At 37.3% G+C, this 276,578-nt stretch overlaps 1 long non-coding RNA gene and 1 pseudogene across 1 annotated transcript; both read right to left on the bottom strand.

Moving 5' to 3' along the window:
* Positions 1-155,131: 155,131 nt before the first annotated feature.
* Positions 155,132-276,257, bottom strand: LOC119148809. The gene is made up of 4 exons (XR_005104491.1): positions 276,200-276,257; positions 205,200-205,339; positions 158,499-158,639; positions 155,132-157,311 (listed from the first exon to the last, which is right to left on the bottom strand). It is a non-coding gene; the product is annotated as an uncharacterized LOC119148809 (long non-coding RNA).
* On the bottom strand, positions 269,399-269,573 carry LOC119149497 (annotated as a pseudogene).
* Positions 276,258-276,578: the final 321 nt, after the last annotated feature.

Below are 276,578 nucleotides of genomic sequence, written 5' to 3'. Positions count from 1 at the left end.
AAGGGACAGATCTGCTCTTGTGGGGAATTCACAGCTCCGTTCACAGACAAGGCACAGCACAGAGTTGGAGGAAAGAGGCAGCTTTAGACAAACTGAGAGCAGGTACCAAGCGAGAAGAATGTGTAGGTTTCTGAAAGTGCTGATGCCAAAGCTGAGATTCGTAGTAGTCACGGCCGTGTTTGTTCTTTCATTCCCATATGTTACTGCAGGCATCAGTGAAGTCAGAACAGTGTTACAGAAGTAAATCCAGAGAATACTGCTTTCATCAAGGCTTTTTGCACCTCTTAGACAGGAGCAATTCCAGTGACCGATCTTACCTGCCAGAACCAAGTCCTGAGATTAGCTTTGCTCAACGGTTTTGAAACTGTGGTTCCCCAAAGTGCTAGTAAATCATCCATATGTGGTCTCTGGTCTATTAAACAGCATGAGCTCATCAGCCCTAAATAGCTGAGCTAAACTCTGTGAGAAACTTTGAGAGCTGACAACAGACTTAGTACCAAACTGTGGGCGTCACTGTCCTCCACAATACTGTCATTAAAGCAGGCTGTGGGTGGAAGCTTGGAATCACCACTGCTGCAGAGAGAAAAGGCACACTATGGCAATATCTACATTAAAAGCTTGCCCTAGACCAGAGCTCTGGGCTCTGGCGTGTTGAGCCCACCAGTTTGGATGTGCCACAGAGACAGGCAGATGTCACCCCAGCGGGCTGCGGGAGTTGATGTTCCCAGCTGCTGACACTTTTGCTTGTCTCTGAAAATGCTCCTGCTCCACTCCAGAGAGATGTCTGGTTTCAGACAGATCTTAGGATGTGGCAGGTTTGACTTTAAGCACTAATGGGCATCGGCTTGCCTCTGAGAGGAGGAGGCACTCAGCAGTGCTGCCCATAGCTGAAGGCGTGAGGTGGGTCGGGGTGGTCTCACCTGAGTGGGTCTTGCGCTGCTGCTGCTTCCCGAAAGCTTTGCCTGACCCTCAGAACCCTGGAAGATGTGAGCTATGGGGCTCCAGCTTCTGCTTCATCGTTCATCAAGGAAGTGAGATAGGACAGAATAATATGCTGTAGTCAAGACTGAAGATAAAGATATGAAAGAATGCATTGAATGCAGGATGAATGTAAATATTTTTTAATAGAAAATTCATTTTTTTATTTGCTGCTAGAGTTTCAGACATAGCAATTATTGAAGTTTAACTTTACCCCCTGCCAATACAGTCCTTGGTTTAATGTAAGACATTTCCTCTTTTTCCTTTTTTTTTTTAATGTAACATTTTCATGGCCACACTTACTAAAAGAAATCAGATGTCTGAGAAAAACAAACAAACCAAAACAAATACTTCAAACTGTGCAAAGACAGGGAAAAAAAAACCAACAAAAAACCACAAGAGACTGAAAAATGATCATTTTAATGCTTTCAGTTGAAACACAATTTTGGAAAAAGGTTGCCTTTACAGGTAGTTGGAACACTTTCATTCAAAGACAATTTGGTCAATATATGCTAGCCTACTTAAAGTGATCCACAGAAGCATCTTAACATTGGTGATATTTTTTAAATGATAAGGTTGCTGTGGTCACTTTCTGATGAGAGAAGAAAAATAAAAAAAGAACTAAAAAAAACCCCTGAAAAGCAGACCCTTATGACAGGGAAACATGTTTTACAACTTTCCCAGCTCTGGGGGGATGGGGGATACTTCTGAAAGGTTTTTGCTTTTATGCTTATTTTTCCTTTTTCTGATGCACACCAAAACCAGTCTCAAGCTGTTTTCAGCAATTGGAGTTGTCCATTACATCTCTCTGATCATCTCCAGCTCATTATGATGTGACCTGTGGGCCTGTGTGGTGCTGTGCCCTGGAGTCCTACTGCTCCGAACATCCTAACTAGGGACTTGTTGGGACATGCAGGCTGGATGGGACCTGCAGCAATTTTCTTTTGTGGGAAACTCAGGGCACAGACAGTGGGACCGGAGGCGCCTGCTGTACCACACTGTCTCTCTCGCCAGGGAGTTGGGCTGCTCCCAAGTCTCTCTGTCTGAAATGTAAGCTCCATTTGCCATTTCCCCCCCAGCTTTATTTTAATTTGCATACACCTATGCTTGAAGAATAGATGTACTGTGCATAAATGTCCTAACTGGCATACAAACAAGGATGTTTATACATAAGCAAATTCATCCTTTGTTGGCTATTAGAGTCATTAGTCTCTTTCAAACACTTGAGTCATTCCATTCATGGAGCAGAAAGAGTACCACTGACCTCAGCGACCCGTCACAGACAAACCAGTGAACAGCCAGTGATGGATACAGAAAACAAATTCTCACTTAAAAACCAAAAATAACATAATTAAAAAAAAAATCCATGAGCTTAGATTTGTTTGCGTAAACTCTTCAAAGAATACTAACTCACAGCTTAGTGAAGTTCTTTTTAAAATAAATAAATACATGAATGAGTAGTAAAGATCGAGGCCTTAGTCTGAAGCTTACTGCAATCAAGGAAGTCACAGGAAGGAATCACTGTTTAGTGGGTTTGGGGAATGCTTCCTACTTTCAAGTGTGTTTGATAAAACCGTAATTTCCAGCCCTTCCAACTATACAAGGAGATGGACCATCTTTCAAAACACTTAGAGATACACAACCTCCAAAGGCAAGGCAAGTCAGTTTGAAGAGATACGTCAGCGCATGAAGGGAAAGGGGTTATGTGGGGAAATGAGGGAAAAATAAGACATTATTTTCTCTGTGTCCCTGCAGAGTGGGATGCAGGACAGAGAACATAAATTTAGGCCTGTGCTGCTGGGAACAGGAGAGGTGTCAGAAATCACACATTTTGCAGTGTGTTCCTCTACAAGAAAGTCCTTTGAGAGAAAAGCCTCTAACTGTGTGAGCAGAACCCATAAAATTTTACACCCACCCCCCCAAAAAAGGAAGAATCGAGAGTCCAAACCTGCCACAGAAACCTTGACCCTTCATTTAAATTTGTCTGCAATGCTTTTACAAGACATAACTTGAAAAAGGCTGCATGCTTGCAGTAAAAAAGTTACATCTATAACTTTTTCATTGTAGCAAGCTGTTTTTGCCAGTGCCAAGGTATTATTTTCTACACTCAAAATGGCATGTATGTATGGTTTTAAAATTCTGTACAGTAGTTTCATACCAAACTGTTCATTATTTATATAATTTTTCATGTCAGAATGCATTCTGCACGCCAGAAAAAATTGGTTATATCATATTTTAATAATTTTGCATAAATTGTGTTTACTGCAGGTTTTAAAAAAGCCTTTCCCTTAAAACTACCAATCTGATTGAAAACAATTATGTGTCTGGCACAAGACACTGAACAATATTCAGCACAAATTACATTTCATTCTATTATTAATAGATGTGATATGTGAGAAATGAAGATGTATGGCTACTTGTTTCTGCTTATAATTACGGCAACGCCATTCCTCCTTTCCTTTTTTTTATATATGCTTTTTATAATCTTTGGGTTGGATATCTATGTGTTTGTGATCTCTTATCCAAAGGGCAAAATGACAATGAAAATAAGAGCAGCTATCCTGTTACAAGATTAATTTGGGAATGATAAATGAGTGTTTTTAGAATGAATTGCATAGGTTACCACTTAAACAGGTCTTGGCAGCAAACCAGCCCTTTTCTTCAGCAGAAAGGGGTAAAAAAAATGTAGAGAATGTATAAATGAGTTGATTGCCCCAGGATGTCTCTCTCAAGAAGGATTAGAGAAACCTACTGGGGCATTTTCTATCCCCACAAAAGCACTATTTGTGCTACAAAAGTTCACCCCGATAATCATGTTACTACAGAGAAAAGGGGGGGGGGGGGGGGAAAAAAAAGAGATTTTCTGCTCCTGTACAGCCTCTTGTAAGACATTTGAAGTCATAGGTGCCACTGCGTCAGCTGTAAAAGCAGGCTCAGCCTATCCAAAGAGTGGGAGTGAGAACAAGCTCTCTCAAATACTCTTCAGCACAGGCAGGGAAAAGCAAACCATATATTTTCCTGCTAACGTTGAGAAAGTGCTGATAAATCAAAATCCACAGTCCAGGCACAACTTCATCAGGGCTGTGCAGGTTTTAACTGTACTCTACCGTTAGGTGCAGACTATGGTTGGCCCAGCCTGTACACTTTGCAAGAGGAAAAAAAAGTAGTATTTGAAGGGCAGCTCCCGGTCACGCACATTCCTGTTCTGAAAGCCGCTTCTTCCAATGGAGAGACAGGGATTTCTGAAATGCCCAATCGGTTATAAGTAAGACTCCAGCATGGCTTAAGGCCAGTCATGATGTACATTTGATGAGATGGGACATCTGTGTTTTGGTTTGGTCTCTTTACAATAAATTTATTGGCAGGAATAAGTCTAAAGCCTTGTCTGGGTATTATTCCTTCTATGTGACAAGACAACTGGAATAGTTCTGGTTGAGCCTTGTAATTTTTCTTCCTTTTGTTTTTATTTCCTTGTAAGATTTTCTTTCTATTCTTAACACCAGTATTTGATGAAGATGGAATGTCTTCCTCACCTTGATAATTTCAGTTTTACTCTAACCTTTCTGCACTTAAAACTTTAAAAACTGCCATAGCTCTTCAGATCGAGAGCCCAGTTCCTATCTGTGGAAGACATCAGTAGACATTTATGGAAATAATATAAGAAAAATGGAAAGAATGAAGGGAGCCATCCTCCCAGCATTGTGTAATCAGATCTTCTGAGTGTGCAGCTGGTGGGGCTCTCCTCCATATTTGCTTCTTGTTGTTTTTTTTAAACCCATTTTGACTTCCCTTATATGAATTTCTCAAAATCCAGTAGCAATGGGCTTCAGATTATACTTTTTTTGCAGTGCAGAAAGATATTTTGTTAAGAAAAAAAGAAAAAAAAAAGGCAGGCCATATTACCTGGTAATTTTGTTGTTCTCTCAAATCCAAGGTTATGGGAAACGGTGAATAGCCTTTCACTTTTCCTATACTCTTTTGTTTTTAAAGAGGTGCACTGGGCATAGCAAGAAAAGGCCAAACAGCAGAAAAAGGCAGAACAAAACAAGGGAAAGGACAACTGCCAAAAGCACTATAAGAAAAAGCAAAGATGAGTGAAAGACTGATGATGGGCATATGCTTAGAACCAAATGAAGAGATTTTCCAAAGGTAAGAGAACATGAAATGGGATCTAAATAACCTGAACATCAACACTGTCTTTACCAATAGTCTGTGTTCTGACTGGGTATTTTATTCATACTAGAGAGCTCTGTTCATGAAAATTCATACATCTACAAACAAGGAAAACAAAAAGCTCAAACCAACTAACCAAACCAATCAGATGTTGATGCATAACAGGGGAGGAAAAAAAAGAAAGAAAAAAAAAGGAAAGATTCCCCCCTGGTCCCAGCTGTTCATATTTATATTCACTTGGCAAACACTTGAAAGAGTTTCTATCTGATCCATTCATGAATGTCTGGGGGGGAAAAATGGATCCCGGATAGATTCATACTGAGACACTGTTATAATTCGTGGCAGTCACAACCATCTTGACGACATATTATGTTTCTGTTGTTCTGTATTTGAGCTGCACTATGAGTTTATGGGATGGAAAGGACAAGGATGTGACTTTCAAAAACTTTCTTTCAGGATGACCTGTGTGAAGGGTGGCCAATCAGTCCATGGTGCATACCAGAAGGCAGCAAGGACAGATACAGACGTTTTCTGAGTGGAAAAGTGGCATGCTCATGGCCAAGCCAGCTACTACAGGAATACTTTTTTAAAATATGAATGGAAACATGGCCTGTCTGCGGAGCACCATGACCACCCTTCATGGACCAGTCTTTGGGTAGCAAAGTATGAGGCCAGCTATGCCGCTCCACTTGCCCCTGGCACAATATTTACAAAAGAATCAGCTGGCTTGAATTTAAATATGAATCATCCAGAAGAGCTGGTGCTCAGAGCTCAGTCAAAATGTAAGAAATAACTACCCTAAGATCTGAAGAAAAAGTAAATTTGTCAAATTACAACTGTGAACTGTGATTCTGCCACTTATGTTTGAGTGTTGAAGACAGAAGTCAAACTTTTCGTTGTGTCACAAACCGTCATTGACAAGAGAGAAACCTGGTGATGTGCAAAGCCCCCTGGCCCATATGCTATCACACGATTTATAGCCTGACTTTAAGACAAAGAGTATTTGGATTATAGGCACTTCTTGGGGATGGTGGGAGAAAAAAAATAATCATGAATTCTAATTGCATTTTGCATTTCAGAGAGTAAGACAACCTCATCCAAAGCCCAGTTAAGCAAAATATTATATTCTACTTGTTTTCACTGAACACTGAGACCCAGGGTCTTCAGAGACTTGAATGTTACACACATCAGGCAAGATACAATGCCTGCCCCAAGCAGTTTGCAATATAAAGCTCTGAAGCATTAGTGCCTACTCACACTTTTTTAGGCCTACAGATATCAATGCAAATAGTTATTTATGCCTGAAAGCTGAAGATATTACCAGCATTTGGAAGCAGAAAAGACAAACAAAAGAATAACAACCATTCAGAGATTTTAAGTATTTAAACAGAATGATCATTAAATTTGGTCACGCAAAATCCTTTTTCATATATGTTTCACTTCAGATGCAGGTGCTGATACTGTCACACTAAAAATATACATTCTGCTTTGAATACTCAGAGTTCTCTGATTTTGTTTTCATAGAATCATAGAATTATTTGGATTGGAAGGAACCTTCAAAGATAATTTAGTCCAACCTCCGAAAGAGGGAATTTTAAAGAGCATATAAACCCATGGATACACAGGACATACAGGGACATGAACAGTACGCCACATTGCTTAATGCATTATAGCTCCAATATCCATACAGTTTTGGGTAGATAGATAGAAAGACAGACCAGGCATCAAAGGGCATGCACATATGGAGACACTACATATTTCCAGTGCCAATATTTGATACAGTTGGGTTGGTCTGCACTGTTAGTTACAAGTTACTCTGTTCAAAAGATCAAAAACTATGAAATCAAAAAATACTCAAGAAGCCCTGTTAAAAACATTGCAAATGTTTTCCTGATTTTGTGTTTGGTTTTTATACTTCATGCTGCAGAAAGAAGCATGCGTTGCTGCCCATTCGAAGCAATTTCCTTTTCTTTGTTTGTTTGTTTTTTCTTTTTTAATAACTTTTCTTCCTGTTATAATGCTACTTCTGACAGCTGATACCAAGGCACCTCAGTCACCAGAAAACAAGTGGTTCTGATTTTTCTTCATTGTTAGCTAGATCTTTGTGGTTTTCCTGCCCTGGTTGTTAAAGTTGGTTCAAAAGCAGCCCAAGTTAAAAATTCAAAGGCTCCTTTTACATTCCTCCACTTTTTTCTCTTGTCTCAGTAAAAAGTTTTAGTCCAGGTCTGTAGGGACAGAAAACACATCGTGGTCATCTCTGAGCACTTCAAGAGACACAAGAGACATATGTGAACTATCAGTCAAGGAGAAGGAAGGAATCCTCAGCTCTTCTGAAGACTATGAACTTGCCCACTGATCACAGCGAAGTACACTGCTGTATTTAAGAAGCAATGGTTGCAAAGGGCACATGCATCCTATTGCACAGGCACGGGCTATGACACTTGCTTTTGGACTCCAACCACTCAGCGGTTATTCTTGCCTTCGTCACCTTGGAGCTGAATTATTGCTCAGCCCTCCGTCTCTGACTGTGCCTATAAAGCACTCTGAAACTGCTGCTAATGCAGCGTTACAAGAAATATTTAATGTAGAAACAGCTTTGTCTTTGATATTCACTAAGTACAAACTGTTGCATTCCAGGCTAAACTTTTATATGACATTTTTGACCTTAGGTAATGCAGATTGTTGGAGAAGCCCAGCCATTTCTGCAGTGCTCTCTGGTGAGAAACAGAAGGAGGTATTCAGCTTTAAAATAAATAAACATACTGTCATAGGTAATGTGTGTCAATGGCTCTGTTATTGAAGCTCAAAAAGCCATAATTCACAAGTACTGTCATTAACAGGTTTCACTGATTAAACAAGAACTCTGAAAATCAGGATGTTATATAAACAGAGTGGCCGCTGTACAGTGCAAACATTTGAAAACAGAGATATTGTCCATTGAACTTTGGAAGAATATGACTTTGAAGTTATCACGTGAAAAAAGCACTTCTATTTTTACTTGGACCATCACTGGACTTGGGCAGCAAGAGCCTAATCTGGTGTCTATCCAGCGTTTCCTCTCAGCACAGCATTTTGGCTGAGTCTTGTTTTTACAACCCCTTTCACTAACCTTGCTCAAGGTACTTGGAGATCCCTGTGAAGTTAGACAGTGGGGAGTCCAAAAACCTCCCTTCCAGCTGCATCACGTGTAAGACCTCTACCCCATGCCAGAGCTGAATACGCAAACTCCAAATTTGTGAAAAAATTTGTGCCACCAGCTCAGTGATGCTAACAATGACAGGGCAACCATTTTACTCAGCTTGTTGCAATTACCTGGAAGTAAACAAATTTGCTGACACTGTTTTTGGCTTAGATGACTAGATTAGACAGAAAAGCATGGGTGTTTCTAACAGGGTTTGGGTGGATCAGGCAGCCATTCAAAACTAGGGACTGGAATTCTCCACAGGAAAAAAAAGAAAACCCAAACCCCAGAGTATTTAATTAGCACGAAACACATACTTTTTTTACTCAATAAAGAGATCCAGATTTGCAGACTTAAGTGGCTTGATTTTCTTTAATTTGCGTTTATTAGACACTGATGGAAATCCATTGCTTGGTGAGGTGACTTGGGCTTTTTAAGGTATGCTGGGAATACCACCACTGTAATTGCTGCTATGGGTTTATATAGCCTGCTCTAATGCCTATTACACTTACGAATTTGCTTCCCAGCCTGCAGAACACACACATGTTTAGTGTCAGTATATTGAGAAAACATGTAGATACAGAGGGAGAAAAGCTATCAAAAAGGCCGTTAAGAGTGAATGAAAATTACCAGCAAGATCTTAGCAGAAGCAAATCTACTTTGGACAAGACCTCATAGAGTGAGAGTACCAAGAAACTTATATTATTGGACCAACAGTTTGGGTTTTTTTTCCAGCATCTGGTTGTCACTTGAACTACAATGCAGCTCCAATTATATTTTATAGGGAGCAATTTCATTTTTATAGTTTAAGAATCCTTTGGAATTGGTCTGTGAAAGGAAATAAAAAAAAAAAAAAAAAGAAGAAAAAGAAAAGGATCGGCTGGCTTCAGAGCATCTGAACAGAGAGTGAGATCAGAAGGCGTAACCCAGACTGGCTGTTTATAGTGCCTGCTACCGAAACTGTTAATTCAAAGCAGTTCCCTGAAAATATCTATCAGTCTTATCCTCCCTGCCCATGTAAGGGGAAAGAATGAAATCCCAACGAATTATTGGGGAGCAGTCCAAAAGTCTCATCTCTCCTGTCTGCACAAGCTAGCATGTCAGGAATAAATACCTCAAATGACAAAATGACTCTTTCTTCTTTTTCCTTGCTAAATAAGTCCTCCCTCCTGGTGCTAGAATCAAGGACAAAAATACGGTCCCTTATCCTGAGTGCAGCATCCCACTCCGATCTCATGTTTACAGGAGATTGATGTCCAGCTCATACAAAGCACGAAAATTAGTGACACTCAGTCTCACTGTTCACTGAGAGTAACCTGGTTTATCAGCATCAGACACCTAACAGACAGCGAAAGACTGGAACATTTCTTCTTTTTGAGACCTGAGTACAAAACCCATGTGCTCTTCTCAGAGATACTCCTTGCCTCAAGAAATGAGTCCTGCTGGTAACCTTACCCTGTGCAACAGCATTTCCTAGGGAGTCCTGTTCCGAACTAAGTTGATTTTGTACAGTATAGCAATTCACAGTGGCCTTTTACCTGGACAAGGCAGCTGCTGGAAGATGGGTTGAGCAGGAGGAGGTGCATCAGTGGAAGGAAACTTGCAGGGTGGTTCAGCAGCTCTTTTCTCTGCTGCCAGCAGTGGGATGGTGACAGTAAGTTACAGTCTGAAGATCACTAAACACCACTGACCCCGGCCAGGCTAAATTACCTTCCAGGCTAGCTTTCAGTCACATTCAAGCTACTATAATTTATATTTTAGGCATGCACAAGGAAAAAAGACTGATCGAAATGTGATATAAAGGTATTGTACCAGGTGTGATTAAACAAGCTGCTGAATCTGAGCTTGTGCAGGTTTTCTGGCACAGGTGTAGCTTCACACATGCTTTGGATATCCTGCTTTTAGAGACCAAAGGAATAAAAGCCTCCTATGTGTTACACTGATATTACACGAGAACAAGGAACTTGCTATGGTGATCATTATGTGATGGAAGTATTACCTGTTTCTGTTCTTGTATCTAGTTGTCTGCTCACTGATAAAATAGTTTCTGTACTGTCACATTTATGTCCTTCTTGTGTCTAAGGAGCCAGTATTAGAGGATACATAAATCACATCATGGTCCAGTAGTCCATTCATTTGGGAGAAGGAAAGGAAATTTATTTAATTAAGCAAGTGGCACACTACGCTGCTGTTACATGGTCGGCTGGCATTTTGATATTAACTATTCAGATTCATATGCTCCTGAATTGTAACAAACCCCACATTTCCACTAAGCCTTCATGCTATCTTTTCTCTGACAAGTCAGAAAAAATTAGACTCTTTTAACATATAAGCCATGACAGGTGCCTGTCTTGCCCTCTACCCATTCAGAATCTCAGTCAAACCAGTGCCCTTTTACATGGCTTTACCTGTATTTTCATCTATAGCTTCAGGATTCTCAAAGCAGCTGCTCGCAAATGATAAGCTGTGTTCTAATAGCACACTGCAACTTCGGAGTGCTAAATGAAGAAAAGCCCCATTGCATCTGACATATTTCCATTGCTTTAAATCTGGAGCAAGACAAACCAAAATATGTTCCTTCATGCACTGGCTGTGGTTAATTATCAAAGATGCACTGATATTTGTGTAAGAATATTATTTAGTCGTTACCATTTACAGTAATGTTTTGAGAAGTAAGAGCCTGATTCATCCCTGTGCAACCCCACTTCCATTACTGGGAATCTATTAAATCTTTTTTTGTGTTTGAACATTTTGGCTCTGTTGACAAGCTGTTGTCATTGCTTTCTCTGCATAAAAAAAGTTTTGGGTTTTTGGTTGTGGTTTTTGGTTTGTTTTTTATGTGTTTTGTTTTTTTTGTTCCCCACCCCCCCACCCTCCAACAGAAGATATGCCACATAATTGCAAGCTCTTTTACAAATTGTAAACGCAGTGTTCTCCTCCTATCCTATTCCCTGCTGGTTTTGTCCTTAAGCCTCACAACAAGCTCGAACAAGATAAACACTTCACAGGAATACAGAGGCCTCTTTGAAAGAGTCACCCTGCATTTGGAGGTGTGACCCAGGATCACAGAAATACTTCACCATTAACTTTGCAAAGATTCACATTTATACAGGAGCTATTTCAGTAACACTCCTTGAGGGTACAGAACCATTTTGCAAGCATCTTACATAATGATAAAATTAGGCATGCAATCTTTCATTTGGATTACCTATAGAAGCACTTGTGGCCTTTCAGACAGACAAGTTTCAATAAACCCTGTGTCAATGCTTGCTTATAGAATTTGAACTTTTTTCCCTGTTCTTCCTTTAAAGACACCACCTTTCTAGGACCCTTTGATGTTTTTTGGGGATTTTTTTGCTTAACAACAATGAACTTACAGGGAATTCCATAAAGACCCCGTTTACACCCATAACAGAGCAGTGCTCACACCGTAAGCGAAAGCTGTTTATGCTGCTTCCTTCCATTTTCGAGGAACAGAAAACACAAAACTAGTGAAGTGCAGATCTCACCCCATCACATGATGTAGGTCACTGGAAGGCCAAGTTTGACAATTCAGCTGCAATACAACCTTGAATGGAGTAGGAGTCAATTCCCCATCTTGCAACTGAAACCTTGGAATGGGCCAGATCTGCATTCCCCATTGGACCGCTTTTCCACACAGCCTTGCCTTTTCCTGCCAAGTCACTAAGCAGAAAGAACTAAGGCACAACTTTTACAGTCACATCTCCAGCACAGCGTAAGCCCTGTCTTGCAAAACAGCTTGCAAAGTGATGACAACGCCGCAAAGATCAGACACTGAATGGGGGCTGTGTCGAGAACTGGGAAGAAACTGATAGCGTTTAAAGCAGTGACACTCCCTGAAAGATTTAGGTGAAGAAGTTTGGCATGGATTTAAACAGACAGATGTATTTTGTAAAGAGTCAGGGAACCTTTTTCCTACAGTACCTTTTTTGTCAGTGAGGGTTAAAGCAAACAGTCCTCCAGCATCCCACTGTGTAATTGCTTCCATTTTGTTTAGGCAGTTTAACCTCACTTTAACCCCTCTGACTACTGTTCAAGACAAAACAAAATGACTTTGATGATCTTCGACCAGCAATAATAATAAACTCTTCTGGTGTTGTAAACTTCTTTGTGCGAAGGACAGAGAGAGCGATTACTCCTCCAAACTGTTTGCGCTGTGTGATTGATAATGACCCGCTGCAATTCCCCTGGCTTTTCCCTGTGTACCGCGGTCCAGGGGGTTGGATCCGCTGGCACTTGGGAGGAGCACGCCTCAAGGCACGGGCAGGGTTCAAAGGCACAGTGAAGAATGACTTTCCACAGACAAGTTCTGGGGGCAGAGCCTTCTGAAACCTGCAGTCTCCTCGCTCGTGTAACAAGGTGGAAGTTAGAGCCTCAGCTTGCATAAATAACTTCAGTGAAGACATATTAGTTTTATTGCCAAGGTATATCAGTTTTATTAAAGCTTGATCTGGAGTACTGTTAGCTGTTCAAAGGTAAAGTCGTCCACTTCAAATTATCTCATCACTTTTGTCTGCTGACAGATCCAAGGCATCTCCAGACCACTCAAACTCTATCACCACTCAAAGCATCCATACCTGCAATTCCAGCATAACAGCATGCTCTGCAATTACCACAAAGTGCAGGAGTCTAGAGAAAGACGTGCTGTGGCAAGAGGAGTCTTTTAAAAACATGCAGAGTAGACACAATGTGGAGTTAAATTGACCTGATTTGCATTCATAAATGAGGTAGGGTGAATGCAATTATGTTGTGGCCATGGACTAAGGGTCAAATGTCATGATTTTTAATTATAAACACACTACCTGCCAAACAGCAATGATGTACAGATCTGGAAGGCCATCCATTTAGTAAAATTTTAAAATCCTTAAACTGCCCACAGACGTATGTGCACAGTAGTGGGGAGAGAACAGGAGTGAGAGAGTCCCCTCTACTTACAGTCCGTGTTTCGTCAAGTTTGCTGTGTTTGGAAACATACTATTAGCTCTATTGTATGATGAAAATGAAGTTTCCAAAGTAAATTCCCATTAAGTTAATGTTAGTGCTACAGATGACCCAAATTCTTCTTTCAATCATATTTCAAAACCAGAAGCAAGCAGGTTTATTTTCAAGGCTTCTGCGTTTCTGAGTCCTTGGCTGCTGCTGCAGCCACTGCTTTCAGATATGAGTGGTCGTAAGTTATGAGATGAAAGAAGCATGCAAGAATTTTTCATAGGCTATAGTATTAATCATAAAAGAAAAAAAAAAAAGCTACACATCTATCTAACCTGGCCCCTTATTTAGTTATTAGGGGTATCCAGTAGGCAGGCATACCAACAAATAAGCCATTCAAAGTAATATGGAAAACTGCTCCTACCCCCACTGCTGATGGATCCACTTTGCCCCTACCATACCGCCGAGTGGCTGGTTCTGGGATCAGTCTACACTGGGCTAAATTATGTTAGTTTGTGGGGCTTTAACTCTGCACAGCTGCTTCAGCTGAATCCTAGGTGGACTGAAGTTAACTCCTAAAAACATTATCAGAGACAGAAGACTCATTAAACAAAGCAGAGTTTGGTTTTGGTAGGTTTTTGTTGGTTTTTTGGTGTTTTTTTTTCATTCAAGGAAACTCTAGAAATGTCCATGCCTGGTTTCAGGCTTATATTTTCTTACTTATTTTGGGGTTACAGGACTTTAAAAAGATGAAGAGTCTGAAATTTATACAGTGGATGTTCCTCAGCAACTAGGACTTCACCAGCTCATATAAAAAACTAGAGAAAAAAAATTAAACTGCCAACGTATACAGCAAAATCATGACCATACCTGAAGTATGTAATCCCAGCACAAGAGGAATCCTAGACCAATCTTTTGAGTGCATCTATGTACTCTGTTTATTGGGACAGGCTATTCCCTAAACTTTTGCCTTCTGTGTGTATCCAGCAAGTTATGCATTTTAAAATCAGGCTTATGCCTGGGGACAGCCCTGCCATCTTTTGAGGACAGAGTAAGGTCTAATAAGTATTTCACTGAAAAGTGAGATCAACAAATTATTTGAATTAGTGCTCCCACAGCTGTAACATTCTTTATCTGCAGCTCAGACAGGTACATAATTCTTCCCTGTCTTTGAAAACCATCAAAGGTTTTCACTTTTAGCATTTGCCTTAAAACTGTAGTCCTCATTGATCACTACAAACAAAGGTAAAAGCAACAGCATGCTAAAGAGTGAAAGATATGCTGACTGTGATATTAATTCACAGCAGCAAAGGTCACCAGTACCCTGGAAATCCACCTCAGGAGGAAGACTCCTCAGCAGACTTGGTTTCAGTGTTCTTTTTGCAATATCAGATATATTAAACATAGTACTTCTACGATCCAGATCTGGCACTATACTGAAGTGACTTCAGAGAGGTCATATTTCAGGTGTGGAGGAGACTTCTGTAATTTGGCCATCTTTGTGATGATTTCTCACACTGCCTCACACATGTGTCATAAGACTCTCTGATAAAGTTTTCATACAGGTGGAAAAGATGTTTTCAAGCAAATTCCTTTCACAATCTGAACATCTATTTAAATGCAAGCAGATTTTTTTTCCTCCCAAAAAACACCTAACAAATTAAAACATCTGCTTCAAGGGAATCACAAGTTTATTGCTGTCATAACAAGCTGACATTTGACATGCTGTACTTTGCTGAATTAAAGCCACAGTACACTGTACTCCAGAGAAGCAATGATGGGTTATAGTTTGCTGTAACATCTGCAGAGTACAAAACACATGTTTGCTCTCAAGTTCAAAGAGCTCTTGGAACTATATTCCCTGAAAACTCAAACTGGAAGATGGCATATGGTTAGCTCCTCTCTTTGTTTTATTTATAAAGTTGTTTGTGAGATATAAATACACTTAATTCTGAAACCTAGAAATCTGCCTCTGAACAGAAACACCAGCAAGCCAGGCCAAGCAAAAGATCCTTCCTACAATATGCTCAGCATAAAAAAAACCCACAAGTGTGTTGGGGAAAAGAGGAGAGCGAGCATTAGATAAGCACTTCCTGAAGTGCTCTCCCAAGTAGGACTCTACTGATGGACCAAGGAAGAATTGAAGGTTTGCTCTGTCAGTGGCTTAAGTGGATGACCTGCTTTGCAGCTTAGTTCCTCAGTGCTTCAGTTTCCTGTTTGCAAAACGGAGACCATAGCAACTGTCTGCCACAAATTGTGCTCTGGATTTGTTATGGAAGTTGTCAGATCCTGTAGTACCTCACGAATGGAGGCCATGTAAACATGGAGACAGAGGGATGGAGCTAAAAACATAAAGAGGGCAACCTACATTTTTTTCTTTCTTTGCATGTAATATTTCTCAGAGCACTGGTATCCCAGATGTAAACAGCAGGATAGAAGAATAGAAAGATTTAACTAGATACTTCTCACTCTGGTACCTCCATACTCTTTCATGAACCAAGGAGTAATGAGGGAATATCACTTGCCAGCCACATCTGCTGTTAACCCCCAGAAGCTAGTAGTCAAGTTGTCCTAAATCGCCTAAGTATTTCTAACAGAAAAACCTCAAGGAAGTAATAAATGTCAAGTATACATCAAAAATGGGCAAAGTTTTGCTTTGTTTGGTTTTGGTGCTTTTTTTGTTTGGGTGTTTTGTTGGTTTTTTTTTGTTTGGTTGGTTGGTTTTGGGTTTTTTTGTCATAAGGCTGTGCTAGAATTCTTTGAAATTTTTACTTTTCAGTGAACTTCCTTTACAGAACTTGCTTTTACAGAAAGTTTGCTTCTCAGTCCCTATGCAGTTCAACACTATTATATATTGCTGTAATGCACTATCTGGTTAAAGGCTTACATATTTGACCCAGAGATTACTTAAGCAGGGTCTCCATAATGGGAGAAGAGAACTTCATCAAGGATTTCTGGAAATATTACATTCTAAATTCCTGTAATTTTCTTTTGGTCAATATTATGAATTTACACAACAACTTTATGAAGGGACTGGTATAACCTTGTGACATTTATGTTCTTGGCAAAGTACATGCACAGTCAATTACACCGTGCTCTATGGTCACACATTTTTGCAAAAGTATGTGGCACCTGAATGAGAAGAGCAATCCCTTCAAGGGATGATTGGAGGCCTTCTGCTGTGATTTAAAACACTTAAGTGTTTTGGTTTGCACTAATCAGTTACATCAGTTGTGTATGCATTGACTCATTTTAAACAAAACAGAAAAGCAGGAGGGAACAACTAAATTTAAAAAAATAAAGGAAAAAAAAATAGTGCTAAAAAGGCATTAATTCAGCAGTCTGATGCTGAATCAGAACTCACAGTAGCTCTGTCTCCTCTAACCAGCCCTGGAAATACTTGAAGGACTGGCAAACCCGAAAAGAATAATATGGTAGTGACAGCATGTTACATGGAAAACAGAGCATAGACAAAAGCAAACAGGTTGACAAAGCACAAGGAAGATTTATGTTCGCATTGTGGATACAACATTTTGACGGTACCCGTTGCGCCTTTTCTTTGCAACAACTGCAGGCAGCATTGCATGCTGTGTTGTGACTTGGCTGACATGGCAGGAACAGCAACTACTTTAACACTGATGCAAGATAAGGGGAGCAGCTGCTCCCATCTAGACCCAAAGATACATTCCTTTCTCCCTTCCTTTCAAAAGTCACTCTCTACCCCTGTTCTGTCAACACTCCCCTACTAAGGGTCAGGGAAGAATTTATTCCACCTCTTTTATCACATACATTCATATGTAGCACTTCATTTACTGAGGTATTTTTTGGGGGAGATGATAACTCTTAACTCCTAAAGGTTTGGAAAACTGGGTCTTCTGATCATAAGCTCTGGCTCCTAAAGGTCAGATGCTGCTTGCTTAGTTATGTCAATTTTATTACAGTCACCTCACTTTCCATGTACAATGGGCATTTGATGATTGATGTTTCATAATGGGACATTCCTACTGAACTCTTTAAGAAATTCTTTCCCTCCATTCAAGAGTTCAAAGGGAAGAGAAAAATTGAAACAGCAATTGCATGAGATTTATGTACTGTACACTGAGAAGCCAAATGCTCTCCTGTTGAACAGTTATCTAACAGCAATTGGGAACAGCACATGGAAGCCGACTTCAGGTATTCTTGACTTGAAATCACAGTCCATTTTTACAAAACATTGGAAGATAAGGGGAATCCAAAAACCAGAACATAGAATCTTCTGGTTAGAAACATCAACAAATTATGCTATTTAAAGCAATACCAAAGCAAAATATATTTATGTCTACAAAGGAGTTCATTTTTTTAGTGCCTTAAATATGCAGTTCATGAGAAATTATTTCCATTTTCTACCCATTGGATTTTAGGTTAAAGTTGTAATTTCTTTCCATCTGGGCATGGCTGCTAAGAACTGCATTCACAAAGCCAGCTTTTCTACACCATTTCTGAAAATGGTAAAAATTAGTATAATTAAATTATATATTCAGTAGAACAGACATCATTATAATCTCATCTGACTGACTATTTTCTGCTATAAAAGCAAATTTATGAAAAGAACGGAACTAGTTGACAGTTTTGCCAAAGTAAGAACAGAAAAAAAGTCATCCCACTGAGTCATTCTCTGTGGAAATTTAGTTATTTTTATTACTGTTAATATGGTTTTGTATTTTCCCTTCTCTTTAAAGAAGAGCTAGATGTGAGAGTGTGATTTTCAGACCACCAATGCTTCAATGCTATTATAAGTCATATCTTTGAAGATTTTAGAGGAGCCTCACAAGTGAAGTATGATCCAGTGTATTCTTTATTTAGGTGCATGTAAATCTAGAGGGTTTTTGCTACACATGGTAAAAGTTTTGTCAGTGCCATCCCACCCACCCTCATGAAATGGTCCATTATTTTTCAACACAACTTATTGTAATGTCTGCAATACTTGAAATTACTAGTTTTGAACCATACATAGAGGGACCATGCTTTATATGGTCTCATTCCATGTATTCCATAAACACTTTAGCAATGTGAATTTCATTTCCAGGACAAGTGCTGCCACTTAGTTGCAAGCAAGCTACTTAATTCCCAAACATTTCAGAACACCTAGGAAAAAGTTGAATGAGAAACTGCTTAAAAATACTTCTTTAAAGAGGAAAAAAGTATCTGTGCATTTTGATCATTTAAGAATACACAAAGTTTAGATGTTTATAACTTTTAAAAACTTAGTCATGTGCCTCCAAAATTAATCTCCATGAAAAGCAGGAAGGTGAGAAGGAGTTTTAGGGTACGGTTGCAGTGAAAAATAAAACAGAAAAAAACCATATTTTAAAGATACGATAAAAGTTATATATCTGTTAAAGCAAGTTACAAAGGCCTAGAAACCCTGTTATAGTCTGCCTAGGCTCTTGACACCATTATCATCACAGTAACATAGTCTCTTTCAAAAGAGCATCAGGAATATGAGTGACACCTGTCATGGGTGACTTCTCTCTCACCTTCTCAGAACTATCTGTGCTGTGTTGTGTTTTCCTTTGGTAGAGATTTCAATGCCCACACTGTTCAAAACCTGTGGAAGGAGGCAGGTAGAAGTAGCACTGCTAGAAGGAATAGAGAGCAGTGAGATTTGTCATGGTTAGGGGTGTGGGGAGAGAATTTTACACCCTGAGATTAATCTAGAAGAGCTCAGCTTCCTGACTCCAGAAAAGATGGTATCTGACAGCAATAGGCAAAAAGCAAGATTACCTATCCCTCCTGCAAAAGAAAAATATTCTCAGTTCAAGCTATGTCCCTAATATAAGAGGATGAACCTGTGCAATCCTCTCTTTAAGAGTTGGCTGATCTAAAAACACCCCATGACTTCAAGTTACTCCATCTTCTTAAGAACTCCCATCCCTCAAAACCCTTTCCTGTGTATATCCAACTATGACACTACCAATCTGAAAACATTTACTAAATAATACCAAGTAAATATCCAACAATTTTATACACTACTTTGTTAAGACTGGAAGCCCTTATTTCCTTCGGGGTCTAGTGATTTAAAGGGCAGATTTCAAGAAACTCCACTCATAAAATTATGTTCCAGTTTTAGCTCCTTCTCTTTAGCAATTTGTTCTTGGTAGTGTCCACTTGTTGATGGAATAACAGAAAAAAACCCCACCATTTAATGGAACTGTTCATTGTCTTAAGAGAATATGTAAAATACGAAGTCAAGGTGAGTACTTTATTCTCTGTCCCTTAAAAACTTGTTTTGAGTAAGAAGCATCATGTTCTCAACCACTGAACATGCACATTTTCAAGACTAACAAGAACTTCAGACATGTCTTTCATGTAACCTTTATTATTTAAAAAAGCAAAAAGCAAGATTTAGAAAAAGGAAAGAAAAAGATACAAACCAGAACTGACAGTGCCCTTTCCTACCACAGAATGATTTCTGCCATGTTATGCTGACCTTGGTCACAGCAAAAAATGTCTCAGAAACACAAGAGCTATTAGCAAAGAAAACTTGTCTTTGACTGAATCAATGAACCCCCCAAGACTGTCTCTCCTTTATTTGAGTATGTGTCGTTGTTTGAGTTTCTAAAGCTTGTTCATCCTATAAGGACTGAATTCTTCTGTAAGGATTGATGCTGTATACCAGATTTCCTCTACTCATCATGAAAACACTGACATACTATTGTCACAAACATAAAAAGAACCTACTCAATCCAACCAGCATTGAATTCCCCACCAATTAATTTTGGGTGGGTCTCGTGGTTAGAACAAAAAAATCAAGAGTCAAGCAGATGCTGAGGCTGAGTTTGAATTGAGGCATTGAGTCACTGGGTGACCTCTCGGACAGTCTCTTGACCTCCGCGTGCCTCAGCAACCCGTCAGCGTCACTGGGGAAAGGCAAGACCTTGCTGAAAGCCAGATGCTGTGCCCAAGCCTTTCAGGCTAAGCTACAAAACAGCAAACTAAGCATGCTAACACAGAAACATTTCATAAATTATTCACCTGTCCCCTTTGACTTCTTCCTCAAAGGCTGGGAATGACCAGGAAGTCAGTGAGGACCAAGAGTGATTTCATTTCTTCTTGCTGAGTGGACTCCACTCACCCTGTATCTGAACATCAGAACAGGATTGCCAAAAATCCTAACTGCCTTAAAAAAAAAACAAACAAACACCAACACCACCAGTGTTGGCAAGACAGAAAGTACAGGCAGAAACACCGGTGTGCCCGCTCAGCACAACTGTACCCAGGCTGCTGCAGAAGTTTCCATGGTGTACATGCCAGACTGCTGCCAAGCTGGGCATGCCTAGCTGGAAAGGAAGGGAAAGGCAGCAAGATGCAGCAGTGGAAGACAAACAGGGCTTGCTGCTGTTTTCTAAGACACTGTTCTGCACAGGCAGTCATCTCCTCTCTGAAAACACCAGGTATCTCTTGCTCTATGTCAGTATTATTGGCTCCACACACCTTCATTGACAGCTGTGCGTGCAACCCAGTCAGACTACCCCCAAGGAAACAGCTATCCCACTGTAAAGTATTTCTGTCTGCCTGCCCCCCGGTTCGTAGCTGTCACCCTACTACGAGCCACTGCCACTAGAACAGGGTGAACAAGCACTTTACATCCACTTTAGAGCAAAATCACTCAGGTCAGTTTAAGCAGCACTGCCTTATCAAGCAAAAGCTACCTATTGGATTAAACTAGATTAGTCAGTTTAGATAAGTTATTTTCACATTTTACACCATTATGTTAATGAAAAGAATAATGTAAGCAATAAGGCTTAAAAGGCTTTCCCACAGAAACAGAACTCCCCAACTGAGTGTTCTGATTTCTAGGTATGGACACCTACAGATCATATCCCTCTGTTTCTGCATTGTTGGTCATAAATCGTCTCAGATTTAACAGGATAGATGAAAAATTCCTTCACCCAGAACATCTCACAAAAACTAGTGACTGAAGACACTGTACTGTGGTGTGAAGAGAAGGAGTCCTGTCTTTCCTGAAGCAATACTGTAACCATTAGGTAATTATATCAAAAGGTATGCCAATACTGCCCTAAATTAATTTAGTGCAACTTAAGTTACATGTGCTTGATCTAAGGGTGTCTAACAAGTCAAGTCCGTGGGGATACTTCATTTAGGGCATGCACTTTCTGAACCCCCAGTAGTCATAGTTCAGATGAGCAAAGGCAAGAAAGTTAATGAAAATGCTCAATAGCACAACTAATCTCCTTCTTAAACTTTTTCTAAAACTTCTAAGTGCTTAGAAGTTTTACTGTACAGCCACTTCTCTTTTAACATAACACATTCTTCCCAAGCAAGTTTTGTGTGTTTAGAAAACACTGGGGAAGAACACAGTGGCAGAAAACAAAACTGAAAACACATTCATCATGTGGAAATCTCTCCATAACAGCGAGACTCGCATTTTATTTGCTAGGCACCTAACAGTGCACAATAAAATTGAAACCAAGTCTGATGCTTCTCTCAATAGCAGGGAAATGTCCCTATGGTTTCACTCAGATCAGAATTAAATACGAGTTTTAACTGAATACATTTTTCCTTCTGTCTTTAACTTCTTCACCACCCTGTATCACAAATAGCAACAACTGAAAAAGATTCCTTCAAGTATTTATAAATATCAAAAATGTGCTAGGCCATTCTACCTAAGTGCAGCTTACACTCAATGCAATGCATTTAGCAATGTCCTTGAGTTACCTGCATTTTGGATGTAACCTAAAACCACAGCTCTTGGCCACTTTTATAGCTGTGAATGGTCCCCTGGCTCCTTTCACTTGAGCAGGGGTGTTAACCCCGGTGTCCTGGCTTACTTCCAGTTCACGTAATTATATTATGCTTGCTTAAATTCTCCAAGAGGTCCCAACTGGAGAAGCTATTCTTCACTTTCTCTTCCAAGACATTCTTGACAAACACTGCTAGCAGAAAATATCTACCATTCTTTGTCTGAGAAGTGACTGAATTCTGTAATGGAGGAAGTGGTCCCTATTTAGAGGTATATAAACTTGCACAGACATATATACATATGTGCCTGTGTTTTTTTACTAATTGCTTGGATATTTGGGTAAATGCACAAGCAGGTACTTAAAGTTGTCCTGGGATAGTCTTTTTAGCAGAAGGAAATATTTTTCAGCTTGGACTAGTTACAGCATTTTCTAAAGAATTATATAACATGCAAAGCAGAAAAGAACAAAACCTGAGAGGGTTTAATTAAGTGACATAAGATGCCTATGGCAGAAGTGGGAACTTAACCCAGGTCTCAAGATTTCAACTTTCAGCATGACATCATTTCTTTCCCTGAAGAAACTTCATGTAATATAATGCAGAATATATAGAAAAAGATATGTGTAATACAATGAAGAATACGTAGTATAACAAAGAAACACAATGACTTAATCTAAACTAATATCTGAAAAGAAATTTATTTTCTGGGGAAGCGAAAGAATTAAATCTACTATGGGGTAGGTATCAACAGAATTTTGTGTTTGTCATCTGATGGGCAGGTAGTGGTGACGACCACTCCAACAGGGATAAACCAGGTGCCCCAACCCTTACCCTCTTTCTGTCCACTTCCACTTTATTCTACTCAGCTGAGTCTAAGATTAAGCTTGCCATAGTTTAGTAAGGGACCCTTTACTACATTAAAGGCACCTCCCTCCCTCCCTCTCTCTGTATCTAAACTGCTATGAAGTGTGTGCTCGGCTTCTACTGTTGAAACTGATTTCCATATATTTCATCACTCATTATTCGCATGTTGGTGTTGTAACAATTTAGCAATATATGCCTGTGGTTTTCATTAGAGAGGGAGCATCACTTAAGTTTTGACATGCCTCTACTCTCTCCCCATAAAACTACTTTGCAAATGTTTTGGCAGAGAACAAGTGAGAAGGCACGATCTATTTGTTAAGACAGAGAACAGGCACTTTGAAAAATCCGTGGCCTGATGATTTTTCTGTCACAGACTTTCTATATGCCCCTGTTTTTTCCATCTACAAAACTCCAAGAATTTTTAATGAACTCATAAGAGTATGGAGAGACTGAACATAGCACCGTGCATTGTTTGTAAACTACTTTGAGATTTTGGGCTAAAAGTTACTGTAAAAGTGCAAAGGAGTTAATTGAAACTACAGGAGTCAGTTCCTAATGTGCATCTCTGTTTATGAGCAGATTTTTCACCTCACTCTCATGGAATTTGAAGATGTAAAAAACACTCTCAGCCCCAAAGAATGTACAAACCCAACAGAAAGTACAGATGAAAGGGCAGAAGTAGTTAAACATCATCATCCCCATTTTACAGAGGGAGAAGTGAAACAACAACTTAATATATTTGTTTCAGGATTCACAGAAAAAGAGCAGCAGATTCAGGGATGTGAAGGCAGATCTCCTGAAGCCCATCCCAAGTACTTCATACAGAGGATATTCTGATTAGCACAGTCCCTCTACAGTCTCCTCACTGCCCTGCCGTTAAGTCTAATTACTGATTTTACTGGTGGTAGAAAGGTAAGAAACAGTCCTTTGAAAAATCTACATCTAGTTTGGGAATCAAATACAGCAGCATTCTTTATGTTTTATCACCTTCTTGTTTAGTTTTGTTTTTTTTTTTTCCTCCTTCTTCCCCTTCCCTCCCCCCCCCCCCCGGAGCTCATGAAACTCTTTGGATTTGATAATGTTTTTTATTAGGAGGGTTTCTTAAGGTAGCTGAAGTGGCTGAAAGCAGGGCTTGCTGAGGAAGTGCTCAGCCATGGCCCACTGGTTGATGTCAAAGGCCAGCATCTGGTACCATTCTCCTGGTACTCAATTGCTTCTTTCTTTCAGCTCTTTTCAGACCAAGGTACAACTTGAGAAGTGTACTTTGTGTTATAAAAGCCCTAATAGAATGGCAGCTTTATGTGCATAAATCTGTTCTCGCTGCCAACACCACAACTTAGCCAAATAGCAACTGCAGCCACAATACCAGGAGGCCAAAGTTTTCTAAGACTAAATCTGTCACCTCGTCTCATGCAACTAGCTGCCTACAGCCCTGAGTGTGACCTTAAATTTGATTTGCCCGTTGTACACAAGCTACAAAGAAAATTACAAAGTGTTGATTTATCGCACCACAGATTTCCTCCATTTTTCATTTGTGTGTTCTTAAAAAAGTTACGTATATGGCTCTAACTATTAAGGAAAAAAAACCAACAAAACCAGTGATAGAACCATAGTTATCTGTCAGCAAATTTATGTAAAACTCAACTGTCACAATTTACTAATATGAACAAAGGGAATTTCATTTTGATTTTATTGAAATATAAAATTTCCTCAAATTAAAACCAAATGAATACATCTTTATAGTCAAACTGAGACTCTACCAAGGCAGACAGCATCAAGTGCTAGTTCACACAGTGGGGTCAAAGCTCTTTCTTCACTGCATTTGCCAATGTTTATGTTTTTTTTATAATCAGGAGAAAATCAAAGCCATGTGGACACCTACAGGGAAAACAGCAGGTCTCAAAATGTTGTTGGCAGGGCAAAATTTGTGATTCTCCCATGGCACTTCATTTTTTGTCAACTTGCTTCGGTTACATTTTCATGTTAATTTCTTTTATTTTGTAAAGTAGTTGGGGCTGGAAACAAATTTTATCATTGTTTTTATAGATTTTTAAAGCAGTCATTCCCAGGTGGAACTCCTATAAAGGAAAGTTTTATTTTAAACCACAAGCCTAAATTTAATATATAACCTCTCCATTTTTCTAAGGCATAGGTTAACACAGCAGGTGTTTCAAGTTCCTGGGAGATGCATTAAATAGACAAATTTAAACCATTCATGATTATATTTTTTAAAAAATTTATTTGGAAGGGGAAGAGAATAAGAAATTGCAATCACCATACTATAACATACCTTTAAAATATAAATAACTCTCATAACACCTGTGTGTGGGGAAACAAAGTAATATTCTAGAGTGTGTTTAATAGAACAAGGCAAAACCCCCTCCATTATTAAATGAAATATTGAAATGCAAGTGCATAGCAGTCATAATTTTTAAAACAGGGACCCAAAATAATGAACAAACAGCCAATAACTAGAAAATCACCTGAAGGATTGAATTCAAAGTGCTTATTAAAAATATCGAATTTGCCTTTTAAAAGACCTGTGCAATTACACGCATCATGATATAGCATGCAGGGCACACAAGGCAAGCATGTGCTGTAAAGGCCTGAACAGCCTACGGCTGTAGGTGTGCAAACCCCAGCAGGTTCCTAAGCACTTGGATGCATAAATGTCCAGGAGAGGGAGCCTGAAGGCAGTTTGCAATGCACCATTATGAACCTGGCGGTTGGAAAGAGACTCTGTTCTAGATTCCTGGAAGTCCCTTATAAATCCAGTGGGTGGTTATTTAACATCTTGCTTTCCTTATCCCACTTAGTCTCTACATTCCACTATCTGCCAGGCAGAGAATTAATCATCATGAGTCACTGTTTACAAAGAAGAGAGCGTGGTTATCCAAGGAGACTTTAATGACTACAAGCCAAATCCTCAAGCAAACTTTGTGATGTTACAAGAGCAAAACTAATCAAGAGTAAAAACAGTATCTGTGGATTCCCTAGGTGTAAAGGAAGCTACAAGGAGTATATGAACCGCCCAAACAACTTTGGCTTTCCTTCATGTTATGGAAATATCCAGCAGGATGATAAAAGAAAGTTTAGGGCAATTGGTGTGAGTGAGATGTCTCTGGTGTTTGCACCCTGAAACCTAATGGACTCTTCTACTACTGAGACAGGGGAGACCTGTAACTGCTTAGAAGATGTCTACTAACCAATATGCATTTCTCTTTAACGTATAAGATCTGAGATCCAATAGGATCTAAAACTCTGACTCAATATAAGGTAATTTTCGACTGGCTTTCAATGTTAGGGACATTATTTTCTCCACTGGTATTTTTTGACATAAGACATGCTTTTCTTCATCCACATTGTCTTAAATAGCTGAGAAGTTGGTTGTGTATATTGGATTAGGTATGGGGAAGAAAATTATGGTTCATCATTTCATATGCATTGTGGATTTCAAATTGTCTCTAAAGCAGCTCAGAGGAAAACTGATTTTTCATACAAACATACAAATTCTTAGATACTGGTTTACTTTATACTCATGTTCATACACAGAAACCAAGAAGAATATATAATAAAGATGTTTCTCCAGCTATCTAAAACAGTATTTCATTTTAAATACTTCCATGTGTTTATGAAGCTGAAATCTTTTTATGCAAACAGTCACAATATATTCCCTCTTTGAAGTGACTAGGCACAATGAATAAAAACCACACCCAAAAGATCAGAACCATAACATTGAAACTTCGACTATAGAATATTTTAGGAAACAGACTTATAGCTTCAGGGTGGTTAGCTAGTGGGTAGGTATGAAAGAGCAGGCACAGAAATGACATGTGATATGTTCTCATTCCTCCCACAACATATAGGTCAGCAGAAGCTTAATTCAATGACCGGTCCTCATGAAACAAGGTGATGCTTATTTACAGTTAAAATGACAAAAGTGTCAAACTGATTTACAGAGTGACTTGAACACATTCTTTGAGAACCTGTGAGGAAATAGACACTCAGACTAGCTTGAACTCCTTCATTCCTTTTGAAACTTCATCATATACTGCATCTAGAACAGGATGTAGAGTAGGCCAGATCCTAGACTAATTCTTATTTTTTACTAGCTCTGGTAAGTCCACAAGACCAGGAGTGCAATGGAAAAATCACAGGGGATGTTCTGGTGCTATAGATCAGCATACCTGTATATACCTCAATGGAGCTATGTCAGCTTACACAAACTGGGCACTTTCATTCCTGCTCTGCAAAATGGCTCATGGAGCACATGTATTTAATTTTGCGTCCTGGCTTGTGGATCTGTCCCCAGTGCATCTGACAGCACTCTTGATAAGTTAAAGGTTTTATGAGTCACAGTTAGCTATAGATCAAGTATCCCAAAACCTCCCTGCCTAGAATGAGAAATAAGAAAGGCCATGGGCACAATGCCCAATTGTAGAGAGCGATAAAGCCTCAGCTGGTTACATGGGAGATAGATGTTCCCACTCAAACACTACTGATGGCTCCATTTTGCAAGATGTCAGCAAAGTACTTGAGCACTTTTAACTTCAGGAAGGAAGGACAAGAGGATTTCTCAGCTGCTAATATGCTTTGCCTTTTTAACAAAAAGTCTTTTGCTCTGTATATAGAGGAGTTAGGCACATTGAAAAGTTGAACTTCAGTTAGGATTTTTGAAGGAAATAGTTAATAAATAAAAGGGATTTTTGTTTTCAGGGTTAGAAAAATTTTGTCTTTGGTGTTATTCCCATATGAACAGTGGGGCTATAGTAGGGGTGAACTTTACCTTGTGTGTTTAGCCAACACCTCATCTAAAACCAATTTTCCCACATCCAATCCCCTGACCAGCCTCTTTCACCTTGCAGGGTCAGAAAATGGGAGTCAGTGTCACTGATACCACAAATTTTCTTTCAAGGAAAAGGCAGGAAATTTCACCTCACTTCTAATTTGCTATGCAATAATCACAAAATGTCGCTTTGCTTATTAACCAGATGTTGACGTATGGTTGCAGCATAAAAATGACCCCACAGTCCAATCATAGCAATCACTAGCAGGTTCGACTTTGTTTAAATAATTCTCCTTCCTGCATTGGAAACAGGTGAAGTACCATCCAATTCTCAAACTCTGCAACCTGCTGCCAAAGGCAAGCAGAAAGTTGTACCAGTGTGACAGCAGGTAAGTGAGAGACTTTCCACATGATATTATTAATAATTAAGAGAAAGACATCTTAACAAGGGCTACAGTTCTTGGTGGTTTCCTAGGAGCCTTTGTGAAACCAGTTCTGGAGACAGTAAGTAATATTTACTTCAGAAATCAAAACAGGGATTTGGTTTCCAAGTCGTACAGTTCTTCATAAATTTTTGATGTATGACAATTGGAAATTGTGACATTGGAAAAAAAAGCATATTTGCTGCTGCGAAAATGCAGAAAGGCACAGCTAGGTACAAAGTCCCAGAGGATATCCTGGGTTTCACCTTCTACCTCATTGCTGTTGCAGTCATCAATTTCATATAATTCTCTTAGAAACTAGTCAAACTTCACCTTAACATTAGATTGGGGTTTTGTGTCCATGCACCCATGTCCTGTCCTGTCCCATCCCATCCCCAAGCTCTTTTTTTTTTTTTATTTCCATATTTCCTTCATCATTCTGTTTGGTATTTTGTTCCTGGTGTTTTAATGGCAAATTCCAAACAAAGCAAAATCAAGATAATTCTACTGTTTTTTTCTGTTTTCAGTCTCATAAAACAAAAAATAAAATTTGTGAAAACCAATATTAATAAGTAAAAATACATTCTAAAAGTAGAACAACATCTTTTCAGTTAGCTGAAACATTTACTCTTGAAATTCCATGCAAATACTGCATTTGATGCAAGTTAGTACTGCCATAGGGAGCTAGAACTTAGGATAGCACAACAGACAATTTTGAAGTGTATATCTAGACTACACCAAATATATGGTGCATTGGCAATGTAATTTCTCAGCTGGCTAAAATTAAAAAAAAAAACCAACAACAAGCCATAACAGAGCACACTGACTCCTCACTGTTCCAGGCAGATGTGCTTCCTTTCCAAGGAAAGCACAGAACAGAAGTGCACGAGTATCACCTTTATATGGCTCTGATGGTTTAGAAAGACCATATTAACTATGTTTTTCCAGTTTTGTTGTTTTTTTCTTAATACCCAGTAAAATTCTAACAGCCATCTAAGTCAGTTTTCGGATTAAATTTCACTTTTAAAAATGGCTTGGGCATGTGGGACCAGACTCTAGCCATATTATATAGTTGTCTGATTACCCTTAAAAAAAGACTGTAATCAGATAGCTTCCTAAGAGTTTAATGTCTAACAATAGAAATGTTTCATGCTCCTAAGGACTCTGAGGAGGTCTTCAGAGTCCATCCTAAGGTTTCTATTGCAACTTTCTGAACAATGCTTTGGAAGAAAAAACCCCCCACAACCCAACATGGTAGTCACTGCATCTAAGGGTCTGAAGTTTGACTGTGATTCATCACTGTATGTAAGGTTGTATCATTCATACAACCACAAATATCTGGGTAAACAGGTGTTGTTTTACAAGTCTCAATACTTTGTATTGGCATTGTGTCTGACCATTCCACTGTGAAGTGTAACCATAAATTGCACATCCCCTGGGCGTAGGGTGGGATGTCTAATCTTCTATCTGCTTCAATTATTCATGCATTTTTTGCTTTCAAATTTAAATTGACATTACAACTCAGTGACTAGATGATGGTCATGATTTATCTTTACAGTTTTAAAATATCAGCTTGTTAAAAGGTTTTGTCAAAAAGTGATTTTTATAAACTTTAATTTTAACTTTTGGAATTGCTGATATTTTCACATTTTAAAATGAAAGATGCCCTCTTTTTTCTCAAGATCAATTTCCATTTCAAAATTTAGATTTCTAACAGCTAGACCCCCATCCCCTCAAAATTTTAGGAAGTCAAAATTTATTTTAAGGAAACACTATGGAAGTATCACAACAAGGGCGTTTAATTTATCCAACTGGACTTCTAGTATGAAATTCTAAATATATTAGCCCATAGCTTTCGGCCAAGCGTAGAATAGAACTTGCAAAAACTCCCACTGCAAGAGAACCATATTTGTCTATGCTTATTAATTCAGTCTGATCTTGGACTGCAGAATTCTCACCACTAATAACATACAAACTTCTGAGGTGTTTCACCCCATCAGGACCTTAACTCTGCCTTTCAATCTTGTCCCAACAAAGCCTACTTGAACTATGCACCTGAGTCCCTCCAGACCATCACTGGTGACTATAACTGGATTGGTGGCAATTAACATATTCAGTCCCTCACTTGAGTCTGCTGCACAAATATCTCTACATTCGTTAGAGGTAATTGGTAGTAAGTGCCTAAGCAACTTCATTCAGGTGACTGCCACCCATTAGCTGCTTGGCTGGCTGCTTGACAGTGCAGGCTCCTATCTGACCTGCTCAAATCGCTGCACCACCTGGTTTCCTGAGGAACTCAGAATTGTTTAGGTTGGCAAAGACCTTTAAGATCATGAAGTCCAACTGTTAACCCAGGACTGCCAACTCATCTGCACCTTATCCTGTATGGGCTGGGAAAGAAAATGGCGACCCAAGAAGAATAGATGGGGTAATACGTCTGTAGTCCTAATTTTCAAGAGGCAAAGCAGTTCAGATAAGATAATGCAATGGTGTTGGGGTCTTCTTGGGAAAAGCCGGGACAGGACAGGAGAAAGGGTCTTTCACCTCCTGTGTGCACATCTGACCACAATCAGACCCTTCTGCCACTGGGAACTCTGGGAGCACCTGTATAAGCCTCTAGTGTGCTGTTGTAGACCTCTGCACTCACAGAGCAGATTCGGTCCTTTTCCTGTGATGAGGGCGTGCTAACTAATCCTTCTCACTTGCTGCCACTGATCTCAGACCTGAAAAGCTCATTCTCAAGAGGAAGGGAAACAGTTCCACCCGTTCTAATTCTCCTAAACTGTTTATTCCCTTAGGCAAAATAATCAGCTAACACACCTGTGGAAAGTAAGTATGGAGCAGAGGAAACTCAGCAGGGAAACTCTCCGAAGCTGCAGCTGTGCATGCTGTCACAGGAGTATGCCCAGTGTGTAATGGCACATTAGGTAGGCATTGATCTCAGCTGGTTTATGAGGTCTGTTACAGAACTGAATCACTTGCTGCTGAAACCCATGGAGCAGAAATTGCTACTTCCTAAGCTAATCTATTTTCAAATTAGCTTCCAATTATGACTGATGACCTCACTGCAAATCAGTGTACCTAATTGCTAACACTCACAAAGGGAAAAGAAATCAATCCTTGTATCAATTTCTTTGCCCTGTTTATCTTTAAACTCTGCACAGCTTCCTTTCACACTGCTCCAACAGGGAAGATAGCCCTTATGAAGAAGCTAAGGTTGCTTAATTGTTCACTCTGATGCAGAAGCCAAGAAGGGTAAAGGGAAATCAATGCCTGCCAGTGTTTCACTGACAGGGGAGTTGAGAATGTGTTTTCATTTGTCTGTGCAGCTTTCCTAAATTGTTACTTAGCATCTATATTACAACAAGATACAGAGATTTCTGCAGAAATAGGCTCCATTTCTACATCACTGCACACAATTAGAGACTGTTCGTAATTGCAAAGACAAGTCTTAACAAGAGAATGGGTACAAGAGCTGATGGAAAGGGTATACTGGATGCCCATGTAACTTTTAAAAGTGGAGGGCAGAAGCAATCACAGTTTGCCTCAGAAGTATGTTCTAGATTACTTTCATTATGAGATGGATGGGATTTTTTTATAATTTCCAAGGAAGGCTATACGTAGAGATAAGAGTGCATAAAGAATACCTTATACAAGTATACTTCAAACCAAAGAACAGAAAAGAGAATCAAAACAACAAATACAGATACAATCCATTTAAAAAAAAAAAAAAAAGAAGCTCAGATCTACACAAAATTACAGAGAACTTTTCCAGGACAAACAAGTATCTCTGAATCCTCCCTAAATTTGATGACATTGAATTCCAAGTGGACACCTCTTCAGAGCTAAGTGACACATTTATATGTAACATACATTCTACATGGTAGGATAACGTGTATAGCAATGTACAATATAAATAAGCTCTGAGTACCATGGAAACTTATCTCTACTTTTTATTGTATTATTAATCACGTAAAACTAAGAAAATATACTAAGAGGAGAAAAGTAGGCACTTAACACTAATTCAGTGAAAGTAGTCATATAGACTTTATCCAAGCTGCTCCTCAACAGTTACTTAATTTGTGCTGACTGCTTTAAGTTCATCCTACACTGACTCAGAATAGAAGGCAGTCAGTAAAGGATTTCTGTGCAGCTGAGTAAAGGACAGTCCAGATTTCCATTTTGCTGTGTCAGCTGGCTCAGAAGCAAATCTGCATTTCCTCCTGCAGAGATACAGATGTACTTTTTAATAAAAAAATAGCCAATATGTCTCTAAATATGATTATCATAACCACATATAACTTGCTGTACAACTATGCTCAGCTTCATAGGTAGGGCAGAAAGCCAGAAAATGTGGTGAACATATCCTCCTCCTCAACCCCTTGACCTACTAGTGTGATGTTTATCTTCATGCTGACATTCCTAAAAATCTATATTTCCCCCTTGAATCAAGCTACCATGTATCAAGAACAGAATAGCAGCTAATGTTCTTCTGGCGTTTTAGAAACATTTTTTCTTTGCATAAATTGCCTTGCGTTCCTTTTGTACACTTCTTAGTTTATTCCACCTTTTGTTTCTGTGTGACTTTTTGCAGCCACTCCTGATTACATGTTAAAAAAATCCCAAGGAAACATTGTGGCTTGTGGTTTCAAATGTCAGTTTTACTATGTCCCTGAAATTTAGGCATGAATGACATGCTGACCTTTGAAGTAGCATTGTCCTGGGACAAAGCTGAGATTTTCTATTAGAGTGAGGTTTGCCTCTAACAGAAGAGGAATGTTCAGATAGACTGATTGGTACTTGGCCCCTGGCTAGGCTAAAAGTATAGCTTTCCCTCTCAGGCCTAATTCCTAGCATAGGAATGCAGAGACAAAAACAATAGGGAGATAAATCTAGCAGAAGCTCTTCTGAGCAACTTTATAGAAGTTTAAGCTATAAATTGGAACACATACTTCTTCCTTTGGTCATTACATCCATCCATTTTTGACTGTGCCTAATATATCATTAAAATATGCAATGCTATTCTGAAATTCAGGTGGATTGATGAGTTTTTCTAGGGGGAAATATTTTGTGAGAGTTCTAAAGTAACAAGATAAGGTATAGCTTGTTTCCTTTAGAGTTGCCTAATCAGCATTAGTATGCAACTCAGATTCCAAAATATTTGGACCCCCACTGAAACAAATAGAAGTGTTGGAGGAACAGAAATGCACTAGTGCCCTCAAAGCAATTTTTAGTATTCTTAAGTGTTGCTTCCAAGTACTAAAGTATTTTGAATTGGTATCTAACTATTTTTCTATGATATCTGGGGATAAAATCTGTTCTTTACTTATCTAAGCTGGGGTTCTCCTTCAGTGAATCTCATGATATTAAATAAGTTAATTGAATTAAGTAATTATAAAAAGGTACTAGAGACAAAACCCATGAAACCAAACTCATCTTCTGTTAAGAATGCTCAATATCATTGTAATTCTCCCATCCCATTTCAAAGGCACTTCAGAAATGAGATTTAGTCAACATTCCTGTAAATTTAGCTTTCAGATAGGACCTCCAAAGGAGCCAAATGTGGTAGATGAACTCCTATCAGAAAGTAGATGGATACCATCAGAATACACTTAGTACTTATAATTGCTTTCCAACAAGCACACATGCCTATGATGGTACACAAGATAATAGTCCTGAACATTAAGGTCATCTCCTAAGAACTCTCCTTTCCTTTCTCAAGTCCTGGCAAAAACTCCCACCATAACTAAGCCCAAATTTGCAGCCCAGAAACATGACCTAAACAGAAGAGCAGAAAACAGTGAAGCTCAGCTGGAAGAAGAAAAACAACAATGTAAGGAAGGGCAGCAGAAACAAAGGACCCCTAAACTACTTCCCTCAGGATCACACTAGTTTAGTAACTCACATCGCACATTCATATTCTTGATAAAAAAAAAAAAAAAGATTATACAGCAAGAATGTGGTTGGTTTTGCAAATGCCCATTGGAAAACCATTAAAGTGATAAAAAGAAAAGATATAGAAGGGGAGAGGGAAATCAGCAACTTCATTTTCCATCTACATATAATCATACCCTTTAACTTTGTCTGAATGTGGGCAGTTGAGCCTTAGTCTGCTAAATCTAGGAAATGATTTCTCAAGAGTTTGCTTTCACTAACCAGACTAAATCATCCTCTGCATTACACAAATATGGTTTTGTTTCAGGTTGGTTTTGGGTGGTGGTGTGGTGGTCATTCCCACCCCCACCCCCCGTTTTTCATTTAAGACCCATCTATGTTGGCTTATCAAAGCCTCTGCATGGAAAAGAAAATACTTTAGATGCATACTGTGTGAGGACTGGCAGATACTTGATAGTACTTTGGAACTAGAATGTAAAGCACCAAGATTTGCAACAGAAATAGAAGAAATCTCAGAAACAGAAGTCATTGATTCTTCAGTGCAAGAAAACCATTCGGTTGCCAGCATTTTCAATAAACTCAAGTCTGGGCAACTGAGACTCTGGCTTTGGTGTATGAATACTTCCCTTCTAAAGACAAAAAAAATACAAACTTGCTTATAATTCTAAACTTCATTAAAAGATAATGGCTTGTCACTGAGTGCAGCATTCCTGCTCATCAAGGCATGGTTGTATGCAGGACAGCAATTTTCTGACCTTTTCTTCTCACAACCTCAGTGCCCTCTGTTTTTTCCCTGCCTCACTTTGTACTAGGAAAGATAATGAGGAAACCAAACACTGAAAAGGAGAACTGAAAATGCTGCTTTCTCTGATGAATGTAAAGGGACCTGTATTAGAGGACTCAGTTTTAATCATCTGGAAATTTTAAAATAAAAAGACCCCAACCAACAAATACCTTTATACTCTTCAATCACTGTAAATGATACAAAAGTAGACATCATTTATGCTAACTTTGAAACTCTTTTACTCTCCCATACTGATGTGAACTAAGACTGTAAGTCAGACCTGTTGACATTTGTGCATAAACTGTCCATTAGAACAAAAGGTATTTTTGCTATGACTTCAAAACTAGACTAATATCTGGAGCAGTCTACAGAATGGGTGTCGAGATTTTTCCCATTAGACATTATCTGACTATTGATGGATTTAATAATCACATCCTGATTCTGACTCCATCTTTCTGGAGTACAACCCTGCCAAGAAAAAAAAAAAGATGTATCTGCATAAGACATACATTATGTTTTCTAACATTTGTAAGATGGCAAGTTACCTATTGCAGCTTTATAGGACAATACTAGTATGTAAGACCATAAAAAGTGCAACTACTGCTTAGAACAGTTTGAAAGAAATTAGAATTACTGGAGTTCAATGGATATCTCTTAAAGTTTTTGGGATTAGAGTGGAGTATTGTACTAGGCGCAGCAGAAAGCATATGATGGTGAAATATATTATCTTTATTTTCATAAACCATCATGAACAGACCAAAAAGATATGCATACAAGAGAACAGAAGGACAAACACAGTATCTACTATGCTGCTGTCATGACTGACATTTTAATTGGCTCACAAGTGTACGGGGACTGCAGTATGTTTAGACTTAATTTCCACATGTACAGTACAGCCATTACAACTAGTCTCCTCTACATCTGGGAATTAGTTTATAGCATTGCAACTGTTGCTCATCTGGTCTTCTGCTGTTTTTGCTGTGAACATGAGTCTTGACAGAGAAACTGTGGCTGGATAAAATATCTAGCAGATATTAGTGTAGTCCCCTTAGGTATACTAGTTGAGAACATACCTCTGTAAGCAGAGAGAAGCACAAACCACAGCTTTTAGAACTGGGGCTAAATAAAATAGAAATTTCAGACTGAGTGCGGCTTCTTGTGTTGGAATAGGAAAGGCAGGATGGGTAAAAGGTACGGTAGGTACAGCAGCACATGCAAACAACAAACAGTGCTAGAATCCATCTCATGTGGACTGCTGTGGCTCAACTGCAGCTTTAAGGGCACTATATGTGAGCAAAGGCCATCTGCATTACAGCTGGTTGAGACTTCTCCAGCAGAGTCCCTTTTCTATCCAAAAAAAATTGATTTGTCAGGAAAAAAATTCCCAATAAAAGCTAATAATTTTAAATTTTTTTTTTAAAACAAAACTTTTTTTCAGAAAGACCCCTCACAGAATATCCCAAAGGAGTAAATTTGCCTTGACTGTATTTTTGCTTAGACAAAACATGAGGACAGAATTAGTGCGTGTGTCACGGTCCAGTGAAGACCATTTATTTAAATGTGGAACAGCAATCAGAAGGACTGTATCTCTCCAAGGACATAGAGCACACAGAGAAACATCCTTGGAGACACTTCACAGAGAGTGCTTTGCCTCATCCCCCTCTTGAAGGATCACCATGAACAACAACAAAAAAAAGGATAAGAAATGAACTGCAGTCTCCCACATCCCCCTGAGATATAGAACAAGCCTCCAATGAAATCTCAGTCTTTTATCCCCATCAAGCCAGCCAGACTCCAGCCCAGTACTTGTACAAACCTAAACAGTTGCAATAAAAAGAGACTGATTTTATCCTAGATTTTACTGGAGACATGAGAGAAAGTTTTATTTTGTTTTTTTAATAATTGGTGTTCTTCATAACTATGAGCTGTTTTAGAGCATTCATATATTAATATTATTAACAAAATAAGGATGTAGGTGTTTGGTTATCGTTTTCCTTCCCCCCGCCCCCCCACCTTCTACCATGTTTTTCCTTTACACAATTGGATTTAGCATGATGAAGAAAATAAAACAAACTTCCAAACCCTGAAATCTTTCAGAAACCAGAGTTCTAGTTTTCTAGCCAGCCCTTATGCACATGGAGGCCAAATGCTTTTGTCATATTATTGGTTCAGTCTACACAAGAGGTTGTGGTTCTATTGCTAGAAGAACTCTGCTATGAAATCTGGTGCCAGGAAATTTGACAAGTGCCCTCCCTCCCAGTACAATATTTTGGAGAGAGGAAGCACAGAGCAGAAGGCAGACTCTGTGGGTTGTTGGGGGATGGTTTGCATAGCGCTGACACTTCTCTGTGGTGTGGTTTGGAGGGGAAGAAAGCTGGAGCATTTCAACAGCCCTCCTCTCTCCATCTCCTGCAGTTTATACAGGACAAAGAGAAACCAAGAAAAAAGAAGAAACCAATGTCATTGCTTTCCTGCCTTTTCTACCATCTTAGACCAAGGTCTACCAACAAATTCTGGTAGATCATGTGCAATAGCCAGTGTCTGGGAACACATATAAGAGAGTTCAGCAGTATAATAAAACTAAATATTTAATGAGAATGAGTGCTCAGATTCAGATGTTGTTTTAAAGCACATTTAACTATGTGTAGTTTTCTGTTTTTGTTATTTCTATCCCCCCTCCCCTCTTTAAAATACCTGAAAAATATTTTTAATACTTCTTTCACCTTTCAGGTAAATATATTAACAGTTGTATTGACTACTGTGAACACAAGCATTAGATCTTGGGAAGATGATTGAAACCCTAATAAATTTGAAACCGTTTTCAATTAGTACACAGGAAATTTACTTTGTGAGCCATGACTTGTTTTATTAGTGCCCTGGAGGGCAATTTAGATTGGAAAAATCAGGACATCATTGTTTGCCAAAAAAAGAAAACAGATACTTAGCTTTCATCTGTAGTCTGGGATACAGCCATGAAAATGGGACTAAAATATTATTGAGAATCAAAAAATATTTATACATTGGGGTCAATCATAGTTCCAGAGTGTTAGAAAACGACATTCATCCCATCCTAAACTGTGTAGTTAACTTGGAAGTTTGCCACTTGCTAATATACTAGTTTTAAATGAACCCAAAGTAAAATCTTTATATTAAAATTTTAATAGCTACAATTAAGATATTTAAGATCAGAAAAGCAGAAACCTTCTTAAAATTTATCATACCTCTCAAACTTCAGTCACCTGTGTTTTCTGTTGGGTTACATCATACACCATATTTTCTAATATTCCTCAGGTTCTCAGCTAGCCAGGAATAAAAAAAAAATGACAACAAAAGCATAGGATAGGGAGAAGTAGGTACAGAGCAGGTTCCTGCCAATGCATAATCTCTTCTAAAAATATGAATAGCAAGTTCAACTTTTATGACTACAAAATTTGTTCTGCCAATTGTAGTCTGGCCAGTAAGGTGAAGGAGAAAATATACCCCATGAAACAACTCTTAATAGGTCTTTGCCTGACGAATATACACAAGGAGCACTTTTGTGGTTGATGTTTGTGTGTTAGCCTGCCTTGACCTCATCCACCTGAATAAGGGCCTCTTGCAGTGTGGTCTATAATTTTTCAATACTTTTTAATCATAGCCACGTCAGTGTCTTTCACACTTCAACAAGCTCCTTCAAATGGTGCCAAGCTCAGTTAGATTCAGCAGCACTGGACCATGGCTTAAACACTCAGGGCTAAATTATCATAACTCTTTCTTGGTCATGTAAGGGAGGGAGAAGTCTCCCCTCCTTTACCCCCCTCCCCCCACTATGAACGTAATGCCAGGGGGAAAGGACAGGAATAGGAGAAAACCCTGGTGCACCTTGTTCCGTATGCAGCAACTGATACAACAGAGTGAGAAACAAAATTCTCCAAGAACAGAGGTGAAGTGCTTTAGCTTTTTCACCAAAGCATGTATTGGGATGCAACTCCAAGCAAGCATTCCTGTCATTTAGCATCAGGTTTGATCTCAACAATGAGCACACTACTGTAATTTAGTGAAAAAGGCTGCTCAAGAAAATAGTTCAGAATAGCTAAGTAAGACTCTTATTCAAAGCCTACCTCTGCGAGAAGAGCCTATATGAATACTGTTCATAATTACTCCAGGGTTCACACAGGTGAAATTACCCCATAATCAGTCACAATTTCTATAAAAAAAATTTTAAAAAAATACATTCACTAACAAACCTCCAGACACATACAGGTTTTGTGAGGGTATTTAAATACCTTATGGCTTTCTTTTCCTATCTGAAGTTCTCACCTTCAAAATCCATGATTCTCAAACTAATCATAGATGCAGTACCTGAGCTTTTACACCTTAAACTATTTCAGGCACACAAATATCCAGCCAAGAGCTTAACTTGCAAGAGTGAGCTCTTGTAAGTGTTCCAAGTGTGTGAAAGCAGCGTTTACATTTGAGAGCTGTAGTCTTACCTACAGTCCTATCACACATTCACACTGGACACATCTAACCCTGAGTCAGAAGTACCTTAGTCCCAATTCCCAGCTCCCCAGGAGGGAGGAGCCCTGGTCTGCCCATCCACCAAAATTTCCCAAAGGGCAGCATAACACACCAAAGGTGTCCTTCTGAGTCAGGTCCCACCTCAGTAAGCAAGCATAACATTGTCAGGACAGATACCAAGGACCAGAACTTTAGGGCACACCATGGACTGTACCTACACCTTATTATAAGCATGGCATCTGTCTCCAAGTCAGCTGTGTCTATGTGACCTTCTAGCTGAGGTTTTAACAGAAAATTAATCAACTAGCATTCTAATCCTTTACGCAAGTTTCAGAGTGCTAGTCAGGCTCTTCAAGAAACAGTACTTTTGCACAGAATTCTTCATTACTGGGGAACAAACAGGAACAAAGTTAGCTTTAACATGCATTTAAATAAGTTAAAAAAAAAAGGAAAAAAACTTACCTCACACAGCCAGAAGTGTTTAAAAGTCAAAGCAAAATTATCCAGTTTGATTGATGTCTCTCGATACTCCTAGAAGAAAATGGTTTTATATTTGAAAAATAACTAATTTACAGAGAGAACCACAAAAATTTACCTACATGTTTTGAAAAGTAAATAAGAACATAATCAATTACCACAGCACTGCTTTAAAGCATCCAAAGCCTTGACTATATAACAGGGAACATTCTAAATTCAATACGATTTGGAAAAGTGTATGGCAGGGGGCTTGTGATGAAACACAGTCGTATTACTCTTGTATAAAATATCAGCCTTTTTGCTGTAATGAAGTGAAGTCATCTTGGTTTGCAACTGCAGTTTGTTAGGATTGTCTCATTAATGGGGGGGGGCACACACCAAAACTTCACATACCACCATCACCCACCCTCTAAATGCATCCATTTTTATTGGAATGAAATTACATCTCCTTATAAAGGAAAGCCTAGGCATAAGACATTGAACTAAGTTTCACTTTTTTAAACATTATAGCATGATTTTACTTTGGCCCACTCAGTTAATCTCACTTAGGAAAAGGGGAGAAGTGTAATGCTTATTTGGGGAGGGGGCATGCAGTTTTGCAGTGCTGTGTGAAGAGCACACAGCACAGGTGTTGAGTATTGCATAAATGACCCTATGGCAAAAAAGCAGCAAGCAAGAGCAGACATCAGGGAACCTGATCCCCTATTCACCAGAATGCTGTAACACAGATGTCATGTTGCCAGTGCTGAGGAGGAGCCAGGCAGAGCTACGGTGCACTTCTTGGACTTGCAGGTCTGCTCATATGTGTAGGCATACATACATGTCCACAGGACACATACGTGGGCATCCACAAAGGCTAGCTCCAGCCAGCAAATGTTAATCAGGAAACCAAGCTTGTACTGGAGTAGCTTATGGGACCTAACTTCAACTGTAAAAGAGCCTCACTGTCTTCACTGGAAAAACTCTAATAATTCACCTTCCTATACTAACCTAGACTATATGAAACCCCTTTTCTCCATCCAGTCTGTTCCTTCCTTTTACCTGAAAAGGTGCAAGAAAACAAGCCAAATGAAAAATATTTAAGACCTTCTACAACTCATTAACAAGAAATTTGCTCATATAAATGGACTTTCCAGCACTGGCACATAGCTTCTTTTGGAAATATGACAAACTTCCCCCTGCTTGATGCCTGCCATGTGAACATGAACACCCTGGGCTGCAATTTCCTACTCTAGGACTTAATGTACACTCTGGATCAAGAGATGCTAAATAGTGACTGGGCTATGGATAAACAGAGCAAAATACTTTCCAATACTCTTTGTGGAATTTATTCATGAAAGATAAAGTCCAAATGGAACCAAACCCAATTTGGTCATTTCACTGAGCAATTCACATTAAACATTTCTGTTTGGAACACATGGACTGTGTTGGTTGATTCTGTTTATTTACAATGGCAGATGCTATGGGACCCTACAGATTTGCAGGACACATCTTGCGTTTTAATATGTGCTTATACAATGCCTAACATTCCCTGGCAATTAAGGAGTAACATTCTCACGTAAAATTATGCAATATCTTGCTTGCTACATGTGAGTATAGTTTAAAAAAAGTTTCTATATTTAGATCATAATTTACAGTTTTACTGAAGTGTTCTAACTTTCTAAATATGATTGACACAGGAAGAACTAAGCCAAAATCTTTTTGAAGGAAGAAGCGAATGAGATGACAGGATACATTTGTACAAGAACAGTATTACAAGGAATTTGCTGAAAAGCAGTTTAGCCTCCAATTTTAAAGAGCTGGCAGGAAAAAACCCTCATCCAGTGGAAGTAGGCAGTGTTATGAACTTGTCTACATCAGCTGTCAAACAGAAGCCAACATACACAATTAAATTAACAATTAAATAAAGAAAAAAGTTTTAATATCTCAAAAGTGCAAGAGCTGGTCTTCTGTAATCTCTGCTGTCAGTGATTTAAAGTGAGAAAAAAACATTATCTGCTAAAGGGAAGAAAGTTCGCAAGTTGTTTTAAAAAACAAACAAACAACACAAAAACCAACCATACAGTAGCTGCTGATTTGTTCTCCAGGGGTACTCTTCAGTTTTTTTTCCCCTAGCAGTGGTGTTCTTTTCAGGCTAAAGACAAAGTTCAGACCTTACTCTGCCTTGTGTTATAACCTGAACAAAGCCCAGGGAAGGAAGCAGAAGACATTTCAAGGAGCGATAAAAGTAAGGCCCAAACTTGGTGCAAACCCATCCAATCTAACAGACCGAGAGGTCTGTCTGTAAAGGTTAACATAGACCATTTAAAATGTAAACTGAGACAGAAATCAGAAGAGGTACCTCTACGGATTCTTGCATTTTCTTTTTTTTATCTGATCCTAATCAATTATTTGGGAAGGCAACTGAGAGTGTCCTAGGAGTATTAAACAGGTTTAGCATTTATGTTCTCCCAGAGCTGTATTAATCACTACACTAGCTTTATGAACATCCTGCTAATCCAGTCCTCTCTGGACAATGTTGTGGTTTTTTCCCTCCTAAAACCAGCAAGAACTGGTTTTAAATCCAAAGTTTCTCTACTTCCTGTGATATGTATGCACATAACTAAACTATTAACTTTAACATGCAACAGCTGAAGAAAGAATATTCTAAAATGTAGTAGAATTAGAGCAATATTAAAATATTGTTATTGTGATGCTTCTGTTAAAGTTCTATCAACACTTTCCAGAGATATGACAACAGCTGTTTTTTTAGTTTTATCATCTGGACAGAAAACCCTTCTCCACAGTAAAGTTTCCAATTAAGATTGCATGTTAAAGAGACTATGCTTCTTAACTTCAGACGTGGAAAAGAGCCAGAATTTCTCTCTAAGCCACAAAAACATAAAATAAAGTTATTTAGTATCAAGATTTTTTTTCCTGCTTTTTAAGCTGGCTTTCTAGCATCACAGAAAATACACTTAAAAAAAAGAAAGAAAATGTCAGGCTTTAAGATTCTCAAGAGCAGCAACAAAAGTTTAATCACCCAATATTATTAATCCCTTCTGAAACTCCACTTACAGGTGCATGTATTTCTTTCTTATGCATATGAAGCTCAATCCAAACTTTCCCAGTCATAACCAGAATCAGTACTACCAATTATAAACATCTTTACTAGTCCACCACTCCAGGCAAGGGAGAATTGACAACATTCTTGTACCTCTTTCAGATGTTTTTCTCAAACAAATATTTCATGGCTCAGATAGTAATGTGAAGAGCAACGCACCCACGTGTACATCTACACATGCATACAGGAAGGAAAAACTAACCTCTACTAAACAGTCTGTAGATTCCACATTGCTTTTTCTTGTATGTCCCCACTACTCCAGGGCCAATCACAGGAGCTGAGCTACCTCCTGGTGGTTTTTACAGCTGGGGTTTCTCAGTCCTTTATAGGTACCATTTGACCCCTTTCCAGCTGGCTGTGATAATCAAATACGGGCAGCTGAGTCCAGCCCTACCTCCCTGCTCCCCAAGCAACTCCTCTAGGACTGAAAGGAGTAGACCACCCTGTCAAATGTCCTACGATTAAAGCAGCAAAAAATTTAATAGGAAAATCTGCTCATTTTATTATTTCTTACAAGTCAAAAGGAAGAGAGAGAACAGAGAGGGACCTTTTGTGGATATGAGTAACTTGAAAGTCCAATTTGAAAATAAAATGTTGAACTATGAACCTTTGCAGACATACAGCAATTTTAAGTTAAGCAGATATTTCACATACACTTTCCTATGTTAGCTTTTTCTGTGGAATACACATATGAAGTGTTAGTTTGGGTAGCTATTGTGATTAATGAGCTTGCACAGGCTTGAACTAAATTCAGATTAATCAATTCTTTATGCTTCCATGTTTAAACTTCACACACACACAAACACACCCCAATTATATAACTATATGTTACCTACAATATATGATAGCAAGGTCTTAGCGATTGGTAAAATGTAATTCCATGAGCTGACGTTGTCTGAACTACTGAGCTTGAGATGAGACAAGCCCTCCTGGAAGGAGGGATTGTATTTCTTTGGGAGCAAATAAGAATGTTCATATCCATGCCACCTGCTGGGAGAAGCTCCCTGGGTCAATGCAAGAAGTGTGAGAAGGAAGTCTGATTTTGTAGCATGGACAGACACTCCTCAGAAAAGGAGAGAGGAAGCACAGAGAAGCAATGGAAAAGAAGGTTTTTCCAGGTAACAGGAATCCCAGTGTTGACTGGGAGCAAGATCCTGATCTGAAAGCTACAGTGGGAAAGGGGCAGATTTCAAATACTCATGTTTTTATTTCCTTCACCTAAGGTCTCTGAGCTTTCTCTGAGTCACTGTTGCATTTTTGGGGGGAGTTGTTTGTTTGTTTATTTAATCAAACATAATTTTGAAGATCTGTCTTTTGTCTCACTCTAAGAAAACTTTTGGACAGGCTCATCCCAAAATTATGCCCAGCTTCAGAGAGGACTCTGCACATGAGATCACAACATATTATCAAGTACACAAAGCTAGATATGTGAGTGAATACATTTTCATAAAGATATTCCTCATTGACATTAAACATCAACTTTTGCATAAGAAAGTAGTCCTAAGAGGTGTTGTTTGGCTTTGACTCAACGCTAGGACTGTTTGTCACAAAGCTTTGAGATAAGCTGCAAGCAGATTGAAGTTATGTAAAATATATTTTTGTGTTCTGCACAGATAAACTTTATGCCAGGCGTAATAATTATATGATGAGTGCTAGCATTTGAAAGAAGCATTCTTTTAATGTAGAAGTGGCATATTATTGTAAATGTAATTTTTACTCCCCAAGTCATCTCCAAAGTTGCATTTCTGACTTTTCAAAATTAGATTCATAAATAGGCAGAGTCTCCACTTGTGTTTCAATTCTTGTTAGTTGGGTTTCATGGTCTCCAGTTGTCATAAACATTTCAGAAGCTATATTATGCTTAGTATTGTGTGTATGCGTAAAATTTTGGAATCCCACCATCAGGGAAAGAGATGTAGAAATATTTCCCTGTCTTTGAAATTGTTGGTGAAAATGAACACAGGCATTTACAGAACTAGCCTTATTAATGAAAGCCTTTCCTGGCTAATACATATAAGGGCAAACACATTATTGCCAATGAAAAACAGCTTTGGAAAAGTAAAGGAGAAAACCTCATGGGTGGTCTTCTAAGAAAATAGAAGCAGAGTTTTATGCTTTAGCTGCATTGAAGAAAAAAAAAAAAAAAAAAAGGTAGCTGATGGCTACCTATGGGGCCCAGAGGCACAGGAGCAAGATGCCATGTTTGAGTGCAAGAGGATCTATATACTGTCCCCCTCAGACTGATGTGAGGAAATGCTGTGTGTTTCCCAAATCTGATTCAAAGTAAATAAAATGAGAGTTTCACTCCCTGAATTGTCTGAAGCAAGATTGCCATGGAGGTGAGGAACAACTGAAATTTTCTTGTATCAACAGAGTGTCTAAATTGACTGTAATAGGCTTTGGAATAGGCGTTTACCCTTGAGCAGAGGTGTCCAAGATATTTGATATTCTGACATTAAAAAGAGCCCAGCCTTGCACTTGAACAATTTAGTACTTTATGGAACCTCACATTCTGTGTCTGATTCATATTTTTAAACTTTTTGCTTCTGCTTGCTGTCAGCCATGCATTACTGTCTTTGCATCTTTACTATGCAGATGTATACCCATTTCTGCCCTTTTTAAGATGGGGTGACTAAACTTTCTGTCATCCTGGAGAGAAATAGAGTCGTGAACAATAGACTTGTCTTGTCATTCCCGTATAAATTTCATTCTATTTCAGTGCACTGGCAAATACTAGAATTTGGAGGGAGAATACAAAGTAGAAAACTTCTATTAGTGCATATTACAGATTTCAGCAGTAGTTTCTAAACTATTCTCTTTGATTGGCTTTGCTCAGGTCTGTTAAAGCTTAGTTTCTGTTGTCATATGAACAAATACTTTACTGTGATAAATATTCTAGTTTGATCTCTTCTGGTTTATGCCTTCCAAATAAAATTCCATTAAGCAGAGCAACTACATTCCTTCCATATACAAAATGACTTATGACATTTGTGATTGTTCTGTGATAAAGGTTCCAGGATGAATGAAAGAGGTGCAGAAGTAGATATAGTTGTAGATTAACATAACGTAATGCCATGAGGTATTTGACTTCTAACAGAGGCAGTGAATGGACCCATCTCCCATGCCTCCTACTCCAGTTAAGCTTCCCCTAGGCCCAGCTAAACATGCTATTGCGAAAACGCCATCACATAACTTTGTCAGGACTGTAGAATCATTAATTGGCTACTCTGTACTTACTGATGCAAGACCTTCCCTTTCATTATTAAGTCAGCTTTCCTGCCGATAGATGTCACAGGACATGCGATTTCCTCCTGAAAAGGTCATTAAATGTGACAAATACATAAGCACAATTTGCTTCCTTCCTGAGGCAGGAATCCAGAAATTTTGCATGGGAGTCTCTTGCTTAATACTCCCTGCCAGCTAGTTTGGCAGGTCCAGTCAGCACTAGTAGCATAAACTGACTTGGTGAGATACACCTTTGAAAGTGATTCATTACAACTGTAAACAAAGAACAGCAGTGGAGAAAAGATCACCTGTTTTAAGTTCTGCACTAAACTTGTTGTTTGGTGTTTTGGTTTTGTTTTTGTCTTTTTGTTTTTTTTATTATTATTTGGTGAAGTATTCTGCTACCTTGCTGTTATTCCCTGCACTGCAATGCTAACTGGTGATCGATAAAAGATGTTTCAACTCACATTCATAACCTTCATCTCAAATTCAGTCAATAATAAGACTCCAGGTGACTCGAAAACATTTTGTTTTAAATGACTTAGTATTATACACTTGAACATAACAGAAATCTTGTCACTGAGTTCAGTGTGAATGTTTCAAGCCCTTCTGTTAACTCAAGTGATACTGTATTTATAACCATTGACAAAAAAAACCAAACCAAAACAAAAAAACCCAAACCAGCAGAGTCTTACCTAAATACTCACCACTTTGAACAAAGTCTATATTTATATTAAAGAAAATTAATCTGCTGGGATAATTCAGCAGCTTACATTATCTTAATGAAATGGTCTCCATCAAATTCCAGTACTGATACTGTCCATGTTGTCTTTATGATGGCTGGTAACTTTATTGGCAATTTTATCAAATAGCTGTGAAGCTGCAACTCTCTTTAGCTCTCAGAAATATGTTCAAGACTAAGAAGCATTACAAATATCAATAAAAATAATTAATCACTCTATTTACATACATTAATCTTTTGAATAGAAATAAAAAATATTTAATCTCCTTGACATGTAATTCAGAATTATAATTATTTTGTTTTAGGAAGAAGCCTATTCCTTCTTCACAAATAAACCAGATTAAACTGTTTCTCTGCATCAAGAACAACTCTGAGCCTCTAAACAGAAGAGACCGATAAGGTTTTCTACAATGACTGCTAAGAAACCAGGTCTTGTAGACATATAATAACTCTTAGAAACCTTAGTGGAAAAGAAAATATGAAAACAAAAAAAACCATGCTTCATTGTAGAGCAAAATATCCTCTTACGGGGAGGATATTTTTCTTTTAAAAAGAGCAGTTTATTCTCTGATTGTGTTCTGTCATAAATCATACAGACAGATGTGTGCCTTAGTCACGCATCAAGGTTGATTACCATTTCTTTAGGTTTATACAACACAGGCTAAGGATTGGACTTTTTTATTTTAACTTTTTTATTTTTTTCATTTTAGAGTAGAGAAAATCTGATTTTGCATGCATTTTCCTTTGTTACAGCACATCTGTACAATAAAAACAATATTTACATCACACAATTTTCTGCTATTTGAAGAAAAATCTAGTCATATCTGTGTTTGCTTGTTCTCTTTCTAAGAACACATTTTAGGGGAAGTCCTCATGCAGGTTAAGATAATGACAAAAATTTTTCCTTGCATATTCTGCTACCCACGTGCCTCCCTACTTTTTAGTATTTTAAAAATTATTTGATCAGGAAAATCTTAGAATATATGTATAGATGAAAGTATCTGGAGAATAAATGTTTACCAGGTTAATAATTAAGCCCTGTTGAATTGCTGCAGCTATGAGTCAAGGGCTTCTAAATGTCAGGGTGCATATAATGTTTTTTAACTTCATTGTATCAGGCCAGCCTGAACTAGAAGTAGGATTCTTCCTCAGTATAGTTCCTTACAGAAGAAAGCTCTGTGGGTGGAGAATATATACATCAGGGATAGTGATCTGACCTCAGCTATTATAGCTAGTCATAGCTGGCATCAAGAAGAGATTAACATGAGGTTACTCAATATTTCTATTAGATAGAGTTCAGATTTGACATTAGTCATGGGTATAAAGTAAATTTTGACTCTGCTTTGGAATTCAAGCTCTCTTAGTTATCTGCCAGCTCCAATGAAGTTACAAAAACAAGATTGCCATATCACACAAAGGAACTAACACATGGCTGAAACAAAGAAAATCTAAGATTTGGCTGAGGTACTCATAGTGAAATGATCAGTGTTTGAAACTTACCAAATTACATTTATTTCTTTAAAAATAAAAAGCAAAGTGAATATCTAATTCATCTTTGAAATAGCAGTCACTTCATATAATTTCTGGAGGTGAAATGTTTGACAAATGGCTCTCTTAAATATTCTCGTTACAGATGTTGTGTATGACTACCACCATCACAAAGGTATCTTCTCTTTTTGGCTTCTTTTTCCACAGGAAAGACCAAAAAGACAAGAGATACGAATTTGCCTGTGAAAATAGTAGACTGCTTCAAGTTTGGTAAAGAAAAGCATTTCCTATATCATTCCAAGAATGTTAAGAAGTTAATAAAATGTGAGTCAACGAGTGCTTTTGTCCTATGATAATATAGTTCATAACTGTGGATCCTGGCTTATTGATATCTTAATAGGAACAATAACCCTATTATCTTAGTATCTTTTAATTTAGAAATGTATTGGTGTGTCACACACTGTGCTTAGTGCTCATTCATTTCTTCTAGCCTGAACAGAAATGGGGCAGCTTTTTCAACTGTTTTTTTTCCCTTTTTGCTTAGTAAACATCAAAACAATAAAAAAACCCTTGCAAAAATAATTCAGGGGGGTTTAATTTTTTTTTTTTTTCCCACAAGGGTACATTTTTCCACATAGCTGTGATGTTTATGTTCACTCTGACTCACACGGGAAGGAAAGGAGGTGCTAATATCCATGATCAAATCAGTTCATAAATTTACTTCATTGCCTAGTCACACCGTCAACACTTGTTTTTCCACTGAATTTGTTTCTCATTATTTCCTCTCTTCCACCTCACTCATGAGTGGTTTTAAACCAACACCAACAGAAAAACGTTTGCAAAAACATCCCCATGCAAAAAGCATTGTAGAAGTAAGATGACTTACCTTTTGACAATTCTCCTTCAAAACAGAAAAGTTTTGTGCTTTTTTTGAGCAAGAAACTCTCCTCTGAGGCTCTTCTCTTCCCTTGCCTGTCTTACACTGTGGCTTTAACCTCTGCCATCATTATAATTTCCTTAACCAAGGACTATGATGTCACAACATTTTCATGTTATGATGGACCTCTTTGGGTTCTGGATATAATTACTGCCTTTCTGGGTGTAGCTATGCAGTTGTCAAAGAAAAAGAGATAATATAAAAATACAGAAACAAACTACAACGTCTGGTTCTTGGCCTATTTGTTCTTTATGTTCATATTGTTTGAATACCAAAGTCTCTGGCTCCTTAACCACTAACACACGGAAGCATTTTACTATCTTCTGAAGGAATCAGAAAGTAAACAGCCGATTGACTTATTTCACCTTTCCCTATTGAAACCTGTTATTGGTTGAAACACAAGAAGAACTGGTATTTCTACTGCATTTCATTCTACTGCCTAATCAACTTTTCTCCATTCAGCAGAAACTGAATATTAAAATCACTATAATGTAGGTCTATGTGATGATACAGAGTAGATAATGTCTATTTTCTTGCTGCTTTTGTACCAATGAATACACTTTCCTGGATAAATTACTTTTGTGGCTGCAAAGTCACTGAAAATTGTCTGGCAATAGGAGCTCTGCAGCAAAAAACTCTTTCATTGCGAGCTTTGCCATTGCAAGTAAGTTGGGCAACCTCTGCTACCCTGGATTTTTAGAAGTAAATTTCAAATGTTAACTTCAGCTTCACTGGGGATGAGGTCTCCCAAAAGATTTCATAAAGAAATCAGCTTATCAGTCTGCTAAGCAAAGTATCAGAGCCAACTGATCAAGGCTGCAGTCAAAGCTCAGCTCAGGTTAGGAGAGTTTAACCGAGAGGCACACTTCCTCACTGAGTGCCGCAGATGTTTATTTTCCCTGCTGGAGTTCTCCACATCTCCCCAAAAGCCATAGATGGGATGACAGTTTGTCCAAGCAGCTGTGCAAACTGCTGTGCTAAGGGTGCATAATCCTTACTGACATGCTCTGGCAACGAACACGTATCTGATGGCAGCCCTGTTTTAGATAATCCTCTGCTCTGTCCTTCCCTCTCTGCCCCCACTGAGAGCTACACAGCTAAACATAGGGTACTCTATCTCTCTCAAAAAAAAGAAAAGCATCTCTGCGCTCCTTACCCTGCAGTGTACAGAGCTCAGCCTTGACAGTCACCTGTGGGTTGGATGTAAGTGTAGACAAAGAGTGGATGTGCCTTGTGTGGCACAGAGGTGCTGAAATCCTCATCAGCAACCTGGAAATGAAGGTCAGACATTCAGTCTTCAAGGAGTCCCATGAAGTGATCTCAGTTTACTTGAGGTGCTTTGAGTCATGGGGCTTCAGAATGAGAACACCAAACCCTGCAGCAAGTGGTGAGGTCAAGAGCAGTACAGAAGCTGTATGGGTGCCACAGCTACCTTTATAGTATTGAGACTGGACTATCGTTACTAAACCTGGTCAACTGCAATACAGGGAACTTGTTTGTGCCTGGAACAATTGCATTTTAAATATAATGGAAGAAGTAAGCATCACTACCAAATATCTGCTTGTTGCGTGAGTGGTGCATAATATTGCTTTACCTCAAAAGCCAGTAGGAATGTGTTGGTCTGTCAGCTTGAAATAAAACTCAGGGAATCTGAGTCTTTACAGAACTATTTAAACATTATGGCCTGTTCTTTGGTTTTATTGTTTGTTTTCAGTCTGATGTCTTAAAATACAGAGGGTGGGTGTGGTTAAACACCCCAGTCCCACTCAGTCATTCCTAATATATGTTCATGTTCAGTTTCTCCAAGATCCCTCTAGATTTGTTTCACTGCAACAACGCTATGCCAGCTCCGCAAGCTGAGAACAGGCATCCTGCAGTCAGTTGCCCATCCTCTAAGATGTGTAGTAACCACTTGGTGGAGAGGAACACACTTTGACTAATGCAGAAGTTCCTTCAAAAATTATTACAGAGCTTTTCTTCAAGCCTTTGAGGCTTTGGACTTTCTTACATACTAAACCAAATCCTTTGTCAGACTCTGCCCTACCAGTTCTAAGCGAGAAAGCTGCAAGATACATCACATCATACAAAATTGCTTTCTCTGTAAAAATTCCTGCAATAAAATAATGGACATCAGATGTCTATTTCTTGCTAATGTGCTGACACTGCATAAAATGAACACTTCAACTCTCAGCCCAGAACACAATTTTCTACTCTTCATGCCATGGACCCATAAGACATTGTAATCCAGACTCGCATCACAAAGCATTCAGCCTTCAACCTAGCCTGAGATAGATGTCCATGTCTTCTGATGAAATTTCTGTGAGCAATGAACATAGGCACTCAGTTCACGTCAGTCCCCTCCTAGAAGTAACTGTCTGTTATTATTAGCACAAATCTGCAGTCACTGCTCTTCTGTCTTCACCATCTTCATGAAATGCCTGAAGTGGGGGTGATGATTTCACCTCTCACTTTTCTAACTTGTTCTTTCCCACATTCCTCTTCACCTTGATATTATTTCTGGTGGGAATTCAATCAGGTAATGATCATAGGATCCTTTAGGTTGGAAAAAGGTTCTTCAGATTATCAAGTCCAACCATTAACCTAACAGTGCCAAGCCCACCACTAAACCATGTCCCTGAGCACCACATCTACATGTTATTTAAACACCCCCAGGGTTGGTGACGCCACCCCCTCCCCGGGCAGCCTGTGCCAGGGCTCAGCCACCCTTTCCATGAAGGAATTTCCCCTCACACCCACCTAAACCTCCCCCGGCACAAGGTGAGGCCGGTTCCCGTGTCCTGGCGCTTGTTCCCTGGGAGCAGAGACCGACCCCCCCTGCCTACAGCCCCTGCCAGGCAGCTGTAGGGAGCCACCAGGTGCCCCTGAGCCCCCCCTCTGCAGGCTGACCCCCCCAGCTCCCCCCGCCGCCCCCCCCCAGCCCCTGCCCCAGCCCCTGCCCCAGCCCCTGCCCGGCTCTGGACACGCTCCAGCCCCTCTGCGTCCCCCCTGCCCTGAGGGGCCCGACCCTGAGCCCAGGCCCCGAGGGGCGGCCGCACCGGTGCCCAGCACAGGGGGACGGGCACTGCCCCGGCCCTGCCGGCCACAGCGCTTCTGACAGCGGCCAGGGCGCTGCTGGCCCCCTTGGCCACCTGGGCACGCTGGGGGCTCCTGCCCAGCGGCTGTGCCCAGCCCCCCCGGCCCTTTCCCCCGGGCAGTTCCCAGCCCCCTGCCCCCAGCCCGCAGCTGCCGGGGGCTGCTGTGCCCCACGGGCAGGGCCCGGCACTGAGCCCCGCTGCCCCTCACACCACTGGCCTCGGCCCCTCGGCCCGCCTGCCCAGAGCCCCCGCAGAGCCCCCTGCCCCCTGGTATGGCAGTGCTCCCCCCAAATGATGCAAGGCCCTTTCTGCATATGCTGATCTTTCATGATTTTAACCCACCAGGTATCATTTGTAATGGGAAAAGAAAGTGTTTAACCATGAATTTTGTCTGCAGTTTCCCCCTGTATTCTTCATAACCGTATTTCCTAGCTGTGGTTGTTCACCGCATAGAAGCTTGCTGGAGTAAATGCCATGCAAACTTACACAATCTCATTGCTCTGCTATAAAACTAACACAGAAAGACAAACCTATTGAACTGAATTGCTTCTAAGTTACGTGAGAGGAAATTAATCTACTATGCACCAGTCCATTTAGGCATGAGACAAATTGAAATTGGTATCGGATGAGGTGACAGAAAACCAGCATCAAGCAGGGGGTTCGATGTATGGCAAGTGAAGTAAGGTAAGAACTTATAGAAGTTAGATAACGCAGTTAATTGTTTCCTTCATTAAGTCAGTCATTCGTGTGATAGGTACTCAAAGACTTACTGATCTTCACAAAACAAGACTATTCTCCAAAAGTCAAGTTGTTGAAATTATCCCTGACCAGACCTTATAATAATATATTCATGCCTGTAGTTTTATCAATAAATAAATCAATATGATGTTGCCTTTGATTTATTTTCGGTTTATGAATTACTTTTACGGACACCTAAAAGAAATATCAGGTTACTATTTACAGCTACTTCCTCTGTCTAGGTCAAGGTTTCTAAACTTAATCGGTTCCTCTTAAAAAATATCTAGGCCAATATTGAGGTTTTATCAAATCTCAAATTTGATATAATTTGAGGGCAAAACCAGTGCAGAAAAGAAGTGAGTTTTCTTCTTATAGGTTATCTAAAGTCAATAAATTAGTTTCTTGCTTTGTGCTGAGATATATACTGATTACATATTATATCTCTATATATTTATCTCAATATAATATCACAGATAAAGTAAAATATGGCAATTAAAAGGCATGGATTCTGATAATAAATTTTATTTGCTGGTTGGGGTTTTTTTTGCCCCTTCATAACCAAGAACTGTTACAGAATTGCTGTTCTTTATACGAGCAACCTTTTCTGAAATTGTAGATTGATATCTCTGGTCATGGTGCTAATTAGTATTTCTTCATTGTGTCCTTGGACCTTCCCTTCTGTGTGTTATTTCTTCTATTAAGATTGCAGGATCTTTGGAAAAGGAACCATCATTTTGCTCTGAGTTCAACCAGTACCTGCCATGTTATGCTCATATTTTATGAAAGTTCCTACTGAAAGTGTAATCTTTGGTCCTTTTAAATAGTTGTGTGTTCCCACAACAACCTCTGTAGGAGATTTCCAGTTTCAGTGCTGATGATATGAAAACTTGCACAATCCCATTATTATACTCAAAATTTTATGCTGTAAATCTAATGTAACAACTATGAGTAGGGATAATCATCTACGTAGGGGATATTTTTAATCTCAGAAAGAATCCAAAGATCAATGTACAGCTCACACGACATGCCAAAATGCGTTACTCTTGACATGAGGGAAATCCACTGGACTGAAGTAGGACAGGATGTGCGGAGTGGGTATACACAGATGTTTTGCACTGAAAAAACACTTCTGTGGTGTTAAACTACAAGCTTGGCCTGTGTTTTCAATAAGATCTCATGAGTCACACCAAGCTGCTTTGCAAGACATAAACCTGCTACTGCAAACCACAAGTTGGCCTTTTGTCTCAGAGCAGCTACATAATTACTGGGTACTGCCATGTTATATCACGTGGTTATCATCTTCTTGAAGCCACTCCTTGAAAATCCTGAGCTATTTTTAATTTATGGTTCACTGGATTTACAATATTATTCTTTAATATGTTACGTTTTTCCAGGAATTAACTACTACCTTTTATTGTAGTAGTAAATTATATAGTAAATGTGGCTTTTACTGTCTCTTTACTGACAGTGTCTAAGAATAAGCAAGGTTTAAGAACAATACTAAAAGTATCATCACATGGCATATACGATTTGGTTATATCTAAGGTCAGGGTTAGAGACAATTTTTGTAATGTAATTAGGAGTATTTCTTGGCATTAGATACTCCCTCTGTAAAAATGGGGATAAAAATATTAATCTTTAGAATGATGAAGGTAAGTAAGCTGTGCTGTTGAAAAGCTAGGTATTATCATCCTCCTCCTCTCTAGTGAAATAAGTCTTTTTAAATGTCAAAATTATTGTCCCTACATATTTTTCCTTGCTTCAGCATTTAATAAAATAGCCCCTGGACTCCAGGCAAAAAAGTTTTTTGTAACACACAATGATGTCTGTTTTTTGTGCAGAACAAGAAAAAAAGATCATTTCTGTCCTCATGAGTAACAAAAAAGTTAGATTGATTATGTTTTGCATTCATCCACAGAAAAACTTGGAGGAAAGGTTTAGTCTTGTTTCTGGAAAACAAATACATGTTTTATTATCCAAAGATTTCAAAACTCTTTCACCATACCTAGAAAATATGTACTGCATCATATTTTATATATGCCTTTTTTTTCTGAGTATGTTTTTCTGATTTTCATAAAACTTTTATCTGTAATGCCATGAACAATTTTAATAATTTCATAATTTTGCTGCAGTCTGCCCTTTTACACTATTCTGGTGGAATGATTTCTCCATCCCAATGGTATTTAGCTGAGTGTTTTAAAGAGTTTCTTGAATTCAAATATGAAATGTAAATGAGACCCTTAACTAAATCACAGATGCAAATAACATCCAGATGGATCAGTACATGTATTTCATAAACAGTCCCTATCTTTGTAATGGGTTAAATTAAAATCCTGGATCCAACATGCAGTAAGTGGAAGTTTCAATCTTTTCAAATCCTTGTTTGGAACTGATCTGCATGGCTGATGTCCATCTCTAGTCAAAAATCTGTTTGCCCACAGGAAAATGATTCCCACTGTAGTCACAAATAGTTACACATGTCTCTATGGGTGCCTGTGAAGCCGAAAGTTTGCACAGACCGGGGAAGCAACCTTGTCAGAGGAAAAAAATATACAGATCCCATGCTGCAACTGTTTCCTGAATAAAATATTTCAAGCCCTGGCGTGTCTGGACTGCATATGGAATGAGCATATGTATGTTTATATGCACGTGTTTATGTTTGTATCTAGTTACCAATTCTAATATATTATAAAAAAAGAAAAAAAAAAGAATGAAAGCTTATGCTTTTGACATCACCTTAAGCAAGAATAAATGACCAATTCAGGCTAAAATTGCAATTACTTTCAATATTGTAAAAAGACATTTTATACAAATCTACACAAATTTTATGTATGTATGTACATACATGTGTGTTCATACAGAATTATAGTAAAGCATATTTATAACTGTATGATGTGATAGAACAGGGCTTTTTTATTTAAATGTACTGTGATAGTACCAAACTCAGTAATGGAAAGACTCAGCAGTGTTACAGCCAAAGTGCTAGACTCAACAACGGAAATGATGGGACATGAATGGGAGTTATGACAGCAAAGCCAAACACTTCTTGATAGCAGCAGACAGCAAAGCAAGGGGCAAGCAACAGGAATTGCAGCTTGGGAGGCTCAGCTTAAAATTTAAGGGGAAAAAAATAATAATAAAAAGTTAACCAGAAGGTTAGTGTTGGCAGTAGTCCCACTTTGAGCAGGAAGCTGGAGTAGACGGATCCTGAATTTCCTTCAAATCAGCATTTCTATGATTCCATGAAAGGTATGAAAAAGTGTGAGCCAGGTATCACATCTTGAAAAAACCCAGCACATGCATATGATAACCCAGGTGGATTAGCAAAGCTTAGCTATGGATATTATTTACTAGAACAAGAGGTAACTGTTCCAGGCCACCAACATATGCCCATTTCTGAAAATATTAATGGGATTTCTCCAATAAAAATTTTACAGAATTGACCTATAGCAATTTGCACTACAAGAGTCCCCCCGGAATCTCCAAAATTTACCTTTTCTTTGATAAGTATTGCAAGGTAAACAAGTATTAGGCAGCTGCTAAGAATTATTATCTGTATCAGTACCTTGAATTCCATTGTCTGGTTCCAGTAGCCAGCTCTCCAATTCCATTGTGCAATACATTATTAGTTTCTTTGATCAGGAAAGATCTTCCATTATAAATGTGCCAAAAATATACCTGTATGTAATAAAGTTCATTTGACCCAGGAAGTTACTGTAGAAATATAATTGCAAAAAGTATTAATAAATATATTTTATTTTAGTATTCAAATGTAATGTCAAAATTTTTTTCATTCACTGTGTTCTCTAACAAGAGAGTATGAAATATGTACTTGATCTTAATTTATTCATTTGAAAATGCTTGCAAACATTCCTAATGCTCCATTCATTGTCTTGTATAATTCTACACTGTTGTACTCTTTATTTCAAAAGAGAGAATGAGCTTGTACTTGCTGGTTGCAGGCTCAGACACTTTAAGACACTCCCAAAAGTTTCTTTTTTTACTTGAGCTTCTGTTGGAAGATTTCTAAATGTAAATGTAGGTACTTTAAAGTTCGCCCTGATTGCTTAATGATGAGCAACCACAGATGACTTGACTTCTGCTTACTTAGGTACTAATTATAGATGTCTAGCTGAAATACACCCAACATTTTGAGTTAGCGTGGGAGGAGCTTGCATACTATTCTGACAGGTGCTAGAGTAAACCTTTAAGACTGACAAACAGGAACCATTTAGGGAACTAATGGCTGAAAAGAGTGACCACAACTAGTCTTTGCTTTGTTTTTTTGGCTGTAAAATATAGAAAACAATAGCTCATAGGAAAGAAATAACTCTTTGAAGTGTTATGAAGATATCCTGGTTTTGCAGACCACTGAGTTTCTTGTCTGGAAGGTGTTATAGACAGTGAGAAGAACTTACTTCTTGCTGTCTCCTGTAGAAGACAGATGCATAGTCAATCATGAATGCCATGCTTTCATCTTGCAACCCAGATGCAGAAAATACATTTTTTACTTGCCTTCAGCTTAACAAGCAGAATTACTGGTTTCTTAATGAAGTATATGAGCCTGTTCCTAAATCAATCACTCACTACCACACTGAAACACTGGTTCACTGTACCCTGATAGATGTATCTGGTTCTTTCATATTCAGTGTGCATGAGTATTTTTAAAAAGTCAGTGCACATTTAAAAAACGTCACTGTACATTTACACATCAATGAACCTTACAGGTTTTTGTTCCTGCCGTACTGATGCTGAAGAAAGTCTGTTTGCCTAAACTTACTTTTGTAATATTTTTGGTTTTGTGATGAGGAGAAATTGCGGGTCTGTTTTAATTTACTGCACTGTTTGGTAACTATTAACACCCGGTACAGATGAAAAGTTAATAGCCTAGTGGAGACAAAGCAAAGAAAAAGTACTCTCCCTAGTTAACTAAAATTAAAATTTCTTAATCTTTCAACTGCAAACTCTCAATTTCCCCAAAATTACCAAGAAATATCTCAGTATATACTAATGTCTTAAATGTGGCCTCCTTCAATTTCTCTTACACAAACTTAAAACAATTAAAAAAAAATTATCTATTGTCTTCTTATTTGCTAGGATGCCAATTTCATGGAAAGATATACTGTGGAAGTATCTACACTCCCAAGAAATAACACTAGGTTTTTTTTCTTTTTTCTTTTTCTTTTTTTCACCACCAAATTTTCATTGGGAGGCAGTGGGCCCATTCCCACCTGAACATGCTAGAGAATAACTTGAAAGGTTTTTTTAGGACTAAGCATTTCAGCAACTGAAGAGCAAATTAACCTATATAGTGTGATATCTTCTACTACATGATTTTCAAGAGAAAAGTGGAACTACACAAGAATCACATGCTTTTGCCAGAAACAAAGGAAATAGACTGTAGAAAATACATTTGTGCCTGTTTCGTAGAAATAGGAAAGCAATACAAACCAGAATTGCTTAAGCCCTTGCTTAACTTCTGAAATCAAGATACCATTAACATGTTAATAAAGGAGCTGCCTGCTCTCTTAAAGCCAAGCATTTTTCTGAACTGGAACTGCAGTTCTCAGTACCAGCAGCATCATGTCTTTCTGAAACAGTCTCATGACCCCAGCCTATGCAGAAATTCCTAAGAAACACTTGATCAGATAAGAAGAATGTTTTCAAGCAATAATCATGCAAAGGTTTCCCAGATGGATGATTTTGTGCCATGAATAGAACACTGTGGGGCACTGTTTTTTGCATATAACTTTTATTCTTTTTTTATTTTTTTATTTTTATTTCCACACAGTTGTCTTTTATTTCCTTGCAATGTTGGTGGTAGGAATTGCTGTAGACCTCACAGGAAGCAACCAGCCAACCTGGAGTTTCATCAAACACAGAGTACAGGCTTAAGCCTGCCCAGATACACTGTTAAGCACAGAGCTGAGTGCAGGACAGCTATGTTACCTACATTTAAGAGCTCTTTTACCAGTAAATCAAATCATAACATAATCTGATTTAGGTTATACCAACACTGCAACACAATGTCCTCTTTGAGCTACCTAACGTGGTGGAAAGAATACAAACGATGCTCATAAAATAGTCCTCTTGACTAATATAACAAGCTTCTCAGCTGCCTACCGATTAGTCTAGACAGAAAACAATGTTAGTGAGCCTCTTCTGTTGTCTGTATCAGAACTTCTTCAATATTATGAAATGGCAAGGAACTGCTATAACCAAGACCACAAACTGATCTCTTGGATTCAGTCTGAGTCCCCTTGTAGGCAGTAAAAGTTTAGTAATAATATCAATGAAGAATTTAATCAAGAAGGAAGAGAAAGGAGCATTATAATCTTGTTTGGTCTTTGCTTTCTCCTTACTCAGAAATAACTCAAATGAAAACAGTGAAAAAAGAATCAGACTGTGTTTTGCGCATGACTTCCAGCAGCCTCAGCAATACGAATTGGAAGCCACCCATCTAGCTGATGCACGAAGACCACTAACCATACACTCAATAACATGTTTCCATTTTTTTGCTGTCTTTTTGGATTATTTCAATGGCACAGCTCAAGGCAGCTGTGTTTAGTGCCTAAGGAGTTGCAGCTGTTCATCATGGATATGTCAGGAAGGAGAGGGTTTGGAGCTTGTTTCCAGGGTTCCTACTGTGTAGAAGGCTGGCAAGGACTGTGGAAAAGGGAGGGTATTGAAAAGAATTTCTCTAAAGCTGTTTCTTATAGTTGTGGTTTTGGTCACATGTGGTGAATAGCTGAGGTGTTTTTTGGTTGGACAGCCTGGGCACTTTCACAGCAACTATCAGGCAGTCAGCATTTCAGAGCTGGTGACTAAATTGTTGAGGGCTTTGGTTTTCAGCCATTTTCCTTGATACATCTTATAAGGCCAGTCATGTACGGATCACAGATTCACAGAATGGTCAGGGTTGGAAGAGACCTCTGGAGATCATCTAGTCCAACCCTGGCTAAAGCAAGTTCACATACAGCAGGTTACACAGAGTCATGTCCAGAGGGGTTCTGAATATCTCCAAAGAAGGAGACTCCACAGTCTGTCTGGGAAGCCTGTTCCAGTGCTCTGACACCCTCCAAGTAAAAATGTTCTTCCTCATATTCAGATGGACCTTCCTGTGTTGCAGTTTGTGCCCGTTGCCCCTTGTCCTGTCATTGGGCACCACTGACAAGAGCCTGGCCCCGTCTTCTTGGCACTTGGCCTTAAGATATTTGTATGGATTGACAAGATCCCCTCCCATCCTTCTCTTCCCCAGGCTGAACAGCCCCAGCTCTCTCAGCCTGTCCTCACCAGGGAGATGCTCCAGCCCCATAATGATCTTTGTAGCTTCCACTGTTCCCTCTCCAGTAGCTCCCTGTCTCTCTTACATTGGGGAACCCAGAATGTTTGTAGTGAAATAGTTGATTCTTTACATTTACTCTTTCAGATTGCCAGCCTGTGAAGCCAGGTCAGGCTTTTAGTTAAACTGTTTTTTTGGGAAGCCCTATTCAAAGACACATAGGGATAAGTATAATAACCTGTCTAAAGACTTCCCAGTTTTCTGTTAGGGAGAAAAAGAAGGTTCTTTTCTGATCTCAGATAAGCAGATGGCTCTGCTTTAATTATATCACCATGAAGAAGGCCTTGTGTTTTTGCTGCTGGCCATTTAAGATCTCAAAAGCAACACTAGGCAGTTACCATGGTGCAGTGGGCTTATTTTTAGCCGATAGCTGGAGAATTTAGCTAGCCAGAGAGTATAGACACATCATGACAGAACACTTGCAACATGGGATTCGTACAGAGGTTCACTGGACACTTGTTTGGGTAAATAAAAATTACTTTTATTTGATTAAAATTTCATTCTGGTCTTCTGTGGTTGCCTGAAGCATGAGTGACAAACTTAGAAACAAATAAATTTAAAAACAGTGCCACATTACAAGGAATTTTCATCTCTGGTGGTAAATGTAGAAGATACATATTGACAATTTCAATATGGATTAAATGCTTCACAGATTATGGAATCTTTTTTTCCATATGGCACCCACACAGTAGTTTTATGGGTCTAGTTCTCCAGCTGCATCAGTTTATAGGAGGTGTATATGCCTACAATGCCTGTCTCTTGGTGCTGAACATATTTTACATCTCACCTCCCACCACTGTGGCAAAGGTAAACAAAGCAGGATTTAGAAGATAGAAGAAGATGAATGAATCCAGCAGCCTTTGTGTCAACTCAATCAGAGGATCGAAAGGAAGTGATATGTTGCAACAGGAACCTCATGGAAATTCCTGAAACTTTTGCCATTCTCCCACAGATTTTACAAACATTTTGGATGATCCTTTGTGCCATAGTGACATGAGCTGTACAAATGAATGCAGATGATGTCTAACAAATGTCTTTTCTCTCTCTTCCCCTGTGTGTTTATTTATACACACTTACATATAAAATTACAATAATCTTTTAAATAGAACTTTTATTACAGGCCATATCCTCTGGAGCTTCATGATCCATAAAATGTGACAGCAAAGAAAACAGGTACCATGTGTTCAACACAATCATGGAAGAGACATTTACAGGCACTCAGAGATAACAGTGATACACCTGCATGGATTCAGGTTATACCACGCATGAAGAAACTTTAGTTTCATTGGCATAGTATAAGCACAGTCAATGTTTATGTCATGTATAAGTTCCACATATGCCACGTCCCTGATGAGATTTAGGTACAGTTTTGTCCAATGCCTACCTGACTGTGAGCTTAAAACCTGGTAGTTTCTAGGTGACTGTCTGTGGAAGTTGTTAATGAAGAAGATTCATGAAGAAAAGCCCCATGTTAGAAAGTCAATTCTTGAGGCTGGCCCCCAGCTAACAAATCTGGCCAGCACCATGCTGGTCTCCATCACTACCGGTTCAAGGATATCTGTAATAAGCTCATTGAACTACCTGGGTATGTCCTCCAAGACTATGACCATGAGAATTACTGTAGGTGCCAAACATTCATGTAAGCATCCTAAAATCAGATTAATAAATAAATAAAGGTGAAAGTGGTCTAAAATATGTTTTCTCCCCTGAAGTAAAAACTGATTGCAGAAGGGAAAGCAAAGCACAGTGAAATCATAGGTTATCTTAAAAAATATCTTATCCTAACAGATCCCTGTGACCATCAGTTTATATTTAGTAAAAGTAAATGTTGTAACCAAATTTATCATGTGGAATATTAAAGAAGATGTAACTCCTGTAATGGTGCTTTATTAATATACAGTAAATGCTGGTCTTGGTAAACTCTTTCTGAAATGAACAGAATGCTTCTGACTGCTTCTGAATGAAAGCAAACAAGTAATTCAGAATTGACACCTAACCTGTCTGAACTTAAAGAAGATCAAGATTTTTCTTTCTTTAGGCCTAATTAATAAAACTTAATGAACTACAGAGACTAAATAGTTTCCTGCAAATTCTCTAATTTTATCCCTTTTGTCACCGATTCTCTGCATTTAAGCTTATGACTGTGAGCCTTCTAACCTAGAATTACATTTTTGTCTCTGAGTGAATTTTTCACATAATCATTTCCCATCAACCTTTGAAACATGATATTGCCAAAAGTCTGATTTATTTGGTAAAAAAAAAAATAAAATAAAATAAACCATGGAACTCAAGACACCTGTGACTGCCATGAAGAAAATTCATTTTGCCTTAAGATTCCCAGTGCCTGACTTCTGGTAGCCTGATGATGGTTTAGTTTCTATCCATAACTTTCATAAATTTATGTTTTTAATTCCATGCCTGATACAGAATTTTGTTTGATACATAAAGTGGTACCTTTTAGTGATAAGCTTTGCTTTATTTTGAAAGTGGGGGGTTTTTTTCCCTTTTTAAAATTTGAAATCTTCCCTTTTAAATAAGCTATGTTTACAGGATACAAATAATTATGTATCATAGTTACAGTGATATTATGAACTTTCACTGGTTCTGACATAATTGGATACCATGTTGGCTGGTGATCCACAATCTACCCTATCAAGAATGTTGCACACCTTTTTATATGTTGTGATGTGAAATAAACAAAACTACTATAATTTCCTAGTTGTCTGGAAATTAGTCTTTATGAACATACCAACAAAGAGCTAAATAGGGGGAAAAAATCCCCACAAACCAAACCCCCAAACAAACAAACAGAAAACCAACAAACTCGACCTAAAAGATGTTAATCTCTGTCAGTTGGGGTCCATGTCATGTTTTCAGGTCTCAACTCTTACAAATTGCAAGCTATTACTAATCATTAGTGCTAAGCCAGTCAGGTAATTCCTGCAGAATTTTCCCAAATTACTCTGTGTGCATAACTTGTTTTTATCAAAGTTGTACGATCTGAAAGAAAGATAGCAAGAGGATAATAGAAGTGAATCTGAAGTTAAATCATGTATTGGCATCTATGAAACCAAATGATGTTGTTTATGCTTTATAGCTGGGAAGTGGCAGCTAAAAGACATAAGTTTAAAAGAATTCAGAACCAGATAACTAGCAGTATGAAACCCAGACTTTAAGCATCCAATTTATGCTGTCTGTGCAAGGTCCCGCATCAATGCAAGGTTGCATTTTAACATTAAAACCGAGGCTAAGCACAAAACACAGGCTGCATATCTCCTGTTTTGAGCTGGTGTGCTGTTCAGACATCCATTCCCATTACCCATGAAGGTATCTAAATAATGTTTTTGTCATAGTCATGTAACGTTGCCATAAAAAATACTGTAACCTTTCTTCAATGAATTTTAGTCCTTTGTTATACTGACTACATGTAAGAGGTTACAAAATATTTTAAGTCATTAAATTAATCTGCTGGGAATTAATTTTTTTTCTAAATATTTTAATTCAAAACCAAGGAAAAAAGTGAAATTCTTTTGGCTTTAGGCCTACTTAATAAACTAGTAGAACTCTTGCACTGTACACATTACAAAGCTAGTAATTTTTTCTATTTATTATTTCATAGAAAATATCTATTTTCATTAAAATGACAATTTCTTTCCAAAATGTTTATTCTGAAAGAAATATTGGAGATTTCACTTAAAAAAAAATATAATTTAGTTTTTTTTAGAAAAGAGGATGGAGAATTTCAGATTTTCATCATACTTTTTCAGTAAAATCAGTAATTTTGCTAAATCAGATGCAATTTTACATGTATTAAAACTGAAATTACTTTGGGAAAGTACTAATTCTTAGTTTGAAAAAGCAATTCGGAATTTATTTTTGTTTTATTTCTGCTTCTGGATCTCAACATTACATTTTGCAATAGACTTTGCAATTTGTATACCAACATGGAAATTAGAACATATTCTTCTTGGATATTATTTGGCCAAAACTGGTGACAGAATTTCTGGACAGTGTAATGGAAATGCAGAGTTGAAAAAGAAGAAGATAATGAAAATCAATGAAAAAAAAATGACAGAAGTTATTAAAAAAGCAGAAAATTACATTTTTAATTTCCTGAGGGAAATGCAGAATGATTGTAATGCATTGTTGATTTGGGTTATGATTTCTTTATACAAGTGCAATCAAAATGGATGAAGTATAAAATCTGCACAAGATTTTTGGAAGAAGTTTACAAAATCATGAACCATGCATAGCAACAGTAAATGAGCCCAACACCATAAATACAATTTTTGTGTTGAATTATTTGACTAGTTAGATTCAATAAGTCTTTAAATCTGACCTTCCTTCTGAGGTATCTTTTATTGTGTGCTCTCACGTTCATGTAGCTTTATTGATTGTATCTTCTTCACTGCCATATGTTAAATTGCAAGCAATAAAATTGAAACATTAAATCACATTCCTTTCCTTTCATGTGTCACTTACCTATTGGGAACATATGTTACACTGGCATAATAAAACTTGCCCTGAAGGCCTAGCCTGTGTACACAATGCTGTGAAAATGCAGGCATATAAAAATGTCCCTGTGTCCTAACAAAAGATTAAGCTTCAATAAAATAATATTATAAATATTTCAAACATAAAATATGACTTGTAGTGATGTAATAACAAATTCTCTAGGGTCTGTGGCTGTAAAAGGAGAACCGAAGGATATCTGCAGCCTGTGTCTTCCAGCAGTTTACCACTTCACCTGTGACGGAGGCCACAATATTTTGCTGAAAAGGTTTAACTCAGACACTTTCTCTATGCTGTCAACTATTGTTCCATATTAACCTAGCACACATTTATTCTTTATATAATGGATTTTTATAATGCATTTTTTTGCTATTCATACGAGACAACTGAGAACTATATGAAGAAAATAAATATTGATTTCATCATGTTGAAAAATAATTTTAACATGAAGCAAAATTAAGTATTCTGTACAGTAATGAATGAAACACCCTAGGTTTAGTTTGATTTATGCCTCTCTGTACTTTCAATTAGGCAAGAAACTGGTTTCAGCTAGGTTTTCTCTTTTGGAAAGGAATCTCCTTTTATGACGGCCATTTTTATTTTTTCAAGGACCCATTGCTGCTGCAGAACCCAAAGCCTGGAGTATGTCTTTCAGAACAATGACTCATATCTGATACCTAACTAACTGAGATTAGGATATGAAATATTCACTTATGCCTTTGTTAGAACCAGACTGATTGGTTCTCTCTGAGTGACAGGCTGATGAGCTACATAACAGTTCTGACCCAGTCATTCCTTAAAACTCTCACCTTTATAAAGAGCTAGTGTAAATAATGAGATGCTAGGTTTTAGTCAAAATTTTGTTTGCAACTCATAAGCAACAGATGATCCTCATACTAAAGTTCCTATACTTTGTTTATAAACTTGTGTTATACAATGTGCAAATTTACTGAAAGGAAATGAAAAATTCTGAATTTTGTTTTTTAGCAGCACACAAAGTTCAGAACATTTTGCTCATCTTATTCCTTTCCTCTTGGTTTGACATTGGCAGAGATTATTCAGTAGCAAGCCAAAGCATGGCACAGCAGTTTGAAGAAAGTGAAGTATTTTGTATAACTGAATGTTAAGTTAGTTCAAACAAGAGGCTATATAATTGTCAAAACCACACTGGAACTAACTCACCTATTCTTCCTAAAAGTGCCACGGGGTCTTCATTTCACAACTGGTCCGTGGGACACTGGAGTTTATTGTTTGTCTCATTGCAAAAGACTGAGAAATATTGAGATTGAAAATAACTTTAGTTTCATTTCCAAAAGAAAGAACAAAGTTTAACTGATACTTGCTAGAGCATGAATCCAACAAAACAGCTGGAGTTTAAATGAAAAGGACTTCTATTTCCATTATAAAAATGAATTTTCTGTGTTGTCTGGGAGAGATGCTAGGTTTCTTCATTTGGTCCAGGATAATAGCTCTACAGTCTGACTATACTTATCTATCTCATCCAATTCTTTTTCTTCTGACTATAGTCCTTGAAAATTAGTTTTTCAGTAAAAAACCAAAACAATGTCTAACTTAATGAGCATTGTAGAACATTGAGAAAAGCTGTCAGTTCATCCAGCCCTTATTATTTCATCATGAAAAGTCTGATCCTGAGACATTATCCATTGCTTTTTATTCTCAAGCCCAGGAGGGAGCAAATCAATTGCAAATGCAAAATTTGTCAAAGGCTTTGGGCCCAACCCTTGAAAAAGAAGTACAGCCCATGCTAAATGGCTGTGCTCCATAAAAACTACAGTGGGGGTAGTGGGAAGGAGTCTTCAATCCTGGCCAGAAAAACTGCTTATGCAGCTGGGTCACAGATGCTTATTCAGAAAAAGGGGCACAGAAGTGATTGCAGGCATATTCATTCAAAAGATTTGAACCAATATATTTGTACAGCATTTCAATATGTTACATACATTTATGGACTAAAAATATTAGTACCAAACAAGGAAAATGTAACAATCTTCTCTAAGAAAGCCTCTCACAGCTGTTGTTGCCCTCTTCGTGTCATGACCTTACAGCTCTTCAATGAATGCATCAGTCCCATGGATATATATCTTAGGGTAGGATATACCTCTTCAAATTTTATCCATCTGAGGTTTGATATTAAAATCTGAGCTAGTTATCCTTCGTTTACAACAAAACAAGCTCCTTCAGAGGCATAGATGCTTACTTGAGAAAAAGCCAAATCAATGTTTGGATGTGCCAACTTCTTTTTGTGGGTATAGAGGGAATTCAGGTGATTTGATCAGAAATTAACTTCTTTTTGACTCTTAAAATCCTATTCATAACTCCCATGTATTATTCTCATAGACCTGAATTCTATAGACCTCAATCACTCTTAAGGCAGTCCCATTGTTTGCAAGGGGTTAACCAGGCTGTCAGGTACTACTCAGAGAATAAGCATGGTGGAATCTGGCTTTCTGCCCAAGCACATTGAATGAAGTTGGCTAAGAATGCTTGATTTACTGTGAACAAATAGTTAAAGCAAAATTCAAACCAGATAAATAGATCATTCATGTAGTAGTCACCCACTACTACCACCCCCTACTACTATGACATTACGAATACAGAATATCATTATAGAACTACAATTGTAAAGCTTAACTGTATTGCAAATTCTGTGCATGGCTACACAGGGTTATCTCAGTCTGTGAGTATAGTTCCCCAGAGCTCTTGTAGAACCACCAAAAAGAAAAAAAAAATATAAAATTATGTATGCAAAACTGTCTTTGTATTGCTTAGGGTGAAAACATAGCACGGTGAAAGACACCATTTCTAATACAAGTATAGTGTCTTCTCATCTGTGGCTTTGTGTATAGAAAAAAAGATATGTATGGTTGCATATAAATCATAGCTAGGTAGACAAGCCTGGTCTACCATCGAAAAAAGAAGAGTAAACTGTTGTCATTGAGATATCTGCTGTTACAGCTAAGCTATCTTTAATCAAGGGAGTTCACCTAAGTTAGGCTGGATGTCTTTATAACTGCACACACACATACATCCGTAAATAAACACATACATACAAGCCTGTGCAGCCTATAGTTATTCTTGCACAAAAACTGTGTCAGAGCTGTGACACTAAGAACCTCTGACATTTTGAAAGTACCCGGAGTTGGTTAATGCTTTGAGGTAGATCTGCATAGACAGTTCTTTTGCAGTGAACTCACCAAAAGAGTCTGAAAGACTTTTAACCTGAAGAAAGCCAGATTTAATTAGAATGCACATTAGGACAACTCCATAAATACAGCTCGTCATAACTCAGTCAAACACAATAGAAAAGAAAAGGTTTTATATACAACTCTCCACAGTGTCTCTGCAGGGATGCTCTCAAGCTTCCAGCCAGCTCAGTAGCTTTCAGTTGCAGCAAAATTGGCACAGTTCTTTGTGGCCCTGGGGAAGTTTCTTTCCTCATTTCTGATGCCTGCTTGTCTCTGTTTGCTGGTCCTCTCAGCAAGCTCTCCCACTCAGTTGTGTGGGACTTTTCTGATTTCCTACTATTTGCTGACCAGCTTTCAGCCTGTGAAAGCTTGTCTCCTCTGAATGAACTAAATAATTTCCAAGGAAGGAACAATTTTTCTACCCAGGGAGCTTCATCTGACCCAGTCATTTTTCTTAAGGGAATGTAACACATGAACAGAAACAAAAAGTGCTATTAGTATATACATAAAATAGAAATATTCGTTCATTAGCAGTGATATCATTTACTGATTCTGAGCATGGACAGAATACAAAGAAGGTTTGCAGGACTCCATGCAAGACCGAAAGTGCTCAAAGACTGACCAAATCAAATCTATGTCAAAGACTGGTTCACCTCTGCAGGATATTTTGATGCAAAGTTTGGGTAAATGGCCTAAGTAGGAAATGGTGCCTTCTTTGCAATTATTCAACTCACAAAGTGCATCAAAGTCCTCAAAGAAGCCCAACAGAAGAAACCTAATAACCAAGCGAGAAATCACTTCCAATGAGACAACAAGAAACACCAGATCCAAAATAGCTCTGAATTATTTATATTCTTTAGGGAGCTGGCACCAATCCAAGAGGAGCTTTAGTCCACCCAGGTTTGACAGTCTTGAAAAAACAAACTGTAGGTCTCAACCTCTCTTCCTTACAAGAAGATATTCTGGGTTTTTGTTGTTTTGCTTAGTTTTGTTTTGTTTTACACTGGAGGAATAGTAGTGGTGATACATACTGTATTGCTTCCAGGGGATATACTATCTTTTTTTACTGAAGGTAAGATACATCGATACTGCTGAAAGTAGGCTGCACAACAAAATTGCATCCTAAGCCACTGGCTGCTTGAGCTGGGCAGCCTGGGACAGAGCAGTGTGCATGTAGGGAAGTTTTCTGTTCAAAAAAGGAAAGTTGCAGTAAGTATTAACTAGAGAATTAACAGCAAAGCCCAGACCTTTCTATCCTACTTGAATTCATACTTGATGAAAGAGTTTCGAAAATGCGTTTTCTAATTACTCCTAGCAAGTCACTGAAAACCAGTTAGGTGAATGCAAATTAGATTCATTGAAATAAAGCCAAATCATGGCATAAGAAAGATCTATGAAACATGCATTTTAATCAGAGAAAAGCACAATACCTAAGATAAATATCTTTTTCATCTTTTTTTCCTAACCCTTGCAACCAATCAACTCTTGAACAGAGTAAATTTCTGGAAAATCTCTGTCCCCTAGTAATGCTTATTGCTATTGAGTTTAGCACTCCTGTTGCAGATTGAGCTCCTCCTTTGTTAGTTTAGTAAAGATACAGAAAAGCTTGACAAAAGTCATATTGTCAAGAAAAAAACTTCTTTCAATACAAAGCTATAAGGAATTTTTAGACAATATTTCATGATGGACATCATATGAATAAACATTTTTAGCTTGATTAAAGTAAAAAAATTTCTGAACTTAAAGTAATTGCTGTTTATATTGTTTCTTGACTAAAAAATTTACTATGTGAACATTTTTTGACAACTCAACTTCTCTTGAAAGCAGCAAACCATTCTATTTCAGGTATGGCATTTATGAGAACAATAATTTTTTTGTTCCACAGTTTGCAGTTCAAAAAATATTTGTTCGCATGTTCCATTTGCCTACTCAGTTCACTGCCACAGGTAACAAAGGGAACCAATACTTGAGACAGTTACAGTGTTAAAAGTAGAGAGGGTGATAAACCGTATTTTAAATATCTATAAGTCTACACCCAGGATGGCATCATGAAAGTGGGTTGAAACATGCTAAGATGAAAACCATACCTTTTGTCTGGAGTTTTGTTTTCCCCAAACCCTCCAGCTTTTCATGTAAAACTACTGTTTAACTCTCTTAAGTGTGCTTAGAATCTTTTAAGAGGACAAAAAACCACAAACCAAACCCTAAAGGAAATCAGCCAACTTCCTTCATATCTTTTGTTCACACTTACCATGTATGTAGCTCAGGTTTTATTGTAGTAGGGCCAAGGTATGAAATTTGCCTTTTGTCCTGTTTCACTCAGTCAGCAAAGCAATCCATCCTAGGGAATGCTCCAGGAGCCTAAACCTGCACTTCTCAAAAAGTAAATCTGTTTAATATTCATAGCATGCAATTGCCAGCACCCACCCTCAAAGGAAGGTGATGGAACCATTTTTCCTATCTAACATTCCAGCATGCCATGTCAGAAATGTAATACCTAAACCCCATTTAGAGAGATACTTCCAAGTACCCCCCATTCACAGTGTTTTCCTGGGAGCTGTATTTATCTTTAAGATCTCTGCATATTTGCTTGTCCAAGAAAAGGACACAAAATGCCATGCCTATCAATTACTAAATGCATATGGATGATCCATTTGGAAAATATTGCAAAAATTTGAAACTGCAAATATCTTTGCAAGCTGCAGAAAAATCAGATCGATATGCTTAAAGATGCTATGAATACATGAGTGCCAGATGCACTGGGCTATAGGAAGCACCACTCCTTTTTGTTATTTAATGCTTAGAGTCCACATGGCAGGCCAGTGGTAAAAACAAATCTGTTCACTAAGGCCATTCACAAGCTGATGAGCAGTGTAGCCTTTTACTGAGAGAAAAGTAAAGGAACAAGGACATGTGAGTGTTGAATATGGCCAGCCCAACAGCAGCACAACTTTAAATTTGTAAAAGCTCTTAACCACCTGGTTTTCACAACATAGAGCTCAGGGTGGAATTATGGTTCTGATTCTTCTGTAACACTGCCATGATAGCGGGTCTGTTTTCCAAAATAAATACAATCAGAATGATCCTAGGCAGTTGTGTATACCCAAACCACTGTGCTGGACGAGGCACAGATGTGAACAAATGGCTCAGATGTACAGTTTATAAACCTTCAGGTCATTTCCTGCTGAATTTAAGGGGGAAAAGTAAGAAACAATATTTCTTTACATAGTTCAGAAAATATTCAATACCAACCATCATTATCTCAAGGGAGTAGACCTGCTCTTGTATTTCAAATCAGATGGATGTTATCTATTCTGGTATGATTGCTGTATTTTACATGATTCTATGTGGTCTGGGTTTTGATTATGGCTTGTGGGCATTCCTGCAATACGAATTGATTGTATAGGTCCTTAGTAATAATAATAATGCATGTGTAAAGCAAACTAAAATCAAGAGGATAAGTGCAACAATTAGCATAATAGTTCCATGAAAAGTATAATTACAATATTGAGAAGTAAAGAATACTTGGAGGAGTAAGACTATCAATTGCAATAATTTTCTTCTTCACAGGTAAATTTGAAGGCTTATTTGTCCATGACTTTGTGATCATCATCTGGGATCACTGGGGAGAATATTCTTTTGCTCTAAACCTTGGATTCATCTCAGCAAAATGTAGCTGTCTACAAACCAGGTACCAAGGTTTAGCTAGGCATCTACAGTCTCACTGTGCCTAATGCAAAAATGTGTAGTCATTTCCCCCTCTCTTTTAGGACTCAATGAACTATACCCATGGAAGAGTTAGTAGGAAAAAAATAATTTCCTTCAACATGAATTACCAAGATGAGTTTATTTATAGCAATCATCAGTTTAGTGCTTCAGTATTGCTAATTTATGTGTCTGATGCACTTTTTCATGTTTTAGCTACTCAAGCTCTTTATGATATCAAAGAAAACTTAGGGATGCAAAGGATACAGGTTTGAGATATACTGGCACAATGTTCTGAAGGTTTTCATTTAAGTTACTTTTATTAGACTTCTATTAGAAATCAGTAAATTTACAGAATACTGTTCTGGAGTTTACGACTGTATTTCCATTATTAATGATGAGTTACATTTTCTTCTGGCTTAAATTGGCACACATCCTTTGAAATCAATGAGCCTGTGCCATTTTATTATAACTGGGAATTGAACCCATTGCACCAGCCTCTGCTCGTTAATGTTCTGTGAAATAAAAGGGTTTTGGTTTTGAGTTGAGCCCTCAGGATTGCACCAAATAGTCTGGCAATTTTATGTGCCAAAACTGTGGGCTGTTGGTGTGTAGAACAAATGGGCAGATGATACACAAGAGGACCTGGAAACAAAAGAATCACTGCCTGAGCTATTTCACCCTCCATATGTGGTGCACCTTTATTCAACAAAACCCGTTTGTTTCATTATGGGTTTTTTTCCCTCTTTTGTTCCAACTATCTAGAGATTTTATGGGTTTTTTTGGGATATAGCAATTTGTAAAATGTTGTTTTAGTTAATTTTTTTATAAAGTGCCCAGAAGCTTTCGCTCTGAAGGAAGAAAGCTTTGTAGTGTAAAAAATTCAGCATTTAAATTTAAGTTTCAGTCTTACAAACATTTACAAACATGCTCAATTCAGAAGTAGTCAACCTAAAGCTTCTGAACTATGAATGTTTTGCAAGCATATGGTATGAACAGATGATACAGAACAGGATAATAGGAGTTTGTAGGAGCAGGCCAGCATTATCATAGCTGAGTTCTAAAGTTATCCAGCTTCTGAATCCAAGAAACTGCTGTAACTCTCTTTGTCACGTAGAGTTACTCTAAACAACTACTACAGATGGCTTTAATAATTTGTATTTCAAATACCATGGCTATATATTTACAGTTAGTGATGTTTCTTAACATGTGTTGAGGTAATAAAGACTAAGAAAAAATATTTGTATGAAATTGTTTACTAGTAATTTTAATGGAATAAACAATACTTTTATGTTACTCAGACCTTCGGAAACGAAACATTTTTGTTCAAGGAATTCACTCTGCAAATTAGGTACATTGTATAAATGTTATGGAGATTCCCCTAACTGGTCATATGAAAACTGACTCCCAAAGAATAAGGGAATAATTTTAACCATTTTTTCTTTTTCAGTAATTTTTGTGCTAAATGTTATTCAGAACTTTTTACATTGAAATACATGGCACAGGAATGACTATCAAAATGGCAGAAAATGTGGCATGAAGAAGATGGGAGAAAACTTAAAGGTATTTTGGAAATGACAAAAAAAATTTAGAAAAGAAAGGTGGAATAGAGCAGAGTGAAGTAAATCCTATGTTCAAGTATAGTTTGAGCGCTGGAACTAGGAAAACTAAGAAATTAATGTGATACCACAGGTATGAAAGAATCAAAAAATGAGGCACTAAATCGGATACTACTGTACTATGTAAAAGAAAGTGATCTTTATGTTTCAGATAGGAAAAAGACTCTAGGAAGAAGCAAGCCAAAGGTGATCAAACATGATCCAGTTTTTCAGAGGGATTGTTGGAGAAATTATTTTTTATTAGATTTCAAGACCAGAAGAGACCACTATCGTTATCCATTTTAAACTCTCACATGATAAACCGAAGAATTTAACCAATGATTTTGCAGTGTGCACATAAATTTTGATTGAACCAGTCCATATCTTTCAGCAACGTATCCTAAAAGACTCAGCATACTGAAGATCTATTCCTAGGTTATTCAAGTCACTAATAAACCACCCTATTAAGCTATTATACTGTTTTTCTTACAATTTCATCTGTTGGATCTTGTTACATTTCCCACTGGATCAAAGACTCTCCTGCAATTTTAGCAGTGTCATGGACCAGTAAGATTTGATGAGACTTGAGTATAAGAGAAAACACACCAGGATGCTAAAAAAAGGACAGTGTGGAATAGCAGATCTAGCAAAATAGGAGGACCAGTAAAGAACTGAGAGGAAATATGTGATGTCAGTTTTGTGAAATAAATTCTCATCACAGGAGAAACATGGCAAAAGAAATCACATTTTTGCCAGATGCATGAAAAGCAAAACATATGGCTTGTTTGTCTCACATTTTTTGCATATTTCTTCTGTGTTGACAGACAGGTTTTGGAAGATGGAAAGTGCCTTTTGTTTCAGTGAAATGTCCATATACTTTTTATCATTCTTACTATTATTTTGCCAGTTTGAAAAGGACTGTTTAAAAAGGTTAAAAATTATTCCAAAGAAAATTAAAGCCAGAAATACATTGAAAAAATTCAGAACAAGCCAGAAATTTTAATGAAGTCCTACAATTTTAGGAAATCCATCATTTTGGAGGAGCTGCATTTTTTCCATATTGCTGGGGAGGGGATTTTAGCAATGGAAGAAAGCAATACTTATATATACCTTTATCTGTCAAGGTATGACAAAATCTGTATAGACTTTGCTTTTATTTCCCAATTTTTTTGCTACTTTATACCTGTCACTGAAAAACAAATGCTTTTTGAAGACAGTGAACAAAACAGATTCAAGGAGGTAGCTGCTTCTTTTTTAGAATATTTTTCATTTCAAAACAGAAAAGGAAAAAAAAACCCACCAAACCCAAATTGTAACCCTAACATCTCACAATATATCCAGAAATTAACAAAACTAATGCTGGTTAAAAAGGTAAAGTCCTTACCCCCCTGACCCACAGCAAAAACAATATTCTATTTTTTCTGTACCCGTGAGTGTGACAGTACCTAAATGTAGATGCCTGGTCCTGGGAATAGACTTCACAGATGGGCTCCTAGGTTTGTCTCAGTCAGAGGAGACAGTCTGGCAGCTGAGAGAGGGCTTTGCAATACAGAGTGTGTTGGCCAACAGGACTGTGAGACACAGTGAAGAAATCTGCCCCCTTCAAGGCCTGGAGTATGTCCGTCCCTTGAGCAGAAGCATTTGCTCTTCATAGATGCTAACCCTGCACCTGGATGTCCTGGGAACATGGCATCAGGACATCTAAAGTGTCTTTTGAGCTTAAAGCACCTTCATTTGGACATAAAGCATAGATATGTGAGCCCATACCAAGCTTTTTCCAAGATCTTTCATCTCCAGGAAATCTTTTAGTAGCACAGAGCACTTGGCTTATCTCTTTGTTTTATCAGGGTCTGGGTACTGGGAGCAAGGAATGTAGATGCAATGCTTTTCACACAGAAACAGTTCAAGGAAATTTTTTCATGTATAAATGTTAATTTCATTGCCCATTATTTCTTTTTTTTTTTTCTGGTTTGTTTCTCCTTTTTGACATTTCTGAAACCTAGGTTTGTTTTTTTTAGTTGTGTGATACTGCAACTCTCAAAACTATGACAACACTTACTGTGCTAATAGTTAAGCATCCAAGTTTAGTGCAACATGTCTTTGAAAATGATCCCAATGTGATGATGCTAATGATTTTGATTATGAAGTGGAGAATAGAAATGATAATTAGTAATTAATTTCCAACATATATGTTGTCATTCAAAGTAAAAGAATTATTATGCATTAAAAATCAGATCAACTACCCAATTCATGTAACAAGGACAGAATTAAGTTATACAACAGGAAGGTATTTAAAAAGGCATCTGACTTGAGTAAGGAGATGCCTACTGAAATGCATTGCTTAAAAACAGGAGTAAATTGGAGTCAGTGACATAAAATAGCAACCACCAGGGCTATTCATGTTGGGGTAACTAAGGATATGTTTTGCATAGAGGAGTAACATAAAATTCAGCTCATGGATATGCTTTCAGCCAAATATTTTAGTGGTATGCAAAAACTATAATAAGAACCTGTCTGACAAGATGTTGTGTAAAAATTGAATAAGGGTCCTAAGATATGTGCCTTTGTATGATACCTTTATAAATCACTCCTGCAGAACCAAGAAGTCAGCATCCTGCTATGCACAGCTGCTTGTCCAGAGAACTTCAAATAAAAAAAAAAAAATAGAAAGAAAACTAATGTGGAAAAACACTACACAGCTGAAAACTTAGGCAAGCACAGTTTGCACTGGATCATTAGTCATGTATTGGCCAGTCCTGATTATCAAGGGTGTCACCGGCTCATAAGCCATTTGGCATTCTGATTTAGACTGTAAATATCTACTCACATGCTAAATAAAACAGTCTTTTTTGCCCATGTTATTTTAGAATAAGATTCTTCAGCTATTTAGAATCTCCCATGAAGATATTTTGGAATTTCAGTGCACAGAACAACTGGAAAATCAAGCCCTTAACTAAGCCATTTATAAACTACTCTGTTCTTACAAAATGGATTATCAATGTGCAATAGTCTGTCCTGTGACAGTTGATTGCACTTTTTTGAGGTGAGCCAAGAAATGTTCAGGTAAGATCCAAAAAGCTAATGGCAACTAAACCATAGTTCATTGGATTGCAATAAAAAATTAACATTGATAAAAGAAATCTTCCACAAATAGAAGTGAGTCATGGAGCTTTGGCTTGAAACAAGGTCTATCTCAGAGAATTCCCAAGAGGAACCCTGCCCCATGGAAGTGGACAGAACCAGCACTTTTGGAGTGAGCAAAAGAGCTTTACAAATGGGACAGATAATAGTACTATCCAAACAGTTTAATACATACTGGAACTTAAACATTTCCAGAATGTTGAATTGAAATGAATAAACTTTACTCTGATGCACATACACAAAAGATGAGCAAGGAATGTTTTATCCATTCACAAAGCAAATGAATGAAGTTTTTACCAATTCTCCAGATGCATTAGATTAAAAGGAGATCAAGATGAGTCGACAGTTTCAGGCTGCTAAAAGCAAATATTCCATTAAAAGCAGATTAACAATGAATGCACAATTGTTCTATACATTTTTCTTAAAGATTTTAATGTCACCTACTAGGGTGCAAAACACAGATGATAACTGGAAATGTTAGGTCAGAGACTAAAGGTGAATTCAAGGTGAGAAGTATCTTAAGAAAGAAAAATAAGAAAGAGAAGGAGAAAGAAAGAGAGAAAGAAAGAAGGAAAGACTGAGTATACTTAGCTAGGAAATCTATATAATGTATTGGTATAGGATATATATATACAATAAGATGGCATAGTTTATGCTTTTCCTTTAGGGATAGTGTACCTATCAATAACTAGAAGATATCAGTGCAAGATGTGCAACGAGAAGAGTGTTTTTTTGGTTTGGTTTTTTTTGTTTGTTTTTGTTTTGTTTTGTTTTGTTTTTGTGAGCAGAATTCAGCAATACCTACAGGGAAATACAAGGGTTTAACATATATTTACTATAAGACAGGCAGGGAATTGCATTCAAAGTTGAAAATGATGAGAACATATCAGCATAGGGTCGTGACAGTTGGATAGCCAGAGAGAGAGGATAGGTTTTCTAGCACTTGCATTCTTTAAAAACTGTTCTAGATTAATAGTTTCTATTGCCAAAGGTTTGACATTTCTAGATATTTATTAGTTTTCCCTCAGATATTTAGAGGATAGTTAAGAATTATTGAGATTTCATTTTATTGGCAATCCAAGACTTATTTCTAAAATATTGGAATGTACTCCATGTTTCAGTGAGAAACCACAAAGGCAGGAAATCTCACCGGCAAAACCTTTTTATGACAGTAACTGAAACAAACTTTTAGACTGAGTGGGATTTGTAAAGCCTCTTACCTTCCTCTAGATAAAAGACACACTACATCTTTACAGGAAGGACAAAAATGAATAATAATATTAAGAAACAAAAGCAGTGGACAAATACATACTTGCATAATCTGTGAATGATCTTTTGAGTGAGAGGTCGGAGTTTTGTTCTTTACGCACTAATACAATACAGTAATACAGCAGTAAAAAGAAAGCGTGCTGGCACCTGACAATAGTTTGGAATAGTAAAGTGGTACAGTGATATGGCAAGCGAGATCAATGTCTAGTTAGGAGCTGTAATTGTGTATGAGCCCATCTGGAAAAGCTGGTTTTTATGTTTATACTCAAGGTTTTCGGTGAGAAGATTTGGCCAGACTGATGGAAAAAGTAATGCTCTTTTAAGAAAGTTCAGCTCTTAGAACGGTTTCCAAGCCCTTATATTTTTGGTCACTGAGGATGAACAGCCACTAGGACTGCAGAGCAGTCCTTGGGGCTTATGGTTTACACATTACTAAGACAATTAGTGAAGTAGCTGCAGATCCAGTGCTAGTGATTTTAGACTGTGGGCTTTTTATTGTGAAAGGTCCTCAAATACGTTTTTTTCTGGTCAGCCATTTAGACAGGTTCATCAGAAGCACATACCTATTTCTCCCCTTTGTCCACTGGCTTACAGTATTATTTGCTTTAAAGAGTCCAAAACCGGCTTTAACAATAATGCTGATTATTTCTGTTCACCTGTGGCTCAGTAGATGGGCTTAAGCAGTACATGAATGTATATTTGGAGCCCAGACAAAACCTCAGTGGAACCAAAACTAGACTTTCAAAAGCCCACACCATGTTTATGTAATATTTTCTAATATTTCACATGCAATTACATTTAGTGTCTGGCTGCCCTCGAACTCACCTGCCTCTGCTTTGTGGCTTCCCTAGTCAATAATTTAAACATAAAAAAGGAGGAATCTTTTTATCTCTATTTTATGGATTTTAGGTCAAATGATGGATGAGTCAAAGTGAATTTACCAATGGGCCAGACAGGGATATACAAAGATGAAAATAGATTTCAGACGTGTTATTTAATTCAGGAAGCATCTGTGGGTGGTGAAAATTAAACAGTGTCATCCATCCTGAGTTTTACTGGACTTGAGATTCCTTTCCCTCTTCTGTGGGGAAAATAAATCTTCAGCAATCATGGCTAGTCTAAACTGAGGCCTTGTTTTTAGAAAGAGATGACCCTAAAAATCGAAATTAATTATCAGATCTATATTTTCACTGAAGCTGAGGTTTTTTAGATATGTAATTATATTGTCCGTAACAGAGATTTGAGTTTGTCATAAAGTTCTTGCATGGATCCAGATCATCATTTTGCTGAAGTAGGAGGCTGTCCAAGTCCATCTCTCATTTTGATAAATGGGAAATAATGACATTGTCTTGTTTCCCCTCAACTCCATCTAATTTTGCTGAAGTTTCCTTTGCAAGAACAAATTGTTTAAACCAAATTATGGTATGTATACCAACAGCAATGGTAAAGCTACTTCAAAGTGTGTGCAGAAAAATATCTGGCGGGGTGCCTTTTCCCCAGAGAAGATGGGGAACAGCTGTTTGGCCAGTGAAATCTGTCTGCTCAGCTAAGTGAAACATGCACAGCCTGCTGCAGAGGTGGCAGATGCTGGTGCTCTTCCTGCCAACTGGTGCAACACAGCTCTGACTCTGTGATGGCATTTGCATGCAGCAAGTGCAGATATATGGAATTACACCTTTTTTGGTTATCTTTTTACATCAAGATAAGCTGCAAGTTTTCAATGATCTGTAGTTTAGGTACAAATATTTCTGCAGTCAACATGGTCCTGCAGGAGCCTCACCTAGACTATAGACATGGTTGGTTAAGATTCCTCTTATAATTTATTTTTGAAAGAGTCATCTTTAGACTTCTGTTAAGTTCAAAAGGGAGAAGTAGAAACTTGTAAGGTGTGACTCATCTTTTGCTAACTAAATTATTTAAAACATGTCAGACAAATCACTCTCGAGAAGTGTTTAGGTTTTATGTCAGTCTGCAAAAGGAGTCTTGGCACTAGTTAATGTGTGTCCACATTGCAAACATTTTAGATTAGTCAGATGAATTCCAAGATTTGTACAGAAAATGCTCACAGTGGCTTAGAATAATTTGATGAGACTGGATTAAAGATGATTAGAACTATTCTTTTGAAAGGTCACACAAAGTAATCATAGAAAACATAAGTCTGAAAGTTTAGAGAACACAACTATGTATGTATGAGAGAGTGTGTACATTCAAATGCACATTTTCCTTTTTATGGTCCTATGTTCTTTACATGGGGCAAATATCAGTATGCTGCTTTGAATCAACAACTGGTATGTGATGTTGGTCAGGGGCAGATATTTAGAAACAAGTGTGTGAAGTTTTCTCGTAACCATGCAAGAAATTTTCAATGGTAAATTCATCCTTACCCTCCACCAAATAGTGGTGGGCTGATGAGGGATCAGAAAAAAAAGGACTAAGTGGATTAGAATCTCACTTAACTGAGGAGATTCACAGTAATTTCTAGTGGAGTTCTTATCTACTCAATGCTCAGAAAAGAATAAAGCCTAAAAAATAAACTGCTGTGTTACTTGCCCATGTTTTTTTCTTGCTGTTCTTTTGTTAATTCTTTCATGCAAATACACATACCAATACCGAACCTTTGTATTGCCATGCTGGTATACTATAATTACTGCAGGACATATTTAAACAAATAAAATATTTGGTTGAAAAAGTGATTGGATATTGGAAGCAGTGACATTATCAATTAACATTTGCTTTCTTTGGTTGGAAGAAATGCAGAGTTCATAGTCTTTACCTTGGGTGAGGTGTCGGTGTTACAAACAAGTCGGGGAGAAAGGCTTAACTGTACTCTAGATCGAGAATAAAGTTGGTAAACAAATCCCACTTGGATAACGAGCAAACTACAGAGATTTGGCAACCTTGCTTTTGTATTATTTTTGCCTTCTGTTGTTTTTTTTAATTAAATGAAGCAAGGCAGAACATTCAGAGAATGACTCAAGCTATGGCTAAAAGTACTAAATTAGAGTTTGGCATTTATGTCCCGGCAATTTTGACTCAAATACTTGGACTGTAAAGAAGGGAAACCTTGAGGAATGAGGCTGAGGTCATAACTTCTGAAAAGTCAAGTTCACATACTAAGCACCAACACAGAAGGTTCTTCTTAATGCTGTTTCTGTGCCATCCATATGTCCTGGTTACACAGTATGTCTTATCAAGAGAGTTTATTAGATGTTTCTCACATAATTTGGGAGGGAGCATTAAACCTGAAGGAAATTATAGGACATTATACATGTAGGGTGTGTAGGGCAAAGGTACTGTCAATGTCTAAATCCTTTGCTTCTTTTCATGGTACCAAGTGTCATTTTCCAGAATATTTCAACCCACTGTGCCTGTGCTAAAATTATGTTTTAAGAGCTTGTGTTGCATCTGCTCCCATTCTACACACCAGAGAGCGCACCAACAGAAGGCTTCTCAAAAAGGGGAAGCTGTCTTTATCATAGGGCCCTAGATGGTACCTAGTGGTACCTAGATTAATAACTTCATAATTTAAATTTCTTTGCATTCCATGTTACCAGAACTACAATGAACCACAATTCATAAACTGCAAAGATCCTCTTTTGCCTGTGAAGGTGGTTTTTTTTCTTCTTTATTTATTTATTTGTTTTTCTTTCTGATGAATGGTAGCTAGACAACTGCAGTCTGAATATAAGGTGAAGAGGCAGAAACATTTAGGAAAAAAGAGGATGACATAAGGCTTAAAGGTTAAGTAGGTTCTTGCTTACTTCAGCCCCCCTGATTAAAAAAAAAAAAAAAAGTTATCCACTTTATACAGGAATGTAATGACCTTTCGTTTATTTACCACTGTCTGACAGCAAGCCCTCTCTGCCTTCAGATGTTTGCAGAACACCCAGCTCAGTCTGACCTCACTTCTTACTGCGACTTTCCTGTTACTCTAATGCCAATATTTACCAGCCATGATTAATAAAGCTTGTAAGGCCATATGCTTTTTCTGTAAGGAAGTCTGTTTAACTTGGGATAAAAATCACATTTTATCTAATAATTTTCACTTACCTGAATAAATCTAAGGATAGATATCAAACATGTTTATCAGAAAGGAAAGTGCTTTATGTTTGTGATTTATTTTTGAAAGTATAGCCTATCATATGCCATGTAACCCTTTATTTAAATTACATTCAATGGGGAACGTAATTTTACATCCTAGGTTTGTGACAATGTGATTTTCATTTATTACACGCCAGTTAAAAAGTATAGGTCACTATCAGACAGTAAGTAACTGACTTTAATTTGTCTACTGATAGGATTTTGCTATGGTGGATAAATTTTAAATGCAGCCCTTTAAAAACCAAAGCATTATGCTTAGTCCCATCAAGAAAGATTTCTGCCTTCATGCACACAGGGGAAGGGGGCGGGGGGGGGGGGGGGGGGACGGGTGTAAAATAAATGACCTATTACCTTCTTTCTTCTTTAAAAGTTCATAGACCAAAGTATTATAGAGTTTCCTTAATGCTTCCTCCATAACAGAGCTCAGTGTTGAGTTTTAAGCCACGGATCTGACAGGGAGGATGTGATCTACATGCAAAGGGTATTACATTTCCACATGACAGGTTCTAAACTTCCTGGCTGTAAAATGCAAAACCATAACTGCATAAGCACTGATTACTGCACCTCTGGAGCAGATGTTTATTCTTCTAACCATTTCTTCCTCTTTACAGCCTTCCAGTCATGCAAATAAAGCAGTAATGAAAACCCAGTTTGTGGAGTTCACCATTGTAGCAGAAAAGAGAAAAAGTTGTTGTTGTTGTTGTTGTTTTCCTTTAATGAAGGAATTTTTAGAACAACAAAGGTTTCTAAAACCCAGGGGGAAAAAAAAGATGAAACCCTCAAACCAAACAGACTCATCCTCAAGATACATAAATACATGAAGCATTTTCAGTGTCAGTGACCATGAGGAGAAACACTGGTGGTTTTAGCCACTGATTCTTCAGCCCTATTGGAAAATTAGATGTTGTTTATGCCTAATATACTATTGTACCTCTTTTCACCTTCCCAAATTATGCAGAAGTTAATCTATTCCAAACAACACTAGTAAAAAGATAATATGGAAGACAGGATCACACTATAAATATTTATTGGGCCAGGCTAAAAGTAATAAAATAACATGCACCTAGAAAAACTAAATTCATGATAAAAGTAATTTTAAATGAGTCCCTGCAGAGCTATTCCAAGAGTCTTTTTTGGCATGTGTAGGGAGCAAGTGCTCTGTTAAAGGAACAGAAAGCAATTCTAAAGACTGCAGCTAGTCAACGAATGCTTCCATAAAAAAAATTACAACCATAAAACAAACCTAAAAAAACAAACAAAAGAAACCCGCAAAACCAATAACATCTAAAAGTGAATATAATTGTACATCCTTGATATATTATTTTTCCTTTATGATTGGACTCTTAAAATAAATAAACACATACAATTGTACAGCAGCAGGACAGTGCTACTTATATGAGTAACATCTACTCCAAAGCATATGCGTTGACTCTTCATGTTATAATAATCCTGGACTAATAAGCGATATATTCCTTACTCAAACATAAAATTGTGTGCAAAGTTCTGTTGTCTCTTAAAAAACACAATTGGTTTTATTCACAGAAGTGTGCATCTTTTTTTCCATGAAAAAATAATGGAGAGAAAATACTAATGTTTCTTGCCTTGTTACAAATGCATGGCAATATAAATTATTTCTTAATGGTTTCATTAGACATGTCTATTTCCTTCTCGTAATCTTGCCTACCGCTGGAGAGGGGGAGCCGGGGGGGGAAGGAAAAGAAGAAAAGAAGTGACAAGTACCTGTTAAAATTTGCAATCCATTTTTTATACCCAGAACTTTTCTAAAAAGTTTTAAAAAATTGCACAAATATGACAAATAATAACATATACAATAAAAATTAAGACTTCAATGGATACTGCTCTGAATATAACTTTGACTTCTTTTTACTGGCTTTGCCAGAAAAAAAAAAATGCTTTAAAATCTTATTATCATACAAATTACCAAAAACATCATCACAAATCCAATCTAAACCTATAACTAGACAACTATCTGCCTTCTATTCGAGGCTGGCTGGGAGTCAGAGGTTACATATGGCTACCTACCCTATGGAAGCATCCACAGGAGCGTGGGTGCCATGAATATACTACAAGCAACATGGAGCTGAGCATGAGAATGTAGAGGCTGTCTTTTGCCATAACAGCCTCATGGCTGCAACACTCATTTTCAGTGGGGAGATGTGGATGCAATCCTTCCTTATCCAAAAGCCTGAAATGTTTGTTCAGGGTAGAAGTTGCTAAGCTGTGATCTGTTCTGGGGAAGAGATGGGGACCCTGTGCCCCTTCTGGTGCTGTTAACTGCTGTGCTGTGAATCACACACGGTACGAAGGACTAACAGAAGTCTAACATCAATGACTTATAACTAGAGCATCAGCAGAAAAGAAACCAGTTTCCCAGCTGAAGCAGCAGCCCTACCTCAGTAGCCTAGCAGGTAGACCACTCAGGTGGATAGTAGATGCATCAAATATTTTTTTCCTGGTCCTGGAACGTACTACAGGGATAGTGACTATGCTAACACTCCAGCCTGAAGCTCCCTCCAGGATGCAGAGGTCCACTATGCAGCAGGCACAGTGGTGACAAGACACCACGCTTTGCAGTAGGTCAGTGCTGCTGAAGGATGTGGCACGCATGGCTCAAACAAGAGATCCTGAATGCAACCTGCCTGATCACCCAGCTGCTGCCAAAAGCCTTCCTATGCAGGTAAGATGTTGGTACTGTTGCTTAGAAAACAGTCGTTATGAAATTAGCCAGCAACTAAGTAAAAAATACTGAGTCAATGAAAGAGGCATTGCTAAATTAAACGTGTGTAGAGCAGGTAGTCTGAGTACCTCTAATGAGGCTGTTCTCTGTCTGACATGTACTATTTAAAAAGTTGCATTGCACTGTGCACAAAGTGAAAATAAGGTTCAATAGCTTGAGAGAAAGTTAATATGCAGAAAATTACTTTTAAATGGCTTAGCAGTATGAAAGGTAAGGCTTCAAATATTTAAATCAAAGATTACTTCTCATTAAAAAAAAAAAAAAAAAAAAGAACAGTTAAAAGCCCAGCTAAGATTAATACAAAATCACCGACTTTACCTCCATTATGAGAAATCCTCAGCTTGCTCTTGGAGAGATCTAATGTATCTGAATGATCCAGAGTAGAAACTACCTCCACCTCCTTGAGAAACTATGTAATGTGGCTTGCGTGCAGGGCCCTGCTGGGTGCTGACCCATGTGCAGGTTTATTCCCTGCACCATCAGTCTGGAAGGCTATTTGAACACCAAGGTGTACAGAGAGACTTATGAACTCTCTCAGCCAGAACAATTTACTAAATATAGAATTGTACCACTACCATCACCGCCCCCCTTCCCCAGTTTTGGTTGTAAACAGAGAAACACAAAAGCCACAAGTAACTGTAAATGTTTTCATTCTAAATTTGTGCATGGCTATTTTTAACTCAAGACTTGTTTTTTGAAAGTGAGGAAGAGGGAATCGCTATAAAAAGTGACTTTCTCGTTCAGATCAGCTTATGTACAAAATAACTGCATTGACATTATTCTGCATCTATGCTGTTGGTGTACTGAAATAAGGGATCAGCTTCAGGAACTGAAGTTCTCACCGAGCTAAGAAAACTTTCCTTGTGTAACCTTCAGTGCTTCATCTGGTTGAGAGAACATGGGGGGTGCCCTCATTAGCAATACTGTGCTGATACTGGTTGCTTGTGTATCAAGTCTCAAGCCCAAATACAGTAATCTAATAACACCACAGGCAAGCTATATTCAGGCAGTTCAACAATACAGAAAGAAGTCGGGAAGTCCAAGACTTTGAGGTGCTATTAGGTAAAGAGCTTTGTCTGTTTTAAAAAGAAAGGGACCTTGTATGTCTCTTACTGTTTCTAAGGATGCATTGTGCTGTATGGAACGGATTTTGCTGTCTTATACATCAGTATTACACCTACGTAATTCCAAAGCTGTGCTGGACTTCCATGGATGCTGATGACAAGAGATTCAGGCCCCAAATCTGGAATCCAGTACATTCCCAACACAGAAGTGCTTAACTTCCAAGACATATGACCATAGCTGTCTGCAAACCAGCTGTCTTTGCTGATGTATTGGCACAACACCATCATTGCCTGTAGAGCTACAGACACTTACATAAAGTGAAGTTCTGAATTTCTTTTGCACTTGAGCAAAGATGAAAACAGTTAGCCAATGTACAAGAGGTAGGCAGGGCTATAGCCATGTTTCTTGGATAATTGGAGTGAGCTAAATTAATTTTGAAATTACAAAGTCTAAATATTAGGATTTAGTACAAGTGATGCCACAAACATTTAAGGATTCTGAGCATTATTCTGAATAAACAGAAGCGTAAATCCTGGATGGCAAAACTGATCCTCTCTCATACAGGGCGTTGCCTGAAAAAAATACTAAGAAAGAATCCCTCCTCTGGGACATATAACTACTGCACAGGCATTTTCCCAAGGGGAGGGTACAGACAGATGGCTGTAAATCCTCTGGCTTCTTTCCCCACAAGTCTTACTTCAGACTCCAGAGGACTCTTTGCTTGAAGGCATATTGAGCAACCACAGAGCTACACTTTTCTCTACAAGTAGCCATGGAGCAGAGCTCCTGCTCCAAGCAGAAGGGAAGCACATGGTTCTGCTGTATTCCCAGCTGTCCATCAACTTTTGTTTTAGGCTGGACAATTTGGCTCTGAGGACATTTGTTTAAATTCATCCTATCCTCTGGTGGATAACAACAGCCATGCCTGTGTTACCTTGTATTGCAGAGTAAATAATCACTGGAAGACTGGCAATTATAGTTAAATGGAGGGCAAAGTTTTTAGAGAGAAGAAAAAGCTGATGGCTTCCTGGCTCTGAGTTTTGTATATTTCTCTACATTTACTGCTCTATTGAAATGTTTCCTCAAACCAGAATGATGCAACACATTATCTCATGTTCAGCTGAAACTGTAGATGGCAGAGAATACAGAGAATACAGCTCTAATCAAAGAAAATAAGAGTAGACTTTGGATCTGATCAGGCAGTCTGGTTATTTTATAGCTATCCTGGCCCTTAAGGAAACAGATCTTTTTCCAAACAGAACCTGTTAGAATGCAGTTGGTTTTTGACATGCTGAAAGTCTGCATTTGTTTGATCTTGACCAACAATCTGAATGTATATCAACAGAAGGAAAGCACACATCTGCCACAACAGGCATGTTTACAATCATTTTAATGACACCATTAGATTCTGTTTGCCAGTGTTCACTTATTTCAGGCTTTTATATAAAAAGCATGTGAGATAAGTTTACCACCTGTGCACAATGGAAACAACCCACTTAAATGAATAGTTTTAATGGCAATCTATAGCTCAATAGTTTTCCTCTGTTCACCAACATAATTGTGGGAGCACAATTATGTTTACCCAGAATACACAGACTTTTTGTGTTCCTGCAGAAGGTTTCTTTTCGATTGAGCCTAGGCTAAGACTTACTCCAAACAGAACTTTGTGAGCTTGCAAAATATACAAACACGCTTTAAAGACGGGTCAGTTTAGAGTCTTTCAGGTGTCAGGTTGGATTAGTTTTAAATGAGAAATCCAGTCTTAAAAGACATCTGAAAACATTTACCCACTATGTTAAGCTCCTCTGGATTTAAATCTTTTAAGACAGTTGAAGAGCTTGTCTGTGAGGGCTTGATGCTCCCACTGATGTCACTGGGAAAATTCATGAGAGTTTCTAGAAAGCGCAATTTAAATTAAGATGGAATATAGGTGGTGTCACTCAAAAAAAGTCAGAGAGACTGAAGATACGGTAACAGCCATGCATGGCAGATGTAATAAAATGCCTGACATCAGGTTAGTTAAGATGAACACACATGTACCTTCCTCACTGAGATCCTCATTGTACTGCTAGTAAACCTCCTAGAACATCATGCACTGACTGTGCCTTGTTGTGCAAGATAACCAAAGAACAGCAACAGAAAGACTGTCTCAGACACAAAGAGCTTGGCGTCAAACCCATGGGGGTGTTTAAATCTCATCGACTGGATGGATATTTATAGTCTAATTATCTAACATGTAATTAGCACTCCTTCTGGAGAGAGAACAGAACAGGGGATTACACGTGATGTTGCTGAGATGTTACAAGAGGTGGTGCGATACACAATCCAGCTTTTTGTGACAAGGAAAATAGTGATACTAACACACATCCCAGGTCTGCCCTATTGCTTTGCTCAAGGGCACTGAAGAGAACCATTGCTGGACAAACAGCAGCGGTGAAGGTGTGACGTACACACAGGTCACCTGCCCAAATCAATGTGCGTCTAGGTAAAAAAAAAATTCAGCTGAATTCAGAAGGGTACTGATACCTGGTCTCTGTTAAACTACACGTGGTTTAGCACCATTTTCAAAAACTTCATTATCTAGAAAGATGGCATTCAAAATGGATGTCAAATACTGGTACTGATACTGGTACAATACTGGTACTTCCACAGAAAAACCGTGGGGCTTAACACCACAACAGATCAGAACAAACGAAAAATAAGCCAAACCTCAGCTTTTTGTATTTATCAGTTGTACTCAATGAAGTTCCAGTGATCAGTTCTGAGTTTCGGGTTTGCTTTTTGGGTTTTGTTTTTTGGTTTTAGATTAATTATTTTTTTTAATTGCTGGGAAAATGTTATTAGTTTTGGGTTTCCATTGAAACATTCAGAAGGAATAACCCCTCCTTTTCCTTACATACACACACTTTATTACAGCTAGGCTAACCCCCCAAATTATAGAGCTTTCTTCACATGATTCTTTCAGTGTTGTTTTCTTACTGCCTCATGTTATCTTACATTCCTAGAAGGTAACAATGCTACTACATCCCAGAAAATGAGACATACTAGCATCTTAATTTTTTCTTTGAAATAATGCTCATGCAGAATGCAAAAAGAGATTTTACAGTTTTGTAGAGTCTTAAATAAAACTGACTATTAATCTTTAAGTAGCAAAAATAAATTCTAAAAAATACTCTAATAAAACATAAACCTTTCTTACAATCAGCATTTTAAATTACTGGCCTTAGGCACAGCAGAGAGCTGCTGGCAGTTACATGTGCTAACAGATTTGCAAATCACGGTACTATTCAGCATCTTGGACTATATGGTGTCTCAGATATGTCAGGTGCACCTTTTCAGTAAAGCATTTAATTGTACAGTTACACATGTATCTAAGTACCACTGAGTTATGTGAAAATGAATTAAAACGTGGTCTGAACATGCGCTTTACATTTAAGCACAGTGTTAAGTACAATAGTCAGCTTGGCTCTATAGCCTTTCTATTTTTCAAACAATTAGTAAGCCACTCCAGAGTATTTAAGGATGTTCTTTCATATTTCACAGGTGGGTAATTGAATAAAATGGATATTTTTTTTTTCTTCAGGCGGTTTTAAGTTGTTTTTATAAGGAGAATTTTATATGCATTTCACTGTGCAAGTTCAGCAAGCTCAGCTCTGACACATGCAGTGTGTAAACCAGGTGCTTTTATTTGCCTGCTTACCATGAATGCATGATTCATTAGAAGCTGGTTTGTCTATCCAGCAAATGTTACAATGCAAGTAAATTGAAGTTTTGCAGTTAGTCTCTCAATAAACCCTTTTAACTGGAAGGTTCTCAGTTATTACAGAGCCATCAAGTTGGGAAGGCACCTCTGATGATCATCTAGTTCAATCCCCTGCTCAATCATGGCCAATGAAAGCAGGTTGTCCAGGACCATGTCCAGTTGGGGTTTGAATATCTTCAAGCTTGGAGGATTTACAGCCTCACTGGAGCAACCTGCTCCAGAGTTCATCTAACCTCACAGTAAAACAGTGTTTTCTTATGTTCAGATGGAATTTCCTGTGTTTCAGTTAATGCCCATGCCCTCTTGTCCTGTCACCAGGCACCACTGAGAACTTGGCTCTGTCTTCTTCACTTCCCCCATGAGGTATTCAGACACACTGCTAAGATCCACCTGAGCCTTCTCTTCTCCAGGCTGAGAAACCCCAGCTCTCTCAGTATTATTGAATGACAGATATCCCAGTCCCTTAATCATCTTTGTAGCCCTTCACTGGATTTACTCCAGTAAATGAGTGTCTTTCTTGTACTGGAAAGGCCATCACCAGACCCAGCACTCCAGAAGGGTCTCAACAGTGTCCAGTAGAGGGGAAGAATCACCTCCCTAGTCCTGTTGGCAATACTAAGTACAACCCAGGTGGCTTTTGGTCTTTTCTGCCATAAGGGCTTATTGCTGGCTCACGATCAGTTTACTGTCTACCAGAACCACCAGGTCCCTGTCTGCAAAGCTGGTTTCCACACAGCTGGTACTGGTACATGGGGTTACTCTCCCTTATGGGCAGGACCTGGTATTTTACTTTATTGAATTTCATGAGATTTCTGGTGGTCCATTTTTCCAGCCCGTTGAGGTCTCCCTGAATGGCAGCACAGACCTGCAACTCCTCCAAGCTTTGTATCATCTGCAAACTTGCTAAGGGTACACTTGGTCTCATCACCCAGCTCCTCAAGGAACAGTTAACAGTTTAACAGTATTTGCCCTAGTATCAAGGCTTGGGTACGCCATTTGTGCCTGACCTCTGGCTGGAGTTCATGCTGCTGATGGCAACCCTTTGAGCCTGGCAACTCAACCAGTTTTCACTCCACCTCACTGTCATACTTTAGCAGCCTGTCTATAAAGATGTTACGGGAGATAACATCAAAAGTCTTACCAAAAATCAAGACAAACTACTTTCACTGCTCTTCCCTTACCTATCAAGTCAGTCACCTCATTACAGAAGGTTGGTTAGGCATGACTTTCCCTTTGTAAATTCTTGCTAACTACTCTTGATCAACTTCAAAAATAATGTTTTCCAGCATTAGCTGCCCCATCACACTTGTGTATGTCCAGCTTCATTAAGTGCTTCCCTAACCTGAGTCTTCCTTGGCTCCAGATTTTCCATGTGGTCTCAGGGCCCTTGACTGCTGAAAGTCAGTCTTAGCAAAGACTGAGGTGATGAATCCTTCAGTCTTTTCTTTGTCCTTTGTCACCAGGCATTCAGAAGCAGGCCTGTGTTTTCCCTGCTCTTTCTTTTGTTCCTGATATACCTGTAGAAGGTCATATTTTTGTCCTTCATGTCCCTTGTCAGATTTGCCTCCAGGTTGTCTTTGGTTTTCCCAACTCCATCCTTCAGCACTTGGACAGTGTATTCATATTCCACTCCAGGGCTTTATCTCATGATATTCTTCCAGGCAGACCCCTCAAGAGGCTAAAGTCTGCCCTTCTAAGGTCCAGAATTGTGATCCTGCTTGTATTCCTGCTCCCTCCTCGCAGGATCCTGGACTGCACCACCTCCTCATGGCAGATTATACTAGTGACAATTTATTTATGGCTGATCATCTTCACCCATGCTAAGCAGAACTGATAACTAATAAAAATCCTCTTATTTCCCAGTAGTATCCTGCAGCTTTCCACTGCTGTGTAACCCCTCAAACGAATGTGTGCAGCCAGTATAAGGAACTATTGTTGCATATTTTGTTAGTCAATATTCTGAATTAGGGAGTGTAATTCCACTTTTGGAAGACGTGCTTTACAACTGTTTGATGAAGTAGGCATTTTCTTCCTCATGTCTCTTCCTTTCCAAAACATAAAAACATTTTGGTTGTGGAGATATGAGTCTAGTCTCTATTTTAACCTCTCACTTAACTAGTTTTATCATCTGCTATACAAAATCACTTAATTATTTTAGAAGCAAACATTTCTAAGAAGTTTTGATTTAATACATTGAGATTCTCAATGAGAAAGATCATAATATTATAACAGAAATGCCTACCTTACTGACTAAATGAATAATGAAAGAGAATGATAGAGTCATTAGATCATGGAATCATGCAACCATAGAATCACAGAACAGCCCAGGTTGGAAGTGACATCAAAAGGTTATCTGGTCCAGCCTTTCACTGGAAAGGGAGCTTAGATGAGATCATCCAGCAACCTGTCGAGTCACATCTTGGAATCCTTCAGTGATGGGAGGTCTATCGCATACCTCAGAGGTTGTTCCAGCGATTGATTGTTCTCACTGAAAAAAATGTCTCTCTTATATTGAGGTGAAACTTCTCTCAGTGCAACTTGTACCCATTGTCCATTGTCTTCTTCATGTGGCTCCTTGTGGAAAGACAGCTGTCCTCTGTCCTCTTTGTAGCCACTCTTTATGCACTGGGATACTGTGTTCAGGTCTCCCCTGAGCCCTCTTCTGCAAACAGGAAAGACTGAACTCCTCCAGTTTTTCCTCATAGGGCAAGTTCTTCAGCTCTATATATCTTCAGGATCATCATTGTGTCCCTCTTTTGGACCCTCTCCAGTCTTTCTACATCTTTTATGAATTGTGGGGATCGGAACTGAACACAGTACTCCAAGTGTGGCCTGACAAGAGCTGAGTAGAGTAGGGTGATCATGTCTCTGTCCACTAGTAATGTCCCTGTAGATGCAGCCCAGGATCTGATTTGCATTTGTTGCTGCAGCAGTGCACTGCTGACTGGTGTTCAGCTTGTTGTTGACCAGGACATCCAGGTCCCATCCAGCAAGGCTGCTCCCCAGCCACGCAGATCCCAGCCTGTACTGTGCTCTTTGGTTATGTCATCCCAGGTGCAGGACGTTGCACTTGTCTTTGTTAAACCTCATAGCGTTCTTGCTAGCCCACTCTCCCAGCCTGTCCAGGTGTCTCTGTAAGATGGCTGTCTCTTCTGATGCATCCACCTCACCACCCAGTCTAGTGTCATCAGCAAATTTGGCGAGGGTGCCTTCAGTCCCATCATCCAGATCATTTATAAAGATGTTGAACAGCATGTGACCCAGTTTGACCCCTAGGGGACTCCGCTTTTGATGGGCTGCCAGCCTGAGTAAAGAAAACATTATCCCCACTCTCTGAGTGTGGCCTCTTAGCCAATTTCCTAGCTGTCTTGCAGACCACCTATCCAATCTGTATCTTGCCAGTTTGCCTAGAAGGCTGTGGATGACAGTGTCAAACATTTTGCCAAAGTCAAAGTCAAGATAAATGGAAAGTGAAATGAAATGCCTAAGTTTGGTACAATGATCCAGGAAATCCATGTGGCTAGTATTACTCACTGGATGACTTGCCCCAAGGTTCACTTTGTGCCCATGTTTAAATAGTTTTGAAAATTAGAATGTAAAAGATGTAGAAATGGAAGTCAATGCTTGAAAAGCAAAGTACAAAAATATTTCTACTGTCCTCTGCAGATCCATGATTTTTGGTGACCTGCTCCCTTTCCCTTTCCCTTTCCCCTCTTTCCCTTTCTCTGTCCCCTCTTTTTATTTATTTTTGCCATAACACATTAAAACATTTTTCTTCGGAAGAAATAAGGGGTTTTTTGCTTTGTGTATTGCACCATGCAGCTATCAGCCAAACCTCACTGACCCTTGTATGCTCTGTACTTTACAGAACTATGGTAGGAAACAAAAATTATCTCTAAGATTTAACAAGTTCAAAGTGCACAAAGGTCTGTCATGCTGATAGCTGTGAATATACCTTGTAAAAATATAGGCTGCAATCATCTACTTCATCTTTTGGAGCAGAAACTGAATCTCCCCAATCAGAAGATACATCTTATGAAAAATATGCAATACTTTTGAATAAGGACTAGATGCGAATAAGGACTAGATGCAAATAAGAAATAGGACTATTTTAAGGAATAAATTTAATCCCACAGGTATTTTTATAGTAGATTGGCAGTTTAGTTTATACAGGTAATATTGTCTGCATTACAATATAAATCATGTTGAACCTGTTGATTCAAGATAGAGGGGTGGTTTGGACAGTCCATGAAAATGTATTCCCAGGTACCTGATGGTAAAGGTGTGGGCTGGACCACAGGTTTGACACACACTGACTGATGTGAGTCACATCAACGTAATGCTGAGTTTACCATTATGGTATGGTCAAAGGCACATTCCTGAAAGATCTTTTTCCTGGCTAAGAGGAGGTGAAACTTATCATCCCAGTCAGCGGGAATCTTTTTCCCTTTGTGGATTTATCCTGCATAGAGGACAATCTGGACATGATCAGGGATCAGGAGTCCCAAGCCCAAGGTGTTATTTTTAAAGTGTGTTTAACTCCAAGGAATTGATGCAGGTAGATCAAATATATTACAGAGCATAAGGAGAGTAACATTTCAAGGAGGTGACTATTCAAAACAGGCAAAAGACAGTAAGAGCAAAATGTTTGAGTTCTTTTTCTCCCACCACCTTTCCCCCAGTAAATATGCATGACTAAAAAAGAAAATTAAAAAATCACAGGGGAAGTAAAGCCAGAAAAATGAAATCAAAGGATTGTATACACTACAACTATTCCACAAATGAACCTGTTCAAGGCTTTGCTCATGTGTCTCACAGAATTCACTATTTATATTTCTTTCAGTTAAAACAGCTACTTACTTTCTTACAGGATTTTTATTGTTTATTGATCTAAGAGAAAAGCATCTGCACCATGATGGGCCCTGACTCCTCCACATTTCCCAGCTGTTTACTACAAAATGAGTAAAAGAGCTCGGTGTCCTCCGCACTCTGATTCAGTGTGCCCCAGAGATCTGCCACCAGTATATATATTTTCCTCTCTGTTGTAAAATTAATTTGATTTCTACCACTCCTGACTACAAGCAGGGTCTAAAACATTAAAATCTGCTTTGCTTTTTGGTGAAATCTGTAAACCTTGGCATTCAGCATACTCCTGCCAGAGTTCTGACACAGCCCGTTCACAACGTGCTAGCTTCAAGGTCCTAACAAAAAATGTGTAGTACAATAAAAACCCTTTTCCATAGTCAACGTGAATCATTGCTGTGGCTTAACCCCAGTCGGCAACTCAGCCACATGCAGCCGCTCACTCACTCCCCACCAGTGGGATATGGGAGAGAACTGGAAGAGTGAAAGTGAGAAAACTCACAGGCTGAGATAAAGACAGAGATAAAGACTTCCCATGGGCAGGCAGGTGTTCAGCTGTCTCCAGGAAAGCAGGGCTCCATCACATGTACCAGTTACTCCGGAAGACATCACTCCAAATGTCCCCCCCTTCCCTCTTCTTCCCCCAGCTTTATGTACTGAGCATGATGCCATGTGGTCTGGGATATCCCTTGGGTCAGAGTCCCCTTCCGAGCTCCTTGTACCCCTCCAGCCTGCTCACTGGTGGGGTGGGGTGAGGAGCAGAAAAGCCCTTGGTTCTGTGTAAGCACTGCTTGGCAATAGCTAAACCACCCCTGTGTTATCAACACTTTTCAGCACAAATCCAAAACACAGCCCCATGCCAGCTACTATGAAGAAAATTAACTCTACCCCAGCCAAAACAAGCACAATCATAAAGGTTCTATGTCTGATCTAAATTTAGACTCAGAGATCCAGCTTCAGGTAAAGTCTTGGCATGTCTCTCCATATACTGAGGAAATCTGGGATATGGGAGTCTGAATCTGTTCCACATAGCACTATCCAAATGCCACATAAAACTTTCACTGGAAAAATCGTAAACCAAATTTTTCCTAAATAAATTGAGATATACATTCTTTCCAGTCATATGTTTTCTCCTATGACAGCAGATAACAGCCAAACTATACCAGACCACCCTTTGGTAATGTATTCTGATTTTTATTACAGAAAAGTATATCACAAGGAAGTTAGTGGGAATCAAAGTGGCATCACCTGACCTACCACAGAAGATGAAAGCTAATCCATAGGGGGAAAGAATCCTATTAAAACTCTAGTCTGTCCAGGTTGCCTCCTCTCTGTGTAATGCAACCATGTTTTCTTGTGTCTCTTTATGTTAACTTCTTTCAAACTTTCCATATTCTACAAAATGTCTGCGCCATTTCACCCTGAGGTTTTTTCCCTCCCTTCTTTAAAGAACCGTAATGGTCTTTTTCTTTTGTAACTGTGCCTGGCATATGTTGAAAGGTATCTTCTAAGATTTCATTTATGATAGCTCAAAAATGTATGTCTTGCTAAGACTACAAAGCAAGCTAATGGTTTTAAAAGCACAGCGATGAAAAGCCTGGCAGGGGAGTCCGTACTAACTACATACATGGATCACGGAAGAGGGTACAAGAGGTCATTTTTTTCCCTCCTTCGTTTCCCCCCCCCCCCCCCCCCTTTTTTTTTTCTTTTTTCCCCCCCAGATAAAGGATCAGTTCAGGTCACATTGGTTACAGCCAATTGCACAGTGGCATTCTTTGCCATTCATCCTTGTCCAAATCCTTAATTACGGTCTACACAATCAGAGCCAAAGCGAGGAGTTACAGCCCTGTATTGTTCCACGGTGAGCGCTTAGCAAAAATGCAAGAATCTGATACTTGGTCACAGTTTGCAAACATTGTGGCTGAACCACCTGAGAGGGTCACATTTTTACATTCGGAGACAATTTATTTGTAATGGTGCTTGTCACTTGTAAGACCCCTCAAGCTCCTTCCTCTGTGTAGGTTATCTAAAGGCAGCTTGCCTTCAGCAGTGGTTTAAATGAGAGGCAAATAAAACAGGCGATCCACCCACTTGAAGTAATTTACAAGAGAGCAGAGATTTCTCATCCTTCCCTTAGAACTAGTTGTCTGTTAAGAGCTTCAAAACATAGTGGCAGACCCCTTGAACTGAAAAAAATTCTGTCTGGGAGACTTTTTAACGTCTAGAGCCAGATGAGCCTGATGTAAATGACTGATATTTATATATATCTTTAAAAAAAACCCATTATACTTCAAGGGACAAAAGAGAAGTCATATATATTTTCTTATATCACCTATGTGCTAAACACTACCTACCTGCAACATGCTGTTAACAGCCACAGGGAAATGTAGAACTGCCAGTCCTGTGTCAGAGACCTACCTCAACTTTTATTTTCATTTCATTTTAAAAAGGCAAAAAAAATGAGCCAAACAAGGACACTTTGTTAAAATGCCGTTTGCTTCTTGACACAAACCCTCCAAAAATGTCAAGGAAATTTGAACTTGTTGATGCTTCATGAACTTCTAGACAATACACCAAAGCAAGCTCAGAGGGAAAGCACTCTGAAATCAATATAAATGCTCCTGGGGTTTTAAAGGAGTTTAAGATCTAGAGATGTATGTAAGCTGTAATTCTGCATGTGCTAAGATGTTCCCTCTGATCTGCAAAATTTATTCGGCAAAAGCAGCCTTATTAAGGTGAAAAGGTATGCTGAAAATAATATTCTGTAACTGCAATGCCTCAAGTGCTAGAGCCCTCTGAAATCAAGGAAGTAGTTGTCCAGCTAAAGGTTACTTTTTTCATGCAATTTATTTTCCAGAAGAGCCTTCCAGACCTACAAAGGTGTCAACATATGCTGTGCCCAACTTATTTTTTTTAAATTGTTACAAAGAATTTAAGGCCATAAAATTCACCCCTCTTTAAAGAGCACAACAAAAATAAGACAAAGACGTTTGTCTCATATAATTTTGGCCAAATTCTTTCTTAGAAATATTATCTCTATAGTAATTTACCTGCTTTTTAAATCAGGCTTTTTTTCTTTCTTCTTTTTTTTCTTTTCATGTTCTTCTGGCTACCATTCAGGAATTTATCATATTACAACTTCTGTTTTTATGACAAGACATAGTGTATCACCCTATAGGCAACGTAACATTGGCCTTGCTTGTAACCAGGCTGTTTGACAGAGCTTTTTAAGCTCTTTGCATTCACTGAAGACTGTGTGGGCAATTTGAAAGCTATGAATAAGAGAACTTCTGGTAAAGACAGGAACACACAAACTCCACAGAACACAAACACAACTTCTAAGAGATGATAGAACCTCAAAGCACATTTGAAAAGAAATTTTTTTCAACAATTTTGGTTCTGTGTTAAATTTCACAGGAGAGCAAAAAATCAACCTTTGAATGAAAAGAGAAAAGTTGGAGAGAAGGGCAAAAAAAAGATAAGATATTTATTTTCTCCAAACTCTTTTTCTCTTTCAAAATTGTAAACACCCATTTGTATTTAAACAGAATTTACCAACTTTGTTAATGTATCTTTTATGAAACATAAAATACAAGCATCTTAAAAGAAATCAGGTCTTTATCTACTACAGTTTACTATTAGAGCCAATTGGGTGGGCAATTAAACCAGCCAAGTTTCTTGTTTTGAAGGGATACAAAAAATAAACAAACAAACAAACAAATAAATAAATGAAAACATACCTGAGATACACAGAAGAGAAGAAATACTAGAATTTGCAGGTCTGGGGAGAGGCAGATTTGACTTTTCTTTTGTATTCTCCAGACACAGTTGATTTTTGCATGTTCATCTCATACTAGCAATGAATTAGCAATGAAAGTAAACTATGGTATCTCCCATTACCCTGGCCTACATCACTCCTATGAACGAGAATGACCCCAATACTGGTAGGATAATGGTGTTTGCACACCCTGGAATTTGACAATTATTTTGACCCTGGAATTTTCAGTGAAATTGCTTTGATAGGTAAAGCCATAACTGCTGTCTTAAGCCTACTTTTTGTTTCTTCCGTGTATGGGTGTATTTACGGTTATTTAGTTGGGATCAGCATTCTAGAGTTCCTACGCACCTCATGGCTTGACAATACAAAAATAGTAAGAAAACAAAGTCATGCATACTGGCATTCTGAAAACATTTCTCATTATCTTGGCAATCTAATGAAAGTTCAATACTGGGGTTAAATCACTGATTCAAACTTTTTCTTAGCATTATGCTTCCCATGTGGTCAGAAAAACAGTGAATAATTGAGCAGTGGAGAGAAAGGCAGATGTTTATATGTGCTATTGAGCTTCCCCTTTGCTCATAAGCAGGAAGGTTAACCCCCCTCACATGTAACAATTAATTTCATACCGCATTGATTTAATGACAGGCATATCTCCAACTGATGAAAAGATTTTGCAGCATCTTTTATAAAATATATTTTTCTTTTCTCTCACGGTTGATAGGGGTGGGTTTTTAGTATGATGTATTCCTGAGCCCACCCTGCAGTTCTGAGCTGACTACCAGAACGAGGTATTTAATACATATTATAGACTTAACCCTTTTCTGTGAAAGTCAATGGGAGTTTTGCCACTGACTTGAACTGGAATTCAGATTGCCTCATAAAGGGAGAGCACTTGAAATAAGTAATATGTATTTGAGTTGGACTATGACCAGTTATACAATCCAGAGTTCTTCCTGACATATCCAGCTGGGAATGTACTACTTCACAAGGAAATCTGCTTGATTCTGGTGGCCAGTCAGACAAGGTGCAGGAAATGTAGAGGTTCCCAGTATCTGGACCATTACGTGTGGAACACATTGTAATAGTGATCAGAAAACAAACTTCGAGCCCATGTGGGTAAAAATACAAGAATATATCTATTGTGATGAAGAAGGTAAAATATTTTTGATTGATTGAAAAAGGTAATTTATTTTTTTTAAAAAAGAAAACGTCATTTTTATAGATAACACCACAAAGACTCCATTTCTGCAACTCAAATATAAACAATATTCAGTGCCTCTGGTGTTATATAATAAAACATGTAAATATTTGAAAGTATTTAGTTATAAAGAGATTTTAAAGTAAACACTCCAGTCCCCAGGCTGTATTCAGACACCAGAAAGAATACTTTCTGTGCGTAGAGCAATTAGACATTCATAATTACAAAAAGATTTTGAAAACAACAATTTTTCTCCTATTTATTCTCTCTCAGTTACTTCCAGATCCAGTTAGACCAGTTTATAAAGACAAATGTGTATTTTTTTCATGAACAGAGCCTTCACCTGGAACTTGAATATCAAACTTTTCAAAGTTCATGTTATGGTTGCTAAGAAGGCAGCATATTTTTCAGTAAGGTAGCAAAAGTACTGGAATACAAGGTATGAATGTATCCTGTTTATATGGTACTAAAATTTTCGCTGTCTACATAAAAAGCAGACAACAAAACCCAGGTTGAATCCCACTGTATAGGCTTCTTTCTTGTTCATAGCCATACTTTGAACCAATGCTGACATGCTCATAATTGAAACAACAGGGTCTTGGTAAGATATTGTCTTATTTCCTGGTCTCAGTCATATCCAACAGTCATCATTTCAAATTCATTTATCAGTCTGTACTTTTCAGTGTTTGAGAGGTTCTGTGCTTGGTATGGTAATGTGCTTTTCCATAGAAAAAAAAAAAAAAAAAAGGATCTTATGTAAATAAAACATACTCAAACATTAATATTTAAACATGGAGTCAATTCAGGAAACACACAATTAATAACATTCAATGTGGAGTGTCACTTAAGCCTGAATTGGTTTTATTAAGGGAAGCAAAATTCTGTGATAGCAACATAGGAAATGATTAGTCTGAAATATATAATTTCTCTATTTATTCACATCTGACTTAAAAACATTCTCTTGCACTACATCGCCACGAGTGCTTTAGATGGTAAATGTATTATTAGACATTTTTTTTCTAGTTTGTTTTATTTTTATGACATCAATTAGGACATCTCACATACTGTAAATACATTTCCCATATACTCTTGAATACGCCAGACATAAACCTATTTGGAGACTATTTATTAATCTAAGTACATATGGGACTTCCATTTCCACTACTTCATACTAATGTAGTTTCTAGCCTTAAGCAGACATGGCTCTAGCTTCTCCAAGTGGGTTCAACCACAAGCAAGCAGACTCATTTCTATGTCATAGCATGTGTTTTCGATTACACCGTGAATTAATCCAACTTATTTTAAAATATGTTTATTACTCCTTTTTCTAGAAAACAAAGTCTTCAGAAAGTGTTGTAATATATTAAGACTTTGGCCTTGATAATTAATTACACTTTTTTTTTTTCAGAAGAGCAATTAGAGTAAATTCAGTAATAGATCTAATAGTTATTTATAAGCAAATCTGCTGTACTGCAGAACAGTAAGTGAAAAGCATTTATGCTGAACTGTGAATGTCTCTACCAATTTCTGGCAACTGGTTTTTTTTATAAAATAAAATAAGCATTATGCTTATGTTTGCTTTAAGTGATTTTCTTTTTTTCATGCTGGTCTAAGTTTTTGCTAAGAGCCCATCTACAATAACTCTTCCAGCATCAAAGGAGTTATTCAAGATTCTCAACACTACAGTTTGAGCAGGATCAGCCTCTGAGTCCTTCACTAAAGGGCATATTCAGAGTGACTGAGTGAGTGGCTACGTGCATGGCTCATGTGCAGACACACCAGTGTTTTATACATCACCAAAGAAGTTCCTAATCATTAATGATTTATCTCACTGTCAAATTGCAAAACAACATTCTCCTCACCTACCAAAAAAATGTTTTCTTTGGTACTGTTTGATAAGCAGCTTTAGTCTCTTACCACCATATCTCCTTCCTCTCCTTTATCCCTCCATTTTTCATCATTTTCTCCTTTCAGGAAGGCAAGAATCATGTACATGGGATGGATTATCATGAAGAAAGAGCACTTTGCAATAAGTAAGCTAGTTTCAACAGCTTTCAATTATACAAAAAGAGATGCCATAGAGTATTCTGATACTATGTTTGTCTACAATAAAGAGAAATGTTAAACTTTTTTCTCATCTTACACATAAACCTTTCTGCTGCTAGTGAAAAAGAACTGAAAGACAGAGGAGCTTCAAGACCAAAAGTCACCACTGAAGAAGAAACTAAGCTGACTTTCTCTTTAATTGAAGCCACATTCAGATTAGATGTTTTAGAGACTATTTCCTCTACTGGCAAATATTTCTAATGATCTTAAAGAAAAGAAGTCCTGGAAGTGTCCCTTATGCTGAGAGATAAAGTTATTAATATGGAGCTCGATGCTTTCCATGAAACTTTGGTTATTTGCTGTTTCAAAGTTATCAAAGTGGAGAGGAAGAAAGAAAACTTGCTGGGGAGAATGTAGATTAGAATTTTGAACTGGGGTCACACTGGGCAAGACAGATATTGGCACAATTTTACTCGAATCAACACAGATACTTTGAGTTGAATTCACAGCAGTTTGCATAAAAACATATACTTTTTATAAAGGAACTGTCTCAGAAGAACACAAACAAGATCAAAGTCCATCTTACATCTCAGCAAGCAAATATTCATTTAGATTTGTAAGGTTTTGCATCAGTAGAGACAACAACTCACATAGCTGGCCTCGGAAATCTCGGGTTTCCAATTTCTACAGAGGTACCCAATATTCAGAAGAAAAACTTGTATTTTGTCAAGTGTCACCTCAAAAACACAGAAAGCCAGAATAAGGCTGTATTTTCTATTTGCAGTGGCAGATATAAGTGTGCTTAGGAAGATTTTTTTATTTTTTTTTTTTAATTGGGAAGAAATAGCCCCTGTCTTCAGTGAAGCCACAAGTGTTGTGTTTTGATCAATTTTAAAAAACTTTTAATGCAAGACTGCATGTAACTTTACTCACCTCATTAGGTCCCCTGTATTGAGAATGAATGTGTTTCAGTTTTTGCCTGCCTATTTGCTCTCCCTTCCTTAACCAGTTTCATCCCATATTTCTTGTCCTCTTTGTCTTACTTTGCCCTCCGAACTGCACCACTTCATTTAATTTCCTTCTATTTTCCTGTCTACCTAAATATATGAACAAAAATCATATGGATGCGCAGTATCAACTGCTATGATGTCCTTCCTGCTTATGTGGTGACCACTCTGATTATGTCTAGCCTGGCTTGTCAGCTGTCTGGGGCACAGTAATAGATCTACCCTATATTTAAACAATGTCACAATGGAGATACTTTTGGTTTGGTCAACTGGCAGCACTGTGATTCTGGAAAGAAAAAGAAAAACCCATCTTACTTAGAAAAACACTTGCGTATTCACAGAAGCACCTGCTTAACTTCAACTGAAATAAAAAAATAAACAGGTATGTCTAAACTGTGTGCTCAAGTCCCTTCTAGACTAGAATAAGTGAATTTCTGTGACATTAAGATGTCTATTAGAATTTTGTTTTCTTTATTTGTCATTAGGTTTGAAACAACTAGCGTGTTAGCCATAAGACAGATCTTTCATTAATCAGAAGACAGAGGAACACTTGAAAGGTAATTAGGCAAGCTGTTTATAAGAACCAGGTCTAGGGAAGAGCTTAGACTCGTAAACTATTTATACTAAAATGTCACTGAATTCTCAGATTGCAATGATTAACATAGCTATTTGTAAACAGGATGGATGATCAAACCCTTATGAAAATAGAGTGAAACAAGCATATTTTTTTTATTTATGCACAACATTTTTTTAATGCTGTTTACACAGAGAATGTAACAAGTATTTATAAATTTGAGAACTTTAAGCATACCAAAATTTGCAAAAGCTGTCTTCGCTAGTATCTTTCCCCTTCTGTCTATTCACAAAGAGAACATGAAATGTTCATGTCTTCCTTAATTAAAAAATGTTCACAATTCCCTCCCCCCCCAGGAAATAAGCCATGATCTGCAGTTCATTTATGAACAGTTCATTTTAAAGATCTTCAGTTCACCACGTGGTATTGTTTCTGTTCCAGGTGATTTATGGTATGGCATGTACCTAACAAATGCAGTGTGAAATATGAACACTATGAATCTTATATATGGCTGGAAGCAAGCTCTCAGTAAAGAGTAGAAGTCTCAAACTTAAGGCAAGATTGCAACTGGCTGTTTTGGACTGCCAAAATCCAAACAACAAGAGAGGGAATCATCCTCCTTAAAGCACTCAACACAGTGTTATTTCTGCCTGCATGAGAACACACAGTGCTTACTCTGCACGGTTTTTGGTACAATGTTTTCAGGAAGGAAGCGCTGCTCTACCTTCCTGTGTGTGATTAGGACCAGCGGGCTGCCAATGTCATCTCAAAGACATCCAAAGCTCTGCTTGCTCCTCTTGTAGTGACCTATCTGGAGAAGGCACAGTACTAATCAGCCTCAGCCAGTATTGTGTCAGCAGAGAGAAAAAACAAAAAATGGATGCATGGAAGAGAGAAGAAAAAAAAAAAAAAAAAAAAAAAAAGAAAAAGAAAAAAGAAAGAAATGTGGTTTTAATAAGGAATAATACAGCACAAATACTGAAAACCAAATTTATTCACTTTGGAACTGACCTACAGCCCACAGATGCCAGTGGGATTCTTTATTTTAACTTCAATAATTTTTAGTTGAGATCCTTGGAGGAAAGCTAGAAACAGCTGGATCTATGGAAGAGAGAAAGAATGACCCACTAACCAGAGCACAAGGCTGTGAGTCAGGACATCTAGCTGAGCCACCTGCTTTGCCCCAGACTTTGTTAGGTCCTGAGGCTACATCTATATGTAAACAGCATATCAGAATGTGGATATGAATGACCTACTTGAGCGTGTGGCAGCTCTGAAACATGGCAACAACATCAGGCTGACACTTGACCCAGCATGACATGGGGCTGATGCAAATCAGAACTGAGATTTTTTCTGCACATAAACACTGTGATGCTTAACAGGGACATATCACTTTGGTGATCTCAGATACACCCAGACCAGTGATTCAATGTGAGTACGGCCACAGCACCACCCCAGAAAACACCACAGAGGGCTGTAGTCTGGTAAATCAGTTACGGAAGAGTTCAGGGGTATGTTCATGAAGGCCAGCTGAAAAGATATATCATGAAAAGCAGAAACATAGCATTCAGTCATAGACAAAGGACAAAAAGACTCCTAGTATTATGGGAAGGGCAAGGTTATGGTTTGTTTGGTGACATTACAGCCAGATTAAAATCAGATATTATTACGTGCAAATCCAACTGGGTTCAAAGAAAGATTAAGTTTCCTTCTTATCAGACTTCACTTTCAGACTCAGAAGGGGGAGGATCCTACAGAAAACTTCAAAAAGGTAAAAAATTTAGCACACTGTTCAAAATTATGTAATGTATTTTAAATTATTCTTTCTTTTTTTTTTTTTTTTTGCTTTTAAATACAAATACTTTCTTTCCTATATTGTCTCTTAGCTTTCCTGCAGCTTCCTTTCTACTTGTATGTGTGTAGCATCAGCAAAGCAACAATATTGTCAGTTTTACATCTTTGAACTGAATGTACAGAGCTTGAAAGTTAATTTCTGGGGTGTTTCATATACAAAAATAGAGACATAGATCAGGGTGTATTTAAAGGGATGGACAGATCTGATATGAAGCTCTAAACAGAGGCCAAAAAGGTTATCAGAGGTTAACCACAAAGATGATTTACGTTAAGGCTATCAAATGAAGATGTGTCGCGGCTGGGCTGACCTCAGAGTAGGATGAAAAGAATTAAATGCATTTAAAAAAGAGATGTCTTTAACAGAATCTGACCATATTTACATTGCTTTGAATTTTACCATGTGTATAAAAATGACTGTTTTGTAGACAGTCTGTTATGCTTTTCCTTTGCCATTTAAAAATAATTAAAAATCAAACTTATGTCAAAATGGCACAAATAAGAAAATAAAAAGGAATCTACTTACTGATAAGATGATGGACTATATATGCTTATTGAATAAAGAATTCATAGGTTTGCAAATTACAGGAGTAAAAAAATAAAAGTAAAATTGCACATGACCACTAATATTTTATTAACATTAATATTAAAAATACTAAGGATAAATATATTTGAAGTTTATACAAAGATATCTGTTTGGGGGCAGAGCAGAGGTGTAGAGTAATATACGTAATTGTTATGTGATAAAACCGTTAAATATTTTACCTTCTTGTGTTCTGTTTTTTCCAATTGTTTTCTGTGGTAAATACATGACATATTTTACTGGGTCACCAGTTCTTGCTTTGTAACTGTGAGGCTTGCCGTGAGTCAAGGAGCAGCCACAACCCAGTGCTGCCTGACAGTCTTGCTCCCCTACACGCTGCATCAAGTGACAAGGGCATGACCCATATTGTGGGACTATCAAAGATGAGATAAGCACATACACTTTGGCATTGCCTAGCACCACAGCTTCTCTTCACATTTCCATATGCAGTGCACAAGGTCAGGGAGCTACAGGGACCTGAAACACTCAGAAATCGCAAGTCCTCAGTACTGCAGTGGAGGAAGAGGAGCGAGGGGTTAGAGAGAGCCAAAATGCAGATTTGAGTTGGATAGTCACCTCCTCTCCCTCTGTATTAGCGCTACAACTTCTGCATGAAGCTTTGTTTTCTTCAGTACTGCTCAGTATTTTATTTTAGACTCCTGGGGCACTGGTCACATTGATAAGAAAGAGGCAATGTCTTGTCTCCCACCACCCACTGGAGCAGCAGATTGAGGACCAGAAAAGACAAACTTGTCCACCTTTATGGCAACATGAGGGCTAGTGAGTCCTGCTCTACTAGTCAGACATAAAGCTTTCCTAACTTAACATTGCATCCTAATGTATTCTTCTATCTTCTCTTAAAATGTGGCATTAGAATAACAAATTAATGTGTTCAGATCACAGTATCCCAGCTCAGGTCTTCTCTAGACTCTACATTGATACTCAGATATGGTGACTTTAGGATCTTAGTGAACTTCAGTGGTTTATCCTGTCAGTTGTACATCTAGGGCCTGCACTGAAGGAAACTGAAATGCCCTACCTTTTCTGTGCATGGTAAGTCTCCTACTTTTTTTGCTCTGCTGCTGATTCCTTGGATCCTCACTTTCAGCATTGAGCTCTGCCACCCCACAGCGCATGGTAGAGGCCTGGGAATTAACCTGTGATGGGGGGGTGGGCGGGGCAGGAATTATTCTCTCCACAGTCCTTAATTTCCTATAGCATAACATCCACCATGGATGCAGTTCAAATTATTACAACTATTTCTTTCCTCCCAGCCTGATCCTATGATGTTTCTGAAAAACCACAATACTCAGACACCCCCCCCCCCCCCTAAAATTCTTAGGAGTGGCAAGTGTTAAGTTAAAAGACTGCAGGGTGAAACCAGTCTAAGATCAAAGACTCTTTGCAAAATAAGAAGATTATCCATCTAGGTTGTATCTTTGTTTTAGCAGCCCACACTAATCTTGTTTGCTTAACTCCCATGACAATTTAAAGCCTTTATACATCCTTCTTCCCGCCACTTGGTGTGGGGGCTCCTAAAGCTTTTGCAAAGCATGGAAAGTAAAGGTGCTTGTAAAACACACAGCACGGGAGCAGTACAGTGCAAACACTGCCACAAGTGTGTCACCCTAAGTGATGGATTATACATCTATCCAGTGGAAGAGAGATTGAAAGCAGCAATGCTGCCAGAGTTCCAGTTACGGACACACCATTTTTTTATGACCTCAGGAATAAGACTCCTTTTGTTAGACAATGGCAGGCAACAGAATATATCAGTGCACTACATGAGGAAAATAAATGGTTAAATGTCAGGTAAACAGGTGGAATAGAAGCTCGTAAGCTGGGAAGAAGTGGGGCTTCCCAACTCCTCAGCAGCCTAGGAACCAAGAACGTCTGAGCAGCTTCACACGCTGCTCAAGGGGTAGAGCACAGGCAGATAGGTGTCAGGCAGAGGTGGACTGAGCATGCCTCATGTAATGGTCCTGATCTGGAATGCAGCCACATGTCCCCTGGGAAGTGGAAAGAGACTAGAATTGCTTCCACAGAAGCAAAGATCATGCTAATGGGACGGATCTGTTGCCATTCTAGACTGGAACTGATATCTGACAAACCAGCCTACAACATTGACCCTCAGTCCTTCTGTGTCTGCCTCTCCTTGCCATGACGTACACCACTGCAGCTGAAAGAACTGCAGGCTGATGTCATGAGCGGTGACGTGGCAAAGGACGTTTGAGGGTTTCAGAATACTTTGAAAACTTCACCAGCAAAGGGTGGACAACTGGCTGGGCCAGGTGACATTAATGGATTATAAACAGGCTTTGAGGTAACTGCTGTTGCCTCAGTTCCACCCTTGAGGTATGTCCTCACATCTTTTCTAGTTTCATACTGGGTAGGACTGATAAATGTGGAAAGGACTGAGGAGGTATGGACTGAACTCATCAAGAATAGATGAAAGAACTAGTAGGGAAAGGAAAGTGTTGGGAACCAATGGTGGGAGCAAACCGATTCTTTCCTCCCACCTTCCTGTGTTGTAACAATCAGAGATGCAAGTGGCTTTGTCAACCAGCTGAGTGCAATTCAGAATATACTAATTTGTAATAACTTTTCTGATTAATCTGACAATCTGAATTTTAGGTTAGAGTAGAAATGGGACCTAAAAAAAACCCTAGTGTTGAATCTGCCATATTTTTAAGCCTTAGTTTGCCTTTTCTGAGTTTCAGAGGGATTTGATACTTTGAGGCATAACAATTCTGTGGTTTTCATGTAGTTTATTTTCATGTGATTCTATGATTCAGATACAAGGTATTAGCCCTCACTGTACACCTTTGTTATTGCTCTTTCACTATTTCATCCTTCTCTGTCAATACTGTATGCTACAATTCAGCAGTAGTTTTATGATAATCCATTAGCAATGAAATTACTTCTTGAGAATGTGCAAAGCCTGTATTATTACTAATTTCTGCAGTAGTTATAAACAAAGCATAGGTGCTGGGGGCCAAAGCTTACGTAGAAGTTTCTCAGAGATGTTAGCAAGGCTATTACCTGCTTTTTCAATGAAGCTGTATTGACAAACGGGGAGTTCATCTGTCAGTGATCAGTGGTACCATTTTTCTTTGTCTTTCATAACTTGCTTGAACTCAGAGCAAGAGGTCACTCATCACTCCCTTTGAGTATTTATGCAAGCAAATGAGAAGCGTGATTTCAGAAGTAAATCTTTAGCAACTGTCACATATTTCCTTTCTCCTGTTGGTGTTACTAGAGGAACATGTATAGACGCTTGTTAAGCTAACACGTCCACGAAGCTGGAACTATGTGATGGGTTATAGAGCTAGAGGACATTCAGACAATGCAGTTAGGGGGTTTGGTGGCTTTTTTGTGTTTGTTTGTTTCTTTTGTCTTAAATAGCATGTAGGAGGGAATTGGACATTGACAGGTGACTACTTTGAACATAAGAATGAAATAGTTTGTCCACACACAATTTTCAACTACTGTTATGTTTAACTCAGCTTTGTGGGATTGCTGGGAGCTGGAAGTGCTGGACCTGGCAGTGCTGGTGGGCAGCAAGTTGCCCATGGGCCAGCAGTGTGTCGTTATGGCCAAGGGGCCAAAGGGACCCTGGGGTGCTTTAGGAGGACTGTGGCCAGCAGGTTGAGGGAGGTGATCCTCCCCCTCTGCTCTGCCCTGGTGAGGCCCCATCTGGAGTGCTGGGCCCAGTGCTGGGCTCCCCGGTTCAGGAGAGACAAGGAACTGCTGGAGAGGGGCCAGTGGAGGGCTGCAAAGATGATGAGGGGGCTGGAGCATCTCCCTGGTGGGGAAAGGCTGAGAGAGCTGGGGCTGTTCAGCCTGGGGAAGAGAAGGATGTGAGGGGATCTTGTCAATGCATGCAAATATCTTAAGGGTGAGCACCAAGAGGATGGGGCCGGGCTCTTTTCAGGTGCCCAGTGACAGGACAAGGGGCGACGGCCACAAACTGCAACACAGGAAGGTCCATCTGAATATGAGGAAGAACTTTACTTGGAAGGTGTCAGAGCACTGGGACAGGCTGCCCAGAGAGACTGTGGAGTCTCCTTCTCTGGAGACATTCAAAACTTGCCTGGACATGACTCTGTGCGGCCTGCTTCAGGAGACCCTGCTGTAGCCAGGGATCTCCAGAGGTCCTTTCCAACCCTGGCCATTCTGTGATTCTGCGATCCTGTGAAATGTAATAGCTTTGTGGGGGGAGAGGAGGAAGTACTCCGGCCTTTGGTTTTACTGTGATTTCATACTTGTCACAATAAAGTTCATTTCTAACTGTGGATGAAACTCACTGAGACAAATCCTTCTTGCTCTATTCTATGAATGTCACGTATTTGTGTTTCAATAACCCCTAGAATGAATCCCTAACCAACAGAGACCTGATCATAGCGTGTCTACACGCATTTGGAAAATTATGGTCCCTGCTTAGAGTTTAATGGTAAAATTAAGTGCTGGAAATGATTGCCACTTAATTGACTTCCATGTAGAGTTCCTCGTACAAGATTTCTCTTGATATATATACTAGAGGGGAATTTGTCCCAGTGGATGTGTACAGCAATATAACTTCTTGGATGCTTAAATATGTGCTGTGGGATGATGTAATCTGAGATACACAATAAATTAAATAAATTATGCTCAAAATATATTATACTTTATTGAAGAGATGCAATTATTTGAAAATAGATACCAATGGATTTATTAGGAAAACAGATATGTGGCAGTGACGAAAACCTCAGGCATTAACAAAAGCAATCCTCTGTTACTGCAGAGGCTAGTATATCTATAAGCCCTATATCTTATTCAAAATTTTATGAAGCACCACCTTTAAATAAAGAGGTTGTTGCTTTTCCTGTCATTACTGTTCCTGAATAAAAACTTACCTCTTAGGGATTAGAAAACATTATTTTCTGGGCTGGTTCTAGATTGGTCTTATATCAAAGTTTTGAGAATAATCAGTTTTCTCACTTACAAAGCATGCCATGAAAAGGTTCTGTTTTGTATATACCATAGGTAACAACAAGAAATCACAATGCTAGAATTCATTTAATGTTTTGATGAGCTTTGTTAAAAATCCCCAAACCTACAGCCTCACACTTGAGAATTAGTTTTAAACACAGACTCCTAAAGATATGCAGACTACACGTACTTTTCAGAGCCACCTTATATCGTCTGTAATTTAAGATGTCTTGTTCTGATTTAAGAAAAATGAAGTTTGAAGACCTTTTCTCCATGAAAATCATATTTCCCATGGAGTGAAATGTACCGTATTAAATCAATCTACACATCCAGCCTCTTGAATCCAATTAAAATGTTCAAGAATTCTTGGTTGTTTTTTTTTTTAAGGCAGAATAATAGAAACTTAAAAACAAATTAAAGACAAATATGTTCCTAGAAAAAGATAAATGTTTTCTGACTAATACTTGGAAAGATGATCACACATGAGAAGAGACTGCTTGCAGGACAAAGGCAGAAATAGATTTATGAATGTGAAAGGATGCAGTATATTGTTTTATGGTGTCCAGTTGTGTGTCTTCTCAAATGACTTCTTAATTGATAAAGGGGCTGCAGTTTTTAGAACTACAAAAGACTTTCAGTTGTGTGCCCAACCGTTTTACTCTGTCTTTGTATTATTCTAAGCATCTTGAAAATTTGACTGGAAATTAGTATAAAATTCAGAAACTCTTTCTTTGGTTTTGGTTTATCTTTTTTTCTACATAAATCTCTCTGAATTACAAGATGTTCCACACAAAAAAATCTTTTAAAATCTTGTTTGTCTGAGTAAGTATTTGTTGAACAAAAATCCTGGTTTTAATTTATATTTCATTTCCATAAATATTGTTTCATGACTAGTCATGCATTTTTGGAAGCAGTCTAGGTGCTGATTTTTATAAACAGTCCTGATTCCTCCAAGTGTCCAAAGCTAGACTGTTGGCTGCCATTGAAAAATCAATCCATCAGTGGGATTTAATAGCCTAAATATTTTTGAAGAAGTATGCTTTTGTCCTTGCATATTGTTACAGCCCCTGTTTTCATATATGTGTAGTTCTCACTGATGTAAGAGTATCTGCATGCTGAAAATGGCACTTTCTACTTATGTGAACACCAGTTACAGCATCTTTTTACCTTCTAAGGATTTATGACATCTACTTTCAGAATCTTAATTTTTTCAAACTGGAGGCATATTTTGAGCCTTTCCTGAAACAAAGTGTATCAAAATTCATTCAATAAGATATCAGGCAAGACATCAGTAAAATTTCCGTAAAGTACTGCAGAGGAGCAAAGCAGAAATTGACAGTAATGGAACAACTTTATACATCTGATTTACTACTGAAGAAAGGATGAAATTATTATCAAAAGAGATTCTTTGTTGATTTTTTTATGATAGCTAAAAAATATTATTCTTCTTTAAAGCAGAACATGTGAAAGACCCATTGGCACCAAACAGGACAGAGAGAATCAGTGTTTTCAGAACTGAACAGACAAATCATTAATTTTCAGTAGGAAATTAGTCTTAAACTCTTACCATGTCAGTGGGAATATTTTTGTGATAAAAAAGGAGTGACTCATGGAAATTTTTGTTTACTTGCTTAATTTGTCCATTTTTATCAACACTAGTGCTGCTTCATCTTATTTTTTGTACTAAAACCTTTGCATCTCCCTGACTGTCACTGGCAAATGTTTTGCTGATTAAAATGAAAAATAAACTTCAAAATCAAAATTCAGCAAGGAAAAAACCTCAGATTCCTAAGGAATCTGAAGAAGTATTCTATCAATCAACATTTTTTCAAATAGAAAAAAAAAAAAAAAGTCACTCTCCAATCAGCATAGTGCTATATCAACAGTCCTTTTAAAGATCCATTAGTGTTTCATCACTAAAGGCTGACTTGTTGCTGTGTTCGAGTTGCTTGAATGTCAATGGTGAGATGAAATGTATATATCAAGAGCTGAATGATTCTTTTATACTTATCCAGAGAGTAGAACCAATGAGTTTTAAATCCAGGAAGAATCCAGATCTACTTTACAAAACCCTGTTTAGCAGAATTTTTGTTCTTTTAATTAACTTCAGCCCCCCCCCCCCCCCCAGTTTGAATAAGATAAATGTGCAAGAAGAAATGATGCTTATGCCAGCTGTCTGTAAACTTCATTTCTTTAAGTTTCTAGGGCTGATTCTGACCCCAGTCAAATTGTGTTTACACCAGAAATAGTGTCTAACAGAAGCACTCCCACCTTACTTGTGTCAAAACCCCCATAACTTCTAAAAACCTGGATGATTCCCCAATCTGTGATTTCCAGATGAATTAAAAAATATAAGCCAGCTGATATGCCACACCAGCACGGGAATAGGAAGCATTCAGAGCTGTATTTGTCCCATTAAATTTCAGGGAAAAGATTTCCTTACATGGAAGAAAGCAAACTCTTCATCCTTCCTGCATCAGATACATAGTATATCTGCCCTTTAATAGCTGAAGCTAGGGCAGAAGAGTAATTACAACCTCTCATGGCTTGTCACGGTTAAAGTAATGATCATCATTTCTTAGGAGGCAACAATTTGCAGGAAGGCCTTCAAAGAATTTGAAGCTCCTTTTGGATGCCCCAATGGGGCTGGAGGAAAGGAGTAAAAGGTGGGAAAGTTATGGGTTACATTCAGCCTCCATTACCCACTACATCCTTTTGATGTGGTGCAGGGGAGAACAGCAACACTCTCCAAAGCCTTGGCAGGTATTAGCCTGCTTGTTTGAGGCTCTTGGAAACATTTTTTTCAAGATCTACAGCTATAGATGACTTGAAGTGTATATCGGATATAACTCTTTATAACTCTTCTGCAGTGTGTGGCACAGACAAAACATGCTTTGCAGATTCTGAAGAAGTATAGACTCCTGCCTACAGACTGGAATATCTTCCCCGGCATGGAAATCTTACTTCTTTTTTTTTTGTTGGTAACAGGATTTTTGACTTACAAGGATCATCTGACTCAACTGAACAATGTCATTTTTTCTTGCATTAAATGAAAAGTCATCACAAAATTATAAAAATGTAACACATGATTTGCCCTAAATTGCCTAAAAAGACACACTGTGTAACCTATTTGTTATACTTCGTGAGACTCTTCTACTAAAATATGGTCACTGCAGGCAGAATTTTTTCCATACTGAAGTTAATTAGAAATAATGTTTTAAAATGGGTTTCTAGGTAGCTATAACAAGAAAACCTTTCTAGCAGAGCAGCTAGACACCCTTGCTAGCAGATATGAACATAAAAGCTGCTTGACACGCTTCATGTGCAACAACAGTATTCGTTATAATCAACAACCAGCAAATTAGACAAATTAAAACTTAACTGTTTGCCCATCTAACAATTCTCAACCCTTTGGATTCTCCAGTAGTTGTAAATACTTCAAAGAAAGGTGGACTTTACAACATACCATGAAAGTCATCAAATGTAATTTATATGGAATTCAAATTATACATGCTATGTAATGTGCCTGACAGCCTGAGAAAAAGAATGAAAATGGAAAAAAAATCCTTACTGCATCTACAGATGCTGAATCCCACTCCCTGACACAATCTAGTGGGACAGTCTGAAAATACCATTTTAGTAGATTTTGTTATTAGTTTTCTCCCTTCCAACCCCCACATTTAAATATCTCATTACATTGGGACCAAAAGCTGGTAAATGCACGTTGCCTCCAGTGAGAGAAGATACTCTTGTGTTAGAATTGCTTCCTCAGTTCTTAAAAATTGAACTGGGAAGAGTTTTTAGTAAGATGTGCTTTCCTCACTTGTAAATTTACTTTTTAAATTTTACAAATATATGAAACATTTACAGTAAATATGCAGATTGGTATTTGCATAAGCAGATTAGTTTAATACAGTTAAATATTGCCACCATTTTTCAACATAAACATGCATTTTGAAGTATAAAAGCACACAAATTCCCAATTTCATTTTTATCTCACTTCATTCTTATTGCATTAAAACAGCTGTTGGAACAGATGCATAGATCAACCATTTATGCATGAAGAAATATGATTTTGTATTTTGTGAACAAGCATAGTCTAAAACAATAGGGAAAACCACATTAGCTATGTAAATAATGTAAATGCCTTATGGGAAAACGAAACAAAAAAATCATTTGAAGAAGTTGGGTTATGATCTACTTCAAAATGACCAACTTATTTAAGTCTTGCCAATTCAAATATTGCACACCATACACAATTCAGTTGGGAAAGATCAATTAATTTCCTAATGTTTATGCTTCATAACAGTTGCAGAATTTCCGCAATGATTCTGTACTTCTAATCTCTCCATCAGTTTAAACTCTCCATCAGTTTAAACTCCACTCCAGTGAACTTTTAACTGCAAAGACAGAAGTTGAATCACCGGGGATTTTTGAAGAATTCTCCTACCTCAGCATAATTGTTATTCAGAGTAATCAAGGCTGTCCTCTCTGCAAGACATTTCGTTGACAGCAGTGACTAGGCCAAACTTTCTCAGAATCCTTTGTGTCTGTATATTTAAGCTTCTGATATGCTTTTGTTTGGAAACATCTTTGTGACAATGAGTAAAAATGTTCTTTTTCTCATTCATTCATGAACAGGAAAAGATATCTGGTTTAAGACTTGTTATTTAGATGCATAACTAGAGAACTGTTACATTCAAGTTTATTGTAGACTATGTATGAGCGTAGTGACTGCTGACTGGATAACTATTTGCTAAGAAACCTCTGAAAATGGAGTTACTTCTTAAATCTCTAATTAAACTCTCTAATTAAACTCTCTATTTAAACTATCTGAGAAAACATATTGGTTAGATTCATCTGAGATTATTCATTAAGCGAATTAGTAGCTTCAAGGTACATGGGAACCTTATGAACGTTAAAAGAATAAGTTTAATGAGATTTTCTTTGTTGTTTTGGGGCAATTTGAAAGAATCTGAAAGGAACTGGTATCCAAAGATTTAATAATAACTTTCAGGTGACTGAATTTAGAGAAAAATCAAATAGTTTTGTTTGCTTTGTGAACTAAGCGTATTATTTATATTTTTCTATGTTATTTGTATTTTATATAAATAATATAGGTTTTATATTTACCTTTTCTTTAACATAAAATATTCGAAAAGTGATATTGGTATACTGAAACACTTAGATTTTTATAAATATATATACAAGGATAGATGTATGTGCATGTATATGTATGTATATTTTGTTCTGATCGTGGTTGGGTGCAACTATGATGATTTGCTGACAAGCTCTGAGTCACGCATCTTCATTTTTCTAAGAAATAAGGACACTGACTATTATATTCCAAACAGTTTTGGCAAACGCCCCACATAAACAGAATACACTTGTCAGAGAATCATCTCATTATTAAGGGAACTCTTCAGACCAGTAGCGTTACTGGACCTAGTATACTAGTGAAGATGCAGGTACACAAATTTGTCTATTTAGTAGCCTCCCTTCTTTTCTTTTTTTTCTTTTTTTTTTCTATAATTATTATTTTTTTCTTTTTCCTAAAGGAACTGCATACCTAGTTTGCATCTACATTTCTATCCCTTTGGGGTTAGTTCTTGAATTAATCAGGACTTGCTTCCTTGGCTTGAAAGGAAGACTAATTTAATTTTACATTTTAATCTTTTCTGATCTTAATAGCTGATTAGGCAGCATTCAGCATTTCTCACAACAAGTTCAGCAGAGCACCAAGTGAAGGTATCTGGCAGCAGGTTTGAACAAAAGAGTGCAGCAATTATTTTTTTTTTTTCATATAATGAAAATTTAAATTGTGATGCTCACTGTCACAGTGCGTCATGAAAATGAAAAATCTAAATGAGTTAAAGGAAGCAATAGGCACAATTTCATGGAAGCAAAGTTTCTTGAGGGCTGCCAGCCAGAAGGATGAGAGGCACTTGTGGTCCAGGAGCCAGGGGAGGTGCCAAAGGACAGAGGTATTTTCTGTTCACAACTCTGGGTGTCCTCTGCTGACTGCAGTCATGGGTTGGACACCAGCACAGGCTCAGCTCTGCTCCAACTTAAATGCCTGCTCTCGTGTTTTTATCATATCCGTTGAAGTTAAAGGCTAAAGTACAACGGTTCTGCTCAGCCCCCACGTAGGATGAATGTGTTAACATCTAACATGAGAGAAATCAAAAATGCTTCACTCAAATCATGGAAATTGTTAATTAAACCAGTGCAACAACTATAACTTGAAGTGAACATGGCGTGAGGTAATTCCTCCTGCAAGCACCACTGTACACTGATCTGGACAAATGACACCCCATTTTTAAATACCCATGTATTTAACTATGGTATCTAATGGTTTTGTACAGCACTTGAATTGACATTTAACTGAATCTAGTAACAAGACTGTGTTTTCTTACAGGTACCGCTAAACGATGTAATATTACTTCCTGTAGCTATGGAGACCTTTGCTCTCGTTAGTGCTGCTATTCCATTTGACTGTAACCCTGAATAATCTTTAAAGAATGTTTTTAGTCATGGGCCCTTCACCTTCTGGTGATTTCATCCAGATACAATTTCCACAGGCTTTACTGGGTTAGACAGAATAAAAGAAGGGACCATCTGAATAAAATAAAATGTCACCATTAAATTGGCTTTTGTAGCTTAAGGTATAATGTAATGATATTTTCCCAACAGCTGCTTTCAGTTGAATTTGAAGTTTTGAAAACCCTTTGCATCTGATTCAAGTAATAAAATGCAGGTTGTGTTACTTCCTCCTTCTGTGTCGTATACAATAAGCAAAGCGTTGATACTTTACATGCAACTGGTGGTCATTAGGAATTTTTAATATATGTTAACATTATTTGCTGACCTCAGCATTTGATGAATGAGTCACCCAATGAAAAGTTTGTTTCAAAATCAAGGGGTGGATGGATATGATGTTGCAATTGAAAAAAATCAGTATTTTTTTCTAATTTCTGTTGCTCATAGAGTTTTATTAACTGTAACTTATTGTTTGCATTTTCATTTCTTTCAGCTTTTACAAGTAGACTGGATTTAAATGAGTGCAATTCTACATATCTTCATGTGTTGCCTTTTATTCCAAGAGATTTTAAGTAGAATCTAGACAAAGGCATCACTCCATCAAGCACTGATGTACAGCCATCCCTAAGGTGAAATGTAGCAACTGCTTGTCACTGTATACAACCAATATGTAAGAATTTAAGACAAGGAAGGAAGAGTAAGCACATTCTCAGGAATTTAGTGAGCAAAATCAACACCTGAGGCTGAAGTAATATGCCACAGTTCTGTAGTGATAATCTTTTGTGAAGCTCACTTGATATATCTAAAAGAAGGCACTACATCTTTCATCATATATTCCTTCCTGCTATTATGGTAAATATTGTAAAAACACTGAGTATTTTCTAAGCAAACAACAAAGACAAAGATTTTAAAGGAGAAATTAGACCAGAGACATGAATGACAGGCTCAGGAAGGAACCCGGTTCTTCCACCTGCCTCTTCTGCACTTTCCACCCCCTCCAGTAATACTGTCTTTCAGTATGACCAATGTCTTTGATTCTTATATTCTTCACCCATCTATCGTATTCAGCATCTGCTGTGAAAATTTCATCACAAGGCATTTTATGGTATAAAAGAATAAAAAATATGCCAACATGAAGACTTTAAGTAGCAAAGGTTGGAAAAGCAGATGTTTTCTGAGGCATCTGAGAAGCAACGGAAGAACCAATGAATGATGTAAGAAAGCAAGAACCATGTTAGCAAGATCTCACACAAACTGTGGGGCACAACAGGAAAACAGGAAAGTATTGTCCAGTAAAGTCAAAGTATTGTCCACTAAGTCAAAGAGAAACAGGAGACTAACAAGTTGCATGAGGCAGAACACAAGAGGGTGGGAACAGATGCAAAATATGAGTCAGAATGGCAGTAGAATAGGAACATAGAGTCCAGAAAAGTGGGAGAGATTAAGAAGCCACACGAGACAGAGAGCCGAAAGACCATGGAGTGTGTGAAATGCAACAAGAAAAAACAAACAAACAAACAAAAAATCCCAGCTGTGTTTTTCTAGGTCACTTTTGACCCAAACTGTCAAAATGACAAGCATAAAGCAGCTCTGTTTTCATGGAGAACAACTTGTCTGTTGAGGTGACTTTTCTCTTTCTTTTTCTGTTACCTGTTTTTCCTGGAGGATGTGACAGGTTAATACTAGTTCAGGTCCTTCTAAATGAGCTGATGCATTTGCAACACTGTCAGTTGTTCTTCACTCCAGAGGGAATGTCACTGCATGAGTCAATCTCATTGCAGAAATTAGCATTTTGCTGTGACTCAGCTATCATCTTAGGAAAAACAGAGACACAAGCCTTGAAAAGATTACGCTGGCATACCTGAAGGAGTGCTTTAGAGAACTTCTTCATGACTGTGATTTATATTAGGCATCAATAATGCTGAATGATTGCTTATGCTACAAAAAAGCAAGAAACTTTCAGTGAGAGACTGCAAGATCAAGGAAATTAAGAATTATGAAAAGCCAAACACATAACAATGCTTTTCAGAAATTTCAGGCTTAGATTTCAAAATCTTTCTATAAAACACGCCCCTGCACCATGCCTCACCCTAGCTTTGGTTTATATGTGCTCATAATCTTCAGTCTCATTTGAAGTTTTAGGTTATTTTGTATCCACTCACAGAAAGTGAAATACAGCCAAATCATGTCTGGTTTTCATTGGAATCATTACAAAGAAATAGTTTTTGTCTCAGTGACAATGAAAACTATAAATCCCTCAGAATCCTGGGAGTTTTACCAGACTTTCACAAAAAAGCTAAGTCCCATATTGTTCCAAACTAGGTATGTTAACAGATATATGAATGTAGTCTAATATTCATTCAGTTTTTATGAAATATGACTTGGAAAAAGATTATTTTTGACTTTGCCATTAAAGTTCTGGAATTAAAGCATTTCATCTTACCAAACTATCCTTGTATAGTTAAAAGTATTTGAAGTGAAGTGAAAGAATTAGCATACAAATCGGTTACAACCATTTTCACTGAATTTTCAGGGTCACAAGAAGTCACGCACATACCTGCCGAAAGACAAACTTCTTAAACACTTCCCTGTGAAAAAGACCCAACTCTCTAATAGCAGCTGTTAAGTGATTGTATGGGTTTCAGCTGAACAGAGTTAATTTTCTTCATAGTAGCTCCTGTGGGACTATGTTTTGGATTTGTTACCAAAATGATATTGATAGCACAATGATGTTTCAGCTGTCACTGAATAGAACCCACAGAACATCAAGGCCACCTCTGTTTCTGACCCTGCACTGCCAATGTGTAGGCTGAGGGTGTATGAGAAGCTGGCAGAGAACACAGCTGGGACAGCTGACCCCACTGCCCAAAGGGATGGTCCCTGCCATATGATAGCATGTTTAGTAATAAAAGCTTCCAGGTGACTGGCTGGACATCAGTCAATTCATAGGGAGTGTTTGCATCACTTGTTATTCTTTAGGTTTCTTTTTTTCCCAATTTTCCCCCATTTTTCCGCCTTTTTTTCTTTTTTGTCTTTTACTTATTAAACTGTCTTTACCTCAGCCAGTGAGGTTTGTACTTTTGCCCTTCTGCCCGCTGCAGGGAGTGAGTGAGGGGCTGCATGGGGCTTAGCAGTCACTGGGGCTAACCCACAACAGGGATATAAATATTTCCACTGATCAATGAGAGTATCCTGGTAATTGAGAATTACTGATGTTGATTATGCTTGTCATGCACAGAAAAAAAAATAATAAAATCACCTTCCTTCTAATGATTGGAGTTTTTCATAATCTTCATATTAGTACAAGTATTCATCATTATACATTATAATTGCCAAATAGACCTTATCCTACATTTAGCTGATTGTTTCCTGTAAAACATTTGCAATACTTTCAGGTCCTGCTGTGATGTTCCAGTGTCACAAAAGAGGGTAAATCACATCATATTTATTTATCTTTATATAGGTTTTGTACTTTTTTACCATAAGGTACTCAGCCTAAACAAAAGGACTCTTTTTTCTTTAATAGGTAAAGATGGAAGCTTTGAAAATTAACACTTCTGCTTGTGAGGTGGGTACTGTATTTCGCAAGGATCACTACAGAAATAGTATTTGTTGAAAGAAAACCTTAAGGGACAGAGATAAAGAGCAGGAGAATCCAAAATCTAGCTTGAACACCTGGAAAAAAGTATCTCGGATAAGAATGCTCAGAAGAAAGTCACAGAGTTCTCAGGCTCTTTTCTCAGTGATTTCATTTCACTATGTTCCAAGACAAAGGCTTAAATTCCCCCAGAAAACCATCCAGAACCAAATCCAGAACAAATCAGCCCACATGTACAACCATCCTCTTTTGTTTTGGTTGAAGTTTGCTTTACCTATGTCATGACCCTTTTTTCCCCTCTTAATTTTTTTGAAAATTATTTATTTGTAACCCTTTTTCACAGCAAGATGTTCAAAAAACAAAACAAAAAAAATTAACACAAAAATAATAAAAATCAAGATAGGTAAAAGGTGCACCTATGCTATCAGATAGTGCTGCTTCTGGTTCAGTGAGGGTCCATGGTACAGGTAGATCAGGGTATGAGCTGCTTTCTCCCCAACCAGCCTGAGCTGGGGGATGTCACTATGGACACCTTCACCCAAAGCAGGCTTCAGAAACCTTCAGCTGGTGGGAAGAAAATTATCTCCAATCCTCTTGCCTGAAAAGCCAAGACTTCAGCAGGCAAAACAACAGCGTAAGCAGATGGTAGGAGTGCCCAAATGACTTGGGTGGGTTTCTCTGTCTCTACACTTGTGCCCCACAAAATCATCCGTCCTTATCCTTTACTTGGGCTCTGGTTGGACTGTCATCAGTCCCTCTCAAAAGTACCTGTGAGAAGCTGGCATTTTCCTCACTAAAAACAAAACAAAAAAACCCCAACAAACTGTCAAAAAGTTCCTGCCAACCTTTGGGCAAAATCATCTTAAAAATATTGGGGAAAGCCACTGCTAACCAACGAATGTTGATTAAACAGGGAAGTGGTTATTAACGTTATTATTATAGCTGCTGGTATTATGGAAGGATTATGCTAGTGATTTTTCAGGAAAATAGCAGCTGCAGAAAATGCCTTCTTTGTGATCAACTAGGAAAAATTCACAACAGGTGTTAAAAATGGCATACTACCATTTGTGGCACCTAACCACATCTCTTTAAAGCCAATAAAATGTAATTGCCCCTTTGCAAAGAGATGTAATGAATCAGAAATTAAACAGTTCAAGGAATGGGAAAGGATTGACAGTGGATGCTCTAAATTTTTGTCTCTGTATATATCACTTTTCAATGTATACTTGTTGAAGGCTTTTTTCTTCATGCCTTTCTACTCTTATAAATGAGCACCTGAAGCTTAGAATATCCTTCCTCACCTAGGAACACATCCTGCAAGAAGGTGTCTGATGTCAGTCTACCTGATCCAGAGCTTATGTTCGAACATTCTGATCCAAAAGCCAATGAAGCCCATAGGAAAAAAAACAAACTAGTTCTATTGAATTTAGGAAGGTTTTGACCAAGTCTATCAAAAAAAAACCCCAACACCTGAGAGGTTTGTTTCCCACAGGAAAAAACACAAGAAAGTTCCCTGTGAACTTCCTACTTTTCCTTCTGCACTTCTGCATGAAGGCATCTGACCAAGTAAATGCAGTGTGGCTTATTCCTTTCTATTAACACAGATTTGTATTTATCTTAATGAATCAGATCTTTTAATTCTTATCCTCGTATCTCTCCAGTTTATTCCTTTGCCCTCAGATATTCTTTCAACAACCACAGTTAACTCAGTGACTATGAGTCAGTGGAAAATATTACACTGTATCTGATTTAAAATCTCTCTAATGTGTCATTGCTTCTCAGCCGGTCTCTTAACATGACTGACCACTATACCTTTTACCAAAGACATGGATTTGGGAATGGAGTACTGTTACCTTACCCTTACTTGACACACTGACCTCCGTTTAACAATTCATCATTAATAATTGCTCTCCACATTTGGTACTTCTTCATGATTATGCATTCAGATTACTCTAGATACCCTCTGAAATTACAATTTGTAAATTTAGTAAACGTCTCATTAAAGTTATACACTATTTGATGATGCAACAAATCTGTTAGAATTGCCTTTTGAAAAAATCGTGTAGATACATGATATTTTGTACATTTTGTAGACATTTTGTACCACGTAAATTAATCGGAAGAGCATGCTGCTGATAAAGGATCCCTCCAAAAGGAGATTAATAGCACACTTCTATTTCAAAAGTAAAGTTGTACTTACAAATTCATATTTCTGAAGAACTGACATAATAGAGAAGCAAGACCCAAAGGGATGTTAATAATTCTGTTTGATTATTGTATTTACAACATGATCTGCAGCCACTCTTAAAAAGATAAGGAAAAATCAAACCACTGGAAAATGGCTCACAAAGTTGGCACTACACATGCTCTGCAAGCCAGGAGGGGGATGTGAGCAAGTGACACTGATTCCAGCATATTGCAACAGCAAAGTGATTAACGCCACCATAATAATAATGTTCTTTTAATGCATCTTTCAGGGGTGTAATTATAACTAGTATTACTAAAGTGCCAGCTGAGACCTATTATTCCTTGTACCATGTGCTATGCTACAGACACAATAAAAGAGAGCTACTTCATACTATTACAAGATCTGGATGCACACCATCCCCTGCATGTCCGTGTTTCTGTTTGTATGGGAAAGGCACATGCTAAATGAAGGGCTGCGGTGAACTTTAACTAGTTCCAGGATCTGGAAACTGGGAGATCAAGACTGCACTATGGAGCACATTTGCACTGCTACAGAATTTAAAAAAAAAAAAAAATAAAATTCCCACTCCGTTTTTCTATGTTTTACAGAGACCGAGAAAGTTGTTAGTTTTCCTTTTTACATAATGGCAAATGTATGGTAATGTTCACTTTTCTAAAGCTTGCAGAGAAATGCTGTGAGATTAAACCATAAATGCTTTCATATGTTAAAAAAAAAAAAAAAAAAAAAGAAGAAGAAGAAAAAAAACCAAACCCCAAAAAACTATACAAGGATCTGGCTAGTCAGCCAACAAATCCAGCTGGGGTGCCTGATCCTCCACTGTGTAAATGCTCCCAGTCCTACTGAAGGTAATAGCAACTCTTATTTGTGCCAGCTGGGGATCTAGCCGATGAGGCCATAAAGCAAAGAGGGTAAAAAAATCCCATCAAACTAAACACAATACATATAATTTAGGCTACCTCCAAGGGCTCCTAAACTAATAAAACCTGAATTAAGAGCAAGGACATAATTAACTCTATTTGTGTCATATTTAATTTTACCTATGATATGACTAATTGGCCCCGTTTCTATCTGTTTTCATTGTTTTCAGGCCTGACTCACTTTTTGCTTGTACATTTGCCAGGGGGTTGATGGCATTGCTCTTCTCTGGGGTTAACCTCTGCAGGAAAGAAACGTCTTTGGATTTACACCAGGGCAGCTGAGAGCAGAATGGTAGGTTCATCGTTTCTAACTGACCTGCTCCTACATTCACCATAGCCATTGGAAAATGAAATATTAGACTGCCACACTACTTAAATTTTTACTTATTTTTTAGTATTCTGAAATAACCTTTACTTTTTTTTCTTGCCTGTATTTTTTCATTTTTAATGCATGACCACAGTGAAATAGTAATAACTGTTAAATGTACCTGTCTGAAAAGCAGGAAATTTCTTTTCTATGTTAAGATCGTATTGCTCCCTTGAATTCACCATGCTCTTCCCCCCTCCTCTACATTATAGTGTGTATAAAATCCACGCTGTATTTGAAAATTTGCCCCACTGCTGGTTTGCATTCCATCATTCTGACAATCATGAAGAAATTATTTAAAAATTTATGCAGCATCCTTGTTACAAGATAAACTGTTAAATTTTTGGTAGACATTCAGTTTCAATGTGAGCTAAATAGGTTCTTACTATATTTGATCTCACCTAATATATATCTCATGCAAAAGAAACATAATATCTACTCATGAAACTAGTTTGAAGATTGATTGAAATACTATGTTGCATTATGTAGTATGGGCAAAATACAGTTAATTAAAAGAAAAGGTTGAGACCAAATGAAATATGAACTCATTGGGACCTAAAATTTTACATATACAGGGCCTGATTCTAATTTACATGAGCTGATTTAAAATGTGAGTCACACAAAAAACAATCCAGCCACACCTCCAAAATGAGTATAACTGATAGGATTACTGCTTTCATTGTCTTGAAATGAAAAGAAAGGCTGCAATCAAAACCAAGCAAAGAAATATGGGTTACTGAAATTAAATTAGTCTGTATTATATTACTGGGGTGTTTTTTTTCTTAGTATAGCTACCATTGGATGTTGTTTTCCATTCTGGTGCCCATACTTTCACAGGATTTGAGAAAGTGAGCAAAGAGAAGGACAAAATTATTTATAATATAGGATTTTGAAATTTACCTCCAGGTTTATCACATGTATCGTTAAGCATCTAATACAGACATCTCAAGACTGGATATGAATACTACAGACTCCTGCCATACTTACTACTGGCCTTTCAGTGGAGAGTAAGAGTTATGTCCAGAAGGCATAAAAATGAATCATCCAGTGGAGGTCCTTACCTCACCCTAGTGAGTATATAGAGGACTCCGTATACCCAGAAATTAATCTGAGACCAGTATCTGTAAAAAAAGCTACATTTTTTGGGGTGGGGTGGAAGCGAGAGAGAAGGACTATAAAATATGATGACAGTAACACTACAAAAATGAATGGTTGGAACTGCTGGTAGAAAAAATAAAATCAGCAATTCAGAAATGGTAATTAACTACTGTAGCAACCTGGATTTTTTTTTTTTTTATCAAGTGTTCTAATTCTACTGTGACTAATGGACTTGAAATAGGAATGAACTCAGAGCGAATGAAATCTTATATCCCATAAGTTTGGTTAAACAGCTTTATAATTGACTGTCACCAAGTTCTTCCTCTTCCCTCCAAGTAATTAAAAATCTACCTGTTCTGCACTTCTTTCCAGCCATAAAACCATACTGGAACCAGATAGGACCTCAACGTGCATATTGCTTGAAGCCAGTGACAAATTCTGTTCTTAACGTTTTTGTTTTCTGTGTTATCTGAATGCTGAATCCCATATATATGTTATAGATGGTAAAACAGTGCAGAATTTCAAACACAGACAGCAGATACATAAACATAGCAATAATTCCAATGTTTTTATGGCTGAAGCAGATTTCTTGCTTCTGCTCAGTCTCTTAGTGCTGTGCTGGACACTGCACTTAGAGTCTGGGGAGTCAGCAGCTGTCTCCAGGTGGATATTCCTGGCGCACGGCACAGACCCGGCCTGGTAAGTCCAAACCACCCGCCTTGTGGCATTTGTCTTGAGAGCATGTCCTGGGAGCAGGGCCCGGTCCACCGCTGTTCTCTGCCTGCTCTGAGCTGGTAGCACCTCACAGAACAAACCATGCCAAGGGTAATGTAGACCTGGCTCAAGAAATGGGGAACCACAAGAACCTTCATTCAGCCATAGGCATTCCACTCTCACCTGCTGGGAAAGTGCATGAAAACCCTAGACTTTCCAAAAGGAGGCATTATTATGAAGTTGTAACATCTCTTTAGGAAGAAAAAAAATTAAAAAAAGAAAAAATGAAGAAAAAAAAAGAAGAAAAAAAAAGAAAAAAGCACTCCCTTCTCTAAAACAAATCATGCACAAGAGCACTAAAACTAGAGTATAGAAACATAATTCAAAGATATCCATTCTTTTTCATAATGTTCCTGGTTTCACTAACAAAGCCAGTCTGGAGGTTGGTCTTTCACACAACTGAGTCAAAACCCACTCTGAAATTGTCTGCTTTTAAACTAGGAATATATTTTAGCAATGCTTTCCACTTTTCTTTGCATAGACTTGCAGCTTTACGTAAAAAAGATTGAAATTAAAAAAATATTTTCTGAAATGTCTCAATACTGATTTCCCAGTTTCTTCTACAATTCTAGTTAATTGAAGGTAAATTAAATCCAACTATGTCACCCAATTACATCCACATTGCCCGTTTTATTACATGTGTCTAAGTTGACAGCATAAAGAATTGCCTTCAATAGAAGAAAAGCAAATTATTCTCTATTTAAACTGCTGGGACGGCATTTTAATTCTTTAACACTTGATAAGCACTTAGCAGAAGAGGACAAAATTACCTTAAAGAATCAAACCTTCTGTTTTTCAATTGACTTCAGTAACTTGAAGCTTTTTAATTAAGTATACCAGAGCAGTTTATTGCTTTAGCTGGTTCCCTGTACCTTTGAGTCTTCTAAAGTATAAACCCTTTTATGTGGTAATAACATTCCATATAGGTTTTCAAACAGCATAAAGGTATTGGTTTAGCCTATTTATGCTTAGCTCTCTACATCTGCTAAGTAATTGCTTTTTTCTTAAATGAAATATTAGAACACTAGAGCATGTACTTTGTGTGTATAGACACTGTGGATAGTGTATAATAAAATCATTCATGCCGCAATAATTAAAGCTGTGTCAGCATTTTCATTACAAACTCCATTTTCCAAGTGTTTATAATTCAGCCGTAAAAAATTATCTTGGACTCTTTCCACCCTATTTGAAGGCCAAAAAAATATATCCATAAAGAAGTTTACAAGTTTCAAACACTTGTTTTGCAGGTGTAGAACCAAAAACCAATTTTGATTTACAATTGAAGTTTGACAAGTAGCCACTGGCATTTTTAAACCCAAACAAATTCAGAACACTGGAGATTATCAGGTTCATAAAATTGTGATTTCTGTGAGATTGTATTAATTGCTGCGAATGTGTGTTGTCATCCCTCATCAAATTTGTGATTGGTCATGAAAATACTGGTAAATGCTAACAATAGGTAAATTTGTAGCCTACAATATCTTAAACCTAATAATGTGAAGTGTGATTGACATATTCTTTTATGAATGCAAGTGTATATATACATTTAACTCTTTGTAAAGGTGCTAAATCAAAACCCTATGCTATATCCAAGCTCTGTGAAAGTCAGCATGAGTTTTGGCAGAATTTCCTCACTGGAGACAGCAGTTATCTGTTGTTTCAGAGAGGTGGTACAGCATGGGCATCATCTGTGTCTGCTTTCCCACAACACCCCGCCGTGTGCCCTACACTGGTGTGAAGGCAGCCGTTACAGCGGTAACAGGGCAGCTCACTAGGGGTGGCACTTAATCTTTTCTGTCTGCTAAAATGGTGGCCAAGTCAGGTCACTCGGATGGAGTTGCTTGTAACAGGACAAATGGGTGGACTGCGGAACCACAACTAATTCCTTGAAATAACAAACAGGGCCTTGCTTGGTATATCCCTGCCACCTCACAGGTAGATTTGTCAGCTTGTTGAATTTTGGCCTGTGAAGCCATGGAAGCACTGATTCATGGACCATCAGGCTTTGCTGACATACTGTGTCCTTGCGGATGCATGAGGAGCCCTGACAGAGCTGTTCTCTGCGGCACTGGCCATCTGCACAGCCTTCTCAAATCTCTGCTTCATCAAAGGGAAATGAACACCATCTCTGTTAAACTAAGGGTGTTTTTTTTCCCCACTAATAAGCTTGCAAGTGTGATTATCTTTCAAGCAGAATAACCCCTGTAACTCCTGTCCTGTCCTATCCTATCCTTGTTATAAATCAACACTGCGGCACTGTATCACTTTTCAGCTGTGCATTAACCAATGAACAATCTGTCGGGGATGAGTCTTTCTGTTTTGCTGTTTGCGGCAGGTGGAAATGGGCTTTGCCCTACAGAGCAAAACTCTGCAAACCACTGCCCTCAGCCTCTATTCACACCCATTCTGCGTATTATTTCGCTTGCAGAGTCATAAGCCCTCATGTGGCATCTCTATGGCCCTAAAACATGACTATTATTTTGTTCAGGTTTCATCTTGATGCACGTGAAGGATGCACTTAAGCAGTGTTCCAGCTGCTTAAGTGGTGTTTTTCAAGCACGATGCCTGGGATCATGAGATGGATGTCCCATTTTGTGATAGGGCAGGTTGGACTAGGATAATTGTTTGGGATGTTGTTGGAAGACTCTGCGTGGGATAGAGGTGGCAGCTGGTGTCATGTTTGTCTGTAACTTTTGTGTCCTTATCAAGATCCTTTTGTACTCTGCAAAGACTTGACTGGGACAGTAGATATGCCAGGTACCATCCTCATAGAGTAAACTACAAGACTTACATTGGAACAGGAATATATTTGGGCTTACTAATAAACTGGTTCTTTAGGAATTTTATAGAACATGATTTAGAAAAACAGGTTTGTTTTTTGTTTGGGTTTTTTGTTTGTTTGTTTGGGTGTTTTGTTTTTTTTTATTTTAATTTTTTTATTATTTTTTGATCACTTTGCCACAGCACTGAAAATAAAATCTGTGTTTGTGTGGATGCATAATGCCTATGATTTAAAAAACACCATTACTGAATCTGTAGCACATACCAGTTCTCCAGATGGAAGGGTCTATTTTCACTGTGAGAAAACCTACTGAGGTAAAAAAAAAACTTCCAGTAGAAATTACATTACTTTGTACCATGCATGTTTCTTTCATTTTCTCCAATGTAAATTTTGAGGGTAACACTAATGTTATTATACAGGTATGACACACATCTGTGATATGCACCATGTGAATTTTCTATGCTGATATTTTAAAGACTGGTTTACATTCATGGAGCTTTTAAAGTCCAGCACAACCTTCTGGAAATTTAACAAACACATTTTTGACCTCAAACCTTCCTGTGTGCAGTATTGTTGGCCAATTTGTCCCAATTTTACAGGTTTTTAATTTCAAAGTTGTCAGAGTAACAAAACTTGTAGCTGGTGTTACTTTAAAACCATTCAAAATAAAAAGTGAGCCCTGCTGTTAATTCCAAGGAGGCAAACGAAATAACACCTGAGTTTAATTTAATATAGTAAATCCAAAATAAGATTTGGGGGCAAAAACCCACAAACAATCCTATTGTTGTCTAGTTTAATCTTTTTCTTACTCTTAAATTTAAAAGAAAAAAAATAATGAAAAATAAGTTATTCTGATTCATGATTTCCTTACCACTGTTTTCTGAGGTTTTACACCAGAGTATAAGCTACTGAATCAAACTCGCAGTCATTTGTGCATGGGATTTGTGCATATCATGGGGTTCATATATCTTTATCACCCTTTAAAGAACAGCAGTAAAAAAAAAAAAAAAAAACCAACAAAAAACCAGAAAGCCTTTCCCATTAATCATTTCAAGTGAACTCACATTTTTAGAACAAGGACAGAGGCACGTTGCTCTTAAAATGCACTCCCTTGCTCTTTGTTTTAATAACATTTGCACTCCAATGCCTGATAGGAAGAAGAGAGTAATACACAGCTTGGCCCTAGAAAAGCATTATTTTCTGCAGCTTTACTTCCATTATTCCTCAATATTTGTACCTACTGCCATCAACATCTAGGCTGCTCACCCCCTTTAAAAACCAGCCTACTAGTAACTGTGAGGAAGCCCACTTGACAAACTGGTACTGGAGTATCAGAATGATGAATCAGAATGACAGCGTTATTTCATACAAGCATTTTGTGTGAACATCTGCAAGTCCATATATTAAGAACAAAATTATCGACAATCAACAAATCAACACCTCTTTACTGTGATACCACAGAATTAAATAACCAGAAAAAACAGCTTTATGGTATTTTGAGACTTTCATTTTGATACAGAGCAGCAAGACACAAAATGTATCATTGACTGAACATGCCAGAAATGTTGGAAAACTTTTTTTTTTCAATTGAGATGATTTAATCTTATTATTGACACCAGCAAGAAACCTTTTATTGTAACCAGATTTATCTTTAAATCAGACTTACATGGTATTAAACATTATTTCAAAAGTATGTGTCATTCATTCACTACCAAATCCTAATTATCACTGGACATAAGATTTCTAGATCAAAAGCTTAGCTTCCATGGCAGTACCTAAAATGCCCTGCATCAAAGCAGCACTGATACTTAACGTAAGAAGAATGAAAACCAAATCATGTTCACTTCTACCTAAACTCACAAGACTTCAGAAAGTACAATTTACAAATCTGAAGTGTATTGGTGTAAATAAATGGTGCAAGTTCAATGTAAATAGCACTAGCAATGCTTGCTAACTAGACTTGCAGTATGTGGCCTTAGTAGAAAAAAGATCTAAACTAGCTTAGAATTGATGCTATATACGAAGAATAATAATACGGATGAAGAGAAATTTTCTTCAGTGATTGCTTATGGAAAATATTTTGGATTGGTGGAACATACATGATTAGAGGTTTTCCTGTAACCCTAGCTAATGTCCTGGTAATCTTTTGATGCTCATCAGTAACATATTGTTATGCCTATAAGCACTTTTTCTGCATCTTTTTCAGTTTAAGACTCATTAAATCTTTAGCAGCCATGAGTAATAGTATCAAAGAAGATAATACAGGATTCATTGTGTCATACAATACCTATAGCTTCCACTGCACTAGCAAATGGGAGTAAAATTAAAGCCTTCTGTAGAAATGTTAGCTATGGAAAGAAAAAAGACTTGCTCAATATTTGTGTCTTCAGTGAAGTTTTGTTAGTAAACAATATGGTCTAATTAGGTCTATTAACAAAATAATTTCAAAATGACTACTGATTAATTAACAATTTTTTTATTACTATAGATTACTGAAGTGTTAGACACTATGCTTCCATTATAAATCTTAAGTGTAACCAACAATTTGCCATTGGGCTTTTGGTTGAACATGGAACTAATATAGCCACAAATCTCAAATGTCTGTGCTTAAACTAAGTCTCCTAGGGCTGTACTCATGCATTTGAACAAAAGGCCTAATGAAGACAAACCTAAATCTGTACATTTAGGTGAATAACTTGTGCTTTCAGATTTGGATATTTTTTCAGATCCTGATCTTTTTTTTTTTCTTTCTTTCTTTTTTTTTTTTTCCCTCACACAACCCAAATTAATTGTAAAAGTGACTGGTATAATAATTCCAGCAACTGACACATTGCTGTAAAGTACACTGTCAGCACTAACTAATATCAGAAATAAATGCTGTTGCTCAACATATTGCTACTTTCTTTTGTTTGGGTAAGGGCAATGATAATCAGGTTTATGCGTAAACCCAGAACTGTGTTACACTCATGAGTTGTAGCTGAGGTCAGGAATAGGCTCTAAAATATGGCAATGCCATATTTTTCATGTTCAAATTATTTTAGGCACTGAAGCCAAGAGAAGAGGTCTTGAAGATCCAGAGCTCCATTTCCAAGTGGGGGGAAAGCATAGGACATGACATTTCTTGTGAGTGCATGTGTGTACACGTGCATGTTTATCAGAAAGATGAGAAAGAGAGAAAAGAAGTAGATATAGTGGTTACACTGCTCACGCTCAAAACTCACAGTCATAATAAACACATGGGGTGAAAAGGTACCACACGATGGATGCTTATTCAAAATACTTAGAAGTTGCTCTATTGCAAAAATGCAATGCAGAAGAGCAGATGATATTGTAACTTACATGCAGATGCAGAATGTCTGAATTTAAATAAATATATCAAACCCCAATAGTTGCATAGTATGTATGATCAAAACACATGGCACTTTTTTTAGTTTTCTTGGATTAAATTGACAAGCAGACTGGGACACCTTTTGTCAGGTGTGTTTACGTAAACAGAAACTTATGACTTTGTAGCATCCTGTCTTTAAATGCCTTAAAGAGCAATGAGTTGCATTGAAAGTGCTACTCAAGTTTGTTAGACTGGGAAAAGCAGAGTAATTTGTTTCGATCTAGATGTTGGCAGAGTAGCTGATGTGAGTACGATAGGGAGAATGTACCCCATACCCCTACCACCTCTTTGGTTGTACCTTAACCTCACAGCTGTACTGCAATATCTAGGACCATCTTTTACATAGTATTATCATGTATGAATTGTTGCAAAGTTGTGTTCAAGAGACACAAATTATGTGCCTGACACAAAGTAAGACAGAATTTCTTGTGAATTCACATTTGCACTTTGCAACTGTGAAAGAAAGGCGCTGCTGATTATGGCGTTTAAACTCTAAAAGCCATTTTCCACTGGGTTAAATTTAAGAGAGAAAATGCCTATTGCTATTTATTAGTTCTGTTATTTATTAGTTCTTTCAAAACGACTTTCTGTTAATCACAGTCCGACCTTGCTATTATGGGGCAGTTGTTGGAGCCTGAGAATAGCTGCACTACTCGAGCGTACGACCTGAACTACTACAGTGTTCTTGCAGTAGGGGAAGCATAATGAAATTAGATTCTCTCCCTGTAGGGGGTAGACGTTGACCGCTGTCTGATGCCAGCAACTACGGGTCTAAATATTCCTGAGATGGTTGTTTTCCCTTCCTAAACCAACTTCATCCCTTTTAAATTGCCATAATTAGAAGCTTACTCTGTTAACAGACTGGATGTTTTTCAGCAGCAGAATTAAGCTAATGGCTATCACACACAAAGGATAAATGTAGCAGCCTAAAGCCGTGGCTAATTAAAAGGACCATATATACTTGTCTGTCCAAGAGAGAAGAAGATAACTCTTCTGCAGAAAGGAAAACTACTGAAAGCATTTTAAAGGCGTAACTGCAGAGACTCATTTGTTCCACTTCCAGTGTTGACAACAGCCACCAACCTGGGTAATAGCTCAGGATAAATTAAATCTAAAGTGAGAAGTGTCATCTCATTGGATCCTCCAGAAAATAAATTCAGACATATTTCTGGTACACATTCTTACACTGTGTCATCATCTACTTGAGATGCCGGCAGGTCCTTTTTATACTGCATGTGTTTATTTCTCAGACGGAACATTTTGTATATGCAACAGACACATTGTTTTACACTGGCTGACATTCCACCTGAAAGTCCATCACAGCAAGCTTGTTAATGTGCTTCAGGATATACGGTACAGTAGTAAACAGACTCCCAATAGCAAAGTAAATCGCTGATAGGAGGCTCGAAGAATATGCATGTGCTAAGATCAAATCTTGACTTCAAGTTCAAGCACAGTTTAACAGCAAATCTGAAGTTGTAAACGCAAAGTAAAGGCAATTTTAAGGCTGCTTTAAAAAAGCATGAAAGGCTGAGGATTCGAAGTTGAGATTCTGTACATCTGGTTCTAATATGCCTCTTGCATTTTAGACAAGTGACCTTTTTTTGTTTCAGGGTTTACTATCACTGTAACTGGTACAGTTAGCTAATAGTTTGGCAACATTCTCAGTATGTTTGAATCAATGGTTTAGTAAACAAAATAATGCACCATCCTTTTTTAGGTCAAATGACTTATACCTTTTAATGCCTAACATTTTTAATTATTGCTTCCTCCTTTCCCTCCTCTATCTCCCTGCACTGGTCCACCTCCCGCAACCCTCTCCCCCGCCCCCCCCCCAAAAAAAGAAAAAAAAAAAAAAAAAAGGTTTGGAGTATTTTACTTTCTTCATTTAAAAACTTTCATTTATTCATTTTTAAATAAAGATTATTAAACCCTTCTTCTTCTTAATAATCAGATATTGTACAGACACATAGCTTAATAAAGAAATGGACTTATGTGTTACTGACATCATTATGTAGCTCAGTTTTAGATAAGAAAGCTGTTTCAGACCAGCTGTATGGTCTGAGCAACGAGGCTGAAGTGGCAGGACAAGGGCACGGTGTAAAATGAAACATGAAGAAATACACAGGGGATCTGCATGCAAACATTATTCTGCTTCATTTCTGCACCAGCCTTTAGAGGATTCCCTCAAAAGTAAACACAGTTAATTAATTCCCAAGTAAAATAAGTAAACACAAATTTTCCACTTACTGTGTGCTGTGCTTTGTCCGTGCACTGAAGAGAAGAGACAGTTCTGCAGCGCTCACCTAGATCCAGGTTGCTTTCTAAATTAGTCATACATGTAAGCTGGAGGAAGCTCATTGACTTTTTAACTGTGCAAAGAGCAACCCATCTCACGGCTGCTAGACAGCCCTTCAGGACACTGCGCTGAACTTCAGCACAAGAGCACGGCATCTATTACGCTTGAGGCTCTACCATTTCACCTCCACCTGGGTGGATCTATCAAGCTTCATCTCTATTAGTGCGGTTTGACTATGAGGTTTGAAGAAAAAAAAATAAAAAGGGAGAGGGGGAGAGGGAAAGAGAGAGGGAGAGCAAGAGAAAAAAGGGCTTGCCGTTGTCACACTTGTTTCCTATTAAAGAGCCTTACGGTGGTTTGAGTAATTGTGTACGAAGGTAGTCTGGCTGGCAGATGTGTGCAGCCCCAGTGGAGCACTAGATTCAAGGCAGATGGGTTGTACCAGGGCGCAAACAACACTGGAAAAAGAGAGGCGTGATTAAAACAGCAGGCCGCCGTTTTACAGTGCTCAAAGTGGGGATAGCCTGAAAGCTCCCAGGAACTAAAGCTCCCTAATATGGGAACGGTACAGACACAAGCAAACCGCGATGAAACAAACCTGATAAAGCAGAGCGGATGATCAAATGGACCAAGTTATGCAATGCTGAAACCATCGTGATTATTAATGAGCCTCTCTCCCCTCCTCCTCCTCACAGGCACTTACATTAGAAATACTCAGTTGCAAAGAGCATGAGCACGGGTTTATTCAAAACAGAATCCCGGGCTACTGTACGGTCTGAGGTATCTTTTGGAAATGGATTAGTTACTTTGGGGGTTTTTACATTGTCTGTTAGGTCTGGTTCAGTTTAAAAGAAAAAGAGAAGCTGAGCGGTGGGAGAGAATCTGCCGTTAGCAGTTATTTCTGAGAAAGGTTGAAGCAGATTGTCAGAGAAGTGAACAAGGAATCCTTATTACAAACTTCTGTCTGACATGCAGAGGGCCAAAATCAGCCCCAGTATAACCACACCAGTATATGTCGGGGGTGATTTTGTCGTGCTGCCACTCCTGGGTTATTGAAACTTGGCTACAGCAGATGAAAAATCCCTGTTATCACAACAATGGTTAGTAATATCACATGTTAGACTCCTATACAGACAGGAGAGGAGGGCTACTTGTATAGTACTGAAATGATCTCAAGTGCAGAGTTCCCACGTGTGAGCTCATGTCTGCACCAGCTGTCTACTTTGAGGTTTAAGTAGAACTTAAACGGTGCTTTCCCACCTTTTGCTGGACTTCTTGGAAATGATGGCTCTGATTCAATTGCCTCAGTGAATCCCTACTGCCGTTTCTTCCACTAACAGCGAAAGGCAACACAGCACAGATGCCTGCATCTGAGCTGGTCACCCTGGGGTGCCTTGGTGGTCAATGGTGAGAAGCAGGCACTGCTAGCAGGCAGCTGGCCTGAGCCTGGGTAGGTATCTAAAATAGGTGGAGCAAGTCACATCCTGTTCCTATCAATTATCACTGCATTTCAGATTGGAGATAACTAAGGCAAATCCCCCGCTCTGCATGCCTGAACCTCAACCGGTTTAAATCAGCATTGATCAGTACGTCTTATAAGAACTGAGATTATGGTCATGCAGCCCAAAACAATGCTACTACAGTATTCTAGGATACCATGGTAGGATACCATAGTACTTATTTATTATGTACAGGGAATGCTGGTCCTTAATATCTACCAGCTGTTTTATCAGGCCCTTTAGACAAGAATGGTTTATATACAAAATCCTATGGATATTTCCCATGTAAGCTCTTGTTATTAATTTTTCAATAAGGCCCATTCATATCCAGGTAACTGAAATAGCAAAGGAAACATAAAAAATGGGCAAATATTTTTCTTTTCATAGCAAAGTTCCCTTTTTTCCATGTCCTAGAATTCTTTCAGCACAATGGGAGTTTCACAAGTACGCATTTTTCATTGCTCCCCCAATTTAAGAAGCTACATTGTTGGCTTTCTCTTCTCTTCTCTTCTCTCTTAATGAAGTTTCTTAGCCACACAAAAGAAATGAAGCAAGAGTTAAGGATTAATGAGGCTTATAATTTCTATACAGGAGTTGCCTGCACCTAAAGTCAGAAGACATTTAAAGTTAATCAAAAGTCTTAAATTCTGACTCTGGCAGTAGCAGAATGTCTCAGGCCTCACAACACTGAGCAGGTTGTGCTCCTTTTCACACCTAAATTTTTAGGTTCCTCAGAAAGTGATGGGTTCTCATTCAATCTAGAAGGTTTTTTCAGACTGCTGATGGAGTCACCTCATACGAAATGGACTTCCAGTTTTCAAAGACAACAGAATGGATTCTAATGCACAACCCTACTGTCCATCTAACAGCAACAGGCTTGCTGGAATTAGATGCTCTCAATGCCTGCACTTCTCATGAGGTAGGAAAGCGTACCCTGGCTCAGCTTTGGCATGGGAGAGCCCCACTGTTTAGCCTGGTAGCTGAGATGTTCACCTGAGGCAACAGAGATGGAAAATGGCTTTTTAACTATTTACCAAATAGTTTGTTTAATCAAAGACAATTTAAGGAAAAATACACAGACCGTCTTTGACAGGAAGCAGAGCTGGATCTCATGCCTTCAGGAAGAGAAAGGACCGGACCAAGGATCAGGATATTTATATTCCAGAAGAGGATTTCAACAAATAATTCAGAGCAAAAGGCAGCTCTGTTACAGGCATCATTTCTGCCCTCCCCCTGCATTCTCTGACCTTCTGAACTGAAATCAGTAGACATACACTTTCAGGAAATGAGTCTAAATGAAAGAAGATACATAATCTGACATATAAACGAGGCACCTCACATATACAGAAGGAGGTGTTCAGCAATGACCTCCTCTTCCATTTCCTGCAGCATCCCACCCAGCGCACTGGGTGCTGGGAACTGTGTCCTTGGTTCCTTGGGTGCTGTGGAAAGGGGCAGGGTGTGTGCACAAAAGACCAAAGATTTAGTTGCCCAGGCGTCCCTCAACAGTCAGAGAAGTTAACAAGTCTATAAGTGCCACCTGTGAGCAACAGGCTGGGGAGAATAATACTGCTTAGCTCTAATAATGTCCAATGCTCTCAGTTAGCTCCACATCCAAAACTATACAGTTTTCATTTTCTGTCTTATTTCTTTATCAAGGTGACTTCCCCGTGTAAAATACAGGTAAAAACCAGCAGGGTCTGTGCCTTCTCTGTGCTCCTCATCCAACTGTTGTGAGTCAGTGGGAGACAGTGCTCTGCTACCTTGAGAAGTAGTTGGCATATCTTGAGCCTTTCTCAACTATGTATGCAGAAACTGCTGCAGTTATTCTTGAGGAACTGCCACAGGGTTTTGGCTTGGCTTTTGTATTTTAAATAAGAATTTTCCTGGGAGATCTGTCTTTTGCCATGTAGTTCCTGGCATGTAGTTTTATTTGGCTTCTGAGAAGAGAACCTTCCAGAATGGTGGGGCTGATTCTCCTCTTATTTACATCTCTACAACTCACTGACAGCAGGATAAGTCCCTTCCTGACATCTCCAAGAGTGTTAGGATGGCTCTGTTGTCTATGAAACTGTTACATGACCACCCACTACTAAACAGATGTTCCCTGGCTCAAAATATAAATAAAGTCTGGAGCGTGAAGCTGGCTGTGATTTATTTAGGTAACTGTGACCTTGTATGGAAATATTCTCACTTTTTTCCTTTTGGCAAAAAACCCTTTGATTTTCCTTTTTTTAAATTTTCTCCTGGGCCAGAAAAGGGCTTTTCCTTCACATACTATTATATTGAGATTTACCTGAGTTACAGGATGTAGAAAATGCCTTCTTCAGGAAAATATAGGCAGAATTTTAAAAAAACAACAACACCACAAAACAAAACAAAAAATACCAAACAGAAAAAACCCCAGAATATCTTTAGAAACTGGGTCCGTACCCTCCCTTTAATGAAATAATTCAGTTTGTAGCCTACATCTCAGCAAACTAAATGCTTCAAGTTTCTTGTTCAAAAAACCCCCTAATATTCAGTCAATATTTCACATAGGATGTCTCTGATAAGAAATTGTAAGAACTGCCCCATGAGACTACTGATATTGCAGGGGAACTGACACTTTGGCAACAGACTGGTGGCAGAACTGTGTCTGTAATGGGGAGGCAAGAGGAGATGAGATGGCCGCTGGAAGAGGTTCGGTGAGCTGGCTGTGGAGTGATGGAGCCCACCTGGAGCAGCTGTCAACCTAGGGATTTCATTGACACCTCCTCTCTGCTACAAGAAGCCTGGTCTTCTTATTGAGGATGGTTAGAAAAGCCAACATAAAACACACAACCCTTAAGAGGGCGATGCCAACCTTCTAGGCTTGGTGGTCACTTCCTGAAAACAGTGGTGGAGATGCCTACATGACATCTCTCTGCTACCTCTGTGGAAGTTATTCTGTGTGTGCATTAGATCAAGCTCCATCTTGCAGGTTACATGCTTAATGAGCACATTTGTGTCCAGCAAATCTGCGTGGGTTTTTGGAAGCAATAAATTTGTGGGGAGAAGCATGTAGGACGTTGTAAGGGAGTAAAAATGGGATTTTGGGGAGCAGACTGCTACACTGCCAGAACGTCTCGTCCCTGCTCCCAGGCTGCCTATGTTGCAATAACCTGTCTTGGATGATCCCGTATATCCCACACACTGCTACACAGTGCCTCTGACTAGGGCCAGGCGATTTAGAATGCCCTCAAATTGGGTTTTGAGCCTGGATAATGAGTTGTGTGTGTTGGATGTAACTGGAGTGGGGAGGAGAGTGTCCATAACCTTGGCTGTCCCTTGCTGCCTGCCATAGGAAGAGTTCAGGGCCAGGGCTGGGCCCTGGGGACAGCAGTCTCTCCTTCTATTAATTACTTAAGTTTCCCCAGATAATGTTTTAGAGGGTCTCCCCCCAGGTAGGACTCTGTTCATCTAACTCCCTTTACGCAAACTTATGTTTTTTAAATGAGGAAGTGCTTCTTATTCTGAACACCCAGACAGGGCAATTTATTTTCCCGGGTTTCTGGGTGAAGGCCTGAGATGGTGTCACATAAGAATTTTAGCAAGAATCCCTAGAAACCAAACCCAGGCACTCTCTATTGCTAGGCTGTTCCTGGAAAAAAGATCACAATTTTGTAGTTAGATTAATGGTGTAGGAGAAATAAATTGCACTGGATCTTAAGATTCTTTTTGAGGTTACACAATGTGAATATTCACTAGCCCTGCACTATGTATAGCAGGGATCATACAGCTCTGACTGAAATGTGGCAGGAGGTGGTGGAGGGGAGAAGATGCACAGGCATTGTGTCACCACACTGCATGATCTGGGACCGTGCCCGCAGCAGCCAACGATAATTGGGATTGTCACCTCTGAAAGGAGTTACTTCAGACATGGACGAACTTCAAATGTAGAGATCACTAGGGTCAGGGGTCTAGGACATGCTAGAGGAAAACCAGATGGTCTAAATAGTCTGCAAGATAATAGAAGAAAACTAACTGGTTGGTGTAAATACAGGTTTGAAACTAGCCAGATGAGCTGGGAATTGCTAAGTGTGCTGTGGGGGAAGAGGAGAAGGGAGGAGGGATGGTAATTAAAGCCTTCTTGCCCTGTTAGGACAATAGTTTGCCTATGAAAGTTAACAGGCCAGGTACTGCAGCTGCAATTTTGCCCAAATCTTGGCCAATCTGATAGTTTGGCAGTGCTGAAACCGAGGAGGTGCCATTGCTCCCCCTCCCCGCCGTGGGGTGGGCAATAGAAAGTGGCTGTGTTTGATTTCTGGGTGTTCTGGTCAAAATTCTTATGTGACTCCAGCTGTGGGCTGGAGGTGGTGAGGCTTCCCTCTTGGCAGCGGTGAGCTGCAACGTTGGCTCACAGCACCTCACAAAACCTCAGCCTAATTTTTTGTCATTTCTTTCTGCTGCAAAAGATGTATTAAGTTATTCAGATCTTTCCCAAATATTGGGTGAATATTACCTGAAACAGGGGCTTAGCATTATTCCACCAGAAGCTTTTTTTATCAGCTTGACAATGACAGCAGTTGCAGAAATGGGTCCGTTCCTGTATTAAAGCCTTTGAACACTAAACCAATCAAGCATTTGTGAATTAAACTCCTTGAAAATAGAACGTGAAATAATTGCATCATGCTCACAGATTATAGGACTTTCTAAAATGTCCTTCTGCATTGCTGTGCCCACATGAAACAACCGATTTTGTTTTGTAGAGAATTTACGAGTGCACGCTGCTATTTTTTTCAGCTATATTAAGGAGAGAAGGAAAGAATGTTAACAGGGAGAACATGTTCATAACTTTTTACTACTGTCTCCTAGTGGAGGTGCTTAGGGAATTACATCATGGTGAGCAGTTCCAGCAAGAGCATAGACATGTCTTTTGGGTTGTTTTTTCAGCAATTACCAGTGGTTACCGGTAGGTAATAAATATTTCTGTAGTGACTTATTACTGTGCTTCTTAGCAGTGCTGATAAACTCGGGTTGTTGCGCTCTTGCCACAAGTCAGTTGCATCAAAACCCCCAAAGCTCAGGTTTAAGAGTGAAAAAATATACAAAGTAGGTTAGTATGTTTTAGGATGCATGTATCTAATCCTCCCCCTCTTCCTCCTTCAGCAGCCCCCTTTAAACATATTTCTTTTCCATGAAAGTGGCTGAAATCCAGAATAACAGGATGGGTCTAGTCTGTATAGAGGAGAAGAGCATTTTCTCTCAGTCCAAATGTAGACATACCACCCTCTACCTCCACCACAAAGTTGCAGAAATCCTCGAAATAATTCTGCAGACAGCAAGGCTTCAGAGTACCCCTGCAGCCTTGCCCCTCTATTTTTTCTGATATAGTTTCCAAACAGGAGAAGCTGGTGTTTTTTTGAAGGTGATCAGGTGATCTTGGGTAACTTGCTTTATTTTATTACTCCATAGTCTCACCATCTGTCAAAAGGCAATGATACTGCCCTCCAGAAAGGTGGTTTGAGATTTATGGATGGCAAAGGCAGAACAAGCAGTAGTTTTTATTATATTACAAGGTGGGACTTCCACAAGCTTAGTTAAATGTCATGAAATACATATTTCAGTAGGGGTTTATGTATTTTTCAACAGTAATGTACTTTTCTGTAATTCTTACAGGACCAAGAGCTGCAAAGGGAGAGTGATATTAATGGCCAGTTTCTCACTATTTTGCATTAGCATAGCTCTGCTGAACTGTACCAGGCTCTGAGAGCTAATAATTGGGATTCCCTCAGTTTTACTACATATAGGAATTCTCTTTCTCTTTGAAGATCCACTTCTTTGATGTCATCAGGGGAAAATTCTTTTGGTCCTTTAAATAATGATATTGGTATTTCTGTAAATAAAAATCTTAATGCATAATTCTTTCTTCACTCTACTTAATAAATTTTGCATATGTGAAGCTGCTGGAGTTTACAAAACAAGGAACTTAGATTATGACTGTTTGGCCTATTTATATGTAACTGTTAAAGAAGACAAAACTAAAACAAATCTTGAAGCCTTTTTACACAGGAAGTTTCAAGTGGATGTCAAAGCTGTTTCTCATTGTTCAAATTCTCATTCTACAATAATTTCACATTTCAGAGTGGCATGTTACATGTGTCATTTTATTTATGTCATGGAACCCTACAAGGCAAATGCAACCTATTTAGTAAGTCCAGATTTTGCTATGACCACAACTTAAAAGCACAGGAAGTTCAGTTTTTTTAACATAACATTTGCCTCTCTCTCTCCATTCATAATTTAGTGGCCTGTTACTGCCTGGGTTCCCATAGAGGTTTCTTGTTTTGACCTTTTCTACTTGCAGTTTCTACCAAATAATTCTCTTTTTCCTACCTACCAATTGTCCTTCAAGATCCCCCCCACACTGTGGCATCCACATTTTGACTTTTCCCTGGTAGAAGTAGTGAAGAAAATAAATCCTTTCCTGTTTAGAATTGCCAAATCTTATTTTGGAACCAAAATGGAAAACTTGAGGGTTGGAGCTTATTCCAAATTCAACTCAGTCTCCAAGAGGTATTGGTGGTTTGACTGAAGGGGCTCAGATTGATCACACCTCTGCTCAGAACCCAGCACAGTGTTCTGACCTGGATCCCTCCATCGGCCTTTTGCTGACTTGTCTTACTGTGTAGTCTCTGCGCTATGCTCATTTTTAAGGCATTTTACCTTGTTATCACTATATGGCATCATTCAGGCTTTTTATGCAAGTTCCATTTCCTGGTAATTTCCCAGGCATAATTTTGTTTGTTTTACAGTCCCATTTTTCCTCATTCTTACTAATTTTTAAGTCTTATACTTAAAAAAAAAAAATATCTTACTCACTGGTACCTTGGCTGTCTTTTCCTCAGGCTTCTGAATTATTTTCCCCCATACCATTTTCTCTTGTCTATGTGATAAGACCTAAAGCACAAACCCCTGCCTTTGCAGTTAGAAGAACTCCTGTTGATTGTAAGCAGTTAGCTGGTTTGTACAGAGTGGACTAACCATGGTGTCCTCTCACACAGAGATGGAATATACGGGGTGAGAAGCAACATCGTTGGCCGCATGGGCCAGGAGCAGGAATAAATAAGATTGTTCTGCAACATGGTGCAGACATGGCACTTGTTAGCCCTTCTGCTTCACGTCTGGCCCTGGCTATAATGGCATTCACATAACTTCGTCCTTCAATCTACGTCTTTCAGAGTATCTCAATTACACCACAAGGTTTTGTGTGGCTTGGAGTGCGTGACACTTTTTCTGCTAAGGCAGAGTGAGCATCCTGAAGGGCGCTTTTAATCTATTGGTAGATATACTTCTAGATGCACAACATTTACAGAGACAGGGTATAGAGACACACGGGACAGAACCAGGGCTTCATTTTACCAGACACCAGAAACAGGCCTTTTCTGAAGACTTCCTCATCAATAGTTGTCAAAACTGTTGACAGGTTGTTTTGAAGACTGGGTAAGAGTCATGCAAAAATAGTGTTTCCAGGAGATTACCTAGTGTTATAAAATCTCAAGTGATGCCCTATAACATTTTACTTCTCGGCAGTTATATTTTTCCATATGTAGATTCATATAAACTGGATTAAAGTCTTTAAAATGAACACACAGTACACAGATTATCTCCAATATATCACTTGCACTGAGAAAAATCACTGACGAATGTTGCCAAAGCTCATGAAATTCTTCAAGCTCTGTTCCTAACTCTCATGAAAATGACAATTTGTTGCAAGCTATGTGTACCCTATCTGGACTTCATAAAATCTTGTATTTCTTCAGGCTCTGTTCCTTTTAGTGCAAGATTCATTGCAGCTAGATAAATGAAACACTAAAATCACATAAAGAGGTCAAAGCTGAACTCAAGTTAGGTGTCCATTTGAAGAAAAACTTACACACAGACAGGGCAAGAGCTGAAATGTCTAATAAGAATTACTTTCAATAAACACATAAGGAGTCAGACACAAGTTACCAGAAATGGGGAGGAAAAAAACAATAACAAAAAAAGAATTTCTGGTATCCTGTGACTAATTATTGGTATGTGCAATGCTGAATATTTCAGCATGGCCTGTGGAAGAATTAAAACAATGAGGGTAACTTTGAAAATCAGTGTTAAGAAGATTACAGGGGGGTTTTTTTAAGTATTTTTTATTTTATTTAGTTTCTTTTTACAGCTTTCCCTGTCCATGCTTTTTTCCCCCAGTACTGCACAAAATCTGTTCCTCATAGCCAGTACGCTCCACAGTGTGCCCTGCCTAAGGAATGAGGGGGTCTCCAGGGCTCAGCACAGCTATTCACTGTTGTGTGAGTGTTGCACAATTTATTCTTGATTCAGGTTTTGAGGATTAGAAGTTTGAAGGGGTAGGCAATGTGTAAGAAGGCATTTGTCAGATTTTTCTGAGGCCACTAACTTAACTGAACGAGGCAAGCTATTGTAAAAAAGCATCGTTATTTCTGGTGCACTGAAAACTTTTGCTATGTTCATTCATTTTTCTGAGGCTAATGAATTGGTACAGCTAATTTAGCACAATTATTTTTTTGTGAGAAATTTAGGGACAGGAGTTTTTTCTGAAAAAAGTCTGAAACTTTGTTCTTTCTTTTTTTTTCTTCTCTCCCCCCTCCTTCTTTCTTTTTCTTTTTTCTTTTCCTTGTTCCTTTATTTCTTTGTTTTCATTTATTTTTGTTTATTTTTATTTTATCATTTGGGGGGGGGCTCTTTCTTTTTTTTTTCTTTTTTTTTCTTTCTTCTTTATTTTTCATGAAAAATTAAAGCTAAATATAAACTTGATAAAAAATCAGTTGCCAACATTCAGAACATTTATAGGGGAAATAAGGTTAGTTCATACAAAATCAAAATCACTGTATCTTCCTGCAGATTTTTATTTTCCTCACTACAACTTTTTCACACACATTCCACCTTAAGCCATTACACTGAGTGGTAATTCATGCCAGTATTAGTCTCACTAAATTCAAGTTTAACATTTCAGAATAATGTACATCTTTCCCACACAAATAGAGATGTCATTGCTGTCTTGATTTACTTAAATTTGCCTTTAATAGCTTTGCTTATACTTGCTGGTTTTTTTCCTGTACTTTGCTTCATTTAATCAACACCTTCTTTGCAGTGGAGAATGTGATACTCCAAGCTCAAGAACGTCAGAGACTTAACAACCCCCCCAGACCCCTCTCAGTTCTTTCCTGAAAGTTTGTTATATTTTATCTGCTTTCTCAATTGCTTCTAAGCAAAATTCAAACATCTTCACACTTTTTTTTTTTTTCCTGAGTGATATAGCAGCTAATTCAGACCCCCTTGTGGCAATACATGTATAGTCAAGAGGGCTATATCCTCTATTTCATTACTTCACATTTCTAAACACTGAATTTGATCTCACGGAGTTTAGATTAGTGTTCACTTATACAGTTGATTACATCCTTTTGCAGATCTGACATGGTCAACTCACCCTCCTCATTCCTTTGTCTTCTACTACTCCACCAAAGCAGTACATCCATGGCAAACAGCACTCACCAGACACATGCGGCCGTACTTCTTTCTTTGAAAGCTCTTCACAGCAGGAGCTTAGTTTTCAGAGGATCCAGAACAAATAAAATGCAACTTTCTGGGGGCTGTATTATCTTTTATAGAAATACTTCTAATACCTATCTGCATTAGACCACAAAGGATAATTCCAGGGAACTGTGAAAATACGAGGCAGAAAACAGTGAGCTAATTACACCTTGTTACATTCTAACAGAGCCTGTCTCGAAGGCTAGCTTTGACTCTTAAACTCATCTGATAAATCTGAGCAAGATGTCAACATTTCCTCTACAGGGAGAAGGAAAGTGATGGACTATAAAGTGATGCTCCTCAGACATCCAGAACATTTATTTTAAGAGGGATTAATAACCCTCTGAGATGTTTAGTGCTTTTTTTTTTTTTTTTTTTTTTTGACTATAGAAGAGCCTAGAAGAAAAGTCTTTCTAGGCTGGCCAGCCTCAGAAGTCAACGTATCCCTCCTTCATTGCTCCCTCCTTACCCACCCAGAGCACTGCATCCATGTTACTTCCATGGTCTCTAAACCTGCTTTAAGCAAAACTGACCCTGAAAATTAAGCTGTAATTACCCATCTCTTAACTATCCTGACATAGCTACGTAGCTCATTCAGCTCCATGTTGGTTGTTTTCCTGTTTGGGGATACAAATGCATCTGCCTTCTCTTCTTGCCAACAGGTTGTGAAGATACCCAAAACCTGACACCGCCCCTATGGCTGCATGGTAATCACCAGTCAGAACTTTGTTTAAAAGGATCTGTTTCATAGTTTAGTAAAACCAAAATGTTCAAACAGATAAGAGCAAACGTTACATTCACTCATCCTAGAGGATCTTGCACTTTTTTCCCTTTTTCCTGCTCCCTCAGAAGCTCTCATGCACATATTACATAGTGTCCAAACAAATTGGAACCTCCTGCTTCAGCTAGAGTCTTGGCAAATTTCTCTCTTCCTGGAGCTCATTCAGGATTTTCCTGGCTTTGTCTGTAACAGAATGGCATCCAGACAAACCTCCACCTCCTAAGCCAGCCTTCTGACATATTTTCAAAAGGCAGCAGTTAGGAAACTATGACTAGGCATAAATGTGTAAACCAAAGGCATGCACCTTTCTCCAGTGGAATTGATTTAAAGCTTAATGTACTCAGTGGAAAGATCCTCACAGATATCAGGGGCTTTACATTAGACCTATTATTGGCATCCCTTTCAGAATGCAGATTCAGGAACGTGGAGGTAATTCTAAAATAATGCTTTGATTCTTACTGTAAATTCACACAGTTTGTATTATTTTAACATTAAACAAAAAAACAAAAAAAAAGAAAGAAGAAGATAGAAAAAAAAAAAAGAAAAAGAAATTGTTTCAGGATGGTTTGCTTTTAAGCTGGATGAGGGCCAAGAACTACAAAATGGAAGGCAGAGAAATGTGTTATGCTGAGCAGTGGAGTAGCTCTGATCAGTAATCCAGATATCTCCCCTGATTGCTTAAGATCAAATCCTGATAAAAACAAGGTTGCTTCTGCTCGGCTCTGATGTGGTTTCCAATGGAAGTTAAAGAACTCAGCACATTTTTTTTTAAGGGAAAAAAGAAAGAAAACCCAGGACAACTGATCTTCCCCAGGATAATCCAGGATAAAATTATTCTTTCCAGAAAAATAGGATTTAGTTTCCAAAGTTGTGGTTTAATCTATTTCTCTTTTTCACCGTGGCTGATTCATGTTCACCCACCAAGATGTAACATTACTGGCACTAAACAGTGTTCTTTATAAAGCCCGTGAGACATGCTAGGTATAAATGTCAGTCAGTCATATAAAAACTTCTTTCACAGCCTTACTCAACTTAACCAGACTTCTCAGAGTGGCATAATAGTTAAGTGAGGTGCAAATGTGTGTATGGAGCTTAGCCTTACAGATTAAATTGTTGATGGACACTGATGAAAGACAAGCATGATCAAATGAGGCTCTGTCCCAGTGATTTAACTCTTTTAATTCTTGCCTCTAAGCTACAGTGATCTTGCACATTCGCCTCTATATTTATGTGGTTCTGGTGGATAATGCTTCAATTTATTAGTATGGCTATTGCTATCCCTATTGTTATTGCTGTTGCTATTGCTATTATTCTTATTACTGTTACTGCACTTGCTGACACCTTTTTTGTAGGCAATACACTTACAAATGTTTCTAACACTTTGCATGCAAATGAGACCAAATTCTAAATCCTTAAGGATGTTTTGAAATCAAAAGCAGACTCAGTCTACCAAATTGTGGCTTCAGCTTATGTTTAGGTTTACCTTGCAATCAGAAAAGACATAGCTTTAATGTAGATGTCTCCTATACTGATAGTATTAGAAAGCACTGAGTAGATGTCAGTGCTGTTGGGACTGAAATGGGCGCTATCCTGGTGACAATAGTTTGGGAAAGTCCTCCCTAGTACTCCAGGCTTCCTGACCACGGAAGCAGATTCAACTCATGTGGTATGGTCATAATAACATATTTGGTTTATTTTACTGATTAGGTTGCAGCAATCAAGTGCAGGACTATTCCCCAAACACTGGATTAGTAGCTACTAATCCAGACATAATTCAACTATCTCTGAAGTTTGGTTGTTCCTCATACAATGCCCCTTTAACTACCTATTAAATCCAACCATTCCTCACAGCACTGTCTGTTACTTTTATGAACTTTTTACATTGTTGTCTGGTGTATCCAGCAATTTTTCATGTCAGGCCTGGCAGTTTTCCATGCCCCGTTCAGTTAGCATCACCTCGGGCCAGGTCCAGCCCCACAGCCCAGCCATTTGCCTGTAGCTTTAACAATAACAGCTATTGTTATAACAATTGTAATAAAACAATTGTTTATTAATTGATAAAAATTGTAATAAAACAGCTATTGTAATAACAATAACAAGCAGCAGTGTGGATTTCTGCACCAGCACAACAGGTCCATCAGGTTCACACGGCAACCCAGTCACTCCCATTACCTGATAAAATGGGTATACATTAAAAAAAAACATAATAATTAATAGATCTCCTGTTTTCACACTAACAGTTAATTCAATGTCACACAAGGCTATATAAACTAGGGTGGGAGAATTCCAGCTCATAGAAAAGCCATTCCAAGTTGGCTTCAGAACAACACCAAGTTCCCTAAGCAATGCCTATGAGCAATAATGCCACTCTTACCTTGAGTAGAATTGTGGTCCAAAATTCCCAGACTCTCACCTCCACAAAACCATGGGGCTGTAAGACTACTTCTCTCTATGCAATCACGTCCTAAATACCCCAGGTGGAAAAGCTCCTTTCATCTCACACAGGAGATCATTTTACTGTGAGAGGTATTCCCCGCTGTTCATTTTATTTTTAACTCCCTTCTAATGCACTTTTAACCATACTTCCCTGTATTGTAGCAAACAATAATTCTTTGCCCCTTGTACTTACGTATTTATGCTGTATGGGTATGGATTTAATTTTTAAAGTGAGCCAACATAAGCACAACCCTCCTCAATCAACATCTGGCCCCATGTATTTTCTTCCACATCTGTGAAGTCCTTTCCAATTTGTCTACATCCTTTTGAATAGTCCCTATGCTGTAGCGTAATGACTTATATTACAAGCACTATCATCTCCCTGTGACATGACGAGACGTTCCTAAGCAGGCAGACCTGTATCACTTTTACCTAAGCCATCATGCCATGCTACGAATTCCTAGCTGATTTAAACATCTTTGGAATATACTATTTATTTGTTCTTTCTTTTCAGGTGTTTGGGGCATCTTCTCTTTTGCTGCATGTGCATATTTCCGATTATTTTTCCCTTTGTGTGTTAGAATCCATGCCTCACTGAAGCCTATTTTATCATTTCTTGACTGATATTTCTAGATTCTTAAAATACCTTGATTCTAATTTTTCTCTTTTTTTCACTGATACTTTCTGCTAAATTTCCCATTTTAGCATACAGTAAAAGGTTTAATATTGGCTACCCATTTTTTTCAGAGAATTAATGAAGATCTTGAGGAAAAAAAAAAACCCCAGGAATTATCAACCCAGCAGAATATGCAAAACAATTTTAGTGACTTGTACTCCGTAAAACTGGACACCATTTTATGGCTTAACAAGTTCTCCGTTCTTATACAGAAGCAAGTACTTAGAGCTGTCCTCTGCATCATTCATTATTTTATTTTCTCCTGCTTTAGCTGTTGGTAATCATCCATTTCTTTATGTAAGATTTTTTCAGCAGCAGATTCAGGCAGTGGTATACAGGTTCTTCAATGACCAGTATTCTAGGGGTTAAATTATAGGCTCCAACTAACAGCAGCACCTAAGAACAAAAAGCAGTAGTCCAGATGCTATATCTGACATCTCAGAAGAAGAAGAGAAAAAACCTTACAGAAGGAAAAAAAGCTGTAAAGTCATTAGAAGGGCCCAGCTGATGTTGGATATTTTTCCTGTAGAAAGAGCACTACACCATAAAGAGCTGTATGACTAATACATGGAACTGTGAAGCTGGTCATATCCCCAGCACACTGTGTGGTTTTTCCTTACTTTTTGAAACCATATACTTATTGTATTTTCCCAAATAAAAGATATTTGTAGCTCATATTCTCTGAACTCCTGCGTGCTCACAAGGGGAGAAGGAACACCTGTAAAAGGTTAGATTATTAAATTCCTAAATGTTGGTGGTTTAGGTTGGGGACCAAACCACCATTCATATTTATTTTAGAAGGAGTCCCCTAGACATGTTATTGAACCCAGTCCTGGTTACTACCACTGACACCTGGCAGGAGGGCTACACAAGCAACAAAAGTAAATTACAAAATTCCAGCACTTTTATTTCTTCATTCTCCTTAAGCGTATAGACGGACACTTCAGACTCCTGCTGAAATTAGTAGGAGTTGTGCCTATAACCTGTAACAGAGTGAGCAAGCGGCTGCACGGTGCTTAGCTGCCAGCTGGGGTTAAACCACTCAGTCTTCTAACTAGAAACCTTCTGAACACGTTTTTGTAGAAAATGCCAACTTGCTAGCACAGAAGAGTTTGGCAGGAATGCTCCAATGTCAAATCCTCTTCCACCAGGGCTCAGGTAGCTTTTCTGCTTGACAGCAATGAAACTGCTATGTAAAAGGTGCTGAAGAAGTCCTTTCTCCAGGGCTTTTGAGTGCCACTACCATGTAAAAGTAAGCTATAGGGTTGCAAATTCCAATATGTTTCATTTTCCTGTTTGGAGAGTGTAAGGATTTATATATGTGTGCCTATATCTGCATTTGCATATATAGATACACACACACACATAGCCTAGGGGGTTGTGTTTTATGGGTTTTGGGTGGGGTTTTTTTTGTTTGTTTTTGGCATTTTTTCACTTCTTTTTCAAGTATTACTGTGATAAAATACTCGGTATCTTAAATGTTATGCAGCCTATAACTCATGGCATTTCCAGAAATATTTGGAGTCTAGGACCCCGCCTTGGTAGCCAGAATCTGGAAAACCTCATAGTCATATCTGAACACAATGCTCCTGTCTCATTAAGTTGAAGGTGGTTGCTTGATGCATTTTCTTTTGTAAAATAAAATCTGAATATTTACAAACTTCCTAAGTGAGATATTTTGGAACACTTTGTGGAAATAAAAAGAAAGAGAAAAAGAGAAGATGATTTAATTCCAAACTTAAGAATTAATCAAGTTTACCTGTAATATTAATATAAATCTAGAGCAGCATAAGATTATTTGACCATAGGAAAAAAACCAACCCACCACAAATGACAATTTGCAAGAAAACCGATGATGAACCCCTAATTGAATCAACACATATGGAAAACTAATATAAAAGCTACTCATTGTTCCAAAATATACTGGTTTCATTAGTGGTTTACCTCATCCGCTTTTTACTTATTGCTAAAGGTCACAATTAGAAACATATTTGCTCATTTTGCTACTGCTCATATCCCTGTTTGTATTCTGAAAATGAGACAAGAGTGCTTTATTTTTTTAAGGAACTTTCTCTCAGTCCACATGGTGTGAATTATTAACAAGCTTAAATTATTTTTACTATAGACTCATAACTGTAGAAAGTTGGGTCCAATCTACCACAAAGGTCATTAAAAGAGTCATATATGGACCTTGTATAGACCTGCTGTATATGTGGATTTTCAGAGTAAATCCTGATGTTTTACAGGTTGACTTATCTGAAGGACAGTAAAAGATGGATCTAAGGGGACAAAGATTGAAAACTGGAGGCTAAGAGTGTGTGCAAGAGTTTATTTTACAGCAAAAGAGTGGATAGCATCTGGATTCAGATTTTCATGGCTGTTTTGATTCCAGTTATTGATTGAAGCTCCTTTCTGTTCCATATTCATGTAAGTTACAGTGCAATGGGTCAACATAACAAGACACACTTTGGAGTTGTGCTAATACATCTGAAAATCTAAACAGAAACAGATGGCAAATGGAAGATAATTCTGAAGCTCACCAAACATTCAGATAGAAGATATCCAACCAACATCAGTCTTTGTAGTGTAACGTCCAGGTAAATAGTACTTCTATGCCCTTTGTACACTCACAAGTTATAGGAGCTGTGTCCATTTCTCCCCACGTGTCATGCTGGAAATCCCTTTTATGCCATGTAATTGGAAATAATGAGGCTAAATTAGATACAGTGGCCTTAAGAGTGAAGAGAGCTAGTAACTCCTGGGGCTTGTAAGTTTTTTCAATGTAGAGCAAATGCCTGAAATAGTGTTTCAGAAATTAGAATATTTCAAACATTTTTTTAAATTAAACCATATATGTGTACTGCAAGTAAAGTTCATTTTTCAATTGTTCAGGTACTGATCTGTGTTTCTCTGGAAGTTTCATAAATATTCAGTTCTAGAAACTATCAATGCAATTCATCAAAACATCTTTCAGCCAGTGTGCAGTATACTATAAGGCAACAAGGTCATGTGCAGCTTAATTAATTTCTGAATTTATTTTTGTATATAGTTTGAATAATAAAAAAATTAGTTTCATCAGGTAAATGCCTCAAACAAAATTAAAATATCATTATTAGTAGTATTATTAACTTTCCCAAATTGTTTACTATCATTGCTTCCTGGAATGTAGAATTTCAAACATCTTTGCAGTGGAAATGTCAAATAGATGTCAGCGAACATGTAGAGATAGAAAAATGGTTCTTGTAAGAAAAAAGTGCACTAATACTGGCAGAATAAGCACTTAAGAAGTAATATTTCTGTTAATCCTTGAGGGCTGTGTTTTAGAAATTCTTGGGGAAAAGGAAAAATAGCGGCAACAAGTTTTTTTTCTCACTAAACCTAGAATGTATTTAGTTATTTAATAATAAAAAGTACCAAAAATAGGAAACCTTTTAAAAACAAAACCAATACTATTGACCTATAAAAAAAAAAGAAAGATCTTTACCAACAATATGTCACTCATGGAAAATCAGACAGCATTCCATTGACTAGAATATATTTGTACCATGTAGTCGTGTGCCATGTAAGCTTGTTGTGCAGATTTTACAGCCAACAGAGAGAAACAGAGCCTTTAAGGTCCTGAACCATTTCACTACAGAAAAAATATGTAATGTAAGTAACACAAGTTTCCCCCTCAAAGTGCCTATTTCTGTCCATTGACTAAGGAGTCACCGAGACTTAATAAATCATAATTAATAATTGCAGTTACTAATCTGACTGTAAATGTCTTCAGTGTAGACATTAAAAGGTAAATTAAATGAATGCAAAGCCTAATATTAAAAGACACATAAGAAAGCACTCAGGTTTCTAGATTTAAAAAAAAAGAAAATAAACTCAAAATATTCATTTGCATTTATTAGAATTCCCTTAGTTTAATATGATAATAAACACAAAATAAAATTGTAGTGAATATTCACGTGCTATATTAATTATCACATTTTTAGTGATGGATTATCCTTACCTCAAGAATTTCATAATTGCAGATAAACCGATAGTGTGTGTTACTAGAGGAAAAGTTTTAAAATATATAATTTCATCTACTGTATTACTTGTAAAAATACTTTGAAATACTAAGAACTTTATTTTTTTTTTAGTTTTTATTAAAAAAAACCTTTCAATAAGATTTTTTCTGAACCTCCACTAAAGTTAATCATTTTTTTTTTAGCTGGTGAGAAGTAACATATCTTAGTGTTCATTTGGTCATGGTTAAAATTGCACCTTTAAAAGAACTGAAGTGATATGACTATGATAGCACAGATCAGCCTAGAACATTTTGCTTTAAAGTTTGTATTAAGTCTATAAATTTTCTGTTTTTGTAAATTCTTTAACTCCAGAAATAGTACACCAGCAAAAAAAAAAAAATAAATTTCTGGCTTTTGTGTTAAGGGTTGTAATGTCACAACTTTACTATAAATGATAATATGACAACTGACTTAAAAATGTCATAACTTTGTATTTGTGGCCTATAAAGCAATGCATCAAAAGAGCAGAATTACCAGAGAAATTATCAGACATTAACATTTCATTTTCAGAAATTCTGTTTGGTTTTGATTTTTGGTTGTTGGGTTATTTTTTGTTGTTGTTTTTGGGGAGTTTTGTTTGTTTGTTTGTAACTATAAATACAGAGAACAGAGAAGTTAGGCAAACCCTGCTTTTTATTCCTCAATAAAAAGAATGCGAAGTGGCATCTGTATATCACTTGTAATACCATCAAATACTGTGTTACATCAGGGAAATAGGTGAACATAAGAAGCAACATGTCTATTCAACTTTCCACATCACTGACTGCCAATTTTGCTGTTGAGCATTTGGTCAAGGTTTCTCTAGAAAGATACAGACATGAGCGGTGTATAAAACAAAATCCTCTGATGATATTGTAGCTGTCATAGGAAGATAATCATGGCTTACAGAAAGGGTTTTCATGGGTGGTACAGAAGTTATTGAATATTTCACACAAACGTTGCACCCCAAAGTCTGAACTGGGGGAGAAGTTTGTATTCAAGGCGATCTGCATGCCAGTCATCCCAGGCTGCTGTAGCCATCCCTGCAACCAGGTGTCCTTACTGCCCCACATCACTAAGATCATCCATCAGCCACTACTTACACCCAAACTACTTGAACAATTAACCTCAGATGTAATTATTTTAAACTGGTGAGAATCATTCAATCTCTCCCTACCTCAAAAAAATTAATATATAATTATTCCTTGAGCATCTAATCATCTTGTATACATCCCTCTCCTGAGTTTCAAAAGTACCCAAGATATGGCTTGCCAATTGTGTTAGATCATGACAAGTAAAAGATATTCCAAAAATCACATATGAATATAAATGGTATCAGAGTGTGATTTAGAAGTGATACTTGAAACCTTTCCAAGTGCTGCAGTTACTGCCGGTACATTTATGCAACACCGTAACAGAGTTTCAATCTCAGCCATGCATGCTTTATATTCTTTTCAAATACGGCTTGCTACCAAAACCTAGTAAAGTCAAATAAATATAAGACAAAAAAGAAAAAAAAAAGATAAAAATAGGAATAGGGCCAAATAAATACCTCTGTAACAGGATAAATTAAAAGCAGAATGAACATGTGATGAAAAACATGACTGCAAAATGTTTTGACCATTTATTTGGTTGCAACCCTTGTCATTTTATTCAAAGAAATTATTACATTGTACCAGTCAGAATAAAGTCTATTTACTTGAATTAACGCTATATGAATTACATGCTCAATGTCCGAGTGAGTGCAGATTTCTGTATTCTGTAGAGTCTGGGGAAAAGACTGCATGAATGGAATTCTTAGGTCAAATCACTCTTTTGTAACAGCAAAATGTGAGCTTCAAATAAATACTTTTTACTTAGCTAGACAATGGACTTCCTGGCAAGATGATGAAATGAAATGAGAAATCCTGGACAGAAAATGTGCAAAATATTTTGAAACGATTTAAGAATACACGTTTGCCAGTCAATCAGGAACATAGTTTTGCCATTGAAGTCTATTAATTTCTAGCTTTCATAGAGCTGCTAGTGAGAACTGACTTTGATTAACACTTTAAACAACAGCTAAATGACCTGACTGTCACAGTCTAACTCTTGTTTTCAACAGGGATTTAAGCTTTTAGATGTCTGTGCCTCATTGACATAGAAATTGATTTTAGGAATTTGACACTGGAATTGCATTGATGAAGTAACGCATGGTCAGGAGAAGGTGAAGAAAACTTCTTTTGCTTCTGCATGACCAGAAGCCGACATCTAAAGTACTAATTGTGTCCTCTTCGTGAAACAAACTGAGCAGCTCATTAAGGCAAAACTTCCCGAGTTACACTCCCTCTGTTTCCTGCTATGTTAGCGGTGTTCCTGTGGCACTGAACTCTAGAAAATATAAGTCCAATAAATGATAATGCTATGAAGAAAACTCTACGCTGGAAAGATAACACTCTTTTTCAAAGGATTATACAGTTGTAGCTAACTTCCAAGTTTCCCTCTCAAGACAGAGATTTTCCCAGGCATAGAGATGGATTTTCTATATTCATAGCAGAGGAACACGACTGCAGCACCGTCTGGATTTCTCATTTCTTTCAATCTAGAAAACGGTCATTCAGTAATGGTCCCTAAGGATAGCACTTAGCTCTGTGACTCCACACAGTCGATGTCTGGCATGCTCTTACAGCTACTGTCAGTGAGGAGAAACAAGGCAAGGGTCATCTAGCTCCACGTAAATACCTGCATCTTAGCTGGTTGCTTCAGGCTCTCTTCACAGTCAGTGAGGAGAAACAGGCATTTTGAGGCAATGGTTCATCTCACCCCAAAGAAGATATCCAACAATAAGCTACATGATATGCTCTTTAGGCAAGTCATGTGGGCATCAAAGGTTTAATGAGACAATATCACAGCCAGTGGCCAATGTAAGGGTGATACAAATACTTCTAGGATTTGGTCACGAATTTTCTAATACAAAATACTCTGGTGTCAGCAGGAAACAGTGTATATCAAGTAACTCAGTTCAGTGACCCATTAGCTGACTTGTTGGCTGGCTAAACTTTTGGGCCCTATTCTAAGCAATCAATCATATATATGATTGGACCAACACGCAAACAAGCCTAGAGAAATCATTCTTCAGTCAGTGCAATTTTATCACATTGGAAGGAAGGAGTATTTTTTTTTCTATTTAGTGGAGTTTAATTTTCATTACTTCTCAGTTTAATTTCTATCATTTTCTATCTAGGGAACAAAGCATCTTTAATTTTCCAACTTGTGTCATTATGGATAAAACAGCAACTTTAAAAACACAGGAACATTTGATTCAAAGCTCAGTAATGAGAGAAGACAACTTTCTGTAGAACTAAACAGACCTCTGATCAGGTTGATATCATTCTTGCAGAAATGAGTGGAACACATTTCATGAAGAACAAGAGAAGCTAGATGGGAACATCACTGTCATCCTCTACCAGCCCTCAGTCTTCCAGAAAAGGAAGATTTTGATGATAGAACAGGTCTTGATTTTCAGCTTGACACAGGAGATAGCTTGTATTCACAAGTTTGAATTGGGCGTATCACTTTTTGTCTCTCTAAGCATTTTAGAAATCTAGCAAATTTATTGCATACCCTTCCCTAAATCCAGCTCAGGACTATGCAATAAATGTCATTATTAGGTAAAAAATTCTCTTAATTATTTCTGGCACACACCCAAAACCAAAGAAAAAATATATCTCCTGGCATTTTTAATAATTTCAATTTGAAAATAACACTGAAAAGCAGATGTAATATAATCCAGAGCTTTGAGTAATCCCAAAATAAGTATACTTCAACTTTCAGTAGTTATTGCAACATGTGAAATATTCCATCTTTTCTCAGAGTCTTCTTGAAACCGGTTTTGTCCTTGAGGTGTCAGATTAACACTCCACTCAGAAGACAAATTGTTCATGGGCATGCTGGACATATGAGAGCCATTAGACAGTGTTATCTACATTCTTGAAAAATGAAAAATTCTAGGCAACATTACATTTTATAAATGCAAGATGTTTATTATTACTGCACTAGCAATAAATGTTTAGAAACTGGAGAGGGTTCACAATGATTCTGACTAGGAACATATGAGGATGGAGCCATTGAATTCTGGCATGAAATAAAAGGTCTGGAAGCTATTACGCATTTAGCCCTCTATGAGTATTTAATTATATCAATAGGAGAACACAATTTCTGTTGCGTGCTTTATGATGAATGTCTTCATTTATTCATGTTACAATGAATGATAGATGAGTTCAAGCCAGATGTGGGAACTCATTTGCAATTTGCTTAATTATTTTAGTGAAATTTCTTTTAAAGTTCACAGGACACCTCACTGAATTTCATGGGAATTAATGAGAAATGTAAAATCTGATTTCTGCTTCAGGAGTGAATTTGCTTTTGCTAGGCAGTATACACGTAAGTAGTAATAAACATAAAATGTATGCTTAACTGCTTTTAGACAATAATATAGCCTTCAATGATAAAAATGGATTTCAGTTTCAGAGTCTCTCATCCAACCTCTCATAGGAAAGAAAGTGGTTGTCAGACAGCTCAGTAGTACTCAGCTTAGCTTAATAGATGATCCTGCCAAAAGAACTTATTCCAGGTAGGGAAACACATTCCTTGACTACGAATGAAGTATCTTCAAGGGTCTTATCTTTTACAGGTTTTTGAAAAACATTATGACACAGAAATTACCAGTCTGTTTCCTGACACTAAGTTTCTTAATAGCTTGTATTTCCACTGATAAAATGAAAACATACTTCACATTGTTGGTGTGAAGGTATGTCTACTACACTAGGAAGCTAAGAAGGTGACCAAGGAATGTACTGTTAAGAAACTATGAAACATAAAGGATTAATTGAGGCGTTCAGACCTGCTGATATTTTGGTTTTGGTTGTGGTTTTTTTTTTTTTTTCCAAAGAATTGATAAAATCATTTAAGTTCAACTTAGGTTTGTATTTTGTTTGCTCTTACACAGCAGGTATGCCCATCCTTTCATTTTGATTGTCTCAGCCTGTTCATGCATCCTTTCACTTCATCCACCTATTCCACGTTTTGTAAAAACAGACACAAGATAGAAGTTAACTTATTAACACAACTTTCTTACCTGGTAGCAAGTTTTCCATTGCAGATTCATTCTACTTCTCTCAGCAGACAAAGAGATAAACAGATACTATTGCACTGGAGACACAGGAAGAATTTTTTGTGATGTACTGTTATCAGACCTATGCTATACAAATGCATCCAGCTAAAGGAAAGGAAAAGAAGCACAAAAATGAATATTTTAATCTTTTTAATTTTTATTAAGGGTATTTTTGTATCTTAAATGTTTACTATATTATATCCTGCAATCTATCCTAACATGACAAGCAGACAATTTAAAGACTTGTTCATAAAGCTGTGGTTTGAATAGAGAACACACATTTACTATCTACTAAATTAAGGTCTATGTTCTCAAATGACAGCTACACTTGGTACTTTCTAACTTCAGGGCCCCGGTTTAGTGAACAGAGTCCGGTTTTAATACCCAGGCTCCATCAGTGTTTCAACAACTAATTGTAAGTACCTAAGTTAGGAACATACATCTCTCCGTTTGTTACATACGCAGGTCACATACTCAGCTACTGAAATATTGTTCCAAAAATCTGATGATGAAAACATGCAATATGCTTCTTATTGTCACTGCTGTATTGCAAATTTTCTCCTGATCTCTCTCTTACTTCTATGCAATTACTCATGTAATTCTGCTTTATCCAGAAATCATGGTGCCTTTAAACAACATGGAGATCTGACAGAATCAACATATGACAAAATGTGTTGCCTTGCCCTCTTTCCTCAAAGGCAACATCAGTGAAAAATATGAGCGGTCTGGCTCCAGGAGAATCTTTCAACAATGTACACCAAAATATGTTGTCTTTTTAATAACTTATTACTGGTTATCATCTGAAGTTATGGGTGGGGGTTGTTGGTTTGTGTCTCTGTGTGTGAGTTCCTTATGATGGTGATTCTTTAACCCAAGCAGAGGTGTATCATGATCTATCTTATTTCTTTACATTGCTGTTGCCAGATTTTCATTTGGGAGACATTTTCTGCTGCATAAGGTGTGTGTCTTGCATTTAATTCCTAGTTATGAACTGTAAGGTAGCATTTAAAATATCATTATAATTCACTTGTGGTGAAGGGACCTCATTGACATTCCTTCAGCTACCATGAAACAGAGTATAGGGCATACCAGCACAGCACAGGCCCACTACAGTCCCTAGAAATGCAAGACAGTATTATTTACCTTGCAATATAATAAAAATGAGTCTTGTTGCTGGAAATAATGCAGGCCACATTTAATTTTCATAATAAAATCACAGCTCAGCTAGACAGAATTTGACCCTGCTGCCACTCTCTGCCTCTCTGGTGAGGTCAGCAACACGGCGGCAGAGGTGTAGGGACAGCATAGAGCTACTGTCTGTGGCATTCCCAGCTAGGCACAGCCTGCTACACTCTCACCTCCACAATCTGTACGGCTTTCATGTGTCTTGTTACAACACAAACAAGTGAGGGTATTAGATAACCATCTCAAAATTCAGTTAAACGATAGCTGGACTGCGGATGACACTTTGCTCATGGGTGGGAACCAAGAGATGTAAGCCTCGAAACAGCCATAAGGCAACAACAGCTGGAAATGTATCTGTTAAAATCAGCTGGCATGAAAATTCTCTGTGCTTCTAAAATACATGTTTACAGCTGCAGGTATTTCTAATTTGAATGACATGGTTAAATGGGAAAAATATATATTGCCAATTACCTGTCTTTCGAGCAGTTTCCTACCGAGTAATTTGACTTTTGTTCCTATATCCACAGCTCTAAAGTTATTTTTGTAATACCACTATTATTCATGACCTCAGATTTTTTCATTTCCTTCCATTTTTCTTCTCTCTCTTCTTCCACTATCCCTATCTTCATCCTAGCTAAGGTTCCTATATGCATTTATTCTGAAAATACCTCCACGACACTGTGATTTCTTAAACAAGAAATCCTTCTAGTGAGATTTATATTCATTGCTTGATTTTGGGAAACGTTTTATTATGCAGTTTAATTTCTCCAGGGTCCACTAATTAACTGAATCACAGTACAAATGGGCAATATTTCCTGGGATAAGCAAGTATCATAACCTTGCATCTTACCAATGATGTCTGTGTTACTTGCTGATGGATTACACCCCTCCAGTTTAGCGTCACCCATCCATTTTCAGCTACCAATAGCTATCACAGTGTGTAGTCTAGTGGGTTGTAGGTGACAATAAAAAATTTTCCTTATTTAATGGAAGAGGAAAACAGAAATGTGAGAATAGAGGGAAGGTTAAAAAAAAAAAAAAAAAAAAAGGGTTTAAACTATATACTTAATTAGCTATTTATACTCTGAAAGCATCCATGCTTCCATGGCACTCAAGTGCCTTGTTTCTGTTGTGACACAGTCAATATGAAGCATGGTTGTTACTGTTTCCCTTCCTGTACTACAGCTATTTGTCCAAGAGATGGAAAGTTACTTTGCTATGAATTTGTTAGCAGATACTGTAACTGAAGAAGTCTACAACATAATTGACACCATTTTGTACTGGCCTAGGTCTGAATACCAATGAAATATGAAGAATTCCTTTTGTTTTAATTTCTAGTGTGCTGGGAAGACATGATGTATTGCATAACTTCATTGGACCTGATCTCAGAACAAATGAACAAGCAAATCTCTTAGCAGAATCATCTTTCAACACTAAGATTTATTTTTTTTTTTAATGGTATCAGCTGCTATTTCTTTCTAACACAATTAATTTCTGGTTTTCTCTTCATTGTTAAGACAGAAAGAGATATTAAACCTTCTTTTTTGTATATTTCTTTTAGTAGAGTTAAAGAATTAAACAATAAAGAGCTGCTTTTTTTTTTTTTTTTTTTTTCATTCTGGCAAAAGAATTGAGGTACTATCGTTGCAAATCCACATCTAATGTATCTTTTTCAGTTCATCTTAACATCACACCCCGCCCCCCCCTTTTGTTTAAGTATCTTGTATTTCAGACATGAAGGAACTACTGCTAAATAAGGGATGAAGTTTATTAAAGCATTGTTCCTGTTTCTCTTGGACTGAATTTGCAGTTTTAAATACATGATTCCCTGCCATAATTCTTTATCTGGACTTTTCTTGAACAGTGCTACATGGCAAGTGACAATCCATCATTCAAGTCTGAAATGACTTGGCAAAAAAAACATTTTACCCATAAAGGCAATCTTTCCAGACAGCATTGTCTTAACTAGAAAACTTTAATATTCTAACCACTTTAATTGTAAAGCCACGCTGCTGGAAGCAGGCTTGGTTTATAGAAATGAAACCGCAAGTTTCACACTCTTTTGTTTAAGTGGTTCTTCATTACATCAGTTTTAAGACATTTTAGATCCATTGGTTTATGAAGGTAAAGAGAATTTTAAAGGGATACATTACAGGGAGTGACATCAGCTGCAATGGACTTCATTCAAAATGATGTAAAGAATAGGTCTGTCACAAACATATTTGTAAAGAAACCCATCTTGGCTTATAAAACAAAATAAAAAACCCTGGTACTTTCATTTGGCTTATGACAAAGGTATTGGTAGAGCATATGTGATAGAGAAGAGACAACTGAACAAATATGTACTGCTTTAGACTATCTCCTTATATTTTCTGTTACAGTGCCTTCTCTGCTGCCATCTACTAATGACTGAATGATGGTGAAGATTCATATTCAGGCAGACTGGGTGTTTTTTCCAGTTAGATGCTTCTGAAGGAATTGAATTATGTAACAGTAAGCATTTGGTAACAGAAGTTATGTGGAACAATGTTAAAACAAAGAACAGGAGAAGTCTGGATGTTACTTTGGTCTGTTATACTCCTTTTCTGTAACACCGATACAATGACATTCATTAAGCAGAACATGGTAGGCTGAATTTTAATTCAACAGAACTCCAAAGCCTACAGAGATCACAGCTGGAACTTATTCTTAATTACACTTATCCAAAAGAAGACTCCAGTTTCTTCATATCAATAATTTTCAACCTTCTCCAGTTTATAGTGCCATTTTCTATTTCCAGTTTGCACTGCAAATATATGCTTATTTTTCTTTCATGAATCCCTGAGGTTCTCATTCTCCAAAAGCCCAATAATAAAAGGCTGAAATCAACTGTACTATACTATAGTTAGTGTAGGAAAAAGCTTTCCTAGTGGAAGAAGTTTTGTAGGATATGAAGAAAACTTGCACATCAATAAAAATGTACATATTTCTACATTTTTGCCTGTTTAGAAGGAAAAGCACAAGAGTTTGTGTGTATGATTTATTGAGAAACAATTGAAATGAGGACAGAATATGATCTCATTCAGTATCAAGAATCTGGCCACAGACTTTGGCTCATGGTATTTTATTCTTCTATCTGTGCGTTACATTTTCAGACAAGCACTTTCTTACTTCCTGCCATGCTGCTTCTTATGTTACTTATAAAGTTGGGCAAGGCTATGTAATTTTTCCCTTTTCAAATTCTCTCTTAAAACTCTGACTCCCATGCTTATTAAAACATGTCATTCTTAACTTTTTCCTTCTGTCTTTTGGGGTTTTTTTTGGTTTAGCCTATGAGTTCTTTAGGCCAGGCACCATCTTTTTGTATGGCTGCCTTCGCATCTGTGTGCTTTTAAAACATCTAGGACACTGATATCTCCTCTGTGTTACATTTGGTGTGATAACACTGTAAAGGTGAAATGGAAAAGCATAAACAAAATTGATAAAAGCATGTACAATAATCTGTAGAGTTTGAGAAGACAGAAAAGCGCTGTTTGACAATAATTGTTTCTGTTACACACTGCTTTCCTATTCTGTGATACTGTGCTGCGGTCTGGGCAAACACACGCATGCATTATTTGATCAGCAAAACAGGAGTAAAATTTTCATTACAATTGTAAAAATTAGATTGCTGAAAATAAAGGACTTTAATTTCCAGCGGAAGCAGATGACAAAACATCAAAGTACGGAGATTTGGGGTTAAGGGCTCCAAGCTTCAACATTAACATACAATTAGCTATGAATGTTCAGATGGGCTCTTTTTCCCACCTCACCCCAACATTATTTACTGAAGGAACAATGTCATTTTTTCACAGTGTTAAAAGTGTGTGTGTAAACAAGTACACAACAAGCCCTAAACTACAGCACACTAGTATCAAAATTTTGCATTTCCACTAATGTTGACTCGAAGTTTGTACCCAGCCCTTTGCAGAATCAGCTCCATCTTTTCACCAGCAACGCTGTTTCTCCCCCAGAAATACTACAGGTAATGTATATAACTGAACCAAGAACGATAAACATCGATGCTATCCTAATAAATACTGTATTACTTTCTTAAGGTTGACTGATAGTGTGTTATTAACAGCTTTATTACCAGGGCAAAGTTCCATGAGTAACAGCAGTGAACTGTCAAAGATACTCATAAAGAAATAACAATAAGCTTACATTTATAAAGTGCTTTTCATCCCAAAGGAGGCGAGAGTACTTTCCAAAGTTGATATGAAAGAAACATAGCAACATCTGTTACTGAATAGAACTGACTCTGAGAGGAAGACAAAAACATTGTAAGGATGTGAAATGTGCTCCAGAATCTTTATTGCTGCAAATTAATTGCAAATTTTATTTATTTTTTATTTTATTTTATTTTTAATAAAGAAAACTTTAAAAACTTCAGCAGCGAACCAGACTGTAACAATCTTGGTTGGGTATTAGTCCAAAGGAGTGTCATCTCCTAACCACATCATGTGCCTAAACTCTGAAGGTTTTTTTAAAATCAGAATTCTCAGGAAACGACCAGGTCAAGCTATTACAAAGACCCTGCAAATAAGACTGGATGTGATCACAGGTACTGAAATGTAGGAAACACTCAGTGAAACTCCAAACCACTTGAGTTCTACTAGAAAAAAAGGAAAAGAAAAAAAGAAGGGGAGAGTGGCTGACTGTATGTTCAGAAAGCCATGGGCACACAGCTGCACTAATACTACATGAATACATTAATACATATCTACTATGCAGATACTTAATCGGTTCATCACTGAGCAGCTGAGAGGTATAGCATGACAGCAAGGAAAACAATTAAGAAGAATGTTTTCTGCTGGAGCATTCTAGGCTAAAATGCCCAATTGTAAGGATGTGACTATATCTTTCTTCAGTGAATATTTCAATTTATTATAAAAGCTTATTTTTTTCAGTTTTCACAGCTGATGTGATGAAGACCACTCTCTTCCCTGTTAAAGCCCTGGATTGCCTTTCTTGGGGAAAATGCAGAGCTCATTTCTGAGTAGTGAAAAAAGGAGTCACATATATAGTTCTGGAGAGGTGTTGAGAAGTCCCCTGGCTGGGGCTGATACGTAGAGGCTACGGATTCCTAAATACAGTGTTTCTAAATGTATATGGAAATGTATATGTATATATGCTTAAACATACACACAGATGTACACCCACCCACCTATGCACACACACGCCCATGTATATTTAAAATTCTAGATATACTTTTAGTATCATTTTTCACATTCATGCTGCTCTGCATCCCAGTATTTTGAAGCACTTTGCAGGTATTATCTGATAATCTCACAACATGGGGTAGTTAAGGGGTATTTCTGAGCTGGAATGTTTGTCTGCTGACCTAGTGAGAATTATTCTGGTGTTTCTGACAAAATTCTGTCAACCTCTAGCAGGCAGGTGACAGCATAGAAAGAAAGACATGGAAACAAAAACACCCCTGCTTCATACCTTCTCGTTGAAGTAGGATCACACCAGCTGAGGCCACAAGTGGAAAAGGCATTTGAATGCCAAGCACGTAGAAGTCCCAGAAAGGCAAACATCGTAATTAGCAATGGATGGGAAACCAGCATGAGGCAAAGTGGCCAGTTTGATCTTCAGAGCTATCATTCAAGACTGTGACACTGAGATTATACAATGTCATGCAGGTAATGCAAATGTTAAACAAAACACATCTTGAAATTTGTTAAACTCCTACTTTGCAGCTTTAAGATCAGACGTGGTTTTGATATTTGTAATGTTTTTCTTTGTTAGATTCCCTAATGAATATAACAGTCTTTACCTTAACAGGAAATCTGGAGTGACCATTTGAGGCCTGTTTTCTTTATATCTCGTGGCTCACAGGTTTGCTTTTGGACACCTAATAAATCATTCACTAACATCTAAGAATTTGACAATTCCTCCTTCTTATAAACACACTGATAAATCAAGGGCCACAAAATAGGTAAGAAACTTGCACTGTTTCTATTTTTCTGATCTAAAATGCCTGCCTGGTGGATTTCGGGCTCTTTTTTATCAGATGTTCTTCAATCTGGGGTGCAAATTTTACCTTTATTCGTACTGCAGATAGCATTGCAATTAGTAATTCCAAACCTTTCTTCTGATGTGCCATGGGCTGTCATGGATTTCACCCTATGCCCCTCTACATGTCAGATAGCTGCAGGCAGCTTTTTGGACTGGGAGGAAACTCCTAATTATTGTCAAACCTTGCTATACCTAATTGGTAAAAGTACACCTTGCTTTCATTTGGTTGGAAGCCAAGACAGAGATAGTTGCAGATCATGGCCAAACACAAGCTCTGTGAGGCCTTCATTCCCCGATGGATTACATGGGGGAACATTTAGACCCCATGCATTAAATTTCCTTAAGACATCTAATGCTTGAAGTGACGATGTCCTTTCTGTTTGTGTAAGTAATCAAAGTGAAGGAATCTAGACCCAAACATTTTAACAATAATATTTATTTCATTCATAGCCATGTAACTATGTCATGATCTCAGTGAAGCCAATGCAGTTATCCCGTGTAATGGTGTAATAAAAGCAGACTGTGACCCAAAAAGCCTACATGTGTCTTAAAAAGCTTTGGAAATTTAACTCATAAATAAATTACAGCAAATCAAACTGGCATTCCCTTCCTCAGTAAAATATTCATGTTTGACTTTCATGGAATTCCTCCCAGACTAGGGTAATAGAGGCTGTTCAGCTGATTTCCCCTCTCAATAATACATTCTGAGGGCTGTACACTACCAGTCCTCAAGGGAAAGGAGTTGCTTACAAGGTATATTTGCTGGAATCAGGATTGCCTTCCAAAGGACTGATGAATATAAAAAGCAGACTAAATTTCCTTTTCAGTTCCATGGTTTTACCAGATCACATTGAAGACAATCCTGGTGATTTTGCAAAATTTTCCTTTAAAACTATTATTAAACTGAAAAAATGTGTATGTATATTTTTATGAAGATGTAAATAGTACATTAAAAAGAAACAGAGGAAGCAGAATTTTGTTAAAAGGAAAATGTGTGTGTGCATAAAAAGTTCATGCCTTTCTTGGAATACTAAAGGATAAAACCTTTTTACTATTCTTAACTGTTGTGTTAAATGTTGTGCTAAGAATTCCTTTTCATTTTATATTAGATGACATTTCTTTTTTTATGAAATAATCAGTCCCAAAAAATTGTTTCACACTTGTTAGCCAACAGAATTACAGGGGAAGCTCTATGGCCTACTGAGATGTTCCTGTCTGGCTGGACTCCGAAGGTGAATGGTCACTGAGGGACTGTGCAGACCCAAGCTGTTGAAATAGGGAATTTACTGACCTTTTAATTGACGAAATCATCACTAAAGAGTGCGTGGTGATTTGTTATTACCAGTTGATTACACAAAACCCCACATCCCAAGGAACAGACATCCTTTCTGCGATCAAAGGACACAAAGATTTAGAAATAAATGGGAGGGGAACAACACAACAAAGGTAGTCCATTGCCACCATTAATGGCATGAAGACCACTTAGCCGTAATTGCTTTAAGTAAATGCAGTTTTAATAGATTCCAGAGGAGTGGGAGAGGATTTAGCACATAGGATTATGCAAAATCAGAGAGTCTGAATATTAAAAAGAGCTACAAGGCAGCAACTCTCAGCTACTACATATTATCTGGGGACTAGACGAGGTGATCGGCCTGGTTTTGTTTCTATGTCTGAGACGTACAACAATCTCTGGAAATTAATTTCTTGAGGGATGTGAAAGTGGACTTAGGAAAACTTACATGTAGATTAAAACTCATCTTCAGAGAACATTGCTGAGCTCGTGTCATTTGTTTCCCCTTTTTGAATCTTTGCCTTCAAAGCAGATGGTTTTATCCTTTTATTCGGAGCGGTTACAACAAGCTGCAGAGATGTTGCACCTGTCGGACAAGTGCATCGTGATGTGCTTCGTTCCTCCCACGAGATGGAGCAGCGGAGCTTAATCTCTTGACACTGTGTACCTCTACCCAAAGAAAATCAAGTTTCGTGCAGGTGTGGTGGTTGCCAGTCACCTTGCATAGGTAGTCCACTGCGACATGTGTCTTACACCTAATCAACCAAAGTAAAATTACACAATCTGAATGTCTCCAAACTGAGGAATCTTTTATATGGTTTAATAAATTTGGACAGGTGCTAAGAATGATATAATCTACCAGAAGACTAGTTCTCATAAGCAGAAAAAAACCCCATGACTCTGGACATATGAAATGATTACAAAGTGCTGTGATGAAATTTGAAGTGGTGAAGTCAGCAAGGTCAGTGCCAAAGGAAGGAAGGGGAATAAGACAGACGCAGGCTTATTCCTCCTCTGCCTCACAGCTTCCAGGTCAGTGTTTAGATAAACACTGGTCAAGCTCCAGTTCAGGCCTGATAAAACATCTCTGAAGTCAACAAAAATCAGACCTTAGACCAGCTATTGAGAAGCAAAGGAATGCTAGACATAAATGTAACACAAAACCAAGGCCATCAAAGCATCTGAAACGAAAAAAAATTCTGGTGGACAGGAGCTCTCTGGTGTTCTTGGTACACCATGTCACACACAAAACACATACACTGTTGTAACAGTAGTTGTGTCCTAATAGCATGAAGAGTCCTGTCAAAGCATCTGAACAAATTTAGTTCTTCCCGAGTTAATGAAAAGCCAGGAGAGTTCATCCTAAACCTGTTTTCCCCATAGTCCATTGCAAATTCCACATATTTGTCTGTCGGATGTTTGAGCATGTTGTACCAACATTCATTTTTAGCCTCCACACTGACGTTATTTGCAGAAGTGAATCTCAATCAATCTACAGTCTCAGTCAGGAAAACAGAGGCAAAAAAGAACAAATGGGGAGAGAAGGCTTCCAGAAAAGAGGAACATGTAAGTTAAAACAACTAGCTCTTTTAATTAAGGGTTGGAGAAAAAAGAAGGAAGGAAGATCTATATTTTGGGGTGACATTTCAATATTTCATTATGCCTCCTTGTTAAAGTTTGATTTCTTTTCATACATCAAAGTAAATAAACAGGTACATATTTCTCACATCTTTAGATTTTTGCTTGGTTCGACAGTTTTTGTAAAAGAAACATAATATAATAAAAACACCTAAACCAACTGATACTTGTATAACTGATAGTATGATAGAACAGGGAGTGAATTTCCACCATGTCTCACCTCTGTCAAGAACCGGGTAATAAACTACCATGTATGTAATCTGTGCAGGGTTTTATATTGACTGTGTTTCTTAAGGTACACCAAGGTACAGACACAGAGTCCATCACAAAGCACATTCCAAGTGAAAATATGACAACAAATCCCCAAAGAAGGAAGAAGGAAAGAAAAAAAGAGTTTTATCCCTTGTTAAATCACAAAACTATTGATAAAGCAGCCAAGTAAACAATGGACTATCTCACAAAATAAGACCTTGAACTTTAAGAAAGCAAAACAAAAGTTTTGACTTTTTTTTTTTTTTTTTTCTTTTTTTTTTTAAGTAAGAAACATGGGAAGCCTCTCTCATGGTTAATGAGGAAATGGAGAGCTTTTATAGAAGAAAGGATAAATCCTTCTGGGCCTCCTAGAAGACTTCAGAGGAGACAATCTGTGAGAGCTGATGTTCTGCAAGAAGAGGTGCACTCTGATGATGGCTCTCCAGTGAAGAAATTATCTCCAAAAGTTTTAGAGTGAGGCATATGGTATGTATAAGGAATGAAACATTGGCAACCGCCTAGTCATGAAAAAGGAGCAAATCAGCTTGATAAGGTAAAGAGAAAGACAGAAAAACATTATTTGAGCTGAGTGTAAGATTAAAGTAATTGGAGCATATTTTTTCTTGCAGTCCTTCTCATCTATCGTTTCTACATTTGTCTTTTTGTAACAGTATTATCTATTTTGGCTCTTATGAGAAAATTATTCTAGTCACACTTCCTTTAATCTGGGTGAATTAAGTGGCCAGATAACAATAAAGAGTTCATTCCTCATGCAAAAAAAAAATCTATGAACTGGGGCACTGAGGCACCAGTGAGTACACCATCTTCCAGCACATCTTTCAGATTATCTAAAGAGTGATGGATTGCATTCCCTTTTCACCCTCCATTTCACCTGCCTGGGGCAGATAGGGAGCTATCCCTACAAGACTCAAGGCAAAAATCTCTTCCAGTAACTGACAGCAGTTAGGAAAATTGTCTGACATGAAATGAGACATTAGCCTATGTACTTAAGCCACAGCAATCTGCAGATGGTTTGTTTCTTCAGTAAATAGGTAATTGTTTCTTCCTCCCTCTGTTTTTGGGGAGATGTTTTTGTTTGTTTTTTTTATTTAAAACTGATCACTACCACGATAGCCAAGGGAGACCTGGGTCTGCATTGTGACTGAGCAAAGAAACTACGCTGTGTTTGCATAACCCCTAAGCTAAAAAGTTGTCTTTATTTCAGGTTTGTCCTGATTTGGTCTGCTTTCACCTTTTTCATTAGGTATCATTTTGACAAAGCACTGTAGCAACTGAGCAGTTCTTTTGCCTAACAGAAATTAAAGTCATGGTGCAGGAGCGTAACTTTAATGTATGCCCTGGGAGTGAAGTCCACCAAGAAAGCTACAGTTAATTTAACAGAGCTCATAATATACACTCATTTCTTAGCCATAGGGACTTGACTTTAAACTGTCTGAAGGTCAAGCATGCAGCAACTGCTTCAGAATCCTTCAAGAACGTGAGCCACATCTGCCACTCCTCACTTAGAACAATTCAGCACAGTCAGGAGCCTCCCTTTAAAAAGAAGCTGAAGATAAAGTAAACATGGCAAATGAATTACCCTTCTCCCTCTGGAGAGGTCATGTTCGAGGTTCACTGCTGATGCAAGATGGTGAAGCTTGCACCAGTGCCCACCTGCTAGGGATTAAACAGAGCGCTACAGTCTCCAGTGCAATCAATGCCTAGTCTTTAATGGGCTCTAAATTCATCACCGGAAGCTCTGACAAGCCCATAATCCATTCATTAATGTGTGTTAATATGTGCCCTGTGGAGCTGTCCTAACTTACAAACAAAAGGCAAGGCGTTCACATGTGTTATTTGGAGCAGGATGGAACAGGGAACCCTTAGCGCCATGGAGAGAGAAACGATTGCAAAAAGGGTTTTATTGCATGTCTCCCAGCAGGATGTTTAGAAAATAAAGATCCAACACATGCTGCAGCAATAAAGCAATTGCTTCTTGGCCAGATCCAGACAATGTTATGTAATTGTTCCCTTAACTTATTTCAAATGTATAAACACTTTTTCTTGTGTGCATCAAGCAGGTGTGCACAGGTTCAAAGAGGTTACAAAAACCAGACTCTGATCCTCTGTACTTCTGGTTTGGGGAGACCCAAGACATGAGGAAGGTAAACTGACAGATAGTGAAATGCTAAGGCTCTATCTACCCCTATCTCCTTTCATCCTTACGAGTCAAGAAAATTGACCCACCTCTATACAGTGGTCACAAATGTCATCCCACAAAAATGTCAATGGAAACACCTAAAAAAACTGCACCACTTTGTGTGGGTCTCACACTTTGCTGGCAGCTTAGATCATGGATTAGAGACAAGACGAATGCTAATTAAAGTGTCTGAAAGCATGAGGGCCCTGAAAGAAGCCTGTATAGGTGTAGACATACAGGCAAAAATTGACTAAAACGACAGAAGGACCCCAGGAACCAGCTCAAATCCAACTGTGGGTTTTCTCTAGGTTTGGGAAATTTAGAAATTTGTTATTATTCTTTAATATTGTTATGGTTTGATGATAGTTCAATTAAATTCAGTATTTCCCTGCATCAACAAGTAGAACAATTACTTATAGGTAATTAGCTTTAATTAAATTATAAAGAGTTTTCATAAACGTCAAGACTCTTGCTGTTTGTCCATAAAAAGGTGGCAGCTTTCCTGACATTATTTAAAGGAAACTTGCAGAACTGGTTAAAATCAGTTTCACTATGGTTTATAAAAGATGAGGTTTAATAGGGACTTCTATGAGCAATAATGAATCTTACAGTATTTGGATAATTTACATCATCTTTTGCCAGTTTTGAATATCATCTTTCGAAATAAAACATCACTTGTCATGACATTTTCCTTACTCTTTAATAAAATTAACCAGTGAACAATATCAAGAGAAACAGATGAAGAGGTCCTTGGAAGCATTATGAAAGTATTTTTTTGGAAAATAAAGTGAAAGGACTGGTGCTGCCTAGAAATGTTGTTATTCTTTTAGTTTCTTACCTTATGAACAAACTTTAATTTATGCCAAGCTTTAGCCTTCTGCTTTGTAGGAATAAAATTTAGCTGCTGTCTACAAAATTTCATGAAAAAACACTTTTGAAAAGCTGAAAAATCATGTTGATGTTTATCCATCATGTTTAGCTTTTAAAAGTCAGGGTCCTCTCAGAGTCTACAGTTGTTTTATATCTATTTTCTTTACAGCCGGGCTGGTTGAAAAAATTGCTCCAGACCAAAAATATCATCAAAGTGAAAGAAAAAGTTGACTGTGATTCTGGAAATTTGAACTTGGAATTACTGAATAAGACACTTCCAGGAGGTGATTCAGGATATAAATTAATGGAATCATGTTCTGCCTCTCTGTCAACTGACGATAGAGGGAACCTAGAACAGTTAGTAAGCTAAGCTAGATTTTCATACATATATATGTGCCTGACTGCATGCAGAAAGACTTTGGGAGGAAATACCCTGCAGGTCAGGCAACGGTAGAGAAGAACCTCCTTTACTTTCATTGTGTTCACCTAGGCATTTGAATGCTTGGTAAAAATGAGCAATACATTACTTGCTTTTCCCCACCTAAAGCAAAAAGTTCCCATGCTGTTAGGTAAATCATCATTGGACTAGACAGTAGAGTCTTGAAAACAGCGTCCCGTGACAGTGACTAGCAGGACTGGTGTGGAGCATGGTCGATTACTACAGCACTGCATTTTGTTCTGCAGCCCCTAACCGAACCTTAACCAGTTAAATTCTTGCTTTGCTTCCCCTCTTTTTTATACCTCTGTATCAATGCAACTGTAAAGAGTAGCTGTGATGTAGACATCTCCCCAGCACCCCCTGTGGTGAAGACAGATGCAGAGAGACCATTTATCTTCCTTGTATTCCTCTGCTTTTTGACTGGCTTCTCTGTACTCTGGAGGACCAGCAGACCCACTGGCTCACTCTGCAATACTTCTGATCTGTCAGAAAAATTTCAAAGAGGATTTCTTTTTCTTTATGTCTTCAGGGTTTGGGTTTTTTCTTAATCTTTTATATTTTACCTTTCAAACCTTAAATTCTTTTATGTTAGCAGCAATTGTCTTGCCTTTCTAGTATTTAAACTGGGCTATGTAACCTCTCATTCCTGCCCATATAAAAATTAGCCTTTATCCCTTTGTGCTTCCTTTCAATGCACTCATATATTTTTTATTTTTTTTTGAGATATGTAAGGATCCTATATGTTCTCTGAGCAACTTCAGTGACAATTCATTGGATTTTTATTTCCTGAGTTTTTCTTTTAATTACTGTTTAAAAATATCCTCTTTTTTGAATTTTGGTATTATAAACCTGATTCTTTATTTCAAGCCACCAGAGCACAAATCAGATTTGATTAGTTATGGTCACCATTTCTAACAAACCAAACCAGCTTATAGTATATTGAAGAAAACTGTATCTTGTGCAAGTGTAAGACCAGGCTGGTTTTCTCCTTACACTCAGAGTACACTGTCCAGTTGAAACCATAGCCTCATCCTAGCCATGTTCTGTTCTTATTTTGCAAATAACTAAAACATGTCTCATGCTCATGAGTGACAAACTTGGAATATAAAGAGGACTCAACTTTGGACAAATCATGAGTGTAAGAATCTAAGCCTTATCTCCCCTGTTACCAAAAAGCACAGCAAGTGTGGTAATGCTAGGGCAGGTGTGGCCCAAATTACTTAAGCCTTTGATGACCAAAGGCAATACCCAAAAAGAAATCCTTGTAGGAGCACTCAGGTGGCATATTACAGTTGGATACTGTTAGTGATTGTTTCTGCAGTCTTGACTCACTATTGCAGTACAAATGATTGAAACTAAAAACAACATGTCATTAAAAAAAAAAAAGAAAACACACCAAAAAAACCTTCAAACAAACAAAATATAAAACCAACCAAAAAACAGCTTACAAGACTATTTTAAAGATAAGGTGAAAACTTCAATAATAAACCACGTTAACATATTTGAAGAATCCAAATAGTGGTCTAAAATGCTTCTCTTCCTTTCTTAAAAGTAACAGATACACCTGAGCCCCCTTGTGTAGCTGTATCCTCTGTATCACCACTGCTGGAGGATGCTGGAGGGTGTCTTCACCCAGAGCACAAGTGGATGCACAGTGACAGGAACAAGTACATTCAAAACACTGACGTTCACACTATTTAATCTCATTGTTCTCAGGTTCACAAATAGGCTTGCTGAGTTTTACATCTTTCAGAAAACAATCAGTGAACAGAGATCTTAAATTATTTGTCCAAAGATACAGTCAGTGTGCATAGTCGAAATGGAACATAGGTGATTGCTCCAACCACGTTAGTTTTTTTAAAATAATATTTTATATTTTATTTTATTTAAAATCATACAACTTCGAACATAATAAGTAATGATATTCAATTACTCTACAGTCTGTATTTACACTAGTATGTATAAAAACCTACTGACCTAAATCAGTAACTACTTTGTTCTGTCTTTGCAGTGCATAGAAATGTGAAGTGTCTAAAGACAGGTCCACAATTATTAATACTTACTGGAAAAGTTTTTGTTTTAATTTACATGGTATGGTGTTAGTTAAAATTAATCTATTTAATCTTGCCCAAATATTTCTCAGCAAAATTGCTGTCTAATGCCAATAATTCTCAGCATAAACAGTCTTGATAATAAGGCTGTCCTTCAGTGTTCTGGGAGGATACATTTGTTGCTATAAAAATTTATATATTGACATGAATTATTTCCTTGGCATTCTTTGAAGTTTCTTGCCATCTCTGGGTATCAATGCATCAAGGGAAGGAAGTGGCTGAATGTCATTTTTCAAAGCAAACTGTAAATGGATGACCTTTATTAATACTAACTGTAGAACTATTTTCATCTCCTCCAAGTATCGTAACATAAAAAGTCAATCAAGTAAAAAGACTAAGCCAGCTCTTATACATGAATAACATTGTATTTTCTTTTGAGGCAGTGTCCAGAAAGTTTAAATTTAGAATGGAAGATGTCACAATAATAGAAAGAATTCTAAAAAAGTAAATAAATAATAAGTAAATAAATAATCTCCTTCTCCTCAGAATGAAAATACCTGCTAAATTGCACTACTTCTAACAGCAAGATATAATTCCCTTCTGAAGGTATGGAGAGATTCAAGAATTCTGTGAAAGTGAGTTCAATATTTCAGTGAAATCTGAATAATTGTTTTCCTGACACGCACACTTGAATTATTTAAAAATATTTGATTTGTTTGTGCTGTCATCTGAAATCTATCAATAATCCAGCAGGTGCACAGAGAAGGAAAATTCCTGTGGTTCCCCATATTTACTTTTCATTGCTGTTTTAGTGAAATCACCTGTACCGTTTAAAGGAAAGTTGGTTGCACAGCCCAGGTCATTTCCCAATCTTCCCACCACTGATGTCAATTAATACTAATTGTGAAGGGGATTTTTAATGCTATAGACATCTGTCCATTAAGAAATAGGCTAAGACCACCAAAAACCTGCACAGCTTGGCCTACAGATGGGAACAATTTTCAGTCTCTAATGATCAGACCAGAGTGCTGGCTGAAGGTGAAGAGCTACATTTTCATGTTATGCATTTGAACAGTTTATTTATCTATATGGATATCTGTGAACACTGTCGTCAAACCATCTACATTTGAAAATTTCAAATTGAAATGTGTCAAACTATTTGGCTCGAGCACCTAACTGGTATACTCAAGTATCCACTGATTAATGTAAACCCTATTTTAAAGAAGATGAACTGACACACAGGTGAATAAATAGTTTTCCCAAACACATGGAAGAGCTATTAGTGCTGTTTCCAAATCGAATATCAATCTCTAAAGTGTTCATCCAAAGCCTTGCCTGTAGAATGACTTTCCTAGTTTAGAGCAACTAATTAAAACTGGTTAAAAATGCATGAAAGTATTTTCCAATCAAGAATACTTTGCAAGAGCATATCACTGTCAATGACAGAAGTTTGATAATGAAAATTAGTATGGTTAACTTGATTACATATTCTCTGTTGTTTAAAAATTGGTATCATAATAAATTATCTGGAATTTACAGGTACAAAGACATAAAAGTCTGAATAATGTAAGAAAAATATCACAGTTAAAATGAAATATTTCTCTCATTTCATTTCAAATTGTTTTATTTTATGGGAATTTAAGGATTTCTGTTCCAAGCCATGTCTTTGTTTTTCCAGAATTTAAAGTTTAGGCTGAAATCTTAGTAGCTCACCTTCTCTAACCTTGCTCAAACTAACCTTGTGGCAAGACATCATTACTTTTATCTCTAACATAAATATCCTTACAGTAGCTGTTGTTTGGTACACTCAATTTTTGAGCAGCAGTCATTAAAAAAGTAAAGGATTTTTTTCCCCAATTAAGATACATTAAAGCAACTATTGAGGGTTGCCTCTTGTCCCAGTTTTTGTTACCCAAGAAAATTAAAACTTACCAGTGGGGAAAAAAAATTGAAATTTCACAGCAGACATTATCAAAAAGACAAAATGTGAGTCAATGTGTTTAACCCAATATCCATCCACCTTAAATGAAATTAATGGAAATGAAATGTGTAAACAAGTGTAGAGTCTAGATGGAGGCCCAGTGAGTTATTTCAGCTACCATCCTCCTTCTCACTGCTTTTCTTTGCTGCTGATCACAGCTGCTGCTAGACTTGTAGGGGTGGCTGGAAGAAACTGAGAGGAGCAGAGCTGCAAAGCACAATGCAACGCTTTTCCCCATCACTACTATTTCCTTGTGAGTTAATGTTCATGCACTGTTCTTTCCCCCACCCCTGCACACCCCATTTTCCCACTTTGGGACTATAATTTCTCAGCTTGAGATAAGACACTGAAGAATGGAGGGAGGGAAGGAGGAAGACTACATGAAGTGGCTCCCAAGTCAACATGCTGAGACAAACACAAAATCAGCAAATTCATTTTGATAATGTCTGCTGTGAAATTTCTTTTTTTTTTTTTTTCCCACTGCTGAGTTTTAATTTTCTTGGGTAACAAAAACTGGGACAAGAGACAACCCTCAAAAAATCTATTAACTGGAGACTGAATGAGAGATCTAAAGTAGATGAGATGGATTGTCTCCTGTAGATACTGCTCTCTCTTTACTACATACAAGTCTAATTAAGTAACTTACACAATGTTTTGTCTGCTAAGAGCTGATGAGATAAACCCTACATGAGGCAATATACTCAAACCTGAATAGGAAGCTTTTAACAGGAATAAGAATATTATCCAGATTTCGAGTCCAAACCCAGAGCTCTAATTATAAAACTGTCCTGGCCTCCGCCCGGTGCTTTCCTTCCATTAGTATCCACTGCTGATGCATTGTACTTTCACAGGTGATTCAAACAGCAATGGATTCATAAATTACAATGCAGCCAAAAATGTTGCAATAGCTGAATACTGCTATATCAGAAAAAATGTTAGACTGAAGAATTTGGATAGAAAGGTTTTATAAATCTTGAAGTACATCCATGACTAGCTGGGAGAAAGGACTTGATTGCCGTTAAAAACTTATTATACACCTTTATATCGAGGTACTATAAGCAGAGAACATTCTGTCTTTAATACAGCAGCAGATAAGGTTACCCCAGCAGGATTACAGGTATATTATAAGATTTATGTGTTACTTATTGCTGGATTATGTTTCAGAGTGCTTAAAACATAAAAAAACCAAGAAAGACAATTTCTTGAAGGCCAGTATTTAATTATAGACTTATCCAATAATCCGTTATTGAACTACCTCATTAGATAGGCTATGTCCAAAGGATTGTACCTAACTGTGCAATTTTTCGTTGGATTTCATTTTTAAAGTCTGACCAAAGGCTTTGGAAATGAATGCAGGACTCGAAGACTGTCAACAAAATGCTCAGATGTTACCATGAAAGCATCAGTCTTTAGTATGATATAAATCTCAGTCAGTTGGTTTGCTGATTGTCCTTTGCTATATACTTTATTTGCTGGAGGTTCCAGCAAGAAACTTCAGCATTTTAACAGAATGTTAAAAAGAAATTTAGCAACACTATCTAAATCTCTTCAGCGAGGTCAAAAATATTTATTTCTTTTAGGTAGCTGAAATCTGTAACTCATGTCCTCTTGAGAATAGAGGAAAACAATACAAAACCTTAATTGTTCTTATAACCTACCTGATAATAAAAGAGAACAAACCTTATAAAATTCGTTGACCATAGTATTTCTTAGATTAAATTTACTGTTAATAATCAGAAAGTGAAAATAATAGCTCCTTAGTGACACACGGTACAATAGCATAACAAAAAATCCAAGAGTGGACAGAGAATCAATGAGCAACACACCACTAACCTAACCATTTAATCTTCTTTATTTAAACAATTTCACAGTGTACCCCTAAGGTTCATATCAGAACTCCAGTGACTGAATAGTGGGCAACTAAATGAGAATCTGCCGCTATATAAACCAAAAGCAAATCTGTTTGAAGATTTGAAAAACTGCAAACCAAATAAAATATTTCTGAAAACATTGCAATGTCACTGTCCTTTGGCAGAGTTCCAGGATAATGACCCAGGGATTCCCAGAAACTAAGAATTTATATGTTTATCTTCTTTTCTATTTTAAGCAGAGACTAAGAGGGCTGCAGGACTACCTGGAATACTCTGTCTGCTCTCCCTGCTGGATTTCTGATTATGAAACAGTGCAGAGAGATGCATCATCACCAAATTATCATCCTAACCCATTCTGAAGAAAGATGGGGTAGAAATGTGTCTTGGAGGTCTCTCTCAGATGTAGCATCTCTTAGATGTTCTCTTGGGTTCAGTAATTACTAACATAGCATCTCCCCCCCAGGTCTATCCAACTTAAAGCCAAGGCTCACAAGCATGAACGTACAAAATATGCCAACTTCAGCGTGTTCAAATGACTGAAATTGATTTATCAAAACCCAGTGATGCTTCCTACCATGACAGATAAAATTACAGATTGCCAAGGGGATGAAACTGAACAAAGGAAGGCCCAAATAATAATGTGCTGCTTCTGTAAGAAATTCTGCTTTTGACCTTAAAGTACGTTTGTCATTGGCCAACAGGGTGAGCACATGTGATTAGACTGATAGAATCAGCAGAATAATATGCAAACGCTTTTGTCCTTCTGGGATCTAAAGTAATAAAAGCAAGAGTTTCATGCCCTGAGGCTTTTCATCATTAGGAAATAGTCTGTTTGTGCTTGTATATCGTACGTACTCATTTACTTAGCCAAAGTTTTTTTGTTTTCTCCTCTATTCCCAGGAGCTCACATATGTAAGAATATGAGAGATTACAGATTTCTGTTACACCAGGGAATTTTATTTGGATTATCTTTCTGGAACAATAATAAAGCCTCTTCTCAAACACATTAAAGATCTATGAATAATATTCAATGATAAAGCCATTCTGCCAAGTATTGTGACTAATTTTCTGTTTGGGAAGTTATAGTCAACTGCCTAAAATTACTCTAAAAGGCTCATAAGTGAAAGAATTCCTCAGTCCCCAAACTTTTGCTCTCTGGTATTGTAAAATTCCATTCTGAATGTTGCTTAATGTTTATAGACATTCTCTGGGACAAAAAGGTCCCCAAGAAATTCTAAATTATTCCAGATTAGACTCTGAGATGCAGTGTAAGGACACACACATTTTCAGTGGCATTTGCACTGAAATCCCAAGATCTAAAACAAATTCATAGTGATAATGTGAGGTTGTATCCAAACCTGAAAAATGTCTACATCCAAATTTAGGTTAATGTTGCCAAGTAGGTTAGAAATACTCTGAAAACAGCTTGTTTTAAGGTTTAGCTGTTTTCAAAAGTAGATTTTGCACTGATAACTCACAAAATACTAATTTCCCAGAGCACGAACCTACTATTCTACTTATTTTGACCCAGACCCATATCGTAAATTCTAGTTCAAACACACAATTAAGTACTGCCTCCTTGCCCTGGTTAAGTACAGACACACCTTCTGAAGTTTGTTTCAGCAAAAGCAAAGACTTGGAGAGGTCCCTACTCCTTTTCCCGTACTTCTGTTTTGCTGAAGGCATCATTGTCAACTAATGATGTGAAATGGTTACATCTGACAGGCTGAATGTCGGTGTCAAAGCACAGGGCCTGACCTGGGCTTGCAAAGGGACACTCATTACAAGCACACTTAGCCAGCCTTTCAATCTGCAGTATTGCTAGGCATGATTCATAGTTCAAACCAAAATAAGTAAATACCCCTCTACCAGTCTCCCATGAGCCATTCTACAGCTGAAGTGTTACACTGTGCAGTTTGGACAGCTCTGTTTTGAGTTTGTTCAGTATTTGTTTAACCTGTACTGCCAGAAACACTATAAATCCATCTAATTCAATTTCATATGTCCTTTTTCATTTACTAAGCCTTCTAAAGGTCAATACTGGCATACTCCTCCCTGAATGGATTGCCCTTTCTTACGCTGCACATCCAGGATGGGAGATGAGATGAGATGAGATGAGATGAGATGAGATGAGATGAGATGAGATGAGATGAGATGAGATGAGATGAGATGTGGGAACAGCAAAAGCCATCAGGAAATCCAGCTTGGAAGAATAGCCAAAACTAACACACCTGCTAAAGTACATATTCCGGTTATTTTTCAGTAGTACATCCACTGAAAAGACAAAAAAAACATGTTTCACATCATCCTTGTTAACTAGGTGGACATGTAACAATAACACTGCATCACAGGAAATGATAGTTAGGACAATTAAACTCAAACTGACAGGAAATTAGTTAAACATGCTCTCTGCAATAATCTGTCTTCAGTGGGTGGATGAAGAAGTCAAGGTACGAGTTTGCTGGGAAATGATATTTAGTTTGCATATAACAAAGCTGACTATGGGCACCTATATTTGGGAACAATAGTGCTGAACTCTCTGAAGCCAGATCAAGCACTGAACGCCAGCTCTTCATGGCAACAGGAATCCCACAGACAAATTCTGTGATGATATTTATATCTCAGTGGGATATATTGGGTGTAAAGTTAAATCATACCTGTGGTTCAAAATCCCTAAAGCAAAGCTGGGCAACTGTTGCAGCAGGGCCTTCTGTGAGCCCCAAGGCCTAGGAGCCCTCTAAAGTCGAACAAAAAACTTCAGTATTTTTCTGGTAGGTATTGGCTATAAAGCTGATACCTGTTAGAGTATAAAATAATAGAAATAACTATTGTAAGTGAAAAGGTTTTAGAATTTAAAACCTTTTTTTCAGTCTTTCCTGGATGAAGAAAAAAAACTTTCCCAGAATCAAATATTTACCAGAACAAAAAAAAATCCAGTGCTATTAAAAATGGCAATTACAAAATATTTTATAGGCTTGTTTTACAGTAGTGTAACGTAGTGGAGAATCAGTCCCTTGGATTCTGACATAAACAGTGCTTTAAAGTGTACACTAGTAGGAAATTGTAAGTCAACAGAAGGATTTGGCTAGAAGTTGTTTGTTCTTAGAACAGCTTCAAGAGACAGACAGAAGCCTTATACGTAGCAATGGATGAACAGTAAAGTGACATTTTATTTCGTTAAAAATTACCTTGTCAAATATTTAGAGATTTGTCCCAGATTATTTTGCAATAAATCTAGGAATTCCATTTCAGAAACCAAAGTAACCTTCAAATGAGATGAAGTATATAAGCTTACTGCCAAAACTAGCTTGCAGGAACACTTCTTCAGGACTAACTCATTTTTCACAAGATGTTGCATTACAAAAACACTTACTCTGCTAGATATTAGTGTCTTTGTTTCAAAATAACGGACTGTTTAGAATTCTGGCTTTGTATGCCTTTTTGATAACAAACTTTTCATAAAGAGAATCTTTTCTGCCAATCAGAAGTGAAAGAACAAAAAAAATCACAGCAATCCTTTGGCTGCTTTAGAAGAATAAAAGAATGATGCTTTGCAATCTCAAAATTTTTGGTAGGTTACTGTAGACAATAATACTTACAGAAATTCATGGTAACTCACTTACCTTTGCCAATTCATATCTGCTTTTTTTAAAAAGAGTGGGACAAAGAGTGGTAATCCTGAACTGGTTCTGAGAAACTAGGAATGTGAGAAGTTCATTTTTCTGACTGGTTTTAGTGTTCCCATCAACATTTTTTCACTAGGCTTTCATCAAAGGGCAAGTTATCCTTAATCCTTCTGTGATGTTAGACAAGTGTCTTAATTCCTTTCTGACTCCATTTTTAATACGTAAAATAATGATTAATAGATTTGTGTTTCATATCTATTTAGATGTAGTCTCTGGGGCAGAGAATCCACATTTTTGTAAGCTTGAAAAGCAAAGGGACTCCACCTTGAAACTGTTCCTATAAGAGAAATAAAAAGTAGCAGCAGCAACGTGAGTGGCATTTTAAGAAAAAATAATTATTAATGAACTAGGTATCAAATTTTGGGGGTATTTGGAATGCTTTTTTGCCTAATATAGATTATCCAAATGCATACAATTATAAATAAACTGCGAATACAGATCACACCAAGCATTACATGGAAAACACCGAAGTGTCCTCCTTCAGTTTTCAGACAAATGTATTTAGCAAAAGAAAATAAATAAGCAATATTACAATGTGTGAATGCATACACAAACATCACACAGTTTTTTAATGACACAACAAACCAACATATACATTTGGAGAAAAAAACACATTTTGTTCCCCAAATTAGCTCACAGACATTTTTTTTTTCTGATGTCTTATGCAACTGAAACCTATTTATACCATACCAGCAGCATGTGTAACTTTGAAAGCATGCAAGGCAGTTATCAGGCAGCTTTGACATCTGCTTGAGCCTAAAAAGTTTTCCTCACATTCATCCCTGTAAAAAAAGAATTGTTCCTTGGACTCCTGAAAAGGACACTGTCCCTCAGCAGATTCCTTCTTTACCAACTTGTTTAAACATGCATCCTGAAAATTTAAGAAGGGTATAGCACTTGGTAAGATGCTTGCATGAGGGGTCAGCAAAGGGAGAGAGTTAGGTATGCATGTAAATAGCTATTAGGCTATATAGATTTCCCCAGACTTTCTTTAGAAATTCCTTTGCTGTGATTTGAAGTTACATTTAGCTCCATTAAAGCTGGGGATACCCTGTTCTTTTCTATTCCAAATGGATATTTGACTCACAGGGAACAGTTAAATTTATCACTGGGCAGAGGCAACCTCACAGCACGGGCACAAGCGGGCCAGGGCTGGAGGGGTAAGGGGGGCTGGGGGTGTGGAATTTGAACAGCTCCAAAGCCGTCTGATATAAAACTGTGTAAAAATTGGGGGGGGGTGGGGGGGGGATGGGGGGGGCAGGGGGGAAAGTTGGCTCTGGTCAACAAAAATAACTGAGGCATTAGAGGTAATCTTGGCATCCTTCTAACAATTTATATTTTGTCTGACTCTGGAAAGCCCCAAAGTCAAAATTAACCCTAAGCAAATCTAAGTAGAGCCTCAAAATCTGGTCCACCTCTGTAGGGATGAAACAATTCCTTACTGCTGCTTTTTATCAATATCAAGTCCAACAGCCCCACTATGTGAGGCAAAATACATTGGTGTAGTAAAAAATATCCCCTGACATAAAGTAATTATGATTTTAGTCTGAGGAAAAGAGTCAGAAGCTGAAGAATGAAAGCATCTTCATCCTCTCAGAATAAATTAACAGGGCAGGTTAAAGGGATCCTGAATGCTGTGGCCATGTTGCCAACAAAACTGCTTGCCACCAGTGCGGGAGTGATTGCAGTACAGAAAGCCTAAGGAGACTGCTACAGTGGAAATGAGCCCTCGGCACTGCTTAAATCAAAGCTGAAGTTACTGTTTTCTCTGGAAATATCCCTGGAACTGAAAGGGATAGAAGGGGCATAAAGCCATTGTAGACTTTGCACTTCCAGACCTGGAAACTCGTTTGTTTAGCATTACAGCTTAAAATCTCACCATTAAATCAGGCATATTAGAGTGAGGGAATGTAGGGAGAGGAGAAGCTAGAAAACAAATTGCTATATGCAGGTTGACAAGCAGTATCTGGTGAGATGGTTACCTCCACAGTCAAAAGAGTACTTGTTAATGCAGCTTTGAAGCTGAAAAACTTTGCAAGACATCCAGTCAACTACTTAACTTCCCAAATTAAAATAAATAAATAAATAGATAGATAGATAGATAGATAGATAAATAAATAAACAAAGCTTTTTAAAACGGCCTTAGATAAGATTTCAATCCAAAAATAGCACATAAATGCTGTATCGTGGGTTTGTTTTTAATGTACTCAATTAAAGTAGTCATAAAAATACATTTACATATGTTCAGTAATTAATGTCATAAAGTATTCACACACAGACAATAGTGGGACTATAATTATGTCTCTCCCAGTCTGTCTGTGTAACTATTTTTACCATATGACCTTTTAAGTTTTTTTTCTCAACAATCAAAAGTTTTGCTTTTAATAGTTCCAGTCACAACTTACATTATTATGCCAAGATTTTCCAACAGTTGAAAGACTAATTATTCGGTATTCAGTTCTGATACTTTTAGTTCATTTTGTTGAGCTCTTCCATATGAATCAAATTATATGAGCAGTTGCCTTCTGTTTCTGTACTGATTTGTCAGGATGACCACAGCTGACCATTGTTTCACCTTCATTCCCTATTTTCTACCTCATGTTGGCCACAGTATTGGGCGGTTTACTTAAAATATCTTTTTTTAGTAAATAGGGCTACCGCAGAAGACTGGATTAGCGAGGGATATGGAAAGAAGCACACAAAAATCTAACAACAAACTTCCTATGTGAAAAGCAGTTTGAAGGTTGTTTGATATTTGACATGTATATTCAGTACAGCCCAAGTTCGACTTCAGAAACATTTTGTGCAAGGGGAAGTGCTACCAAGAAATGTAGTGTAATTATTACATTTCTATCACCTTGTATCATTAAGAATTAATTATTTACTGTAATATATCTTCTTGGAATGAAACATTCATCATTATAGAGCTGTGGTCTTGTAGACTGTCTTTAGGGACACATTTCCTACTAGTGTCTAATCCTGTTCCTCATCACTGGAAGGAGCTGCTCTAAGATAGGTTTTTTTCAGCTGCAACAGACATGTGGTATTAAACCGCTTTTCTTTGACTACAAGGTTTTATTACAATTCTGACTGGATTTAGCTGAGATGGAAAGCAATTAAGCTACTGCAGTGAATTCAAAACTGTCCCTAGCATGTAAGTATTAATATCCACTATACCACTGTAGAACCTCTTTTTCTTTATCCTTTAATTCATCCAATTCTTTTTGGCTTGTGCTGGTGAGAATTTTCCTGGCTCTTTATGGATCATTTAAGAGGAAATGTTGAATTCTACCGGAGCCTGGAGCCAGAGGATTTTGGCTTTCTACTCTTGAACTGTAGGAAGGCAGATTCATTGCCACAGCCTTAATATAAGCCTATCTCCTTGGCATCAAGCACCTTCCCTGTGTTATTCCAGGCTGCAGGCTGTGTTACCACCCATGTTTCTGTGAGCCTGGAGTATGCCCCTCTATTGTGGCAACATTGCTAAGATTAATTGATTTGCAAATAAAGTCTGTCGACAAAAATGGGGATACCAATATTCCTAACACAGACCCAGAACTGGCAACTGATTTTGTGTTTCAAGCTTAGTAGGAATGTTTTATGCTTTATGGCAGTGGCAGAATTAAATGTCCTGTGGAAAGTTGACTGTTGCATTGCGTACATGATTGCTGCTGTAGTGCTGCTGTAGAAACACAGCGTGAACATAGCAATTATACACATTTCAAAGGATTTTCAGTAAAATTCTGTGATGAAGGGTGTTCAGGTCACTTTAAAAAGTCATAATGCTTAATGAATATCGTTGTACACATGGGGAAAAAAATAATAATCAAGATTACCAAATTTCCAGTCTGTGTTTATTATGCTTCCACTTCAACAGTGGTCAAAACAGGCCCATAGAGTGTGTAAGACAACATATAATTTGGAGCTAAAATGCCAGCTCAAAGGTATGAGGCGTTATGGTTAACCAGAAGGTTTTTTGAATGTCAGAAAATACAGGGCTCTATTTTATAAAAGAATGAAAGCACTATAGGAAACTATGTCCCCAAAGACACAAAATGCCAATTCCAGAGCAGGCATGTTACGTTAGAAACAAAAATGCAGCTTAGTTCTCAGTATTTCTATCCTGCCATTTTTCTTTTGTCATCTTTCCATGTACATTTGACTTTCCCTGAGGCCTTAAACATCTGGCAAGATTCATAAAAGCTTTAATGAGTCAGAAAAAAGTCAGAAGACATTTGCAACTTGTAAAAGCATCCTCTTGATTCAAATTGATGGCATCTTTGTAGTCAATCTCCTAACTGGCTTGTATTCAACAACAGGCTGACTATTTATTTAAACAGAATTCCCCACTGTGGATTTTGTTATTCCAGCAATAACAGGAATGTGCCGCTGAGTGTTGAACATTAAATGTATAGCTCTCTCTGTTACACATATATATATAATCAGATTTTTCACTGTCTTGTTGCACAGGCAGACAATATACCTTCAGCTGGCATAAGGCGGTGTATCTCTGCTGATTTCTGTGAGGATCTTCCCTGAAGACTTTCTATGGTGAAAATTCACAGATATTTCATTGATTTCAGTGGACTTAATCTGAATCCATGTCAGCTCAACTGATCAGAATATGTTATGGATTTTCTTCCTTTCTCTGGAAGCTAAGATTCAGACAAAAATTAGTAACTTTCACATATTTGGGGCAGTAGACTATGATTTCTCTGCAAAATAAGTGGTATTTTTCGTCATTTTGTGATCGTGGAAGATGATAGAGCTTGTGAGGAAATACATACGGAACCAAATTTCAAATCAGAATTGCCTGCAGCCTTTGCAGTAGATAGAAGAATGAACATTGAACGGGTACACTGAAGTCTGGAATTTATTCATATTTCAGTGCCTACAAAATGTTAACATTTTGGACATGCTGGATGCAGCTTCCCAATTTTATACATGATGGAAAACCCATCTCTTTCTGTGATATAGATATCATTAACATTTAAGTACATGGAGCTATACTGGTGAAAACCAATAGGTTTGGGATTTTTAAACTGACCTTATATCCCTCTGCCAGGTGAACTAGGCTCAAAGCAGTAGTAGTGACATATTTTCTGTATTGCACTGAAATTAGCTAGGAGAGTCTTAGGTTATAAAGGATATGCTTATACAACCGCTAGTTTTAATACCACTTTTATATGCATAATTATAATTCTTTTCATGCGCAATTACAGTTAGTGATACTCTTCACTTATGAAACCTATGTAATTTATATAATTTCTACCTAACATTACTGTATTTTTTTAATCAGTTTCCTGCTCTGCAATTATTATGGAAAGTAGATTTTTGATAGGTAGTATCTTTGCAGCTGTGGCCATATTACGTTTCCAACATAAGAATATATACCCATTATATTAAGGAAATCTCAAAAATGTTGCCAAAAGAAGAATATCAACAACTATAAGGCAGTAGAGAAGTGTAAAACTTGTAGATTAGAACCCCTTATAGTAACTGTGTCAAACCCACACCAATGCCATCAGCTACTCACACCTGAGAAAATGTATCCTCGAAGACGAATAAATGCAGTCAACTGTAGCTTGTTTCACATGTAAAGAAACAATCTCAAATTTACCTTTTTTCCTGAGAATAATTTTGTTAGATGTTAAAGGATGAAGTTAAGTACTGCAAAATTTATGCAAGAAAGGAAACAGAATAGTAACCATAGTCCTGACTTCTGCAGGTAAGTACCTTTTGGCTGTGTCCATTTCTTAACTGATAATTAAAATCAGTAATTGAAACCACTATTTGAATATTAATAATCCTTTCATACTCCTTTTTGTTATGTTGTTAGTTATTAACACCTTGTTAGGTTAAGAACTGGGTGGAGGCTGCCCGTTTTTAAAGGACAAAACATTGTGTGTTTGTGGGAACAGGGAAGGTAATGGTCAGCTAGGTGTGCATTCCTACAGCTCAGCGGGTTGTGGAGACATATTCCATCTCCAAGTAAGGAGAGTTTTTGAATTTTTCAGAGAGTCACAGAATCATTGAGGTTGGAGGAGACCTCTTGAGATCCTCTAGTCTAATCCTTCTGCTTATTCCTCAGCCTTTTTATGTAGAGCCAAGATTTGCATTTAAAAATCTGCATTAAGAGTGCACTTTTCTCAATAACTGATAAAAGGTGAGAGGGGGAATGGAACTGGATGGAAAAGCTGGATTAGTAACTTGAATCTGAAGCACTGCTGGTTTAGTAGTAGTAGTAGGGAAAAGACATATGTCTGAGGTTTTACTACACATGGAAGTAACTGCAATTTTCTTCAGCAGTCCTCCCTAGAGAACAATTTGCTTATTTCTAAAGCAATTTTTTAAACATTGTTTCTTAAATTTATGTGTAGCTTTTTTTGACTCCAATAAAATATTTTATAAGTTTAGTAGGTTCGTGGACTATTTATCAACCAATATATGCACACTATATGTTATGTTAGGGCACAACACTACACCAGTATTTTACAAACACTGGCCAGCTGATGTACATCCTGTCGCGTGCAATTGCTTATTCATTTAGAGGAAACTGGAGCCTGTGGGCTTTGATTCGTAATTCCAATTTTGATACTAACAAAATTCTCCTTCCAGTCATACAGTGCACATTTTTCTGATTTAAAAAGATGTTTTCAGAGGTAGGTCACTGTTTTTTTGTCCCCTTTGCATGAGTTAAAATTTTCAGCTGGGACCCAAATACTAAAAGTTGTTAAGCATCTGAAGCAAGATGTTGAGAATTCTTAAATTACTACTCTATCAAGATAGATTGAATGGTAAACAACACTCAAGCAATCAAAACTCTGATTTCAAGTTTCCTTTTAAAGAGTAAAAGGTCCCCAGAAAGCATTTCTGCATTCCTCTTCATCCAATTTTCCCTTGCAATTCAAAAGCAAATATGGCTTGTTTGCTACAGCAAACTGAGGTGGAGGTGAATCAAGAGATCCACTCCTAAACAGCAATCATTGAACATACAAGCATGAATTATGCAATGAACTTAATCTGATCCCGTGCAAGTAGGAGACCTAAACCATTTCAATATTAATGTCACATTGCCTCTCCTGCCCCAGTATAGTAGAACTGACATAAAACAGCTTGGAACAAACTCCTATTCAATGTTAACAAGTTGCCATGCAGGTTAGATTCTTGTCAGATAACTCAGAGTTAAAACATCCCATTTAATTGGTACCTTGTTTCCCAGAAAAGGAAGTTAGGAAAAAGCCACAGAAATCCAATCTGTGAAACATTAGGGGAGTCTGAAGAAATTCCACTTTGCCCCAAGTGTATTCTCCTGTTTTATATGTCTAAAAAGGGGATGCATACATTTGTGGTGAAAGGGTTGAAGATACCTCTGTGAATAATAGGATTAGGGAACAAGGATACACAGCACACTCATGTATAGACATATAGGTATATGTATATACACACATGCATTTTACATCTAATGTTTAATATATTTTAACGTTGTGAATACATTTTCATTAGTATGACAAAGAACTGAGACACCAACGTTAATAGCTCTACCTGTTACACATCCCCACAGAAACACTATTCTTTGCTGTTTTGCCAGCAATAAAGGTCTCCTTTCTGTCTCCATAAGGCAGATTTTATTACTGTATTTCACACCTGCCCCAAAATCTGCTTCCCTTTTTTCTTTACAGGGTAAGGTGGCAAATTATTAACACATGAGGCTAGCACATAGTCCATAGTGTGATACTAGTTGCTCATGCAAAGGCAAATTATAATATCGGTTTATTCTTGCACTGAATACAGAAGAAACTTCACTCAACAGATGGCTGTTTACAGTTGTGGTATACAAGCAAGGAGAGGATGGGACAAAATACAGGTCCTTCCAAAAGGAGTAAGCGTGGAGATAGGCCACTAATTGATTAGAAGTATAATTTGTGAGGAAACTATTTAAAGGTTTATCATGTAGCTTTACAAAATAGAAGGAACTGGATTTACAGCAGGTTTCTGGGACTGTTCCTCCAAGATCCCGGCTATTTCTTTTATGCTGAAGTTTCTTATTTCTTATAATTTTCATTGAGAATTGAGCACTCTGCAAAACTGAGTCTTCATTTACCTCTGGGTTTCAAACTATGTTTCAGACTAACCACCATTAAGATGGAACTATTTTTATGAGACATACCAGAACAAGTCTTTCTCTAGTACAAATCTGCTAAAAAAAATTCTGCATACAATCCAGAGAAGGTGAAAAGTACAATCAAATTTTTTCTCCTCCAGCACAGTCTCCTCATATTCTCTTATCCTTTTTTTGCTCTCTCTTCCTTCTACTCTGGTTTCTTTTCCCCACTTTGTCACCTCTCAGACATCCTCTGTTTTCTTACTGCTGGGAGAAGTTAGCATTCCATTGTGCCATTTCCCAAACATTGATGTCATTTGTGATTCAGATTACTTCAGAAGCCATTGAGAGAAACAATGATATCCACCAGAGTGTTGGTGATACTTTTAAAACACTAGGTTTGCCTACTAAAGCCTCCAAGTTTAAGTTGCCATTTTAAGAAGGTTAAATCAAACTGAACTAATAGATTCTTCTGAATTACATTTAATTTGGTTTAACTCCTCAAATGAAAATCTTTTATAGTTTCTCTAAATTCAACACTCTACATTTTAAAAACACAACAAAATATTTTGTGTTAGTGACAAAACAATGACTTACTTAAATGGCATGACGAATTATTTCATAGAAGAGCAAGTAACTAACAAAATTAAGAGTAATGAAGATATTTTTTTCTCTCTGATGATACAGCAGTGGTTCCCCTTATATTCTGAATCTGATTAAAGATTGCTACCCTCAAGAAAGTTTTGAATTCAACAGGTTTCAAGATCAGACCTAGAAAGAGGAAACCAACGATTCATTGAATATTTGAGAATGTTCGATCCACAGAACTGAAGACTCAGTTTCAATATAACTATATTAAATTATCATGTATTCATATACTGGCAAGACTGGTATATTTAGTAACAGCAAAACCACTTCAATTCTGTTAAAGAAACAGGCCAAAATCAGAGCTGAATTTGCTTGCTACTCAATCGCATTCCAAATGAAGCCCAAGTTTGTGTTAGTGTGTCTTCTTATCCCATTGCTTCTGTATAACAGTAAATTCTCCTCATTCTTCAGCTGAGGGGATTTAACTTCTTTATTTCTTTTAAGATGTTTTTAATATTTGTTATGCATCAGTTTTGTATTCCACATCATCCCTCACCATCATCCTATTTCCCATACCAGCAAATTCATTTGGAACAGCTTTTGTTTCCCATAACTGTCTAGACCATTGTTGAAGGAAAAGCTGACAAGAACAGTTGATATTCCATGTTCTGTGCTAGCTTGAACTAAATATGTTTTGGAAAATGGAATGTGAAAAGCCACATATGACAAGTAGTCTACAAGTTAGCAGGCATTTAGTGAAAAATATAAACATAGGGCAGCGCTCTTGTTAAAAAAAAAAAAAAAGAGAGATGCTTCTGCCAGACCACTTTCTTTTCCCCTGAAACAGAAAACAAAACTGATGTATGCAGACAGAAAAGAAAGAAGAAAAGTTTATTTAAAGAGGTTCTTCTACCTCACACTCTCCAGTCGAATACAAATCTTCTGTAACTTTTATAGAAAATTAAATCTTATTAGGAGGATCTTGATCAGTACACTGGTCAAAAACTGACCAACAACTGAGATACTCAGTGAGAACTGGGTATTAGATTTAATGTGATACATCAAGAAAACACTCTGGAGGAACTGTAATGAAATCATGAAGAAATAACATCTCTGACAAAGATCTGTCTTCTACTAGTGTTTTATTCTCTGTTGTAGGACAATTGTCTTTTCTCCATTGATTTTCCTGTAGTCCAAATTCAGGATCTTAGTCCTTGAACAGTTCAGGAACTAAGCACTGTTTCAATAAGCCCACTTCCAATAAATTTTGAGAGAAAATGTACAAAGGATAAGAAAAGAAAAGCAAAGGTAATAAAATTACTAATAAGAAGAAAGAGTTAATCACTAAGCTGTACGTTTATGCTATGGCACAAGATCAAAGGAATTTAACATGGCTGACAAGTTTATCTATCTTGGTAGCATTCTCTCCAAAGCAGCAGCAAATGATGGTGAAATATTTCTCTGCATTTCTAAAGAGAGTTCATCCTTTGGTCATTTGCAAACTTATGTTTGTAGTTTGCTGTAGATGAGAATGTTCTAATTACTGCTCTTCTATAGTTATCCCAGTCTGCAATTTTGTCCGTACTACCCATGCATGAACACTGGTGTAAACTAGTGTGGCTGTATAAACAGCACATATATTATTTTTAGAAATCACCCCTGTGTTACCCTCAAACGTGTCTCATTTGCAGTAGGCTAGGTAAAAAACCAGAATGGAAAACTTCAGGATCCTCACACAGATTTTTAATGGCCACTTTGTGTATAGCAAAAGCACACCTTTAGGCCAATAAAAGCATTTTTTGAATAGTCTGAAATCCTTCTGTAAAGCTTTGCAAAACACTATCAGTAACTGGGAGAAAATGAATTTCAAGTAAGACAAAACCAAACTGATTACAATGCTGCCATAGAGTTTGCGTTAAAATGAACAATGACACCAGAGATAGAACAAAAATGGAAAGAATAAACCAGTGTCTTCCAAACAGCCAAAATTCAGGCAGCCTTCTGGCTTGTAACAAGATATATTCCTCACAAACTCACTGACAATGGAAGTGTATATGTTAACTTGAAAAACTGTGGTCACTGACTGTGATGGACATCCATGTACTAATGGACAAGCCAGTAATTGCATTCTGATTACACTATTATCTTCCCATTTTTTAGAACACAGAAAAGGGACAACAAATAGTATGACCACAGGTGATATTTTTGCAACATAACAGAAGTGGGAGGATGGTATAACGGTTACTTATAAAGAAAACTGATTAATTCATATATCACATACTGCTGCTAATTAGTGTACGCTTCTTATTTTTTCCCCTTACAGTTCCACCCTTCTGTTATTGTATTTACCACAAAACCATCTTTAGAATTAGGCTTATTATTGGTTCTTATTTACAGCTGTATTTTTTGAGTGCCCCTATAGCACAAACACAATTTCAGTGCTATAATCCTTTTATCACTCTTCTGGCAGGCCATATCTAGTTTATCCCCTTTGCCCAGACATGCCAGCTGTGCCAGCTGCTTGCAATTTTAATGTCAGCTGTCAGAAGTAGGGACCTTGTCCATTAATTATTTTGTGAAGAGTTTCATTGTTGATCCATAAGAAGACCGAGTATTTGTGAGTTTAGCATCTCCAGGGAGCACAGACAGACCAACTTTCCCAGCGCAGCTGTACGTGAGGCAGCTCCAAACACATGCAATTCAAAATCACCTGCTGCGCTGGCTTCTCCCGTTAAGAATTCTGTATCCACTTGGTGCAGCCTCTGGGATACACAGTAAGAACAGCACAGGGTTTCATGTGGAACATGGATAGTACATATTGACATGCTTCAGATATTTCTCTCCCTCATCCTAGAAGGCAAGCAGGTCTACAGTTAGGTCTGTGTTGTCCCAGGGTGCAGCCATGTAATTGGAATTGAGTGTGGCTTGTTTAAATTAGGAATGAGTCTGGTAGGAGGACTTTAGGGTCTTCTGAACAAACAGCTGCAACACACTGCTCAGTTCCATTACAAGCTGTCAGAATACTCGAAAACTCGGTAAGGATACAGAGAACTATTTGTTCATAAAACAGACTCATCTAGCGAGATAAGGCATGAGACAGTAAATATAACTGCTATTTTCCTCGTAACATCCAAACCTGCTATTTTCCACTCATTTCTGTTGTTGGCATTTGTTTTCTTGCTTGCAGCTGTGAGTTATATATCAAAGTACCAGGATAACTCAATTTACACTTACTCTTCATTTCTTCTTTTTACTAAATTAATTCCTTTACTGAGTTTTCTGGATTCTTTTAATTCAGAATTATAACTACTTTCTGCTGCAGAAAAAATCTTGTTTTAAAGTCTCATATTTAGGGTCCTATTAAAACAACAAAAATAAACCTTCCTCGTTCTGAGAGCTCTAAATGGGGACCCAGACACCAAGTGACAGGTGAGCAAACAGACAAATGGAGGAAGAAAGTGGGATGACAGCAAGCTATCAGTGCAGGTGTTGCTTCATAAATTGTCACAGACAAGTCAGTAATAAGGAGACAGGACCAAGTAAGGACTATCTTCTGGTTTGGTTTTCAGCCGAATAATTAAAAAAAAATATATAAATGTTCTCCAGGATTTTCAGAGATAATGTTCTAGTGATGAGCACTCTTTTCCTCAAGACTTACGAGCTCCTGCTCTATTGCATAAGTGAAACCAATGGTTTTCAGGCCCTAAATTTTATGCATTGGTAGCTATATTCTGCTTCACTTTCTAGGGTTAGCTAGAGAAATGAATGTTGTTTTATAAACAGCAGTATGGGCTTCATGTCTGGTTGCATTTGGAATGAAAAGAATTAAAATAAATATTGGGATGGGGCAGAATGAATCAAAATTCTATTTTCCCCCAAAGCAGCAAAAAGTTGACATCAGAGTTATTTATATGGGACATGGAGCCAAGCTCAGTACTAGTCTGACAGACAGGACACTCTTTCTAGGTAACTGATTTAAATAGTGGACTATAGAATCAGTATATGATTCTTCCATTCCTGTTGAAGGAGTCCCCTTTTGCATAAATTCATTTACATTGCAGCCATGTCAGCTGTTTCCAACAAAACTATATATTATCAAAAAGTCAGTCATGACTACATCTGTTATCTTTTAAGCATACCAATAATAATAATAATAATAATAATAATAATAATAATAATAATAATAATAATAATAATAATAATAATAATAACAACAACAACTCTTTACTACCTGCTCTCTGGTTTTACTATGTATATATGTGGCATACAGTAGATTGTTTAATAGTCAAAAAATGCTTTTATAATACTGTTCAGCAATAACTGACAAACATCTTTTACATTTCATTGAATACGAGATTGTAGTAGATATTTGGATACTCTGTTTTTAGAAAGGCAAAAAAAAATCTGGATATTCTTTAGCCTTCAAGTGATTACTTTATCACTCAAAAGATGCTGCATGTTGTGTTTAACTTTCATTTATAAACTTTATTACAAACTAGTTTGGAATAATTCCAAATAAAAACCCTGTGAGAATATTATCAAATTAGAAAACTGTTTTTCTGAGGTTAGGAATTTTCCCTAGTTATTGGTTTTAAAAGATGACAATCCATGATATGAGTTACTCTTATTTTTTTGTTGTAAGTCACGTACTCAGTCATTCAGGTCTAAATCGTTAATCTTCACAATTAGTAAAAAGAATAAACTACCACAGTTAAAATGTTTACAGGGTCTCCTGCTTTGTAAGCAGAAAGTTATTTTTGGCTCTGGTTTTCTTTTTGAGTGCAGAGATATATTTACAGGAACAGAGTAGAAAATACTAACAAAACTGTTAATGCTATTCTTTTTGAAATGTTGGCATAAAGCACACTTTGCAAGTGACCATGTGAATATATTCCCATTTCTCCCAGTCCTATTTATTTCAGTCCTATGCTGTAGGCTTACAGAAATGCTAACAGCCTGGCCTGATCAATAACCTCTGTGGATTTCTGGACAGCGGCATCAATTATTGTGCTGTTCCCCAGTGAAAAACAGCTGCTGATATGATGATTTATTAAGCAGCATGCTGCCCTGGAAGAAGACAAAAGGCCTTATTCTTCTCTCATTTTCCCATACATGAAACCAGAAGAATTTTGTTCACTTCAAAAGAGCTACTCCTGTTTTACTGAGGAACAAGGCAGATCTGAGTCAGGTTTGAGTCCCATACGCTGACAGGTTAAAGGAAAGCATATCCATTACACAGTTAGTGCACAGAACAGAGCAGGTCTGACCACTCATGAGGTCCTCGCTGGGATAAGCTGTTTATTAAAGGAAGAGAGACGTCAAAAAGTGAGCAGATGAGAATATCAATATTTCTTCATTAATCATCTAGAAGGTCAGTCCTTAACAACAGGCACAGTTGTCATACTTAAAATCTACCGCGAACGACTAAACTGGAATTCTCTTCAGGAAACGGTAACTCAATCAGGAGCAATGAGTGTCTATGAGGCAGGTGTTTCCTTATGCTTCTGTTTTGAAATTGTGACAAATGATTTATTCAAATCAAAATGACAAAATCGAAACTGACGGGAGAGGAAGAAATTTTAATTTAAGAGTTAAAAACTGTCTAGGTTTTTTATTCAGACTAATAGCAAAGCTGGGAAAAGTAGCTCCCTAGGTCTGGTCCAGCACTTTTTTCACTAAGTGACGATACACTTAACACAGCTCCAAAAAGGGAGGATAAATTACAGTCTTATCTGAAAAGCAGCCACAGAAAGGCAAATAAGATTATAATTTCAGTTTCCACATTTTGACGGGCTCAAACCAAACTGATCTGTGTTAATGAAGAGTATATTTCCCTGGGAAAGGAGGGATGAAATGCTTTGAAGTTTTGCACCAGGAAATTTCCCTGCTTTGGTTTCTTAAGTAACATTCAACAATAAAAGCAAAAGTAATGTGATTTCTAAATAAAATCAATTTCTAAAATTAAATAATGATTGTAAATTTGTGTCTATTTTTTCCTTGTATATAATTAGTTACTAATAGCAGTGCCAAAGCTGGAAAAAATCAATAGAGGCTGTGAATTATGGGTTAGAAGTATTTCAGGGGTTTGGGTACAATTTTTGCCTTTGAATAATGTATACTCACAGGATGAGATACACAAACTGATAAAAATTTGGTTGCTTGAAGTGCGTATGCAGTATGCAAGTTTTTACTTGTTGTAAGTTCTCAATTTAGAGTCCTAGTTTTGCATGATGATTTAGTTTCCTTTACTCATACCTAACATTGTTCTCTCTTAAAAAAAAAAAAAAATTAAAACTTTCAATTCTATGTCAAATTTTCCATTGTAACCTACATCTCCCTGGAAAAGTTTTTTTCTAGGTACTTTAATAGTAAAGAAGATGACCAACTACAGACTTTATACAACATCAGTTCAATAACCACGTGTGATCATGACAGAGATTGTATGATCTCTGGCCTTTAAAAATACTTCTGTACTTTAACGTAAAGGAACCCTCTTTATATCTTTTTGCAAAGTTAGTGTAGATTTGGTTTCTGCAAGACTTCATTCATTCTTTTAGAAAAAATGCACTGCTGTCTAATAAAATCAAGCTGTTATAAATAACGACACTAATCATGACAGAGACACAAGTAAAGAATGCAAAATAATAGGAGCAAATAATTAGTTGTGAACTAAAAAAACCTTGAAGAGTACTTTTATTGAATATTTACAGAGGAAAAAAATACCCAGCAAATAACACTGCTATACAAAATGATTCAGAATCAAAAGTTAAAACCAAACAGTGGCAAGAGGGTTTACGAAGACCAAAGTCTTCAGCCAAGACAACTTTCTCAAGATGACAGAAAAGCAGGTGGGCACTCTAAAGCTTGTTGATGGAAAACTGAATTTTATGACAAAATACCTAGGGACTAAGAAATTGGTCAGCCCATATGTAGTGAGAACTGTCTTTATTAAGATCTAGGCTAAGCAGGCTTGAAAGGAAATGGGTCAGATAAACTGATTTTCCAGAGACTTTATCTACTGTGGATAAAATTCTGCATGTAGATGTTTTATCCAATATATATCTTACTGTTTTAAAATAGAATTTATGCAGTCTCTGTGGTTTGGATTTAGGACTCACATACTCTGGAATATTGAAACAAAATAACGTTCAATTTTCCTAAACTGTATTATTTTACATTAATAAGGAAGAGAAGTAGGCAGAAACAGTCATCTGGGCAGGCTAAATTGCATTTTTATGAGTATAGTTGGTATTGATAATAAAACGACAAAGAAGCATACACATGAATGTTGCAGTCTCATATCTGATTAGAGAAAGAAAGAAGAAGGTATCTATTGTATGCCATGGAAGTGTGCACAACTCTCATCTCTGATTTGAAGCATACGTCTAAACTCTGGGCTCACACGTTCCAGACACATATGCTGACCCATGACTCATTGGCCCTCCTCTATTTCTGTTTTCAAAAGTAGATGAATAAACATCCCTTGGTTAATCAAGGATAATCTATTAAATATGGAGAGTAGTTATGATTATTTATTACTGTTATTAAACTGAAGTTTAAAGGCCCTTATGAAAAGCAGGCCTTCAATATGCTAGCCAGTACACAAACACGTCATGGGATCCTGCTCTAAGGGGCTTCTAATTTACATGAGGGGAAAAGAAATATGGTTGAAGAGTAAACGTCCGTTTAAGAGGACAAAGCCTGGTAGTTCTTCACTTCTTGTAATAATCTGTTGATGGGTCTTAGTAATTGAAAAGCAGATTTGACGTAGATGGTGCAAATTCAAAGAAAATGTAGATGTAAACTTCAAGCCAGCTATTTGGTGTGACTTGCAGTTCAATTTATTAATGCTAGACATACGAGCACACAGGTGGAAGTAGAAACTAAAAGGCCAATGAGCACTCTGAACTTTCCCAGCATATCGCAATTACAAAACCACATGTTTGAGCCTGTAGCTGGGTGCAAAACCACAAAAAAAGCAGAAAGCAAAATAAATCAGCACACTGAAATGATTTTTTAATTGGTGGTCTGTAATTTCACTTGGATTCCAATGAAAAGCAGGTCAAGAGAGTGTTTCAGGTTTGGTTTGAACACAGAAAACCTTTGCTGACTACTGAAATTAGCAGCAAGTAAAACTGAGTAAAACCTGTTAAACATGAAATTTTTAATGACAATATTCCACTGAAATATTGCAGCAAATCGTAATTATCATGTCTCCTTGTAGATTCAGGTCATTACTGGAGAATTCCATATGTCAGTTAGTGAAAGAAAAGGTTGTGATAACAATGTAAAAATGACAAATATTCAAAGAATGAGGATGATGCAATAAACCCCAACAGTTTTATGCCAGCAGTAGAAACAGTGGAAGAAACTCACGTTGTATCTTAGGTACCAAAAAATTAAATGCTGAAGTGTGGGTGTGCTAGACATCCTAGGTCCCTTCCACAGCCCGTGGAGATAATACCTCCAAAGGACTGCTCATCTAAGCCCTAGATAAATGCCTAGAGGCCAAAGGAATCAAGTTCTGCCTGTTGCATGTCTTCTTTGACTTTAATGGGACTGTAGGAGGTTTACCTCAGATTTACACAAATGTATGCTGTAGAAAGCACCAGATAACACAGTGTTAGGGTTTTATAGCCTGTTTCTGTATTATCTTTACCTGCATATTGGGACTGCTTGCTAAATGTATGTGAAAGATGGTGCTTCTCCTTCCTCTTCTTTAAGAAATGAAGGTTGAGTTGTCCTTCCAATCTACTGAGGGAAAGGTCTGCAAGTCCATTAAGACTGAGTGCTGATAAGCTCTATGGTGAACCATGAAACATAAATATCATCTCTACCTGCTATTACACACCAGCACAAAGGCCCACAGTCACATATGAAGTCAGAAATAACATTGCAAATGAACCTGAACTTGTCTTGACCATTCACGCAAGACCAAACTAATCTGGTTAAACCACAAAAGATGCATTTGGATGACGGTACCAAAACTGTTCTCTGATATATATAGGCTTCCTCTCACCAGCAATAAATCACAAAGAAATCACATACACAAACCAGACAAGAATAAACAGTTTAGCAGCAAGAATCTACACCCTCTAGGCAAGGAACACAAGTTTCTGTCTCACTGACCTTTTGCAATTTGCCTTTCTCCAGCAGAAATTATATTAAATTTATATAAACTATTCTGAAAATCTAAATTGTAACCCTGTTATAAGCACGAAGTACTCCTTTTTACTGTCATCCATGTTATTTCTTATTTGGTAACACTACTGAAGGTGCATATATTCAATATTAAAAACCTCAGGCTTTTTTCATCCATGTTTTTTATTGTCATATTTGCACTGATTTAACTAGAATTATCTCTGACTTGTGTCTCAGTTTAAATGAGATCACAGTGAGTCTCACTGTTCTACAAAAATGCAATGTTAAACACACAAGTCACTGCACTAAAAACAACTAATGACAAGTTCTGTGTGGAAGAGGAAATTACGGTCTTCATGATTAAAGATTTATACAGGCAGTAAGAACACAGTCTCAGCTATAACATAAAAGCCAAATGCGGTTCAGGATCTTACATAGCATTTGGAATCTAACCTAAGAATGAACTTTTATCTCCACCCCCAAAACTTTTATTTTTTCCATCAGCCACTTTCTGGGAAGGTTAGGAGATGTCTCCTTTTTAATCCATGAGTGATCAGATTTCCTTCCGAGGGTGTAAATGCTTTATTTCACTAAGGATATGTGCTATTTATAACATGGAAAGGACCAATGCCACACAGATATTTTCTGACACATTTCCCTCCTCCAGTTTCTCTCCAGTAAGAAGTAAACCTCTGCCTTTTATTAAGCACTCAAAAAAGGAAATAAAAGCCTAGGCTGGTAGATCAAAGGAAATGCAGGGAGTAGCCACCCAGAAACAGAGCCTCCACAGTATAGATAGAAAATTGAGTATATAGCAATGGCAGGGAGGGAGGGAAAAAATGGGGTCCAACAGGGGTGTCTTCTCTTGTGCTGTGTGCCCAGGATCATGCAGGGCGTCCTGTGGTAGCTGAAGTCCCAGCATCACACACTGAGCCCTCCATTACAAGCTGGCAAAGCTGGTGAAGTAGCAGTCACAAGCTAGCTGGAGGTTCAACTCAGCAGAGCAGCTGCAGGTGTTCACAAAAAGACCTTTGAATACCAGCTTGCTTTATGCATGATATATTCCTCTCCCTGATCTTGTAGCCAAACTTGTCCCAGCCATCCCATACTACTGGCTGCTTAAAAAAAAAAAAAAAAAAAAAAAAAAAAAAGGAAAGAAAAGAAAGAAGCAAAGAGAGAAAGAAACAAAAACAGAAACAAAACCAAAACCACAACCACCACCACCTTGTGTTTGCTATGACTACTGCCTTCCCATGTACTACTGGTTTCCTTCCTCTTAGCTCTTGGACTGTGTGATCTTTGAGAGAAGGACTGTCTCTTATATGTCTAAAAAATGTCACTGTGTACGTCTTAATCATCATGAACAATGGCCTTTCACAGCAAAAGCAGCTGTTTTCCAAAATCTGAATCTCAATGCATAAGGAATAAAAAGCATGAGGAGTGACAATGGCAGCGGATGAAGGTATGAAGTTCGCAGAGAGCACACAGAGAATAAGTGACATTGCTTGACTGGTCTTGCACAGTTTGTATGACTTGAGGCCCTGGGTTTTGAAGCACACAGTGCAGGGAAGAAGATGAATAGACAATTGATATTGCATGCTGAGGACAAGAATTTAAGAGTAATTTTTCTGCATTGTATCTATTCAGTAGTAACAGGCTCATTCCCAAAGTGCACAAGGGTAGGGCTGAGGTTCTGTCGCTCCCAACCATACCTATATGTACTTGAAGTCACATTTTTCTCCTCCACCCAACACAACTGTGTCTAAGATCAATCTACATTTCCATGACTTTTCATCCAGAAAGCCAGAGGTTATAGTATTTCTTGTGCAACTTTAAAAACTTACTCTGTGTCCTGTCCCAACTTCTGAGCAATGTGTTAAGCGCTGGCACTATCACTAGGAAGAGATCAGGAGGTGTGATCTCATTTATACAAAGCTTAACAGCAACAGATGTGACTCCGGACACTTTTCTCTAGCAGTAAATTTTGCCACAGCTGACAAGTATAGCAGTTTAGAGAAGGATGGAACTGCTGGTTTAAACAGTTAAATGCTGTTTAACCGCTTAGATTTTAAGTGTGTATGGTACTTTCTTGCAGATATAAGTACAAAAGGGCATATACTTGCCTGATGTTTTCAAAAAAAATAAATGTTTTATAAGATATCCGTTGCCAAAGCGTGCAGCGGTCTCATGTATCACTATGGAAAGGTAAGAAACACAGACTGTTTCTAGAGCAATAAAAGTTTATTTTATGTTCCATTCTCTTTAACAATGGCTGCTATTACTTCAAATCTCTGTTGGCAATAAAAAGAGGCACAAAATAATCTCCTTCAAATGTGCAAGTCCAGCACACAGCTTTTTACATCAAACGTGCTTGCTTAAAATATTGCGACTACCTTCCAATGACGGCAAAAAGTTGCAGGCAGACTGGATATAGATCAGAGCAGAGAGTAAGGAAATAATAGACTTGTAAAAATCAGTATCTGCACATAGAAACTGCATTCGACAAAAAGGAGCCTGGGGGAAAAAATGTCCCTATGAAACATTTTTGTGTTAAGCAGCACCTTTGAGAATCAAATTTATAGCAGGATCTGCTACAACAACAGCAGAATATTAGAAAGAGGGAGGACTTTTTTTTGTAATACAGAGTCCACAAAATAACAGGTTCAAGCTGACCACAAGCAAATTTTGTTTCAGAAAAGAGTAGGAACCTTGCAAACATGGTTTTATGCTTTGTTGAGTGCATTCATTTTGCAGGAAAAAGCAACAGACATTTCAATAAATTGTAAGAAATTTCTGTCAGCAGAATTAATTCTACTCAGATTGCTATCTCATTCTTTTCTTTCTGAATTTCATTAAAAAGCAAAGAGTAGCAAGTCAAATTAGACATATTTTTTTTTAAAAAAAAAGTGTGTCACAAGGGGGAAACTAATATGGGAAAACTTTGATCCTGTGTGTTTTTATGCCCCAAATGCAGTCCCACCTGATAGAAAAGGGCAAGGAATGTAGGCTCATTCCTTCGAGTTAAATATTTTCAAAAACAATCCGGAATTACACGCAGCTAATTTTATTCTATGCTGATGTCTTAACTAAGTACATTTCTATGTTTCTGCCTATTTATTTGCTATTTATTCTATTTATATACATATTTTTAGGAAATTCAGTGTAACATTTTGTCTGTACAAAATATATGACCACATGCTAAAAAATTAAGTATGCAAGGCAAGTCTATACCCATAATAAACCCTGGGTTTTTTTGATAGCTGCCTTGGAAAATTATGGTCCCTGCTTCATTTCCATTTTTATCATTTTATTAGGTCACCTGAGCTCCCTACTACAACTGTTCTTAAACTGAACCATTGCTAACATATTAATGTCTCTTTTATTGATGTTATTTCAAAGTTATACCTCCTTGGTTTGTCTGCTTTGGTCAGGATTATATTAAGACTCAAGGCTGATTCTCTCAGTCAAGGAATTGAGTATATATCTAAATTGCCATTAAGTCTTGAAGACTTAAACATACTTACTATAGTTGAAGTTTACAAGCTGGTTCTCAGTTTACCAAGGTGTAAATTAAATTGAGTTCTGCCTAACCAATGGATAGGTTAATAATGGATAAGCAGAGAATATTTGCCCCATATGTTCTTTCCACTAGATTCATGAAAACACTTCTGCCTAAGTATGTTTTCTAAAGGCAAAGTGGTCTTCTGTACTTACCTGCCTCTGTCTTCTGTACTTACCTGCCTCTGAGTTCCAGCTGTTTATAACCTGACTCATATTTCTTCGCAACAGAACTTTACCTTTATTTCAGAAAATATTTTACCTGTAGCAGGCAAACTTTCTAGTAGAGTGTACCACACCTTCAGAAGAACATATTACATCCTATCTACATGCCTGTCTTCTCTTTAAATAAATTATTCACCGCGTTTGAATGACATCACTGACATGTAAGTGATGAAAACTAGAGTTGGGTTTATTCACCCTCACAGGAGCCAGCAGGCTGGCATGTGGTGTTACAGAGCTTTGCCCCACTCTCCAAAGTATGTCAAGGCTAGACAGCATCATTGTGTTCTCTTGAATTTTTTCTGCAGATAAGGCATAGGCTGCTTCTTTGTCACACTTAACCTTACCCTCCAGTCTTGCCTCTACTGTTCAAGGATCTTTTCTAGCGGACACTTGGTGTATATGGCCTTTATTAGGCTCCATGCATCTTTATGTACACAAATCATGTGGGAAGAGCTTTGTGCACACTTTCATTTCATAATGCATGAAAGTGGTATAAATTAATTAGTTTCAAACACTTATACATATTCAGCTGAAAAAAATCACCCTTGTATTTCCATATTCTTTGACTCAGTGAAATATTTATATTTGTGCTTGTCTTCTGAAAAGACTTAGGAACACAGGACTGGAATCAGGACTGGCCATTACATGTATTGTGCTAATGCAATCGAAAACCATAAAAAAATCTTTTCATGGATGTATTATAATTATATGCCATTCAGTTAGCTAACAGTGTATAGTTAACCATACCAGATGTTATCAATAAGCATAAGCCAGTGGGCCACAGACAGGCCTTAGATTTATGATAACTATCACACTCAACTGACAAGGATAAACTGTACTAATTCACAAAATAAGACTGAGTTACTTTTTATTTGAAATGAATGCAGAAGAATTTCAGTGACTACCCAGTTATGGATGTGGACCATTGTCTTTTCAATAGAGAATTCAAATTCTGTGGAAAAACTAAAATCTTAATTAATGTTTTCCTTAAATTAGAAGTAAAAGTCTCATTATCAAAGCAGTGTTAAGAGAAGTTTAATTCATATAAATACTAAAAAGCATGCCAGAAGTTCAGTGATGGAAGGTAGAATACAATAAAAGTACTTTTGTCCGGTGAAGAGAAGACAACAGATCCCTGAGTTCTGGTCAATCAGTTCACTGAATTTGAACTTCTGGATGTATTTCTGGCATGCTAATAGCTACAGCATATATGAAGGTAAATATGTATATATATATATATATGAATGCGTAGAATGTCAGAATACAACTAAACAAGCCAACTTAGTTTCATCTGTTGGGAAAATGTGATGATTTCTTCATGAATGCGTTCATTGTTTTTATTTGATCACAAATCAGTACAGGTTAGCTTTCCCATTATGACCAATGCTAGTTGCTATTCTTATTCTTCTTCAAGAAGGAAACAAAACCAAAACATTTTTGTTCTTGTTGTGTGTCATGTTTAAAATGAATTCATTAGCAGCTGTCAGCCCCCAAGGAAGAGTGTCAACACCAATGAAGACAACATCTAAAGGTTTCATCTTACCTTCATTTATCTCTTGTCCCCAGAAGGTATGAATCCATAAAAAAAGAAACTCCAAAGTAATGACTGCTTTTGTCTTTTGTTAAATGTGTTTAGAAAGTAGCTGTTCGGGCATGAATGTTGGCTCCAAATGTCAATGACACCTGTTTTGTTACACAAAAAAACCAATGAGAGAAAGAGTTACAAGGCTGAACTTTACTGTAGGTCTCTGTGCTACTGTTCCCATGAAATATTACTTCCCAACAGAAATGCTGATCTGATTTATTATGTCTGCAATAAAACGCACATTCCTTTGTTATAGAACATTGTGGAAAAAATGTTCTTTTTTTAAGTTTCAGCACAAAATAAGGCTAACCAGATATCTTATGGGAGATGATTGTTTATGCAAGATGGTTGAAATTGTGAACAGTTACTATGGCTATAGATTCCTTTCCACTGCAATGTTCAGTCATTAGCATATGCACGTGATAAAACTGGAACTGCTGAAAGGCCAGTACTAAGGCCCAGCTTATATTCCTGGATTGACCTAGCAAGTTAGGTATTAAGCCTTTGAACACAGAAATGGATTAAACTCGGACGTCTGGTCCATGGATCATCAGGCAGATGCCTAAGTGTTCCAAACATTAAATGGAGACAATTACATGCTTTTAGAAGACAGTTAATGCTTTTAGAATCCATTACAGTCTTTCCTCTTATGGAAAATACCAGCCTTACAGAAAATATGTAAGCATATGTAGATAGGCAACTTAGAGGAGGATTTTTGGAAATCACTTTGTGACAGTTACTTATTTAAATGTTAGTTGAACAGCAGTTCTACTACGATGAAATTTAGACACTCTGAAGCATCTCAGTAAGACTAGAATTTAGTATCAGATGATTGCTTGCTATCTTATAGTATGTCTATTGATTTTAAAATAACACTTAACCCCAGAAGCACTCATTTCCTGGACTGAGACAAGAATTTCCAATTCATTCAGAGTTATTGATGCTGTTCTTACAGAGATTTACATTATTAAATTACTATTTCCATTTAATAGACAGAACAGTTTTCACTAACTTCAGTGGAAAATTTAATACACTGCTTGCATAACAATTCAGCACTTAATGGAGGATTCTGTCCTTGTAGACAAAGTCAAGGGCTATATGTTTTGGTAAAACCTATTTTGCATTCAACATCCATTTTAGCTGAAAATTCCAGGTTTGTTGTTACATTTGCCTGCTGTATTACATACTGTATTTGTATTATATATGTTTGCATAGCATTCCTGCTAAACGCAGTTTGACAAAACATGCTGATTTTTTGGTCAGATGGGACTCAGTGTTCCCTCTGCTGGAGCTGCCTTTTTTGGCAACACCCACTGCAGAGCACCGGGAGCGCAGCCTCCTCCTCGCGTCCTCTGTCAGTGACGGTTCAGGAGAAGAACGAACACCTGAGTTCGTGCACTGAGGCTACAGAGCTTTTCAGACACACAGTTCTTACCCACAGAAAATAGGTAAAACTTAGTGAAATGAGGCATTTAAAGCATCTTCTTGAAAGTCACTTGAGAAATGAGATTAGCTGAAAAATATGGTAGACATCAGAAGATGATTCATTGAAAGATTCTTATAAAAGACCAACTTTTTAGAAAAAATATTTTTACCACTTCAGTTTTCAATATATTGCAGTATAAAACTTTTTTACAGGTTCTAATTTAATGATTGACATTTAGCTTTTAATGATTGACATTTAGCTAAAATGAAAGCTACAGAAGTCAAGATACAATTGCAGTCAAGTACCACATTTTAGACTAAAAATAGTAATCATACTGTTTATTTGTTGTTTCTCTAATAATAGAGCTTTGCTTTTGTTTCACTAGGAGTAATTTTAGAAAGTAATTTTAAAATGCTACTGTTCTTTACTTCCAAAACCAAGTAATTATGGTTATGATTATATTTCCATTGAAAGCATTTACAGCACTCATAGCTTCAAAGGATTGATTTTCTACATATTCTACTAATGTAATATGCATTGTCTTTGTTTTCCATGTTTGAAACTGAATACGATGGTAACAAAATAAAAACAAGGCTGGAAGAATCACTCAGGCTTTATGAAAATGAAGGGCATTCAAGAAAGAAAAGTTCTGCACCAAATTTATTTTATACGAGCTAAGATATGCTATATATTCATGTTTATTTTCAGAAGTATTCATGAAGTTTTGAGGAGAAGCATTTGTCACTTATAACCTAATCGCCTCACTACATTGCTAACATCACTTGAACTGTCATGGAAGAAACTATTTCTCAGTACAAACACAAATAAAAGAATAAGGCATCCAACATGCAGACAAATTCAAGAAAGAAAAGGAACCGTTTACATACACGGTTGTTATTTAGCTGATCACTATGAAAAAAAAAAGTTTGCATAGGGTTACTGGCCAAGACATTTTCTGACATTATAATTTCTACTTCTGCTTAAAACAATGGCAATCCCTGTAACTGATTAGGAAGAAATATAGACAAGTGCACCTTGTTATGTAAAAAAGCTCTTCATTTGTCTGCTATAATCCTACTTATGCATCTGTAGGTAATTACAAAAATGGCACCTAACTTTGAATCCCCTGAGAAGCACTGGTTCTCCTAGGTGCCAAACAAAAATAAAGGATGTCAAACATATGTTGGCACAAATACACCCTTTCTTCTCTGTGGATCCAAACTATCCACTTTGCTAGTGGCATCTGGAACACGGAAAAAATGCATTTTGAAGCCAAAGTTATAACCTTATGGCTCCAGTTTCTTCAGCAATATGTAACTCTATCTACCCCCACGCCTTTTTTTTTCTTTTAAAATCTACTGATTGCATACTTAAATTCAAATATGTCCAAAACCATCTTATCCTGCATTTTCATCAGGTTTATTTAGATGTTATCTAAATATATCTAAATATATTTGATACTTTCCAAGACAGTTTAATCTTGACAGGAGAGACAGAGGAAAATGGGAGTGCTTTTTTACCTTTATATTGATCCTTATGTATATTTTACCCCTTTATTTAATTCTGAAGATCTAAATCTGTCTGTCTTTTATGTTCATTTAAAGAGATCTCTGTCACCAGAATGGCATAATTTTCAAGTGGGTTTGGAAACCATCCATTCTGTTTTGCTGACAATGTTGTATGCCAAGTGTACCAGAAAAGACAGGCCCACAATTACTGAACAGATTAATCTTAATCTGTCTATAGATCTTTTTATTATAATCGAGTACTCTCTAGAGGAAAAGAAAGATTAAATCAATCTTCTTTCTAGATAGGAGCTAAAACTTGCACAAAAGATTTCACGTTTGCAATTACCATGCCAGAAGCTCACTGTTCGTACCCTCACCCAATTCTTTGAGGAGGATTATGTCTACCTTTGAAGTACCATTTATAAGGGCGGAGTCCAAAACAGGTTACCCTTAACGCTGCTCCAGCTTGAAGGATTTCTGTCTTTTTTATTACATTCCCTAAGAAAATATCCTGATATAACAGGCTTTCTTTTGGCATCATTAGCTCTTAACAGGTGGCCAGCATTCACCACATGTTTTTAAAACATAACCTCTTTGCAGAGGTTGAGGATCACAAGAACAGTGCTACAGAAGGCTACATTTAAAATGATGCTTATAAGTGAAACGTTACTCCAGGGAACATTTAGGGAAAGCCAGCAGTCCTGGGCAGCGGTCATTAAGATGCTGCTCTGGAAACTGAAGATAAAACACACAATCACACAGCTGATTATAATGCACACACAGAAAAAGATTATCTCACAGAAGCAGTACTAGCCACAGAGTTTCAGCAAAGCGCTGTGATTTTACCTCTGTATTGCAACATTTAAAGATTTAATCTTATTTTTCTTGCTATCTTGCAGCACAGTCGTTTAAAAAATATTTAGGGGTTCTTTTGCATTTTGTTGTTTGTTTTTTTTTAAATAAATCTTACTAGGCAAGGTAGGCACCACCTTCCCTCTTGGTTCAGTATCTATAAAAGATGACCTACTTAGACGTCAGCTATTTATTTGCGTGGACTTTGTTTTATTGTTGCTTTTAATGTTTTCTGTTTTCTACTACATACAACATGTAGTTACTACTGCTCACATGCTAATATTAGCACCAGTGCCTACGGCCTAAATAGCAATTGTTATTAGATGACATAATGGCTTCTATTTAAACTGACATCTCAACAATGCGTTACATCTCTATTACACTGCAGTCCAAACTATTCTATAAAGCATGCCTTCTTTGTATAGATCACCTGCCGACGTGAACAGAGAAGCTGCCTGCTTGCTTGGGTATGACTGATAGCTACACACCACTGAAGAACAACATGGTAATTGTTTTACAGAGTTGCTTAATGACATATACAGAAATCTTAGTAAACTTCATTAAACTCACACAAGTTACGTATGTCTCCAGGGAGGAGAGGTGGGAAGAATTAATTCCAACCCTCTTTCCCTGAGGAAAGCATAAAGAATTTTAGCTTTCTTGGTAACAACAGGGACATGCACAGTTTGAAGAGTTTCCCAGGTATTATATGCAATCAGAAATAAGCCAGGAAGACAAGCTTATTGAACAACACCTTTTATTGCAATTTACAGTGAAAAATCTAGATAGGATGATGAAGCTAATGTCTATCTTGTAGAAGACAAAGTATAAGACTCTTGTACAATTGAGCATGCTTTCCCAATACATCTGAACAAATTGTTGTCTTTTAGTTACCAATGAATAAAATCCATTCATTTTTCTGACTTTCAGCTGCTGTGAAATATGCGTGAGCATTTCAGTGGGTGAGCACACCCTCACATGGGTGTTTCAGAGACTTCCTGTGACAGTGTCCTGGCATTACGGCATTGGGAATTGTGGAACGGAATGCCTTTGAACTTCCTTCTCTCTCGTTTGACCTGAACACCTGCATCCTGGATGGTATCTCTCCAAGTTCGTCATGACAGTTCAATAGGAAATGGTGTTCATAACAGATTCACTGAAGTCCTGCACACCAAAAGGAAATAAGGGCAGGTCTCACATGAGCAATAGCTTTTTATCCTGTGGTCTTCAAAAAAAGAATAATGTAACACTGTGAGTAAAAGGACTTACATAATTGGTGTGACTTTAACAAAGAGCAGCATACCATCTGTTAGCTTCTTTTTCTTTTTTTTTTTTTTTTTTTTGCAAATGCTGGCAATTTGCTTGAAGAATACAGCTATGTGTAACTATATATTGAATTTTTATATACATTATATGTAACTATATATTTCTGGAATTAAGACATATATAAATTTCAAACAATAATCCTTTATGCTTCATGCAGGACCTGCCATTAACTGCAGAATTCTTTATCATCTACTAGGCCTCATTCCAGTTTCTTGCTTATCTGAATTTGGAAAGTGCACATAAGATCTCTAAGACTGATAAAATAAAATTGCACAGGTAGTTAAACTATCCCATTGAACCAGGAAGTGATCGTGGAGAGGTCAAGGAGAAAATACAGGACAGATGGATAATAGCACTGACTTTTGCCCAAGGGGGCAAATATAAATTTGGATGTATGTGCTGAGTGAACCGGAGAGACAGAACATTTGTCTACCCTGACAGTCTGAAGTTTGCTAGTAAAGTAACGACGTCTAGTCAGGGAAACTTCAAGGTAAATGACATAGTAAATGACACCTGCCAAGATCTTCAATCATTCTCCAGAGGTTCTAAGCTCCACAGCAGTGGTTTGATAGTGTATTTGCTTTCAGGGACTGGATTTCACTGATCATGAACTGCCCTTAAATGTTATAACTGTCTAGTGCTTTTTGAAGACTGTACGACACTTTTGATTCATGAAACAATAATTCATTGTTCAAATGTTAAAAAATTATTAAATCTTTAAAACAAGATAAAAACGTTTTCAGGATGCTGTCTTAGAAAGGATGTTAGACACAGCACAAGTATTAATGTCATGATAAATGAAACAAGAAATAAAATGTCCCTACTATTTCTAAGAATAGGTGACTTGCACTCAATCTGTTCAATTATACCATTATCAAAAGTACAAACATTGGCAAAACACCCCAAGACCAGTGTCCTTTTGAACTTGTTTAAAATTTCAGTATTTTAAACAAAGTATGTGTATTTTGCTTAAAGAAAATAAAAAAGTAAAGAACAGTTGTATTTCATTTATTCTGCCCACTATCTTCCATTATATAGAAACAGAAACGATAGAAATGCCTTAAGCTTCTCAGGTATACAGTTCTGTTTTAGTTTAATCTTTAGTCCAACCTTAGCTTACCGAGAAGTCTTTGCAGACCTTTCTGTGATAATTATAACCCTTCAGAAGCATTACCATATGTCCTGGGCTCTCCAAGCACTGGAAAATAGAAGAGAAATTATATGTAAAGGTACAGTTAGATGATATGGCTGAATTAATAATTTGTCTTCTTGATGCCAAATGAGCAAGATTCTATTTTCCCCATCTTTCCCATGTTTCCATGCCTAAATTATTCATATTTCTAAAATCTTAACAATGTGTATGCACTGCACACACAAAATTGAAATTTGCCTTAGAAATTTCTATTTTAGTGTTATGGTTGTTCCTTGTATTTAATGGATTGGTGATAAATTGAGACAAAACCACTTTTTCAAAGATCCAGCAAAAGCACTGCATAGCTTGAGCCCCATGCACATTCTCAGAAGGGATTATAGAGTGGGTGTTCATAATAAACTCACTAGTAACCCTTAATGAGGAAGGGGTAACAATGAACTAGCAAGTTTGCACCAAAATTTAGTCTAAAGGAAGTTTAGGTGTGAACGTACAGTAAGCTAGTTACTGTGTGGTCACTCCTGCTCTACAGGGTGTATATGTATCCCTCACATGTTACTCAGACTTCACCCTGAAGCCAAGGCTCCTATGCTGACAGGTACTGGGATGTGCCCTAACTGAAAGCCAGATGGGATAAACATTTAAACATTCAGATCAAGGAAGACAAATGTCTCTAAGTAGGACCAGGAGGATTTTCCTGAACTGCTTCCCCAAATACTGCTTTCCTCAATACCCTGCCAAAAGTGTCTCCCTGTGAAAGCCATTGAAAGCAATTTGTTTGTCAGCTGGTTTGTTTTCTTAATTGTTTTAATCACTATTCTATTGAAATCACTTAAATTTAGAATTATTTTAGAAAAACTGGTTAGTCATTGGGAGAGAAATAGGTTTTTTTAATACTTTCTTCTTCTCTTTTCTGTACAGAACTTAAATTCAGCTGCCCTCAGGTATCATCATCCCCAGCTGATGACATTCTAAATACCCGGTTCTGAAAGTGAGAAACTCCAACTGAGAAAAAAACTGCTTCCTAATCTTTTCTCAGTCAACTTAAAAGTTTACTTTTGACTTGTTAAACACCAACGTTTATAAGAATAGAATTACAAGATAGTTATTAAAGATATTTTTAAGAATCTATTTTTATATTCAAAACAGATTAAGACATATGGTTCACACAATAAACATACTGAAATACACTAATTTTAAACACACATCAAGACACACATACACACAAGCCTGATCAAAAGGGGCAAATTAATCAGAGAAGGTATCAACTATGAACCTGTATATGGATGAAAACAGCTCCTCACTTTATGATGTGTCAAAGTTGCTTATTCTCAGCTTATTTACTAACAAATGCATGCACAAAATTAACCATGTTTACAAGTACTTGCAGAATGGAAAGCATTGGATGTTATGGCCAAAATCACCTTAAAGCTCTTCCCTGTTTACATCTTTCTATTTTACTCTTGAGGAAATGAAAACTATGTCCCTCTGTCAGTCCCCCTCAGTGAGATGGGGGAGAGAATCAGAAAAAAGGTAAAACTTATGGGCTCACATAAAGACAGTTTAATAGGACAGAAAAGGAAGGGAAAATAATAATAGTGATAAAAGAATATACAAAACAAGTGATGCACAAGGTAATTGCTCACCACCCACTGACTGATGCCCAGCCAGTCACTGAGCTGCAGGCCATAGCCCCCTGGCCAGCTCCCCCCAGTTTTATTGGTTAGCATGATGTCATATTGTATGGAATATCCCTTTGGCCAGTTTGGGTCAGCTGTCCTGTCTGTCCCCTCCCAGTGTCTTGTGCACCCCCAGCCTCCTCGCTAGCAGGGCAGTATGAGAAACCTGACAGTATAAGCACTGTTTGGCAACAACTGAAACATCAGTGTGCTATCAACATTATTCTCATCTCAAATCCAAAACACACTATGAAGAAAATTAACTCTATCTCAGCTAAAACCAGGACACCTTAAAGTCTCTGTGACAAATATAAAGTCTCAGCCATTCAGCCTATGTGCTTATGGTGTTTTACCTGTGACACTTTTTTGCAACCTCCCAGTCCCTATGATGTTTTGTGGGTAAACAAATCAGCAACCATAGAACCATGGAGTCACAGAATGGTTTGGGTTGGAAAGGACCTCAAAGACCATCTAGTTCCAACTCCTCCACCATGGGCAGAGACACCTTCCACAAACCCAGGTTGCTCCCAGCCCCATCCGACCTGGCCTTGGGCACTGCCAGGGTTTGGGGCACCCACAGCTGCTCTGGGCAACCTGGGCCAGTGTCTCATCACACTCATTGTGAAGGCTTTCTTCTTTCTATGTAATATAAATCTACTCAATATTTGGTCAGGACATTTATATCTTTCTTTCACACCATGGTTATGTTATACGTATGCTTATCCCATCACTGTTAGTTTTGTGACTACCTTGCAGATATTACTTTTTTATCTATTGTTTCTTTCAGAGTGTGATTTCCAAGTACTTCTCAGAGATGCACGACTGTACAAGCTCTCTACAAACTTTTCCAGTTCTCTATCCAGTTGTCTGAGTTCTTATACACTTTCTGCATATATCAATATATTTCATCAAGAACGAGTATTTTTCATCACAAGAATTGAAAAAATTACCCAAACCCTCTCAAAAAATAGTCTTGAATAATACAGAGCTGGAGATTTTGCATAATTGAAATAACCAGACTTTGTAAATATTCTCTACAGAAAACACACATTTTGTAGTAAATTCAAATGTAGATAGTACAGAAAACACGCATTTTGTGGTAAATTCAAATGTAGATAGTCATTGCCAACCATTATTAAAAAGTCTTCTCTGCTTAACAGAATCCATCTACAGTCTCTGGCACACTCTTACTATACTACAGCAATTAAAATAGTAATGGAAAACTAATGAAACTTGCAAAAATAAAAGTGTCATAACACAGAAGCTGAAGTGAAAGGCTACTCGCAAAGAGCATAAAGCTAACAGAAGTTATATTTCAATTACAAGTAGAAAATAAATTCCAAAGGAATTATCAATGTGATTTGCATCTAATTACAGCAGTAGAGGTCATTTTGCCATTTGAAAAGCTGCACCAAACTGGCAAGATAAAAGGTAACATACATCTCTACTACAGGAGTTAAAACAAGTAAAATGCTTTTTAAGAAGTAAAAGTTTTCAAGGAGTATAATTTATGTCTTCTATTTTAGAACTTCCAAACAAGACAGGTGTTTCCTGAAAAAGAACACAAGCTACAGGCCCTAGAGGTAGAAAAACAAACATAAAAATATAAAGGGTTCAAAGTTTCATTGTTTGTAAACACTGAGAAATTACTACTAAGGTTTGCAGGTTTTTTGGACATTTTATAGCCAGACGTGGACTGTCAAGTGTTATTTGTACATTAAATGTTTTAAGTGTTAAGAATTTGCAAAAAAACCATCTGGAATCAATAACTGTACCTCTTGGACTAAAAATAATGGGGATTTTTTATGTAATCAACAGTTAATGTATTGTTAAGCTTTGAAATTGCTACTTGTTTTTACACTTTTTTTTATTATTATTATCTTTGGAGGAAAACCCACCTGATGTGAACACCACACTTGAATATTTTATATCTTGCTCTCTGTAAGTCTACATCAGTCTACCCACGTTTCCATCCACACACTTTCAGGCACCAAATTTTGCCTTGGGACATTACATCACAGAGACATGGAACTGCGGTGTGAATTGGGGTTGAAGAACCTCTGTAAGTCATTGAGTGTAAGCCCCCCAAAGCAGGCCTACTATCTCAGTAAGATCAAGTGACTCCCACCCTTATCCAGTTGAATTTTGGATTTCTCTAAAGAAGCACACAGCCTCTCTGCTGATTGAATCCAACTGGACTTGTGATGTTATTTGAACTCAGCAAGTAGATCCCTCCCTGTTAGCCTTATCTTTCCCTGGCAGCTCCCTCATTCTCTTCTATACTAGGTGCTACATATCCCTATAACCATTCACCATCTAATGACCTTCCACTGATTCCACCAGGAAAGGTGACATTTACTGCAGTAGCATGTGGAGGCACCTCACAATCCAGCAAAACCCAAGCACAGGTATGCAGAGGGGTAAGAATGAGACACAGTTCTTTTAGTGTAGTCCATCAGCATGGTTGCTAGGAGTACTGGAAGGCAGCATCACTACTTATACAGCCCTATTTTTATATATTTACGTGTATGCACACATGCACATACATATTTATTTGCATATACCTGTGTTTATATTTATCAATATAGATGTAATAAATGAGGACTTCACTTTCATTCTAAATTGAACAAATAGTCTTTCTATGGAAAGGTATAGGAACACTATGGTGGTTAAGGACAGTTCAGGGGAAGTCACCCTTTCACTGATAGAAATTTCCCCATGTCTTGGGTGATGCTCCTAAGCATGAATTTTACTAGAGTCTCAAGACACTGCCGTGCCTCTGCAGAACAGGACTTTTTTTTTTCTTCATTAAAACTACGAGCCTCTTTAAAGCCACTGGTCCACATGCCTTCGTTGTTAGCCTCAGCTAGCCATCTGTGTCCTCTCCAGGCATACTGTACCTTAACCCAATGACAGCTATAAAGTTATAGTTACTCTTAACTTGACATTTAACTAACAATAACCATAGATATATTCATTCTAAGACAGTGACATGATGTATCGGGCTAGTATGGCTAGGTTTTGGCAGCAGTGGGTCTACAGGGGTGGCTTCAGTGAGAAGCCAGAAGCCTCCCCCATGCCTGATGGAGCTCATGCCAGCCGGCTCCCAGCCTGACCCATCACTGGCCAAGGGTGGGCCCATTGGCCACAGTGTGAGTACCCCTGGGATATCATATTAGGGGGGTGGTGGTGGTGGAATAAAAATCTGCAACAGCAGGAGAAAGGAGTGAGATTATGTGAGAGCAACAGTCCTACAGACCCCAGGCCACGGCAGGAGGCAGGAGGAGCTCCAGGCACTGGAGCAGAGGCTCCCTGACAGTCTGTGCAAAGCCCTCAGCCAGGCAGGCTGTGCCCCCAGCCTGGGGAGCCCATGGGGAAGCAGACCCCCACCTGCAGCCCATGGGGGACCACGTGCTGGGGCAGGGGCTGCCCAAAGGAACATGGGCACCTCGTGCTGGAGCAGTCCCCAGCAGGGCCTGTGGCCCCGTGGGCTGGGGCAGGGCTCCTGGCAGGGCCGGGGACCGTCTGGGCCTGGTGGGGGCTGCATCCCATGGGAGGGACCCTGGCGTGAAAGGCTGCAGCCCCTGGGAAGGACCCATGCTGGAGAAGTTCATGGAGGACTGTCTACCATGGGAGGGCCCCAGGTTGGGGCAGGGCAGGGTGTGAGGAGTCCTGTCCCTGTGGGGGAAGGAGCGGCAGGGACAGCGTGTGATGGACTAACCGCAGCCCTGTCCCCTGCACTGCTGACGGGGAGCAGGGAGAGAAATCAGGAGTGAAGCTGAGCCTGGGAAGAAGGGACGGGTGAGGGGAAGGTGTTTTAAGATGCTGGAAGAGCAAAATTTAAAAAGTAGGTTCTGCACAACACAGAAGAGAGTATGTATTCTTACTTTTTCTTACTGCATGTCAAATAGAGGGAATCCCCTATGATACACATAAAATACATTGTTATGATAAGCATCTGACTTTAATTACTCTAAACTTTAATTGAGTATAACAACTGATAGATGTGAACGTCAAAGTAGCTAAGACAGAAGATTTAGACGGCTTGTATCTTAAATAAAGGAACAATACAAAGAAGTAGAAGAATAAAAAATAGAGATGAAAAGAAGTAACAAAACATGCCACACTAAAATTAATAGCAAAACATAGAAAAAAAGTAAAGAATGCCAGTGCATGATAATTTTTGTTTCAGCGGTTTACCTCTTGATGTTCTTTGTCTCTCAATAGACTGTTTCTCTGTAAATATTCATTATAGTACATTTAATGAGTAACTATTTCCCCACTTTAAATGTAAAAGGCTAATGTGTTTTCTTGAATTTGTTGTTCCTTGAAGGTTTTTTTTTCACATGCGCATACAATTAATGAAATATTCATACTGTAGCTGCCACATCCATGAGAAGAACAGAATTCTACCATATGTTTAAAATACATTATAATACAAAAGGTCATGAAAAGTTGTCAGTTTTGTAATACTGTCACTTTTTTAAATGTGTGCAGTACATTTCACCAGACATATAACATATGTGGTATATGGAAAACTTACATTGTTTCCTTATGGGTATCTCTGCGCTCAACAATCTTCAAAAAGATGACTCAAATGACTTAAATGTAATAGATTAGGATCATTTTACAGACTGGCTGGTAGCGTTAGGAACTGGAGCAGACAGAAATGGACTGCTCCATAAAGTGGCTGAAATTACAGCTGCTATAACTTATAATGGGACCCCAGGAATCTCAGTGAACCATTTCTCCCATAAAGGCCAAATGATGCAAGTCATTTCATATCAAGTCTTTTTAGACAAGCACAAGGAGAAATAAGATAAGCACTGATGTGGTATGGAAGCTCAGTGCTCACCATATTTCAAAGAAAGCGCCACCCCCAACAATAAAGACATGTTGGAGCACAGAAAGCTTAAATATTTTCACTGCTGTGCTAGAGGAAAGACTTACACCTCCATGAGAACCAAGGTTCAAATATGAGTCTGCAGCACTCTGTTGCCCGACTTCAGTCCTCCATAGGCAAGTACTTGTTCACAAAGGGCACCAGACCAGAGTCATTAAAACCCTTGTCCACCATCATTTTATGGTCTCCATGGAGCACCACTGCCCTCTTCTGGGACTTACCCATTATAGAGCTGTGCAACATTAAGGGTGTGGGCTCCATACATTGACTTCATTCCATATCCACCTCAAGAGACCTGGTGTCTTACTCCTCTTGGATTCCAGGATAAGTAACTGTCTGCTCAGAATAAGCTGTTTCTTGCGTCTATAGTTCTATTTTCCCTAAATTGCCTCATTATCACCTGCTTAATTCTGTAATTGATTCCAAATACTTCAAATTATTACTCTTGTTGTGTCTCTGAATGTTTAATTACCTTGTTGCAGAGTTTATTGCCCTCCCGGAGAATCATTTATTCACTAATAAATTTACTAGTGGCTTATTAATTTTCCTTCACATACTCTGTTTTACCTTCCAATGCCAAGTCCCTGTCCATCTTCTGTACTTAACAACTGCCTTTATACATCCCCACATGTCTATTTTTATTTATTTTTATCAGTGTAACTTTGGCCTTTGCTTACTCCAGTGAAAATATTTTACTAGCCCTCAAACATACTTTTAACTGGCTGAGAATAATTTATTAAGACCTCCATAGCATTCTTTAAGCAACTCATTAGTTGTTGACTCATTATTGACTTTGACAACCTCCCTACTCTCATTATAAAGTCTTGAGAGGTTATGTTCTTGTCAAATTCTCTCATTGTCTCCTTTTAGGTGCTTCTATCTCTTTTCCAGGACCTAATTATCAGATGATTTTGGCAAGCCAGATTTTAGAAAAGATTTTGGCTACAGAAAATTTTGTTATACAATTTCTTTGATGGGCTGACAAAGTTTGGCCCAATTTTTCATTTCCTTGGCAATTGCAAATCGTAAAGCAAAATCAATTTGTTTTTTGTCTCACTTGGGTTTCAAAAACTTCAAAAAAGCATCTCAGCAAATTTTGTAAAGGATAGAATGATAAAATACTATGAAATGGAAGATTCTCACATAGCTAGATAATTAATTAAAATATGAAGCAGAGTGAATGATCAGGTTTTATAGTGAATAAAAATTACAGGTGGATTTCTGCATGAATGTCTGTGCCTTTCCATGCTGTTTGCATATATTCAGAAACTATATGTAGAAAGATGTGACTATGGAGATGATAAAGTTTATTATTGGCACTAAATTATTCAGAGCAGTGAAGACAAAAGTCTGTGGAGCAGAACTGCAAGAGACCCTTACTAGAGAAAGTGACTGAACATTAGAATGGCAGACAAAATTCATTGCAGCTGGGTGCACTAATTCATTAGTGGTGCACATGAGAAAAACAGTTCTGACCTTACTAATAAAGTAATGGTCTCTTGTGCCCCAGGGACAAGATCTTAGAAGTATGATATGTATTTCTATGAAAATATGGCCTCAGTGATCAGAAGAAGGCAAAAAATATTGCAATTATTAGGAAAGGGATAGGTAATAAAAGAAACAGAAATCCTGGATATAAGTCTATGAGATGCTCAAGTTTACTCCTCCTGTTGGAAGGAAAAGCTAGAAGGTTATGGAGCAGGTTTGATATAAGGAAGAATTAAATAGAGTAAAACACAAGAAAAAAGACAAAAACAGACATGATACAAGCCTGTAAAAAAAGGAAAGAGGAAATTCTGGACTCATTCTTCATTGTGTTAAAATGGACATATAATGGGGTTTTTACCTAAGGAAGAAAATTGCTGGCTAAAGAAGTTCCTGATACTTGTTTAAAGCTGTGTGTTTATTCTGAGGAAATATTATTGTATTTTTCCCATGTTACTGTATTCTCCTCTAGCATTTGGGAATTAGCCATTATTGAAGATAGTTACTGGCCTAGATGGATTTTTAATCTAACCTGATTTTTCTTGTACTTACATCTCAATATGCTTCCTCAACCTAAATTGTATATAAAGTTGGAAAATTTCAGTTTAAATCTCATATCCATTAGTAATACATTCCAAAGGTGGTGGTGGAGTTGGGGATTTCTTTTTTTTTTTTTTTCCTTTTTTTTTTCCCTCTCTTTTCTTCTTCTGTTTAGATTAGGAAGAGGATCTGCAGGAAAAAGCATAAAAGTTCTTCATATTTTTATTTTTACGCTTGACTTCCTTTTGTGATCACATGGTGAGGCTAATCAAGGACAGGATTCTATAAACACGACAAAAATAGCTCTGCAAGAATGCTTCTTTTTGTCTTTGAGATACCTAGGTTGAATTTAAGGATTCAGCTCCAGGTCTAAGAGCTTGTGGTCTTGATTTTGAAAAAGTATGTAGAACCCACAGCCATTACTGAAGTCAATCACTGCTGTTGGAACTCAGTACTTCTTCAAGTAGGTCACTAGATATTATTGATTCAGCAGGGAGAGGCTGGTCTAAACTATCAGTTCTATTAATTTTCTCTAAAATTAATCTTGCCATTCATTTTTTTTTAATAAATGTTCACTTTTCAGCACCTCCATGCAAAACATACTAAATATTTCATTTGGCTCATCAATTGTTTGGCACTTTCTTTAACCTAAGAAATCTAGACTCCAACTAAATTGTGCAAATCATCAAAATGCACAAGTACTTTTCCAGATTTCTTTCATCGTTACCTGGTGATGCCAATTGCAGTCTGGAAAAAAACAGAGTAGGATAAACTCTGCCCTCTATAATACTACTACGAGCCTGCAGTCTTCTACAGGCTTCAACTTGGATATAAAGCAGACCAAAATTTTGGCCAATTAATATAACAAAACAGCACTGAATTCAGAAAAGCTTCACATTTTCGACCCAGCTCAGTGTAAATGGATGGATAAGGTTTATGTTGGTTATCAAATAAACTCAAGAGCCTTTCTTGAGACTGCGCTTCTAAGTACATGGGAATTCTGCCCCCTCCCAAATCACTGGCACGTTTTTGTTTCAGCTTCTTCTTCACTGAAAACTGCTTTAAATATTCCTGGGTTTAAGAATACATAACATCCATACAAAAAATAAATATATTTTCAGAATCAGCTATTAAACAATGTTTTTCCAAGTTTTTGAAGCTGTACCAAACAAAATTACCTATTGCCAATTTTACTTTATGCTGTGCCCCAGACAGCTGTTTGAGCTTTCATAAAAATAAATAAACAAAAGACCTTGTCAGAAATCATAGAACAGAAATTTGCTTTAAAATCTTATGAAAAATTTCAGACCAGTCAGTGCTTGTAATTCTGTTAAAGCAAACTTATTTTTTGTATTCTGATACATAGTTGCAATTGCAGCCTTCTGAGAAATTTAGGTAAAAAGAAATAGGCCTCTTCTATGGATTTGGGAGCATCCTGGAAATGATTCTACAGTCCTCAGGAAAGAAACGGTCTAACCCGCTGCATGCTTTGTTACTCCCACAGAAATTTAGAACCTGAGACATTAAGAAGGGATACATTTATTTGGTTTAAAATGGTAATTATTAGCGGATTGTCTTGAACCATGATAAGAAATATGAATAATCATGCATGAACAATAATTAATTTTCATTTCCACGTCCAAGGAAACTCAGGAAATACGTAGTCATTTTTTTGGTACTAATTTGCTCAGTCAACAGCTGGAAGATGCACTGTCCTGTGTGACATTGCTATCCCCAGCAGCACACTCTGCAAAGTTCACTATAATTACTTTGGCTTTCTAAGGCATACTATTTCTGATTAGTGACTCTATTTCTGAGTTGATTTGGAGCCAGCTGAGACACCAGAGCAAACTTTAAGCCTGTTCCATAATGAGAGTTATGGCTCAAAATCTGCCTCTCCAGTGAGTTTCCTATATTGCTCCTGGGCGGTCGGGGGGAAGCAGAACACAGTGGTTCCAGTCAGAGGCCTTGTCCCCACAAAGATCCCCTGGATCTCATGTCACCCAGGAAGAGTTGGCTGTGCATCCAAATCAGTTCTAAACAGAAAAGCTCCAAAGTTAAAAATATTTTAACTTGCAGATACATTCTCTGAAGTGCCTTCTGATATTGAGATAATCAAAATCCTCCTGCTTCAGACACTCATATTACTTCTCTGCAAGGGAGGAAAGAAATTCTAGAACAAACTGCGTGCAAAACTGAGTGCCGACACATGTATTAAAAAGTAGAAGGACCCAATATGACATCAACCAGGAAGTTTTAACTGACTCAAATGTTTTATGCTTAAAAATTAAACAACCCTGCCTGATCATTGCAACCATTATCTGGAATTCCTATAGGGGAAGTCATTTGTCATTAGAAGGTTTTTCTCAGTTAGAATGCATTTGTGAACCCAAATTGAAACAAAGAATAAAACAATACTTCAGTTTTTACAACATATATGAACTGAAAAGGGCTTTGAGTTTAGGACATCTTTGAACTGAATGTGAAGCTATTTCTTTTATGCCAAAATCCATTCTATCTGTGTAGGAGTGAAAAGATGGAAAAAGCCTTGTAACACAAGGAACATTTCTTCCATTCCTCTATATGATACTGGTCTGGAATTATGGCAATGATTTTAGGCCCTGTCTGATACATCTGGTCAAAGCTGAGAAGCTTTGAGACAGCTGCCTTAGCTACCTTAGGTTCCCACCAGGGTCAGTGGAGACAGTTGCTCCCCTCCCCATGGGGAGTTTACGTGACTAATACACTCTTTTATGACATCACTAGGTGCACATTTAAGGCAGGATTGAATCAGACTATGGTCCTTAAAATATATATAGAAATATTTAACTTGTATGTAGGGGATAAGAATTATTTCACAAGCTCCACTGTCCCATACACCATGTCAGGAGGTCCACTGTAACGATAATTTTTTTTCAGTGTTTAGAGCCCTCAGCTAGCATAGATTTTAACTACCCCACATACTTAAATGGATCTTTATTTTAATTAAAAGGCTGTTACTGTGTTTCCTTGAATTCAGAAATTCAAGAAAATTAAACTGGGTTTTTGAAAATGCTTATTAGCTTTGTCCATCTCAATATCTAGTGCTTAAAAATCACAGTAATGAAAGGATTTCTATTTTTTGCTATCCTTTCCAAGGACAGACCATTCTTTATTTTCACTTGATGACTTTCCAAATGCAATGCAAAGTCATCTCAAAAAGAGTGGTTATGAACAAAGCTGAGAACGTGGATGATGAAGGACAAAAGAGTAATTTTTCACAGGTAGTCAGCTGCCTAAATGTCTGATGAATCATCAGATAATTGTTGATGTTTGGAATTAATTGTCAAAGTATGCCTCAATACATGAAACTTGGGAAAAGTATCTATGTAGTTACATCTATTTAATGCTATGAATATCTTTGCAGTTACTTTGAAAGTAAATCAATTTAATCCAATCAATGCAAGTAATAATAAACTATATTGGAGAGTTGGCATGTATAATAGCACTTTCAGGGTGTTTTTTTTCTAGATAGCGGGAATAATTTTTAAAAAATATGCAAACATTTTTATTGCCTCTGCACAAATCTTTGTACTGGAATGAATATCATGGGTTCATTGGGGTTACTTGTGCATAAAATAACATTTTTTAAGATCAGGACTAGGCAATTAATGTTCCCAGCATTCTTTTACCTGCACAAATTTACCAAGTGATTTGCAAAACTCCTTCCTTACTGCTGCCAGCCAGTGTCCTTTTGTTTGTCATCATGACTGAGGCTTTGTTTTAAGATCAAATAAGAAAGAAATATGTTACTTAATAAGAAAAGTCAAACTTCTCTGAAAGCCATTGAGCAATACACAAAAAGCTCTTCCACCTGGGGAAAAGATAATTCAGTTGATTATAAAGAGATTAACTTGATCTTGGCATTAAGGTTAAACTAAAATGCTAAATGCCTTTAATATAGCAAAATTTTCCTTCTCTTTATGCATTTTCTTTTGGAAATTGTCAATTTATGTACTTGGATTAATGTAATTTTATTCATCTGTATTAATCAACAGCTGACATGCATTTCAGGAAATCCTATGTCTCTCATGCTCATTATAAATAACCTAAAATATTTATTATGTTATGTCAGTCTTTTCCTTTAATTCAGCTGTATCTTTGCTCTCCTTTGGTAGATTTTATTCCTTTCCTATTGTATACAATATTTTCATATTTATTCTTTAATTATCTTATTTTAATGTCCTACCTCTTTATTTTTTCCCTTTCTTTTTCTTATTTGTTCATCTTTCTCTTTTTATCCTTGTTCACTATTTCCTCCTTGCTTACTGGGTGCTTGGAGTTCCGTGCCATCTGCCCCTGAAACACTCTGGCCATGGTTCAGATCTTTCTCCTTTCTCATCAGATTCCATCTCAGCTTCTTCTACATTTTCTGTGCCCTTCCACAGGACCTACAATGTCCCCTTCTCCCCTTCATTCACTCCATGCTTCCTCCTCTTCTTCCATTCTTTCGTGTATGGTATAGATGAATCTCTCTAATGTGTTCAGATAAATCATGATAGACAGCTGATGAATCAGTAGAAGGTCAGATGACTATGTAATTCTCTTGCTACCAAGACTACTGCATAGTTCAGTAGGATGTTTACTTTCATGATCATTGTTCTCTGAGTTTTTGTGGAATCATCTTATCACATGGCACATACATAGGTGTGCCTTCACAGGTTATGTGACCATAAAGAAAAAAACCCAAAGAACACCAAAACACTGTATCTTGTTGCATATTTTATATGTTTCTTCTGGTTAAGAGACATCCTTTTGTCAATTACAAAGCCTTCACAGCTTTTCCTTTTCCTACCATATCATCGTAGTTGTAAGAAGGCCTGAGGTGAAGTAAGGAGATGGGGCTGAATGTCTCTAAGAAGAGCAATATCATGGAGCTCAGGAGCCTGAAAAGGAAAGGTGGAAGAAGCTGACAGATTAGCGGTCTTGTTCACTTGGTTGGCAAGAATATATAAAAGCACTGCAGTGTTTTTCTCCCATGCTGTCCCTTATGCCTATAAGCATTCACTGGAAATATCTAGAAGGCTCCTGCACTACCCTCCTTAATATCGTCCTTTGAAAATACAAATGATTCTTAAATAATATTTGATTCTTGCTAGGCTGTCAGCCTTGTTAAAGGATTTTGTCTCATTGGGGTTTTTTTGTACTTCCTTGTTTTCCTACTTACATCTGTCATCTTTTGCTTTGTGTTTCATCTGTAAGATCTTGTCTTTGGGTTTGGAGGATGGCTAGCACATTGAGGTCCTCAACTATGACTACCAGCAATGCCTAAAATAACACAGTTTACTACTACGGTACCAACAGTATTTAGAAATGTCAGCAGAACTATGTAAAGTGCTAAGTAGATAATAAACCTAAAACAAACTCAGGGGAGGGGTTGAAAATAACAGTATCATGTAAAAAAATACATAAAAGTAGAAAGTAATGATGGAATTTATAGAAATGCAGTTCTGCATATAGAAATCATGTAGTTATGCCACCTTTAAGATAGAAACCAGGTGGAGCTTCCTGAATAGCAGTTCAGCATATTTCTAGGTATAATGTTGTTTCAGAAAGCTCATAGTATTCCTTAGAATGTGTCAGTAGCTCCCGAAACACAATAAAATGGAATACACTTGGAAGTAATGCACACAGTACAAAATTACGTTCCCAAGTTTCAAGTAGTTCTGTATATACATCAAGTGACTTACAAATGAAATATTGGTTAAGCTTTATAAGGGTACATAAAAAAAAAAAAAAGTGACTTAAAAGGAAAAATGGTCCAGAAAGCTTTACTGCCAGCATAATTTATTATAGAATTAATCTATTATGTGTTTGCACCAGGTCAGGCCACTAAAGGAAACCTGTGTCTTATCGAAATCAGATTGAGAAGTACAAATCGAGAATCCCTAATGGAGTACTAAGCGCACTTCAAACAACCAGCCATATGGACTGTGTTACGGCCTGGGGATGGTTTCTCTTGGGCCATAAACTTAGGCAACAGTGTGTGGAAGACTCTTTATTTCATATAAGGTCTTCAAATACAATGATGCATTTGAAAAAATAAATTAATGCTTGGCTCTAAAACCAAGGATTCAGACCTCTTCCCGAAGACACCTCCTTTCTATTTCCTTCCTAAACCCTATCCTTTTAAATTAGGTCTATTTTTAAATAGATTTTGCAGATTATGCACACTAAGCTTCTGAAGTCAAAGTGTTTAAAGAGGAAAGCCTGGCTGATCATAGCATGTGAGACAGAGGTATCATATTATCATTCAATACCCACAAGAAATTCATATAGAGCCAATTTCAATCCCTGTATGTGCAGAAGTAGCACTATTTGAAGGTGTAATTCCATGATTAATAGGCTTATGGACTCTTTTGACTTTTATCCATCTAAGAAAATTTAGCCTTCATTATAAACCAGAGAGTGTTTATAGCACAGAAATCAGTTTTCTGTGAACTCACATGAATATAGTTGAGTAGTTGTGCTAGTAAGGCACTAATGTGGCATTGTGATAGTTGAAACAAAATCCCTACCTCTGCCATAGGCTTCTGTAGGAAGTTCAGCAAATCACTTTCGTGTATAGATATACTGTGTCACCACAAGATTCATATGGGATCAGGTGGGATTTTCCAAACTACCCTGACAAATGCAATTCCCTATCGATTTCCTATGTGTGTTCTACATACTTGTTTGGAAGTCTTGCACTTAATTTTTATTTTTCCCTGTGCTATGTCTAAAAATTGAAGACAATGTTTTCTTTTTTCAGTCTCTTCTCTGATATTTGGTTTATACATGTTTTAATACATGTCTTCAGGTAAGGCACAATAGAAGATCATATTATTTAAAAAAAAATCATGTTTTCCCCATCACATAAAATTTTACAAAAGTAACTTTTATACATGATTTTATTTTTTGGCACAACATTGGAACTGCTTTTTCAAATGTTTATCATTTTCTTCATTTAATACTTTTGTAATGGCTTTCCTTTTTCTACTAACATGTTGGTGGCAAAATGATTGTTGACAAAATATTGAAATTAAAATTGTTTGTTGTATCTACTCTGTATTTATATTATAAAATACATGAAGAGGCATACAAAATTAGAAGTTATTCTCATGTTCAAGTTCATGGCCTGTATAGTTTTATCCACAGTTTTCCTAACACCATGATGCTTTTCAGAGACTCAGCTAAAATCTGCCAGTACTAATGCATAAGAGAAAAATCCAAACAGAATTCATATAAGGAAAAGTGACAAAGAACTGACTTGATTTTATTTGCTACATGTTACTCTGCAGCTGAGTGGCTGTACATGGGCTTGATCTCATTTTCTGATTCTACCTAGAAGAGGAGAATAAGTATCCAATATTTTAAGAATTGTTCAGACCTTACACTGGATCGATGTATATATGTTACTGACCATTTGTATAAAACACTTGTTCAGACATAGTCATTTTACCAAATGACTTACAAAAGTAATGCAGAAAACTAGAACCCACACAGCTGCTTAATGTGGACAAAAGAACTTTTCTACCTACTACATGGAGTTACAAGTTCATGAAAACCTGCTTGTGCAATACGGCTGAAGTTGGCAGACAAGTTACCTTGTCTTGAGATGAAATTCAGTATGGTATTTTCGAGATGTGGAGATGACCAAACCACACCTGACTTGTGAGAAGTTGTGCTGTGTGTGCACAAAATGTTGTTTGGGTAGTGTGCTCTGCTTTCACCCATCCACTGAGCCCCTGCCCATCAAGCAGTTTTGTCCCAGCATCTGTGCCTGCTAACGTGGTAGCCACGTGTATGGACTCAGTGCCAGCACTCTGGAGGTGAGGGTTCAAACTCCAGCTGTGCCACTAAGTCATCTTGTCACGTGAATGGAATCACTTCCACTCTCTTGCATCTCTTTCTCTGGGTATGTGAACAACTGGGGCAAGATCTCATTTTATTAGTACAAGAGGCTTAGCCAATTCTCACTGGGTACCTGCAACAGGAAAAGCTAACGTTCAGCTGCTGTTATGTTCCATGTTGAACCGATGCACAGTTTTATCTAAGATAAAACACGTAGAGATCCTGATTTTGTGCCCTGTTCATAGTTGTCTTAAAAGTTGCTTTCAGACATAACCCCTCACCATTTCAAAGAGTCCACCTTATGAAATTCTGTGTGCTCTCCATCTCCCTGGGAAAGCAGCCATCATTTCACAGCCCAGCATTTTACAGCTGAGACCTGCAAACAGAGAAATGGAGCAATGCAAATAAAGATTGAATGCTGATGTTATTAATGCCTTTATCGATGAGGCGAGTTCACAGTGCAGATGAATCATATAATCAGGTCTATTTTAATAAGAAATTCACTGTGATAAGCTAACTTCTTTGTCAATATTTGTCAAATCCTTTGTTTACAGGATTATCCTAAGAATACCAATCAGGACAGTCTTCTTTGATACAAATAAAAGGTCTTTAGCATTACAATACTTTCACTGTACCATATTGCTATCTTGCAGTCAGTTTTAAGAGAAGTACTAACATTAATTGTCACTGGTAACTTTGTTTTGCACTGCCAGAGAAGATTTCTCCAACAATTTCAATATTTAAAGAATATCATGTGCAATAGCTAAACAGTTATTTCAGTACGGCACAGTAACAAAAAATATATTTTAATTATATGCACTTAGTACAGAGGGTGACAGGTAAAAACTACTCACTCTAAGATCACATAGCACATCAGTAGTGTAGCTGAGAAGAGAACTCATTGCCACTTTGAATTACCAGTCCAATGTCTTACTGTAAAGAAAAGGATCAAGTAATATGTCTTAGTGATAAAAACTGCAGGGACACTCCATGTTTAGAAGCCCTTCTAGAGTAATCACACATAATTAAAAGCATGTTACTTATAGCTGGCATATTACATACTGCTCCTTTATCTTATATTTGTTTTGAAAAGACCAAAAGTCGATGTTTCAGTACAATGATATTGCCTTCCAGTGTTTTCTTGAGGACTGAATCAAAACATAATGAATGTAAAAATATACTCACACTGTATAAAACTGTCAGTAGTCTTAGCCCTATATATTTTAATCAATATGTTTAAGTTAACATTTAAATTAATTTTCTACTTTTCAAAATATTAGCTTTCCCAGAATGAACAAAGAAGAGAAAAAAGAGAAATGTAGTAAAATTATCAGGTGGTAAACAACATAAAATAATACTTCCTGCTGCTATTTAATCTTGAGTCATGTTTACATACTGACCACTTAAGAAAAGCAAAGGAAAAAAATACCCGAATAAAAGCAATCTGCTTTTGGTATGGTCAATCTATTGTTTGAGAGCAAATCCTGAATACAAATGCAGTTCTATTCATTTTTTAAAATATTATTATAAAAGGTTACCTCTTACATTTATGTTTAATATGTGTATAGACGTGTACATACACTTTATGGTAAGAGTAATCTATATAAAAAGGCAAGGCCAAGATATTTTAGTAAGGAAAGAACACAATATTATATAATTTCTATATTGAGACAAAGTATATGCCAGACAGTTGAAAAAAGATTTATGCTGAAATAGGGACTAGACTAATATGAACCTCCTGTGTCATTTTATTAGTTCCTTAACATCTGACCTTCATCAAAGAATCTATCATCACAGGCTATCATAGACTCAGTGGACCATATTCCGTGGTTGTGTAAGGAGTCAAAAGTTATGCTGACATTGCACATGAACATCTATGGTTCAGTTTTACGTTACCCATTTTCATGAGGTGCTGAACACAAATCCCTGCTATCGATTACAGAGAGTATTGGACTACAGAGTCTTAGCTTAGACCATCTCCAACCAAATGAGATAGGCTAGGTTTCACCGGGAGTCTACCTCTGAATATTGTCCATCTACAAACTTATGTCACTCTTCTGTGCTTTTAATATTTTTCATGACTGTCTTTATTTAAAACCTTTTGTGTCACTTCTGTTACTGTAACAGTAAGAAATTACTGACAAATTTCTTCAACGTTATTAGTTGCATTGAATTTCATTTGCAATCCATTGCAAAGTTAAAATTTCATTCTGGCATAATGGGAAGCAAAGAAGTAACATATCAATAGCATCATAATGCATTTAAACTCAATGCAGTATTAATATTAAATTAAAAACTAAATTAATGCATATTGAGGTCATGTATCTGTTAACCCCGTGTTTAGAGATTTTGATTCTGTCCTCTAAATTGTTGCTGCAATGATGTCAAAGCTTTTGCAATATGCCAAATCAAAACAGGGATTGCAGATTTGTCCTTTCCAAGGCACATATTTTGGGAAGGTATTTTATCAGGTTATCTACAGTGGGCATTACTATGCCAATGAAATAGAGTAATGTTAACACAAATGCGACTAGGCTAACAGTGTTAAGATATTGAAAATGTCCAGAGTACAGCAGGAACTTTTCTAGAAAGTTTAACTCTCCCAGTATAAGCTATGTGCACCCCCCCCACCTTCCTATGAAAAGGCTTATTGTCCTTTGTTGCTACTTTGCACCCTACAGATTAAAGGATATGGATATTCTCTGTATTTTGCCCATCTTGTTAAATACTTTTAATAAACCTAGCCATTAAAATATATATGCAAATATTTGTTGATCTATGTATGCTTGAAAGCCTTAGAAGCTATATAAACTCACATCCTTACAGGATACATCTTCCTAAAGAAAACTGTCCTTTTAAGCAGGAGCATTAAACTTTACTTTTGGAAGACAAAGACCTAAGTAGCATGATGGGTTTACTTTCCTCCCTCCCTTTTCCCTACTCAGTCAGGCAATGCATTTTCCAAAGACACCAGTGCCTCAGGAATGTTATTTTATTTCATTTCAGTAGGGATCAGGGGTCTCTACCTTTATTTATGGTTGTCATTTTTATGCTTTAAACCTCACAAGCTTTCTCTGACTATGGAGTCATTCATCTATCCTGCAAGAATTTAAAATAATTTACTGTTGTTGGACAGAGTTTTCTTCACTATGGCATGAAGAATTACATGCACCACTCCTCTTTTATTGCTTATGGGCAAAATCCTGTCCTCATTTACACCACCACAACAATAAATAACCTCCTTTGAGAGCATTAATATGTGCCTTTTATTTGATCAAGGAGAAAGAAGTTACTCAACAGCAGTCTAAAAAGTCTTCAAAGGTTACTGCTCTGCTAACCTGTGAGGGCAAAAGGTTCAGTGGATTTAACAAAAAGAAAAAAAAATAATCATCTATTAAGTGAATACTAAGAGAAACAATGGTTCACATTCAATTCAGCATTCCTTTAATGCTGTCTGTCTTTCAATTTTGGAGAAAATCAGACCAAAAAACCCCAATAATGGAGAATACAAACTTATTTAGACAGGTTAGCAGTAGCAGTAGCTTCAACTGCTTCTGTGATTTTGCACCCTAACACATAACACCTTGCTGAAGGCCATTAATACATATCATTGCTCCTCCCTGAACAGTCTGCAAATGATGACAAACTCAAAATGTTCTCTTTCAAGGAGACAGGTCAGAGCTCTGGGTTGCAAGGCAGGTGTTCTCTTCCCCCAACCTGTGGGGTGCACACACACTGCAGTCATCCATCTGCCTCTGCCACCCCAGCTGCATGCAGGCCAAGGGACCTTCACTGGGAAGCAGGCAGGGAAGGCAGGGATGCACACGGACAGTATGAAGTCTTGGAGACATGGAGTGCTCCCAGAGACCCTCTTCTAGGTGGAAATGAAGTCATGTGCCAATGAGAGGGTGAAAAGGCACTCTGACTTATCAAAGAAAAAGGAAAATGGATGGAAATGTGGAGAAAAGAAAGTATCCTTGAAAGCAGAAGGGATTTGGGAATGGCATGTAGCTCAAAATGGAAAAGGAGTTGAGGGGAAATGATACAGGGAGTCTCTGATTTATGCAGTGAACTGAAGCTACACTTCTGGAATAGATGACACCTTAATAGAAAAATTGGTTTGTGGATCATAAGGCTGTGTTCCCTCCCAGTCATAGCTACCTGAATCAATTCCCTGTCCCATTCATCATCTTGCAGTACTGCAGTGGCAATGACAGCAATAGTTCATGATGAAAAGTAGCTTTACAGGAGCTTCTACTTTATTTTTACATAAAATGTGATTTAACAGGTGGAAAGAGTAAGAAAATTACTGATCTCTATGCAATTTTCATTGTAAAATAAAACTTTGATGGCCAGAGAAATCCTCATTTCAACTCCCAACGAAGTAAAAGTCATTTTCACGACAAGTTATTTAAAAACTCAGCTTAGCTAGTATAAGTACTTATAAGCCTTATTGACAGGTGGGGATCCTTTATCCCCTGGGTCACAGATGTGATTAATCCTAAAGCAAAGTTCCTTTGCCCAGGTCTTTTAACTTTTAAAGCACTAAGTATGCAGCAAGTAGTAATAACAATTTTCTGATGCCTTATTTGAAAAAGTGTATAGAAAAGGTCTCTAAATATAAATAGCAGCTAAAAGTGATTAATGCACAAGTATGTCTTATCAGATATGAGGACAAGTTGGACAGAACCTGAGGACAAGTCACTTCATAGTCTAAGAAATAAGTGGATCCACAGGAGAGAAGGAACTATGGGAAACAAGCTGGCAAGCTAAGTTGCTTTGACAACATTTTGGGGATATCTACTTGGGAAATATGATGCATAAATACTTTATAAAAGCACATAAAAAAAACTTGTTTCCAGATGAGTTGTCTTTCACAAATGTTCTCACTAATGAGCAAAGGTTTCAATTACAAATGATGACCATCAATACTTAAAAAATGAAAAAAAGAAAAACATTTTCAGACCTATGTGGTTAACCCTTCCAATCTGATACATCAAAGAGTGGGTCTACATGCAAACTGAATATGAAATAAAGCAACTGAGTAACATTCCTTCATAGCGCCAGCCTCTACTCAAACGTAATCCTTTAAAAACCTTACCTCAAAGTCTTGGGGTTTAAAAACATTCACTACACTTTTAAGGCTGTGCTAGAAGCTCAAAATATTTTTTTTTTAATTTTTTTTTTATATAGTATGAAAGGGGTCTCCTCCCCTCTCCCTTCCCCCCCCCCCCCAAATTGGAAAGATTACATAAGGTACTATTTACTATTTTTTCATTACTGTAAACAGTTGAATACATTCAATCTGAAATGGAAATTAGTTTGTCCAAAACCCAAAGGATTTTATTCTTAAAATGCTACTATTTTGATTTAACTGTGAAGACTGTATATGGGACAGGTTGACAAAAGATCTGTGGAAACTCCACCTTTGTTGATGCTCAAAATTCAACAGGACCAGGGGCAGAATGACTTGATTAATTGGAATATTAGCCCTGCTCTGAGCAGGGGCTTGGTCTAGATGACCTTCAGCATAAATTAGTCTGTTGTATAACCATCCTTTTTGCTTCAAGAAGGAACAGAATTTGGCAAGCAAAACCCTCTTTCTTTCTTTCTGTCTAAAGAAAAGAGTACCTACAGCCTGAATTTACGAAAAGCTGTGTGACCTAGAGACATATACTTCTTACTTTATGGATTTGGTGTGTGAATTAGATAGATAGATAGATAGATAGATAGATAGATAGATAGATAGATAGATAGATAGATAGATAGATAGATAGATAGATAGATAGATAGATGTATATCTTTGTGATGTAAATTGGAATTACACTAGATTTGTGGGGATAGTGCCCAGCCAGCATGGGGCTGTGAGAGGCAGGTCCTGCGTGAGGAGCACCATCTCCTGCTGGGACAAGGGGACCCGCTGGGTGGCTGAGGGAAAGGCTGTGGCTGGCGCCTGCCTGGGCCTTAGCGAAGCCTTTGGCACCGTCTCGCCCAGCATCTCCTGGAGAAGCCGGCTGCTCCCGGCCGGGCCGGGGGGGCTCTGCGCTGGGCACAGCCGCTGGGCAGGAGCCCCCAGCGTGCCCAGGTGGCCAAGGGGGCCAGCAGCGCCCTGGCCGCTGTCAGAAGCGCTGTGGCCGGCAGGGCCGGGGCAGTGCCCGTCCCCCTGTGCTGGGCACCGGTGCGGCCGCCCCTCGGGGCCTGGGCTCAGGGTCGGGCCCCTCAGGGCAGGGGGGACGCAGAGGGGCTGGAGCGTGTCCAGAGCCGGGCAGGGGCTGGGGCAGGGGCTGGGGCAGGGGCTGGGGGGGGGCGGCGGGGGGAGCTGGGGGGGTCAGCCTGGAGAGGGGGGGCTCAGGGGCACCTGGTGGCTCCCTACAGCTGCCTGGCAGGGGCTGTAGGCAGGGGGGGTCGGTCTCTGCTCCCAGGGAACAAGCGCCAGGACAAGGGGAACCGGCCTCACCTTGTGCCGGGGGAGGTTTAGGTGGGTGTGAGGGGAAATTCCTTCATGGAAAGGGTGGCCGAGCCCTGGCACAGGCTGCCCGGGGAGGGGGTGGCATCACCAACCCTGGGGGTGTTTAGAAGATGTGGTAGATGTGGTGTTTAGTAACATGGTTCAGTGGTGGGCTTGGCAGTCCTGGGTTAATTGTAGGACTTGAAGATCTTAAGGCTCTTTTCTAACCTAATAATTCTATGATTCTAGACACAAAACTGGGCTCCCAAGTAATCTGATCATGCAGAAGGGAACATCTGTTTAGGAGCCACTTCAGACTGTAGAATGAACTCACACAGGACATGAGCAGTTTACCAGTTCAGCTTCTTCCCTGGGTACTCTTTCCTGCCTGCATATACACACCTTTCACCTTGATGGATAAAATTAATTTCTTTGATCTGCTTACAACAATATGTAATGCAATATATACACATATAGATATATTTTAAAAAATCATATACTGAATTCCTAAGTTTCTCCAGGAAGAGTCTGAAAATCATCTCATCATGTAGATAGCTTTTAATGCATTTAGTCTTGGGAAGAGCTGGGTTAGCTATGGTGAATTATGAATGCACTCCCATATGCAAAGCGAAAAGCAGCCAGTGAGGTAAGTGGACTGGATGACACCCCCTGTAATTGCATCTTTCCTTCTGCCACAGAGGCATGTGTAAGTAAAAACTTCACCTCAGACTTACAGCTGGTGCTCACTAGCACCATATTTTCCATTTGCTGAAAGATCCTTTCAAGACTAAGGAGTAGGATTTAGAGATGTGCTAAGCTTCAAAATTGCAATGTAAATTGAGAAGATTTAATTTTTTTAATTCCTTGCTGTCATATATTTGGAAAAATTAGGCCATGTGTGTCTCAAATTGTTCATTTTATGTTAGCAAATTTGTTTGACCTTTAATCTCTCCCTCCTTGCCCTTTTGATCTAAAACATATGGAAAAGATCATTCTTTTAGCTCAAAAATTCTCAAAGAAAATTAATATTTGTGTAGCATTCAAAACCGACAGAAATCAGTATCATATATGAATCCCTGGAAAAAGCTGGGTGCTCTTTGTAGTGAGAAGTGAAGATAATGAAGAAGAGTTATACTATAGCTTTTAACTAAAGAGCACTGTTCAAAGTTGTATGGAAAAAATAGTATGAGTCCATACAATTAAAAACTGTAACAATGCACATGTAAAAAGGGTCCCAAATCAAAGTTGTACAGGCATCCAATCATGTTTTGCAACTTTACACATTATTCCTTTAATAAAGTTCCTGGGTACTCAGTCAGAAAAGAAAATACCAGCATCCCAAGATTCAAAACCCATATAACACACTAAGAGTAGAGCCCATCCGAAGATTACGACAGTTAAAGGAGATCTGCAAAAATATAGATTTCTGCAATAGGTTGAAAACTATACTCTCAATATCCCTACTTTAAAAAATCTGAACAGAAAAATGAATAATTGCTGAATTGAAACTTTGTGAAAAGAGACTGACTCAAAATATGATCTCATTAATGCTCTATTTTGATTATTACATCTATTTTGATTAACTTATTTTTCCTCAAATATCAGTGACATACAGCAATGAAAGGCATAATTAAATATTTTCAAAGTTAACAGGAGTAATTAAAATGCCTATACTTCATTCCTATTCCTAGAATGTCAATGAGAAAAGAAAATGACAAGAGTGGCTGCTTGTGACAAGAGAAGAGTTAACACTCCAAAAATAACCTGTTCCAATCCAATTTCAAGACTTATAATTTTCTTCTCCTTCAATATTAATTCAGAAAAGCCTAAATGTATTTGATAGATGGCAACCGCAGAGCTGTACACTGCCATCAAACACCTGATCAAGGCTTTAACAGCTTGGTATTTATATGATACATAACTGATGGAAATTACATAAAGGCACACTGGAACACAAAGAGAAGCTAAATCTTTTAATGACGTTTCTTTTTATGTCTTTTATTTACTGGACTGAATCACTGAACAATATATCATATTTTAACTTTTCACACTGTTGTGTAGATGCAAATTCTTTGGTATGACAGAATGAATAACTTGATTCCTGCTCTACAGTGACAGAACAAGGATCAGCAATTTTAAACTAAATGAAGGTACGTTAGATTAGATATAAGGGAGACATTTTTTATAGTAAGGGTGATGAGACACAAACAGGTTGCCCAAAGAAGTTATGGATGCTCCACCCCTGAAATCACTGAATCACAGAACAGCCAGGGTTGGAAGGGACCTCTGGAGATCATCTAGTCCAAACCCTGGCTAACGCAGGGACTCCTAGAGGAGGTTGCACAGAGTCGCATCTAGGTGGGTTTGAATATCTCCAGGGAAGGAGACCCCACAGCCTCTCTCGGCAGCCTGTCCCAGTGCTCTGCCACTCTCAAGGTAAAAAAGCTCTTCCTCATATTCAGATGGACCTTCCTGTGTTGCAGTTTGTGCCCGTTGCCCCTTGTCCTGTCACTGGGCACCACTGGCAAGAGCCTGGCCCCGTCTTCTTGGCACTTGCCCTTAAGATATTCGTATGGATTGACAAGATCCCCTCCCATCCTTCTCTTCCCCAGGCTGAACAGCCCCAGCTCTCTCAGCCTTTCCCCACCAGGGAGATGCTCCAGCCCCCTCATCATCTTTGTAGCCCTCCACTGGCCCCTCTCCAGCAGCTCCTTGTCTCTCCTGAACCGGGGAGCCCAGCACTGGGCCCAGCACTCCAGATGGGGCCTCACCAGGGCAGAGCAGAGGGGGAGGATCCTCTCCCTTGACCTGCTGGCCACAGTCCTCCTAAAGCACCCCAGGGTCCCTTTGGCCCCTTGGCCATGAGGACACACTGCTGGCCCATGGGCAGCTTGCTGCCCACCAGCACTGCCAGGTCTGTCTCCACAGAGCTGCCCCCCCAGCAGCTCAGCCCCAGCCTGTGCTGGTGTGTGGGGCTGTCCCGCCCCAGCGGCAGGACCCTGCAGAGGAAGCAGGACCCTACAGGAATTTCAAGGTCAGGTGTGATGGGGCTTTGGACAGCCTGATCTAGTGAAATATGTCCCTGCCTATGGTGGAGAAGTTGGACTAGATGATCTTTGAAGGTTCTGTGCAACCCAAACCACTCTATGATTCTATGACTGTAAGAAATTGGCATATTTAAACAGATTATATATTGCAAAATAGTAAGTTACACAATATAAAAATTTACTTAGACCACACACTAGCCGTGACAATGCAGATACATTGCATTCATTTTTTGAGCTTCTTTTATTGGTGTAGAAGTATTTGAGTACAACCTTGATATTTCAGGTTTTTGAGGATTAATGAGGAAAAGAATCTATGGTTCTCCAGATGCCAGGGCTTGTGCTTAGAAGACTTTACCGATTCCTGAAGAACCAAGCTTTTGTTTTAGTCACTTCTGTACCTCTGCACAGTCATCTAACACAAGAGTAATACAGGTTTCAGGAGTTCATTGATGGTTTTCTGCTTATTTAACATGATCTTGTGTAAGGTTAGCCATCAATCTCACAAGACAGTACTTCACAATAAGACTGATTCCCAGCTTGTCCCCTCTATCTTTGTGTCTAACCCATGAGAACTGTGTAGCACTCTGCTTCTGAAAAGCACCAAAGTTCTAGTTCTAGTTCTAGCCCCAAACTTTTTGTATCTTTAGAAAATAGAAGAGAGCTATTAGTATGCTTTTTCTTCAGGATTTTCTGTAGCAAGTTTCCAGGGACCTATAGCTTCTGGCTTTTCATTTCAAATATCATCACTGTTTAAGGAGAATTAATAAATAAAAATGGTACTTTTAATTGGATCAACAACAGTAGCAAAGGATTGTTATTTTGTAGGTAGTTCTGTGAAGACAGTTCAGTAGTGCAAGAATGCAGTTTTTAAATGGAAATAAAGTTACAGTAAAAGCATAAAAAGTGAGAAGACAAAGGTTTTATTCTTACTCCTTTTTTAAATACTATGATATATGATTTATGACAGCTTATATGTGTTTCATTTCAGGAAAAAAATATTTTAATAGGAAAGGATTTATACAGTCAAAAAGTCTGCCTACACCAGCTCCCACAGAAACTTTTGATTACAATGTACTGCTTTACCATTAATGCATACCATATAATACATTGCAAGAAAATGCCAGATTTCGTCCTCTGACTTTCATTTAAAACCCAAAAATGTTTAGACTCAAATGTGCGTAATGAATTGAGAATTCAGTTCTGAGTGACAGATAAAAATCAGGAAGAAGTCTGACACTAGTCAGTCTTGTAACAGAAATGTATTCAAACTGAAAGATAGAACAAGATGAGAAATGTGAGTCCATCTGAACACTCCGCCAATTCTAAAGAACACAGTCCTACTCATCTTAACAATTTTCTGTTTCTTAACCATTAGGCTGTTGCCAGTTGCTAGTTGGCAACTGCCAGTAAAGCATCAGCTAAAAGAGTGGAAGTGCCATTTTTACAAATAAGTTAAATGTCACATAATGTATGAATTGAGTGTTCAATGACTTAAGAAGGCTCAGTTTCCTAAATATTCAAATTTTAGAACTGCTGAACTTCATCGTCTAAAGGAAGTGCTGAATGTGGATCATCATCGTACATTAGAAAGGATTTTGATTCAGATCCCAACTTTGAAAATATTCTTCTACAAGTGGAACATCTAAATTGCCACATACCTGAAAATAGGGTTAGACTATCACGCACACATCTTGAACGTATTTTTGTTTTATAAAAGAGGCAATTCATCAAATGACAGAACAATATATCCTATGCAATGAAAGTGGTATTGGAAGTCTTCCAAGTGAGAAAATAAATATTTTATAACAAAGCATAGCATTTTCAAAAGTGACTTCGAAGCTTGAATCAAGTAAATCACTTTAAGGACTTTTAGGTATCCAAGTGCTTGGTAGCTTTTGAAATTGTTTCAGGCTCCTGAGTCAGGAAAGGTCAGATTTACAAACACCAGTAGAGGGGCTGGTCATACACATTTAAACTCTCACGGTACAGACATCTAGGTTTGAGCTACTCATCCCAGTTTCCCTTAAAATCAGTGGAGAAAAGAAAAGATGATGTTAAGATACTGCTTACCTCCTCATGGTATAGACATCATAATAGGTCAGATGAATTCCACTTCCTGAGTATGTCTTTGCCTTCATTGACTATATGGAAGCCAATGTCCATGTCAAACTAAATGATCTGAAACCTATCCTAGATCGCTAAAGGTGAAGGTTTTTGAAGGCATTTACATAAGAAGCTAAGTACCTAATTCCCATTAACATCCTTTCCACAAACACACACACACACACACAAGTACTAGAAAAGAGTATCCAAGCCAACTGTCCAGGCCTGAAATCAATGTAATTTTAGGTATTCAGCAGCTTTCCAAAAGCTTACTGAACTTTTGAAGTCTAAAAACTTTGCCTTACCCCTATGCATATTTCCTTAGGTACGTTTGAGAATCTTATATTTTCATGCTTGTCTTTAAACTTTCTAAGCCCTTCTTAGTATAATAAGTAATATTAATATATCTTCTTCAATATTTTTAGTCATCATGGTAAAAGCCAATTCACCCAAATTTTGCATCTTTTAAGCACATCAGTATTGAGTTACTCCTTGCAATGCCTAAATTCTTTTAGTCAAGGAAAAGCATAAAGTGTTTTTGAAAGCCTTTAGAGCTACATTATGTTCACCTAGCTCATTGACCTAAACTGAGATAGAAAATTTTATGAAAACATTCAAATACCACTGATTTGTAGCATTTACTTTACAAAGAATGGTGGTATGTACTAAAAAAACAGAGCAGTTTACTAGGCACCTAAAAGGCAGGTGAAATCTAGTCTCAGAGGGACTGCATCAAGCCTAGATAGTTTTCTTTTACTCAGATTCATTGAAAGCACAATTACAGAGATATTAAAGGTTATGCATTGAATCAGAATATGCTTTTAGGATAAAAAGGGGTGTCTCAGCAAAGTGCATCCTAACACTGAGGATATGGGGAAAAAAGAGCAATTAATTGAATGGAAGATAAATTGGGCAAGACAAGGTATTTGCAAAAATTCCATCTTGGAGTTTAAAGTGTTTGATTTTCTGTTTCAATTTGACTTCCATACTTGACTAGAACCTTTTGAAGGTAGAGTTTGAAAAAATATTTTGAAGTTCTCAGGTGAAATGCGCTGCATGAATGAAGAGCATTGTTATATCACCCATGATTTCAAGCAGCTAGTCATTGCCAGGCAATTTAGTATTTACCAAGGCAGCTGAATGACCCTGGGATCTTTCACCTCCTTTGCCTTATTCAGTAAAAAAGCACTGTATGTCAAAGGAAAACCAAATAGCACTTTGACTTGAGGATGCACACTTTTCACCTTAACATTAAATTCCAGCATATTTTTAAAGGCGATAGAAAAAATGATGGAGAGCTCTTTAAAAGTAATATTCCCAATAGAAATTTTGTAATAAATGCCTTCCCTTTCAGAATGAAAAGGAACTCTTTGTTGGAACCAGTGCATCACAGCAGGAACGGTAATGGAGCTGCAATGATATTCTTCTGCACATATGGAACCAGCAAATTAGGCCAACTTTCTTAATTGTAAAAAATGATTGAATCCCTTCCATTTCAATCTAATAGTCATTTTCCCTAACAGCAAGCATTAATGACTTCCCTGACTAATGAAAATTAATTGCTAGCCCGCCTTGACAATTACATTGTGATCGATCAAGTTTAAAGGAGCTGCAAGGGTCATTTGCTGTAATTCTAATGCAATCCATTAAATCTGAAGCAGATGATAACCTTTAACTTAGTTGCATATTAGGGAATACTAATGGCAACTCTAGATGTCACTGTTTATACAAGAGGAGATACATCATATTGTCTGTTTCTCCTAATGCTCCTGAGGTGTTGCTTTTTCAGTTGACATGGAAATTCCCCTTGATATCAGACTACAGCATCTCTATAATCTTATCAAGGTGCTATAAAGGCAGAGTTGTACAAATCCAAAAAACAGTCCAAGAGTGCTCATCCCATTTCTGGGTAAGGCTCCTGGCTGTTACACAAAACTGAGTTGTAAAATGAGGGACAAATTTGTTAAGTCGTGGTGGAATGTACTGTCAGAGAAATATATCTAAAACACACATCATATTTTATTGGTCCTGCAGAAGCCATCAACTGTGCTACACCCTGGAATGTGATCTACTGTCTCCTAGACAAAATGGACTTGTAAAATAAGGTTCAAATTTGCGAAGAGTTGTTGAAGGAGTTTATAGTGAACAACAAATATAATTGGTACTAGAAAACCAGAACTGCACTGTATATTCCTGAACGCCTTTCCAGGCACATCATCCAAATGTTTACATCGCCTGCATGCTGAATTAGGTATTTTTCAACAGGAATTAAAGGCAAATCACAGTGACTTTAAAAATGAAAGGCAGCAAACAGAACAACAACAACAGAAACCCAAACAAAAAAACAAAAAACAAAAAAAAAGATCTTTAAATTGAAGCTTCATAGATTTCTCAGCTGATTTGAGCTATCCTATACACCTGAAGGCACTTTCCGGGCAAGTCAGTTTTCCGTGAGATGAGAATACGGTGCTTGAAGCAGTGTGTGAAAGAATTAATTCTAATCTAATTCTAATTTGCACCTATTTAACCCATTACCTATTTTTAATCATATGGGGACAGCTACTGAGTTTAGACTTTTATCTAGGATTGACTGGTTTATGTACGCAGAGACACACGCATACAACCTCACCTCAACATCTCATTTCAGAGGTTGTGGAAGTGTGTCCTGATAAAAAGTCTGCTCATTTTGATCTAGTACCTATCTTTTCACAAGCGGAAGTGCATATTTTGTAGGTCAATACATGCATTTGTGATGAAGTTACTGAAATAAATTATTATCTTATTCATTAGTTCTTGAAAAAATTATAATCTAGGGTTATTTTGTCTCTTGGGACAGTGTATTCCACCATCTACTAGATACTATGCTAGCTACCTTTAGGAAAACTGATGTCAGGTATTTGCTGCTTGACTGCAGGTAGAAAGTGCAAGAATTCCTGCAATGATGCCAGCCCACAAGAATGCAAAGCTGTAAAATCCAAGGAAATTTTGAAACAGACAGGTCCTGCTGCGTCTCCCACTCACATCTAAGGCAATGACCCTTAGCAATCATTGCAGAGAATCTCTAGAGGATTTTGCGTAGCTTTACCAAAAATAAGCTCAGAAATATGATAAAGAATACATCAGTTCAATCTAAACAGTATCATGAAAAAAAACCTAAATCACAAATTATTCTACTTTGAAAGGTAAAACAGGTACTCTAATACACACTCTTTTATAATATTGTCTCTCAGGCAGACTTAGGTATTTTTCTAGTTTCTTCTACAGAGGCTAAATTGCAAATCTACATGAAAAGTCATGCTCTGACTAAAAAAGAAAACTGACTTCCACAAAGAAATATTACCACTCTGCATTTCTCAAAGACCTTTTTGTGCAAGAAGGTACTCAGCAGGTGTCAGAACAAAATGTCTTACATTCTTTTTATACTGATGGAAAACAAGACACAAGGAAGTAGATTATCAGCCAGCATAAGTAATAACTCTAGAGCTGCAAATGAACAGAAGTGTAGTTCCAGAAGCTAGGGATATTATGACAGAACTTTGGTGAAGTAGTCAGCATCACACTAAGAAACAGTGGTCATTAAGGATTAGAATTTTTGAAATGTACCTAAAAACCCCTGTATTTAAAAGCTTTTCCTGTACTACAAAAGAAGAGTTACCTATTCTTAGATTTGCTTGTAGTGTGGCCGAAGTATGCATTCAGACCAATATAAACTGGCAAGAATTCCCTGAAAACCAATTAAGTTATTGTAAATTTATAGAAGTATAACCAAGTTCAGATGGTAGTCTATGTAAATGTATTTGAAACAACACAAAGATATGAAATCCTTCAGACTAGAGCAGTTTCAGCTTTCATAAAATGAATTGTAAGCACTGGATTGGGTTTGGGGGCAATAGACTGTGGTGAATTACCAATGGTCTATAAAAGTTTCCCACAGGTATCACCAGGGAAGAAACACTCTTAGCCAGGAGACAGGAGAAAGCTACACAGTTGCCTGTTATATTATATATAATATATAGCATGTCTATATTAAACACTGATAAAATATTGGACAGCTTCTCCAAATAATTCTGCTCCACCCAAATACTCTTGGAGTGCTATTTTTTTTTAAAAAAAAATAATATTCATGTTATCATCTACCTTTTTGGCAAATCCACCATTAGAAATCACATGTATTTTATCTTAGCCATGATTTGCTTGATCTATTTCTCATTTTATCCAAAATCTACTGCAGCCCACTGATTATGGAAACTGTTTTAATAACCGCGTTCCGTATAAAGTTTTCATATTGTCAACTACGATGTAAAAGTCAATGCTTGCTGAAATCAATGAAATGGTTTTATAGGTCTTATTAACTTTTACCAAAACTGCAACATGAACAGAAGCTTAAGATTTCGCCACGAGAGTACGTTACCATATGCCTATCTTATGTGTGAAAGCATTTCCACTGATGTCAGCGGCTTTCATATTCTTCAGATTAAGCATATGCTTATCTGCTACACTGAATCAAGACTTTCATGTCTACTCCTCAGACAAAACTTTTGCCTTTTAGTCAAATCTCAGCTCAAGTATACTTATGGATTCTGGCATTTTCAACTAGCCAGCACTTAAAAATGAAACCTCTGACTAGTTACGGTTCTGAAGCACTTTAGAAACCATGCATGTAAAGTAAATAGCCACGTCTTGTTCAGTAAAAGTAAAAATCACACCATTATCAAGTGTGACACTGCTGATGTGGAAAAAAATTAAGTATTGCAACAGGTTATTAAATTGTTAATGGCCACATTCTATTCTCAGGTTTGTGGTTTGATGCAGTCTGGGCAAAATGTCAAACTGTATCAACATTAACAGCTTCTGACAAGCTCAAGGGGAAAAAAAAGAGCTGAATGAATAAGCTGCTCTGTAAATAAAGAGACATTGTAACCTTTTAAAGTGAGACAGAATTTAATTAAGAAAATTAACAGAGACTTGAGAGACTGCAGTTTTCTGAATCTCATTCTTCTCTGTCAAGAGAAAGCTATATTCCTTTATAATAAAAAGCAAGAAGTGCCTACTGTCTGATCAAAAGTTAGTGGTATCATCTAGATAAAAAGCAGGAGGAATGAAGTTCATTAATTTGGTGTTTTCCACTTATCCATTTTTAGTTTATATGGCATCAGCATAAAAGTTGAGAAATATGTGAAAATGCTACAATATTTTTTTAATCTTAGAAAGACCAATATTAAACACATCAAATGGTTTCTCATTCAAATTTAAACTGGATTTTATGGGGAGAGAGGGTTTCACTATCTGCATTTCGAAGATGAGGAAAATGAAGCATAGTCAATACTGAATCAATGTCCCGGCCAGGGTGAAAATCAAAAGTTTGGGTTTGCATCTGTTTCTAGTAATGTGCCTGAGGATCACACTGACTTCTAATTTTAGCTGTTAAACTGTATTTGCTTCTTACTCACCAGCTTAGAGAAATGCATGTGAATTTATGCAGGTTTTAAATTTGAATACTAAACTATTCTATTTATCAGAACATGTTTCTTTCTCAGTTGCTGTATTTTGCCCTGTTTCCCACGGTACAAACTCCTGGACAAGGAAAATCATCCGTATCTTTTTAGCAGTTAGTGAGCAAATTAATTAGTTAAAGTGTTTTTTGTTATAACTTGATGTTTTATTCAGATAAAGGCCTTTTTAGTATAGATTCAGATGTTAGACTTTTAATTACATTACATTATATATAGAAATATAGAAAAAATTACATTACTGCTGAAAATTGAGGTCTGGATAAACATGTGGTTTTTTGTTTTTTTTTTCCAAAGAAGGAATGGAACAATTAATTATAGACAGAATGAAGAACTGAAGACAGGAAGGAAGGAATACAGAAGGGAAGGAAAGAAATGAAAGAAGATAAAGAAAAGATGGGGGTTTTTTTGTTGTTCCTATCATAAATTAGCAAATCACTGCATGGATTTTTCCAGATATTGTCATGTTCCTGATTACAGCTAAAATTTCAGAAAAGCATACAGGAAAAATATTTGGTTTTATTCTCCGTTTTAAAATTTTCATTGTCATTCTGTTAAAAACAAGAACACAGAGAAAGAGTAAAATGTTCAAGGGAGATTTAATGCAAACAGAATAATACTGCCTAATGCTATATTGGCTTCTATCTTTTTAATGAGCAAGATAAATTTTGGGTGCTAAATAGGGGAGAAATGTTGACTGCAAGGGTAGATGCTTTGGATCTGCACAGCCTTATTGTTCTATAGACTCTAAGTATATCAACAGGTCTGCACTGACTACAAAGGGAGCTTAGACATCTTGATTGTATATGGAGACATCCATGAGAAACATGAAACGTCCATAGTTAGGTGTCTAAATCCAGAACTGCTTTCCACCCCAGATGGTTACATGCACAGTTTATAGTTCTGTCTCTGTAGTATAGACAAAGTTAATCTTTAATGTGTTTCCACGTAGAGTCCTAATTCATATAGACAAGGAAATAATGTCATCCTGAGAAGAACAGCTCAGCTGTCTTTGTCTCAGGAAGCTGACACACTTCTCTGCTTCTAATTAATCTTACTCCATCAGCTCATTCCAACAGCTGGAAAGGGTTTTCCTTCTGAAGACTGAAGCAGCATTGCTTCACTAACCTGACAATATCAGATCTTTGCAGCTGGTACACAATGAGGGCACATGTTACCTACACCTCAGCTTACCATTGAGCCAGGAAACCTTGTCATGGAAGTATCTCCATCTTCCCTTAAGAGCACTAAGTAGGAAGACTGTATTCCACACTTGGAAGACTACTTCTCACCACAAAGCAGAAAAAGGTTATTATTGGGCCTATGTATACCTTTTATTCCTTCTAAGTTCATCTGCAATTAATTTCAGTTTCTATTGAGCATCTTCTCATTACAGTGCAATATAAATGTTAAGGAGCAAGGGGAACTTGGGCTCTTCAGCCGCATCTCTGAATAGACACTGAGGCTGGGGTTTTGTTGGTTTGGATATTTTTTTTTTAATCTGCATAAAGCTGAGACTGTTATTTTCAACACTGAATGCTTTGTTTGATAACATCTTAAAAACATTATTGATCTTGAAACTTTAATGTAGAACATTTGTTAGCTTTATGCTCTGCCATTCACTCTGCTGTTTACAGAGATGTAAATGTTATGGAGGTTCCCTATTATAGAAGGTTTATCACAGTAATTTATTTGGAGACTGAAGCTTCAAGAATGTGAGCAAGTCCTGTGGAATATACTAACCATCCTTCATTCGCTTTGATTGTTGACTGTCTTTATCACATTTCTGGATTGGATCACAAATATGCAGCTGTTCTTTGAACTTTTGTATGTTTTGTACTACCATATTTATGGCAGCTGTAAAACACTGTGAATCAGCAGAGGGCTGGGCCAGCATACTCTTTAAAGAAGCAGGTCTTTTTCAATAATCCAAAACCAATTTTTCATAAGGGCAGCAATGAATATTTCTTTTCTTTCTTGGTAACTATACTGAGTACTTAGAAATTATTTGTTTAACATAGAACTAATATATAAATTGTTCTTGGGATTTATGAGAACGTAAACTTTAACCCCCATGCTCATTTCCGCTAAAGTCTGAAAGAAGCTCAATACTTCTTTCCAAAGTTTCACTGAATTTGTAATACCAAGCCTCAGTTCCAGTTGCAGGCAGTCAGAAACACTGACATGCCTACCAATATTTTAACAAGAAAAAAAGAAAAAGAGAATATATTTTTTTATTTTGTTTTTCTGTCAGATTACTGAGGAGCTTATTTCACCTATGATGATTAAAAGTTCCCTGATGTACCTTCATATCTCTTTCTATGACTCAATAGTTTGTTTATCCAAGATAGAAAGTGTAGAGTGAAACTTTTTCTTAACCTAGCTGCCAACAAACAACTCGAATGAATGTTATCCCTGAGTCAATATATGCAGTAGGTTGCATTAAAATAACACCTTTTGGAACCTGAGTTCTTTAAGTACATCTTTGAACATCTTTAACACTATCTGAGTTCAAAAGACTGCAACTAAATGTTGCTTTTGTTTAAGTGGCTGGACTACCACATTTAGCCAAGCCAAGAATACTGCTGATAGCACCATTTATTACCATATTTTGCACACAGCTGCTTTCAGTAAAAGTGCAGCAGGAAAATTTTCTGAGTGGTCCTGATCCACACAGGGGTGAAACAAAATATTTCAAAGCTGTTCTCTTTTTTTTTTTTTTTTTCCCTCCTTTTTTTTATTAAAATATTTGCTTGTTTCTCTACATTGCTCTGACTTGCACTTACAAGGAAAAGCAGCATGAGATCCAGAGTCTACAATACTTAGTAGACCTCTTTGACCTCTTGGTCAAAGCACTGAGTGGGGGATATGATGTGTTAAGACTGAATTTCTACTCTGAATTGACAACAGCATCACCTGTTTGCCATATATACACCATAATCTCTGTCCATTTTCTATGAACCATTTATTTTATAAGAGAGAGAGATAGTGGCTTTTTTCTTTGTACAAATTAAATAGACTGCAATAACTTAACAATAAATATGTATATATTTATTATTGACTGCTCTCTAAATCCTTAAAGCTATTATCAATCCAAAAATATTTCCGTGAATGCTTTACTTTAACATTAGGTTTCAGAACGTGTGGGTTTTTTTCTAACTAGTTCATCATTTATCTTCAATGCTTACTGCTAATTTGTTTACAAATATATTATTTCTTTCTCTTTCATAAATTGCTATAAGTAACTTAAATTATCTATAGATTAACTAAAATAATGACAGCTGCATTCTGTCTCTTGTTACTGTGTTTGTAAAGAAACAGAAATTTAGATTACATTGGGAAATATTTTCCAATGTACATGAATAAGACTAAATCTTAACAAATCTAAAAATAATTTTGGACTTCAACAGACCATTTTACTGCTATGTCCATCTGTTTAGAGTATTTTACACTTTATGGTCTAAAGCAAGATGCTCATATCTGTGAAAGCAAAAAAGCCTGTCAGGCATTAGGAGGTCAGCAATCTGCTGAGAAACAAAAGCAGGATGTCAACATCTTCAGTAATGTTGTTGAAGACCATAGCATATTTGAAATGTGCTCCGCTAAATAAAAGGATGACTTTCTAAATCATGGCAACTACCAACAGAAGAGTTCAATATCTAACAAATTCACTGAAGCATGAGGTTGTCATTGATGCAAAGTAAACATACATAGAGGGAAAAGTGGAACAACTGTCCCATCTTACAATTTTTTTTTCAAATGATTTATTTGCTTCAAATGCAACTACTGAAAAGCCATGATAAAAAGTACTCTTGATCAAATTAATGGGCATGGTTCTATAGTGATATACATCTTTCATCTCACTTTATATACAAAGGCACTGTTTTCCTTTGGTATTGAAATTTGTGTTTCTTATATGTTGTACACAAAAACTCATGTTGTCCATAAATATCTGCTCTAGCAAGAGGTCTTTCTATGAGTAGAAGATCTTAGAAATACATTTACCATCATTCACTAGGTTTCTGTATGAGTTTCTTTGCAGAACAAACTAACTGAGAATCAGTTCTCCACAGTGTATACTGCACTCTATTTAGATTCCTGTAAGATGCCTGTAAGGAACCTTGTTAATTTAGCTTAACTGAGAGTCAAGGTGTTCAGAAGAGAAGATATTTCACCATTCTCAGTTGTTTAGAAGCCCCCCATAATTTAAACTTTTAAGAGACACCCTGAAAGGAATGTACAAGCCAGATTTGTTTTCTGGCGCACGTACCTCAAGCAGCTGTTTCAGCCCAAGAATTTTCATAACTCTAGGTGGTGTGAGAACAGAGAGACTACAAGTTCACTTCTACATCCCAAATCATGCTGGTAGAGCTGATAGTTTAAAGTAAAACCCACAAAAGCACTCAGTCCATCCTTTAACTTGTAATCTGTGCAAGCTTGACCAGGAGCCATCAAGAAGCAGTGAGCATGGGACCTCACTTCATTGACTGAGAGTGCCATTTCTGGCCTTGTTTATTTCCTTTGCATTTTCTCAACTGTGTCAAGGAATCAGATTTTAGCTATAAATCTCTGTTTAGGTTACTAGCAGTTCAGATTCTCCAGCAGGCATAGATCTGACACAGCCAGCCTCTAAGCAGGCTGTAGCCACAGTACAGGCTGGCTATGCTCAGCTAGCATCCTGCATGCTAGGGTTTCTTGCCAAATGATACAAAGCTTTACAGCTTCCTGGTATTGGTTCTGGGGCAGAGAAGTGGGAAACTGACATCTCTACAGGACACAAGAGAAAAGATAAGATGGAATATCTTTAGTAAGGCCTAACAATAAAACATATAAATCCTGGATATGTAAGTCTTAAATGGATTTTTCAGCACCCAGACAGGTGGCTAAATGTCGATTAATAGATAGTGGGTGGATGATGTATTAACATATCTCTGTTTAGTCATAGATCTTATGATTTGCTAACATAAGAAAAAAAAAAAAGTCTATTTGAATAAGCGCTGCCCACGGAGCTCAGATATCTTTCAAGGTGTAAGCTCCAAGGATTTACACCTAACCATTGCAAATCCACCATTCCAAATGTTAAATACCATTAATTCAAATCCTTTATCATGTTTATTATCTTGATTTGAAATTAAAGTATATATTATTGAAGAAAGAGTACAATAATGGAAAATTAAACTAATGTTCCCATTGGGGCAATATCTGTTGACTACTAATTCAGACCCAGTTTGGCTCCAGGCATCAGTGTTTGGACAACACCGCCTGCAAAATGTCAGCCACACATTCAAAATAGTAAAGCAAGAAGAAAATTGGGTATGAAAATTGGCATGTTTAAGCTGCAGCCTTGGGAACTCTCGATTTTGGGTTGAAGTAACACCAATTTGACTATTTTTTAAGCACAGAACACACCTAACCAACAGACAGCTGTGAATGATTTGCTCTACCCTTAACCATAAAATTCAATGTGGTGTGCCAAGAATCTGAATTATGAGGCAAAGGGAAAAAAGGGAACAGGCTTCCAATAATGAAGTGTCACCCACAAAAGAGAAGAAAAATAATGGAAAAACTATGGTTATCTCCACTCAAGGAGTTTTCAGTAACATAGGATGACAATTATTGGTGCATGAATTCAATCCAAAACCATGTGTTTGGTCTTGCTTCAGCCTTGCAAACTGTAACCTATTTTATGATGGAAGGCATCCTGCTGAAACAGAAGATGTCACTTCATTTCTGAACTTCCTTTTCCCATAAATCATCTTTTCTAATTGATGTAATAATACATTTCACTTGCTGACATGATTAGCCCAGTTATATAGATGCTATTTACCCTTGCAAAAAAAATCTGAGAAAGTCATGAACAAACTAGGTTGCAGTATTTTGGGTGAAGACGAATGAGGAGGTATTGGAAGCAGAACAGGTAATATTTAAGTTTAGTTATGTTTAGATTTTTAAAGCATATTTTGCCTTTGTGTGCTCTCCAAACCTTCTGATATGGCATTTTGACAATCCTGTAGTAAAACATCCTGGTCTTACCTGCAGCATTAAGCAAATGAAGAACCATTTTCAGGCCCATTGCCTTTATTGTCTACACAGATTTCATAGTATTGCTTGGGTAATGAAGCAGAAGAGAACTGCTGGGAAAGAACAGCAGGAATCTAGACAGAAAGAAATGAAAGTGAACTGACATGTCTCTGTGGGGCATGGAAGCTCAGTAGATACCAACCTACAGAAATGTACAAATAGTTACTTGCCGGAAAGATCTAACAATTTAACCAGGTAACAACTTAATTTATTGCTACATTGTTTGTTCTGATGTAAAACTTTGAGATTCCAAGAGACAATCCTGGTTTAATAGAATTCATACGCTAAAAGATATTTAGATGAAGGATGAAGCACTGCCTGCAGTGCTTTGGCAGTTTTGAAGGATTCTTACATAGACAGCAACTGATTAAAAAAAAATAAATATCTGGTTTTCAACAAGAAGCCAGAAAACACCAGTAAAACATATTTCCCATTTTTTAAGAAAAAGTAATGTTAATTTTTGTCTGTTCCAGAGGTACCATCTCCATTGCACAGACTGTGGGCTCCTGTGAACTACAATGAAATTACATTAGGAGATCACAAAAGAAATTTCTAGAAGCAGCATGCACTGAAGTCACATTTCTCTAGCTTAGCCTAGTCCTTCAGTTACAAAAATAATGTCCTTAGGCATTACAACAAACTTGCTTTTAAATTTACTTTTAAAACAGGCTTATTTTACTTACCCGTATTACCCTTTGCCTTAATAGGACATACCACCATGGATTGTATGCTTGCAACAAGCTTAGCTGTCACCTTTCATTCAATTATATACATTGAACTATTTTCAAGACCTTATTTGCCTCATTTGTTCTGAAATTAAAAAAATGAAAGTAATAATGCAGAAATGCCTAATGTAACATTTCAAAAGCAGTAATTTTTTTTTTTTTCTCCTTCCTTTCTTAAATGAAACTTCACCAGAATTAAAGTTTTTATGAAGAATGCTTTATCTGGTCAATCATACTATTTTCAATAAGCACAGAGCTCATTGAAACAATGAGTTCCATGCTTAAACAGCAGTAAGCAAATTAGATTATAATAATGTGCTTTTAGCAGACAATCTGTAAAAAAAAAGAGACTAAGCTTTATAACTGAATGGTTTATGTCACTGTAACTTTGTAGAAATACAGATCAGGACTAGAATTAGAAGCTTTTCAGAGCACTAAGATGGGACAGAGTATATTTTTTTTTTTTTCCATATGAAAACTTCCACATATACACAGGCCTATAGAGTAGTAAATACATTCCAAAGTAATTATTTTCCATAAAGACTGTTCTAAGAATACATCCATGGTCTAAGCATGCTTGGATCTGCAAAACAATAATAGTCCTAAAGTGCTTTTACAAAGCTACTTCACAAATACTCTAATTCTTTCTTTAGTTTTTCTGTAACTCGTAACGAAGCAGTGTCACTGCACCTGAAAAGCACCACTAACAATCATACATTTGTATGGCATCTTTCATCTAGAAGGATTCTGAGGAGCTTAGCTTTTATTACTTCGATGCAAAGGTCATTCATTTCCAAATGACAGTTTCTTTATATTCTCCTTCCTGTCATGCAAAGACATCGAAATGAAAGATTTGGTGAGCTTTGAGGCTAAGCTATATTGCTTTACACTTTCCCTTTATGATTTCAGGTGACTTCCCTCCCCCACACACTGCCTAACAATGAAAGGATGTAAAATCAGGACTAGAGTGGCTAGCCCCTAGAGTCACATGTGATTAAAAATGCAGGAACTAATGTGCCATTGGCCTGCTATGGTCTTAGCATATAGTTTATTATCCAGTTTATAAGAAATATGTTATTCATATAAGTGGCATTATTAGAACCATAAATTATTGTATAAACATAGAACTCTATTTGCAACTGCTATGGCTTTCATTAGAACTGGCTAAAAAAATATTCCCATCAGTTGTCTCAGGAATGATCTGTATTAATGTCCATGTCTTCTGTCTGTCATCTGGAATTTTTTGGCTTTCTAGGGAGAGTTAAGTACTATGTAAAAAGACAAATGGAAATAAAGTACAGTCTATGAATGAAACTGTTCAGTTCATGTTTGGCATTCCAGTGCAGCTTTGAAAACTAGAGAGTAATAAAGGCCTTAAAATGAAAAAACTGCAAAAATTGCTCAGCACTACTGGTTCATGTTCCTTTACAATCTTACAATTTTACTAATTTTACTAAGTGCTTAAAAGCATTTTATGCCTTGTTAAAACTCAAACATAAAACCAAAGGCAATCTTGCAGTAAGGAAATTTATCACTATTTTAATATTTTGTGTTAACTGAATATAGGAGGGTTTTTACTTTGTTTAATATTTTTTGTTGTTGTTCTTTCAATTTTTTTGGGGGAGCAGGTTCTTTTTTTGGGGGGTGCATTCCCTTTTAAGGGTAAAAACAACAGCAATGAAATATGAACAGTTTAAGGTTAGGGTGAAAGTTCTCAATTAAGGCAACTAGAATTGCATACCCAGAACTTTTGATGATTTTAATGAATCTTGAATACTATTTTTTCAAATATTAACTGTTTTTTTGATTCTTTTGCTGTCCTAGACCTTGATGCTCAGAGTCTAGGACTAAAAAACATATTTTAAATGCATTGGTATTGTGTATCAAAAAGACACTATGGTATTAACCCTGCATCCATTTTAAAAATTAGCTGTAGTAAGACCAGAATTAGAAAGGATCATACAGAAAAGCCTTACATACTCTACAAATGTCATGTAACCACTCAGAGTTCAAATAAGCCAACAGCTACTGTATCATGCATTGCTTTAGGGTAGGTCATAAAGAGTCATAAAGCAATTCAAAAAATGTGCATATAAATTTTAGTACGTGGTTTTCTTTCTTGGTAAAAAAAAAATAAAATTAATACCTTATTGACTTTTTTTCCTCCTCCTCCTCCACATACACCAGCAATAGGCAACTGCCTTGAACTGCAGTGTAAATTACCAGAGATTTTACAAAAACATGATCATAGCAATAACAGTGGAAGAGGTCATGGACTTGACCGCATTCCAGTTACTTTCTCACATGTCTTTCCACAGCTTCAGAAGAAGCCATTTCATTAATGTTTTCTTTTTTGGAGATGCCAAGGGGATTCCTAAACCCAGGTTTACTTACAATAGTCTGTTTCAACATCATAGATTAAATTTTCAAAGCATATTAAACACACCTCTGCTACATTTTTAAGGGGAACAGATTGGCTAGCCTTTCCTTTTCTAACCCCCCTTCCAATGGTTGAACCTGAGCAATCATGAGTGAACACAGAGATTCAGAAAAACTAAAACATACGGATGGTACAGAGAGTAACATTATCACAGGAAAAGTAGGAGCCTCCCAAGAAAATGTGTGAATTTTTTACCATATTGCAGCAGCCATGCAAAAGGCTGGTGCACAGAAAACATGGCTCAAGTGCCTCTTTTGAAACCTAACTCAGTAAGAATCTCTCTGTAAGAAGGCTTATATCATCATCAACAAGATTGCTTTCTGAAGGCCAAAGTGGCAGAGCCTTGAAAGCACAAAATGACATATCCACAGAGCTACAGAATATGTATGAGAACAATGGAATAACCAGGCAGGCATTGAAGCTTGTGGATGTCCTGGGAGTACATGGGCATCCCCTACCTCAACATGAAAAGACTCGCTTTAATGGATTATGAGTTCTCTTTCCTTTCTGTCCCTGTAAATCAGACATTTAATGTCTGTACAGGTATTTTGTACTCATCTCGTAGGAATCAAAGAACAACAGTATTCCTGCAAACACATCAATATCCTCTTCTGGCTGACATAAACGAAGTTGCTCTTTCAACATCAAATTGAGGTTCTTTTTCTGCTTTTGGAGTGTTAAAGGGAGCATGTGAACAGATAACGGAATGATGTGCTGTTCCTGTGCTTTTGTAGGACTGAAGCCTTACAGAAGTTTTTTTACAGCAGTTCCATCAGTGACCTCTTCATTTCCCGTTATTGCTGTATCAGTGGAAGGCTAGAAGGAATACCCAACAGAGAGTGGTAAATTAGATGTAATTAAACACATCCATACATTTTTCTTCTAAATGTATCTCCTATAATGATATAAGAGAAGGAATTATCATGTTTCAGATATTATAATATACATTTACTGAGATCCATCCATAAGATCACCGTACGAGGGTTTTTTCTGTCCTTCAAACACCAACATGATGCCTACTGAAGCTGCTAGATTCTCAGACCTGTGTATTCAACAGCATTGACTGACCATAAGACGTGCAGCAGTGTTAACTGCTTTACAGAAGGATGTATTCTCTTCTCTTTTCTGCAGCCACAAAAAGTCTTGCACTCACATTGTTATTATAAACTCCAATAATTTTTTGGAAAATACATGAATTTTTAGAAAATACATGAAACACACTAAACTTTACCTTTTTTAAAAAAAATGTGACAATGAAGGAATGGAATTTTTTTGACTGACCTCCTAATGTAAACTGTGACCTTAGCATGTTAATTTAGTTATTAAATTAAACACATTCTGGAATTCTTTATTGGCACAAAAGCCAAGTGACACAGTACAGCTTGCATCTGTGTTCATCCATGTCTTTCCTTCTAAACAGCCTATGCAAACTTTTTAGAGGCTCTATGCAAACTTTTGAGACTAGTCCACAAGAAGTTCCAGCTCCTGAATAAGCCAGGAAATTCTCTGAGTGGACAATTGACACCTTCCAAAACAATCTCAGGAAACAGTCTAACTGCTTGATAATGCAACTGCCTAAGAATGTTCCTGCATGTTGCTTAAATTATTACTATAACATAGCCAAACAAAAATTCTTTTAGAACAGAAAACGGTGGAAGATTACTTGACTAGACTGGATTTTTCTTTCTTAAGGAACACACTTTTCCAGGCACTTACTGAAATTTATGGGCACAGTCCTGTCATTGAAACTCCAGCAAAGTGGTTCCAAAACTGCACCAATATAGGTTACAGCAGGACTACATCTCAGTTTTTTTAAACATTTGACACAGTACTTACTTTCATGAGGACCTATTAAAAGAGAAATAACGTAAACCGTATCATCCCCTTCATCCCCCATGGGCAGTTAAGATTAAGTCCACATTATTTCTGCAGTGAGAAACAGAGTATAAACTTTAAGGGTAGTGTCTCTAATCTTGAAAAAAAAAAAAAAAAAAGAAAATAATTCTACATTTGTTTCAAGGGTTTCATAGGATTCATGAGCAAGAATGAAGCCTGTGTGCTGGCTGTTCTCCATGACACTGCTGTACAAGTTTGTAACCATATGAGGAAAAATGAAGAAAATGCATGTATAGCTGAGTTATGGGATACATGCTGGATGCAAAAACTCAGATTCAACTTGCTCTGCTGACTTGGAACACAGAGAGGAAACCCAGTCTTCTGTATTTCAGACACACACCAGAATCAGCAGACTTTCATGTGCAATCTGAATACTTTCTCAACAAGAGATATAGATGCTCGGGTACTAAAATAAGTTGCAAAAAATACCAAATACAAATTTAGTATCTGTGTAAAAGAAGTCATTTGATCTCTTATCTCCCAAGACTCTGTCTTGGGTAACATTTCTAAGCTGTTTTTCTCAGTTTGTCCATTTGAGAGGTTTTCCACTCCATACAGAACATTCAGATGTTTGCTGAAGCACAAAACAGGACTGTGAGATAATTCATCTGCCACAGAGTATTTAGGGTACTTATCCTAGAGATGTGATATACAGTCTGTGATCTAGAGAATATCCAAGTAGTTTACACAAAGTGAAATAACTTAAACAGAAAAGGCCTAAGCTATCTTTATCTTGGATATAAAACATAATGATTGAGAACTTTCTCATACTTAGATTTGAAATTCCTGAAGCACAGCAGAATGATGAAGCTATCTTCTTCCATAGCCATAGGAAAAAGTTATGAATATGTGTTACTTTGTAACATGGAAGACACTGTTATTTTGTGAGTGCTGTGTAAGTCCACCAACTAATTTTCTTTTCCTAAATATACTTAAATATGTTTTCCTTTTGCCTCAGATTAGAAAAGAAACCTACATTTGCTTTGGCCAAGTATGGAATCTGGGCCAAGAGTTGTTTGTTTTGGTGATAGTAATGAAAAACTCACACTACTTCATTCAAGAAGGATTCCTTTTCAAGTTTTATAGATGTCCTGGAAAAATAATTAATCACACAGCTCTGTTGTGAACAAATATTTGACAATGGCACGGGAGTAACCCATATGGAGTGTGTTAGGATTCAAAATCTTAACAGCAGAAGCATGCCAGCTTTGTAGCAGTTGACTTTTTATGTGAGAGTGATTACAGCTGGAAGCACACTAAAAATTAACAACACATAACTAAGTCACATTAGTAGGAGCTGCAAAACTGAACTGAGTCACAATAAAAGCACAGAAGTTGATACTGCAGTATTTAAGTATGTAAAGCCATATGTATTTCTTGTTGAAATGTGGTTTGGGTATTTTTAAATGTTTTTATCAACATGACAAATCTATTTTAAAATATGTCTGTTGTATATCTGTTGTGCAAAAATTTTGTTCACATCCAGAAGTGAATTATGCTTATTGATATTCAGTGATCTATGCACTGGACATTCAGGCTTCTGATGTCTGATGCTCACGTAGACTTCCCAGTTATTCAGGCCATATCAAATGGAAAGGGATGGGGGTGGGGGAGAAAATGGGAAAGAGAAATAATAAGAGAGATGGGAGCATGAGATAACAAAACAATTTTTTACTGTGATGCTTTAAAGAGGAGGTGTGAAACTCATGCATACTTCCCTGGAGTCTGAGTCATCCAATACCCCTCAGCATTTGAAGTAACGGTCTAAGTGAGCAGAAGAGAAAAGAAGTATTATGACTACATTAGATCATTCTTGGTAGATTTCTGAATTCTTTTTTCTTGTACAAGTCCAAGGCATAGGAAACTGCAATCTTATCCATGGAGACCAAATTCAACAGCCATATTGAGCTTTTTCGCAGAAAACAGGACAGCAGCTCCCACACAGCCTCCAGGAAAGTGAGTGTGATGCTAACAAAGCCAGGTGAGGGGGCTTGTGGAAAGTACTTTTTCTGACAAGAAGCAGAACTGTACGTAGGATAAGAAGGAATTAAATAGCCTTTTGCTTTTTTTGTTGTTTTGTTGGGGTTTTTTGTTTGGTTGGTTTTTTTTATGAAGACTTCTGTTTTAGTAAAGTGTTACTTGTAGCAATTCAAAATTATTAGTCCCTGATAACATTACCACTGTGTTCACAGACAAGTCTGACAACTGTTGTATTTCTAGTGCTGTTGGAATAGCTAGGGGATGTGTAGGAGGCAAATTTGGAAAATAACCTGTCCAGAGGTAATTATGGAGGTTAATGCAAAGAATATGCTTGTAAGGTTATTACAACTGGTGCACCAGATTCACAGCTTACTGAAGTCATACAATATTCCTCAGTGCAGTGTCAGTGGGAACAAAGATACTGAAATGAAAACCCAAAGCCCACAGAAGAAAAAGAGTTTCTTAATTATTTTCACTCTGGTGTCTAAGGTTTCTACAGTAAAGTACAGTGAGGATACTTAAGCCTTCAAAGAACAGTATGTTAAGAAAAATACAAGTTTTCCCATGTGTTTAAAACTAAAATCTTATAACAATCAACATTCCTACAAAACATTCTGTTGATAACTTCTGCCTTATCACTGGTTGAGATCTGGTATTATTCTGTTTTGATCAATAACATTTTTCTTGTTTAAAAGTGCCATCTTTATCTGAATTTAATCCTACAAATTACCTTCAAACTCCAATTTCCATGCAGACTTCTTTGTAACATCCTCCCACATAACTCAGAACATGTTTTTTGACCCATGTATAAAGTTTTGACTCCATCAATCTTATTTTACTTTTGGCCAACTTCAACCAACTCCTATTAGGACAGAAGGCCAAATCCTTATTTGCTCGCCTTTGCATTCCTTTCTGTGCACCTTTGCCATTCCTTAGTAACAGCTTAATTTGCTGACAAGAGTAATTTATATTCAAGATCATCTCAGACAAACTATTTCACTGAACATTAAAGGAGATGACACAGGAGACTTAAGCATCTCTTAAACAGTTTCTATGAAAAACTAAAAAAAACCCCAAACAAACCCTAAGTTTACTTTTATTAAAATTCCTTCTATTTGCATCATTGAAGTTAATTCCCAGACAGTATTGCTTTCCAGGCAAAAGTATTGCTGTCCAAAATGATATCTGAACACACACTTTTTCAATTTCAGTGGCAGACATGCTACTGAAGGTTTGCAAAAAGCCACACTGCCTGATACTAGTACTTGTTTTGTGTGCAACATAGCATGACAGATCTGGCAGATGCTTTGTGCTTGTGACTTGATGTATATTTTCTGTATTTTCTTGAATGTCTAAACCAAAAATACAAATAACTTTTGTAAGTTCAAGTGGTTTTCATGATGGTCAAAAATCAGTCACGTGTGACTAGGTCTAAGTGCCACAAAGTTATGGCTTGTTTAGCTGTTGTTCATTCAGGAAGAGCTAAAGCATTTTAAAATAGATTTCAAAACTTCATAGCAAAATTCAGTATGAAAATACATTTCAAACAGTTTGCCATTCCTTTAAGCAATTTAATTTCCTAATTTACTGCTTCAAACTAAACCAATTTAATTAAGATTTAAACCTTATGAAAAGTATCTACATAGGGGACTTGTACCAAATTGAAAGAACTCTTAAAAGCTGAGCTAGAAAAGTAGGACTCATTTAAATTCTAACACCAAAGTCAGTCCCAGTCAAAGTGAGAATGTGAGTGTGCATGTGGAAGTCATCTGTGTTTATCTGGCTTTGCGAGTTGTTTCCCAGACTTCAGTAGTTAACAGTCTGACTTAAAAGCTTTGTTACCTGGAGGATCACGTAAACTTTCTTGTTACTGAGCCAGCTTTAAGAATTCAAAAAGAAGCTCCCAAGCAGTAAGTGAAATTTTCAAAGCTCTCCCTTACACCTATTAACTCAACAGCCATTAGTCTTGTCCACTTAAAGAAACATTTTAGGGCCAGCACTTGCTTAGCTATTTATCCGAAATTTTGTAAGCACTTACAGCAGTAAAAGTAGGAAATTGTATCTGTAAGGGATTTTTAAATTCAAAAGAAATAAGACTACGTGGTCAGTTTAAGCCACTCTGTATTGATCTGAGGAAAAAGAAAATCAAGACTACATTCAACATAAGACTTCAGTGAGTAGATATCAGCAGATCAAATTTGGAGATAAAGAAAAAAAACATAAGCCAACAAAGTTTATATTCTGTTGTCTTTACATAATCAGATGTTGGCTGAGAACTGGACAGAGTATACACCAAGATGGAAAATTATTATGGGCCCACCAATATTTTAGGAGGCTTGAGAATTTCGAAGGAGACAGCGGCAGTATGACCATTGATACACAAAGATACACAGGTATGTAGTTATCCATGACTGATGAAACTATCTTACAAATGTCTTTCTACTGATCTTCCGCTGGTATCATCACCATGGAGTTTACGGTGCAGTTGTCACACCAAGAAAATACGACATTTATAAAAACACCTCAAGTATATAGCCACATTCCAAGTTCCATTCTCTACCCAAGATCTGGGGAGCCAAAAATACAAAATGTTTCTTTACCTACGGAAGAAAGTTAAAGTTTCAAAACCTGTACCCTTAGTCCCAATACCTTCATCTTACTTCAGACAAGATTGTACATATCAAACGTACTTTCAGAGAGCATTCTGGAATTATGTGTAAAATGTGATAGAGTAACATGTAATACATGAATGCTTAGGCATCTATTCAGCTCCTTAGCTCATCAGCTAATTAAACCTTCTCGGACAAGATGCTAAGCAAGATAGTAATCTGAGAAGCATACACAGAGATTTATTAATAAAGAACTTTCAAGAAAAAAGAAAGACTAAATTATCAGGGTTTTTTAACTAGAAAAAGGCCACAGAATCTGCCACTGTTTTTCCAATCGAACTAAATAGTCCAGCAGGGACAGTATTTCAGGCAAACAGCTTATCTGAAAGAATAGTTCCCTGATTAAACCAGCAATGATAAATCATAGAGTATTCTCTAGTGCAATGCACTGTTTTAGCCATATAAAATTAAAGAAAAGCATATGAAATGCTAGGCCTTAGAGAATATATATTGTGAAAGGGAGTTCTGAAGTCTGCAGGGAGTTGTTCTTTCTCTTTTTTTGTTTAATGATCTCAAGGTGGTTTGTACTTTTCGTAGTTTGGACCTACTCCCTATAAATGATGAATGATTCTAAGGAAAATTAGTTTGATCATGATTAAAACTATATTAACAACGGCAAGTTATTTTTAATAATTACATATAATAGTTAACAGCAATGTAAAACCTATAGTTTAGTACCGCTAGTATTGTTAAACTAGGGAACAGAAACATTTAAAATTGCAGAAATGAGATTATCTTAATTTGATCCTTCAATTTACTGCTTATTCTTGTATTTATACGTCAGTCTTTAGTATAACCCATATATATCGAGGTATACTCACATACACTTATGGGTTAATTTCCTGTCACTTTGTATTTTTACCACAAAACAAACCTCATTTATTGCTCAGAACAGGCATCACTCAATTAATAGTTGCTTTTTCATAGTTAAACTTGTGTCCCTGGACCTCATTAAAACATACCATTCAAACAACGCACTACATTTTCCCTTCAAGGCGCATCTTTGTAGACCGTCACTACTGTTGGAATGTGGAGTTTACAAACAGGAATGAAGCTGGTTTTAAAGGACACAGGAAGGTCTTCAGCGATCCAAGGAAAGAAAACACCCGACATCAGTATTTTGTCCCGCAAAGAACAAAATACGCGCACTGTGATGAGCAAGTCAACAAAAGGATGCTGTGCTTTCCCCTTGGAGCCAAGGCGGAAGATGCCATTACAAGACTGGGTTTACTACAGTTTGCTTCATAGGTAATCAAGAAAACATCTTGTAGTTCAACGTGATCCTAAGAGCATGATCATGGCTATAACTGCTAGCACTATATATGACTAATTGTAAAAGACTCTGGAGATCTCTAAGAGGCATTGAAGGAGAACATTAAAGCATTTCCCAGCAATTCATCCCATGTCATAAGCAAAAGCAGTCAGGGGTCAAAAGAAGTTATAACCTTTTTGTACACCAAAAGAAGGATGTGCCCTTCTTAGAGCTTCCCGGAATCAATCTTCTGTGAAAAGTATGGTTAAAGTAGCCATGAGGGATGAACATGAGAGGGAAGTGAAAAGGTGAAAAAATATACATGTACACTTATCACTAAACTATGAAGTCAGGATCGCTTATAACCAAGTCACAGATGAACACAAAGGAGAAACTATTTATCTCCTACATGTTACTGTGAAAAGTCTAGGTAGTAAACAAATGAAAATGGAATTGCTCATGTCTGGGATGAGTTTGACCTACTTTGGAATTACTGAATTTGCATTGTGATATTCAGTACTTCCTAAATGAAATCACGCTATAAGATTTACATTACTGGAGCCTTTTCAATTGGTGATTATAACCTATTTAGAAGAAGTCAGCAGGGAAAAAAGGAGAGGGGTGGTATAATGTGTTAAAAATATCTTTAACAGATTCTAAGTTACTGACATTGTGAATCAAATATACTTTAGCAATTAGGAGTTGCTGTGGTAATAAATAAAGCACTACATGTGGAGCTGCAGATTACCAAATCGCACTAGACAACAGGATGATCAACCTTTTAAAGAGCAATATACCATGCACAGGCGGAAAAAGATGCGTTATTGTCAGGGGTTTTGGTTCTTACTGACATGCGTTAGAAGTCACATACAGAGAATGCATCTTTCAAAACTTTCAGGATTTACAGGATTATAGAACATAATCTGAAATAAAAATGTAATGTCTAATATAGAGGAACTACAGGCTTTTGTCTCCGCGTATAACGAACCATTGATCTCAGAGCAAAAATTAACTGGTACAGTACAAGAAATAATGAGTCAATTACGTCTGAGAGTGCAGAGCAAAGTCCCAGCCTCCAACATATTTACAGTTCATTTAAATTTTATAGGCTAGCTTCATGAAGTTGATAACAATTATGAGAAAATTCTACTGGGAGAAAGTAATTAAATATGACTGATAATTGGGAATTCCTTAACTGCCAAAAATGTCAAAATTTCTGCTGAGGACGAAAGCTATGCTAGCTAGAGCAGACATAGAAGGAAACTGAAAGCATCAGTTAATTAACTTATAATTATGATAGAAAAGAGGAGGAGCTGATAGTTGTAAATATATAGAAAAAGATAGGAAATAGAAAAGATTTATAAGGGAAGCAAAGAGAAATCTACAGTCTGTATATCTACATGATTGACAGTTTTTAAAATATGTTTTTCAAACTATTATACATATTTGGAGTATATCAAGTGGTTGGATGATAAGCTTCATATTTTCAGTGTAGGTAACTTAGACTTCCACATCTTGAAAATTGATAAGTAGTATTACAGACTTGAAAGCTTAAAACATGCTAAATATATTTTCAAAAAATTAAAAATTACTGTAATAAGGTAGTGCTTCTCATGTTGGCCCATATATTTTATTTCTTGAATAGATGCTATTTAACCTTTTTAATCAATCACTTGAGGAAAGACAATGTAAACATATTATTATAAAACTTACTATTGATATAAAGATCAAGAGAATCAGTAGTAGCAAAAAGACTGTGTCACAGATGCAGGATGAACTCAGTTTCTCGGTAAACATACTGTGGGAAAATTGTGTGTGTTTCAACATTGCCAAGTAGAAAGAACATAATTATGAACAAGGAATGTAAGTCATTCTTCAGGACTGGGAATTCTAAGGAATGAGAGAAATATTGAGTGACTTAGAGGTCAGCATGGCTAATTACTTGAACATGAGTTTTAATTGCGGAATACAAAAGTCCTTGAAAGTTTTAGTAAGAAAATGCAAAGTATGAGTGAAAAGTTTATATTACATGTGTACTGGCACTGAAGCCATCAGTGCTAGATCATTGTATCTAATTATGTGTTCAAAGAAAGAGGATGGAAAATAATAAAAGGATTGGAAAAGTCCAGGAAAATGATTAAGGGACCGGAGAACATCTCTTACAGGGGAAAAAAAGAAGAAAAAAAGAAAGAAAAAAAAAAAGAAAAAGAAAAAGAAAAATTGAAGGTTAAGAAATGACATGATCAGTGATTAAACATTCTTTCCTGATGAAATCTAATAACAGAGAACTTCTCAACCAGAAAACATAAGGACAATAATCCCTTGTTATTACTCTTCCCAAACATTACCAGCATTTCTGTGGGATGATTCTGATTCCCATGGATACCCATTTTAATTCCTCAAAATCCTTTCCTGAAGGTAATTTCTGATCTCCATATGATTCTAATTCTGTTTCAGAATAAGAAATAGCTGGGCAATTTATGCCGTAATTATCTGTTGAAAACTTCATCCTGGGGTCTGATAATGAAAATTTTGAGTAGTTAAAATCAGCCTGCCTTCTAAGCATCTAAGAATGCCTCATGCACAATCCTGACCTGAGGTGTCACCTTCCAAACTACTTACAAACTTTCTGTACTTTTAATACACGTGACCTCACAGAGTTTCTCAAAAATGGAGGAGTGCTTTAATCTTCATTTTATAACTCAGCACGAGAAAAATTGGGCCTTTGTGGTCTATCCAGAGTCACAAATAAAACAGTGGTTAGTAGTTAGAATACAAAACAGATCTTTTGACTTCTAACTTGTGTTCAAGCTACCATTAGACTTCCCTGCTAATAATGTATATTGATTAACAGTTACTTCATTATATCCACATTATAGTATCTACAGACTCTGACTTCCTATTCAGAACTCTGGTCTTCAACTTGCAATTTATTTAGTCAAATAAACCAGAAATAATTAAAATGAAATTAACATGTAAACACTGTGGGCTATTCAGACATTAAGCTTTAGGCAACATGAGAACCTCAGCATAAAATAACCAGTTCTCCTCTAAAATGTAGAGGAGAGATAGGTGATATCTGAGTGGGATTTTGATGTTCCTGGTCCCAAGCTTAGAGACAACCCTCTAGGCACTAGGCATACAGTGCATATGGAAAAGTTTCCATGTGCTGCAGTTTATGTCCTAATCTAAACAGTACAATATAAACTAGGGCATGCGTTATTTCACGGATGACACAGTTTTCAAGTTACGACAGTTTAGTAGCATCCCAGGCTCTTGGTTCCCACACATTCCTCTACTTTTTCATTTTCCAGAGCTGTCATCAAAAGCAGCTTCAGACTGCTGGAGGACACCGAGAGAAAAGAAAAAGAAAAAAAAAAAAAAAAAAAAAGATATGTAATAATTTAGATAATAAATTGTGATGGATCCGTGTTATGACACTATCTGTTACTATGATGATAGGTCAGGGTTGTAGTCAGGCAGTTTAGAGCAGTTAATTTAAGAAAACAAAATAGTTCCCAGCAGATTGCTAAAGGCCATTACAAGCAATAGAGAAAATCTTTCCTCATCCTCTCCAGTGCTCAGTCTCTGCCTTCTGCCATGATGAATCATAATGATATACATTTTTTTCAAATTAATTTCTCCAAACCCAGAATATTTCCTTGAGAACAATCTATCTACCTACCCTGATGAAAATTAAATTGATGTCAAGGTCCCCTTGTTTTAGAATTGTTTGGTCCTTTGGTTGCTGTCTTTGAATTGGTTTGATCTAGTCAGCAAAATGTATTTTCAATAAGTCACATTTGCTGAGCAAATGAACATATGCTTTACCACCTCCTGCTTAACTGAAATAATTTAAGATCCATGCTTCAAGCCTGGACACTTGATTTTCCTCTTTTCCTATATGCTGAATTGTCGTTAGTCCTTTTATGAATTATTAACTATTGCATGCAGTAGCGAACTTTTATTTTTTATTTAGCATTTTTCTGCATTACCATTGAAGAGTTTCATTTAGTGTGAAATATGCATATGTGATTTTGTTTTCCTTCCAGAACTGCAATTATCAGTATGGATGGGAACAGAAGGAAAAGTACACTACAGCAAAATGGAAACAAGGTGCTAAAACACTAATTCAGAGATGTGCTTTTCACACAAAGCCTTTTCATAGCTCATTTGTTGTCAAATTCACCAAGAAAAAATACTTGAAAGTTACAGATGCTTTGAAGAAACATGTGGAAATAAATTTACAACTGATTTAAAAAAATAAAAAGCAGATTCTGCTCTAGGCTGAATCTGTTAATGTCATACCAGTTCCAAACTGAGAAAGACTTGGTGATACAACCTTTACTGCTGAAAACCTAGTTACATACCAAGGGGCGCACACAGATTTGTTTGCTACATGCTGCATCTGTGCTTATACATATTAGTTTCTGGACTGAATTTAGTTCATCTTCCAGTGACAAAATGACATCAGCCTGTATTTAGAAAATATCACTGTGTTAATTCAGATTATTCAGGTATGTACTTTTAATTAGGGGAAAAAAACCCATAAAAGTACATAGGGAATACAATCCATTCTAGGTCAGGATTATTATAAATAGTTCAATATACATGAAAAGTGTGTTCTCTTCCTGGTCCAGGTCAATAAAAAAAAAAAAATATCACCTATCTCTTAATCCAGAACTCTGATGGGTTAATCTATGGTTATGCTACATGTCACCATGCATTGTTATGTTTGTTAAAATATTACTGACACCCTCTGCAGTTCAGAAAATTTGGATTCCTTTAAACTGTCATCTGTAGATAGATTTATTCTTAAGTTTATCTTCTGTAACTTAAATTTAACAGATTTTCTGTTCCAGCCATCAACATCCAAGACTTCACTGTGTTCTTTCTTGGTTTTGCAGAGATTAAAAGGATTTTAGTGGTAAATTGAGAAAGATAATGTCTCTTTCTACCCTGTACTATGCACTTTTAAAGATGTTTTTTTCTTGTTGCCACAAAAATCTGTTCAAAGTACAGCATCTTGTTTCAAAGAACATAAATAACTCGAAGCAAGTTAATGGTCCCTCACTTTGATCAGGCATATCCCCTCCTGTACAAGTAGCACAATGAAACCAGTCAAATAATGCATGTAAGTAACAGGCCTTTTGTGTTATTAAAAGATAGATCAGCTTTGTGCCTACACTCTTTTGTAATAATGAGGAGACAAACACTGCTGCATCTGAACCCAGTTTTCATTTTATTTCTGTAGGAGGAATGATGCTAGAAAAAAAAATACTGTATAATTATCCTCGCTAATGTCTGCAGCACAAAGCAGACCATGCTTCTGATTATAAGATATACCAAGGAAGGGGTTTATTTGCCTTTTTTGCAGGAATGACTATACACTGGACCAGTCACCATTATGCCCACATCCTGGGCAAAATTCAGATGGCTCCACCATTTGCAGTAGCAAACAACAGCATCCATAGTGACTGTCTGACAATTTTCACAATCTGGAGATTGTCCCAGATTTGCAGGATTTTACTTCATGTGATTAGTCCAAATGAATCAATCCAATTAATCAGATTTCCTCAGCTGAATCCTATTCAAGACATCGAGTGAAATCAATGTTTTATAAACTATAAAATATTTCTGTAGTCTTATATAAAATTCAAAAAAATTATTTGTGGCATACTTTTTCTGTAAATAACATGAAAGTTGCTATTTAATCTGAATACAATTACTCACTGAGGTGCTGCATTGCAGGTGAGGGAAGACCGAATAAACAAAATCTATATTTTTATGGGTCTAACTGCTTCACAGGTTTTTATTAATGCTAATAAGTATTACCAAATCTAAAGAAATAGAAATGACAAAAATATTATTAAATATATTGCTGTGTGATGGGACTCCAAACTGAGAGATAGAGTTGCTCCCCCTTTCCCTGAAGAACAAATACAAAGGCATACCCTCCAATCTCTTAAGAGTTAACTTGTTTACAATGATTGCATAGGAGCAAAGTAGCTTGGTAATTAGGGAAAAATAAACTGTGCAGGAGGAGTTTGCCAAAACAAAGACACTCATTCATTTCTGGCAGGATGCAATTTCTGCTTTGCTTCTTCCAGTCCAGCCACATTCAGTGATTTGTGGGTTGGCCAAACCATCAAATCCCATTCTTCCCGCAGGGTCACAAGGAAATTCCTCCTTTCCATCACCACTGAAGCTTGACTATGCAGCTCTTCCCTTCTGCATGCATGACTCTGCTCAAGACCCTCTTTCCTCTGCCCTCCACTTGCAAGCTCTTCATTTTCTGGTTCATGCCTTCACCTGCCTTGTGCCCTCCGACTTTGACAGTATGTACAGGACTTTCTTGCAGGGCTCAGGAAGGTTTCTATGCTGATCTTGGATGATGTTTGAGGATAATAAACAATTTTTTTCTCCTTCCAGGGCACTCCCAGAGGGCAACACTTGAGACCAAAGGTAACTGTCCTTCCTACTTTCTACTAATAAGATTTTCAAAGGATCACACACCAAACAGCATTTACACAACCAAATGAAAAGAGATATATTAAGTAACTTGGCTTGTCACGCCATTGGAAGTCAAATTTGAAAGGAGATTATTTTTGTGCAGCTGTAAATTACATTTCCCTCCTTAATGTTCTGAATGTTCAGTTGGTTACAAGGTCGATCTTACTTTTCTTTTTTTCCCTAAACTCTTACTAATTTCCAAAGCCAGAGAGAGTTCGAAATGTAATTCAATCTGTACAACACAGGCTATAGTTTCTAAAAGATTGCAAAACCAGAGCGAACACAACAACATTTATGGCTATTTGGGAAATAATCTATAGTAAACATCTTCTTATATTAATCACCCATATAAATTACTACAACAAAATTAACTCGGAAAATAACAGCATCAGAAACCAGGATTCAGATGCTCAGAATTTAGTCACCTGCCACTATAATTCTTCAAAATGTTCATGGTTGGCCTTACAATGGTGATAAGGTCAGCATATAGAAGTGCTGCTATTTCCTTGTGAAGTGACTGGGAGTAAACAACACACTGGGCAATGGTGAGGTGGAGATAGAAACTTTCTTATTTTATCATAAATCCAATTTTGTTAATAGTGAAGATAGATTTGCAAAGAGTAAATCTCATCTCTACCACTGCTTCTCCTTTTCCTACTTCAGAAACTGAGCATTATATACAGGTGTTCTGTTTTGTTCTTTGTCAAGTGACTTATTCTATTACTCCTGTGCTTTCATAGCTGCCTAGTATCTGAGAAAAACACTATTTTCAATGTTTTCACAACACTTTCCCCATAGCAGAAATATACAGCCAGGTTTCCTTCAGCTGGGGCAACCAGAAGGGTTAGCACATCCAAAGTGTTAGGGAAGTTCCAACCCAGGGAAGTCATCTTCTTGGTTACGGTGCCTCCCTTGCCAGGTGAGTAAAAGCAGTGTTCCTGCTGTGGCCAGCTTGCACTTAAACCAAGCACTTCAGTGTCCATCAGCGTTAGTCTACAAACTTCTATGAACTCCGTGAGAGCTAAACTAACCTGCAGTTGAAGCCAACATAAGATTCAGGGAGAATATTCCCATTGCTTGTGCCAGCTTTGTTTTCTGGTAGAGTGACATCTGCCTTTGGGCAGGTCAGCCTATGAATATAATTCACATAATCTTTTAAAACAAAACAACTCCCCTCAACAAACAAAACAAAACAAAAACAACAGAAAAAACCCAACAAAAAATATGTATAATAAAAAGCATTTCCACAAGCTATGTGGTAACAGCTTTCTCCTGACAAAGCTTTTCACCAGACAGAATATCTTCTACTGAAACCACAGAATCATTAAACTACTAAGTTTGTCATGATTTTTTGAGTTATATTTAGAGTAGTTGTTCTTCCATCTCCCCCTCACAGCCTTTAAATCAACTAAGAACTGTTTTCTGTTCAAAGCAGTAGAGAGGTCATGAAAGCTGAAGATGTTACTTGTGGTGGAAAGAATCAGTTCATGAATTTAAAAGGCAAATACATGACAAGCTAAAACAAAAAAATAAGTTCACTATTTTACTTCATGGCACACTATCTCAGCTCCTCTCTGCCATAAACTATGACCAGTGTAAATAATGAACATTAATGAGAATACGGCCAAGTACGGACTAAGAAACTTTGTGTTCTGGCTCCATTACTGACCATAAGAGGGTCCCAAGGTGCTATCAGAAGATAAATTTTAAATTGCTAAAATAAGTTGAGACTCCCACTGCACACAAAAAGAAGCTCTGTTCATATATAATTATAGGATTACGACCTATTTTCCTACTCAAGATCTGATCTGTAGGTTTGCTAAGCAGCCTCAGCTTATATGCAGTTCCTGAGAGGGCTTATTCTCATTCTAAATAATTTCTTTATATAAGTATATTTTTAAAAAAGCATTGCATTAAAATCAGGAATTATTACTATTCCACTATTTACTGTCTTTTCAAGTAATCCAGTTTGCATCATAAAATATCCTTTCAATGGCCAGTGCTTGAATAAATATAAACATCCTAAAATTCCATCAATCTGTTTTGTTATATTTTTATTACCTGTTTGACATTTGCAACATCACTTTTTTTGCAACTGCCCGTGATTATTCTATTTCAACTGTTCCAATCTGCTATTTTACACAGTTTGCAATTTACATAATTTTTGGATTTTATATTTTACACCTATCAACCTCAGTCCCTAAAACTATGTAATTTATAGAAGAAATTTTTAACACATTCTTTGGGATCAATGTTTTCATAACCTCTTTGTACATAACAATTCCTTTTACAAACACCTGAAAGCCATCTGTGTTATTATTTGCCAGGTAAGATGATCTTCTTTTTCTTTTTTCACATCACTTTGTTTTGGTGAGGAGGGTTTTTTTTGTTTGTTTGTTTTCTTGACTTTTGGCCTTTTAAAATCTTTTTTGTTTTGCTTTGTTATTTATAGATTCTTTTGCAGACAGTAAGCATAGTGTCTTTTTCAGACTAGTCAAACAAGGAGTCATTAACCTAAACCCATATTCAAAAATATGAAAATTATATTGTGGTGAGAAAGGATGAAGAAATACTAAAATAGTACAAGAACATAGCTTTAAAATAGTACAAGAACATAGCTTTAAAATATTTTCACATGTAATCATGTACCTGCTGATGTTATAATAAATAAGAATAGACCCCTAGTGATAACTACAAATTAATTTCAAAGAAATTATAGAATCAATTAAATATGCTGCTTTCTCCACACTTGGAAGATAAATCACTTAAAATATGTGATACGAAGACAGAATGAACTGACATACATGAAAAAATTAATTCAGCTGTCTTCATCTTGATTTCCCTTTCAGTTTTTCCTTATTTTCCCATTTGTTTTCCCTGTGGTATTCATTCTTGTATTGGTGGCAAATATTACCAGCTGCCTATCATCAAAATTACTAAACTCATTATCTTCTGAGCGTATTCTTTTGTGCCAACATAGCAATAGGGCAGATAATCCTACATACTATCCTTGTAACTATATATGGCTTGAATGAACTCTAATTACTCTGCAAGTAGAAATGAAAAAAATTCTACATTTGTTAGTTATTACTGCTTGGTTTCCCCAAATACTTTCTATTAATAAAAGTAAGCTACTAGTGACTGAGATAATGAAAAATACTAGTAGATGGCAAGTCTTCAGATGTAAATCTTTATTTGTTTTTTCAGTGTCATTTACTGAGTGAAAGTACACATTAACATTAAATTTTACTAATTTAAACCACTATAAAACACTGCACATTAAAATCTGTTACATAATGAAATTCTGTGATGAGTTATAGCATTCTAAAGGCTAATTTCTTGTCTTTTACCAGCTTTTCCATTGCATGCCTGACCAGAAGGAGATGTTAGAAGAATATTTAAAACGAAATGAAAACAAAACAAAAAACACCAAAAACCCACAAAAAAGATAAACCACAAAAATAAAAAGTAGATCACAGAAGTCAGAAAAGGAAAACAAACTATTTCAAACGTAGCTTTCTTCTTGTGAACCCTTGCTTAGCCCTAGATGCGGTTAAGGGAGAGTTTGCCTGTATTAATACTACTATGCCTGTTCCTAAAGATGGTGTCTCCATGGACATTAGCAACTTTGATGGACTGTTGATTTGTCATACTTAACCCAGGGAAACCAGAGAGAACAAAACACAATGCAGGAGATCTCTGCTCTGCTTTCTGCTCATGAACCACATAAAAATTTTTGCTTGTGCCCATAAAAGGCAGAACATCCTCCAAATGTGGGCTCCTCCAAATGTGGGCTCCTCCAGCAGAAGCTGTTTCCCTGCAGAATGTAGGTCACTGTGTATACATTGGGGTAGAAGATAATTGTGGGGAACTGCAGCAGGATTGGACTTTACTAGAATCTCCTACACATTCAGAATGTACAACTGAAGCCAAAGCCTATAAACTGTTAGACATTTTGTGTGTGATTAACCACCACTTTGTTTATGCTAGCTGTAATTAGACCACATAACAAGACATCATCACACAAGCAGGCTGTATTGTAACTAAACATTACTTTTTAGGAGTTTTGCAAACCCATGGTAATTTTGGAGTGACTCTACCAGAATATATTGAAGAAATACTGAGAGTATGTGTATATTTTGTTTATTGGTATTCTCCTGCAGTTATTTCCATATGATTTTCCTTTTGTGCAATAAACAAAATTGCTTCATCCCTGAAATAGCTCTGTTATGGAAGTGTAAGTGTCAAATGTCTTTCTATTTCTCAGGTCAATGTTAAAATATTTGCCATTACAGCCAAGCTTTAGTTTGCACAAAACCAGCAAACTAAACCTTTCATTCCTTAAGTGCTTTTCTTTATCTGTGAAAAACTAAAAAATGTCCTTTTAACTGGCACTGGTGGCCTTGGGGAGTGTTTTACAGTACATTTTTACAAATGCTTAGTTCAGGTTTATTGGCCTCACAGCAGAGATTACAGAAGACCACACAATTGGAATGATCATTTCTCTTTGCATTAGCAGAATACATTTTGAATGGCAGCAGCAAATCTTAGGGGAACCTGGACTAATGAATGATGCTTCATGGAAAATGTTTCAAGATTTAAGAGGGAGCATTGAGGGGAATCTTCAAAATCCAGAAGTCACAGTGAAAGCGAGTCAAATTGGGTTTCTAATTCCCTGTGTTTTGATGTTGGTGGGGGTTTTTCTTCCATTTAGGCCCCTATCTCCCAGTCTTCAATAGTTTATAAGCATATTTTATAAAGTAAAACCAAAAAGCATGATCTAAAGCTCATGGGTAGAAAATTACTCATGTAGATGCAGCAGAACAGACGTTTCTGCATGAGAGAGACTTTCCTTGCCATAGCAGTCTGGCATGTCATACTGTTTGGGAAAATGTGTTTCAGCAAAGGACACATCCACAACAAATAAGTTTTATGGAATCCTAAAAGCTCCTTTGGCATTTCAGAGAAGGTTGTTGTCTTCTCTTGAATTGACATGTATATATGAAGTGATTTGATCCCTCCTTCTTTATTCTATGAAAGATAAATATGAATAACTGCTATTCCTCGGGTTTGAAAGCTCATCTTTTTTTATTTATCTTTTGGCTGCTCGCTTCATAATCACATCATAAAGAATCATCAAACTAGACTTAGAAAAATTATTATATCATCTCTTCAATCCTCTTTCAAAGTTAGCATATTTTACAATTCTCCCACAGAGGCTAGCACAGACAACTGTCTTTTGCAGAAATTATGTGAAAATATAGGAACATGGGTCAATCTCATCCATATTCATTGACTTTCTAGGGACATCTTTCACAAGGAATGAATTTGGAGGCATAAACAGTAGTTAAAAATAAATGCTTAAAAGCTAGCCCCTTATACTGTTTTCATTACATGTCTGAATAATGCAAAAATGGGGAATGAAAATGCAAAACATATTGCCATGATCTCTAAGTAGCACTGTTTATTAATAAAGTAGTTAAAACAGTTTTCAAATAAACTGTCAGCCAGCCAAAGACAACTTCTGTGAAATATAAAAAATGTATACCATATTTTAAGTAAACAAAAAATTACTTTATGAGTGTGTTCTGCATAATATCACACAAGCAGATTTAATGAAAATCAAAAGCTAAATAAGTGAAATCACTGAATTATGTGAGCTTGTCACTCTGGAAGTCTTAGGCACAAAAAAAAAAAAGTAAATTAAGTCTGGAAACCAAAGACTTTATCAACCCAACATTCAACACCACAGAGACTGGATAAATTCCTGCTTCTTGTGTCCTGAAGATTCAGAAAAACCTCTGAAAAAACTGGATATTTGGTGAATTAAAGAGCTTTTTCAATATTTAGAATAAACTAACATTAGTATAAACACAGCTCTTTAACTAGTAGATCACAAACTTTCCTACTGTAATCATCTACAAATAGCCTATAGTCTCTGAATAATATCACTAGCTTGCACAAGTCAGTTTAGCCAGTTTGAAGATTTGGGGTAAAGACATATTATACACTAAATAGTGTATGAAATTGTTCTTCCAGCCACTTCACATTGCAGTAATTAATTTTTTGTATAAAAGTAATTTCATGATGATTGCAATTTGAACACACTGAACTCTCAGAATCCCTTTTCAAATAAGAACACATAATCTTTACAGAAGAAAATGTAACCAGTTTTTATGTCAAATTGTTTCTTGCTCTTGGCTGAGACTGGGGAGATGATACGAGGTTGTATTTTAATTTAGCTTGTATTTACTTCCTTTTGAGGATTAGGAATTGGGATTATGACAGTCATATAGTCTGGATGATAACTTTGAGTATTGAGAGTTATTGATTAAAATATAAAACCAGAAACCTATGAGTTCAACGTCAGTGACTTTATCAATCCTCTTAGTCATAAGAATTTAGGAACCATTTTAAAACCACAGGACATGATTCTTATAAACTTAAAAAAACCCAATTGTACATTTTGTATAGAAAAATAAACTCAGTGTGTGACTTTAGAATGATATGAAAACTCCATTTCTGTTTTAGAAAATGCAGAGGTTTTTATTTCCTTAAAATACTAATGTCATGCAATATTCATCCAGGTTTTATATTGATATTTGATAATAGATCCAGCTGGCAAAGAAATACTTGCAGGAAAAAATAATAATAATAAAAAAAACCCAAAACCTCAAAAAATGCTGACAGCTGAAATGAAAATATATCTATTTTTTGATGCTGGTCGTGTCCTAAAATATAACATCACAAGAATTAATATGACACAGTAAGATTTAATTATATGTTTCATATAATTGGCAGCAGTTGAAGAAATAAGAGTTTGCAAACTTCTTTGATTTAGTGTATGGTTGGGTCTGATCAGCTTTAGTTTATCAGAAAAATATGGCCAAATGACAGCTAGTGTAATTCCCTTAACTTTAGGACTAATGAGTCATTAATGAATTTGAAAGACAGAACAGGAAAAAAAAAAAAAAATGTTTTCCAATCTAGGACTTTCCTTTTACTTTAAAAACTTGATTTACGAAACAAATAAATACGGAATTATTTTGGTTCCCGGTTACACAGAGCTAATAAGCTTTCTGTTTATAAACCAAACCACCCATGAAAAAAAAATATTCATATTTTTCTAAACAAACAGTGAAATTTTTCATTTCAAAAATGTAGGTTTTCCCTAGCATTGGAAGGCATAGGTAAGCAAAGTTCTGGAGTGCTTCCCTTAAACTCAGGAATTATAGCCTGATCTTTTTCCCCATGCAAAATATTAACCTTTGCCAAGTACATAAGTCAATAATTAAAACCAGGTCTAAATCCTTTATCAATCAAGATTTCAAAGATGTTGTAACAGACAGATGCTATTTCAAGCTAAGATGAAAGAAAGCTTTACATTAGTATGATGACAATTTATGAAGTATATGGCTCTACAACCATAGTTAAACAGAGGGAAGATTTAAAAATTGTGCTTTGTTTGAAAAAGGAGAACTAGCTCCCTGCTTGCAATTAGTAGGTGAAAAGCCAGGAGAAGAATTTCACTGATAGATACTTTGAAAAAGTACCTTACATATGTAGCTGATAGGTTGAAAGTGAATCAAAGCATCTCCAGAGAGAATGAGCAGGGGCTGTACTTGAAAAATGATCATGAGACCTCAAGGGAATGAATCTCTTCCAAGTGCTATTTCAAACGAAGCTGGCCAATAGGCAACAGAAGCCAGAAATATAGGGGGTGGGGGGGGGTGGGGTGTGGTTTTTTTGTTGTGTTTTTTGGTTGTTTTTTTTTTTACCGTGGGCTGTATGACCTTCTAATTTAAACCACAAATAAGATGAAGAGTGCCCTTCAGCTCCAGAAAGCAGTATAAATAAACTATAGTGAACATAGCTCAGCAGGTCATTTTATGTTCTTTGAAGTGAATAAATGCCTCTTTTTTAATTCTTATT

This window comes from Falco rusticolus, chromosome 5 (genome assembly GCF_015220075.1).
Source record: "Falco rusticolus isolate bFalRus1 chromosome 5, bFalRus1.pri, whole genome shotgun sequence".
NCBI classification, from domain to species: Eukaryota; Metazoa; Chordata; class Aves; order Falconiformes; family Falconidae; genus Falco; species Falco rusticolus.
The sequence above is the reverse complement of the archived record's forward strand: the minus strand, read 5'-3'. Positions and strand labels throughout refer to the sequence as shown.